This window comes from Peromyscus maniculatus, chromosome 10, assembly GCF_049852395.1.
Source record: "Peromyscus maniculatus bairdii isolate BWxNUB_F1_BW_parent chromosome 10, HU_Pman_BW_mat_3.1, whole genome shotgun sequence".
NCBI lineage: Eukaryota > Metazoa > Chordata > Mammalia > Rodentia > Cricetidae > Peromyscus > Peromyscus maniculatus.
Genome location: NC_134861.1, coordinates 9,622,680 through 9,892,695, shown reverse-complemented (window position 1 = coordinate 9,892,695; position 270,016 = coordinate 9,622,680). Strand labels below are relative to the sequence as shown.

General features: G+C 45.9%; 5 protein-coding genes, 2 long non-coding RNA genes, 1 other non-coding gene and 1 pseudogene across 44 annotated transcripts; 3 read left to right on the top strand and 6 right to left on the bottom strand.

Annotated features, from left to right (window-relative positions):
- Positions 1-18,157: 18,157 nt before the first annotated feature.
- LOC121832704 (uncharacterized) lies at positions 18,158-21,353 on the bottom strand. The gene is made up of 3 exons (XR_013042756.1): positions 18,673-21,353; positions 18,329-18,443; positions 18,158-18,178 (listed from the first exon to the last, which is right to left on the bottom strand). It is a non-coding gene; the product is annotated as an uncharacterized LOC121832704 (long non-coding RNA).
- An 18,467-nt stretch (positions 21,354-39,820) lies between these two features.
- On the top strand, positions 39,821-48,107 carry Purb (purine rich element binding protein B). Its single transcript, XM_015991876.3, has one exon. The coding sequence runs from the start codon at positions 39,890-39,892 to the stop codon at positions 40,865-40,867; it is 978 nt and encodes a 325-aa protein (XP_015847362.3). The 5' UTR covers positions 39,821-39,889; the 3' UTR covers positions 40,868-48,107.
- A 20,183-nt stretch (positions 48,108-68,290) lies between these two features.
- On the top strand, positions 68,291-88,354 carry H2az2 (H2A.Z variant histone 2). 2 transcript variants are annotated; one of them, XM_006973007.3, is made up of 5 exons: positions 68,291-68,396; positions 76,386-76,463; positions 82,195-82,308; positions 87,285-87,414; positions 88,063-88,354. In XM_006973007.3, exons 1-5 carry the CDS (start codon positions 68,394-68,396, stop codon positions 88,122-88,124), a joined length of 387 nt encoding a protein of 128 aa, XP_006973069.1. In that variant the 5' UTR covers positions 68,291-68,393; the 3' UTR covers positions 88,125-88,354. The 2 variants fall into 2 exon arrangements, with proteins under 2 accessions (XP_006973069.1, XP_042141572.1); XM_042285638.2 differs by lacking the exon at positions 82,195-82,308.
- Positions 86,077-86,208, bottom strand: LOC121821040 (small nucleolar RNA SNORA40). Its single transcript, XR_006061743.1, has one exon. It is a non-coding gene; the product is annotated as a small nucleolar RNA SNORA40 (small nucleolar RNA).
- A 16,304-nt stretch (positions 88,355-104,658) lies between the features above and the next one.
- Positions 104,659-108,381, bottom strand: LOC102905015 (peptidyl-prolyl cis-trans isomerase A). Its single transcript, XM_006973006.4, has 5 exons — positions 108,227-108,381; positions 106,220-106,250; positions 106,037-106,125; positions 105,195-105,367; positions 104,659-104,992 (listed from the first exon to the last, which is right to left on the bottom strand). The coding sequence occupies exons 1-5, from the start codon at positions 108,293-108,295 to the stop codon at positions 104,860-104,862; spliced, it is 495 nt and encodes a 164-aa protein (XP_006973068.1). The 5' UTR covers positions 108,296-108,381; the 3' UTR covers positions 104,659-104,859.
- A 67-nt stretch (positions 108,382-108,448) lies between these two features.
- On the top strand, positions 108,449-115,206 carry LOC143267561 (uncharacterized). Its single transcript, XR_013042755.1, has 3 exons — positions 108,449-109,913; positions 111,242-111,316; positions 114,926-115,206. It is a non-coding gene; the product is annotated as an uncharacterized LOC143267561 (long non-coding RNA).
- A 7,449-nt stretch (positions 115,207-122,655) lies between these two features.
- Zmiz2 (zinc finger MIZ-type containing 2) lies at positions 122,656-140,849 on the bottom strand. 23 transcript variants are annotated; one of them, XM_076545914.1, is made up of 21 exons: positions 140,271-140,375; positions 138,275-138,316; positions 133,950-134,113; positions 133,547-133,657; positions 133,353-133,467; positions 132,784-132,986; positions 132,449-132,632; positions 132,007-132,267; positions 131,579-131,758; positions 130,890-130,967; positions 130,544-130,712; positions 129,834-129,978; positions 129,549-129,759; positions 128,364-128,469; positions 127,994-128,151; positions 126,387-126,454; positions 125,989-126,057; positions 125,494-125,738; positions 124,848-125,017; positions 124,520-124,762; positions 122,656-123,737 (listed from the first exon to the last, which is right to left on the bottom strand). In XM_076545914.1, the coding sequence occupies exons 4-21, from the start codon at positions 133,594-133,596 to the stop codon at positions 123,630-123,632; spliced, it is 2,763 nt and encodes a 920-aa protein (XP_076402029.1). In that variant the 5' UTR covers positions 133,597-133,657; positions 133,950-134,113; positions 138,275-138,316; positions 140,271-140,375; the 3' UTR covers positions 122,656-123,629. The 23 variants fall into 23 exon arrangements, with proteins under 23 accessions (XP_076402029.1, XP_076402032.1, XP_076402024.1 ...); XM_076545917.1 differs by having other exon boundaries at positions 133,547-133,660; positions 140,271-140,341; XM_076545909.1 differs by lacking the exon at positions 140,271-140,375 and adding an exon at positions 137,963-138,074 and having other exon boundaries at positions 138,275-138,311.
- A 25,806-nt stretch (positions 140,850-166,655) lies between these two features.
- Ogdh (oxoglutarate dehydrogenase) lies at positions 166,656-249,171 on the bottom strand. 14 transcript variants are annotated; one of them, XM_015991828.3, is made up of 24 exons: positions 249,037-249,171; positions 240,562-240,809; positions 220,030-220,221; positions 217,429-217,519; positions 207,915-207,959; positions 199,216-199,331; positions 194,057-194,211; positions 193,727-193,873; positions 193,153-193,243; positions 192,425-192,604; positions 187,084-187,212; positions 176,688-176,867; positions 175,912-176,064; positions 175,121-175,223; positions 174,722-174,850; positions 174,067-174,217; positions 173,664-173,791; positions 173,397-173,575; positions 172,991-173,062; positions 172,338-172,466; positions 171,376-171,448; positions 168,246-168,409; positions 167,879-168,033; positions 166,656-167,736 (listed from the first exon to the last, which is right to left on the bottom strand). In XM_015991828.3, exons 2-24 carry the CDS (start codon positions 240,781-240,783, stop codon positions 167,616-167,618), a joined length of 3,105 nt encoding a protein of 1,034 aa, XP_015847314.1. In that variant the 5' UTR covers positions 240,784-240,809; positions 249,037-249,171; the 3' UTR covers positions 166,656-167,615. The 14 variants fall into 14 exon arrangements, with proteins under 14 accessions (XP_015847314.1, XP_015847315.1, XP_042141576.1 ...); XM_015991829.3 differs by having other exon boundaries at positions 248,961-249,098; XM_042285642.2 differs by lacking the exon at positions 249,037-249,171 and adding an exon at positions 248,291-248,789.
- LOC143267562 (protein SGT1 homolog pseudogene) lies at positions 212,551-213,716 on the bottom strand (annotated as a pseudogene).
- Positions 249,172-270,016: the final 20,845 nt, after the last annotated feature.

Genomic DNA, 270,016 nt, shown 5'->3' with positions numbered 1-270,016 from the left:
TTATAAACTGTATGGCCGTGGCAGGCTTCTTGTTATCTGCTTCTTCTATCTTGAATTAACCCATTTCTATTAATCTATAAGTTGCCACATGGCTCGTGGCTTACCGGTACCTTACATCTTGCTTGTCTTGGCAGTGGCTGGCAGGTTTCTCCCTCCTCAGCCTTCCACTTCCCAGAATTCTCCTCTCTCCTTGTCCTGCCTATACTTCCCGCCTGGCCACTGGCCAATCAGTGTTTTATTTATACAGAACGATATCCACAGCAATGAAGTGACTGAGATGCACAGAGAATCACTGCACTGTGACCAGATGGTCACAGTCAAGCCACGCCACAGAGTCAGAATTGAGCAGAACTTCAGGGTCAAGGGGAGCTGCCTGTACAAGGTGCAGGACCAAAAAAAAAAAAAAAATAGGGTGAACAGGTGGATGGATGGGCAGCAGTTCAAATGGACGAGACCAGCAGTGAGGACCAAGAGGAGCTGCAGCTTCTGCAGTCGGGAGGTCTTTGTCTGTCAGTCCTTTGACAAACACACTTGGTAGCCAGATGACGGTTGTTGGGAACTATTGCCATCAGTGTTAGGTGTCTCCCACTTTATGGGGTCTAGGTGAAATCGCTTCGCTATCTTGAGTCTGATATAGTTGATAAGTTCTCATGTGTCTGGTTTCCTGATATCATTTTAATATGCCTATGTAACCATATGGCCCCAACTTATTTTGAAAACTTTATACCACCGTTTATACTTTTAGGAAGAAATTGCTTATCAATCTGTGTCTTGTGGGATGTGAAAGACAGAGAAGTTGTGTACATGTCCACCAAGGTTCAGAGTCATGTCTGTGTTCATTTAAAACAGAGGCAAGGGCTGGGCGGTGGTGGAGCACGCCTTTAATCGCAGCAGAGGCAGGCGGGTCTTTGTGAGTTCAAGACCAGCCTGGGCTACAGAGCGAGATCCAGGAAAGGCGCAAAGCTACACAGAGAAACCCTGTCTCCAAAAACCAATAAATAAATAAATAAAAGAGGCAAATGTTACTTGTGAAATGGAATCTCTTGGGGCAAGGAATGGCCTGAAGTCCACTACTTATACTAAATACATAGGGGGACACAGATCTCAATAGCCATTGTTGGACTACCCAGCTTATACCCGTTTTGTTTTATATATTTGTATTATATGTTTGCATCCTGTGAGACCAAAATGAGCCATCTTAGAAATAAGACCAAAATGCTTTCACCCAAAAACTAAGGCCTAAGATTTCTCCTTCTAGGAATAGCCCAATAGTTACTGAAACAAGTCAGTCCAGATTCCAGAAACCAGGAAGTGTAAAAGTACAGAGTCGCAAGGTAGTCATGAGGTAATGACTGCCGGACTATAGAATGTTCCAACCCTGGTTTCCAGGGTAACTGACCATAAAAATGTCCCCACCTGAGGGCAGCCAATGAACAATGGTGGCGGGCAACCACCCCCTTAGAAGTAAGATTAAGCCATGATTTCTAGAAAACCCCTAGAAGCGAGCCAATCAGAATTGTACCCGTACTAGCACCCCTAAATGATGTAACCTTGTGACTTTTCCCTTTAAAAACTGAGCTTGCAGATAGGTGGGCACTTCCTCCTGGCAGTGCTGGCAGGATGGCTCAGTGGATAAGACTGCTTGCTACCAAGGAGACCACCTGAGTTTGATTTCCTAGAACACACAGAGGCAGGCAGATCTCTGTGAGTTCGAGGCCAGCCCGGGCTACAGAGTGAGTTCCAGGACAGGCTCCAAAGCTACACAGAGAAACCCTGTATCGAAAAACCAAAAAGAAAAAAAAAAAAAAAGATCCCAATTTACCATTTACCATTTGTGAGAGGTAAAGGATTTAGTAACTCTGTAGTGCTTTGGAACATTTCTGGAAAACTAACATGGACCATCACGATGCGGGCTGCTTGCTTCTAGACTCTCTGGATAAAGTAACAAAGGAAGAAAGGAAAAAGACGATCTAAGAGATCCAGTTTCCCAGCTACAGATGTTCCCAAACACTCCAAAGGCTTCATGTGTGTCCTGAATCTTCTCTCCATCAGCAGTAGGGCTCCCACCATGTGACTGACTGGCTGGTTTACGGTGCACATTGAAGTCCCAGCTGCCACGGGCTTCCGTAGTTGACGGGAGAGCACTCCTGGGGAGAAGGGGGAGGCTGTGACTGAGGATGGAGATGTGTGGAAAGACCCCAGTGAGGCTAAGGACACTGAACTCCCAGATTCTGATGGCTTATTTTACCCAAGGTCACAGTACTCTCTCGGCTCTTAGTGGCAGCTAAAGCCCCCTATGGTATTGGCTTCTCCAGCCCTTTCTGAGGGAACTAACCCTGCATTGTCTGTGAGAACAGCAATGGCCTTTCCTGAAGGAAGATAGGCGAGACATTCTGCTGCCCCTTAGGACTCACCCATTGTTGCCTCAAGTCTCAGCAGGCCCAGAGAGGTGAGGTGGTGCATAGAGTGAATCATGAGGGGGTGTGCTATGATTCTAGAGAACGTCATGAGTTTTTAAATTCATATATGCATAGGCCTGGAGGATCTGTATGATCCAGATTTTAAGGGTGTGGGATAATGGTGTAAGAAATACAATCAGACCAAGCTGAGTTTATCAATATGGGTCAATTGAGCAGAGATTCCGGGGTTCTGTTACAGTAGAAAAGGTGCTAATAATTTGATTGCTTATTAACATGGGGATCAAAAGATAACTTACTGGGGATGAGATGGAGATGTCTGATGCCCCTGTTCTAATGTTGGTAAAAACTAAAGGCTCAAGGAACTTGGAATGCTGGAGTGAATTCAGCTGTGTAAGACCTACTCTCCCATAATGGGAGGGCCCAGAAGATGTACCCTTTACTAATACTGTAAGAAACAGGGCTGGCAGGATGGCTCAGTGGATAAGACTGCTTGCTACCAAGGAGACCACCTGAGTTTGATTTCCTAGAACCCACAGATGGGTGGCGAAAACTGACTTTGGCAAGTTCTCCTACATTCACATGCACACAATAAATAAATAAATAATACTTTATTTTTGTTTGTAGTGTGTGTGGGGGTGTGGGGAGGGGTGTATGTGGGAGAGGGAGAAGGAGAGGGCCAGAAGAGATGGAGTTACAGGTGGTTGGGAGCTGCCCAACATGGGTGCTGGGAACAGAAACGTCCTTTGTAAAGGCAACAATACCTTTACATTTACAACAATACCAAAAAATGGTATTTTTGTTTTGTTTTTCTGAGACAGGGTTTCTCTGTGTAGCTTTGCACTTTTCCTGGAACTCACTCTAGCCTAGGTGGGCCTCGAACTCACAGAGGCAGAGCAAATGTATGGATGAGTAGATAAGCAAAAGGAAGCCTCTCTGTACAAGGAATATGATTGATTCTTCAAAGAGAGAAGCCGAGCATGTTGGCACATGGTCATAGTATGAGCTGCTTGCTTGTAAGCTTATCAGGGATGACTGGCATTGCCTGAGCCCTCAAATTCAGAACGAGGCTCAGCCCACGGGAGAAAGGAAATTCTGACTAACCTGTTACAACATAGATGAGCCTTGAGGATGGAATGCTGCCTGAAAACTCACCACAGGAGGACAAACGCCACGATTCCACTCAGGAGGTTCTCAGCCAAATTCACAGAGACAAAAGTCTAATGAGGGAGCGAGAGTTGTTGGGGGAGAGGAGAGTCCACAGATGTGACACCCGCATATGGTGTGAGTACCATTAACTTGTACCCTTAAAATGTCTAAGTTTAGCAGGGCGGTGGTGGTGCATATCTTTAATCCCAGCACTGGAGAGGCAGAACCAGGTGGATCTCTGTGAGTTCGAGGCTAGCCTGCTAGCCTGGTCTATAGAGCAAGACCCAGGACAGGCACCAAAACTACACAGAGAAACCCTGTCTCAAAAAAAAAAAAAAATAGATGTCTAAGTTTAGTGGGGCACTGTGGCTCATGCTTGTGACCTCCCAGTGCTGAGGCAGGAAGACTGTATGTTCAAGAGCAACAACAAACCGGTGAGGCCTGGTGGCACATGCCAATGATCCCAGTCCTGAGAAACATTAGGCAAGAGGATGGGGCAGCATGCGCCTGCGATGCCAGTGTTTAGGTGGTAGAAGCTACCAGACCTTCAGTTGAGACCAGCATGGCCTACACAGTGAGTCTGAGGCCAGCGGCACTCCAGAGTGAGACCTTGTCTACAAAAACGGGGAGGGAGAGTGGAAAGATGGCTCAGCAGCTGCTCTTCCGTCGGACCCAGGTTCAATTCCCAGCACCCACATGGCAGCTCACAACTGTCTGTAACTCCAGTTCCAGAGGATCCAATGCCCTCACACAGACAGACATACAGACAAAACACCAATGCACATGAAATTAAAAAAATAAACAAAAAAAAAACATTTATTTATTTATTTTAAATTACACTCATGATATTGATTATATTTGTGGTATTCATTGATTACATTTGCAGTATTCATTCAATAACTATATTTATGATATTCATTAATTACATTAATTGTATTGATTTATTACATTCATGATATTATGTCCTGATACTACTGTCCATTTGTGGGGTTTTTCCATCACAAGACAAGGATTCTGTACTTAGGAAATCATTGCTCTGTATTCCTTTCTTCTCCATCTTGAGATAAAAAAAGAAGGAAAAGAAAAAGACAAAAAGACTGGGCAGGGGCATGCTGTAAGTCCAGCACTCAGCTAGAGCAACATGGTGAGGCCTTGTCTCAAAATTGACTCCAGTACGATGCACACACCTTGATCCAGCACTCAGTAGCCAGAAGTAGGCAGATCTCTGTGAGTTCCAGGCTAACTATGGATACATAGTGAGAACTCCTCAAGCCAGATATGGGGCACACTACCTGGGAGGTGAAGTAATGAAGACTGGAAGGCCAAGGCCAGCCTAGGCAACATGAGATCCTGTCTAAAAACAAGACAAAACAAAAAAATCCAATAAATAAACAAATGAAAGATACCAAAACTGGGAAATTTTGCATATGTATATTTTGCCACAGTTTTTTTTTTTTTTTTTTTTTTTTTTGCCATACCATTAAAAAAGAAAAAAAGCAGCCGGGCGGTGGTGGCGCACGCCTTTAATCCCAGCACTTGGGAGGCAGAGCCAGACGGATCTCTGTGAGTTCGAGGCCAGCCTGGGCTACCAAGTGAGTTCCAGGAAGGTGCAAAGCTACACAGAGAAACCCTGTCTCGAAAAACCAAAAAAAAAAAGAAAAAGAAAAAGAAAAAAGCAAACCAGGCATGGTAGCTCACATCTACAACCCCAGCACTTCAGGAGCAGAGACAGGAGGATCTCTGTGTGCTCCAGGCCAGCCAGAACTACACAGTAAGACTCACTCTCAAAGAAACAAAAAGAAACAAATAAACCACAGAAATAATCAATCAAAAGCATTGACACTTTCTTCTGTTTAACAATGACTGGACAAGAGTTTCAGTACGGACTCAGATACTCTGGCTAACCACAGGATACGTGGGCTAGGGCGGATCTGTGGGCACAGGCGGATGCACTGTGGACTTCAAGAGCCGGTCCTCACAAGAGTGCAGCGGATCTTGCTGCAGCGTTTCTGTACCCATTCTCTTTCTTTCTCCTCTCCTTTTCTCTCTTCTCTTTTGTTTTGTTTTAAGACAGTGTCTCCTTGGGTAGCAGTGGCACATGCCTTTAATCCCAGCACTCGGGAGGCAGAGGCAGGCAGATCTCTGTGAGTTGGAGGCCAGCCTGGTCTACAGAGTGAAATTCAGGACAGGCTCCAAAGCTACACGGAGAAACCCTGTCTCAAAAAAAAAAAAAAAAAAAAAAGAAAAAGAAAAGAAAAAGAAAAAGACAGTAGTGCTGTCCTGGAACTCACTATGTTGGCTATGTAGACCAGGCTAGCCTCAAACTCATGCCTGACTAACTCGGATCCTTCTGATTCCCCTTCCCTTGAGCTGGGACTATAGGCACGTACCACAACCTCTGGCTCCTTTATCCATCCATCCATTTTTCCTTTCTCCTCTCCCTGATTTTTTTTTTTTTTTTTTTTAATTTAAGACCAGGTCTTCCTATGTTGCCAGACTGGTCCAGCCTCTTCTTGCTCCAGCCTCTTCCATAGCTGGGTTTACAGGCACACACTACTATACCAGGTTACTATAGTAGACTTCAGACACAGCTCTCTCCCAGTGTTAGGTAACTAATTATCTATTAGTGGGACTAGAGGACCCTGGAGTTGGCCATCCCCCTCATAATCAGCAGCTTGTAAAACCACTGACTGGAATCGCAGAACTCTAATTACTGGCCGGAAGAATGCCACCTGAGTCCCAGCTCTGGCTGTGATAGGATGAACTGCTCTAAAGGTCATTAACTGATAACCACCTAGGTCACCTCCAGGACTCTACGCCTCATTATCTTCAGGAAGCTTTTCTGACAAAGAACAGACAAGCACCACTGTGCCGTCCGGCAAGGGTCAAGCCCAACAGGCTTCCTGCCACTTGGACAGGACAAAGCCGCTCAGGAAAGGTGTCTGTCCCAGAGATTTGGGGAGCAGAGTAAAACCTGCCTGGACTGTAGAAGGAGCAGTGGCCCCCTTAGCCACTGCCTGCCCTCCCGGCTCAAGGTGGGCTCCCTTCTTCTGTGCTGTCCACGCCGCTTGTCTTCTACTCTCTCGTGTGTCTCATCAGAATGCCTTCCACCAGAGATCACAAGGACCCCCAAGCTAGGGACGTCCAGTCTAGTATGATATTAGCGGGACCAGCCTTAACATTATACATCCCCGGGGCTCAGGAGAGAGAACTACTAACGGCGAGGACTATTTTCGGGAAAAAGAATCTTAGCACACTGAGCTCTATCGTCCACTTGCTTTAATTCCTCTGGCATAACATCCTTTATACACAGCTTCAGTTCTGTTCTCGTGCCTAGCTCCTTTCTTGCCTGATTTCTCTCTATATTCATCTACTGCTCCCTCTAAGTTCTATCTAAATTCTCTCGTCTGAATTCTGCCTCATCTATGTCCTTTTCATCTTGTTCTTACCCAGCTAGTACTTTCCCATCTGACTCTTCCTCATCTTCCATCTCATCCACACGTTCTCTCTGGTCAAAATCCTCCTTATCCTTCTCCGTTTTCCATCTCTATGTTCTCCATGTTCCTCCTAAGTCTCCTAGAAATCCAGTTATAAACCCAAGCAATAGCAATCCCCTGGTCAAGCAAGGCCACCAGGCTTGAACTGTACAGGGTCATAAAGGCAGGTAAGAATTTTCCTCAGACAGTGACCACCAGACTTCCAGGGTCAAATGGAGGGGTGATAAGAATCACATAGAGGAGCAGTAATTGTTAATTATCATTTGCAACCCAAAAGGGAAGTGACTAATGAATTAACTAAAGGCTGAATTTGGGTAATATCTAAGAAGAGGAATCTTATGTGCTCAACTATAACCTTAAACGTGATTGGTAGAAAATGTTAAGAATCTATAAGTTGCTAGGTCAATGGGAGAAAATAAAACTGTCTTCTTTTTTCCTGTGGCTCATATCTGTCCAAGCTATCCGCCGTCTTTCTGCAGGGTGGGGGAAAGTGTGCTCGGTCGCCAGGCAACCTGTGTACAGCTAGATGCCTCTGGTGATAGTTAAAGGGAGATCTGGAGAGGAGGAAGTAAAGCTTAATTGGCACATCCGCCAGGCCTTCTCAAACAGGTAGCCCGGATGCTTAAGTCTGTTCTTAGAGAGTACAGAGGTATTGCTGATAAAGTGCTTTCCTCCATCTGGGGATGGACCTGGCCAGATGCTGCCAATGACGATAATTACAGCGAGGCTTGAACTGGGGTTCTGGCTGAGCATAGCTGTCAGTGCAGAAGGTTATCTAAATATTCCTAGAAGTGGTTAGGCAAGGAGTTAAAGGTCTATAAAGTTAGTAAGGCTGTAAGAAAGGAGGGTCCGAGCTAAATTGTGTAAAGCTATTATTGAACATCTACCTGACCTAGGCGGTGTCTCCTTGTGGAATTTTTCTTAAATCAGGAGACTAGCATGTGGACTGTTATTACTGTTAGTTCTTGAAAGTGGCTAGGGGAGATATCTGATTCCAGAGGAAGCCTTTCCTGAGGCTGTTCTCCAAATACCTGGAATGTGTAGGTTCAGAGAGTGATCAGTCCACATTGTTAGCCCTTCTTAGGGGAAAGTCAATTGGGAAAGCTATGAAGGCACACATGATTTTCATAACAGAGGACAGCTGATATATAACAAGCCAAGTAACACCAAAAACTCCTTGGGATTTGGCTTCCTCTGGAAGAATTCCCTGATTCCTCCAGGTAGTGACTTTGCCATAACCAGCTAGATTCTTATGATATATTCCTGTGGCCCTCAGCAGTCCAGAGCGAGATTCAGTGACACCAGAATCTCCCCAGCCAGGATGACGGCAAAGGCCATCATCAACAAGGAAAGCCACACATCCACAATGCGTGTCACATAAACAGAGACCATCCCAGTGAGGTCAAGGAGACTGTTTGCCAAGCTGCTGTAGCACAAGAGGCAGCCGTCTCCCTGCCGGGGAGGGGACTGAGGCAGCCGAGCGGGAAAGGCAGCTCCACAGAGATGAAGAGGCCGTAGGAGCTCTGCTCTCCCTACGGCCGGCCGGAGGAAGCTACTGAGCTGACTGGAAGCCAGGCTTTAATTAGGTGAGTGAATATGGCTTTCGGTGGTTTAACCCTATTTTAAAACTGGAGACAAACAATTGGGGAGCAACCAGATAATTATCAAGTTCTAGCCATCCGGGTCTGGTACAGAAACCATTCTCGGGCTTCCCGGAATATCACTAGATACAGCAGCTGGCACCCCGTCTCTAGAGAAAACAAAGACAAAATAAGCGGTGACGCCACAAAAGAGAAGTCAGTAACTCGGCGTCTGCAGCGTGAATTGTACGTTTGGGGTAGTATGAGTCAGGCCCCCAAGGTCTGACCAGCTCTGCAGGAACAGTGGGTGTGTCCAGGAAAGACAAGGGTCAGACCACAATCTGGGAAAGAGAGCAGGATGTCAGATAAGGGACTTCCTGAATGGGGCCATGTAGCTCCTCAGAGGCTCAGTCAACATTTACAGAAAGGAAAAATGCCAGGGGACACAGTTCTTTTTCAATTTTGGTTATTTTGAGACTGTCTCACTACTATAACCCTGGCTGACCTGCAACTTACTGTGTAGGCCAGGCTGGTCTTGAACTTAGAGACTCTCTCTCTCTCTCTCTCTCTCTCTCTCTCTCTCTCTCTCTCTCTCTCACACACACACACACACACACACACACACACACACACACCAACACCCCGTGCTGGAATTGAAAGTGTGAGCCACTACACCCCACCTTATTTACTTAATTATTTTTTCTTTTTTCTTTTTTTTGGTTTTTCGAGACAGGGTTTCTCTGTGTAGCTTTGCGCCTTTCCTGGAACTCACTTGGTAGCCCAGGCTGGCCTTAAACCCAGAGATCCGCCTGGCTCTACCTCTTGAGTGCTGGGATTAAAGGCGTGTGACACCACTGCCCGGCTATTTATTTTTTAGTGCTGATTGAATCAGAGCCTTCTGAATGTAAGGAAGGACTTCGCTGAACTCCAGTCCATAATACTCCTAAACTACGAGGATTTTACTAAAGGCAATGACTTCTTAATGTTTATGGAACATTAGCCTATGAGACATAACAGAACCCAGTAGTCTCAGAGAACCCAGCCACTGATGCTGGGTGCAAGATCCCAGAACACAGTCTCTCAGCAGCAGACCTGAGTAGGAGCCAGTTTGAAATAAAAGGCTGTGGAGAATGCCCATAGCCACCCCGATTCCTACAATCCCTACCATGTCCCGGTGCAGCCGTGGCAAGGCTGTGGTGGTGATGTTATGCTCTATAAGGCTTCATGGGGTATACCAGGCCAACGAGAAGAACTTCACCCCTGAGAGTGGGAACTAAGGGGTCCCCAGCTGTCTGTGAAGGACTGCTGCTCCAGAAATGAACCTGGGGATTCTGGGGGCTGCACAGATGCCATTCTTGGGACTACAAGGAAGTAGGACCTCTTTTGAAGATTATTTCTGCCCAAATTAACAGGATTTAATAGATGTACCCAAAGCATCTATTTCTAAAGAATTACCTTGAGAGCCAAGCAAGGTGGCACATGCCTACAGCCCTAGCACTTGGGAGGTAGAAGCAGAAGGATCAAGATTTGAAGGCCGTCCCGGCAGTGGTGGCACACGCCTTTAATCCCAGCACTTGGGAGGCAGAGCAAGGCAGATCTTTGTGAGTTCACGGCCAGCCTGATTTACAGAGTGAGTTCCAGCACAGCCAAGACTGTTTCACAGAAAAACTCTGCCTCGGAATAAAAAAAAAAAAAAAAAGAGTTGAAGGCCAGTGTCAGCTACATACCAAGTTTAAGCCCTGCTTGGGCTACATGAGGCCCTGTCTAAAATGCAGAAATCACTTAGAGAGCATAAAGTCATACGATCAAAAGTAGTATTATCATGTAGGCACCATGTCTATGAATATCACATGTGAGACAGTGGCCAGTAATAATGGCTGTCTAGTTTCTAATTACTAAAATGTAATTAATGACTATTTTAGGTAACACTTGATAGGCTGACACCAGGCCCAGATGCAGACAGAGATGTCTGTTTGCAAGTATCAGTGACTACTCCGTCAGAGATAGTAGACCATCATGACTGTTCAGGGCCTTATTCTCAGACTTCCCAGCATCCAGAACCAGGAGAGATCATTTCCTGTTGTTCATAAGCCACCCGGCTTTTATTTTGTTGTAGCAGACCAAATAGATCAAGGCATGAAGCACATTTGTTTTGTTTTGAAACAGGTAGGCCTAGAATTTCTGATCTTCTTGTGTCTACCTCTTGAGTATTGGGGTTGTAGGCATATGTAGCCCCTTCCCCCCCACCCTCTCCCCCATTTTACGTTGTTTTGGGTATTGAACTTGGGACTCTGCATGCTAAGCAAATTCTCTACCAACTGAGCTACATCCCCAGCATCAAAAAGTTTTAAATCTAAGATTTTGGGCAATATAAAAACGTTTTAAAAAATCAGTTCAACACCATGGCTAATCATAAAAAGGAGCACAACGTACCATCAAGACTATGAAACAGAGCTGGCCAGAGGGGCTCACGTCTGTAACCAAAGCCCCGGGAGGCTGAGGCGGAAGAATCGTGTGAGTTCCAGGCCAGCCTGAGTTCTCAGCTACAGAGTGAGATTCTATTCCAAAAACCAAAACCAAAACAAAACAAAACAAAAAAAAAACCTGTTGAAATAATATTTAGTGATCTGGAAATATATTTATGCAAGAAAAAAAGAAGCAAATAATTCTAAAATGCTAATATTTATAGTTATCTGTCTTGTGATACTTAGAGATTGAATGTAAGGCATTGAGCTTGCTAAGCAAGGGCCCTGACACTGAGCCATATCCCAAGCCCCCGATTATAGCTTTGAAAAATGTAGATACAGATGCATGTTTGAGAGGTAAAGGACAAACAAAAACACCTCCAGATGTTATCAACTTTTTATTTGTATAATGCCATTTGTCTTCGGTTCTTTTCTTTCTTTCTTTCTTTCTTCTTTCTTTCTTTCTTTCTTTCTTTCTTTCTTTCTTTCTTTCTTTCTTTCTTTCTTTCTTTCTTTCTTTCCTTCCTTCCTTTCTTTCTTTCTTTCTTTCTTTCTTTCTTTCTTTCTTTCTTTCATCCCTTCCTTCCTTCCTTCCTTCCTTCCTTCCTTCCTTCCTTCCTTCCTTCCTTCCTTCCTTCCTTTCTCTCATTTATGTTTTGTCTTTTGAGACGGGGATTCTCTGTGTAGTTTTGGTGCCTGTCCTAGATCTTGCTCTGTAGAGATCCACCTGGCTCTGCTGGGATTAAAGGCACCACCACCTGGCTTTCAGTTCTTTTCTTAAAAGACTTATTGATTATATATTATGTGTATGTGTGTGCATGTGCCTGCATGAGTTTATGTGCACGATGTGAGTGCGGATGCCCACAGAGGCCAGCGGGTGTCAGATCTCCTGGAACTGGAGTTACAGGCAGTTGTGAGCTGCCTGATGTGGGTGCTGAGAACCTGCTCTCTGCAGGGGCAGTAAGTGTTCTTAATCACCGAGACATCTCCCCAGCCACATGTTTCCTTCTTTATATTGATTTTCATCTTCTGAAGTTTTCACTCTGTAGCATATTTTATGTTACAGGAAGAGAGAACTATGTGTAAGTAGGGGATATGGCTCGACAGTACCACACGTGTTTCCTGTGCACAAAGCCCTGGGTTCAATTCCTTGCAGGCAAGAAAGAGGAAAGAAGGAAATGGGAGGGAAGGAGGGAGGGATAGAAGGAAGGAGGGACAGAAGGAGGAAGGGACTTGAGCCCACATCACTGAATCAATGTATACGTATACATTAAGAAACAGGCAAGTCCTGGTTAGTTTTGTCAACTTGACACAATCCAGAGTCATCTGAAAAGAGGGAACATCAGTTGAGAAAATGTTCCCATCAGCTGACCTATCGGCAAAGCCTACTGGGCATTTTCTCAACTTGTGATTGATGTGAAAGGGCCCCGCCCACCGTGGGTGGTGCCATCCGGGCGGTTTATAAAAAAGCAGGCTGAGGAACACCCAGAACAAGTCAGGAAGCAGCATTCCTCCATGGTCTCTGTTTCAGTTCCTGTCTCCAGGTTCGTGTCTCGAGTTTCTGACTTCCTCAGTGATGGGGTATGACCTGAGAGATGTAAGAGGAAATAAACCATTTCCTCCCCAAGCTGCTTTTGGTCCTGGTGTTTCATCACAGCAACAGAATCTCCAAACTCAGACAAGGCTCAGTGCCATCTACATCGGAGTCTGCAGCTGGTAGCGACCACAAACTTCTGTGTTTGCATCATAAGACTTTGTGGGTCAACTAGTCATAGCAGGGGGCACTGTTTTGTTTTGTTTTTTCAAGACAGGTTTTCTCTATGTAGTTTTTTGTTTTTGTTTTTTCGAGACAGGGTTTCTCTGTAGCTTTGGAGCCTGTCCTAGACTAGCTCTGTAGACCAGGCTGGCCTGGAACTCACAGAGATCCACCTGCCTCTGCCTCCCGAGTGCTGGGATAAAGGTGTGTGCCACCACCGCCCAGCTCAGGGGGCACTTTCCAGTGTTCACACTGACAGGGAGTGAGGAACAGATAACAGAACAGGCTCTGGATGAACCTGGAACAATATTGCTTGTTTTCTTTTGGTTTGAAGTGAATAAATATACCTCATGATGTGTGTGGGGAAGCCTGTCTTCTGAAGCTTGGAGGTGTGAGTATAAACTGAGTGTTTTCTTGAAGATAACTGACAACATCTGTTAAAATAAATAAGTAAAACTAAAAATTTCCATAGTGTGATGGCTATTCTTGGTTGCCAACTTGACTACATCTGGAATTAACTAAAATGCAAATAGCTGGGCACACCTGTGAGGGATTTTCTTAATTAAATCATTCAAAGTGGGAAGACCAATTTCTAGTCCAAATCTTTATGGAAGATCCATTTTTTTTTTTTTTTTTTCTCGAGACAGCGTTTCTCTGTGTAGCTTTGCTCCTTTCCTGGATCTCGCTCTGTAGACCAGGCTGGCCTTGAACTCACAGAGATCCGCCTGCCTCTGCTTCCCGAGTGCTGGGATTAAAGGCGTGCACCACCACTGCCTGGCCGGAAGATCCACTTTTAATCCAGATCTTTTGTTTTGTTTTCAAGACAGGGTTTCTCTATGTAGCCCTGGCTGTCCTGGAACTTGCTCTGTAGACCAGGCTGGACTCGGACTCAGAAATCTGCCTCTCTTCCTTCTAGGGGCTGGGATTAAAGGTGTGTGCCACCATACCCTCTTGTATAATATTAGAGGGACCAGCCTTAACATTATACATCCCAGGGGCTCAGGAGAGAGAACTACTAACAGCGAGGACTATTTTCAGGAAATAGAATCTCAGCACACTGAGCTCTGTAGTTCACTTGCTTTAATTCCTCTGGGATAACATCCTATATACACAGCTTCAGTTCTGTTCTCATGCCTAGCTCCTTTCTTGCCTGATTTCTCTCTATATTCATCTACTGCTCCCTCTAAATTCTATCTTAATTCTCTCATCTTAATTCTGCCTCATCTAGGTCCTTTTCATCTTGTTCTTACCCAGTTAGTACTTCCCCATCTTCCATCTCGTTCCTCTAGTCCTCTCTTCTAGCCCTTCAATCTAGTTCTTCCCCATCTCAGTTTGTTTGTCTCAAGTTCTTACCCATCTAGTTCTTCCATCCTCTTTTTTCTTCTCCGTGCTGTTCTCTGTCTACAGAAAATGCCTGTCCTTTCTTTCCCTGGGCACGTGGTTCCTTGCCTCTTCAGGAATGTTGTTTTATCTTTCACCTTGATATATAAAAACGTCTTTTGTTCTCAAAGCGCACTGGGGAACCTCCTCAAGGCGAGGGGATGGTCTGAGCTTCATTAGCACAGGAAACAAAGCTAGGCGTCTCCTGCCGGCTTGTCTCCTAAACTCAGCAGGGCAGTTAGTAACTTAGTAGGTTCAGCATGTCTGGGGAGCTGAACTGTTTACCAATTGTTCTGGGCACACAAAGATTTCATATTAGGAGACAGCTGGAATATTAAAGGCTGGAAAACACCAAATATTCATAATAAATGGCTTTGCCTTTTGACAGACCCTCGGCCAATCAAAGTTCAGCTTTAATACACAGCTGAATCTCTATGATATATTCTTGCGACCCGCAAGAATGCCCAACCATGTTAGTCACCCTGGATTATGTGAGACCTTGAATCAAAAAATAAAAATATGGGCTGGAGAGATGGCTCAGAGGTTAAGAGCACTGACTGCTCTTCCAGAGGTCCTGAGTTCAATTCCCAGCACCTACATGGTGGCTCACAACCATCTGTAATGAGATCTGGTGTCCTCTTCTGTGTATATAATAAATAAATAAATCTTAAAAAAAAATAAAAATAAAAATATTGGAGGGCTGGAGAGATGGCTCTGCAGTAAAGAACATTGACTGCTCTTTCCACAGGACCCAGGTTTGATTCCCAGCACCCGCATGGCAGTTCCCAACTGTAACTCCAATTATAAGGGACCAGCATTCTCTTCTGAGTGGGCACCGAGCACACAGACAGACAGACAGACAAAACACCCATGCCCATAAAATGTAAACCAGGCCAGTGGGATGGCTCAGTGGGTAAAGACACCTGTCACCAAGCCTGACGACCTGACTTCAATGCCAGGACCAAAAGGTGGGAGGAGAGAATTAACTCCCACAAGCTGTCTCTGACCTGTACAGGAGCCCTATGGCACAAACGTGTACACTTGAGCTTTTGCACACATGCGCAGGGAGAACAAACAAATGTGAGCATTTTAAACAAATAAGATACAAACTTGTGAAATATTCTGCTGCTCTGAAAGTTGCACTTTCCCTTTAAGTCAGTAAGTAAATAAACATTCTGCCAGGCTCCTAGTAGAGCAACTGTGCCCCTCCGTGTTCCCTCCAGGGGCAGAGCCCTGCCCCGGCCTTGTCAGTCAGTCACTGTTCCTCCCTGCCACCCCCCTCCTTTCTTTTTGTGGTGTTGGGGATTGAACCCAGGGCCTCATGCATCCTGAACGAGTGCTCTACCACTAAGCTAGACTCCAGGACCTGTCCGTTTCTTCATTGTGTAAGTCTATAGCAGCGTGGAAGTGTTTAATATTCTCTCCGGTGGTGAAGGAGATTGAGCGGCTTTTCACATGCACCTTGGCCATCCAGGGCTTTCTGACAGTTTACAGCTTACATGGCCGGAATTCCTTTCAGAGCCTCTAAAGCCGAAGGCTCTTCGGGTTTATTCTAAAAAAAACAAACCTCACGTACCAGTCCCGGTGACCGTGTGTCCTCAGCACCTTGCACAGTGCCTTTAGCCTGGCAGGCAGCAAAGGCACAGGCTGTGTCAACCCCAGGCGGTCTCGGAGGTGATTACAGGCTGGAACGTAGGTGCCTTCACAAGAGGCTCCTTGGAGCAGATTTCTGAAACTCTCCAGTCACAAGCCTTTTTGGGGAGCACTTACAGCTGTAGTTGGTTATTTTCCTTTACTCTTAGCTCTTTAGGGGCCCACCACCCAGCTCCCAAATAAATCACACGAAGGCTTATTATTACTTATAAATGCCCAGCCTTAGTTTGGCGTGTTTCTAGCCTCTGGCCTTTTATCTTTCTCTATTCCATATACCTTTCTTTACTTCTTACTCCGTGGCTGGCTGTGTAGCTGGGTGGCTGGTCCCTGATGTTCTCCTCTCCTCCTTTTCTCGTTCCTTGATCTTCTCTTCCCAGATTTCTCCTCCTGTTTATTCTCTCCGCCTGCCATCCCTGCCTATCCTTTCTTCCGCCTTGCTGTTGGCCGTTCAGCCCTTTATTAGACTAATCAGGTGTTGTAGACAGGCAAACCAGCACAGCCTCACAGAGTTGAACAAATGCAACATAAAAGAATGCAACACAGCCGGGCGGTGGTGGCGCACACCTTTAATCCCGGCACTCGGGAGGCAGAGGCAGGCGGATCTCTGTGAGTTCGAGGCCAGCCTGGGCTACCAAGTGAGTACCAGGAAAAGGCGCAAAGCTACACAGAGAAACCTTGTCTCGAAAAACCAAAAAGAAAAAAAAAAAAAAAAAAAAAGAATGCAACACATCTTTGCATCATTAAATAAATGTTCCACAGCACAAACAAACGTAACACATCTTCAGCTATTATTCTACAACATATAGTGTGTTCAATGCTGTTTAGAGCTAATTGGTATTTTGATTTTATGATCATCTGTGCTGAGAGCATCAATTCCTATAACGGCAGAAGTATACTCAGGGCCATTTCGGAAACTGCTGGAAATTCTATCTCAATCTTAACCCCAAATTCCTTTTTTGTGAAACTCAAGTCAGCAACCCAAACTACGATTTTCAAAATCAAACATTTTAACACAATTATGACTCAGACACCAATTTGACGTATGCTGAGGAATGATGTTAGAAAAGCGTTGAGTCTTTGTTTTTTGTAGTTAAACCATTATGAGTCTTTGAGGAAGAACGTTGTATGCGCAGTAAAAACCCTGCAGTTTGTAACTTGTGATAGTCTCAGGCAGAGTCCCGCTGGCATTGTGTAGTCGGAGGGCACGCACAGCAGAGCATATGTCTGTTTTGTGTTCAGAACCACGTCTACAGTGAAGCCAGGACATGCAACAAACACAGCAGAAACGCCTGGGAGTCGTTTTTTCATTTGATTTCGATGGAGTTTTTGTTGCAGACACTGAGAATCCTTTTGTTGTTGACAGCTCTTACATACTGGAAAGCCAGGCATGGTGGTCCCCACTTTAATCCCAGCATTTGGTAGGCAGAGGTAAGTGGATCTCTTTGAGTTCCAGGCCAGCCTGGTCTTCAGAATGAGTTCCAGGCCAGCCTGGTCTACAGAATGAGTTCCAGGCCAGCCTGGTCTACAGAATGAGTGAGTTCCAGGCCAGCCTGGTCTACAGAATGAGTGAGTTCCAGGCCAGCCTGGTCTATAGAATGAGTGAGTTCCAGGCCAGCCTGGTCTACAGAATGAGTTCCAGGCCAGCCTGGTCTACAGAGTGAGACCCTGTCCCCGCAAAAAACAAAAACAAAAACAAAATGAAACAAAACAACTCCCCTTCTCTGGTGTCCCGACCCACAATCTAGGCAGTAATATGCGGCTGGAGAGATGCTGAGAGGTCAAGAGCCGGGCTGCTCTTGCCGAGGGCCTGGGTTTGGTTCCCAGTACCCACATGGTGGCTCACAAACATCCATTACTCCAGATCCAAGAGATCTGAAGTCTTCTTCTGCCCTTGTTACAGAATTGGAGATGACCGGGAAAAGATCACCAGACTCAACTCCGATGATAATTAGCAGAATTTATAAAAACTGCCAGCAGGGCCGCAGTCTCTACCTCAAATCAGAGCCATGCCGCACAGAAGTGGGTGCAGGAAGGGGTTAAAGGTGAAAACCACAGGAGCTGTTCTGTTCGGTCAAGATTGGGTGGGCAAGGCAACCTCAACATAGTCTTTGAATATCTGCATAAGCAAGTTCCAGAAGCCAAATCACTTAGACGTAGCATCACATGCAGATGGTCATGGCTGTCCATCTCTGGGTGGGCGTCAAGGAGTCAGGGTTGCTGGGACGGATCTTCCAGGAACTTGAGTCAGAGACAAATGGCTATTGGGTACCACGACGGATGCCTAGCACAAAATGGAGTTTCTTTAGTCATCACACGCTCATGGGCATGACACACACGTGGTGCTCTGACACCCAAACAGGTAAACCCCTCTCCACCCAGAATAAATACGTACAAATTTTTAAAGAGGCCGTGTCTTGGAGAACCCCCATACCTGCCCTCAAGGACACACACAGCAACTGCTCGGTGGTCTGTGGGGGAAATATCACTGGCCTCTGTCTTCCGACTATGGCTTTCCATGCTTCTGGGGTTAAAAGAACCATCCTCTCCTGAAAGAAATGAGGTGGGACTTCATGAGGAGAAAAAAAAAAAAAACATAAGATTTTTTTCTTTTCCTAGGACTGGGGTTGAACCCAGGGCCTTGAATGAGTTAGGCCAGCTCTCTACTGCTGAACTACATCCGCAAGTCCTGCTCGCACTTTTTATTTGGAGACAGAATCTCCCTAAGTTGCCCAGTCTGGCCTTGAAGCAGCAGTAGGTGGGCCAGGAAGGACTCACACTTCTGATCTTCCTTCCTCATCCCCGAGAGCTGGGCTTACAGGCCTGCACCACCAGGCCAGTGTGAGCAGTACTTTTCAAAGCACCAAATAGACAGTTGGTAATGGAGACGTGGGAGACGTTGCCTGTCTTTGTGATCCAAATGTCCAGAAACTGGCGATCTAGAAGAGCAGAAATCAACCTTTAAGCAACTGAAAGCCTTTCTGGCAGACACATTAGGAACAACGAGAAGCCAATGAGCTAGATTTTAATCATATTTTATTTGCCATAACTTATCCAGAACATTAGCAGTTCAGTGTACAGTCAATATCAAAATGACTACAATATTTTACTTTTAGAAACATTATTTTTATTTTATGTGTACGAGTGTTTTGCCTGCATGTATGTATATGCACCACGTGTGTGCAGGTACCCAAGGAGGCCAGAAGAGGGTGTTAGATATACCAAAACTGGATTATACATGGTTATGAACTGCCATGTGGGTTCTGGGACTGAACCTGGATCCTCTGTAAGAGCAGTCAATGCTCTTAACCGCTGAGCCATCTCTACTGGAACCTTCCACCCCCCATTTCTGTTTGTTTTCCAAGACGTGGTTTCTCTGGCTGTTCTGGAACTTGCTCTGTAGACCAGGCGGGCCTCGAATTCAAAGATCCGCCTGTCTCTGCCTCCTGAGTGCTGGGATTAAAGGCATGCGCCACCACTGCACCACTGCCCAGCGGCCCCCACCCCCCCAGTTTACTTTTTTAAAATACTAAGTCTTTGACACAAAATGTGCATTACACCAACTGTAGGTCTCGGTCTGCATTCATTACCCTTCAAGTGTCAGGCCGCCGAGTGGTCAGCATAGCTCTAGAACTCTGATGCTCAGCGAGTATTTCAGGCACGTGGGAACGAATGGACGCCATGGTCTGACTAGGAAGCTGGGTCGGGTCCTGTGCCACTAAGACGGGGTGGCCACCAGGGGGCGGGAGAGCACAGGTCGACCTACTTCATTGTGCCATCCTTGCCTGGAACTCGGGGTGAGGATACAGTGTCACTCAGAGTGCCCAGACAGCGGGTCTCTAAGGTCCCTGTGATCAAGTTCCTAGGTGTCCCATCTGCCGTGGACCTCTTTCCCTTTCCGTGGTTCGGCCCTCCCCTGTAAGAAGGGGAAGAGAGGTGAGACAGCCCGGAAGGCATAGGTGTGAGATCTTCCTGAGAGGTCAGAGCGGACCCGAGGCCCTTGACTCACGAAAGCCCTGGGCCTGGTCCTCACCGAGCCAAACAGGACAGCTGGGACTACAGGAAGCCCACAGCAGGGCCCACCGCCCCCCAAAGCTCGTCCCAGGGCACTCTTGGGTGTGCTGAGGACACACAGACCACCCTGTCCTCACAGCTGCTGTCCCCTCGTCAACCAGACTCGCAGCTGTCTTACCCAATCTCTTTTCCAGGCTGTCACACCTCAAATCTCCAGAACACTTCATTCCAACTGTTCCCCCGGAGATGCCTGCAGCCTGGCTCCCCCCTCAGAGAGGTCTGGGTGGTTTTCTACTCCCTGGGTCCTGGGCACACTCTCTGGCTGCACTGGTTTCTCTGTTTTCTGAGGCACTGCGCTGAGGGGGGTTCTGGAGGGGTGAGGCTCCAGAAATCCCTCCTGGGTATCTCCATCAGGATAAAATGGGGTTCTGTAGGTGGCCAGCCCCCCAACTCTCAGGTTATGTGAACCTGTCTCTTGCTCCCTACTAAAGGTTGGACACTTTTCAGAATGCCACTCTTAGCAGGTGGCCAATAAATATTCATAGCCTAAAGGAATGGCACACTCAGTGGGGGGGGGCTAAAGCATTCTTGGAATGGATGAATGGGTGAATGGCTTTCTCCACGGTTCTCTTGCGTCCCCATCTGAGTATGTGAGCCCAAGGGCAGCGTTTACCCAGAGCCAAATTTAGGGTGACTCCCAGACTTTTCAAAATCACTGCACAACATAGTCCAGTTTATCTGCACAACCACCCGCTAGGTAAGTGCTATGTCTCATTCCTCAAGGGAGGGGATCTAGGCCTGAGATGAAAGGATTGGGGGGGGGGCTCCAGATCTCCCAGCCAACACACAGCCCCCAGGCCTCTCAGGACAGTCTGCTCTTTATTTAGATAGAGTTTAGTTCCATGTGTGGGAATTGCATGTTTTCAATGGCATCTTTAAAAGCTCAATTTTTTTTGGTCTGTTTTTGTTTTACTTTGAGACAAAGTGTCACTTTGTAGTTCTGGCTGACCTCAAACTCACTATATAGACCAGGCTGACCTGGAACTCACAGAGATCCATCTTCCTCTGCATCCCAAGGACTGAGATTAAAGGCGTGTGCCACCATGCCTGGCTATTTCTCAATAGTATCTTTTGATATATAAAAGTTAAATTGTTTTTTATTTTGCTTTTGTTTTTTGAGACAGGATCTCATGAAGCCCAGGCTAGTCACAATTTACTATGTAGCTGAGGCTAATCCTGCCTCTATCTTCCAAATGCTGGGATCACAAACTAGGATTATGCACCGCACCTGGCAGAAGTTTACATTTTAATGAAAGCCCAGTGTGTCTGTTTTTCCCTCTTGTTTTGGGCTTGGACACTCATCTGATCCATGGGCCTGCCAGCATGCTGTCTCATTGGAGATGGTAAGATTCTGATATAGATTCAGTTCCCTCTCTGTTTCTCTCTCTATCTCTCTCTCCCTCCCTCCCTTCCCCTCCCTCCCTCCCTCCCTCCCTCTCCCTCCCTCTCTCCCTCTCCCTCCCTCTCTCTCCCTCCCTCCCTTCTTCCCTCTCCCTCCCTCTCTCCCTCCCTCCCCCTCCCCCTCCCCCTCCCTCTCTCTTCCTCCCCCCCCAGAGCCACGGAAGCCCCCCATACTGCCTTCTTTTGAGCTGCTGTCAAACCACCTGTCTAACCTCCTCCATCCTCTTTAGCCCAGGCTGGCCTCGAACCTGTGATTCCTGTTTACAGATATGTGCCACCACACTGGCCCTACCTCCTTATCTCAGAGAGTTCCTTTATCAGCATTATTTGCAAAACTTGGGAAATATTTGTGAGGCTTTTGTTTGTTGTTAAAGCAAGGTCTCACTATGTAGTTCTGGCTGGCCTGGAACTTGCTGTGTAGCCCAGGCTGGCCTCGAACTCACAGAGATCCGCCTGGCTCTGCCTCCCGAGAGCTGGGATTAAAGGCTTGCGCCACCACCGCCCGGCTGTAAAAATTTTAAATAAAAGAGAAAATCAAGTGGAATTTCACCACACCTCCACTGAAAACTGGTCAGTTTCTCTGTTGCCATCCATTCTAGCCCTCTCATGGGGTACCACTGAACCATGGGGGTGCTCTAGCCAGCACAAAGGTCTTTGCTGTAGTCTTTTCAAACACTGGCTTATCTTCAAACACTTGTTTTAGCTCATCTGCACATTTTATAATGGTGGAGACACACACACACACACACACACACACACACACACACACACACACACATCCCTACTCTGATGTTGACAGGACAGAACAGGTGGAGAGAGTGGGATGGGTGGATTTTGCTTGGAGCAGGACTTCCGTGGTGTGGCCTGACAGTGGCCCTAGGTCATACCGAAGGCACCTGGAGGTCAACCTGGTGGGTAGTATGAGGAGCCAGCCAGGCAGGGAAGTCTCCCTACAGCACAGCATGAACAGGCATATGGGGCAATTGCAAAGGCCATGTTTTTTGTTTTTGTTTTTTTCGAGACAGAGTTTCTTCATGTAGTTTTGGTGCCTGTCCTGGATCTTGCTCTGTAGCCCAGGCTGGCCTCGAACTCAGAGATCCGCCTGGCTCTGCCTTCAGAGTGCTGGGATTAAAGGTGTACCACCCAGCGCAAAGTCCATGTCTTAGGTGGAATTGGTCATATTGGGGCAGCAGGTTCAAAGACCTACACAGGTGTGTCTATCCTTCAGCCCTCGGGCCACATGTGTCCCAGGAGAGCTATGGATGCCACCTAATCCTTTGTAGGTGCCAATGTCATATCAAAATGTAGAAAGGCTGGGTGCTTTTGAATGTAGTAGCACACACCTGCAGCCCCAGAAATTTTTTAGGCAACACAGGAGAATCACTGTGAATTTAAGGTCAGTCTGGGCAAAAAAAAAATTAAATCAAGTTCAAGACCAGTCCCAGACACATAGCAAGAGCCTGTCGTAACATAAAAACAGGGGAAGGGAGGTAGAAAATAAGCAGAGACCTGCAGTGTGTGAGGAAGGTGTGACGCAGCTGGAGAGGCCATGTCTACCACACCAGTGACTTGGTGGTCCTCAAGATCTACAGAGTAGAAGTAGCTTGGGGACCGGAGCAGCAGAGACTGAGTTCCGTCTTAGCACCCATGTTACATAGCTTACAGCTGCCTGAAACTCACTCCAGGGGGTCCGATGCCCTCTTCTGTCTCCCTGGGCAACCGGATACACATGGTATATACTCCCGTAGACACAGACACATAAACGAAAACAAAAAGTAAGTCTTAAAAACAAAAAGGAGCTACTCATAAGAGTTTGCTTACCGACCAAAAACTGGAAAGGCCCCAACCACAGAACACATAACTATCAGCTCATTTAAATTGCTGATCCCTAAGACAACAGGAAACCGTGGCAACACCTTTGGGCAATAATGTAAGCAGGGAGGGGAAACTGTTCCTGCCAGTGTCTTATATCTAATGATATACCACGTAATTACAGCCCAGAAATAGACATATATATTCTTAGAAGACAGAAATAGAAAAATAGCAAGCCAGGAAAAAAAAAAAAAAAGTAACAGAACAGGTGCACCTGGGTGACAGGACTTTGCATGAGAGTTTTTTCATTTTAAATTTTGTTTACTATCTTAGTAAGCTTCTAACAAGATGTCCTTTAAAAATAAACTGTTCTACTGGAGAACAAAGAGGGGGAGGGGCTTCCAGGGTTTGTCTGGCCCAACGAGCGGGAGCATCTATCAGAATGGATACTCTCTCCCAAGGTCAGTTAACCATTTGTACATGGAAGACAGACGAGCAGCTGCACGTTGGAAATAAGGTGTATTCAAGGCTTCGGTGGTCGGCGTGGTGTGGGGGGCTTCTTTTCTGATGCTGGGTAAATCCAGACACAGCTGGCGACTCCAGAACAGATGGTGAGGTTGGACCTCTGACGGTGGGGACAGAGGGACAAGGGACCAGAGCGAGTTCAGTGGACCGGTCTCAGCCACATGTAGTCCAAGGCAGAGCCAACACACTCAGCATTCCATTCTGCACACAAACACAGGGTGGGGACAATGGGATCGAAAGAGCTGGACGAGAGGGCTTGCAATGGCCCCACAGCAAATCAATTAAAGCTGAAAGAATCCCTCACGAGCTCCAGGCCAACACTGGCTGGGGGGCAGTCCTGGGGGGGGGGCAGCTGGGCAGAGCTGGCAGTGGGAGGTGATTTCAAGATGCACATGGTGGTGCTGGGCACAGGGTCAGCACTGCCAAGAATCCAAGTGGTATGAGCCCAGCTCAGCAAGAGAGCAGGGGTTGGCAGCAAGGTGGGCACTGGGAAGTGGCCTGAGTATATGCCGCTTGTTTAATTGAGAAGATGACCCTCACAGATGAGAAGGAGAAACTCATGAGACACATAACAGACCTTTGCTGAGAGGTAGGTATGGCCCTAGACGGCCCCTACAGCAAATGGTGTAAGGCACTGGATGGGTGGGAGAGCCTGGGCTCAGCAGCAGGCTACAGTGTCTATTGGCTTCCTACACAGGCCACTGAGGTGGTTGGAGGGCTCCCTAGAGCCACCCCACACCGAGCTGAAACTGCTCCAGTACAGTCATGACAGATGAAGTGTGCCCTATTTCCTGTTCAAGGTGAGCAGTCTCCATGGGGCAGGTCATGGCTCCCACTGACAGGAGAATCTACGGGGAACTGTAGCAACATCTCAATGACATGGCCCCACCGCAGACTAAATCCTGATGTTCCACATCCCGTAGGTCATTGATTTGAGAACCAGGGATTCTGTGGCTCCCTGTACACAGCTTGAAATACACTGACAAACAGAGCAAGCTACGTGAAAAATGCCTTGGGCTAAGCATGATGGTACATGCCTGAAATCCCAGCAAATGGAAGGGTGAGGCAGAAAGATCCCAAGATACCAGATCTACATAGTGAGATCCTAATTCTTTTCTTTTTTCTTCTCCAGACAGTGTTTTTCTGTGTAGCCTTGGCTGTCCTGGAACTCACTCTATAGACCAGGCTGGCCTTGAACTCAGAGATCAGCCTGCCTCTGCCTCCAGAGTGCTGGGATTAAAGGCGTGCAGCGCCACTGGCCTGCAGCTTTTGTTCTTTGTTTTTTGTTGTTTTTTTTTTTTTAAATCAATTCTTTGAGGATTTCATACAATGTGTTTTGATCACTTCACTCAGTTTCTCCCTCTACCTCCTGACCAAATCCACCCCCAACTTTGTGTCTTTCTTTCTTTTTTTTAAATAACCCATCAAGTCCAGTTTCTGATGCCTGTATTGTCTTGGGTATGGTGCCAGGCACAGGAGCATGGCAGATGCCACACCCTTAAAGAAAACTGTCTCCCTACCCCAGAAGCCAGTAACTGTCCATAGCTGCTCAGCTAGGGGTGAGGACTCCTGAGCCCTCCACCCTCCCTCTGTGCTGGAATGGTGACTGCATTAATCTGGTAGGCGGCCACAGCTGTTGTGAGTTCACGAGTGTGGTGACCTTTTCCCGTCCAGAAGATTGCTTTGTGGCAGTCCTTCCCAAGCTCTGGCTTTTACGATCTTTCAGATGAGCCTTGAGCTTTGAGCCTTGAGGGTGGGGAGGGCGAGAGACAGGCACAGACTGGAGCCCTCCACTGATGCTCTGCACCTTGATCAGTTGGGAGTTTCTGCATTAACCACCCTCCACCGCATAAAGGCTCTTATCTAATAAGGTGTGGGAGCTGCACTGATCTATGGGTACAGAGATAAGAATTCCGAGGGCAGTTTGGTAAACGTGCATTTAGCAGAATAATAGCAGCAGTTTTCCCCCTGGGGTCTGTGAGCTCCTAACTATGGGTTTTTGGACTCAAATCTGATCAGAACGTGGTTGGTTACCCTTGTAGCATTGGTGCCACTTTGTATCCATGGGCAAATCTTGTCACGTTGGTCATTATTATAATCCACAGGTTTCACAGTTGGGTAAGATTGTTAACACCACATCCAGAAGCCAGCATCCTGCATAATCTGTTCTCATAGAATATAAGCTAACTATACGAGCTAGTCAGCAGGTGTTATGTTTCCTGGTCAGTACCGACTTGATTTCTCTGTGTCCTGTGATTCAAGTGTATGGTGTCTCCAGAAGCAGGGTCTTATCAAGTTCTGGTTAGCAGCTAAGAGCAGTGACAATAGCCTGTCTTGTTTCGGGGGTGAGTTCCTATGTCTTGAAAGGAAGAACATCTTGAAGAGCACAATGCAAGTATTTCTATAGAAGCAGTATAGAGATGCCTCCAAAAATTAAAAACAAAATTACTCAATGGTCCAGCGCTCCAGTGTCAGGTTTATATTTATTTATCTTGCCATATTTGAGACTGACCCTTGTACATGCTAGGCAATTTCTCTACCACCATGTGACATCTTTAGCCCAGAAGTCAGGATCCCAAAGAGATATGCCTCCCATGTTCATAGCAGCATTGTCCACAAACAGCCAAGCTCTGGGAACCTAAATTCTCACAGATGGGTAAGTGAAAAGACAGTGTGGCACACTACACACCCTCAAGGAAACCTTCAGCCTTAAGAAGAAAGGCAAACTTACAATAGGCAACCGACAGGACAAACCTTGAGAATGTGGTGCTCAGTGAAGTAAGCCAGTCTCGGACCCACAAACGTTGCATTACTTCCATAAGGACCCCAAAGCAGTCAAAGCCACAGCAACAGTGGAACGGTGGTTGTCAGGGGTGCGGAGAGGAGGGAACGGGGACGGCTGATCCATATGTAAAGTGTCAGTTATCCAAGAGAAATATGGACTATGGAGCCAGGTGTGGTGGCTCACGCTAATAATCCAAGCACTGAGGTGGCAGGGGCAGGAGCACCACCCCAAGTTCAAGGCCGACCTGAGCTATATAATGAGCTCCAGGCAGCCTGGGCAACAGAGATGCTGCTTGAAAACAAATTAAATTTCTGTGCACTAAATGGTGGTGCACACCTTTAATCCCAGCACTCGGGAGGTAGAGGCAGGCAGATCTTTGTGAGTTCGAGGCCAGCCTGGTCTGCACAGTGAGTTCCAGGAAAGGCACAAAGCTACACAGAGAAACCCTGTCTCGAAAAACAACAACAACAACAAAAATCAGTTAAGAGAGTAGAGGTCTCCCAGAACTTTGGAGGAATAGAGGACCAAAAGTTCAAGGCCATTTTGAGCTACATGGCAAAATAACATCTTGAAAATTTAGGAAAAAATATAGATCTCCTGTTAAGTATTCTTCCCATCATTAAATATTGTTTAAAAAATAGCCAGGCGGTGGTGGTGCATGCCTTTAATCCCAGCATCGGGAGGCAGAGACAGGTGGATCCCTGTGAGTTCGAGGCCAGCCTGGGCTACCAAGTGAGTTCCAGGAAAAGGCACAAAGCTACACAGAAACCCTGTCTCAGAAAACCAAAAACTAAAAATAAAATAAAAAATTAATAATAATAATATAGCCAGGAGGTGGTGGCATGCACCCTTTAGTCTCAGCACTCAGGAGGCAGATGCAGGTGAATCTCCGAGTTCGAGACCAGCCTGGTCTACAGAGTGAGTTCCAGGACAGCCAGAGCTACACAGAGAAACCTTGTCTCGAAAAAAAAATTAATAATAATAATTAGATAAAATAATAATAATAGGGGATGAAGAAGGACTGAATGCATATAGTAAACATGAGTTATGAAAGAGGAGTTAAAGTTAATTGTTTTTCTAGTTTGGATTTTTCAGTTTTGGTGGGGATAGTGTATAAAAATATAAAAAGTAAAAAGTGAAAGTATAAAGCACTCCACAGCCTGTTCCAAATAGCTACTCTGACTGAGCTGTTTAGTCTTTGGTTCTGGTTCATTTCAGTATGATTTTTTCTTATCTGCAACTTTTTTTTATAAAAAGGTTGAAAGTAATGAAAAATTTAAAGAATCGTATTTTATTAAAAATAGAATTTCATGAAAAGATGGGCTGAAGAAAGGGAAAGGGAAATGGCAGTTCAGGAAGATTTTTGTCAACAAAAGGCTGTGGTCAGGGCAATGGACACGAACAAGCATTTCATTCATGAGGACATACACTGGAGAGATACCTGGAGAGGCACCTAGAAAGGCACCTGAAGAGGCACCTGGAGAGACACCTGGAGAGGCACCTAGAAAAGCACCTGGAGAGGCACCTGGAGAGACACCTGGAGAGGCACCTGGAGAGACACCTGGAGAGGCACCTGGAGAGGCACCTGGAGAGGCACCTGGAGAGGCACCTGGAGAGACACCTGGAGAGGCACCTGGAGAGGCACCTGGAGAGGCACCTGGAGAGGCACCTGGAGAGGCACCTGGAGAGGCACCTGGAGAGGCACCTGGAGAGGCACCTAGAGAGGCACCTGGAGAGGCACCTGGCCTCCTCGGCCACCTGGGAAAGGTGAAACAAAGCAACAGGACATAGACCCTCTCATCATCCCACTGGAAAAACGAACCTGAGGATACCAGAACCTGGATGAGTTATGGACCAGAGAAACACACCTGGAGGAGGGGAAACGTGTAACAACCTAAGAAAACTGTTTGTTTTTTTTTTTTTTTTTTTTTTTTTTTTTTTTTTTTTTTGGTTTTTCGAGACAGGGTTTCTCTGCATAGCTTTCCTGGGACTCACTTGGTAGCCCAGGCTGGCCTCGAACTCACAGAGATCCTCCTGGCTCTGCCTCCCGAGTGCTGGGATTAAAGGCGTGCGCCACCACCGCCCGGCTTAAGAAAACTGTTTTAAACTCAGGTGCTCGATTGCTCAGCAACTCCTGACATCTCCATTAGGTGTACACCCAAGAGCAGTCCCATAGCCTGCTCCAGGGGAAGAATGCTATATAGCAGTGAACACGAACTAACTTTGGCTGCATGCATGCACACACGCGCACACACGCATGCAGGCATGCACACATACCCTGGGCAAAGCTTTATACAATTATTCAGAGTAAGAAGAATCAAGTCCAGGAGATTACTTCTGTGATCACCTTAGAGCAGCAATGGCACTGTGGTCATGGTCACATAACAGTTTTGTGGCTCTGAAGCTTTTGGTTTTCTTTGTCTTTTTTTTTTTTTTTTTTTTTAGATGAGATTAGGATTTAACTTGGCAGGCTGAGTAAAGAGAACAGCCCTCCATAATGTGGGTGGCCCTTATCCATAAACCGAAGGCCTTAGGAAAACACCAAGGCTCTTCAAAAGGGAATCCCGTCACCAGAGCCTTGAGGCTCCAGCTGCCTGGGCTCCTGGACCTCCAGTCCCACCCTTGCCCATCACCACCACATAGTCCTGCATGCTGAGTCCTCAGATTAAGTCCTTCAGACACATGGATGGACAGACAGAACTAATTCTGTGCATAAAACAATGTCACACACCAGCATGCCTCACAGGAGCTTAGTTGTGTAGCACAAGTATGTGTGCACGCACATGTAAGTGGTGCATTGGCAGTTAATGTTTGCAGAGGAAGAGATTATCAGGCTAGACACAGCATCTTTGGGTGGCCAGTGGAACTCTAAATCATTCATGTTTTCTTCTTTTCAAACTTCTCTATAATAAAGACATATTTTAAGAGAGAAAATCCATGGGGCATGGGATGGGTTCACTAAAACTAAGGATGTGTGAAGAAGCCTTATGGAAGTCCACTAGCTTGCAAGATAAGAAAAACCAATTTAAGAAAAGAGCCGGGCTGGAGAGATGGCTCAGTGGTTAAGAGCACTGGCTGTGCTCTTCCAGAGGACCTGAGTTCGATTCCCAGCACCCACATGGAGGCTCAACCCTGTCTGTAATTCTAGTTCCAGGAGTTTCTAGGTTTCTGGCTTCCTAGGGTACTGCTGTCATGTATGAGTATACTCCTACACACATATGCTCATGTATGCACACTCCCACATAGATAACATACACACATTAAAAAGTAATAAAAGTAAACCTTTATTTAGAAAGAAGAAAGGAAGAAAGGAAGGAAGGAAAGAAGGAAAGAAGGAAACAAAGGAAAAGAGCCCTGGCTAGGCGGTGGTGGCACACGCCTTTAGTCCCAGCACTCGGGAAGCAGAGCTAGGCGGATCTCTGTGAGTTTGAGGCCAGCCTGATGTTCAGAGCAAGATCTAGGACAGGCATCAAAACAATACAGAGAAACCCTGTCTTGAAAAACAAACAAACAAATAGAGCCCTGTCTGGTTGGTGGTGCATGTCTTTAGTCCCAGCACCCAGGAGGCAGAAGCAGATGGAGCTCTATGAATTTGAGGCCTAGCCTTTTCTACATGGTGAGTTCCAGGCCAGCCAAGGCTACACAGTAAGACTCTCTCACAAGTAATAATAATAACAACAACAACAACAACAATAAGTAAGAATGGAGGGGAGTAGTGGCATTATTTATTACTTAGATATGATTGTCTAGAGAAGTGGTTCTCAACTTGTGGGTCCCAACCTGGGGGGGGGGGGTCAAACGACCCTTTCACAGGGGTCATATATCAGATATCCTGCATATGAGATATTTACATTACAGTTCTTTTTTTTTTTTTTTTTTTTTTTTTTTTTTTTTTTTTTTTCTGAGACAGGGTTTCTCTGTGTAGCTTTGCGCCTTTCCTGGATCTTGCTCTGTAGACCAGGCTGGCCTCGAATTCGCAGAGATCCGCCTGCCTCTGCCTCCCGAGTACTGGGATTAAAGGTGTGCGCCACCACCGCCCGGCACATTACAATTCTTAACAGTAGCAAAATGACAGTTATGAAGTAGCAATGAAATAACTTCATGGTTGGGGGGTCACCACAACATGAGGAATTGTGTTAAGGGTCTCAGCATTAGGAAGGGTGAGAACCACTGCTGTGGAGTGTCGGTTTTTGTGCTGAATGAATGACGCAGAACTGTATGGAAAGTTGACACCTGCGCACTTCGTCTTAGGTAATTCCACTAAACATTTTACAGTTACAGAGCCGCAGACATAAGACACAGTGCCAGCCCCTAGGAGCTTACAGAGCGGTAGGAAAATAAGACTTCAGAGAAATAGCCACAATCAACACCAGAACACAGTAAGTGCCTAAGAGTGCCCCAAAGGAGACAGGTGTGCTGGTGCAGGCTTGTAATCTCAGTGTTTTGGAGGCTGAGGCAGGAGGACTGACCAGAGTTCAAAGCTACCCTAAACTACATAGTGAATACCTGACCAACCAGGGCTACAGAACAAAACCTTGTATCAAAAAAATAAAAACTAAAACCAACCAACAAACAGCCCCCCCCCCACACACACACACAAAGTAAAAGCATTTAAAAAATTCCTCAGAGATGCTAATGTGGAGTGAGGAGCCAGTTCCAAGGACGTTGCAGGACAAAGACGCTGACAAAGTGTCTTCAGTGTGTTGAAGACTTCTCCCAAGTCACACGTGCTATTCATGCTTGTTATCCCCGGGTTTGAGGGGTGGAGGAGAGAAGAATAGCTGTGAGTTCTGAGCCATCCTGAGCTACACAGAAAGTTCTGGCACGGCCTGGGCTACAGAATAAGACTGTCTCAGAAATACAAAACTTTGAAAACAGCTGGATGTGACAGTACATGCCTGTAACCCCAGAATTTGGAAAATCAAAATGGGAGGATCAGGAATTCAAGGCCAGCCTACAGTATGAGACCCTGTCTCAAAAATATGTTTTTTTTTTAATTTCTATGTAATTTCAACCTCAGAGAAAAATTACAAGAACAGTCCAGAGACTTCCTATGCATTTTTGTGAAAAGGAGAACTTTAGACCCAGTCAATTTAACAAAGTTTGGGCAAAGAATGACTCATAAATCAGGCAGTGCTTATAACGAGGGAGGGGCTCAGAGAGCCCTGACCACAGCCAAGCAGGCGCTGTCCCAGGCCGGCCCCAAACAGTCCAAACACTTGACTGGCTCCTTCTAGGTAGCAGCGTTCTTATCCTGGCATGGCATAAGGAGGCATTTGCCTCTTCTGGCATGGCACGGTAACTCGGCTGCCTGTGGTTGGATGAAACTAGACTGTTTGCTATTGGCTGAAGTCCAGATATTCTCTCTCTCTCTCTCTCTCTCTCTCTCTCTCTCTCTCTCTCTCTCTCTCTCTCTCTCCTCTCTTTCTCTGCCTCTGTCTCTCTGTCTCACACACACACACACACACACACACACACACACACACACACACACATCCCCCAAATAGAAAACAGAATGCTTATTCCTACCAGGGCATGGTTGCTTCTAGAAAATGTGTGTGTGTGTATATATATATATGCATTTGCCCATACCCTGTGTGTTTTCATATTTGTCTCTGTGTGGACATGCATATACATGTTTCTGTATCTGCATGTATTTGAATATGTGCAAGTCTGCATATTTTAACATCTACATGTATGGAATTTTTTAATCTTATGTCGATGGGTTTTAATCTTATATCTCTGTACCACATGCATGCAGCACCCATGGTGACCCAAAAGAGGACATCAGATTCCCTGAAACTGGAGTTAGACAGTTGTGAGGGGCCATATGGGTGCTGGGAATTGAACCTGGGTCCTCTGGAAAAGCAGTCAGTGCTCTTAACCACTGACCCATCTCTCCAGCACACAATTCTCTTCTTTTTGAAACAGGGACTTGCTTGTATCCCTGGCTGTCCTGGAACTTGCTCTGTAGACCCGGCTGGACTCAAAATCAAAGAAATCTACCTGTCTCTGCCTTTCAAGTGCTGGGATTAAATGCATGTGCCGCCACCAACCAGCAAATTTGCAATTTTTAAATGTCTTTACTTAGGGTGTGTGTGCCTGCATGTGTGTGCGCGTGTGTGTGCTCAAGCCATGGTGCCCATTTGGAGATCAGAGGACAGCCTGTGGGAGTCGGTTATCTCCTTTCACTACATGGGTCCCAAGGATGGACCTCAGCTTGTCAGGTTTAATAATAGCTGCCTATATCCACTGAGCCCTTTCTCTGGACTCTATTTTTTAATCAGTGTGTGTGTGGGGGGGGTGCATTTGTGTACGATGTGCGGGCGGGTACACACACGCCATGGCACGTATGTGGCAATGAGAGGATAATTTCGTGGAGTCCAGTCTCTCAACTTGACATGGTTTCTGGTTGTCAGGTTTGCCTGGTAAACCATTACCCATTAAGCCATCTCACCAGCCAGGGGACTAGTTCAAACACTCTGCTTTTCAGCTGTTTTTAACACTGTGGATACTGTTCAGGCCATCATCCTTATCGGTGACCCCAAAAACCCTCTCTCTTGCCACATGGCTTTCCTTGTGCTCAGTGCAGACTTGGACATCATCCAGCCTGTGGGAGACCCTTGCTCTAATCAGGCAGAAGGGCAGACGGAGTAACCAGGCAGGGGCCTGATTCTAAGCCAGTAGGCCTTCTGGAAGGTTCGGAGGAGACAGAATCCCCAGGAAATAGGGGGTGCCAGTGGACAAGGGGAGCACTGGGCTTCTCTGGGTGAGTGAGAAGCCAGAGCAGATGGGCTGTTGGCCGGCTCTGCAGAAAACCCACAAGTGACCTATAATGTGTCCGCAAAGGGCAAACCTGTTCCCCACAACAGCTGGGATAAGAGTCCTAACTGGAGGCTTTGTGGACAGAACAGCTGGCTTCAGCCAAGGCTGGCGGCAGCTGGGAGTCTACATGGAGGCTCTGCACAATCAGCTGCTGGCTGAAGAGGCTGCCCCACCAGGGCCCTGTGTGCATCCTTCCCCCGCTGCTTTGGGCTATAAATGAGGGGAGTCGTGACCTCCCTAGACCTGTCTATTCATTACCACCTATTCCATTTGAACGTTTCAGCTTTTTTTCTTCAACAAATACACTTCCCAAAGACGGACAGAAGTGTATCTGGGTTTCATGGGTTTGTATGTTCTCAAAATGCAACATTAGCTGAAAAACGAAAATTGTCTTTACAGGACCCAGACTTATGGAGGAAGCTCAGTTAACTTCCATGAATAATGCCCACAGCAAAAGCAGTGTTTTTTACTTTAGATACGTCAGGCCTATCCACCAAGCCACAGGGTATGTGGGTAGCTTTGTGAGGGGCACGAGAGCGTCTTCGCTTTGCAGGTGAGCGGCAGGAGTGACCTACAGGGTGAAAGGAGTCACTTGAGGTGCTAGTGCAGTCAGGTTGTAGGAAGGCCCTAGGCATGTGCAGCCTGGGGGTGGAGGCGGCCGAGCGCAAGGTGGTATGTCTCTCACGTGCTACAGAAGTCACATGACAAGAGGTGCCACAGTTGACTGCTGAGCCAGAGGCTGAAAAACTATGCTTTCTAAAACCCAGCACTCATGCAAAGAACTGCTTTTCCACAAAGAGGACAAGTATGCCCAGAGTAAATAGTACAAGTGCCGCCCCATTAGGGCGAGGCAACAGCTTTGGACTGTGCATGAACCATAAACCGGCTTCCAGCCACACAAATCCAGGATATCAATGCAGACCTGGACAGTACATTTGGCCCACATTTGTCAAGCTACCATGTGTCTGCGGCATGGGAGGCCTGGCCTGGGACGTGGGCTGCCCTGCTTTCCTAGCAGCTCACATACAGGTTCCTCTGGAAGGCCTCCCTGCTTCCCCTAGTCTGATTTTATCCAGAATGGGAAAGGGTAAAAAAAGACCAGGAATTTTGGCTTACAAACAACTCAGAGCAGGAAGACCTTGGGGTTAAACACGATTCCACTTTAGATAGAGCTGCAAACCCTTTTGTATGGCCCCACATCCGCCTGCCAGCCCCTGCTCTGCTGACCCTGGTCTGCAACCATCTCTTCTCCCTCCCTCTAGCTTTAGACACAGGCTGGTTGGCACATGGGCAGCTCTGAATGCACTGTGGGGAGCTGGAAGGGCCAGGGCAGCAGACGGTTCCAGAGTGTAGCCAAGAAGCACCTTTAAACCCAGAGTAGGGTACCTACCTACAAAACAAGCAGTTTTCATACCTCCAAATGCTGCTGCTGTGGGTAGCAGAGACTCAGAGCTGGCCACAGACTAGGGAGAGCAGACTCCATGACCTGAATGCTACAGGGTTTTCCATGCAGCAGAGGGTGCAGTCTGGACACTTGGCACATCCCCCTTGGGTCTGCAGATGGGCTAACGGCAGGCGTGGCTGAGCTAATTTCTTGAGTTTGACCATGGTGCTCCAGTTAGCTAAGAGTGTCCTTGTTCGGTAAACAGACCCAGATATGTTGCAGGTGGATGGGCATATTAGTTTACTCCCAAACGGCTCAGAAGGAAATCTAGCCACAGAGCAAGACGGAGACAAAAAGAGAGATGGAGACAGAGAAATGGAAAGGGACAGACACAGAAAGATGGAAATCAGAGACATGAGTGAGAAAGCAGTGGGGTGATTAGAGGGAAATGTGGTGACATGTTAATAGTTGAGTGAATTTGTGTGAAAAATACTCCTTACAACTAGTGCATGCGTGCGTGTTATATAGTGTGCTACATATGCATGCATGTGTGGGTGTAGGTGTGGGGGTGCTCATCCGTGCCTGCAGGTGTGGAGGCCACAGACTGGTACTGGAATGTTTTCCTCAAGCACTTTTCCATCTTATTTCAGAGCCTCTCCTTGCACAAGAGCTCACCATTTCAGTTCAACTGGCTGGCTGGAGAGCCCCAGGCTCCACCTGTCTCTGACCTCAGTATTTAGGTTATGGGCACATGCCACCACACCCGGAGTTTTTACATGGCAGTCAGGAATCTCAACTCCGGTCCTCACGCTCATGCGGCAGCCATTTTACACACTGAGCCCCATCCTCAAGCCCTTGCAAGTCCTTTTTGTGTAAATTCCAAGTTTAAGAGAGCAAATGGGGTGAGGGGAGGACAAACCCATGCTCTCTCTCTCTCTCTCTGAACACTTCCTGTCTCCTGGCCCAGCCCCCTCCAAAGCTCGGCCCTTTCAGACCCAGCCGTACAAGGTCATTATCCCCTAGCCCTGCTACCTGAGCCTGGTACGGGTCACTCCCATCCGCTTCCCAGAGTCCAGCCTCCACTCCTTAAAGTGTGTATCCAAAACACCAGCCTCGCCGGGGCGGTGGTGGCGCACGCCTTTAATCCCAGCACTCGGGAGGCAGAGGCAGGCGGATCTCTGTGAGTTCGAGACTAGCCTGGTCTACAAAGCGAGTTCCTGGAAAGGCACAAAGCTACACAGAGAAACCCTGTCTCAAAAAACCAAAAAAAAAAAAAACAAAAACAAAAACACACCTGCCTCAATCTCCTCAGTCTCCTCCCTGGATGCCACGGGCTGCTCTGGCGACTTCTATCCAGTTCCTCTCCCAGTCCCAGCCAACTCAGCACGTGGCCTCAGGCGGCCACTTCCACGTCTTCCCCTTCCACCCCAGCCTCCAGTGGATTCTCTTCTCTCTGTACTCGCAGAAGGCAAAGGATACGTATTTTCTACGCCGTCCCTTTCCCAAGTGACTTCCCATCTCCTGTGACTGCCCCAGGCCTCACCTGAGTGGCTCTGGAGGCGTCTGTGCTCTGCCCTTCCACCTTGGCGCCACTGACATCTCTAGAGAGAGAGCCTGTGCCCTTTGCCCATCCCCTTCCTTCCCTGCCCTGTCACAGGGTGGCCTCTCAACCCACACTCCCCGCTCACCTTGACTGCTTGGTGCTTTGACATCTGCGTCTCATCCCCTCCCCCAGTGACAACGTGAAACGGGGCTGAAGAAACAGCAGTTAGCATCGGAAGATCTGGGCAGTGCGACTTTGTGGTGCAACCTGAAGATGTGGGAGTTCGTGCTCAACTAAGGATTTACTGTCACGTGACCTCCAGTCATCATCAGCTTTGCTCTCTCCCCATTCTGGCCACCCGTCCTTGCTTTATGAGACCCCAAGGAGAATGATGTCCAGTCTGTCTGTCTGCTGGCAGCCGTCTCTGAGCTGCGTCTCTATCACCCATCCCAATACTAGACTCCCCACTGGCACATTTGCCAGGGGCATCCAGCCAGCTTCTCAAACAGTCAACAGATCTGTCTCATGTACCCTTAATTTGTGGAAGGCAGGGCTCTAAGTCCACAAGAAGGAAGAAACAGAGGAAAAAAGTGATATTTCAAGAAATGCATTAAAAAGCAGCACCTTTCATTGATTCCATGTACACAAGTATGGGGAAATGTACTTGGTTGTTTTCCACTCTTTCTTTTTTGGCTCTTTGAGGGGCCTGCCACCCAGCTCCCAAATAAATCACACATGAAGACTTATTATTACTTATGAATGCCCGGCCTTAGCTTGGTTTGTTTCTAGCCAGCTTTTCTTAAATTATCCCATCTACCTTTTGCCTCTAGGCTTTTACCTTTCTCTATTTCTGCATACCTTTCACTCTTACTCTGTTGCTGCCTGTGTGGCTGAGTGACTGGCCCCTAGCATCCTCCCCTCCTTGTTCTTTTGCTCTTCTTTTCCTCCCAGATTTCTCCTTCTATTTATTCTCTCTGCCTGCCAGCCCCGCCTATACTTTCTCTTGCCTTGCTATTGGCTGTTCAGCTCTTTATTAGACCATCAGGTGTTTTAGACAGGCACAGTAACACAGCTTCACAGAGTTAACAGAATGCAACATAAAAGAATGCAACAGATCTTTGCATCATGAAACAAATGTTCCACAGCATAAACACATGTAACACACCTTAAAATAATATTCCACAACAGGGAAACATCGAATATCTACAGCATCTGAGGTCTTGTGAAGTCTAAGCTTGGTTCTGGGTTATCATCTTCATACAAAGACCTCACGCCCCCCCCCCCTCAGGCTAATCTGCTAGGATTATTCTCATTCTCTGGTCACCAGAGCCCTCATCTCAAATTATCAACTAGTTTTTTTCTCTTGACACCATATAGTTTTTCAATCCTGACCAAAGAACCACAGTCTCCCGCCTCACCAACCAGCACTGCCCAGGCACTGAAAGTCTATGTGGACCTACTTTAGTTACTGCTTCGTTTGTTTGTTTGTTTTTTGTTTTCCGAGACAGGGTTTCTCTGTGTAGCTTTGCGCCTTTCCTGGAACTCACTTGGTAGCCCAGGCTGGCCTCGAACTCACCGAGATCCGCCTGGCTCTGCCTCCCGAGTGCTGGGATTAAAGGCGTGCGACACCACCAGCCTGCAGGTTACTGCTTTTAATCAAGGGCTTGTGCTGGGTCCCACTGTAGCCCACCCATGCTCTCCTTGGCCCTGGGTCACTTCCTTGAGACACAAGGCTAGAAAACTACTCCTGTTTATACAGTTATGGTGGCCCGGGTCCGCCGTCAAAGGTTTCCCTAGCCACCGGAGAGCAGCTGCCTCCAGTTCCATTGTTCACCACCCACTCCTCACCCACTCCCCACAGAGCCTGGGCCCCAGCCAAACTGCATTGCTCACCAGCTGGGAACATATGTTCCTCCTGCCCAAAATAATCTACCCCTGTCTCCACCTGTTAACATCTATCCTTGAAGGATTACCCAATAAGTAGCGTTGGGACAATTGGTTAGTCATTTGAAGGAAATTCCTCAGATTCTTAACTTCATGCTAGACATCATGATATATGGTAGATAAACTGGAGTTAAATATAAACATGGTCATATATTTTTAAAAAATCAAACCATAAAAACTCTCAAAAATATACCCTTATTTTAAAAAATTGAAAGAGCAGAAGATCCTAGGCTTAAAAACAAAAGAAATTTCAAAGGAAACAAAAAACAAATCTGACCTCAGACAGCACACAGACTGGAGAGAGTTAAACGCTTAAAACACAGGCATGACGAGCCAAGCTTGAACCCCTGGCACCTGCGTAAAAAGGTAGCCGTGTGCCTCTGTGATCTCAGCTCTGGGCCAGCCTAGCTCAACTCAGTGAGCTCCAGGTTTGGTGAGAGGCCGTTTCAAAAAATAATAAAGTGGAGGGTAACAGAGAGAGACACACTCATGTTCACCTCTGGCCTCTACACGCATGTATATGTATACCCACGTGCACACACAAGCAAAATTAAAAACACTTAACACTCGATTAAAATACAACTTGATTAACTAGGATTAAACTGATGCCAGAACTCAGGTTCAAGTCAGTCTGAGGTAGTGAGACCCTGTCATAAAACCGCCCAATTACAAATAAACAAAAAGGAAGAGTTATTTGTGTGAACTCCATGCAGGGAGTTTATAAAGTAAGATAGTGTTCTGGTTTGTATAGAAACTCAGGCTTGCCGGGCGGTGATGGCGCACGCCTTTAATACCAGTGCTCAGGAGGCAGAGGCAGGCGGATCTCTGAGTTCGGGGCCAGTTTGGTCTACAGAGTGAGTTCCAGGACAGGCTCCAAAGCTACACAGAGAAACCCTGTCTGAACAAAAAAAAAAAAAAAAAAAAAAAAAAAAAAAAAAACAAATGAGAGACTTTTGTATTGAAGGCTTCGTCCCTGGTTGGTGGACCCAGTAATCGAAAGTGACTGGATCCTTACTACTCCGGCCTAATCAATGTATTAGTCCCTGAGGATTAATAGTCGAGTGGCATTACTGAAAAGTAGGATCACGTTGTTGAAAACAGGTTACTCGGGTATGTCCTGGAAAGACCCCTCGTCCTTGACCCTTTCCTGTCTCTCTGCTTCCCAGGCACCACGAGGTGAGCAGTTCTCGAGAGTGATTCCCATGCTTCTCAGTATAACGTCCTGCCTTACCACTGCCCAAAAGCAACAGAGCCATCTGATCATGGACTAAAGCCTCTGAATGTCAACAGCGCATAAAGAAAGCACCCCAAGACCAGCGGACAGAAAAGCAGCGATCAACGGCCACCCAGAGAGCCGCGGGGCGCTTCCCTGGCGCGGCCAGTGACGTCACCCCTGCGCCCCGCCGCCTGGCCGGGTCTTCCGGCCGGGAGGCGGCGGCGACGGCGGCGGGCGGGCGGGCGGGGCGGGGTGCAGTGACGTCAGGAGAACCGCGAGCCGGAAGCGGGCCGTGCAGCAGCGCGGAAGCCGCGGGGGCGGGGCGCGGAGGCGATGGGGGGCGGCGGCGGCCGGCGATGAGCGGCGGGCGCGCGTGAGGAGCCGGCGGGCGAGGCTGGGGGGCCCCGGAGCGCGAGCCGCAGGGCGGAGGGCGGGGGCGCGAGCGCAGCGGGCGGCGGCGGCGGCGGCGAGGCGGCGGCCGAGAAGATGGCGGACGGCGACAGCGGCAGCGAGCGCGGCGGCGGCGGCGGCGGCGGCGGTGGCGGCGGCGGCGGGCCCGGCGGCTTCCAGCCCGCGCCGCGCGGCGGCGGCGGCGGGCCCGGCGGCGAGCAGGAGACGCAGGAGCTGGCCTCGAAGCGACTGGACATCCAGAACAAGCGCTTCTACCTGGACGTGAAGCAGAACGCCAAGGGCCGCTTCCTCAAGATCGCCGAGGTGGGCGCGGGCGGCTCCAAGAGCCGCCTCACGCTGTCGATGGCGGTGGCCGCCGAGTTCCGCGACTCGCTGGGCGACTTCATCGAGCACTACGCGCAGCTGGGTCCCAGCAGCCCGGAGCAGCTGGCGGCGGGAGCCGAGGAGGGCGGCGGGCCGCGCCGCGCGCTCAAGAGCGAGTTCCTGGTGCGCGAGAACCGCAAGTACTACCTGGACCTCAAGGAGAACCAGCGCGGCCGCTTCCTGCGCATCCGTCAGACGGTGAACCGCGGCGGCGGCGGCTTCGGCGGCGGGCCCGGGCCCGGCGGCCTGCAGAGCGGCCAGACCATCGCGCTGCCCGCGCAGGGTCTCATCGAGTTCCGCGACGCGCTGGCCAAGCTCATCGACGACTACGGGGGCGAGGATGACGAGCTGGCCGGCGGCCCCGGAGGCGGCGCCGGCGGCCCCGGGGGCGGCCTGTACGGAGAGCTCCCGGAGGGCACCTCCATCACGGTGGACTCCAAACGCTTCTTCTTCGACGTCGGCTGCAACAAGTACGGCGTGTTCCTGCGAGTGAGCGAGGTGAAGCCGTCCTACCGCAATGCCATCACCGTGCCCTTCAAGGCCTGGGGCAAGTTTGGAGGCGCCTTCTGTCGGTATGCGGATGAGATGAAAGAAATCCAGGAACGACAGAGGGATAAGCTTTACGAGCGACGCGGCGGGGGCAGCGGCGGCGGCGACGAGTCCGAGGGTGAGGAAGTGGATGAGGATTGAAACGGGCAGCTTCCCGTGCTGGCCTCCCCCACCCCACCACCATCCCCTTGGCTAGAAGAGTTCCCTTTCCTACTCGTCCCCAGTGAGCTAGTGGAGAGGGATCAGGGGAGGCCGCAGACGGAGACAACAAAATTTAAGATAATATAGTTAAGAGAAATAACCATAAGAAAACAGTCACAGACAATTAGAGAAAAGCAGTCAAGTTCCAAGGAACTGCCAGCAACCTGCGAAGAGGACAGCAGCATCTCCTCACCTGCGCGAGAGTCTCAGCTTCTGTTTAAAACCGAGGATCGGAAATTCATCAGGATAACACTGGAGGGGAACAGGTCTTAGAACGTCTGAGTTACCCGGACTCGTCCATTGATAACAGTTGAATTTGTGTTGTACCTGGGTCATCTGGTCTTAGGATCCTTCCGGGCCTCCCTCCACCGCCATCGAAATCAGCATTTTGGATCTAGGTCCTAATGTCATCTTTGAGAAGAAAGAGGCCTTTGCAGTCACCCAATTCCGAGGGTACAGGTTTATGAAAAGGAATGCGAATTGACACAATCATGGACAGGGCAAGGTAAGAAGTCAAGAAGCCATCGGAGAATTAAAAATCAATTGGATCCATTTTTTTAAAAATGGTTTTGCATGGAACCTGGACCAAGGACCCTGTCTTTTCTTTGCAGAATTGTTTTCCGGGATGCAGATGAATTCAGATATCAAAGCTTGAACCAGAATCCATTACTAAAATAGTTTAAAAGTTGGCAATTTTTTTTTTTTCAAAAAACGAAAGCAATTTTACAATGGGGATTGCTGAGGTAGGCACAAGAAGTCAGGCATAAAGCACAAGACAGAGTGTTTGAGTGGGTTGGTTGCTGCTCACTAAAGTTCTTCCCTTGATCTCTTAAGTATGGAGGTCATTACCAAGCAATGGCTTACCATGAGTGAGAGCTGGATCCCTATGGCTCCACCCTATGAGCTAGTGAATTATGGCTAATTCGGCTGTTACAGCCACTGGCTGGCTGCATTTGAAACTTAAAACTTGACGGTCTGCAAAAAGGGACAGTGTGGCTACAAGCCTGAGCTTTAATGGCATATACATCCTCACAGAGAAGTTGGAAACAACCGGAACTGAAGTCTTAACTTATCTTCAGTGTAATCTGTGGATTTACTGAAATACTGACCATCCTCAGGTCCAGAATTCCAGCATCATTTATTCTTTTGAAATAAATTTTTAAGAACTTGATCCATTGTATTCAGTACCTCACAATCAGCGTTGGCAAATGATGGATGAATGATTCAAGCATTGCACCCGGTGGAAGCTGAAATCCATCTGTGAATGGAACTGAAGGGAACGTGAATGCTGACTCTATCCTGGAAGCATTTTTATACCATCTTGAAATTTCAACAAACTGGCGTTTGCCAGTTTATCCAGCTGTCTTTCAAGAATAAAAGTTGGGGTTTTCAAGGATCGCCTCTTCTATATTTTAAATGGATTTTCAGTATAAATGATTTTTCTAATCGAGTTAATCCCACCCCATCAAAAGGTATTCCTAGAAAATGTCATAGACCTAGGCAACTTTGAATTGAATGGGAGCTAATGTTCTTTCCAAAGTTTTTCAGGTATTTGTGTGACACCCTCTCAAGAACCAGGAGGCAAGTAACCCCACCTCCACAATCTTAGTATTTCTTTTTAACTGCATGCCTGCCCTTTATTTGAGCTGCCTTTTTAATTTATTGCATATCCTTTTTATTATCTTATTTTGGTATTCAATCTATACAATCTTTTTGTATTTATTGGGAAATAAGTAATATACAAAAAGGTCATTTTCGTGTCTGTGGCTGAGAGGGAAGGAAATATTTGTGTATATAAAATTAGGCTTTGAAAAAAATTAGACTGATTCAGAATATTGTTGATCTTAGACTTAAAAATGGAGGAGCCACAAACATTGGTGCCCTTACAGACTATTTCTCTACTCTCATCATCCACAGTAGAATTTTTAAACAGATTTTTTTAAAGCTTTTCTTTCAAATTTTTCTCCGTTGCAAAGAATGTTTCCTAAATTGTATGGGAGCAATAGTATTTTTGATGTTCTAATGGCATCTGTATACTTGTACTGTATTTTGTACTACAAGGCAGCTGTTTTCAATAATGTCCTGCTGTATTTACCTATGTGTTTTGAGTGTTTGTTTCTTTGCTGCGGAGAACAAATTCCTCCTTTTAGTAAAGGAGCTGAGAAGCTAGCATTAGGTTTGCAGAAACTGTTTCTAGTTTCAAACTCTGAGGCAGCAATGAAAATTAAGGTTGCAGCTCTTCGTTGATTGCTGTAACGTTTTCATTTCCAATCATGTACAATTCCTGTATAGACCAACTTGTTTTCTTGCTTCAGTGGTGGTTCTGTTGCTCAGCTGCAGTGAGCCAGTTCAATTTTGCAAAGGTGCAGTACCTCTCCTTTTCAAGGGGTTGGTTTTTGTTTTTTGTTTTTCTTTTTTCTTTTTATTTGGCTGAATTGCAGTAACTAGCCTTGCCTTTCTATTCTGTAGAAATGACAGGGTCTTCACAATCCTTCACCAGTGGCTACTAAGCTATAATTAGCTGAATAGAAAGAATGTGGAAGTGGTCTGAGGCATATAGAGTATATGCCAAGAACACTACCATATATGGCATCAGCTTTGGTTACCAGAGAAATTTTCTTAGTCATTAGACCATATAACAGTAATATATCATATGTAAATCTTTAGATATCAATTTGAAAATCCTCCAAAAAAAGGAGCAAAGAATGCATAAGCTATGTGTTGGCAAAAGTAATTTATATTAAAATTTTGACCTGCCTTTGTAAGATTAAGTGGTAAATGTCATAGTGGTGGGTTTTTAAGTCTTAACCAATCTCTAAGGTTTATTTCTCCTGCAGGGGTGGTTCATGGCCTCTCTTCCCACTGTAGGAAGATAGCAGAAGGATGGGGATTAACTGTAGCATTTCACTGATCCTCATTCCAGGGACTAGGGACAATAGAAATCTGCAAGTGTGAGAGTCAGCTCATATATTAGTTTTTTGAAGGCGTTGGTTTTTGTTAACCCCTGTCAGAAAATGGCCTTGTACAAATTATGAGAAGTACCAACTTTTCTGTTTTGTTTTTGAAGTGCTACTATGAATGGTTTAGAGGTTTTTTTTCTTTTAAATTTGGCAGATATCCCAGCTAATGAAAATAGTCACATTCCCAAGAAGTTGGGGCAAGAACTCCATTTCAAATATTGTTGATATGTTTGTTTCTCAGGCTACTGTATACAAAAATGTGTCTTTAAGAAAATCAAAGAGAAGAAAAAAATTCTATGCAGAGACCCTACTACTTCTTAATGGTTTCTATTGTCCCTACACATCATTTCAGCAAGTCTAACAGCAGTTCTTGTCAGCAAATTCTTCAGTGCATATGCTGCACAAAACAAAACATAAATCTGCACAGCACCAAAAATCAAACAAAAAACCAAAAACCCAGACACCCTATGTATCTGTTGGAGGCATGTAGGTGGTACAAATGGCTGTAGCTGTGAAGCACACATGGCTACTGTCATGTCACTTTCCATAATTATTTACTGCAAAATGATTGAGGGGCTTTTGGTTCAGGCAGCCTCCTGCTTCCTTTGTTACCTCGGGATCACTTTGCAGTAAATTGCAGGTCTTTTAAAAGATTCAAGCTTCGGTTTTCTCAAAACAAAACAATTATCCTGTCTTACCTGAAAATGCAGGGTTGTGGGCAAAAGAGGCTGGTTATAATAATGCCCTCATATTGAGTGGTCTGTAAATGGCTGCACACTTCAGGCACTAGAGTTGCTGAGGATGCTTTGTTAATGTGATCTCGACTGGCTTTACAGGGGTATAGAACAGTCTACACAGGCAACTATTTGCATCCACCTTGCTCTTGAGGTGGATGGAAGTAAGGAAAGGCTGGAGTGTGTAAGTCATGCACATAAGTATTCTTCACTGTAAATTTTATTTTCATTTTTAACCCAATTATGGTACTTTGTCCAATGCACAACTGATCTCTCAGTAGATATTCATTTGAAAATAGTGTGGCCTTGACCAGTGAGAAGGGGAAGAAGTGACTTATGCTTGTGTTAAAATGACCTGTTTGCTGAGAGTGGTCGTTCTGCAGCACTCTTAATACCATGTTTTTGATTGGGGAGAGTTAATGTTTTTTGACCCTGAATTTAATTGAGTTTTCTTCTATTTTTAGGAAGTATCAGAATTGCTCTGATGAGTAACAAAGTTAACTGCTTTGATGTCCAATCTCAGGTTTTAAAATATAGTGGTATAAAAGCCCACTGTTACTAATTGTTAAGATAATTTTAATTTAGTATACCCTAAAAGTCACGTGCATAAGGCCTGTTCCGAGAGCAGAGCCTCCACCTTTTTGCTCCTTTTCCACTTTGTACTTACTTCACTTGAAAAGGTGTCAAGTGACTTTGCATTGTATATTTCCATTTTAACCCTGACGTAGTTCTCAAAGATGAAGCACTTTTGAACATGAAATACATGGATCATGTGTGATGTGGATCATGGTTTCTCAGGCCCCTAGATAATCCACTTCTGAGTATTGTTCTGTGTAAGGAGAATAGAGCTCTTTGCTAATGTTAGAAAGTTTGTATTCTTGATTAGAATGCACTTGCTAGTTTCCAATGGATGGGAGAGTAAACAATGCTGCATTCACAATTGAATAAGTTGCTTTCCCTTGAGCCTTAAGGTAGCTTTTTCTTTCCTGTCAACAACAGCACTGAAGTCATAGTAAGTGAATGAGATTATCTGTTTTCAGGGTTGCTTTTAGAGTACTGTAACTCAATTAGCTGTCTTCCTAAAGAGTCATAACTCCCTTCAATAGACAGGATGGTGGGTGTGGGGAGGGGGGGCTAGGGAAGGGAGAGAGGTAGTTTATAGAAAAGAAAAAAGACAAAAAGAGCCACGTTTACCTTAAAATATAGAGAAAAAAGAAAAAAAAGTTCATGTCCTGTCCTGTTGGAAATTTCAGATGTAAGGTGGAAATGGCAAAATATAATTCATTTCCCCTGCTTTTAATTTAGAAAACCTAAGTTATTTTCAAATATTAGCCCCCAGAAGTTTCAAGAGCTAGCTAGACTCATGAACGATGAATTCTAGAGCAGAACTTTCAAGAGGTAGCTACACTCATAAATGATGAATTCTATCGGTGTCTCTGACTTTGCTATTTAAACTTCTCCTTTTCAGTCCTCACAATTTGAACCTGGTTTCATTACTGAAAGATTAAATAAACTTGTATGTGAACAAATAGGATCCAGTTGTCAAGACTGAAAATTAAATTTGGAAAATGGAAAAAGAATAAAATTGCACCATAAAGATTTATTACCCTAGTGAGTCCCAAATTAAGGCCTTTATGAATGTATTTTATATTTCCTAATGAAATAGGAAATATTCACCAGTGTAAAAATCAAATGCCTCTTGAATTGGACATTCCAATTGGGATAGGTAGAGAGAGCCATGTTAAACAGTAAATGCCATATTTGTAGTTTCAGTAGGACTTCTAAGAATGAGAACAGAGCTTTGTTAGAAGTTAATAAAGCCTTTTCATGATTCTAACACTTTGGAGAAAGATTTTAACCATAAACATGAGGTTCTATGATCAAATTTGATGTCCGCTACATTACAACCCACTGGGATCAGCTTTGTGCTCTGGACTCCGAGTCCAGAGTTCCGCAGAGAAAGTAGTAGTGGGTCTGTTCAGTGTCCACTAGTGAAGTGCAGAAGGCCCAGGTGTGTCCATTTCCCCTTCAGGAACTCTTCAGTGGCTAACTTTTTCAACAAAATGCTTCTTAAAGGCAAAATATTTTGTGCCCTGTGTTGCAAGATCAGATGGTTAGTAAATCTTAGTGTTTGGAAATAGAGTGACAAGGAGTTTGTTTCTTCCCTTTTAAATGTCTGTCTCAGAGAAATACAGATGCCGGAAAGTCCAAGAAAATGAGCAGGATTATATCCCTGAGCACGGTGTGTTGGAGGAGGTTTTATAATAAACCCTTTTCTCCAAGCCCACAGCACTAGCTGTTGAACCAAAGCTCTCAGGAGTCTGAAAAGTCAAGAGGTTGGGCAAAAAGTCTAGAGACTTGGCTGTAGATCATCATGACTTACATTTTACAAAGAGTCTGTGGTTTTGTGTGTTTTGGTGGCAGGCAAGTATATTTTAGTTACTTTTCCGTGACCTTGGTGTCTGAAATTAAGATTGTTGGTGTATTTGGACTTTTTTTTCCTGAGGTTAGAACAGTAGTATTAGGCATTTACGCTTGTGAATCTTCATGCAGGCGTCTTTCCAGTCTTGTGAGTTCAGATGACACACTTTGTGTTCATCTCACTGCCTGTCCTGTCTGCCGCTGGTTCTGTTAAGCTAGGCTCTTCACTCCAAAGCTGGGACTAATGTCCCAGTTGGGAATCTCCAGAAGTCATTTGAATGAGTTAAAGCCAAATCTCGAGCAGGGGACAGCTTCTTGCTCTAGATGTACAATTAGCTTAGGTTGGAAATTACTCTAAAGAGGGTTTGGAATGTCTTTAGTCTGTGTAAATACCAACATGCTTCTTCTGCATCGTGAACCAGTGTGTATGCCTATGTATGGGTTTGTAGAGCTGGTTTCTGCTTCAAGTGAAGCTGCACCTTTGTTTGTAAGGTCCCCTCCACCCAGAACCCTATAAACATTTGTAAATAGAACACTAAAATTTGTAGCGGTAGGATCGATTTGGGAAATATCTGCTGAGAGACCAAAAAGTTCATTTTTTTAAGTACCTTGGTTAAAGAGTAAAGATTATTCCTCTTATTTTTTAAAAGAAGAATGCACTTTAACAAACACAGCTGCATGGGCAATTCAACAATCCATGAAGTGCAGTACCCATCCAGAAACCACACTTCCTGAAAACCGTTCAAAGCAGAGTCCGCACGGGCTGGTGGCCTCACCGCCTGTAGGTTGAAGCTTAGATTCTGATGAATTGTGAGACAAGCAGGGCTGCTTCAAAGAGCAATGTGAATACAGCCAGAAGCTTCAGACAGGTCTGTAAAATGGCGGGTCCCGTATTTACCACTAACTAGCAAAACTGACAGAAAACTCATAGAAATAAAGTTTAAGAATCCTTCCTGCTGGTGTGCACTCCTTCCAATAGCAGACTTTTGCAAATGGAGTTTTACAGTCTATATTTAAAAAATTGTATGTTTGTAACAAATAAAGTATGCGGAAAAGTGAATGACAGTCTTGTGTCGGCGTCTCTTATTTAAGGGATTGCATGGTGACTGGGGAGGGATCTGTTACCCATTGTGGTTCACAGGTGGGTGTGGGTTCCAGGGAATCCCCACCTGAAGTGGCTTGAGATCATCTGGGTTTCTGTGATCCTTTCTAGTAAGGCGTCTGTGGAGTAAGAGTAGATAGTTTTTTATGCTTTGGTCCATAACTACTTCCTCTTTTTGGTTGTGTTTAGAAGGGCTCACAAAAGCTTGCTGCCCAGATGTTCCCTTGTTGATCAACAGTTGAAGGACTGACCAAGCAACAAATTAAGCCAATCTTCTCTTGCCCAAACGATAAAGGAAAAACAAAGTGATTGTGTCCAGTAGTCCTGGCCAGAGATTCTCAAACTGTCTCTGGAACTGCTTTACACTTCATATCCAAGGGAATCTTTCTGGGCCATATCCATGGGTACCTACCAGACTAGAAATGGGATGTTTTTCAAGACAAATAGGCACACATTTGATCCACTGTCAGAATAGTGACACCATTCCATTTAGCTTCCGGAGCATACCATAGAACGGCAAACATAAACAACTTTTGTTGGCCAGACTCCTTGAGAAGGTCTCAGAATTCTGATCACCTTGGAAAACCATTGCACTAGGCATCAGTCTGTAAGTGACATTTCAGAAAATGAATGATAGAATTGGTGAAGATGGGAGCTTAGCTGGGTGTGGTGGCACAGGCTTTTAATCGGAACAACTGGATCTCAGTTCAAGGCCAGCCTGGTCTACATAGCAGATTCCAGGCCAGCAAGAACTACATAACGAAGCACACAAGTTTAATCCCAGCACTCAGGAGGCAGAGGCAGGCAGATCTCTTGCCAGTTCGAGGCCAGCCTGGTCCACAGAGGGAGCTCAGGATAGCCAGACTACACAAAGAAACCCTGTCTAGAAAAACAAACCATTTAATTCTTTTTATGAAATAGTTTTACGCACACACAGACAACACTTGGATGCATACACATAATTTTCCTGTGACAATGCCTTTGTACAGTCTGGCGCTGGCTATCAGTGCTGAGTTAGGGATACTCATGTCCAGGCCAACTGGATCAGAATCTTGGGGGTATGAATTCTGGTGTGTGGACCTTTTTAAGCTCCCCCAAGGTGATTTTACTGTGTAGTCAGGACCCAGAACCAGTGGCTTGTGGGATCTTAAGGTACAGGGAAGGGACACAACTGAAGCCTTAGGGATCCTGCCAAAGCCTTCCTCAATGTACAGCTTTTCCTTGTAAACCCCGCCCCCATGCCTGAAGGCTGCATGCTACTGTAGAGGTTAAAATAGAGGATGCTGAGAAATCCTCCAGCATGGTCTTCAGTCCCCTGGCTAAGAAAACCTGGGGTGGGTTTTGCACAGAGAACCCATTGACTTGCTTGCACTGGAGTTACCTAAAGCCTTGAACTAGGGATTCCTGAGTTTGGGTCTAGGAAAGAAGCTGTACTTCTAACAAGCCGCCTGGCAGTGTTGATACTGTTGGTTTGAGTACTGAACTTAAAAGATGACCCACAGACCAATGAGATGACTCAGCAGATAACGGTGCTTGCTGCCAGTTCTCATGACCAAGGTTCAAATCCTGGGGACTACATGATGGAAGGAGAGAACTGACTTCCAAGGGTTGTCCTCATTTCCACTTATACCATGGTATGTACTCACACACATACACAAAAAATAAAATAACAAAGTCAGGGGGCGGTGGCTCACACCTTTAATCCCAGCACTTGGGAGGCAGAGCCAGGCGGATGGGACAGGCACCAAAACTACACAGAGAAACCCTGTCTTGAAAAAACAAAAATAAAATAAAGATAAACTGTAAAGTAAAGGTGTGGTGGTATACTCCTGAATCCCAGCACTCTGGGAGGCTGAAACAGGAAGATCAATGTAATTTTTTTTTTTTTTTTAAAGAGGGTTTCTCTGTGTAACAGTCCTGGCTGTCCTGGAACTCACTTTATAGACCCTGCTGGCCAACATGGCAGCTCACAACTGTCTGAAACTCTAGTTTCAGGGAAACTACACAGAGAAACCCTGTCTAGGAGCCCCCCCTCCCCCGCCAAAAAAAAATAAAAATAATTTAGTTCTTTCTATGAAGTAATCCTACACACACAGACAACACTTAGATGCATACATGTAATTCCCCTGTGATCTTTTCTTCCCCATGAATTTCCTGTCCCAAGCCTTTAAGGGCATTGCATATATGTGGTGCACAGACATATATGCAGGCAAAACACCCATACACATAAAATAAAAATCTTTAATTTTATTAAAGGAGAAATCACAACCGTAATCCCAGGAAACAAAGGCAGGTGGATCTCTGTGAGTTCAAAACCAGCCTGGTCTGTGTGATGAGTTCCTGAACAGCCAGGGCTATGTAGAGAGACCCTGTCTTAAAAATGAATAAATAAACAAATAAATAAATACACAAACAAACTAGTGTGCATCTGGAGGAGGATCTTTTGGCAAATTAAAGCTTCTTAGGGCCCTCAAGCAAATCTCACTTCCAAGGGAATTGCTGAGACTTTGGAAATGAGCGTCCCCTGGTGGTCATGGTCAAAATCCCAGTAACTGTATTTAGGCTAGATCATTCATAAATTCATTCATTCAGTTAGTTATTGGGTGGCTAGTATATGCTATACTAGATGTAGAAGACATTGTCCTCAATCAGGATGGAATTCACAGTTTAGCCAGGAGAAAGTGTTTAAGAAGCACTAAGAGAGCAACGGATGATTTCATTGGCTGTTCCATTCTTAACTCAAACATTTGCTCCTTAGAAGAGACAGCGGGCAGAGAAACTGCCAGAAATGCATGACCCCCACACCGGTAACCCTGCATTTGGGAGCATCTAGTTCTCCTAGTGAGCATGAGGCCAGCTGGGCTACATGAGATGTCTCAAATAAAACCAAGCGAATCCCAGCAAATGCATACGCCTCTTCTCTCCAAACCCACTATGTGAAGATAGCTGAAGGTAGCTGCTGTGGAAGAGATTGGCATGCATCCTTTTGAATGTTTTGATAGGGTGCTTTCAAATCTCAGCGTTGGTAAGTGGCCATTGCATTTATATATGCACTGATTTTTATCAAGAAAAGAGGGACTGAAGAGATGGCTCAATCAATGGCTGAGTACTTACCGCTCTTGCAGAGGACCTGAGTGCAATTCCCAGCACCAAATCAGGACACCTCTGACCTGCACACATGTGCTCATACACACACATACACAGAATTAAAAATAAAAGCTTGCAGTGCCTTTAATCCCAGAACTTTGGAGGCAGGGGCAGGCAGATCTCTGCGAGTTTGAGGCCAGCCTGGTCTACAGAGTGAGTTCCAGGACAACCAGAGCTACACAGTAAAACCCTGCCTCAAAAAAAAAAAATGTAGTCGGGCATGGTGGGATTAAAGGCCTGAGCCACCGTGTACCACCACACCCAACTCTGAGATACTTTCTGATGAACATGCCTTATCGTCAAACTGTGCCCCAGACACGTAACTATTATGCGGAAATTAAATTGAAAAATAATTTAATGCTTCCTTGTGTTAAATTCCACTTTGACACAGATGAAATGAAATGTGTTGTGTCTCTGGAGTTGACAGAAAAATGTCTGTATTACTCCGGCTCTGATAGAGCACTGCACACCACACATCTGCTCTACTCTCTGAGGGAACACATTTCCCTTCCAGACAAGCGCCTTGTTAACTTTGAGAAGACAATTTGTGGCACATGCCAGTCATCCCAGCACTCCAGAGACAGGAGCCGGAGGGTCACTGCAAGTCTGCAGGCCATCTGGTCTACACAGTGAGTTCTAGGCCAGCTAAGAGCTGCATGGTGACACCCTCTTTCACCCACTACCCTCCACAAAACAAAAACAGCAGCGATTGGAAGTGGAATGCTGTGGCACACATATGATGCCAGCACTCAGGAGGTGGAGGCAGGCGGATCGTCACAGCTCAAGGTCATCCTTGGTGGTATAATTTGTTGCAGGGTAGCTTGGGCTACATGAGACTGTCTCAAACAAACCAAAAGAAGAGCTGAGTATTCAGTACAGCTGGAAGAATGCTTGCCTAGCATGCACAAAGCCTGAGTCGGCTTGCCAACCATGTAAATCAGGTACAGTGGTGCTCCCCTGTAATCGTAGAACTCAAGATCAGAAGTTCGAGGTCATCCTTAGCTATATAAGAAGCTCAAGGCTAGCCTGAAACACATGAGGCCTTCTTCTTCCAAAAACAAGAAATGGGGTGGGGTCCTGAAGAGATGGCTCAGCAGAAAGAGCACTAGTTGATCTTCCAGAGGACCTAGGTTCAACTCCCAGCATCCATATGGTGGCTCACAACCATCTGTAACTCCAATTCCAAAAGATCCAATGCCCTCTTCTGACTTCATCCGACACTAGGCACATGTGGAGCACACAGGTACACATGCAGGTAAAACACCCACACACATAAAACAAAATAATATTAATAAAACAAATTGAAGTTGGCTACTGAGATAGCTTGGTGAATAAAATAAAAAGAGGCAAAAAGGAAAATTTGTCGGATTTATCAGTTTTTTCTATGACCTTTAGCATGGTTTGTTTTGTTGTTTTGTTTTATTTTACCCTGTATAAAACTCCTGCAGCTGTCTACAGCTAGTTTCTGCTCCTGGATCTGAAGCTTTGCCATAAAGTTCAGAAAAAAAATCATTTATATTTATGGACTTTAGGTATAGGGTGTAGCTCAATGGGAGGACACTTACCTAGCATATATGAAGCCCTAAATTCCATCCCTGGCACCCCACCCTAAACACATATGCCAAATATATACTCCATACAGGGTATACTTTTGTTATTGATGGTGTTTTTATTCTTTTATGTGTTATATGCTCTCTAAAAAAGGCTTACATGTTTTCAGTTATGTGTGTTGCATCTGTGTATGGGAATGTGCATGTCTGCTGGTGCCCTTAGCGATCAGAAGCATCGGTTGCTCCTGGAGTTACAGGTGGTTGTGAGCCACCAGCTGTGAGTGCTGTGAACTACCTCAGGTTCTCTGCAAAAGCAATATAACTCTTAACCTCTGAGGTAGCTTCGTAAACCAACTATATCCTTGTTTAAGGACTATTTTTATTACCTTTATGTGTGTACGAATGTTATGGCACACATGCGGAGGTCAGAAGACAAATTTTGGGAATTGGTTTTCTCCTTCCACCATGTGGACCCTGAGGATCAAACTCAGGTCATCAGGCTTGGCAGCAAGTGCTTGCTAAATTAATCTCGCCAGCCGAACCTTTATTACCTGCTGTAACACACAGTTCAGAATGGAAAGCTAGGTCCCTTGTTCTTTAAGGCATACAGTATGGAGAGAGAGAGTGTGTTGAGTGCTCTGGAGGAATCATGAAAGCAGTCTTCTAAAGGAAGAAGAGCTGCTGTCCGGCAGTGGGAATGCGGGACAGCAGCTGCCAGTTTCCTGGGGGCGGGGGTACCCAGCTGGTGACATCATGGGGGCGAGTGCCTCATCAAGGCTGCAGTCTCCTCTGCCCCTCATCTGACAGTACACCTTTCTCTTTTGGATACAGTTGCCGGACTCTGGCAAATCCTCATCAGCTGGCCATTCTCTCTGTGGACGCGACCTAAGATGGAAACAGCATGCAGGGGACTCTGGGGGACACAATGTTTTCACAATCTAACCTCTACCACCCTTAAGAGAGCGGGCTCTTCCATTCCTCTCCACCATCTAAGGGCCAGGCCTGACGTCATGGCTGGAGAGAACAGTCATTCTTTCTGTCATTAAACCCAGCTGTGGGCACACACAGCCTTGGGGTTAACACTGGCCTTCCCCAGCTCCCACCAAGCCTAACCTTGCTCTTCCTACAATTCGGCACCTGAAATGAGTGACGTATTTCACCATAAGAATCTTTTTGTTTGTTTGTTTTTCAAGATAGGGTTTCTCTGTGCAGTCCCGGAACTCACACTGTAGACCAGGTTGGCCTTGAACTCAGAGATCCACCTGCCTCTGCCTCCCGAGTGCTGGGATTAAAGGTGTGCGCCACTATACCTGGCGACTATAAACTTAAAACAAGAACCTATGTTCAGAACAGGTCATTTAGTGTCCAGAAGAAAGTACTGTGCTTTAGTAAGCTTTAATAACCACCAGTAGATTACTGAGGATGTGTACTAGGCTTTTTTTGGGGGGGGGAGGGGGAGCACCAACCAGCTCCCAAATCGTGTCATGGAGACTTATTATTAGTTACAAATGCTCGGCCTAGCTTAGGCTCATTTCTGGCTAGCTCTTTTAACTTACATTAAGCTGTTTCTCTTTATCTACCTTTTGCCTCGGGGCTTTTTACCATCCTTCCTTCTGTATATCTTACTTTAGCTGCTTCTCACGTCTGCTGGCAGCTGGCCCCGGGCGTCTTCCTTGTTTCTCTTATTCTTCTCTCTTATTCTTAGATTTCTCCTCCTATTTATTATCTCTGCCCACCAGCCCTGCCTATCACTTTCTCTGCCTAGCTATTGGCTGTTCAGCACTTTATTAGACCAATCAGGTACCTTAGGCAGGCAAGGTGAAACAAATGTAACACCTCTTTACATAACTAAACAAATACAGTGTAAACAAAAAGTAACACACCTTTACACAGTTAAAGTAATGTTCCACAGCATAAACAAATGTAACACATAAAATAATATTCTACAATAAGGAAGGTATCGATTTAATAACAGCTGTCCAGACTGATGCAGGCTCTAAGGGCACAGGCAATCATAAGCATATTTCCACACACAACACATACACACATACACATAGTTAAAAACATAACATTACATACATACATATACTTAAAAACATAACATACATACATATATACATACACATAATTAAAACCATATAAGCCCCTTTAAAAAGAATATAACATATAAAAGACAAAACAGGCCGGGCGGTGGTGGCGAACGCCTTTAATCCCAGCACTCGGGAGGCAGAGCCAGGTGGATCTCTGTGAGTTCGAGGCCAGCCTGGGCTACCAAGTGAGTCCCAGGAAAGGCGCAAAGCTACACAGAGAAACCCTGTCTCGAAAAACAAAAACAAAAACAAAAACAAAAACAAAAAAGACAAAATAACCTCCACCACCAACAAAAGTATACAGTGTATGTAGTGTATTCTGGGTGTGTGTGCTTAGGTGGGGCCCTGGGGATTGAATTTAGGGCCTCACATAGGCTGGGCTCTAGCCCTGAGCCACACCCCACATCTAAAGTCAATGATTTTATAAATGATTTTTTCTGAATTGTCTGCCAGAGCTTCAGGTGCGGGAACAGAAGCCAGCTGCAGGCAGATGTGCCGAACCAACTCTCCACAGCTGGCACAGGTGCTGGACCCACTGTGTAGCACTGCCAGCTTGCCTGGCCAAGGGGGAGAAGGTGAGTGTTCAGCCATGGGGTTTTCTTGGAGATTCAGGACATACTAATTTAAATGCCAAGTGGCACCTGATGGAAAGTGAGGCAGAAGGATCTAGGTTCCAGGCCAGGCTAGGGTATATAGTTAGATCTTGTCTCCAAAATGAGGAAATCATAAATGTTTTCTAGATACTGTATACTGTATTAGCATCAGGACATTAGAAACATGTAGCAGAAGAGGCTACTCACCTCATGGCAGCCAAGAAGGAGGGGGGAACGAGGGAGGCACAGAGGGGCCGGATAGTGAGTCTAGGTCCAAGATCAACCCTTCAAACATATATTTCCAGGAGCAAACTTCCTCCCACTAGTCCTGTCTCCTGGTGTCCTGGTCAAGCCCATCACCAATGGATGTGGACGAGTCTATTTGCATGTTTTTTTCATGGGCCCTACATACTAAACCACAGCAAACTACATACTAAACCACAGAAAAAGAGGTGTGAGTGGCCCATACTCACATGAAAATATGTCCAGTGTCATTTATAAGAAGAGAATGTACAGCTGGGCAGTGGTGGCACATATCTTTAATCCCAGCACTCAGGAGGCAGAGGCAGGAGGATATCTGTGAGTTCGAGGCCAGCCTGATCTACAGAGTGAATTCCAAGACAGTCAGGGCTTTTACACAGAGAAACCCTGTCTTAAAAAAACAGAGAGTGCCGGGCGGTGGTGGCGCACGCCTTTAATCCCAGCACTCGGGAGGCAGAGCCAGGCGGATCTCTGTGAGTTCGAGGCCAGCCTGGGCTACCAAGTGAGTCCCAGGAAAGGCGCAAAGCTACACAGAGAAACCCTGTCTCGAAAAAACCAAAAAAAAAAAAAAAAAAAAAAAAAAAAAAAAAAAAAAAAACAGAGAGAAAGACAGAGAGAGAGAGAGAGAGAGAGAATTTACATGAGAACTGCATAAAGAACTGCTTCTCATCACCGAAGCGTCTACTAGCAGCTCCCTTGATGACTGTAGGAAACAGGCCCTTCATACTGCTGTGGAGATGAAGAACCCACTGGGAAATCTCTTAGCAACATCCAGAAAAATACAAAAAAATTCAACAGTCAGATTAGCAGCCACAATGCGTCCTAAGCACACTTGTGCTTTCTCTCTTCAGGTCTCCTTGGTCTAGAAGAAGTGTGCCTCTGATTCAACAGCAGGTCCACTCTGCTGAGGGTCAAGACACCCTGCTCCATGGAAAAACTTTGTCTCTTGTTCCCATCACAGACCACAGAACCCTGCTCTTCGCCACCCCGCAGCTACCTCTGCGGCCGTGACTTCTTACAGAAAGTTCCTCGTGAGTTGCTGAAGCAGGCACTCTTGCCTGCTGAACCATCTCCCTGCCCTCCAAGAGACTTTTCCGTTTTCATTTTCTTTCATGTGCATGAATGTGGTGTGTGTGTGTGTGTGTGTGTGTGTGTGTGTGTGTGTGTGTGTGTCTGAGTGTGTGGAGGCCTGTGGTTGACATGGGTACTTTTCCCCAATCACTTTCCACCTTATTCACTGAAGTGGGGTCTCACAATTGAACCCAGAGCTTGCCGGTATGCTAGTCAGGCTAGTGGGCTTGTTCTTAGCGTCCTGTTTTAGCCTTCCAGCACAGGAACTATGGGTAGCTCCAAAGCTACACAGAGAGACCTTGTCTAGAAAAACCACAACAAACAAACACAAAAACATGTCATGGCCAGATATGGAGGTGTGTGTTTGCAACCTCAGCGCCCGTATAGACAGGGGAATTCTGGGGCTCGCTGGCCAGCAAACAGCCTTCTCGGTGAGCTCCAGCCCAGTTGGATACTGTCTCACAAACAAGGCGGTGTGGGCCAGATGGCACAGCAGATAAGGGTACTTGCTTGCCAAGTCTGATGCCCTGAGGTAGATCCTCGAACCCATGCGGTGGAAGTAGATACCCTCTGACACCTTCCAAATGCATGGCACATGTGTATACCCACACACATACATATACATGCTTGCTCACAAACACAAAACAAATGTCAAAAACCCTCAACAGGCAGATGGTATCCTAAGGACGGCCTTTGTCTTCGTTACTTTCCTGTTGCTGTGGAGCAGACCTCTAATCCCAGCACTTAGGAGGCAGAGGCCTCTGTATGTTTGAGGCCAGCCTGGTCTACAGAGTGAGTTCCAGGACAGCCAGGGCTACACAGAGAGAGCCTGTCACCAAACAAGACAAAAGAGCCACCATGACCAAGGCCACTTCTAGAAGAAAGGGTAGATTTGGTTCACAGCTTCAGGCGGGTAGGGGTCCATCCCCGCGGGGCATCACGGTAGTCAACACCCGGCATGGCTGCAACGCTGAGAGTTCCTGTCTGAAGCCACCAGAGAGCAAGCCAGAAATGGCTGAGGCCTGTCTCAGTGACGTGCTTCCTCCAGCAGGGCTGGGCCTCCTAACTGGGCCTCCAACTGGGAAGCAAGCATTCAAACGCCTGAGAACATGGGGGACATCTCATTCCAACCACTAAAGCCTCCAAACATGTGTGCACTTATATACATGTGCACTCACACACACACATGCTCATGTTATGTACATGTGCACTCACACACACACATGCTCATGTTATGTACATGTGCACTCACACACAAACATGCTCATGTGAGATGTTGGGCATCTCATATACTGTTTATACTTTGTTTCCCCCCTTTTTTAGTCTAGCTTTTAAAATAAATAATATATTTACATAGCTAAAAAGAAAAATACTACAAAGGAGGGTTTTTTTCCAATGATTTATTTAACAGTATGAGTGTTTTGCTTGCACGAGTATATGTGCACCGTGTGTGTGTGTGTGTGTGTGTGTGTGTGTGTGTGTGTGTGTGTGTGCCTAGTGCCCTCCAGGAGGCCAGAAGAGAGTGTTAGATCTCCTGAAACTGGAGTTACAGATGGCTGTGAACCTCTGTGTGGTACTAGGAACCAAACCCTGGTCCTCCGGAAGAGCATCCAGTGCTTAATGGTTGGTTCGTCTCTATAGCCCTGAATGAGAGGTCTTAATCGTATCTGAATAGCCTGCCTACCTTGAACAACATTTTCTCAGAATAGAACCATTTTTTTCTGTTGTCTTAGTTCAGTATTTGTACCAGCTTCTCTAGTCTTACAGGATAAAATAGTAATTTTTTGTTTATTTGTTTGGTTTGGGTTTTTTTGAGACAGGGTTTCTCTGTGTAGATTTGGAGTCTGTCCTAGAACTCTTTGCAGACCATGCTGGCCTTGAACTCACAGAGATCCACCTGCCTCTGTCTCCCAAGTGCTGGGATTAAAAGTGTGTGCCACTACCACACAGCTTTTTTTTTTTACATCCCCTTCCCCCCACCTCACAGCTTTATTGGTTGGCTTTTGAACAGGGCCTCAGTCCAGGCTGACCTAGAATTGCCTTTGTAATTGAGGATGACCTTGAACTCCAGATCCTTGTGCCTCTTCCTCCCAAGTTCTGGGGTTCCAGGCTTGTGCCACCACGCCTGGATGGTAATGTGATTTATTTATTCATTCGTTTGTTTGTTTGTTTGTTTATTTATTTATTTGGTTTTCTGAGACAGGGTTCTCTGTGTAGCTTTGCGCCTTTCCTGGACCTCACTCTGTAGGCCAGGCTGGCCTCGAACTCACAAAGATCCGCCCTGCCTCTGCCTCCCGAGTGCTGGGATTAAAGGTGTGCGCCACCACCGCCCGGCTGGTAATGTGATTTTTAAGGCAGGGATTAGTCTGCTAGAACTTTGCCCTCCAAGCGTGTCAAGGTCTATTATTGCATATCGGTGAAGAGAGGGAACTCCTGTTGACTTTGAAAGGACACCCACAGTAATCTCTCTGCACTTGACCCTCTTCAGACTCAATCTAACTCTTCCTCTGAGCCAGCCGAGATGACACTTGCCATCAGTAAGAGTGAAGAGTGGTGAGCAGACAAGTGCTGAGCCTGCAGTCTGAGATTAGTGGTAAATCACAGGTTAGGGGCACCCGCTTCACTCGAGAGCTCTAAATGTGCGGGCTTCAATGTTTCCGTCACTCGCTGTGGGGCAGAGATGCAATTATTGGTCATATGATGATACTTTTTCAAAAATTTTGCAATAATAGCAAGAGTGAGCTTTTAAAATTATGTATCTAATAAAAAGTGAGCAAATTCTAAATTTATTTCTACATGGACTCCCACAGGACTTCTGTGGATGTTTATAAACCAGCAGGGCCTCAAGATCAACGTCCCCAGGATCACCAAGAGACACAAATCTGCCGTATGAGTGTTAAGTGTCTACTTCAAAACTTGGGGGCTGGAGAGATGGCTCAGAGGTTTAGAGCACTGATTGCTCTTGCAGAGGACTCTCGGCCTCAGTTTCCAACACCCATGTGTTGGCTCACAACCATCTCCCGATCCATAGGATCTACAAGTCTCTATCAGCCTCTGACAACACCATACAGGCATGTGATGCTCAGATACATATGCAGGCAAAAGTCATACACAGAAATTAAAAAACATACAAAAAATTAAAACTGGGCAGTGGTGGCACACACCTTTAATCCCAGCACCTAGAAGGCAGAGGCAGATGGATCTCTGTGAGTTCGAGGCCAAACTGGTCTACAGAGAGAGTTCCAGGACAGCCAGGGCTACATAGAGAAAGCCTGTCTTGAAGAAAAAAAAAAAAAAAAAACTTACTAATTACTTGAAGTACTTTGCCCATAGACCATGTTTTAATTAATAAGGAAGATGCATTTATAAATCACTTCATAAACTAAAGTTTTTCATTTAAGGTTTATTCTTATTTTACAGACATGAATATTTTGCCTCCATGCATGTATGTGTGCCACCTGCGTGCCTGGTACCCAAAAGGGTCAGTAGAGGATGACAGATACCCTGGAACTGGAATTGGGTGCAGGGTACACAATTTACTGCATGTCTCCCTCTACTGAGATGGGGAGCTATCAAATTTGAATATGCTTTAGAATTCAACCAGTCTGCAAATTGTGATTAAAGTAGATGTGAATCTGAAGTGTGCAGTGGCCATTTGTTTCCTCTGGAAGAGTGGCCAGCGCTCTTAAGCACTGAGTCATCTCTCCAGCCCTGAATTGCTTTGTAAATGATGCTTTACATTTTAGTGGTGCTTTATTCAAAGTCACTTGGAAACCTTCCATCTAAACATTCAATGAAAGAGATGGTAAGAAACCTCAATTTTTGAAAACAGGAAGACTTTGAACTAAATCCTCATAAAAGGTGGAAACAGAATGAATTAAGAAAGAAAAGATCAGTCTGAAGTATCCAAGTTTGTGGAAACAATTCTTTTTTGTGTATCAGTGTATTGTATTTATTGTGTATGAGTGTTTTGCCTGCGTATGCCTACGTGTCTGTACTCGACATGCATACCTGGTGTCCCCAGAGGTCAGAATATGGCATTGGATCCCCTGGAACTAGAGTTATAGACAGCTGTGAGCTACCATGTGGGTGCTGGAAATTGGTCCCAGGTCCTCTGGAAGAGCAGTCATGCTCTTAGAACCTCTGAATCATCTATCCAGCCCTCTTCCTTTTTTCCCTCCAAATTTGCTTTATATAATTGAGTGGATATAAAGTGATGAACAGAAATTAAGCAAGCTATACATAGCAATTTAATAGAACCTGAGAATCTAATCCCAGTATTTTTCAAATTCATCTGTAAGTCTTTCCATTCTGGGGCTCATTGTGAAATTAAACAATATATGAATAATTTAGCTGAATGTCAAGCTAACTAGTTATGACATAGTTGCTTCTATAATGCAATTATGAAGGACCATCAAGAAATTTGTATGTAGAAAAGTTATTTAAAATACTAAACATAATACAAAATACGAAGCATTTCTGATTTGCTAGATGGAGAGGCCTTTTGCTCATCATTTTTAACTACAATGTCATGGAGCTGAAGGAACCAGTCACCTTGTGAACATGAGGGAAAATAAACACATCCTAAATGAATAAAATATTACAACTTGACTAGACCATGTCTGCCTTACACTGTAGCTGAAGAGTTTCTGTGTCCCTCTGGTCCACAGCCACTCTGACCCAAGTAAACACAAGCAGGCTTATATTATTTATAACTTCTTGGCCATTAGCTCAGGCCTACCACTGACTAGCTCTTATACTTAAACTCAGCCCATTTTTGTTAATCTATGTGTCGCCATGTTTTCTGTGGCTTTTTACCTGTGTGCCATTACATGCTGCTCCCTGGATGGCCATCCTGACTCAGCCTTCCTGTTCCCAGAATTCTCTTCTCTGCTTATCCCACCTATGCTTCCTGCCTGGCTACTGGCCAATCAGCATTTTATTTACGAACCAATCAGAGCAACACATTCACAGCATACAAAGCATCCCACAGCATTTAACACTTCTTTTATTTAAGATTTGTTTCTTATTTTATGTGCATTGTTTGCCTATATGAGGGTGCTAGATCCCTTGGAACTGGACTTACAAACAGCTGTATGCCTCCATATGGGTGCTGGGAATTGAACCACAGTCCTCTGGAACAGTAGCCAGTGCTCTTAACCTCTGAGCCATCCTACCAGTCCCCTTTGGCACTTCTAAAGTTTAGAGATGTAGAATATTCTTACATTAATTGCAAGAAAATTTAAGGGAGAAGGTCCTTTGAGATCACAACTATGAGTCACATGGTTATACAAATTCTGCTCATTGGGCTGTGAAACATGAATCACATTTACCTTTCTTGTCATTCATCTAGGAGAGCTTAACAGACACCTTTCTAAGAAACAGACCAGGTGTGTTTCTGTAAGGTCAGTGACATCAGCACTACAGTAATAAGAGACGCAGTGTCCTTTTGTTATGGTTCCAGAAAGTGGGGAAAGAGGTCACAGGAAAAAGAATCAAAACTGTTACAACTGAGAAACTACTTGTTGAGTTTCACCATGGTGCCGCCTTCATTTTTACATAACTATGATGGCACTGTTCAAGCTCAAAAAATCTTAATATTTAAATTTCAATTTGACTTTCAGTTATCACAATATTAGCAACCAAAACAAGGTAAAGCACAAATGGGAGGGGCTATCAAACTGACTTTGCTAGAATCTCATTATGTAGCCCTGCCTGGCCTGGAACTCACTATGTAGACCAACAGGCCTCAAGCTCACATTCACCTGCCTCTACTTCTCAAATGCTGGGATTACAGTCACCATGTCCAACAAAAATGTACAGTTTAGCCGGGCGGTGGTGGCGCACGCCTTTAATCCCAGCACTCGGGAGGCAGAGCCAGGCGGATCTCTGTGAGTTCGAGGCCAGCCTGGGCTACCAAGTGAGCTCCAGGAAAGGCGCAAAGCTACGCAGAGAAACCCTGTCTCGAAAAACCAAAAAAAAAAAAAAAAAAAAAAAAAAAGTACAGTTTGAGGAGAAAAGGAGCACCAGGGAATGTAATGCTGGGGCTAAATCCTGTGCTGCTCCAGGAGATGAAGTTTAAAGAAAGATCTGATGGTATATTAATAAAGGGAGTCTCTGGGTAAGACGCCACCCAGCTAATCCTGTAACCTGCAAAAGGGAAGCTTATGCAACAAAGGAAAACACCAACAAGTCAAAGCTTAGCAAATGCAACTCAAAGAAGACACCAGGTTCCAGCCCAAGCAAGTGGAACTTGGTGGGAGCAGGATTGGAATTGTGGAATCTTCCTCTGCGGTTAAAGAAAGGCACTGAGGCCAGGCATATGGTAGAGTCCCTGCGTGGAGGTCCGGAGATGCCATTGCACGAAGCTGTGAAAGTGAAGCCTGGCTTTTGTCGGAGCACCTCCCCAAGACGTTAGAGGCTGCAGAGCCATGGGATCTCACAGAGGAGAGTTGCAAACAGCCCAAGAGAGAGAACCATTGCTGTCAGCAAAGCTGGAAGGAGTGGGAGGTCCAAAAGGCAGCCCTTTCAGCCCTTTGACATCAGACATGGACTTACAGGGTCTGGAGTCTGTCCTGCTGTCCTGCTTTCTTTCTCCACTATGCCCTTTTCTCCCTTGTAGAATGGTAATAGATATTCTGTGCCACTGTATATTGGAAATAAGTCATTTGCTTTTGATTTTAATTTTACAGAAGGTTATAGTCAAGAGATTACCTTGAGTCTCAGAAAACACTTTTTAAAACTATGTTGAGACCGTAAAAAGAAAAAAAAAAAACTATGGGAATCTTTGAAGCTGAATTAAATACATTTTGCATTTATGATGTGGTTTCAAGCCTATGGGGGCAGGGAGAGGACTGTGGTGGTTTGAATGAGAATGGCCCCCATAGGACCATATAACTGAATGTTTGGTTCACAGCTGGCAGACTAGTTAGGAAGGACTATGAGGTGTGGCCTTCTTGGAGGAGGTTTCACAGAGGGTGGACTTTAAGGTTTCAAAGGCCCATGCCAGGCCCAGACTTTCTCTACCTCCTGCTTGTGGATCAGATGTGAGCTCTCAGCTAATCCTCCAGCACCATGCCTGCCTGCTGCCACGCTCCCCACCATGACGATCATGAGCTCGCCCACCAGAACTGTAAGCAAGGCCCCACCTAAATGCTTTCTTTTATAAGTTACCTTGGTCATGGTGCTTTATTACAGCAGTCGAATAGTAACTAAGATGAATTATAACCTCAAACTGTGAGCCAAAATAATCTCTTTCTCCCTTAAGTTGCTTTTTCAGGGTATTTTTAGCACAGCAACAACAACAACAAAATAAATGACTAAATAAAGTAGCTAAGACACCTTTTTTTGTTTTGTTTTTTGTTTTTCAAGACAGGGTAACTATGTAACTCACTTTGTAAGAACAGGCTAGCCTGGAACTCACAGAGACCCACCTGTATCTGCCTCCCAAGTGCTGGGATTAAAGGCATGTGCCACCACTGCCCAGCTGCTAAGACATTTCTTTTCTTTTTTTTTTTTTTTAAGATTTATTTATTTATTATGTATACAGCATGTATGACTACAGGCCAGAAGAGGGTACCAGATCTCATTACAAATGGTTGTGAGCCACCATGTGGTTGCAGGGAATTGAACTCAGGACCTCTAGAAAGAGCAGTCAGTGCTCTTAACCTCTGAGCCATCTCTCCAGCCCGCTAAGACACTTCTTAAGTGGCTTTTGTTAAGTATTAAATTTTGTTAACTGTTAAGCATTGTTAAGTTCTAGTAATGATTTTTAAAAAGACTAAACATTCAGTAACAAAAAAATTGGCTATATTGGATTAGAAATCAAACTTTAACTATCTTATACTTTAAATACAAGCTTTACATAAATACACTTAATGCAAAATATTCAGTCAAGAACATAGAGCTGAGTATGAACACAGTCTTTATTCCCATCCCCTTAATCCAAAGTAATCAGTCAGTAACATGAAGTGGAACCTGTAAGTCCTTTCTGTATGTGTTTACTGAGGCACATGCATATGGACCATCTGGAGTGTATGTGCGTAAATACAATGGAAAGAGAGAGGCCTGATCTCACACATGCCTTTACTCACAACCCTCAGGAAGGAAAGTAGGCTTGTGAGTTCCAGGCCACCCTGGGCCACAAAGCATGATGGTGTCTCAACACACACACACACACACACACACACACACACACACACACACACACACAAAATGAATGTGCTTAAATTGCATATACCTTTAAGATCTCCAAAATGAATTGTTTAATGGGAAAGGAAACCAGGTTGCAGAATAATACATCAGTATAACTGTGTGTGTTTGTATGTGTGTGTGTGTATGTTTGTGTGTTTTTGTGTGTGTGTGTGTGTATACACACGCACGAGCTCCCATGCACACATGTAGAAGCCACAGGTTGATTTAGGTGTCTTCTCTATTGCCCTCTACTTTTTTTTTTTAATGTAGAATTCACATATAAGAAGTACAGAAAATAGCCGGGCGGTGGTGGCGCACGCCTTTAATCCCAGCACTCGGGAGGCAGAGGCAGGCGGATCTCTGTGAGTTCGAGGCCAGCCTGGGCTACCAAGTGAGATCCAGGAAAGGCGCAAAGCTACACAAGAGAAACCCTGTCTCGGAAAACCAAAAAAAAAAAAAAAAAAAAAAAAAAAAAGAAGTACAGAAAATAGACAAAAAACAAACAGCCGGGTGGTGGTGGTGCACACCTTTAATCCCAGCATTCAGGAGGCAGAGGCAGGCAGATCTCTGAGAGTTTGAGGCCGGCCTGGTATAGCTGAAAGTTTTCCTGTGTCCCACCTGGCCCATGGTTGGGACAAATCTCTCACCTACAGTCCTGTAGGCTTTTATAAAACAATCACACAGAGGCCTAATATTAGCTCAGGCTTAATATTGACTAGCTTTTACACTTAAATTAACCCATAATTCCTTGCCAGTAGCTTCAGTAAGGGAGGATTTTGATGTTATCTTACTCATTTTTCACCCGTATTTTGTAAGATTTCTATAACTTTGAGGTCAACTAGGGCAACATAGTGAGTTCCTGGCCAGCCTTAGCTATTTCCTGAAAGACCTTATCTCAAAGGAGAGAGGAGAGAGAAGCAGGGAGGGGAGCAGAGCACTTCAGCAGGGAGAGGCCAATCTAAACATCTACACAGCTGTGGAACGAACAAGGCAGCCAAACCGCTGAGAAGGCCATGGCAGGAAGGACAGCAAAGGAGAGTGAGGACAGAGAGCTGCCACCAACGGGTACAAAAGGCTGCATGGAGCACAGAACAGCAACCACAAGCCCTGAACCCCGGAAGAGTTCAGGGAGGCAAGGGTTTAGGCCCAAGGAATTCAGTTACAAAGCCAAAAGCTGTAACACTGGCCACACCTGCCTGTGACCCCAGAACTCATACATGTGAACCCATGCCCGCGCACACACACATGCACAATCCTTTAAAATAGTGCTTGCCGGGCGGTGGTGACGCACACCTTTAATCCCAGCACTCGGGAGGCTGAGGCAGGTGGATCTCTGTGCTACAGAGTGAGTTCCAGGAAAACTACAACGAGAAACCAAAAAAAAAAAAAAAAAAAAAAAAAAGGTAGTGTTTATTTTCAGTTTTACAAACAGCAAAAATAGGCTTGGTGGTATAAAATACTTTACATAAATCACATGATTGGTAAGTAAAAAAGTCGACCTAGTCAAGTCTTTCCATAGACGACACTATCAGCGATTTAAATGTGGTTTTTTTTTTTAAATTTAATTTGTCAACTAACATTTCTAGAGTACTAGGCACAAAAAAAAAAAAAAACCCTAAAAAGAAATTCTATGCACTGAGAGAGACCCTTACCATATATAATGTATGCTACAGCCATACAGAAGGGCACTCACCTCAAATTGATATGGAAATTTTTCTGGAAAACATCTGCAGTAAGCTCTTTCATTTTTCCTGGAGACAGGGTCTCTGCATGGAGCCCAAGCTGGCCTTGAACTTGTGATAAATGCCTCAGCCTACGAAGTTCTAAGATTACAGGTATGTCCCACCATGTCTTAAAAGATTTTTAAAGAAGATAAGACAGAGGATTGTTTTATGAAAAGGCAAAACCATGTGCAAAGGCAAGATGGAGTTTAGGGTGATGGTGGAAGTGATAAAAAAAACAAGGGGAGCAGGGGTCAGAAAACGTAGGGCCTTCAATACTGTGCTAACGATTTGGATTCAGTCTTTGTGGGAAGATAATAGCTGGCTTATGTCTTGGTACACTGGTAATGCCATTCCCTGGTAGACCCATATGTCCTGAATTAACAGAGTACTGTCTAGTGAGCTAACCCCGAACTCTGAACCCAGTTATAGTCTCTGAGTATAGTGTACATTTATTTCCGATTTCATTGGCCCCCTTCTCCTCAGACTTGTCCATATCTTCATTTGGGCTTTTTTTTTCTCCAAAGTCAACTAGAAGTTTATCCCTTCCTCATCTAGAATTCAAATTATTTTTTTTCCGGACTCACTTTTCCAGGTTGCTTCTTCTGTTAGAGGTTAACTGTCAAAAGAAATGTAATTCAAATTTGAGGGGCAGATATCGTCTACCTGGAGGTAAATTTCTAAACACGCTGGCTTAGAAAAAACCCAACCACAAGAATGAAGTCTCAAAACAAAACAAAAAAAGTAGAGAATTACTTTGTTCACAATTAATTCCTAGAATTAGTCTGTTCTTCTTAAGGCGAAAAGAATAAAGCGTTTGAAGCTGGAACCAGTACAAAGTCTTAAGAATTCTGATGGGCTGTATGCAAAAGACTACATTCTCCTAAGCTCATTTCTCCAGCTGAGAAATAGATGTGGCTCTCTCAAACCGCCCAGGTTCAATGATAATGACAAAAACAATGAAGCGTTTTAAAGTTGTATGAACGGGTCGACGATAGCTAGGGAATTTTACTACGTGCCAAGTGCGATTCACACACATTCCTAAAGTTTCACAATAGCCTCCGCACGAAAATAATTCCGCTTTGGACCTTTCCTTCCGTGCTAGTTCGACGTTACCCCTAAACTTCTAGTAGTAGAAGAAAAACAAAGCGAACTAAGAGGGCCGAGCGGGCTCTTGAATGGGCGGGAAAGGCACAGCTGCGCCGAACCACTCCAGTCCATTGGCTCATCCCGCTGTTGTTCCCAGACTCCCGCCCCGGGTGCTGCCGGCAATGTTTTCATTGGCGTTTCTCCTCGCTCATTGGTTCTTCCTTCTGTTCATCAGACTCCGAGCCAGGAGAGAGGCGGAGAGCGCGTCAATGTTGGGGTCGGAGGCCCCGCCTCCAAGTGCCGTGCGCAAAAACAAACAGCCGTTAGGGAGGCGGGGCCGAGGGGGCGGGGTTCTGACTAGAAGGAGGCGTACCATTGGCCCGCCGCCGAGGTTCAAATGAACAATGCGAGCGGCTATTGGTGGCGGCGGCGCGAGGCGGGCCCGGGGCATTGTCCGGCTCCCGCAGCGGTGGTCCGGCTGCGAGAGCGGCGGCGGCGGCGCGGGGCTACAGCGGGAGTCTCGCGGCCGAGACCATGGTGAGTGCGGGGTCGTGCGGGGAGTAGGCGCGCGGCAGCCCCGAGCGGCATCTCCACCTACGGAGCCGGGAGTGGGCGGTGTCGCGCGGCCGAGCGGGAGCGCCCGCTGGGGCCGGACTCCGCCTGGGGGGCCGCGCCGGACGCGGGAGGCAGAAGCAGGGGCGGGATCTGCGGCGCACGGAGGAGGTCCGGCTGCAGCAAGTTGTGAGTCTTCGGCCCTGGGTTACGTAATGCCCCTGCGGAGGATCGGAGGAGTTCTGATCCTGCCCACCAGTACCGCTCAGTCGGTTCGCGGTTTGCACCGGCTGGAGGCGGTCACCGGGCTATCCCCCCAACTTCTTTGCAACAGGAGTTTATTTACATGGCTTCATCTTAAAGTATCTTTTCATTCTGCAGTTCAGAGCTAGTTGAAAGCGGATTTTAAGAAACGAAAGTGAACAAAACTTTAGCCCCATTCTAAAATTCAGGGAGAGGAGCAAGTGCTAAAAGCAACAGAAACCTATGCGTTGCGTCAAGATTGTTAGAATGACGCTCTCATTTTGGAATTGTATTTATGTCGGTATTCCTGTTTTAAGTATCCTTTTACTGTTACAGAAATAATATGCCTTTCCAGTAAGGGTTCTTTCTCTCGACACACTTAAGAGATTAATTAAAGAAAAGCTCTTTAGTAACGCTAGTACGGCTGGGCTAACACCCCCAAGCAAGAGCCGGCCTTCAACGGAAGCGCTTACTAATTTATGTACATTTTAAGCTTGTGCATTCCACAGACATGGTCATCCTGAAATCTCTTTTTGGGTCCGAGGTTACACTTCGAGCAATTAAAACAGAGGCAGGAGATTGCAAGTCTGGCCACTTAGGCAGATAGGAGATTTACACAGCAAAAATACTACATATTGCCAGGATTATTGTAAGTATGCCAGTGTTGTTCTTTTTCAGATAGTTATTACCCGGGGTCATCCTGCCCGCCTGGCAGAATTATGTTTTTCCCAATAAGAGCACAGGGAATAAATGGCAGAGTAGGACGTAATGATGGTTGTGACCCTGTGCTCCTGCCTGCTTGAGCTGCCAGTTAGAGATCTGTCTTTGGGTATGGGAATCTGGGCTTAACTACTGGTCACACAAATCAGCGCTGTCTCCTTTGTCATGGGAATGGAGTCTGATTGGCAGGATCAGTCCCGGTGAATAAACTACTATATCCTAGCACCTAAATTTCCCTTACCCCTAGCAGGCCTGGTTAGCAGTCTACTTACCTTTGGGGTATTTGCAGGCAGTGCTCCTTTAGCTAAATTTCATTCGTGTCAATGTCTCCTGAACAAATCTATAGTAAGTTCATTATGACATCAGTTTTATTACTTTGAGTTTCATCTACATCTTCACAAGACCAGGTATCTTCAACAGGCGCTGCTTGGTTAAAAGTTAAATCAACCCCAGGCTATCATTTCTCATACCGCAAATAATGTGATTTGTCTCATGTTGATGACATGTGAGGTGTTTAGTAGATGACTATAAACAGATTGGCTAACGGAAAGTATCCAAGTTTGGACTAGAAAAGATCTGTCAGCTGTCATCGTTATGTGGTGATCATAGGAATTACTCTGACAGGCAGTATGGGTTACTTGTTTGTAAATAGATTAATTTGCTCAAGCAGTTGGTTTTCATGATCCCCTTTTTTCTTTCTCAAATTCTGGTGAGAGATTTTCAATATCTGTCCAAACGTACATAAGCATTTTTTAGATTAAAAAATACTGGAGGCATTGTTTTCTTGGTAAAGATATAAAGATTTTTTTTAATTGACAAGAAGTAAAAGTGTGTCTATTAGAGTAATAGCAAAGTATGCAAGTTTTTCAGGAGTGAAAATATATTTCAGTATGCTCCTTTTTTCATGAATAAACTTGTTTTTATTTAGAAGCATAGATATTGTAACAAAGGAGTTTGTGTACAGTGTTGGAAATCTGCTTCTTGTTAAATTCACATTTGCACTTCACCTTCTTAAGCATTTATAATCATTATTTTATACCGATATAGACATATAAATACAACATCAAGTTCAGTGGTCCTTCAGCATTTTCCACTTAAAATGTGGTTTTGTTTTTTTTTTTTTTTTTTTTTTTGGTTGTGAGTCTAGCCTTTAACGGCTGAGCCATCTCTCCAGCCCAATTTTTTTTTTTTAACATAAAAACAGGTTATAATTCCAAAGTCCAGAGTTATTTGAAACTGGAAAATATTTTCTCTGTAGAAAATAGTATAAATGATAACATTTCCCAATAAGCCTTTTTAAGCCAAATGATAGCTAAATTATATATACAAATATTCATTAGATTCTGGGATACAGGAGAAACCTATCTTCATCTGTTCAGAGAGCTATGTTTTACTTAAGTTGTGTAAGTGAGATTCTATTCATCTTCCCCTTCACTGTTTGATTTACAGCAGATATTTTTCTATAGGCTAATCCATAATCTAAAAAGATTTTAGCCTCTCCTCCTGAAAGTACAGCCAGCATATCTTTTCATCAGCTTGATATGGTACAAATTCTTATCCTAATAGTGAAATGTTTCACTAAAGCATGCCCAGTGATTGGGCAAAACCAAAACTTATTATAAGCCACAGTAATCATAGGGTCCTCCCTGCTAGGTAGCCTCCCTGTATCTGTGGGTTGCAGTCTGATTGTCCTTTGCTTTATATCTAGTTTATCCACTTATGAATGAGTATATACCATGTTTGTCCTTGTAAATCTGGGTTACCTCACTCAGGATGATATTTTCTAGTTCCATCCATTTGCCTGCAAATTTCATGTTTTCATTGTTTTTCTCTGCTGAGTAGTACTCCATTGTGTATATGTACCACATTTTCTTAATCCATTCTTCAGTTGATGTGCATCTAGGTTGTTTCCAGGTTCTGGCTATTACGAATAGTGCTGCTATGAACATAGTTGAGCATGTATCTTTGTGGTATGATTGAGCATTCCTTGGGTATATGCCCAAGAGTGGGATGGCTGGGTCTTGAGGTAGATAGATTTCTAGTTTTCTGAGGAACCGCCATACTGATTTCCACAGTGGTTGTACAAGTTTGCATTCCCACCAACAGTGGAGAAGTGTTCCCCTTGCTCCACACCCTCTCCATTATATACTGTCATTAGTGTTTTTTATCTTAGCCATTCTGACAGGTGTAAGGTGGTATCTCAGAGTCGTTTTGATTTGCATTTCTCTGGTGACTAAAGATGTTGAGCATTTCCTTAAATGTCTTTCAGCCATTTGAGATTCTTCTTTTGAGAATTCTCTGGTTAGCTCTGTAGCCCATTTTTTAATTGGTTTGTTCAGTATTTTGATGTCTAGTTTCTTGAGTTCTTTATATATTTTGCAGATCAGCCCTCTGTCAGATGTGGGGTTGGTGAAGATCTTTTCCCATTCTGTAGGCTGTCTTTTTGTCTTATTGACTGTGTCCTTTGCCCTACAAAAGCTTCTCAGTTTCAAGAGGTCCCATTTGTTAATTGTTGTGCTCAGTGTCTGTGCTGCTGGTTGTTATATTTAGGAAGTGGTCTCCTGTGCCAATGCGTTCAAGTGTACTTTTTATTTTCTGTTCTATCAAGTTCAGTGTAACTGGATTTATGTTGAGGTCTTTTATCCACTTGGACTTGAGTTTTGTGCATGGTGACAGATATGGATCTATTTGTAATCTTTTACATATTGACATCCAGTTATACCAGCACCATTTGTTGAAGATACTTTTTTTCCCCATTGTATAGTTTTGGCTTTTTTGTCAAAAATCAGGTGTTCGTGTGTGTGCAGATTAATGTCAGGGCCTTCAATTAAATTCCATTGGTCCATATGTTGGTTTTTATGCCAATACCAAGCTGTTTTTATTACTATAGCTCTATAGTAGAGCTTGAGGTCAGGGATGGTGATGCCTCAAGGTTGCTTTATTGTACAGGATTCTTTTAGCTATCCTGGGTCTTTTGTTTTTCCATATGAAGTTGAGTATTGTTTTTTCCAAGTCTGTGAAGAATTGTGTTGGGATTTTGATGGGGATTGCATTGAATCTGTAGATTGCTTTTGGTAAGATTGCCATGTTTTTACTATGTTAATCCTATCTATCCATGAGCATGGGAGATCCTTCCATTTTCTGATATCTTCTTCAGTTTCTTTCTTTAGAGATTTAAAGTTTTTTTTTTCTTTCTTTTTTTTCGAGACAGGGTTTCTCTGTGTAGCTTTGCACCTTTCCTGGATCTCGCTCTGTAGCCCAGGCTGGCCTTGAACTCATAAAGATCCCCCTGCTTCTGCCTCCCAAGTGCTGGGATTAAAGGCGTGCACCACCATTGCCCGTCGAGATTTAAAGTTCTTATACAGGTCCTTCACTTGTTTAGCTAGTGTTACCTCAAGATATTTTATATTATTTGTGGCTGTTGTAAAAGGTGATGTTTCTCTGATTTCTTTTTCAGCCCTTTTATCATTTGTGATTAGGAGGGCTACTGATTTTTCTTTTTTAGTTGATCTTGTATCCTGCCACTTTACTGAAGGAGTTTATCAGCTGTAGGAGTTCCCTGGTAGAACTTTTGGGGTCACTTATGTATACTATCATATCATCTGCAAATAGTGAAAGTTTGACTTCTTCCTTTCCAAATTGTATCCCTTTGATCTCCTTTTGTTGTCTTATTGTTCTAGCTAGAACTTCAAGTACTATATTGAATAAATATGGAGCGAGTGGACAGCCTTGTCTTGTTCCTTATTTTAGTGGAATCCCTTTGAGTTTCTCTCTGTTTAATTTGATGGTGGCTGTTGGCTTGTTGTAAATTGCCTTTATTATGTTTAGCTATGTTCATTGTATTCTGATCTCTGCAAGACCTTTATCATGAAGGGGTGCTGGATTTTGTCAAAGGCTTTTTCAGCATCAAATGAGATGATCATATGTTTTTTTTTTTCTTTCAGTTTGTTTATGTGGTGTATTACATTTACAGATTTTCGAAGGTTGAACCATCTTTGCATCCCTGGGATGAATCCTACTTGGTCGTGATGGATAATTGTTTTGATGTGTTCTTGGATTCGGTTTGCCAATATTTTGTTGAGTATTTTTGCATCAGTGTTCATGAGGGAGATTGGTCTGTAGTTCTCTTTCTTTGTTGCATCTTTGTGTAGTTTGGGTATCAGGGTAATTGTAGCCTCATAAAAAGAGTTTGGTAGTGTTCATTCTGTTTCTGTTGTGTGGAACAATTTGAAGAGTATTGGTATTAGCTCTTGTGTGAAAATCTGGTAGAATCCTGTGCTGAAACCATCTGGTCCTGGGCTTTTTTTGGTTGGGAGACTTTTGATGACTGTTTCTATTTCCTTAGGGGTTATTGGTCTATTTAAATGGTTTATCTGGTCTTGATTTAACTTAGGTATGTGGTACCTATCCAGAAAATTATCCATTTCTTTCAGATTTTCCAATTTTGTGAAGTACAGGTTTTTGAAGTATGACCTGATGATTCTCTGGATTTCCTCGTTGTCTGTTGTTATGTCTCCCTTTTCATTTCTGATTTTGTTAATTTGGGTGCTCTCTCTTTGCCTTTTGGTTAATTTGGCTAGGGGTTTGTCTATCTTGTTGATTTTTTTTCAAAGAACCAACTCTTCGTTTCATTGATTCTTTGTATTGTTCTCTTGGTTTCTACTTCATTGATTTCAGCCCTCAATTTGATTATTTCCTGGCATCTATTTCTCCTGGGTGAGTTTGTTTCTTTTTGTTCTAGAGCTTCCATGAATAAACTTTTTTTTTTTTTTTTTTTTTTTGGTTTTTTGAGACAGGGTTTCTCTGTGTAGCTTTGCGCCTTTCCTGGAACTCGCTCTGTAGACCAAGCTGGCCTCGAACTCACAGAGATCCACCTGGCTCTGCCTCCCGAGTGCTGGGATTAAAGGCGTGGGCCACCACCGCCCAGCCTCCATGAATAAACTTTTAAATGGAGTTTAGCCCAGTCTAACACACAATTTTGGGGCTAAGAAATTTTGTATCATTTGTACATTTTAAAGTACATATTTATTGTGTATATGTATGGGTGGGCTTATGGAGGCCAGAGGACAACTTGTTGAAGTCTCTCCTCCCACCAGTGAGTCTCAGGGGTCAGGCTGAAGCGGAAAGGTTAGTGCAAGTTATCTTAACCTGCTGAGCCGTCTGCATAGCCCAGTTCTTACAGATTTTATCTTTCTTAGTCATCAACTATTTTAAATTTAAAGTTGAAAGAATTAATTATATGTGGTTTGGGAGATTGGGGTACATAGCAGGTTATTGGTTTTGTTCCTTTATTTTTTGTTTGTTTGTTTGTTTGTTTTGTTTTTTGTTTGTTTTTTCCCAAGAAAGGTTTCCCTGTGTAGCCCTGGCTGTCCTGGAAACTTGCTCTGTAGATCAGGCTGGGCTCAAACTCATAGAGATCCACCTGCCTCTGCCTCTGCCTCCCGAGTGCGAGAATTAAAGATGTGCGCTGCCACCACCCAGCTAAAATGTCTGTTTTTAAATACTGAGCTTTTCGTTCCTGATCTTTGCTCACAGCAGCTAGCAGTGGCAGTGCCAAAGTGTGGGTGCTCTGCAGTCTTGAAAGTCCCTTCCCTGTTCACTCATGTGACACCTTTAAATCAGCCGCCCTCAAAGTTTCAGGACACATGCAAAATAGAGACAAATATAATGTGAATGGCTCTTAGTCTATTTCCTAGTAGTCTTTGTTCCTGTCTGAATCCCTGTATCATCTGTGTTGTGTGGTTTTGTTTTGTTTCCCGAGACAGGGTTTCTCTGTGTAGCTTTGCACCTTTCCTGGATCTCACTCTGTAGCCCAGGCTGGCCTCGAACTCACAAAGATCCACCTGCTTCTGCCTCCCGAGTGCTGGGATTAAAGGTGTGCGCCACCGCCTGTTGTGCATTTTTAAATGTGCTTTATTCTTCTGAGCTCTACAGAATTGCTGGTTGAGTTCTGTTTATAACATTCTAGGGCTTCTCTAGCCCACATCTCCAAACTCTTCCACATTTCTCCTGTAAATCAGTTACAGAAACCTAAGAGTCACAGGTCAAGTTTAGTCATGGCAATACCCCCCACTCCTGGTACTTATTTCCTCATCAACACCACCAGATTCTTGACAGAAAGGTTAAAAGAAGGAAAGACTGCTGAGCTGTGGTGGTGCACAATGCTCAGGAGGCAGAGGCAGGTAGATCTCCATGAGTTCGAGGCCAGCCTGGTCTACAGAGAGAGTCCCAGCAGGATAGCCAGGACTACACAAAGAAACCCTGTCTAGAAAAAAAAAAGTGGGGGAAAAGACTTGCCTCGAAGTTTCAAATGATTTGGTCCATGCTCACTCTTTGTCTAGTGGTAAAAGTATAGTGGTAGCAAGAAGGTGTTTCCTTCCTGGCTGGCCAGGAAGCAGTCAGTTATAGTACATTCTGTAAGGACGTAACCCAGTGACCAACAGCCTTCGTTTCTGTCCATTGCCCTTGACTGATTCTGTTTGTTTGGCTGCTGGAAATAATGTACCTGTCTGTGGCTTGGCTTGTTAGAGTCTATAACCAGAAATGGAATTGCTGGATGCTGAGGCACATCATTCTCTTCTTCAATGTTTGTTTTGTTAGCCTAAGTTTTGATAACATGGTTGCTTTGCCTCCCACAAAAGCTAAATTCTCAATTTTCTGTAGAAATAGTGTTATGCTGATTTTTTTTTGAAAAAGCTAAATGTTTCTGAAATGCATGAAACTTATATGATCAATCAGAAATTTGCAAGATTTATACATACCAATTTATGCATACCTTAAACTTTGAATAAGGTTAGTGATTGGTTTTTTTAATGTATTAATAGAAAGTAATATCATATATATTTACAATGAAGCAGGAAATCACCTAGATATCTTAAGTTTTCAATTTTTTATTAGAAAATTTTACCGAAAGCAAAAATTTTGTTTTGTGATTTTTTTTTTTTTTTTTTTTTTTTTTTTTTTTTTTTTGGTGTGTGTTAACATTTTCAACTCCAAATTGTTTTCATCTAGGCTGGAGGCAAAGCTGGGAAAGACAGTGGGAAGGCCAAGGCTAAGGCGGTGTCGCGATCCCAGAGAGCTGGCCTGCAGGTAATGAAGGAATCCATTCTGCCACAGTTCCATGTTTTCTTTCCCTTTGTAATTCATGAACCAGAGATGGTTCATTGGTTACAGAAATGTCCTTTTATTATGATAGACCCTGAATGTGAGAGTAACTGCTTAAGACTTAAATTATAAAGCAGGCCATTCCTTTGTATTTGATGAGAGAACAAGATGTCTTAACAAACTTGGTGACTTTTCCCCCTGTTAGTATCAGTCCTTGGGCCTGGGAATCTGAATTGGCAGTTAAGAGTGTGTGCTGCTCCTGTGGAACCCCTGGGGTTGCTTCCCAGCACCCACATCGGAAGGGTCACAGCCACCTGTAACCCCTGCTCACAGACACACATAGACATAAAAACAAAAGACATCTCTTTTTAAAAATACTTGTTCTTCAAGAAACTAGACATCAAAGCACTGAACAGTCCAATTAAAAAATGGGCTAAAGAGCTAAACAGAGAATTCACAAAACAAGAACTACAAATGGCTGAAAGACATTTAAAGAAATGCTCAACATCCTTAATCATCAGAGAAATGCAAATCAAAACGACTCTGAGATACCACCTTACACCTGTTAGAATGGCTACGATCAAAAACACCAATGACAACCAATGTTGGAGAGGATGTGGAGCAAAGGGAACACTCCTCCACTGTTGGTGGAAATGTAAACTTGTACAACCACTGTGGAAATCAGTATGGCGGTTTCTCAGAAAATTAGGAATCGAACTACCTCAAGACCCAGCCATCCCACTCTTGGGCATCTACCCAAGGAATGCTGATTTATACCATAAAGATACATGCTCAGCTATGTTCATAGCAGCACTATTTGTAATAGCCAGAACCTGGAAACAACCTAGATGCCCATCAACGGAAGAATGGATGAAAAAAATGTGGTACATATACACAATGGAGTACTACTCAGCAGAGAAAAACAATGAAAGCATGAAATTTGCAGGCAAATGGATGGAACTAGAAAAAATCATCCTGAGTGAGGTAACCCAAACCCAGAAAGACAGTTATGGTATGTACTCACTCATTGGTGGATTCTAGATATAAAATAAAGAACAATCAGACCACAGCCCATAGAACCATAGAGGCTATATATGTAGCATGGAGGTCCCTAGGACGACTGTGGCATATAATAAATTTCAGTTTTACTCAATTATTGAAAAAAAAATAGCCAAATGAATGGAAACACATGAACTATGAACCAAAGGCTGAGGGGCTCCCAGCTGGATCAGGCCCTCTGAATAGGTGAGACAGTTGATTGGCTTGATCAGTTTGGGAGGCATCTAAGCAGTGGGACCAAGTCCTGTGCTCATTGCATGAGTTGGCTGTCTGAAACCTGGGGCTTATGCAGGGACGCTTGGCTCAGTCTGGGAGGAGGGTACTGGACCTGCCTGGACTGAATCTACCAAGTTGATCACAGTCCTCGGGGGAGGACTTGTCCTGGAGGAGGTGGGAATGGAGGGTGGGCTGGGGGTAAGGGGAGGGTGTGGGAGGGGGGAGAATAGGGGAACCCATGGCTGATATGTAGAACTGAATGATATTGTAAAATAAAAAATATATATCAAAAAAAAAAATACTTGTTCTTTCAAGATTATAGCTGTTCTTCTCTCTTATAAACTTCAAGTGAGTATACTCTGGTTTTCCTTTTGAGAGTGTTTGCAGTGGTTCATTGACTCTCAGGATAGGATACAATTAGAGGCCAATATTGGGTTATTGCACTATTCTCTGAATATTTCCTAAAAGACCTCCATTGTAGACTGAGAAGTATGCTCTAAACTCCTAAGTATTTTCAAATTTCATGTATGTGAATTATTACAACTTTAACCTACAGACTCAGATTTTTCTAGATGAGGAAAAATTATTCCCTGCACATAGGAATGCTTTAAAAGGAGCCTGGAAATTGGGCGGTGGTGGGCATGCCTTTAATCCTGGCACTTGGGAGGCAGAGGCAGGTGGATCTTTAGTGGGATGGAGGGGCTGGGTAGTTGGCTCAGTGGTTAAGAGCATTTGCTGTTTTAGAGGACCAGATTCGGTTCCCAGAACCTACATGGTAACTCACAACCATCTGTAGCTCTATTTCTAGGGGAGTTATGCCCTCTTTGGGCACCAGGCACACATGGTGAACATACATCAATGCAGGCAAACTCTCATACACATAAAAATAAAGGTATATAATTTTTGTTTGTTTGATTTTTGTTTTTCAAGATGGGGTTTCTCTGTGTAGCCCTGGCTGTCCTGATACTCGCTCTATAGACCAGGCTGGCTCAAACTCAGAGGCCTGACTCTGCCTCCCAAGTGCTGGGGTTAAAGGTGTATACCACAACTGCCTGTCTAGAAATAGATACATCTTAATAATAATAATAATAATAATAATAATAATAATAATAGTAATAATAATGGAACCCAGGCTTACGCATTCTAGGTAAGTACTGAGCTATTTCCCAGGGGTTCCAGTGCCTCCTTTGGACCTCCGTACATGATGTGAATACACACAGGCAGAACAATCATACACACAAAATTAAACTAAAAATGAAATCAGCCGGGTGGTGGTAGCACGCGCCTTTAACCCAGCACTCAGGAAGCAGAGGCAGGCAGATCTCTGAGTTTGATGCCAGTCTGACCTTGGAACCCCTGGAACTGGAGTGAGCTGCCATGTGCATGCTGAAAACCAAACCCAGATCCTCTGCCCTCTGCAAGGGCAATGTGTCCTCTTAATTGCTGAGCCATCTTCTATAGTCCAGGAACTTAGCTTTAAAGCATATATTGTGTATTCTAGGTCACTACTTAAATTTCCAGTAGTCAGTGGAGATTGTTGCATTGATTTATGAAATAAACAAAGGGGTGGGGGGAGAGTGAGAAGAAGGAAAGGGAGGGATGGTGAGATGGACCAGCGTGTAAAGGCATTAACCTCCAAATGCCTCCGGCCCCAGATGGTGGAAGGATATGTCCAGTTTCTGCAAGCTGTCCGCTGACTGACACACAGATAAGTAAGTAGGGACCCACAGACAGGGCTCAGCAGCTAAGAGTGCTTGTTCCTCTCCTAGAGGACTACAGAGCTTCCCTGCTCTCATTTGGGCATCCCTTACCTTAAACTGTAGCTCCAACCCTGGGGAATCAGTGCCCTCTGCTGGCCTCCCTGGGGACACAGACACAAGTAAAGTGTAGTCAACTATTTTAAAGTAAGATGAATAATTTAGTGGTTTAAAGGGATTTAAAAAATGCATGCAGCTGGGCTTGGAAGGCAGAGGTAGGTGGATCTCTGAGCTTGAGGCTAGCCTGGTTTACAGAACAAGTTCCAGGACAGCCAGAGCCAAACAGGGAAACCCTGTCTCTGGAGAACAGGGAACGAACACACACACACACACACACACACATACATTCATGTAGGGGTTGGAGAGAGAACTCAGTAGTTAAGAGCACTGGCTGTTCTTCAGAGAACATGGTCAATTCTCAGCACCCCAGTGGCAGCTACAATTGTCTGTAACTCTAGTCCAGGGGATTAGGCATGCAAATGTTATATAGACATACATACAAGGCAAAATGCCTGTATACACAAAATCTTAAAACTAAAATGAGCATGGCTTTGTTTAAAAAAAAGAATCCAGGTAACTAAGGGAGTTTGGTGTTGCTTGTGATACCAGCTGCTTAGGAGGCTGATCACAAATTCAAAGCCAATCTAGGCTACATAATATGTTCAAGACTAGTCTGGGCAGCTTACCTCAAAAAATAGAAAGCAAGTCTGATGTGTGGTACAAAGCTTGTAATCGCAGCACTCAGGAAGCAGAAGCAGGAAGATTTCTGCAAGTTGGAGGCCAACCCACACTCTGTACAGCAAGATCAAAGACAAAATACAAAGAAGGGGAGGGATGTCACCTCGCTGTTAAGCACTTGGCCAGCATGTTGTAAGACTCTAGGTTCAGCCTCTAGAGCTACAAAAAGAAGAAGGAGCGGCAGCAGATGGAAAGGGGTGTAGAGTTGAACAGAAAAGGTTTCTCTAGGAGTTGGAACTTTCTAACCTAAAAGAGACATAGGAATTGTATTTGAATGCACTAGAAGATGGATGTAATGCCAGTCACTGAAGTTCACGGAAATGCATATTAAAATATCTAAAAGTGGAAACAAGTCCAGGTTTCTAACGGTTTCAGATCGCTTATGTAAAGTTAATGTTGTGGATGAGTGTCCTAATCTAAGAGAATCAGAAATACAAGAACATTAATGGTCCTTTTCAAAGTGTTTTTTCTTGTTTTGGTTAGGGGTCAGTGTCTGTCTGTAGACAGGGTCCTGTAGCTTGTGGGCCTAATGTCTTCACTCCCCAGTGCTGGATTCCAGTTGTTTGTCAGCCACTAAGTTGTTCTTCAAGGGATGCTTGGTCCTGTAGATATGACCAAAGCAGAGAATCACTGGGCACATGCCTTTGCTTCCACCTACTCAGGAGTCGGAGGCAACAGAATCAGAAGGTCCAGGACAGTCGGAGAAACTTAGCAAGGCCCTGTCTTTTTTGGGGGGTGGAAGGTGTTGAGACAGCGTTTCACTGTGTAGCACTGGCTGTCCTGGAACTTGCTTTGTAGACTAGTCTAGCCTCAAACTCAGAAATCTGCCTACCTCTGCCTCCCAGTGCTGGAATCTAAGGTGTGTACTACCCCACCCCCCCACCCAAGACACTGTCTTAAAGACCTCATTGTAGGGCTCGAGAGAGGCTCAACTATTAAGAGAACTGGCCATTCTTCCAGAAGATCCTGGTTTGAGTTCAAGCACCCATATGGCAGATCACGACTGAACTCCAGTTTTAGGGGAATGTAGCTCTGTGGTAGAGCTCCTTAGCATGTGCAAGGGCCCTGGGTTGTATTGCCAGCGCCCCCAAACTAAAACATACTTAAATAAGCAGATTAGAGAATGCAAGTAATTAGGACTAGGGAATGAGAGTCACAATGAAAAGGTGGGATTGATTTTTTTTTTTTTTTTGGTTGGTTGATTGGTTGGGTTTGTTTTGGTTTTGGCTTTTCTTTTTTTTTTTTTTTTTTTTGTTGTTGTTTTTGTTTGTTTGTTTGCTTTCCGAGACAGGATTTCCTCTGTGTAGCTTTGGAGCCTTTCCTGGAACTCACTCTGTAGCCCAGGCTGGCCTCGAACTCACAGAGATCTGCCTGACTCTGCCTTCCGAGTGCTGGGATTAAAGGCGTGCGCCACCACCGCCCGGCTCTTTTTTGGTTTTTTGAAATGGGGTTTCTCTGTATAGCCTTGACTGTCCTAGAACTAGCCCTATAGACCAGGCTGGCCTCGAACTCGGAGATCCACCTGCCTCTGCCTCCCAAATGCTGGGATTATAAGCATGCGCTACCACACCTGGCTAAGGGATTGATTTTTCTTAACTATCAGGTGACCTTTTGAAATTGAGGAAAGAAGAGAGTTAGGGTCAGAGGAGAATGGTGGGGATTCAACATCATAAGACTTTATGTGAAAGAATTGATTAAATACAGTTGTGATTATTGGGCTGTATTGAACATGTAATTGATAACATCACGGTATAATTTTCATTTTTACCGTGAAACTGTTGTGCACAAATTCAAGATTTAAGGCTGATTACCAGCACATACATATAGGCCCTAGACTGTTAATTACTGAGGAAATTTGGCCTGTGATATCATTAAGCGTTCAGTTACACTCAACCGTGTGTTGTTAAAACTCTGCAGTGCTTCCCAACAAGACGTCTCTTTTTCAGTTTCCTGTGGGCCGCATCCACAGACACTTGAAGACTCGCACCACCAGCCACGGACGGGTGGGGGCCACTGCTGCTGTGTACAGTGCTGCAATTCTGGAGTACCTCACAGCTGAGGTTTGTGGGGGAGCCATGTGGGGTCCGAGACTAGATGGAGAATACTTATTTTAATTATTTGCTTGTGTTCTATGTGCATTGGTGTTTTACCTGTATTTATGTCTGTGTGATGGTGTCTGATCCCCTGGAACAGGCGCCATAGACAGTTTCGAGCTCCCATGTGGGTTCTGGGAATTGAACCTGGGTCCTCGGGAAGAGCAGCAGTGCTTCCAACCACTGAGCCATTTCTCCAGTGGGGGGGTGGGGGGGTGGGGGGGATGGGGGTTTTCTTCTGAGAATACTTCTAAAGAGATTAATGCACTTTTGTTTTTTTGAACCTCATACTGTCTAGTCTGGCCCCAAGCTCCAGCATACAGAGGGTGACCATGAGCCTTTGATCCTGGTCTCCACCTCCTGGGTGCTGGGGTTGCAGAAGTAGACCTCCTCACTGGCTGCTTCCTTCTTTCCTTTCTTTCTTTCTTTTTTTTTTTTTTATTTAATTAATTTATTGTTTAATTACATTCATGATACTCATTAATTATCCTCATGATATCAGTTACATTTGTGGTATTCATCGATTACATTCGCAATATTCATTCAATAATTATATTTATGATATTCATTAATTACATTAATTGTATTGATTTATTACATTCATGATATTATGTCCTGATACTACTGTCCATTTGTGGGTTTTTTTTTTTTTAATTATTTATTTTATGTATATGAGTGACCTGTCTTCATGCACACCAGAAGAGGACACCAGATCTCATTACAGATGGTTGTGAGCCACCATGTGGTTGCCAGGAATTGAACTCAGGACCTCTGGAAGAGCAGCTGAGCCATTTCTCTAGCCCCATTTGTGGGGTTTTTACATCACACAAAACAGAGATTTTGTACTTAGGAAATCATTGCTCTATATTCCTTTCTTCTCTATCTTGAGATAATGTCTAATCTTTCTGTCTATGAATTTATATATTCTGTATATTTCATGTAATACAATTCTGTAGTATTTGTCCCTTTTTTTTTTTTGAATGGAAAAACATTTTATGTACAACTGCAGGAGAAATAATAATCAGATAGCCTGAACATAAAAACAGGTTATAATTTAAAAGTCCAGGGTTATTTGAAACTGGAAAATATTTTCTCTGTAGAAAATAGTATAAATGATAACATTTCTCAGTAAGCCCTTTTAAGCCAAATGATAGCTGAATTATACATATAAATATTGATTAGATCCTGGAATACAGAAGAGACCTATCTTCATCTGTTCAGAGAGCTGTGTTTTACTTAAGTTGTGTGAGATTCCTATTCATCTTCCCCTTCACTGTTTGATGTACGGCAGACATTTTTCTATAGGCTAATCCCCTTCTTTCCTTTCTGTTTCGCTTTCTGAGACAGCAGCTTCTGCTGACCTGGAACTCGCCCTATGTTCTGCTTAGTTTGGGGAAGTTTTTGTTTGTTTATTTGGGTTGCTAGAGACAGATAACTCTGGCTGATTGGAATTCTGTGTAGACTAGGCCATCTTGTCAAGGTATCACTCTGCCAATTTTAAAAGGAGTCCTAGTATACTTGGTTTTTTTTTTTAACATTTAAGAGAGGGCCAGCAAACCACTTTTTTTTTTTTGTTTTTTTTTTTTTTTTAATTTTCCGGAGCTGAGGACCGAACCCAGGGCCTTGTGCTTGCTAGGCAAGTGCTCTACCACTGAGCTAAATCCCCAACCCCAAAGATTAATTAATTAATTTATTTATTTTGTATACAGTGTGCCTGTGTGGCACCAGATCTCACTATTGATGGTTGTGAGCCACCATGTGGTTGCTGGGAATTGAACTCAGGACCTCTGGAAGAGCAGCCAGTGCTCTTAATCTCTGAGCCATCTCTCCAGCCCGCAGACCACATTTTTAAGTGACATGATAAAGAAAGAAATATTGTCCGATATATGTTAGTCATTTGGCAGTGTTCAAGGGTCCTTGCCTAGCATACATGAAGTCCTGGGATTGTTTCCCAACACTTAAGAGGTGGAGGCAGGAGGATCGGGAACCCAAGTCATCTTGGCTACATAGTAAATTCAAAGCCATCCAGGGGTACATGAAACCCTTTCTCAAAAAAAAAAAAAAAAAAAAAAAAAAACCAACCAAACCTGGGCAGGCAGGGGATGGGGCAGGGGGGACGACGGACAATATCCATGAAGTTACAGCATGCCTTCTTAGTTTATGAAGATCTGAAATAGAATGATACAGCCAGGCATGGTGGCATGTGCTTGTAATCCTAGCACTCAGGAGGCTGAGCTGGAAGATTGTGAGTTTGAGGCCATCCTGAGCCATTTAGAGAGCCCCTGTCCCCAAAACAACAGACAAAAGCCAGACTGTAGACATCAAGTACCTTCTGATACAGTGGGTAAGAGTTAGCATTCTTCCCTCCTGGTTACAAATGTGCCTCACATTTCAGTTAGATAGTTACTTTGGCGAGACTTCTTACTAGGAGGATCCTGGCTCTTCTTTCCCCGTCTCTAGCCCTCTTCTGGAAAACGCATAGGAAGGCATGAAATGCTGGAAGCTACATTCCGAACGAGGCAAGCAAGTCAGATGGTAAAGACAGCCAAGCCAGGCAGAAGACTCTTAGTGGGGAAGATGTGATGGGAGCCGAGCTGGGCAGTGTGGCTGGAGTGCACGTTAGTATCGTTGCTGTCATTTCGTTCATCACCCTGTTCAGATGCAACTGTGATTTGTGGGGAGTTTGAGCTTTGCTGTGTCTAAGGCGAAGGCTTCGTGAGGGCACTTTGATGTCAGTTGAGACACTTTCTTCTTTGATCCTACCCCAGATTTTTAGTTTACTGCAGGCTCTGTGAAGATAAGCATTTTCATTTACAAGTGCTGTGGCACATAGAATTATAGCTCACACCGTTTGAGGTCTCTCTACATTACTATTTCAAATGTCAGGTACATTTTCTTTGTGGTACTTCAGATTGAACCCAAGATCTTGTGAGTTGGGGGACACTCTATACTGATCTACATCCCTAGTCCTTTGGGGTTTTTGTCTTGTTTTATTATTTATGTATTTGGATGTTTTATCTGCTTATATGTCTGCTTACCACCTGCTTTCAGTGCCCACAGAATCTAGAAGAGGGTGTCTGGTACCTTGGAGTTAAGATGATTATGATCCACCATGTGGGTGCTGGGAATTGAACCAGGGCTTTGTGGAAGAGCAGCCAGTGTTCTTAGCCACTGAGGCTCACTCCTTCCTTCCTTCCTTCCTTCCTTCCTTCCTTCCTTCCTTCCTTCCTTCCTTCCTTCCTTCCTTCCTTCCTTCCTTCCTTTCTTTTTTGGTTTTTTGTTTTGTTATGTTTTTTTTTGATTTTTCGAGACAGGATTTCTCTGTGTAGTTTTTGTGTCTGTCCTGCATCTCGCTATGTAGACCAGGTTGGCCTTGAACTCACAGAGATCCGCCTGGCTCTGCCAAGTGCTGGGATTAAAGGTGTGTGCTGCTGCCACCTGGCCGTTCTTCATTTCTTTAAGGCAGTCTTGCAGACAGCCACAGCCACAGCTGGCATTAGACGTGGAGTCCTTTCTCAGCCCCTCAAGTGACTGATATCACATGTTTCACTCACAGCTGACCAAGGTTTTTAGGGTAGAATTAGACTTTCTACAAATACAGCTCAGTGAGAGGGTAGGTACATGGATAGTTTGTGTGAGGCCCTGTAGTTTTAGTTTTGTATGCTTTTAATTTATCACCTCCTTTATTCTTGGAGTCAGCCTCATTGTTAGGACAGTGCCATTGTTACTGTCGTAAGTATCATGTCTTGTATGTATCAAAACTCAGAATGAACCATGAATTCTGGGGAGCAAAGGGGGTTCAGTTTTGCACCTGTCTTCTGTGTCTTTGTCCACCAGTTCAACAAAAACAGGTGCTATAGAAATGCATTTTTAAAGAAGCCAGCATGTTCTAGGTATTTAAATTTGGGGCTTTGACCAGCCAGTTGTGACTCATGCCTTTAATCCCAGCACTCAGGAGGCAGAGGCAGGTGGATCTCTGAGTTCCAGGCCAGCCTGGTCTACAGAGTGAGTTCCAGAACAGCGAGGGCTATACAGAGAAACCCTGTCTCAAAAAAACAAAAACAAAAATATATAGGGAGTTTTGTTATTCAATAGAGGTAAAACTGTGATCCCTAAGCCAACAGTTTATGTCAGGGGTAATCGTTTTTCAGGCTTGGCTTTCACTAGAACCTCTTGGAGAGCTTTCAAAACATACTGATGCAGGGCTCACCCTAGACCAGCGAGAGGCCTGAGGTAAGGCACTGGGAGGTTTTGAAGCTTGCCAACATTTGATTCAGATGTGTGATACAGTCTCTGCTCTGCTTAAATGAGGATGCTCTGTAGAGTTATTTTTGTTATGTCTATCAAAGATGTAACAGTGCCCATAGAGCTGATGGCAGATATAGACAGATAACAAATGCAGTGTTCGCTGGGCAAGCGGGTACACTGTAATCCCAAAATTCCAGAGACTAGACAGCTGCAAAGAGGGACCATGTCTACAAACAGAGCAACAGTGCATTGCTGTGGCTGACATGAAGCCCTAAGTTCAGTCTCCAGTGTCATTCATTGGGAGTGCGGTGGACACCTATGATGTTTGCTCTTGGAGATGGAGACAGGAGGGATTAGAAGTTCATTGTCAGTCGGATGGACGCACCCCTTTAATCCCAGCACTCGAGAGGCAGGCATCTCTGTGAGTTTGAGGCCGGCCTGGTCTATAGAGCAAGTTCCATTACAGCCAAGGCCACACAGAGGAACCCTGTCTTGGGAAGAAGAGATTTTTGTATGTTTCTCTATATGTTTGTGCAAGGAATGAATATGAGGGGAGTCGGTGGGAGGTATTGAGTGTCGTAAAAGCATGCAGTGATACAGGAAGAACTGTACTGGATACAGGTACAGAGGCTTGTTCTCCTGCAATTGGAAACCTACTGTCTCCTTAATTGTGTTATTTCATGGATGCTTTATAGGTACTGGAGTTGGCAGGTAATGCTTCCAAGGATCTCAAAGTAAAGCGCATCACTCCACGTCACTTGCAACTTGCAATCCGAGGTGATGAAGAGTTGGATTCACTTATCAAGGCTACCATAGCCGGGGGCGGTATGTATTATTAATATATCTATCATTCAGATCAGTGAACCTGTGCATTTGAATGGTTAACTAGAAACCCTATGAATTGAAATTCCACAAGTGTTAAGTATACTTCAGTTCTGGTGGTGGTGGTGGGGTGAACCTAGGTCCTCATAAATGCTACAGTAAATACTCGAATTGAGCCACAACTCAGGACCCTCCAGGCCTCTTTTCATAGTGATCTGAGTAAATCTTTGTTCTGTTGTCATGTGTGGTGCTGCTTTTATTTTAGCTTGGATACTTCAAGCCTAAGGTTTAAGATATTTCCTTACACATTATGAACTATGCTAGAGAAATAGCATGATCCTGAGAAGTTGCTTAATGTGATAGACTTGGCAGGACCAAAATGATTGTGTATTGGGGATCTATAAAGGTGTGAGGTAAGTTGCTGAATCCTTACAGAACCTTGTGATGGCTGTAGTTAGCTACATTTACTATTCCTGTCCAAGGGTTCCTAGGCTCCTGTGGGTTTAATAGGATCCAAATGTGAAAAGGGACTTAAATAAATCCCACCCTTTGTATAATGCCTGTTTGCTTTAGCATTAAAGCGTTAAGATATACAGAGTGTTATTAAAATAAAGAAAAGTGCATTAAAATATTTTTTAAATTTCATTCTAGGTGTGATCCCGCACATCCACAAATCCCTGATTGGGAAGAAGGGACAGCAGAAAACTGCTTAGGAAGTGTTGAACCAGCCTGCTGTCCCTCACTGTCTGTGACTGGGACAGAACACCCGTGGAAGAGCACAGACAATTGCTGTAGACAAGATAAAAAACATTTGTATGTTTTTAGACTCTCGAAGTTTGATAAGTCCCTTTCCCTGTGGTCATGGTCATGTGGTGATTGACCAGGTTTCTCCCTTGTGTTTTATACAAAAATAGAATTGATAAAACATTTTTTACAAAATTAATTTGTCTCAGAATTTCTTCCTGGTGTCTTGGAAATACTTTGCTCACACCTGGGCATGGCTGTGTTTTCCTGCAGCACCAGCATTTGGGATGTGTGGGTGGCAGAACCTTCAGAGTTCACCACCCTGGCCTACATATTGGGTTCTGGGGCAGTCTGGACTACAAAAGACTGCCAAAAGACTCTTTTAAAAATAAAAAAAAAAAAAAAAAGTATTTTGCTCAGACTTTGAAATTTTAAATTGCAAATTAGTCTTTCAGAATAATCTTAAAACAAAAATTGGGTCGGGTGGTGGTGGCGCATGCCTTTAATCCCAGCACTCGGGAGGCAGAGGCAGGTGGATCTCTGTGAGTTCAAAGCTAGCCTGGTCTACACAGTGAGTTCCAGGACAGCCAGGACTGTTACACAGAGAAACCCTGTCTCAAAAAAAAAAAAAAAAAAAAAAAAAAAAAAATTGGAAAGTAGTGTACCATGATTGACTATGTTGAATCTTGAATACAATCAAAGTTTAGTAATATACCATTACTTTATTACGTGCAACCATGAAAGGAAAACCTTGTGAACTAATGCCGGCAATTAGGAGACAAATCTTTCTTGCAAGGGTGGTAGACAAAGGGAGGTGTGTGTTCAGGGTGAAAATGGGTCATGAAATGAGCTGAGTCCTTTACTGAGCGCTTTACCACGTGTGCCGATGCTGCCTGCGTCACTGATGAAGGAATATTATTGCCCCACTTATGGGTATGATGCCTGATGTCCACAGAGATCGAATGACCTGCCCAGAAGGTGACTGAGCTAGTGGACAGGACAGTGGAGTTAGGTTTTGAGCCTAGACCTTCCTGGCTCCAGAGTTCACACCTTTCCCTAGAAATGATGCTGCTTTATCAAAGTGTCTGCTTTTGTCCTGCAGTTCCAACTTGTTGTCTCTCACTGATCCAACAAGCCTGTAGTAACTTACAGTCTTTAAAGATGATGTCTAAGGAACATACAAGATTGAAGTTAATTCACTAGTTAATGCTCTATAGCCAAAATTCTATTTTTCTTCCATGGAAGTCTTTGTAAGAAAGTAATTGATATTTTATGATATAACAGTATCAAAGTGATCCTTTTTTTGAAGAAATATTTTATCATGGAAATTCTGACAGATAGACAGAATAAAGAGAATAATGCTGGTGTGACAAAGCCATGTATTCCTGTCCTCTGACTTCAGTCTTGTGGTCAATTTTAATCATGTCCCCGTCTGCCACCACCAGTGGATTGCTTTGAGCCCGATTACAGTCTTTTCACATCTGTGTGTTGTAGGGAATTACTCAGTTTCCACTCAAGACGCACCTCTAAGACAGCTCACAGTTCTAATATGAGGTACCAGTCAGCATTCAGGTTTTCTTGTTTTGTTTTGTTTTTACAGATTGTTTGAATTAAGATCTAGACAGGAGGGGGCTGGAGAGATGGCTCAGAGGTTAACAGCACTGGCTGCTCTTCCTGAGGATCTGAGTTCAATTCCCAGCAACCACATGGTGGCTCACAACCACCAGTAATGAGATCTGGTGCCCTCTTCTGGCCTGCAGTCATACATGCTGTATACATAATAAATAAATCTTAAAAAAAAAAAAAGATCTAGACAGGAGGTTAGAGAGATGGCTGGCCCAGTGGTTAAGAGCACTGGCTGATCTTCCAGAGGACCCCAGTTCAATTTCCAGCACCCGCATGGCAGCTCACAATTGTATATAACTTCAGTTCATATACAATTTCACATACAAGTTCAGTTCAGGGGATACAACGTGCATGTACAACATGCATGGCAAAACACCAATGCACATTAGACAGACAGATAGAACTAGACAAGTTTGGACTGGAGCTCAGTGGTTAAGAGTACTGGCTATTCTTCCAGAAGTCCTGAGTTCAATTCCTAGCAACCACATGGTAGCTCACAACCATCTATAATGGGGTCTGATGCCCTCTTCTGGCATTCAGGCATACATGTAGATAGAGCACTCATATATATAAGTAACTCTTAAAAAAAAAAAAAAAAAAAAAAAAAAAAAAGAATAGATCTAGACAAATTCTATATCTTGATTTTGCATTTGGTTTTGGTATTTTGAGACAGCCTCAAATAGCCCACCCTGACCTCACTGTTTGGTAGAGGGTGTAGTTTAAATTCCCTAACTGCTGACATTACAGGCAAATGCCACCACACCCAGCCACTCAGTATTTTGCATTTGTATTTTCTTGGTACTTCTTCTTTTTAATCTATAGGTCTATTTTTCTTGTGCTTTTAAGTTTTGAAGAAACTGAGTTCTGCAGAATCGTTACTGAATCACTAATACATTTTAAGGGACAGTGAAGGCTGTGTTCATGTGTGTGGAGAGGCCAGAGGTCAGCATCAGGAGACTTCCCCAGTCACTCTCTGCCTTCCCTTTGAGGCAGGATCCCACTGAACCTGGAACTTGCCTGTTCAGCTAGACGGGCTAGCCAGGGACCTCTGGGAATCCGCCTGGCTCCATCTTCTGGTGCTGGAGTTATTACAGATGTGCAGCTGTGCTTGTGGGTTTTTGCTTTTTTTTTTTAGTACTTTAAATTTTAGTATGTGTATGTGTGCCTGCCACAGTGCATGTATGCAGGTCAGAGGAAAGCCTTCGGAGTCAGTTCTCCCCACCTCTATGTGGGTTCTTAGAACAAACTCAGGTCATCAGACTTACAAAGCAAGTTTTTCCCTTCTGAGCCATCTTACAGCCCCATACTAAACTTTCTACGTAGGTACTGGGCATCCAAACTCAAATCCTCAGGCTGACATAGCACTTTCGAACTGAACCATCTCTCTAGACCATTTTACATTGTTTTGTTCTAGAAGGTGTTGTTTCTTGTTCTGTTAAGATTGATGATGGGCTCTGTCTCTGCTCCAGTGAAAGAAGGTCTCACCCAAACCTCATCCAATGCTGGGAGGGAAGCATCCAGGAGGGTGGCTGCCTCTGCCAGGGTCGAAAAAGGACGGCAACAAACTGAACAGAGACAGCGCTTATAGAGGGCTTCTTAGGGGCGGGGTTTTTCTAGGGAGAAGATCTTCAGGGTGGGAATTGGTCAGATTTCAATCCTTGGGCTCAGATTGGCTAGATCTCATGCTTAGGGATTGGTTGGTTTTCTGCTCAGTTGGTCAGGGGCAGATTTGGCTCTGGTTTCAGGGCAAAAGTGTGATTCTTTCACTGGCCCTTTTTAGTGTTGACTCTAATTTCAGGGGCAGGGCATATTTCTTTCACTGGTTCTGATTCTAGAGCCAAAACATGTTTCTTTTTCTGACTGGTTTCAGGGTCAGGGCTAAAGTTTTTTTTTTTTTTTTTTTTTTTTTTTTTTTTTTTTTTTTTTTTTTTTTCTGGCTCTGGTCTCAGGGCTAAAGTGTTTCTTTCACTGGCTCAGGTCTTGAGGCTAGGGTGGGTTTCTTTCACTGGCTCTGGTTTCAGGGCCAGGGTGGGTTTCTTTGGCTGGCTCCCTTTACCCTACACAGTTGGCATGAGTTTTCCATGTATCTTCTGCTTCATTTGATGTTGCATTGCCTGTAGCTTGTGGTCAATTTTCTGTCGACAAGGTTGCTCCTAGTTTATATGATGGAATTAAATATATTCTATGTAAAGAGGGGTGGGCTGGACTAAGCAGTCTGTACAGTTACCCCTGGCACTGGCAGTATTGAATGGAGCAGGGCCGATGTCACCAGCCCTGGCCACCCAGGCCATGTACCACTTTGGGAGCCTTAACGTCTTATGATTTCCCATCTCTACAGTGGTAACTGTGGAGATAACAGCTCCATTTCACATACAGTAAATGGTTGAACATCAGAGCCATGTGTCTGAGGTGAGAAATAGATGAGAATGTGTCTGTTTAACTCCAAGACTTACAGAACTGTTTTCCAGCTTTTCCATGGATCCAGGGATTGAACCCAGGGCTTTGCGCCACTGAGCGGCCTCCCAAACCCAAACATTTTCTTTGAAAACCAACTAATAGCTAGGCATGGTGGTGCAAATGCCTTTAATCCCAGCACTTGGGAGGCAGAGGCAGGTGGATCTCTTTGAGTTGAAAGTCAACCTGGCCTACAGAGTGAGTTTGAGACCCTGTCTCAAACAAACAAAAAATTAAAGAAAGAACAAGAAAGAGAATCAACCATCATGGCCAGTGTGGATTTATCTCATTTCGAAATAACTGGCAGAGAAGGGCTCGCCAGCCTCATAGAAATTGTTTTCTTTAGATGTGTTTTCTGTAGATGAGTCTCTTTAGATTTATTTTATGGGTATGAGTATTTTGCTCAAATGTTGTCTATGCTCTGTGTACATTCCTGCAGCCCGTAGAGGTCAGAAGAGCTATCAGATCCCTCAGAGCTGTACTTACTGATGGTTGTGGGTGCTGGAAGCCAAACCCCTGTCCTCTGAAAGAACAAGAAATACTCTTAACTGTTGAGTTGTCTCGTCAGCCCCAGGCAGCCCCTTTTACAGGCAAAATCAGATTTACAAATATTTGCAAAGCCCACATGAATCCAGACCAGTCTGACCTCAGGCATAGGTTCTATTGGTGCGAAGAGCTGACCATCCAAGGGGTGGGCGGCTCTGGACATGCAGTGTCACAGTGTCCTGGTTTTCCTGAAGATGCAGGCAGAAATGTCACAAAGCTCTCATTCTAGAGTCAAGTGGGAAGCCGAGTGGTCAGAGCTTTGGTGATCTTAGATCTATTCTCAGGTTTTGCAAACAGTTCATAGAAGAGGTGTCTTCTAGATAGACTTCCTGCAGGCATAGAGGCAGAGGCCTGTTTTTGGCATGGCATTCAGTGTCCAGTGGTGCACTACAGAAGTGGCACACTGGCACCGCAAAAGTGTCTATTCTTAAGAATGGTCAGTGGGAAAGCAGCACACTGCAAACTTCCCAGAAACCTGAAGACTACCCAGGTGAGCGTGAGTGTGGATATGGCCGATGAACTGCCTCAGTCGTATCTATCCACTGTGTGGAATTTAGCATCACTACCCTGGGATCCTGTCTTTACCCTAATAAAAACGCTTGCTCTTCCATCCCGTCTCAAAATGTCCCATTTCTCGGGGCTGGAGAGATGGCTCAGAGGTTAAGAGCACTGGCTGCTCTTCCAGAGGTGCTGAGTTCAAGTCCCAGCAACCACATGGTGGCTCACAACCATCTGTAATGAGATCTGGTGCCCTCTTCTGGTGTGCAGGCTGAACATTGTATACAAGATAAATAAATCTTAAAAAAAAAAAAAAAAAAAAAAAAAGCCAGGCTGTGGTGGCGCATGCCTTTAATCCCAGCACTAGGCAGATCTCTGTGTTCAAGGCCAGCCTGGGCTACAGAGTGAGTTCCAGGAAAGGCTCCAAAGCTACACAGAGAAACCCTGTCTCAAAAAAACAAAACAATAGGGCTGGAGAGATGGCTCAGAGGTTAAGAGCACTGGCTGCTCTTCCAGAGGACCTGAGTTCAATTCCCAGCAACCACATGGTGGCTCACAACCATCTGTAATGAGATCTGGCGCCCTCTTCTGGCCTGCAGGGATACATGCAGACAGAACATTGTATATATAATAAATAAATAAATCTTTAAAAAAAATAACAAAAAAAAAAGTCCCATTTCTCTTGAGTGGCTGCTGTCAGCTCCTCAGTCACTGCAAGCTCTCCCTCTCCCTTCTTTCCTTGGGTCATCCTGGGTGTGAGCACAGATACACACTTCTAAATATTTTCATGAGAGTCCAGAAGTGCATTCACACGCCACACATCAGGCACTCAGTTCTCCCCATTCTCAGATTGCCTCAAACCCTGACCTCCAGACTGTTAGCCAGTGTCCCAGTTCCAGCTTACTGTCCAGGCCCTGGAAAGACGGCGCAGGCGTTTTTATGGGAGTTCTTAAAGTACACAAAACCATCTGCACGATTTTACAGAGTTTGGGGGTCAGGAGGGTAGCAAACCCTTTTCACAGGCCACCTCAGGCCGATTACAGATTTTTATTTTTCAGTATGTGTGCACATCTGTGTAGCATGTGTGTACTGCGTGCATTTGCCTGTGCAAGGCAGAAGAGAACATTAGCTTCCCATGGAGCTGGAGTTACAGGAAGTCGTGAGCCTCAGTGTGAGTCCCGGGAACCTAACTCAGGTCCCTGCAAGAGTGGCGGGAGCTCTTTACTGCTGAGCCATCTTTCCAGCTCCTGGAACGCATCTGTGCATCTTCTCCCCACACCTGAGTTTCTTGAGGGTGACAGCCAAGGAACCAAAGTCTTTGTATCACCAACAACCCTTTGCAACAGCACATGGCAGAATGGCAATACACGGAATTAAGAGAAAGATGGGAAGGAAACCATACCCACCAATGGAGGAAACCAAACTTGCTCACAGAGACTCCAGCAGCACACCCAGCTACAGACACACAAGGCTGTAGCAGGAATCTTAAAAGTTCTTATTAATAAAATCAAACCTGAGCCAGGTATTAGGGTGAACTGGAAGATCAGAGAACCAGAACAAGCCACAGCTACCTCACCTCGCCAGATCCTCAGCTGGTCTTGTTTCCTCAGACTGGAGTCCTCTGAGTCCTCATCCAGAATGGGTCTCAGCTGAATTGCTGCTCAAAAGCCTGAATGCCTAACCAGACCAAATGCTTAACCAGGCCAAAGGCTTCTAGTTTCTGGTCCTCACATTTTATATACCTTTCTGCTTTCTACCATCACTCCCTGAGATTAAAGGCATGAGTCACCATGCTTGGCTGTATCCTTGAACACATGGATTTCTGCCTAGTTCTGCCTCCCAAGTGCTGGGATTAAAAAGGCATGTGCTACCATTGCCTATCCTCTATGTTTAATATTGTGGCTGTTCTGTCTCTGACCCCAGATAAGTTTATTAGGGTGTACAATATTTCGGGGAGCACAATACCACCACACAAGGCTCCCTGCCCTGAGTGAGGTGGCTACTGGCCTGGATTGGAAGCAACGACTGGCAGTGGCCTCCTGGCCAGAAAAAGATCAAATGGGCAGAGGCCTGCCTGGATCTTCATGCCCCAGGCTGGCTGAAGACACCCACAGGCACCACCCACCCACCCAGCACTTTGGAGATGCCATTATGGTAAACAAATATATGATGGAGAAATGGAGAGAAAGAGAATCAAGTCAGTTCATGTGCTGTGGAAAGGGGAAATAAAGACCAAAGGTGGTGGCGGTGGGTGGCCTGTCTGCCACCCCAGGCCATGGTGACATCCGGGCCTGGGCTGCTGCTAAGGGCCATGTCTGGGTCCAGGGTCCTAATCCAAATGGGGTGTTGACATCATAGCCCATGTTCCCACCAAAGGCCACATGGATGCCCTGGGGTCTGGGCCACCACCTGTGGGAATTTTGGTTTCTGAGTGCTGTGCTGCCTTTAGGGCCATGCCAAGCTGAGTGGCCTGCACTATTATCCAGTGCCATGGTGGCATCCAGGCTTGAGCTGCAGCTGAGGGCCATGTCTGGGTTCATGGTCCTACTACATTCAGGGTCTGTGTTGATATCCATGGTTTTAGTTACCGCCGAAGACTGAGCGGATGACTGGAGTCTGGCCTGCCACCTGAGGCCATGTTGGTGTCTGAGGGCATTGCTACAGCTGTGCCATACTGATCTGAGTGGCCTGTGCCACCTGGGGCTACGATGACATCCAGGCCCAGGCTACTATCAAGGACTATGTTTGAGTCCGTGGTCCTACCACAGCTGGTGTCTGTCTTAACATCAATGGCCCATGTTACCACCAAACATGGGATGCCCAGGGTCTGGGCCACCATCTATGGCCATATTGGTGTCCAAGGGCTGTGCCAGGCCGACCTGAATGGCCTATGCTGGCACCCGGTGCCATGGTAACATCTGGACCTGAGCAGCTGCCAAGGGCTGTGTCTGGGGCTGTGGTTCTGCTGAAGCTGGGATCTGTGCTAATCTCTGTGGCCCAAGATATCACAGGGGACCATAGGAACCAAATCTGAGGGCTGTGCTGAGATAGCACCACCCTGTGCTAAGCCCTGGGGAAGCTGGTCCCACCTGTCACCACAGGAGTGGGAGAGCTGGCCCTGATGACGATTTGGCGTAGAAGAGTTGACTTCACGCCTCCCCTGAGGGGGCAGGCCCAGCTGCCACCCAGACCCACATCCAGGGCTTTGAGTTGGCCCACCCCAGCATCTACCCCATCCATGACCTGTGGGTGTAAGTGAAGGGACTGGTCCTGTGAAACCATGGCCTCAGGGGCTCCGTGATGTGGGACAACATCCAGGGAGGAGTTTCAGTAAGAGTCCAGTGTTGATGGTGTACCAGAAGCCAGAGGCCTCGAACCAGACCAACTATTCATCACAATGAACATTTGCAGGTAAAGCTGAGTGGACAAAAGGGTTTGCTGCATGATACAACACAGCTCCCAGTGCCACTGAGATGAATGAATGAAGAGGTGCTAGGCGGGAAAGATGGAGGAGCGAAGTGATTGGTTTTTGTTTTTGCTTTTAATTAATAGTTTTTAAATTTTTCTTTTTTGGGGGGATGCTACAGGGGTGAGGGGTGGATATGAAGGACTGGGAAATGAGAAGACTTGGGGTACCTGATGTGAAATTCCCAAAGAATGAATAAAAAATATGTATGTTTTTTTAAAAAAAAAAAAAAAAACTGGGCTGTGGTGGTGCACACCTTTGATCCCAGCACTCGGGAGGCAGAGGCAGGAGGATCTCTGTGAGTTTGAGGCCAGACTGATTAAAGGAGGGGGTGGGGGACAAATCAGGAACATCCATGTGCACAGGTAACTCTTATACTCTCTCCCTCTTCCAAAGTCGCAGGGACTCAGCTAATAATCCACTTATCAACTACTTATCAACCACTCATCAGCTCTTAAGATTGTACCTCTAAGCCGGACCTCTAAAGGTGGCACATGCCTTTAATCCCAGCACTCAGGGAGGCAGAGGCTGTAGACCAGGCTGTCTTCGAACTCACAGAGATCCATCTGCCACTGCCTCCCAAGAGAGTTCCAAGACAATCAAGGATACACAGTGAAACCCTGTCTCAAAAAGAAAAAAAAAAAAAAAGATTGTACCTCTAGTGGTGGTGCATGCCTTTGACCCCAGCATCCAGTTCAAAGTGAGTAAGTTCCAAGCCAGCCAAGACTAAATAATAGTGAGATCCTGTCTCCAAACAAACAAACAAACAAACAAACAGACAGACAGACAAAGCATCACAGTCAGATAGGTTTCCTGTCCTCTTTTTTGTTTGTTTGTTGTTTTTCAAGACAAGTTTTCTCTGTGTAGCTTTGCACCTTTCCTGGACTTCACTCTGTAGCCCAGGCTGGCCTCGAACTCACAGAGATCCACCTGCCTCTGCCTCCCGAGTGCTGGAATTAAAGGCATACGCCATAAAAAAGAATTTTTAAAAATCTCATATTTTCAAAATAGAACAAACCAATAAAAACAAAAACTCAAACATATACACACACAAGGACTAAGAGTGTGTCACAACAAGAGGAGGGAGGGTTATACCTGATTCAGGCCAACGTCTTTTTTTTTTTTTTTTTTTTTTTTTTGAGACAGGGTTTCTCTGTGTAATTTTGCGCCTTTCCTGGATCTCGCTCTGTAGACCAGGCCGGCCTTGAACTCACAGAGATCTACCTGCCTCTGAGTGCTGGGATTAAAGGCGTGCGCCAACACCGCCCAGCTGTATCTTTTTTTTTTTTAGTTTATTATTTTATTTAATGTATATGAGTGTTCTGTCTGCATGTACAACTTTATGCCAGAAGAGGGCATCAGATCCCACTATAGATAGTTGTGAGCCATCATGTGGTTGCTGGGAATTGAACTCAGGACCTCTGAATGAGCAGCCAGTGCTCTTAACAGCTTAGCCACCTCTCCAGCCCAAGGCCAACATCTTTTTTTTTTTTTTAACATAATTTCTTTATTGAATCTTTGGGAATTTCACATCATGCACCCCAATTCCACTCACCTCCTAGTCCCTCCATATCTTCCCCTCATCCCTATAGTGCCCTCCCAAAAGAAAATTTAAAAAAAATCAAAACAAAACAAGCAAAGAAAAAGAAAAACAAACAACAACAAAGAAAACCTCTTTGATCCTCCATTTTTCCCGCCTGTCCAACACCTCTTCATTGGTCCTGGTGGCTTCGGGACTTTGGCATGTGACATAGTATTTTGTCCAATCAGCTTTACTTGTAAATGTTCATTGCAATGAGTCACTGGTCTGGTTCAAGGCCTCTGGTTTCTGGTACACCATAATCACTGGATCCTCACCGGAACTCCTCTTGGACATCCTGAGGCTGTCCTGAGTCATGGAGATGATGCAGGCATCGATACACAGGACCAGTCTCTTCACAAGCTCCAGCAGGTCCTAGATAGCATAGATGCCAGGGTGAGCCAACTCTAGGCCTGGCTGTGGGCCTGAGTGGTAGTTGAGCTGGTCAGTCTGGGCCACTGGGGCCACACACCTCCCCCCACCCCCATCCGCATCAGGCGATGGGCAGAGCCAGCTCCCCAAAGCCCGTGCCATCAGGGTCAGTAGTCCCTCACCCATGGTGAGGGGTGGGGGGACACCTCCCCCATGAGGGCTGGGGCTCCCTCTCTTGTTACGGTGTACAGTAAGGACCAAGGCCAACCTCTGTAACTGATGTCAGAATAAACCTATCAGGTGAGAGGTCTAAGGAGAGGGTCTTTACCCCTTAGGCTACTTGCTCCACAGAAAAAAATAAATGGTACCTTTCCAAGCCAGACTTGGGCTCACACTGGTGATCCCAGCACTTGGAGAATGTCTGAGTCAGGACTGCTGCAAACTTGAACTTGAGGCCAGCCTGTACTACATAGTGAGTTCCAAGCCAGTCTGAGCTAGAAAGTGAGAGCTTGCCCACCCATTTCTCTCTCTCTCTCTCTCTCTCTCTCTCTCTCTCTCTCTCTCTCTCTCTCTCTCTCTCCCGCCCTCCCTCCCTCTCTCTCTCTCTCTCTCTCTCTCTCTCTCTCTCTCTCTCTCTCTCACACACACACACACACACACACACACACAATTTTCAGTGATCTGCCAAACACCACTTTAACCTCCCATTTGAATTTAGCCTTAGTGCTGGGTCAGCTTTTGATTTTATGCCTCTTGATGTGAGAAAAAAATTCAGCACACAGCAGCATCTCTGAAATTTTTCTAATAATGAATTTGCAGCTGAGCACAGTGGCCTGTGCCTATATCCCAGCACTGGAGGATTGGTTTGAATTACACAGTGAGATTGTCTCAAAAAATAAATAAATGAATAATGAACTTGAATCCAATGAAGCTTCTAGACCTAAGTTCCATTTATTTTACAGAAAATAAATTGGTAGATCCTGGTAGAACAAGTAAATAATTACAAACAAAATAATTAGGCAATCCAGAATTAGTGCTGTTATAGACAAAACCAATATCCTGAACTTTTATTATTTTTATATATTGAGAATTTCATACATGTATGCAATCTACTCCCCATTTCCCTCCTTCCAACTCCCTCATGAATACTCCTTAACACCCCCACACCCAATTTCATGTCCTCCTTATTTTTAAAAACAACCCACTGAATTCAACTAGTGATGCTTGTATGAGCACGAATGTGGGGCTGTTTACTGGCGCATAGACAAAACAGACATTTCACTGAAAAAGTGGAGGCACCAGAGAGGCAGAGGCAGGCGGATCTCTGAGGGATCGAGGCCAGCCTGGTCTACAGAGCCTACCGAAAGCTTCACAGTGAGACTAAGAGCAGCACGTGCTCTTAACAACCATGTCATCTCTCCTGGCACCTAGAGTCCCTTTAAGGGGAAAAAGGTAGTCATCATGCTGGGAATGGTTCAGCGGCAGGACCTTCACCTTGCACTGTCAGGCTCTGGCTTGTTGGTAACAAAGTTTCATTTAGCTTAGGAGGGTCTGAAACTAGCCTTAAATTTTTTATACATTGTCTCTACTTCGTAAAGTGCTGAAGGATGGGCCCTTACCAACATTCCTGGCTTCAGGCTCTGGGTTTCAATCCTCAGCATGCTTTTTGTTTTTATTTAGTTTTTAAATTGTATCATGTATGAAGTGTAAAGCAGACAGGTAGAGTTAAGAAACATTGTTTTGTATTTTGTTTTTCAGACAGGGTTTCTCTGTGTTGCCCTGGTTGCCCTGGAACTTTGTTCTGTAGACCAGGCTGGCCTAGAACTCAATAATTCTGCCTGTCCCTGGCCCCCAAGTGCTGGAATCAAAGGTGTGCGCCACACTGGGCTAGAAAACAGCATTGCTTTGAGATCAGGGAACAACCCTTTTTAAAAACTAATTAAAACAAAACTGTTGAGTATTTTGCCTGTGTGTATGGAGATGCACCCTATATACTTGGTGCCCATGGAGGTCAGAAGTGGGCACTGGATTCCCTGGAACTGGAGTTACAGATGGTTGTGAACCACCATGTGGGTGCTACAACTGGAATCTAGGTCTTCTGCAAAAAACAAATGCTCTTAACCATAGCTATCTCTTCAGTCTGTCTGCATACTTTTTAAAATAATAGGGCTGGAGACAGCTCAGTGGTTAAGAGTGTTTATTGCTTTTGCAGAGGATCCAACTTTGGTTCCTAACACTCATATCGGGTGGCTCACCACTCCAGGGACCCAACACCCTCTTCTGACCTCCTGGGGCACCTGCACTCACAGATGCATGTACACTCACACAAATACTCATGATGAAGACTTCTAGCCTGCTTTCTGTGCTGTGAACACCACAACCAAAGTCAACCTGGGGAGGAAAGGGTCTATTTCTTTTTTTTTTTTTTTTTTTTTTTTTTTTTTTTTTTTTTTTTTTTTTTTTTTGGTTTTTCGAGACAGGGTTTCTCTGTGTAGCTTTGCGCCTTTCCTGGGACTCACTTGGTAGTCCAGGCTGGCCTCGAACTCATAGAGATCCGCCTGCCTCTGCCTCCCGAGTGCTGGGATTAAAGGCGTGCGCCACCACCGCCCGGCCGAAAGGGTCTATTTCATTTACACCTGACAGGCCATCATGGGGGAAAGCCATCAAAGAACTCACCACTGGAGGCTGAAGTAGAAATCATGTTGGTAACGCACGCCTTTAATCCCAGTACTCGGGAGGCAGAGGCAGGTGGATCTCTGTGAGTTCGAGGCAAGCCTGGTCTCCAAAGTGAGTTCCAGGAAACGCGCAAAACTACACAGAAAAACCCATCTCGAAAAACAAAACAAAACAAACAAACAAAAAAAAGTCATGGAACCCCCCTGCTTAATAGTTTGTTCCCATGGCTTGCTCACCTGCCTTTATATAGCCCAGTCCTACCGGCCTAGGGATTGGCACCACCCACAATGGGCTGAGCCCTCCTCCATGAATATGCCCCACTGACATGCCACAGTCTAATCTGATGGAGGGGCAATTCCTCTATTCAAAGTCCCTTCCTGAGATAGATGAGACCTCCTGAGAAAACTGGGAATGGGGGGAGGGGGCAAAAGAGAGTAGAGGATGGGGGATAAAAATATAAGGGAGACCAGGTGGTGGTGGTGGTGGTGGTGGCGCACACCTTTTAGTAGCACTCGGGAGGCAGGCAGGTGGATCTCTGAGTTCAAGGACAGCCTGATCTAAAAAGTGAATTACAGGAAAGCCAGGACTATTACACAGAGAAACCCTGTCTTGAAAAACCAAAACCAGGGCTGGAGAGATGGTTCAGTGGTTAAGAGCACAAACTGCTCTTCCAGAGGTCCTGAGTTCAATTCTCAGCACCCACATGGTGGCTTACAACCATCTGTAATGAGATCTGGTGCCCTCTTCTAGCCTTCAGGGACACATGCAGACAGAATACTATATACATAATAAATTTTATCTTAAAAAAAAAAAAAGAAAAAGGCCAGGTGGTGGTGGTGGTGGCGGCGGCGGCGGCGGCGGCGGCGGCGGCGGCGGCGGCGGCGCACGCCTTTAATCCCAGCACTCAGGAGGAAGAGCCAGGTGGATCTCTGGGAGTTGGAGGCCAGCCTGGGCTACCAAGTGAGTTCCAGGAGAGGTGCAAAGGTGCAAAGCTACACAAAGAAACCCTGTCTCGAAAAACCAAAAAAAAAAAGAAAAAAAAAAAGAAAAAGAAAGAAAAACCAAAACCAAAAAGAAAAAACCATAAGGGAATGGGATGGTTGAACTGGAACAAGGATGGAGTGGGAAAAGGGGAAGGAGATATCTTGACAGAGGAAGACATCATGGGGACAGGAAGAAACCTGGTGCTAGGGAAGTTCCCAGGAATCCACCCCAGTAGCTTAGACTACTAGCAATAGTGAAGAGGGTGCCTGAGCTGGCCTACACCAGTAATCAGATTGGTGAATACACTGTCATCACAGAGCCTCCATCCAGTAACTGACAAAAGCAGATGCAGAGATCCACAGCCAAGCACCAGGAGTCCAGTGAAGAGGGATATGAGCGGGGGGGGGGGGGGGGGGGGGGGGGGGGGGGGGGGGGGGGTGGGGGGGGGGGGGGTGTCAAGTTCATGATGAGAAAACCTAGCGACAACTGAAACAAGCTAGTGGGAACTCATGAACTTTACATCGACAGCTGTGGAGCCTGCATGAGACTGGGCTAGGCGCTCTACATCACCCAGACAGTTGCGTAGTTTGTCAGCTTGGGGGGGCCCTGGCAGTAGGATCAGGATCCATCCCTGGTACATGAACTGTTTTTTTTTTTTTTTTTCCTGTTTTTTTTTTTCGAGACAGGGTTTCTCTGTGTAGCTTTGCGCCTTTCCTGGATCTCGCTCTGTAGACCAGGCTGTCCTCGAACTCACAGAGATCCGCCTGCCTCTGCCTCCCGAGTGCTGGGATTAAAGCCGTGCACCACCACCGCCCGGCGAACTGGCTCTTTGAAGCCCACTACCTATGAAAACAGTCTTGATACAGGGAGAGGGTTTGGACCCGCCTCAACTGAATGTACCAGGCTCTGCTGACTCACCATGGGAGACCTTCCCTTTTTGGAGGGAATGGGAGGTGAGTTAGAGAGATCTGTGGTTGGTATGTAAAATAAACTTAAAAAAAAAAAAAAGTCCCTTCCCAGGTCTGTGTCGATTGGTAACAAGCTGACAAGAACTGACACTCCATTCTAGTAATGTGATTCTGTTGTTGAAAGGGACATGTTTAACACTCTTAATTCCAATTACATGTAAATTACATCTAAGTATTATTTTATAAACATTTTAAAAATATAGGTAATATGAAATATTGGGAGTGGTAAATCAGTGCATAAAAAGTACTTGCCACAAAATCTGAGGACCTGAGATCAAGCCCTGTGAAACTATGGTCCAAAGATCCAAATCCTGAAACTTGTCCTAAAACCTCCACATGTATCCCCATCCCACAGAATAAATACAAACTAAAAAGCATTTAAGAACTGGATGGATGACTCAGCACTTGCAAAGGATTAGAGTTCAATTCTCAATAACCACATCAGGTGGCTTAGCCATCTCTAACTCCAGCTCCAGAGGTCTGAAGCCTCCAGACTGTAAACACACATACACCAAAAACCAACATGGAACCAAGGTAACTTCTGAACCTGAGCGTTTTATATGTATGCATGTTTGTGCACCAGGTACCAAGACCAGAAAGGTCAACTTTGGCCTCCCATCTGACATGGGTTTCAAGATTAAGCCAGGTTTGTCAGGCTTGTACTCCATTCTGCTCACTCTTGATCTTCTGTCACCTCTGGGAGAATCAAATCTGGAGCCCAACGATGGCTTAGCTGGTAAAGGTTAGGACCCAGACTCCAAACTTATTCTGACACACACACAGCAGTCCCCACAGACATAAATTCACAAGATTTAGGGGCTGGAGAGATGGCTCAGAGGTTAAGAGCACCAACTGCTCTTCCAGAGGACCTGAGTTCAATTCCCAGCACCCACATGGTGGCTTACAACCATCTGTAATGAAATCTGGCACCCTCTTCTGTATACATAATAAAAACCATTAAGAAAAAAAACTTTAAAAAAATTCACAGGATTTAATGTTTAAACACACCAAATGGGAACTTCCTACAGCAGTACGGGCTGATCTACCCAGTCTCTGAGTCCTGGTTTTTTAGCATGCTTCTACCTTGGAATATTCAGCAGCAGTTTAAGACCTCTTGAGTTGGTGGTGGTGGTGGTGGTGGTGGTGGTGCCAGCAGATTAAGTGAGGCAGAGACTGGAGGGTGAGGCCAGCCTGACCTACTACAACAACAAAAGACCTTGAGTTAGGGAAGACAAATAAAAGCCTTCGGCAGTGCTTTTATCTTCATAGTCAAGTAACCTAACCAATTGCTTAGAGACCTCTATGAACACCTCAATACAAACAAGGACAAACGGTTCTTACTTAGTTTTTATTCATAATCATAAACTTAACTCTGCAATCCAGCTAGACTTGGAGGGGAATGAGGAGAATATGGAACCCAGAGAACTTCAGTGAGAGCGGAGATTATAGGGTACTGCGAGCAGATGGGGTGGGGGTGCTCTCCTGAGCTACAGAAGGAATGGTCTGGTGGGTAGGAAGCCCGCAAGTCGAAAGAATTAGAGTTGTCCACAGTCGGAAATGGTGATCTTCTTGCTGGTCTTGCCATTCCTGGACCCAAAGCGCTCCATGGCTTCCACAATGTTCATGCCTTCTTTCACCTTCCCGAAGACCACGTGTTTGCCATCCAGCCTGTAGAATGACCATCATCAGCAATTAGTGGAAGACAGCACACGAAGAACTGCTACAAAACAATCCAAGACAAATACATGCACACACACAATCAGGACTCTCACAGACTTCATCTCCACTAAGATGGGATGAAAGAAACACTCCACACAAGTCCCTCAGCAGGGCCATGCTCTTTCAAATACACATTCACTGTGTTTCTTACCACTCAGTCTTGGCGGTGCAGATGAAAAACTGGGAACCATTTGTGTTTGGTCCAGCATTTGCCATGGACAAGATGCCAGGACCTGTATGCTTCAGGACGAAGTTCTCATCCTCAAATTTCTCTCCGTAGATGGATCTGCCGCCAGTGCCATTATGGCGTGTGAAGTCACCACCCTGTGACATCAGACCGAAATCTGTCACTTCAGGAATGTTAACTGAAAAGTCTGCAAGGCACAGCCTTTACAGATAGATTTCTTATTTTTGTTGTGTGCACACAAGCCACAGGATCTCAACTCTGTTCTGCAAGGGCCACCCACTTTTTGTTCCAGACAAAGTCAAGTCTCTCACTGGCCTGGCGCTCAAAGTTTTGATTAGGCTAATTGACAGCTCATGAGTGTCACCACACCCAGCTTTTACAGGGACTCAGGTCCTCAGTTTGGGGATCCTTGTGTGGCAAGCACTTCACAGGGCTCATCCTAGTCCACGGTACACAGTCTAAAAAGGTTGGTGTGTAAGGACATCTGGAATCCCAGTACATGGGAAGAGGCCAGAGGATAAGGAGTTGAAGGCCAGAACAACAACCTGTGCTGGGGCCAATGAGACGGCTCAGCTCAGCGAGTAAAAGGAATCAGCCATTAGGCTGGAAGACCTGATTCAATCCCCAGGACATAAAGGTGGATGGAGAACTGACCTGTAGTGTACACTATGTTATGCCCATACACACACATAAGAAAAAACAAGGCTAACTGGAAAGGGTCTACTACTGGTTCAGGTAAAGTGCAACTGAAGCATTGTTCTGGTTCAATCCTAAACTGAGGAACTAAAAATCCAGTCCATTCATACCTGGCACATAAATCCTGGGATAATCCTGTGAAAGGAGGAACCCTTATAGCCAAATCCTTTCTCTCCAGTGCTCAGGGCGCGGAAGTTTTCTGTTAGAAACAAAAACAGAGTATGTACACATACACTTTCTCTTTTAAATTATTTTATCCATGAAACGTGTTAAATATAGAAAATTAAACCAACCTGCTGTCTTTGGAACTTTGTCTGCAAATAACTGTAAGGAAAAAGACAGCTAATTAATACATAGGTCAATATTCTCATGCTTAATGCCCTTAGCTTTAGGGATTTGTACATCATAAATTTGTTTTCTCACTAGGAGAACACTACTTCAGTAATAATCTTCAAATCCCAGTAAGAATCACTCTTAAAAGCTTTAAGGGTTGGGTTGAGAAACATGAGAACCAAAAACATGCCAAAAATCTGGAACTGGTCATGACTTAGAAATAGCGACAGACTCCTTAAATGTGACTCAAGAGCTTTTAATACATCACACCTACTTCTGAATAGACTTCAGGCTTCTCAAATGTACATCACCTCCCCTAACTTCATGTTGGAACCTTAAATCAAAAATTCTGAAAGAAAGCACTGTCACACAATGCACAACCAGGTAAATAAGCTGTCTTAGTCACTGGCAATGAGAATGCTACCACCTGCAACCTGTCATGGCCTAGCTCTTAAGTATCAGGGAAGTGGTTGTCTTGGTAGCGAGGTCCCTTACCTACTAGTAGGTGCTTTGAACCTTTCCTCAATGTTTACAAGCCCTTTCATAGCTAGTTAAAAGCCAGGGATTCTTTTTCAACTTACCAGATGACAGTAAATTAGTTGTACTATCTGCATCCTCTTAGAGGATATGTTTCTTTTAAATCCACGGGCTCTTTGAGAAGGTTTAAACTCCTTTCCTCAGAGCTTTGCAAGCCCACATTTCTTTCATCGCACGTACTACTTCAAAGCCCTGCTTGGCAGCTCCATCTCCATTGTCACCTACCGACCTGCATGTCGTCTCATTTCCATTAAGCTTTGGCTAACCTGATACTAACCTGCTGCCCAGCACCAAGCTTAGGCCAAGTTTCCACAAGAGCCCTTGTCAATTATCAGCTCTGACTACAGATAAAACTCTGGCTGAAGACTATGTACCTACTATGTGCTGCACTGTGGTAGTTTTGGAGAAAAAGTTTAATAGGGCAGACACTAAGCAGCATTCTATTTCTCTATGGCCTCAGGCCTGGTACTGGGGTTAACGAGAACAGGATATTTAATTTTATAAAAGAAACACACCAACTGCTCAGGATCCTAATTACTATCTGTCCTTTAAGCAGCCATTTAACACCTCCAAAACCAATTAGGTAACTAACCACTGGCAATCCAGCTTGGTCAACACCAGACTGCAGCGTGGCCAGCCCTAACATGCCTGTTCCACAGAGGGCAATCGGGAGGGATTCCAGAGCGCCTCCCCCGCTGCGCCATCACTGCGACGGGAGGCGGCGCTTGGGCACCAAGCAAAGGCCAGGCCTTTCCCGTTTCCGCTCGCGGGGTGGGGGGCGGCAGAGGGATGTTCTGGGCCTCTCTCCTCTACACAAACCTCGCCGCTTCACGCCGAACGGGGGCATCGCCCACGCCGCACTCGAGCACCCCCTCCCCATTCGCAAACCCCATCCTCCCAGCGGGAGCCGCTAGATCCGCCGGGGACGACCGAGCACGCACCGGCTCATCGAGCCTTCGTCCTTGAGACCCGAGGCAGGGGCTCTGCCCAGATCGCCCTGCAAGGCGGCGGCGGCTCGGGGAGGGTGGTGGGGAAGCGGCCCCCGCGGGTCCGCGGCACAGCAGGGCGGGGCCCAACGGCTCCGGGACGGGAGAGGCGCGCCGAGCACGTGCGCCGGGCCGCGCAGGGCCCCACAGGGCGCAGCCACGTGCGCCCGCGGGCAGGCCGAGGCGGGCGGGCGGGCGGGGGAAGGGGCCGCCCCCTCCCCCCCAACGGCCGCGCCCCGCCCGGCTTTGTCCGCCGCCCGCCCGCCCGGCCTCCCCGCGCCTCGCCGGCCTCCCAAAATGGCCCCCTGGTCAGGAAATGGCGCCGCCGCCCGCCCGCGCTCGCTCCCTCGCTCGCCCCTCCGGAGGGTGGGCCAGCGTCCCCGGGGGCGCCTCCCACCCCACCGCTCCCAGGACCCCACCCTGGAGCGCCACCGCCCACCCGACCTCGAAGGAGACGCGGCCCAGGGGCTCGCCATCGGCCGTGATGTCGAAGAACACGGTGGGGTTGACCATGGTGGCTGCAGCAAGCGGCGACAAGGGGACAGCGGCGTCTGCAAAGCGGCACGAGCCGGGCCGCCCGCCCCTTTTATATCCGGCCTGGGTCCCCGCCCACTGCCCGGTCGCGCGCCTGGACCTTGATCAATCGCAATTGCTTCCCAGGCGGAGTGACGGCGCGGGCGGCCTATGGGCGCACGCGGGCGCGAGGTGGGGCGGGGGGCGAGGTGCGCGTGCGCCGTAGCGGCGCGGAGGCAGGTTCCCGCCCGCGGGCTCCTGCCGAGTGGTTGCGGCGCGGTCGGTGGGGGGAGAGTCGGAGGGCAGTTGGGGAGGGTGGCCCTGCAATCTGGCCGTCCTTAGGAGTGCGTTGGGGCCTCCCGCCCTTCCCTGTGATGACGCACATCTTCCCATTGCACAGAGGGAGTAACTGAGGCAAACGTGGACCTCAAGGTCGAGCGGCCCTTCAAGGTCGGGCGGGGTCCTGCGGCGCGGCCTGCGCTACGGAAATGCGAACAGGCATCCCTGGGCGGAGGTCCAGGGCCCGCATCGGCATCCTGCACTGGCAATCGCTTCCTGCTCGGTTCCTTTGAGCGCCTCCGTTTTCTTCAACTCGGGAGCGGACACAAGCAGCCCCCTCATTTGAAAGATTATGAAATACTTTTTAAATGTCCTACTTTCCAAAAATATCTTGCTTTTTCTCCAGGAGGAAGCTATTTAAACAGGATCCTGGCCAGATCCTACCTGTAATTATTACCCACCCCCTCCCCCAAAAACAGGTCCTGGGTCTTTCTCATTTCATCGTGAGGCCTAAGGTGCACACTCAATACAAATGCTTCTAAACATGGTGACACATGCCTGTAATCCCATCTCCAGGTAGGCGGAGGATCGCTGAGTTCCAGAGAGCCTGAACTGTAAGTGTGGGGCCCTGCCTCAAAAACAAAAGAACAAGAAGGCCTGACTACGGGAGAGTCAGTGCTGTGGAGGATCCTTCAGTAGCTCACCAGCAGCCTGTGGAGCTGGCTTCAAGCTGTAAGGCCTTAGACACAGAACCTCAGGAATGTGGGTCTGGCCCTGCCTTATTTGGATGAATCAGACCAAAAGCACATTCGGTTGAACTACAAAGAGCCCTGATCCGCCAAGCTGGAAATTTCGGTACCAGTGTAGCTTTAATTCATAGAGCATCCTGTAAACGTGCTTTTCTCAAAAACGTCTCTGATGGTAAAGTACTTGCAGGGCAAACACGAGGACCGACCTGCCTTTGGATCCCCGGCACCTGCGCAAAAGCCAGGCCAGTGGAAGGAAGGGCCCTGGAAGCCGGGCCATGGAGGGAGGGGAGCCTGGCTGGCCAACCAGCCCCAGCCAAAACTGAACTCCCAAGTACGGGAAGACCCTCTCTCAAAAAGCAGGTGGAGGAGGGGTTGGGGAGATGGCTCAGTGGTTAAGGGTACTTGTCATCTCACGGGTTCATTGCCTCCTTTTTAATTCACTGGTTGCTTTTGTTATAGTTGAGTTTTAGGAGTTCTTTACATGTTCTGGGTTTAATTTCTTAGCAGACAGGAAATTTGCTGGTCGTATGTTCCCCATTGAGAAAGCTGTCTCAGGCTTCTGCCAGTGTGCCTTTCCGCTACGGTGGATCGTATCCTCAAACTGTGGGCTACGATAAATCCTACCTTTCCTTATGTTTCTCTTTAAAAATTATTTTTAAAATTTTTATTTGATGGGCATGGTGGCGCACACCTTTAATCCCAGCACGAGGGAGGCAGAGGCAGGCCGATCTCTTTGAGTTTGAGGCTAACTTGGTCTACAGAGTGAGTTCCAGGACAGCCAGGAATAAATAAGTAAATAAAAAATAAAGAGTACACAGGTTGAAACTGGAATGTAGCTCAGTTGTTAGAGTGCTTGCTCCTGGCGTGTACAAAGCCCTGGGTTTCATCCCAGCTGCTCATACAGGAAGCATGATCATACACACTCCAGTATGTGAGAGGTGGAGGCAGGAGGGTCAGGAGTTTAAAGGGATCCTGGCCTGTAGCGGGTTAGACTGTGAGACTATGTCTTCAGATAAAAAAGGATGTCCATGGAGCCATATCTCACATTCAACTGCAAAATAACCCACTTTGAGCCCTAATGTTCAGGCTGGATCTTACCACCAAATGTAAAGCCAATATTTCCCAAGAGGCTTGGCTCTCCAGGCCCTGGGGTAATTGTGACTAAGCAGTACTGTCTTAACCTCAGGCAGAGGCCGAAGGGGAAACAGGCAAGGAAGATTCAGGCCTCCACTCAGCAACAGCTGTATCGTGTGCAGGCCTGGAGCAAAATGAACTGGGAAGTCAAAGACTGTCAAGTTTTCAAGATGGTGACAGTATCACAGGTCCCTTCTGAGTATGTGCAAGGGTACAGGGCACACTCTCCTGACTCTGGCCTTGCTATTAACCTTGGGAATAGGTTGTCCCTGGGGGGCCAGGCATGGAGTTTGCATCCACCCATTTTTTTTTTTTTCAAGAGTCACCATGAAGTGCTTTTTAGAAAGATGAGAAGGCAGACCAGAGAACCAGAAGCCTCCATGTCCCAGATGTTGTTCAGGACCCACTAGAGTAGGCCGGTGGAGGAGCAGTCTCAAGAGAAACCCAGTATCACAACACACACACGTGCACACATGCAAACACACCTGTGTACATGCAGTGTGTTTGCAGAGGCCAAAAGAGAGTGTCATTCCCCTGAAGCTGGAGTTACATGCAGTTGTGAGCCACCTGATGTAAGTGCTGAGAACTGAACTCCAGTCCTCTTAGAAGAACAGGGAGCATTCTCTTTTGTTTTAGAGACAGGGTTTCTCTGTGCAGTTCTGGCTGTCCTAGAACTCGCTCTGTAGACTAGGCTGGCCTCGAACTCACAGAGATCTGCCTGCCTCTGCCTCCCAACTGCTGGAATAAAAGGTGTGCATTCTTAACCACTGGAATATCTCTCCAGCTCCAACCTTGAACTTCTCGTGTTCCTGCCTTCACTTCCTATGCTAAGATTGGGGCCAGCAAGACGGCTCAGCAGGTAAAGGTATTGCCATACAAGTCCTTGGGCCCATGTAAACAACCAGGTGAAGTGGCTCACGTCTGTGATCCCAGCACTCTAAAGGTGAGGTGGGAAGCAGAGAAGGAACCGACAGAAGTCTTAGTAAGTAACCCAGCAGCACATACTAAGAGACCTTGCCTTGGGCTGGAGAGGTGGCTCAGAAGTTAAGAGCACTGGCTGCTCTTCCAGAGGTCCTGAGTTCAATTCCCAGCACCCACATGGTGACTCACAACCATCTATATATAATAGGATCTGATGCTCTCTTCTAGCATACAGCTGTACATACACGCAGAGCATTCATACATAAAATATAAATAAATTTTTAAAAAAGACCTTGCCTCAAAGCAAGATGGATGCCAGAGAGATGCTCCGAGAGGAGAGGCACTGGCCACTAAGCCTGATGACTTGAGTTTGATCCTGGGGCCCACATGTAGAAGGAAAGGACAGAATCCCACAAGTTTTCCTCTGTCAGCCACATATACAATTAAGTGTTTTTTTAAAAAACAACTTGCAAAAAGGTTTTTTTTTCATGTGCCCCCACACACAGATAGATAAATGTAAACACACAAGTAAAAAATATGAACACACAGAGAATTAAATGTGCTCTCTGTGCTCTCCACACAAATAAATGAATAAACCTGAGTGCTAGATTTAGGTATGAGCCACCATACCCAGTTTCTACAGTGCTGGATTTGAATCCAGGGCTTCGTGCATGCGGGGCAAGCAGTCTAGCCACTAAGCTACATCCCCAGCCCAACTCAAGGCTCTCATAGCAAGAACCCGGATCACAGGATAATTCTGTTTATTTTTGAAGAAACTATCGTAACACTCTCCCAGCAATTCATTAGGGTGCTGATTTCTCCATATCTTGAGCAATACTTACTATTCTCTCTTGGAAAAGCATGGAAGTTGAGGTATAGCTAAGTAGTTCATTACTTGCCTAGTGTGGAGAGGGAAGGGCCTGCACCACACCCAGCCAGACACGTGCCAGGTAAAGGAGTTCTGTTGGGAGCTGGCCATCCTGTCTAACACTGCACGGACTCACATAAGCCTGTGACAGGGCATTTGAGGCTTTCTGAAGGGCACAGGCACTAGGGCCCGTGTTATGGGGACAAAGGGACCTGGGAGAACTGCCCTGGGGTTCCCCCCGGGGCTACACTGACTGTTCCAGATCAACCATTACCACAGGGCTGGGAAAAGGATGAACCAGGAAGACAGCACCTTAAATAACTGAAAGCTAGATTCCACAGCCGTCCCGTCCCGTCCCCCCCCCCCCCCCCCCCCCGCAGACTAGAGGGACTCAACACCAGTACTAACAGCCTGCCAGATAAAGCAGCTCACAGTTCTGCAGACAGAGCTACTTTTTAGTCTGCAGTCTCTACTCTTTAGGGTAGGGGAGAACAGGATCTTGCTATATAGCTTTGACTGGATTAGATCTTACTACGTAGCCCAGGCTGGTCTTCAAATCATAGTAATCTCCCCCTGAGCCTCCTGGGAGCTGGGATTACAGGTGGGTGCCACCGTCTCTTCCCAGAGGATCTTGGCCTGTTTCAGGTTGACAAACACTAGCCAACCTAGCACCCTGTCTTGTCCCAGGAGTTCCTGCAATATGTTCCAGGTGGGGCCAGGTCGCTTCCAACCTCAGGACTGGGTAGCTCTAGAATGGAAAAGGATGGTATTTTCTTCAAAAAGCCGGGGCCTTCCCTAGGACTTTTGCTTAAGTACTGGAAAGGAGACGCTCTTTCTTCTGGGGTGATGGGATGTGGGGTCTCTCTCCAATGCAGTCACAGAGCCTCATCTCTGGCCAGGGTGGAGTGACTCCTGCCTGAGGCAGGGCCACTTCTGAAGTCTCAGCTCAGTTTCCTGCTTCCAGCAGCTTTTTTCTCAGCTTCTTATTCCACTAGGACAAACTATAGAGGCCCTTTGTTCAAACATCTTGACAATTTTCAGGACAGTGACGGCAAAGCACTAATCTGAGTGTGACCCTTTCAAGGGCGGGTGGCCTCTGGGTGGCCTCTGACTGGCTCTACTCTCTACCTGCCTTGCTTGCAACCCGACTTAGGCCCCAAGGGGGCGCATCCAAGTGCAGGACTCTCCGCCACTGTTGTTTGGGATCCTGGATCCTGTCCTCCTAGAACAGCCCTGATGGAGCTGCCCTTTGTATGAGGTCTGCACTCCTGATTCTGCCCATTGCCCCACACTACTCAGCTGACTCCAGATGAAATATTGGGGTAGATCTGGAACCTTACTTCTTCCAGAGAGCACAGCTGTGCTGACCATGGCTAAAAGTCATGTTGCCTGTGTACAGAGTTGACAGGAGGCAAATTTCCTACCAATTATTCTGGGATGGCCAGAACTAGAATACACACGTTCTCTCTTTCTCCCTCCCCTCCCTTCCCCTCCCTCCCTCCCTCCCTCCCTCCCTCCCTCCCTTCCTTCCTTCCTTCTTTCTTTCTTTTGATAAGGTTTCTCTGTTAGCCCTGGCTGTCCTGGAACTCACTCTGTAGACCAGGCTGATCTACTTCTGCCTCCCAAGTGCTGGGATTAAAGACATGCACCACAACACCTGGCCACATGTTCCTTTTCAAAGGAAGGTTTCTATACGAGCTACAGTTTGGGATTGCAATCAATAGAACCAACTCTAGCTGAATGGATCAATGGATTTTTTTGGAAGGCTTGCTCATAGCTCACGATTTGTTGGAAGAATAAGAGACTCAGGCTTAGAAAATGAACAAGGACTAGGGGCCTCACACCCAGAGCACACCCAGAATTTGCCATCCTAACCCATCTATTGGGGGTGCAGCCTCTAGCCTTGGACACACCTACAGTGTCCAAGCCCAGCCCATGTGCCTGCTAGTGCTTGTTAGCACAGGACCACTGAGCCCGAATCCTCACTCCCAGGGTTTTCTAGTTCTCTTTCTGTTGCTGTGATAAAGCACTGTGCTCAAAAGCAATTTAGGGGGAGGAAAAGGTTTATTTAATCTTACATTACCAGGTCCATCATTGAGGGAAGTCAGGGCATGACTTAAGACCACCTGCCCAGGGATGGCACAGCCCACAGTTGGCTGGGCCCTCCTACATCAGCAGTGAAGACAATTCCACACAGCCACAGCCACAGGGTGATCTGATCTGGGCAATCCCCCAACTGAGACCTCCCGGCTGGGTCTCACAAATCACCAGTCCTAGCCCAACACTTCCTCCTCTGAACCTGCAAATATTCACTCCACATCTGTGAGCATCCTGGGCTGGCCAGCAGATCACACCGACACAGGCAGAGTACAGACCTGAGAGCTGGCTGGGGCTGGGGCTGGGCTGGGGCTGGGGTCCTCTCCAGGTGTAATCACAGCAAAGCAGCAACCTTTCAGGGTTAATTTCAACAAATGTTACCAGCGCCATGACAATCAGCGGGATGGTGACCCCAAAGAGTTCACAATTCAGCTGGAAAAGTTAAAGAGCAGGATCCCTTCTGGCTAAAACCTTTAACCCCTGCAGTACTGGGGATGGAGCCCAGGGCCTTGCATTTGTTAAGCAAGTGATCTGGCACCAAGCTGCACCCTGTGCCTCTAAGAGTATTTAATCACACTCTAGTCCTGCCCCTGGCAGATAGGACTACTGCTATACAGTAGAAGACTCTCATGGGACACCCAGGGGACAGTCTACACAGAAACGTGCCTCAACTGATATGTAGTAAGTAATTTTTTAAAGAGATTATTCTAGATTAAAAGAGACTAAAAGATTATATCTGACAATCAGATGCAAAATGAGCCTTGATCGGATTTCAGGCTGAAATGGGAAGTTTTGATGCCATGAGAAATGATGCTGTAGAACTATTAGTAATTTTCTCAGGCCCATTGGTTCTGTGGTTAGATGAGAGCAATCTTTTTTTTTTTTTTTTTTTTTTTTGCATTTTTTTTTTCCCGAGATAGGGTTTCTCTGTGTAGCCTTGGATGTCCTGGTACTCACTCTGTAGACCAGGCTGGCCTCGAACATAACAGAAATCTGTCTGTCTCTGCCTCCAGAGTGCTGAGATTGAAGGTGTGTGGCACCACTGCCTGGCGAGAGCAATCTTTTTTTGAATGTATTATTGTGTGTGTGACCTTTGTGTGTGATGTATGGGGTATGTGGAGCACACATGTAGAGGTCAGAGGACATCTCTGGGGAGCTGGTTCCGTCCTGTCACTGCGGGTTCTGGGGGTCACGACAGACTCGTGCAGCAAGCACTTTAATCCACTGAGCCGACTGACTGGCCCACGTGAAAACATTCTCGTGTTTCCAGGAGGCAGTCTGAAGTATCTAAAGATACCTGCACCTTCCTTTCCTAGCCTGGTAACAGGAAAAGTACAAAAATGCAGATATACCCAGAGGGAACTGAACTACACAGTCACGTGGCAAAGTGGTGAGGGCGGCCCAGTCTCAAGGTCATGCGGGTGCTTGTTCTATTTTCATTTTTTTTAGTTTTGTAAAAGTGATGCCTTTTTTAAATAAAAAATTTTGGGCCAGGCGTGGTGGTGCAGCCTTTAATTTCAGCACCTAGGAGGCAGAAGCAGACAGATCTCTGAGTTCAAGGCCAGCCTGGTCTACATAGCAAGTTTCAGGCCAGCCAGAGCTACATAGTGAGATCTTGTCTTAAAAAAAAAATTTCTGGGCTGGAGAGATGGCTCAGAGGTTAAGAGCACTGGCTGTTCTTCCAGAGGTCATGAGTTCAATTCCCAGCAACCACATGGTGGCTCACAACCATCTGTAATGAGATCTGGCTCCCTCTTCTGGCCTGCAGGCATACATGCAGGCAGAACATGGTATACATAATAAATAAATAAATCTTTAAAAAAAAAAAACGGGAGGCAGAGGCAGGCAGATCTCTGTGAGTTCGAAGCCAGCCTGGTCTACAGAGTGAGTTCCAGGACAACCTGGTCTACACAGAGAAACCCTATCCTGAAAAACAAAAACAAAAAAAGAGGGAAAATAATTACACTTAATTGATTATCTGAGCCCGGAACTAGGAAAGGCACCTCATAGAGGAAGTCCAGGCTGCGGTAGAAGGTCCCGTTTGTGCCAGAGCTAGCTGCCTCCCCCAGGACCTGGGTCAGATGAAGCCAAACTAGGCTGAGAATCTGAGAAATTCGGGAATGGGGTGTGGAGAGGTTTGGGCAAGCAGGCACCAGGACGGAGGGTGGTGGGAGCCACATACACTTCCTCTTCTGTCCTGAGTTTGTTTCGGGGACTATGGGGGTCCAGCCCCTCAATAGTCCCCTCCCAGGGTCCGGGAAGAATCTACAACCAGCTGATAATCTGTGATGAGAAGAAATGAATCTATGTACACGAAACCCCTTAGTCCATGTACTTTATTATTCTGTGTCAGTTACAAGCTTATATTCCGCTCTCATATTTAGCTCATTTCTATCCTGATTTCTCTCTACACTAGTCTGCAGTCCCCTCTAGGGTTCTATCTTAATTCCTTCATCTAGTTCTGCCCCTTCTAGGTTCTCATCCAACTTGTTCCTTCCCATATCATTTCCTCTCCCATCTCCTCTCTCCTCATCTCGTTCTTCCCCATCTGGCTCTTCCTTATCTTCCATCTCGTTCCTCTAGTCCTCTCTTCTAGCCCTTCAATCTACTTCTTCCCCATCTCAGTTTATTCCTCTCAAGTTCTTACCCATCTAGTTCTTCCATTCTCTTTTCTCTTCTCTGTCCTCCTGTGCCCTGGAAGTCCTGGTATATATACACTTACAAGCAGTATTCCCTTAGCAGTGCAAAGCCATGCTTCCAGGGTCAAACGGAGGGGTGATAAGATCACATAGAGAGGCAATAACCGTTAATTATCATTTGCAACCCCAAAGGGAAGTGACCAATGGGAAAATGAATTAACTAAAGGCTAAATTCAGGTAACATCTAAGAAGAGGGCTCTTATGTGCTCAACTATAATCTTAAACATGATTGGTAGAAAATGTTAAGAATCTGTAAGTTGCTAGGTCAATGGGAGAAAATGAAACTGTCTTCTTTTTTCCTGTGACTCATATCTGTCTAAGCTATCTGCCATTTTTCTGCAGGGTGGGGAAAAGTGTGCTCGGTCACTAGGCAACCTGTACAGCTAGATGCCTCTGGTGATAGTTAAAGGGAGATCTGGAACTAGAGGTAAGATTTGGGAAAGGAGGAAGTTAATCTTAATTGGCACATCCGCCAGGCCTTCTCAAACAGGTAGCCCGGATGCTTAAGTCTGTTCCTAGAGAGTACAGAGGTATTTCTGATAAAGTGCGTTCCTCCATCTGGGGATGGACCTGGCCTGATGCTGCCAATGATGATAATTACAGGGAGACTTGAACTGGAGTTCTGGCTGAGCATAGCTGTCAGTGCAGAAGGTTATCCAAATATTACTAGAAGTGGTTAGATAAGGAGTTAGAGGTCTATAAAGTTGGTAAGTCTGTAAGAAAGGAGGGTCCAAGCTAAATTGTGTAAAGCTATTATTGAACATCTACCTGACCTAGGTGGTGTCTCCTTGTGGAATTTGTCTTAAATCAGGAGACTTGCATGTGGACTGTTATTACTGCTAGTCCTTAAAAGTGGCCAAGGGAGATATCTGATTCCAGAGGAAGCCTTTCCTGAGGCTTTTCTCCAAATACCTGGAATGTGTATGTCCAGAGAGTGATCAGTCCACACTGTTAGCCCTTCTTAGGGAAAAACCAGTTGGGAAAACTATGAAGGCACACATGATTTTCATAACAGAGGACAGCTGATATATAACAAGCCAAGTAACACCAAAAACTCCTTGGGATTTGGCTTCCTCTGGAGGAATTCCCTGATTCCTCCAGGTAGTGACTTTGCCATAACCAGCTGAGTTCTTATGATATATTCCTGCGGCCCGCAGCAGGTTTGGAGAGGGCTCGCCACCGTAGACTGGTTTGCAGGTGGGCCCACGTGGGAACCAAACCAGAGCCATCTCTGGCATCCGAAGGAGCAGCCATTACCCTGTGTGGGGCGGGGGGCATGGCAAGTGCGCTGAGGAGCGGCGGGCAGACCTGCACAGGGACAGCCGGCTGAGACTAAGCTGGCAGGGAGCCACGGTGTCCCCACCCTGCCTCCCTCAGCTGTGCCTGAGGCCCTGTGGCCGGCTCTTTGAATGCTGTTTTGAGTTCTTCTTTTCCTAAGATGGTTCAAATTGGTCCCTGAAATGTGAATACACAGTGAAAGCCTTCGGCCGGGGGGTGCCCAGCCAGGGAAGAATTAGGGTGTGGAAGGGGGAGGAAGAGGGTTCATTAATTCTCTAAGGCCACAACTTGCAAGAGAATAGATATGAAAGTTTGAGCTTTAACTTTTGGTGGTGTTTTGTCTTTGAGATATGGTCCCATGTATCCCAGGATAATCTTGAACTCTTCATCCTCCCGTTCCCATCTTCTGAACGCTAGGTTTACAGACTGCACCACTACACACAGCCCAATCTGAGCTTTAATCAAAAGTCAAAAGAGCCGAGCAGTGGTGCACACGCCTTTAATCCCGGCACTCGGGAGGGAGGCAGAGCCAGGCGCATCTCTGTGAGTTCGAGGCCAGCCTGGGCTACAAAGAGAGATCTAGGACAGCCAGGGCTACACAGAGAAACCCTGTCAAAAGAAAAAAAAGTCCATTAACAGAGAGGTTCAGACCCTAAGATTCACTTAGATGAAGCTCAAAAATGGGCAAATTTAGGGGTCCTGGGTATCTTACTGGTCTGGGCCAGCAGGTACATCAAAGTGTGCCCATCAGACTTTATTACATGCCACTTCTGTGTTGTGACAGTTAAAACAAAAAACATAAACCATGGGACAAGTGACCAATAACCTGCGACAGAAGGTGAGTTGGGAAGGCAGACAGAAAATGGCTCTAACAAACCTCTGACGGTACCGACGTCTTGGCGTCTGTGAACCAAGGAGACCTAGAATGTTTTCAGGCGTCCAGAGGGTTGCAGCGGGGAGGGCATGGAGGCGGCAGTGGGAGAGAGGCCCAGCCTGCAGCCCACACTGCGGAGCTCCCTCTGGAGGGTCTGCAGTCTCGGGAGGCTCTGGGTCCCCTCTGGAGGGTCTGCAGTCTCGGGAGGCTCTGGGCCCCCTCTGGAGGGTCTGCAGTCTCGGGAGGCTCTGGGTCTCCTCTGGAGGGTCTGCAGTCTCGGGAGGCTCTGGGTCCCCTCTCTAACATCTGATGTAATCCAACGTCCAACATTGCGCTTCTCCTCAGGGGAAGACTTTCACGTAGGTCTGCTGAGGATTTATGTCTTGCAGGCTTCGTCTTGGTCATCTATTTTCCTATCTGGTAATTGGTACCTAAATTATCTAATTTATGAACATAATTATTCTTAGTTTTGTCTTTGTATGAGCATTTTTCTCTCCCTTCTTCCATTCCCCCTTCTTTCCTGCCTGCCTGTGGCACTGGGGATGGAGCCTGGGGCACCCGAGCCACACACCCAGCTCTTCCATTTCACTTGTTTCCTAATGAGTTTATAAGGGCTTTCTAAATTTGCTGGCAAAGAACCAACTTTTACTTTTTTAAGATGTGTGTGTGTGTGTGTGTGTGTGTGTGTAGTACCTGCAAAAGGCAGAAGGTGGCATGGGATTCCCTGGAGTTGGAGTTAACAGATGGTTGTGAGCCTCTTCATGTGGGTGCTGGGAACTGAACTCGGGTCCTTTGCAGGAGCTGTAGGCACACTTCTCAGCAATCTCTCCAGCTCCCTTACCCAGCTTTTCTGTCCTCCATTTCTCTACCCTAATCTTCCCTTCCTTCCTTGTGCTCTCTAGAGACCGAGTTTGACTTATTTGTATCTAGTCCCTTTAGTAAAAAAGCTAGTCTGACTTGAGAGCTTCATTCATTAAGACAGGGTCTCTCTGTGTAGCCCTGGCTATCCTGGAACTCACTGTATGGACCAGGCTGGCCTTGAACTCACAAAGATCTGACTGGCTCAGCCTCTACTTTGTGTGTGTGTGTGTGTGTGTGTGTTGCTTGCACACCACGTCTGTACACCACATGTTTACCTGGTACCCAAGGAAGCCAAAAGAGGGTGTTGGATAGATCCCTTGGAACTGGTGTCATGAATGGTTGTGAGCTGCCATGTGAGTGTTGGGGATCAAACCCAGGCCCTCTGGGAGAGCAGCCAGGGCTCTTAACTTCGGAGCCATCTCTCTAGCCCTGAGAATTCCACCTTTTAAAAGTAGGCTATTGGATGGGTTTGGTGGTGCACACCTTTAATCCCAACACTCAGGAGGCAGAGGCAGGTGGATCTCTGTGAGTTCAAGGCCAGCTTATTATTCTGCATAGTGAGTTCCAGGGCAGCCAGAGCTACATAGTGAGACCCTGTCTCAAAACAAAACACACACACACACACACACACACACACACACACACACACACACACACGGTAGGCTGCTGTACTCCCTCTTTGCTCTGCTCTCCTGTTCTTTAAGTTTGGGTGTGTTGTGTTTTCATTCCCCTGTACTTTCTAAATCCTTTTTAACCTATTAGTTGTTAAGGTAAGAGTCAGGTGTGATGGTGCACACATAATTCTAGCACTCAGGCAAGGCAGGAAGATGAGGAGGCTTGCCTGGGCTACATGGGGAGTCTGTGCTGGATGTGGTATTTCCACATTTTCCTGAGCTTCCTTTCTGCTGTCTGCTATGACTCCATTGTGAAGAGATGGCAGGTTGCAGTCTGAGACCTGCTACATCCAGGGGCATGCTCACTGAGAACGTGTATTCGGTGATGTCAGGTCTAGCCAACTTCAAGGTTATGTAATAGTTGGCACACACATAAGATTATAATAAAGCAAGTGCAGTGAAGTGGAAAGCCACGAAGCCAGCAGCCCTTACTGGGTCTCCCCGGGGAGCAAGTCCATGCCCTTGCTTTAACAGGCACACATGTCTAAATCCTGTGGGACTCAGATTAGCTTTGAGCTTCATAAAAACGGCCTTGTACCGCAAGAGTTCCTACAACCTTTTGCTTTTGTTCTGACGCCCAATCACAATAGTGCAGCGATCCCTCAATCACTTAGCCACCCTCTGGGGTTGGACTTCTGGTTGTTGTCAGGTCCAAAAGAAACTCAGGGCTAATGGCTAACGGTGGTGTTTATCAGCCTATCAGAGCACAGCTGTCTCCTGAGTCCATGCTGGCATCCGGGCTTTTCTACCCCCACCCCCTACTCTAAATTCCTCTAGCTGCCCGGCTTCTATTCCCCCAGCTTCCCGTTTACAACCCTGCCATTTCAGCCATGTGCTCTCTGGACTCCTGGTCCTCCTCTCAAGGCCCAGAGCAATCTACTCGGCAGGCTCACTTCCCCTCCCTGCTCTGGGCTCTTCAAACGCCTCTGGCTGTACTCTCCTATCTCCAGTAACCCCCCTTAACTGTACTACCTTGCAGCGGTCATGTCCTCACTTTACATGCCTGGTACCGAAACCCCACTTTATATAGCTGGAGCCCTTGACTGTCCCCCATCCCTTCCCACCCCCATCTCCCCACGGAGCCCAGACTGGCTCAGACTTGCGGCAGGCCCGCCTTTGTCTAGAGAATACTGGCTCACAGGGGTGCACCATCACGCCTGGTGTGGTACCAGAACACCAGACTTGCCAACAGGCTGAGTTACTGTGTGCTCAGCAGTCTGATCCAATCAAAGCGGCCCCGCTCTTACTCCCCTTCCCCAGCGAGGCTGGAGCAGGGACTGCTGTGCTGCCCTTACATTCCCTTGGCCCTGGCCCACTGTTCTTCCTGAAGCGTTTCTCCGCTGTCCCCATCCCCCGCCTTAGCAAGGACAGAAGAGCTGGAAGTGGGTTCCTTAGGGTGATGAGGGGCCACCAGTAAGTTCTCAAGTGAAGCACTCAGCGAACAGGCGTCTGAAGGCAATGCCTCCCTCCTCCTTCCCCGGAGCCTCCTCCAGCGCAGGGTGGTGTTGGCAGCCACCCGAGGGTTCCCCATCCCTCCCTGGTTCTCACCTTTCCAGCTGCACTGGAAGGCTGTCTGGGCAGGGCCTCAGGGCCCAGGCCAAGGGAGAGGAGCGGGGAGGACAGCCCAGGCTCGCAGCCCAGTGCTGCTGAGGCCCTGGCTGGGCTGCAGTCTCTTGACAGATAGCTGGCTCCCTGCCCGAGGGCACACCCAGGAAAGGTGACATGGTGGCAAATGTCTCCAGGGCAAGCCTGAGACACTTTACAAAATAGCTCCGCAGCTGAAGCCAACTTGGAAAATTCCAGGGCAAAGGAAATTTACCACAGCTCAGGGATAGCCTGAGCGCGGAGGAAAACATCTAGACTTTTATTTGGGGTGCTAAGAACGGGAAGACCACAGCCCTCCGCACAAAGGAAGGACTCAGCCAGGCCCATGGGGGAGTCCTTTAATAGGATGGCACAGACAGGAGACACAACAGGCCAGCGCCCTGCTTCAGGCCCAGGCGCTTCGCCAGCAGATGCAATGGCCTCCCCCACCTGGGTGTGGGCCGCAGGGTGGAGAGGTGGTGGTTTAAAAACACAGCTGTACTAATTCTTGACTTCCACAGAAAAGAGGAACTTGGGAGAGCAGCTCACTGGAGAATTTACACAGAGCCAAGTCTGAAAGCCCACCCCTGGAGGGGCTGAACCTCCAGCCCCCCTAGTCGTCTGCACTCAGTGCGGGGCAGACAGCACACGGAAGGCCAGGCCAGTCCAGAGGAACATGCTGACGTAATAGCTGTCCTCCCTTGCCCAGCTGTTACATTTCTACACTATGTACATTGTTGTGCTTTAGTGCCCCCACCCGAGCCTCGGCCTGAAGCTCAGGGTGGAGGGGGGACCTCCGGACCACATTCAGCTGGGTGGGAGCACCGGGCCCCCAAAGGCTGGTGCTCAGTTTGGTTCTGAGACTTCCAGGCTCAAGCCACTGGAGCTGCAGACGAGAGTACGGAGCCAGCCTTGCCAGCCAGCTCTTCTGAGGAGAAGCAGAAACAGAAGGGTCAGTGCTGGACGAGATGCAGGCTAGGCGGGAGCAGGCAGGGGAAGGACAAGTGCAAGGCCATGAGTCTGGGGTACAGGGTTGTGCACACAAGGCTGTTGGGGCCTGCAGGGCACCTTGCAAGAACCATTCTGTAGCAGTGAGCTTGATGGAGGACGGGTGTGAGGACCACTGGCCTGGGGCCCCTTGGAGCACAGGGCTGCTTCCAGTTCATCAGGGGCTGGCAGTGGCAGGCCCCAGCTCCGGGGGTGTGCATGAGGAGATTCAGGGAGAACCACCAGGCATCCTGTGGGGCTGGGTGAGAAGGGAAGGCTGTGGTGATAGCTGTGAGTGTGTCCTCGCCAGGCCAGGGGTTAACACAGGGTCAGTTGTTCTCAAAGAGCGAGAGCAGGTCATCACTGCTGTTGGTGGGGAGGTCGGGTGGACCCAGGTAGGAGAGCAGTTCATCAGGATTGGTCAGTTCTGGGAGCAGCTGAGGACAAAGCAAACGCATTAGCAGCTCTGCTCTCAGACCCTGCGTGTCCAGGAGCCATGCTGTCCTGACCCCAGGCCCAGTGGGGATGCTAAACTGCCCTTCCCCTGCCGAATGCCGAATGCCTGAGTGAAGCCACCTGCCTGGATAAAGCTGCCTGTGTCTCCCCAGGGACGGCTGCTAGAGGACAAGAATAGCTCAAGACATGCTTCTCAAGCACCAGGAGCCAGGCTGTACAAGCGGGGGGCGAGGGGGGGCGGGGGGGGGCAGCTGTGCACCAGAGACGCAGGGATGGATCTCCAGTGTCGTTCCCAGGGGCCAAAGCAGATGGGAGAATTCCATGCCCTGGGCTTTCTGCCCTGGGCTGCCCCTCATCTTCCTCGTGCGGAAGGAACTTCAGTGAGTTTCTATTCTGGTCCGGGGACAGCGAACCCACTATCCTCCATGCTGATGCTCCCACCCTGCCTGTGTTGTCAAGATGGCCACATCAGTGGGACGTGGAGGACAGTGCTGTGGGCTTCCTTGGAGGCTTCGCACAGCCAGGCGACACAGCCTCTAATCTCAGGGCAGGTCAGTCATTAACCACACATGGGGACGTGGCACCCCAGGGCTATTCCAGGCGTCCAACCTGTGTGACTGGCTGCTCTTGGGTGACACTATCTGAGCCTCTCCTGAAGGTTCCCTGTCTTTCCTTCTATGAAGCAGGGTGGGCAGACCTGGGACCGATGGATGCACAGACAGCCCCCAATAGCTCCCACCCCAGCACAGGACGGGCTACTCACATCCAGAGCTGGTTCGGAGGCCTCCCCTGCCCCAGTCATACTGGGAGGCCCCATCATGCCTGTGGCAGGATTGAAGGCCAGTTCGCTGATGGGCCCTGTGTTTGCTTGGCCCAGGGGCTGCCGGGATGGAGGGGGAGGATTTGGATGGTGTAGCTGGGAGCCTGGGGTGGGCCCGAGGTTGGGGGTGTGCAGCCCTGGTGGTCCAGGATTGTGGGCTGGGTCCAGGTGGCCTGCTGGTGCCATCTAAGGATGGAGAGAAGAACTTGTTAAAACAGCTCAAGGACTCCCTGGGGCGACCCCTACCGCGGGCGCCGGGCACAGCACTGACCTGGCCTGGGAGGCAGGGAGCAGACTTGTCTGCAGTCAGGAGGCTGCCGGGAATGTCAGATTGGTAGGACATGGGGGGTGGCCCCTGTGTGAACTCAGCAAGGTTTGGGGTGGTGGGTGTAGCAGATGGGAAGGATTCTGGGAAGGTTCCAGGCCCCAGGAAGCTGGAACCTACAAGAGGAAAGCCATGTCAGAAAGCTCAGTTTGGCAGAGATGCCAGGTGAGGAGGGTGGGGAGGGCATGGCCCACTGTGAACGCCGGTTCTACCTTTCTCCCATCACTGCCAGGGGCTCAACCTGTGGCAGCCCTAGGAGGGAAACCTTAGGTGACAGAATGGCACCCACCACAACAAAGACAGTACATATGCAAGTGTGGGGCCTCGAGGGGCACCCCCAATGGGGCCAGTCCATTTCGGCGACAAGTCCATAGCAGTATTTCAGTGAAAAGCCTTACTCCAAACCAGAGGAAAAGGGAAGAGGCTCACTACCCTGCCGCAGATGGGACCTGAGGACAGGCACCCTCTCGGCATGGTGCTCATAACTGTGTGGCGGCAGTGGCGGCAGCACAGCCACAGGCAAAGGCTGATGTGGAGAGAAGTCATGTGTCCAGGGTCACCTGAGGTTCAAGTCCAGGTGTGCCATACTCACCCTGGCTGGGGTAGTCGCTGGGGGCAGGGGCCGAGGGGGGCTGCAAAGGGGCAAAGGGGGCTGCGCCTGGGCCCAGGGCCGCAATCATCTCCATCACACTGGGCATGAGCACATGGGCAGGGCTCACAGTGCGGCAGCGCTTCAGCACTGGCCCATCCGGCTCCTCCTTGATGTGGAGGTCAGGCTTCACAGGTACTGGCTTCCAGCTGCACGTGGGGTCGATGGTGATCTCCTCATAGTCTGAGCTAAGCAGGGACAGACAGGCACTGGTCACTTGCCATCTGCCCAGCGCCTGCTGCCCAGCTCAGATGTCAGGAAGTTTCTAACCCGCCCCTGCACTCAAACACTGCTCCCCAGACCTTGAGGGTTCTCCGCAGGTGTGTGGGTGGGCCCTGGCCTGGAGGGGAGCTGCTTCGCCAAGGGAAGGAAGAGCCTCCTCCTCCGCAGCCTGCTCCTCCTCCAGGCCTGCCCTCTGGTGGCAGGAAGAACACTTACTTCTGAATGTAAATCAGGATGCCCAGCATGTACTGGTCCACCTCTAGCCCCTCCAGCAATGCCGTCTTGCTGCAGAAAGCAAAGGAGACTGACTGGTCAGGAGGCCCAGCCCAGGCGGGAGCAGGTCCTCATTTCTCCACCTCTATCACCTGTGTGAGGTGACACTGTAGGGACCCCTGTGTGTGCATCAACTGCTCACGGTACGCATCAGGTGAGCCTGGATAAACCCTTATGGTAGTCCAGTGTAAGGGGATGCCGTGCAAGGCCATCTAGGAGGAAGTTTCTGCCTTGAGATGGGCTACTCTGGTCTGTGCTGGGGACCACTTCTGATGCTATTCCAAGTCCCACCCTCTAAGGAAGTGGTAGTTCTCCCGTCATCACACATGAGACTGACTCACTTGCACACAGGGCACCTCCAGGTCCCCCGCTCACAGTTGAGCTGTAGGTAGGACTCCAGGTCAAAGCACTGTAGAGAGAGAGGGAGATGGGTCATTCTCCACCAGGGGTCAGCAGAGGGGCTGCTCAGACCGTCTTCTGGAGAGTGGGACTTATCTGGGTGGATAGTTCAGGTATCAGGTTTCTACTGCATCTTCGTGGGCTCAGTTTGGGATACCCCAAGCAGCGCTCCCCAGCACCGCCACATCCCAGGGTCAGGCAGCTGTAGGGAATCTCTTGGCTCAGGACAGTTGTTAAAAGGAAAAACTAGGCTAAGGATGCAGCTTGGTGGTAGAGTGCTTGCCTAGCATGCATGAAGCCCTAGGTTCAACCCCCGGCATCACCTCCAAAAAAAGAGGTTGCTTACAGGACAGAATAGCACATATCACTGTGCAACCATCCGGAGCATGCAGTCTTGGCTAACACTGGCTGTTTCTGCAGACTGGAACTCTAAAGGTAAGAAGACTGCACCCATATCCTTATACCTTTTAAAAATGGAACCCCACAGATACAGTGACCAGCAAATAGAGGGAAAACCGCACTGGGTGTGGTAGCACACACCTTTACTTAATCTCAGCATTGGGGAGGAAAGGCAGGCGGATCTCTGCATTTGAGGCCAGCCTAGACTACATAGTTTTCCAGGACAGTCAGGGCTACAAGTCACAAACATACTTTTATAGGAAAAACTGTGATATTTCACAGGAGCAAGACTGATCTCAGGGAAGGAAGCAAGGCAGCCATGCCCCTGTGGTAGGGTCTGCCTTTTTAGTCTGACAGCCGAGATACTCAGCTTCCATCTGCCAAAGAGGACGAGGCTGAAGTGTCGGCACAAAACATTCTTTTTCCCAGTCCTTGTGCAGGGCTGTCTGCCTGCAAGCTTGGCGCTTAGGAGGTTGAGGCAGAAAGATGAGGAGTTCAGGCTCATCCCCAGCTACATGGTGAGTCTGAGGCCAGCCTGTGATACATGAGACCCTCTCTCAAGGGGGAAAAATCTGACACAGATTCTCACTATGTATCCCAGACTGGCTTCACATTTGAGACCCTACTGCCTCAGCCCCCTGGGTTCTGGGCTTATAGGTGTTTATTATGATACCAGGCTCAAAACAAAGTTGTTGATGAACATGTTTTTATCTGAAGCTATTACTGGGTACAGCTATGGGCATCACTGTGTATGTCTCAGTTGGGTAAATGCCGGAAGTAGAAGCCTTCCTGTGGATCACGTGTTCTTTCTTTTTAGTGCTACTAAGCAGTTTTCTCAGTTTCTAGTTTAGATTCCACTCAATCCCGAGTCAGTCTTCTGGTTGCTCCACAAACTCTAAGTATTTTTCTAAATTTATTTCTTTGTATTTTATGTACACTGGTGCTCTGCCTGCATGTATGTCTGTGTGGTGCTGTCGGATCCCTTGGAACTGGAGTTATAGACAGTTGCGAGCTGCCATGTGGGTGCTGGGACTTGAACCCAGGTCCTTTCAAAGAACAGCCAGCACTCCCAACCACTGAGCCATCTCTCCAGCCCCTCAAAATATTTTAAGGGCAACAGATTCCAACACAGGTCTGGAGGACCACGCACCTGTATGTGGCGACAGTCGTGACCGCGGGCTGGGAGCTGGATCCTGCGGAAGGTGATGGGGCACTTCAGGGACACCTTGATAGCCGTCTGCTCCACCCCATCCTCGCCATTGGGCCCAGGGGTGCCAGGGATGGTGCCGCTACTGAAGTTCCGCTTGACTGACATGGACAGGGAAAGGACTTGAGTAAAGGTCTCCACCACTCAGGCGGGGAACTGGTGTGCTAGCCAGGGGCCCAGACACTGATCAATCACTGTCTCCAAGGCGTGCCCCTTGGGCACAGCCATCAGTCTGAGAGGAAATGGCCTCTGTGCCACACAGCAGGGTTCAGCCTGGGACAGCCCAGATGGCTGAGGAGTAGGGACCACTCACTCTTGGTGATGCAGTGCTCAGCTGGCAGGAGGCGCTTCTTGAGGAGGCCCTGCAGCACCGAGCGGACGGACGGACGGTGGACCAGTTGCAGCACGAAGAGGTGGGACTGCAACAGAGGAAGGCTGTCACGGGGAGAGCGGGGGACGGGGGGTGGGGGGGCTGTCACGGGGAGAGCGGGGGGACGGGGGGTGGGGGGCTGTCACGGGGAGAGCAGGGGGCGCTGTGGGGGGCAGCATATGGGTCGGAGGGTGTGCTGTGCAGGGAGAGCGGGGGGGGGGGGGGGGGGGCGGCGCTGTGGGGGGCAGCACACGGGTCGGAGGGTGTGCTGGGCAGGGAGGAACGGCTTTAGCGTGGAAGGAAGCCAGGCCGGCCACCTTCCTGGTGGTTCAGGGTATGTGAGGACCTGAGGGAATGAGGCTCTGTGAGGAAGGAGCCTGCTTGTGGCAGTGTGGGAGACATAACTTTGGAAGCCTCCTGGCGCCGTGGTCACTCTGATTCAGTAGCTACACCATGAGCCATGGGTCTTAGCTGCCATCGCCTCCCCGTCCACCAGCCCTGGGCTGGTCCCTCCCAAGGGCTGACACACAGGCAGGGAGCTTTTCTACTTTGAGCCTCACACCGGGGCTCTGAGCTTGGGCCACACTGCACTACCTCACGCTCTGCGGGGCACTCTGCTCCAACCACTGTCTACCTTTGCTCCTCTGTCAAAACACAATCACCTCAAGTCCCTGGCACGGTCCCCTGCTTATCACACCACTCTCCTGACAAGACATAGTATCTGAGCCATCCTATCTCCAGGCCCCTCTGCCATGGTGCCTCCTGATAACCTGCAGCTCAAGGTCTACTTGGGATCCGACCCACTGGGACCTGGTGAGGCCCAGGCCAGTGCAGGTGGACCGTCTTCCATGAGCTTCCTGTGCTCGGTGTCTCTGACATAATTAACAAGAGCATTAAATCTGTTCAATGTAATCTAACTGGGAAACAGGGTGGATTTAACTGGCTCCCTTTTATGAAAGGGCAGGACATACTAAAATAGAAAGAGATGCAACACCTTGTTCGTCAAGGATAAAGACCCTCCCCCACAAGCTCCCAAGCCCATAGGAGAGCGGATGGTCTGGGTGGTGACTCTGCTGGCCCCAGCCTGAACCCCGACAGACCCTACCCACAGCCCCGCAGGCTACCCACGCAGCAGCAGGCGGTAACGGTGATCTGGATGGTGTTGCGACCTGGCTGGCACACGTGCTTCAGGTAGAGGGGCTTGTGCGAGGTCTTGTTGTCTCCACGCTCGATGCTGAGGGGCGTGGCGTTGACGCTGACCTGCACGGATGCTGGCCAGTTGGTGTTCATCTGCCGGTCCTCGTGATGGTAGCACTTGAACTGCAGCTCCAGGTCAGGCCTGGCGGGAAAGAGGATGATAGGAGCCCGCACCATGCAGGCAGGGCCCGGGGGTCCAGTGGCAGTGGGACTCACCTCAGCATGAGGGTCTTGTAGACAGAGTCTCGGAGCTGGAAGACATGGTTGCTCACAGCCAGGTTATGCTGCAGACGGAAGGGTTCCAGGACCACTCCATCTCGGACTGGGAAGGTCAGGCGCAGCTCATCACAAGGGCCACTTCCTGAGGGCAGAGGAATGCTGGCCATGAGTTTGGCACCTTTCCAAGGGATGGTGGCCCTCAAGGAACACTTCTGTGCCTAGAGCTCCAAGCCCTGACCCAACCCCTGCCGGAAACTCTCAAGAGGGCTGAGACACCCCCACACTGGGGCTCCCATAAGTATCTCTCCTTAGAACGTGGGCCCATGGTCCGCATGTTCTATCCTGCCTCGGTCATCCAGCAGTCTGGATCACATTCTGAGCAGACACAGGACATGCTTCCAATGTAGAAAGCACATTCAGAATGGGCCACCTGCCATAGCCCTATGGTGCAACTCTAAGTTTTAGGATGTTAGCTTCTTCTGCAGGAATCTCCCTCAAGTAGAGGTTTGTAGCTAAGGATGGGCATCTGAGGGCTCATTTCAGGTGCATAGACATCTTCTGCTTTGATGAAGCTGGGCCTTGGGCTTTTCTTGAGGTATAGCAATCATCCTTGGTCTTCCAAGGTCCCTGTAGGACTCTCCTGAGTCCTAATTACCCCCAGCCACCCAAGCCTCACGTTGGCTGTTGTCCTTAAAATAAACACTCACCAGAGGGGGATGGATGCAAAGAGCTGAGGCCTGGCTTGAGGTCAGGCAGGAAAGGAGACTTGACTTCCTGGCTTGGGGACATGTAGGGAACATTGCTGCTGGGCGTCATGGGTGGCGTGGGATTCCCCGGCAGTGGGGAGCTGGGGTAGCCAGGGATGGAACGGGAAGGCTGTAGAGGTTGAGCATAAATAGTCAAAGCAGAATGGCAGAGCAGGAGGGTCGTCTGCTTACGGAGCACCCCTGGAGTACTGGGCAGGGCACCGACACTTCCTCCTGCCCGGGTGCCCTCTTTCCACACGCCCACCCTGTGAGCCTCCCAGCCCATCCACCCTGCCCAGCCCCGTACCCCACTCAAGCCAGGCTGGCTGTAGCTGATGCTGCCCCCGTTGAAGCTGGCGCCCTGCCCGTTGAACTGCTCTGTGGGCTGTGGGAAAGAAAACTGAGTGTGCCCGGGGGTCCGGCCTGCCCTCACTGACCCCTAGGCCTGACTCTAGACTCTGCACCACACTCAGGTGCTGCTCTGCGGATCGGCTACACGCCCCACCATCTGTAAGAACCGTCACTGATTTCAAATGTAAACGTTAATAATACTACAGAAACAGGAGTGAGCCTTCAAGCCGGGACGAGCTAGAAGATGGGAGCAGTCCATGCTCCTTCTCTGTTCCCCTTCTCTACCTCATCACGCCACTCGACCCACCCAGGCTCCCAGTGAGGGATGCTCTTCCTCCTCGTGCCCAGATAGGGTGCATGGCCATCAAGGGCCTGTCTCTTAGACAGGAGTCGGGATGTGGGGGTGGAGGGTAAGGGAGTGAACTGGAGAGTCCCACAGAGGTGGTCAGAACGGCTTGGAAGCCTGCTTGCTGCTCCCTACACGAAATATCCACAGGGAAATATGTATGTATCCACCACAGAGCCAGACTGGTCACCCCAGAGCTGTTCCGGCACTGACTAGAACTCCCTGGCCGACCTGTCGAAAGGTCCCCACTGAGTCCTGTGACCCTCAACCCAGCACAGGCCCATGGGAGTCAGTCCTACCTTGTAGTGCAGTCCCGTGGGCCCAGGTGCAGACAGGGACTGGGCCATGCCCTGCTGCAGGGGTAGCCTGTGTCCGGGGTAAGAGGAGGCGGGGCCAGGAGGCTGCCCAGGGCCGGGAGCATACTGGGCAGAGCTGGCTGCATACTGGCCTCCTTGCAGATACTGCTGCCCAGGGTACACCTGAGAAGACGCAGATGCCCAAGGAGAGAGAGAGTTATCGGGGAAGCAGTTTGCTGCGCGTGTGTGTGTTTGTGTGTGTGTGTGTGTGTGTGTGTGTGTGTGTGTGTGTGTAAAAGGGGTCTTCGTGATCCTGCTGGGCACAGATAGTTTCTCTCCCACTGCAGAAGCCACCCTTATCATAATGCTGAGAGCACTTGGATAGAGGAATCATCATGTAGGACCCCAGGCTGAGCAACCAAGACACTCACCTCTGAATAGGCTCTCTTGACCCCCTGTCGGGGCAGTGGCTGGGCCTGAGGAGGCCCAGGGTAGCCATGCTGAGGCAGTCGCTGTCCTGCATACAAGGGTGTCATCCCTGCTGCCCGGGTAGGGTTCATGGCCATGGAGGAGAGGCCAGAAGGGCCCATCATTCCTCCCATGCCAGAAGGGTTCATGCCAGGGGGGACACTGGGTCCTCGGGGACCTCCGTGCTGCAGAAACTGGCTGTTAAAAGACTGTCCAGTCCCCATCTGAGAAAAGGAAAAAGAGGGATGGTCCAGATCCCATTCTCCGCTGTTCCCGCTGTCCTCTCTCCTCTTCTCATGAGGTCCCAGCACAGTCCACACTTGTCCCCAGAACCCACTGCCTTGCCAAGTCCACCAAGCCCACCCATACTCGCCACCACATGGAAGGGGCTGGAGGGGGCCTCACCGCTCCATATTGGCTTAGCTCTTGGCTCTGTTTCTCTTGCAGGGCGGCTACAGTGGCTGTGGCCGTGGCCGTGGCCGTGGCCGCGGCAGCAGCCATAGCAGCTGCAGCTGCTGCTTGTGTGAAGTCTGCCGAGGGTCGCGCAGCATGTGAGGGAAGGCCCAGGCCTCCGGGGCCACCTGCATACCTGCAGGTGATAGAGGGCTGCCTCACTCTCTACCAAGGCTCGCTCTGAGAGACACAGCACGCAGGGGAAGCAGCAGGCAACATCCAACCCCCTCGCAGCACCTGCCAGGCGGATAGCTTCAGGGCCCTGGTTGGGGAGGGGCCCTGCTTACCCCGCGGTGAAACTGGATCCCCCAGGGTATCCCCCGCGGCCATACACGCCTTGCTGCACGTAGCCCTTGCTAGCACCACCTTCGGCAAACGCCTGCTGTCCCAGGCACTGCGGGGAGGTCAAGGCAGAGCTGCCACCTGCCACACCAGGCATCATGGAGCCACCAGGGGGGCTTCCTGCAGGGCCCATGGGGTTCCCCAAAACCTACAAGGAAGTGGGAGTCACTAAAGAGAACCGGCCAAACCACTGTCTTCACGACATAGCTCTGAAGTGCTAGATGCCGAGGGAAGCCTAGCGAGTGGGGGAGGATCTGGGGTGGGCAGAGTGTGGCTCTTCACAGTTCTGACTAGAGCGGTCTAGGGAGCCAGGGAAACACATCCATGACAATCAATGCGGAAGAAAGGGACCTAGCGACGACGTGAGACCCTCAGGAAGCCCCATCCTGTGCTCCAGCCAGTCCCCTTGGCCCCTTGTTCTTGGAGCCTTAGGACGGCAGAGGCACCACCCAGAGGCACCACCGAGGCTCTGGACCCCAGGGCTAGGGAAGGGGGGGCCCAGGCGCACACTCACCTGGCTCTGTGTTGCGTTGCCAACTCCCCACACAGTAGTGACCACGGACAGGGACCCGGCTGGCTGAGTGGCACTCTGTTGCCAAGGCACAGACTCATATGCAAATGAACCATCACTACAGAGAGAGTAGCTGGTAAGGCAGGGTCAGAAGGCCCAGGGCTTGCTAGAGGCAGGCCACAGAAGCCCACACTCACCCGTGTGGCGCAGGGGGCAGGGCAGGTTTCATGGGGTTCATGGGGTTCATTGGTGATGGAGCAGCCTACAGGCCCAATGTGCCGAAATTTATCTGGGAGTTGCTGCTCCGGCTGCTGGACAGGAGCGAGAGGACAAGAGCTTAGACGCAGCAGGAGCCCCGTGCGGGAGCCTGGATGGAGCCAGGGCGGTGGAGTCGGCTGATGTCAGCCCAGAAGCCAGTGCCATCTCAGGCCGTTGGACCAAGCCTGGAGAAGGGCTTTCTGATCTCTTTCCACACACCCTTTCCCATACCATATCCCTATAAAGCCAGGAGCCCCTCAGCAGGCCCCTGGAGTGGAGGCCAGAGGGCCGATCAGGGTAGCACCTACTCCAAGCCTCACCCACCCTGGGCAGCCCAGAGACCTGAGAAGGAGCAGAGCCAAGTGTCCTTTGAGGCAGGGGCTGGGAAGGTCAGGAGGCAGGTGTGGAAGAGTAATCCATCCACCAGCTTGGCCTTGGGGAGGCTGTACCGACACCGCTGAGGCAGGACACAGGCGCCAGCCCCGCTCCTGGGTGGCAGCTTCTTCCTATCGAGAGGACGGCAGAGGGGCTTCAGGCCATAGGACCTTCAAACTGACCCAGACGACTTGAGGGGAGCAGGTGTGCGTGCGCGTGCGCGTGCTTGAGACAAATATGGGCATGAGGTCAGGGCCAGGTGGGCAATCCTGCCCCCCACCCCAGACCCATCTGTGGCACCTGTGAATTCCCAACAGGCAGTGACATACGCAGTTCGGCAGGTGTGTCTGGGTATCCACAGACATAAAGAAAGGCCCCTAAGTTGTCCAGCCAGAGTGAGAGCAGGCTAAACCACATCTACAAGATGGGACCACTTGGGCTCCATCCTCAGGAAACAGCAGCAGTGGCTGGTGGATGGGGAGGCGATGGCAGCTAAGACCCATGGCTCATGGTGTAGCTACTGAATCAGAGTGACCACGGCGCCAGGAGGCTTCCAAAGTTATGTCTCCCACACTGCCACAAGCAGGCTCCTTCCTCACAGAACCTCATTCCCTCAGGTCCTCACATACCCTGAACCACCCGCATGTCTACCTCTGCCTTTAGAAGAGAGGCACAGAAGCCATGTGCTGGGCACTTCTCAGGGAACCCTTGGGAAGTCCGGGCGCTTCTGTCTTGAACCCCTCTGCCTTGGCTATGTGATGGCCACATGTGCCTTTTGAAAACATGCTGATATCTGGTGATTTCCCTCTTGCCACTCAGCATTCACAAGCCTCTTGTCTAGGGGAGCAAGGGATGCACCCACTCAGCCCTGGGACAAACAAATCTGTGTGCTTACCAGGGTCCTCATCCCGAGCTCACCACAGACCTGGAGGCTCTGCAGAGCCAAGCTACACACACAAAGCCCCAGAGCAGGCAAGAGAAAGCGAGGAAAGGGGACTGTGACTTGGCCCTGCCTGGGCAGCCTTAGGCTTCGGGTGGTCCTCCCCACACCCAGCACCAGGCTAGAAGGGAAGAAAGCTAATCAGCGGCAAAGAAGCCCCACCCACAGGAGTCTGGCCCCTCACCCCCAGAGGCAACCAGACTTGATTCTGGCCTTTCCCTAACCAAGTCCTGCCTAGGCAGCAGAGAGGCCAGAATGTGCCAGCTTGGCGGCAGAGGCTGGCATCTCTGCTGCTGCTGCCTGATCCTAGGAGGGTGACCTGGTGGGAAGACAAGAGAAAGCGAGGAAAGGGGACTGTGACTTGGCCCTGCCTGGGCAGCCTTAGGCTTCGGGTGGTCCTCCCCACACCCAGCACCAGGCTAGAAGGGAAGAAAGCTAATCAGCGGCAAAGAAGCCCCACCCACAGGAGTCTGGCCCCTCACCCCCAGAGGCAACCAGACTTGATTCTGGCCTTTCCCTAACCAAGTCCTGCCTAGGCAGCAGAGAGGCCAGAATGTGCCAGCTTGGCGGCAGAGGCTGGCATCTCTGCTGCTGCTGCCTGATCCTAGGAGGGTGACCTGGTGGGAAGAGGACCTTGTCAACAGACAAGAAGTCCTCCCAAGACCTGCCATGTGGGGCCTGGAGCAATCAGGTGGATGTCAGGAATTAGGATCTAGGTTAGAGGAATTAAGAAAGAAGCATGACTTAATGGGAGAGAGAAAAGATGCCACACAAATGCTCCCAGAGGCACCAGAGCAATGCAGTGGAGGAAGGGCCTCTCCAACCAGTGGTGCAGGAACAACTGGAGTTCTATCAGTAAGCAAAAAAATGATGTGTGTGTGTGTGTGAGGGGGGTAACTCAAGCTGTAGCTGGATGGCAGAGCATTTGCATAAGTTCAAACAACTACTGCAAAAACACAAGCAATTCACACCATCTATCAGAAGGAACCAGGTCCTGGGTTTAAATCTAAAATAGAAAACTAAAATGTTAAGAGAAAGGGAAAAGAAACTCTACAGGATCCAGGCTAGGAAAAAGTTCTTAGACTTGACACCAAAAGGCATGATCCATAAAATAAACTTGGCTTTATCAAAATTAAAATCTTTTCTGTGAAAGATTTGCTAAAAGCAAGCCACCTGTTCCAAATGAGGTGGCATCTAGAATATATAACAAATTTTAAATTATTAGTAAAACAAAATCCAAATAGAAAACCAGCAAAATACATGCACAGACTTCTCCAAAGAGAACATAGATGGTAATTAATCCAAGAAAAAGTGCTCAGCATCTTGTCAGGAAATACACAGATTAAAACACAAGGAGGCATGATTGTACATCCAGAAGAACAGCCAAGATCAAAAGTGACATCACAAAATGCTGGCAAGGAGAATCTAGACCTCACACACATTGCCCATGGGAACGTAAAATAAATGGCACCGCTACACTGGAAAAGTTGGCCATCTCTTATAAATTAAAGCTTGCCACTGGCACAGTACAACCCAGGAACTCTACTCTGGGCAAGGAGCTCAGAGAAATGTCAACTTAAGTTCACAGAAAAACTTGTATGTGAATGTTTATTTGTTACAGCCAGACTGGAAACAGTCTAGGTGTCCTTCAGTGAAGGACAGTCACATCAGTGTAGGACACCCACAGCCCAGATGCCAGAAGGAACACACTACTGCTAGCATACTACAACCTATTAGAGATGAATCTCCCAGAAACTGTGCTGAGTGCAAAAAGCCAATCACTGGTGCTATATTATATGATTCCTTCATCTGCCAAAATTAGGGAAACTGTAAACAGGTTAACGGTGACCAGAAGTTAAATGAAGGGTGGGGAGGATGATCTTCCATGTCTATAATTTCAGTAGAAGGAAGATGGGTGTGGATATAAACCCACAACAGGAAGGCTCCTCCCAACTGTAGCAATGTGCTGTTCCAGAGTGATGTTGTACTACAGTTTTGCAAAATGTTACCATTTGGGGGAAACCGGGTAGAGATACAAAGAATCTCTCTGGGATTTTTTGTTTTAATTTTTTATTTTTTTGTTTCTCCAGATATGGTTTCTCTGTAGCTTTGGAGCCTGTTGTCCTGAACTCACTCACAGCCTGTCTCTGCCTCATTAAAGATGTGAGCCACTTGCCGGGCGGTGGTGGCGCACGCCTTTAATCCCAGCACTCGGGAGGCAGAGGCAGGCGGATCGCTGTGAGTTCGAGGCCAGCCTGGGCTACCAAGTGAGCTCCAGGAAAGGCGCAAAACTACGCAGAGAAACCCTGCCTCGAAAAACAAAAAAACAAAAAAACAAAAAAACAAAAAAGATGTGAGCCACCACTGCCGGGACCTCTGTGAGATTTCTTCTTCTTCTTTTTTTTTTTTTTTTGGTTTTTTTGAGACAGGGTTTCTCTGTGTAGTTTTGGTGCCTGTCCTGGATCTCGCTCTGTAAACCAGGCTGGCCTCGAACTCACAGAGATCCACCTGGCTCTGCCTCCTGAGTGCTGGGATTAAAGCTGTGCACCACCACCGCCCCGGCTCTGTGATATTTCTTACAACTGGATATAGCTATAATTATCTTACAACAAAACCTTTAGCCAAACAAGGGTATGGCAGCCCATGCCTATAACCCTAGCACTGGGGAGGTAGAGGCAAAATGATCAGGAGTTCAAGGCCAGCCTTGTCTAGATGAGTTCTAGACTAGCCTAGTGTGGTGGTGCCTACAGGAAATCACAGCAACTGGGAGACAGAGAAGGGTCATGAATTCAAGGCCTGCCTAGATTACAGTGAGACCCTGTCTTAAAATAAATAAATAAAACTTTAATTACATAATAACAAAACCACATCACCAGTTAACAGCCAAGCCTTCCCTCAAAAAAGCTATGGTAATCCAAAGCTGGTTGGGTTGGCCAGAGCCACTCTGCTGTCCCGAGCACAGGAAAGGACCCAGGCTGGCTGGGAGGCAGGCAGGTGAGCCCTTGCCACATTTCAAGTCACCTAAGCCAATAACACTCACCATCAGAGCATCCCAGTCAGCTGGTGTGACAGGCTGCGGGCCCCACCCAGGGTCATTAGAGCAGGCTGGGTCCTGAGCCTTGCATTTTTAACACAGTTTGAGAGACTCTGATCTAGGAAGTGCAGAGTTGGGGAGAAGAGAGAAGGGCAGGTGTGGGGTGGGAAGGCACCCACAGGAGCCTTGTACATCACATGGGCCTGGGGAATTCCACCCACAATGCTTCTCTGCTGTGGACAGAGACCACAGACATTTCCAGTTCCCCCTAAGCATGCCTCTCTACAAGGACTTCCTGCCAAACTCCTGAATTCATACCTCAACAGACAGGGCTGAGACTCCAGATCTGGTATCCTGCTCCTGACGACAGGGAGAGATTCTATGAATGCAGACTCTCCCCCCACCTCCAAGGCAGGGCTGGGAAGGAGGCCTGAACTCCCAGTGTGCCACCTGCGGAAGCCCCAGCCCTGTCTCCTAACAAAGCAGACTGCTTCAAGTCAATCTGGGCGCACAGGCTTTCTAGGGGTCAGGGCATGTCTTCCTTCAGGCACAGAGCTTCAGAGAACTTGCTTTCCAGGTGTCCCAGAGCGGCTACACCACAAGTCTCCTGGCTCCATTGACCTCTACCTGTCTGAGCGGCTAAGAACAAGACCTAGTAATGGGGCCCACTCTCCGCCAACATTCCTGCACCAGGCCAGCCCTTCTCAACAGCTCACAAATCAGGACTCACTGCCTCCAAAGTTCCACGGTTAGGCTCCAACTCAAGAAATTCAACTCAAATAAACTCAACTCAAATCCCAACTCATGTGGCTGGGATCAGCCAGGCAGTGGTGGCGCACACCTTTAATTCCAGTGCTCAGGAGGCAGAGGCAGGCAGATCTCAGAGTTCAAGGTCAGACTGGTCTACAGAGTGAGTTCCATGACAGCCAGGGCTACACAGAGAAACCCTGTCTCAAAAACAACAAAACAACCAACCAACCAAACAAACAAACCAAAAAGAAGCTGGGATCAATAGACTCCAGAGAAATGACAGTTCCAGGAAAGGGTGAGGTGGTGTAAACTTCTAGTCTTAGCCACTCAGGAGGTTGGGACAGGAAGATCATTTAAGCCTAGGAGTTCAAGGCAATACAATAAAATCACATGACATGGGGTGGCTGGGGGGAGGAGGGTAAGTGTGGCAGAAGCAGTACCTAGTATCAAAGGAAGGCTGGTTAATGCCCAGAAGGCTGCAGGTCCTGCCTGCTCTGCATGTGAGCCAACAGTACTTCCTACCCTCAGTGTGCAGACTTCAGGAAAGTGCATCTGCCAATATCCACTGGCTGAAGGGGCAACCAAAACCTGACCTCAGTTTCCAATGTTTAAACTAGGAATCTGGAGGCCACTCTAGGCTATATGGCCACCTTATGTCATCAGCCCTTAAAAATCCATCCTAGTAATCAGGATGCTCCCTAAACATGCTGGGCCTGTCTCTCAGAAGTTATCCTCATTATCCCTCCAGCCTGTAACGCCCCCTGGGAGCACATCAAGAGCCTTGAGGTCAGTCCTGGTGAGTAAGGTTAAGCTTCCCTCCCTTGTTACCACTCTCAAGTGTCAAGGCATGATGCCCTTGGTACTGCCAGGACTTGGTGGTGAGTCTGTGTGCACGCTACCCACATCCACCATGGTCTTAGATCAGGTCACATGCGCTATTTGTGTCCCTGTGAAATTTTCTGCCATAACACAAACGAGTTAAAGACATCACCAAAGACTGTCTCTAACTACTAAAAGGAACCCTGGGGAGGATGGGGAGGGGGGGGGTGACAAGCAGGGCAGGTGACGGAGTAAGAAAGGCACTGGGTGCTGGGAAAAGGATACCTTGAGGGAACGGGATACTTTTGGGGGCGGGCACTGGGCACCTGGGAATGATGTTCAGGGTACCAAGGAGAACAAAAAAAAAATCTAGGGAGAGTAGGGCACCTACGTGCCTGAGCTTCAGTTTGGAAAAAGGTGTTCCTGTCAAAAACCTGGCCGGGGACTGACAGGTCAGCGTCCTCAGTCTAGGAGCTGCGCAGCTCCCGCTCCGGCCACTAACGGCTTCCAACCGCGCCCCCCGCCCCCATCACCCAGATGGTGAGCCCAGAAGTGGGAACCGAGGGGCGCACCGTGAAGGTGAGCCTGCCCGGTTCCAAAGCTGGAACGACAGGCTGGGATGAGGGCCCATCAGCCTCCTCCGCTCAGGAGGGCCCCGAAGGCCACTTGCACCCCTGGGCCAGCCCCAACAAAGGCTCAGCGGATGGGTAAGAAAGCCCGACAGCACCGCGCAGGGGGCAGGTACCCGCAGGTGGGCGGCAGAGCCGGGCCGAGCCAAAACCTCGTCCGGCGCCTGGGACTGGCCGCACCTGCCACCGCACCTGCCGCACCTGCGCGCCCCACCGCCCGCACTTGCCTGCGGTGCCCCGCGCCACCCAGCCGCTCACCTCCGCCTGGCCCGGCCCGGCCCGTCGCCGCGGCCCCCGGCCCGCGCCGCTCCATGCGCTCAGCCCGCCCTCGGCGCCGCCCGCCGCCCCCGGGCCGCCGCCGCCCGCGCCATCGCGCCGCCGCCGCTCGGAGGGCACAATGGAGCCGCCGCCGCGCTGCTCATGCATATGCATGACGCCGCGCCGCCGGCCCCGCCCCCCAGGCCAGAGCAGCGGAGCCCCGAGCGGCGCTCCGCAGGCTCGGGCCGGGGCGAGTGCGGGCCTGCATGACCGGGCTGGGCCCGGGCTGGGTCCGGGCGGCGACTAGCTGTCGCGCAGGAAGCTCTGTGCTCCCGGCCTGCACCCCGCACCCCTTCCGCACCTTTGCGACCGCGGCGTCGGAGGAGCCCCGTGCGCTTCCTGCTGCTGTCCACCGGGGCGGAGCCGGGCGGGGGCGGGGCCACCGACGGGGCGGGGCCGCGGAGGGCCAGTCTGGGCCTGGGCCTGGGCCTGGACACAGCCTGGCAGTCTAGTTGGTTGTGACTGAGTACTGGCTAGGTCCCTCCGGAACCTGAGACCTCCATGGCGGCCCGGAGCGTCTTAGGAGACAGGGACCGAGAAGCCCAACGTTGAAAATGAAAACCACTTATACCTGCCCAGACAGCTTTCTACGCAGACGAATGGTTTCTTCCTGGGGTGTCGCCTCATTCACCTCTGTTGAAATCACGGTTACGATTTTTCTAGGGGCTGGAGAGATGGCTCAGTGGCTAAGAGCGTTGGCTGCTCTTCCAGAGGCCCCAGGTTTGATTCCTAGCTTCAACATGGTGGCTCACAATCATCCATAATTTGAATTCGGAGGATTCTGTGCTCTCCATGGGCACCAAGCATGTACGCGGTGCAAAAGCATTCATGCACATCAATGATTTGAAAAAATATTTTCTAGCAAAACAAAATAGACCTGTAGATACTTTTGTCATTCCGTAAGCCTAGTAGGTACGTCCAACTTTCTGACATTGCAACATGAAGGTTGTCACCTACCAAGTCCATACCAGAGAACCAGGCAATAGGCTTGACAACAACAAATATCTCATACATTTTTAAATAGGTTTATAATTTTGTTGTTTCTTGAGAGAAGTCATTAGTGCGCTGGATTAATAATGTGACAGTCCTGCAATAATATGATGACAGCTCTGGGTCTTGGCTCTGCGACTGCTAGATTAGCTCTAGGGGCAGTCAGTCCCCACAGCCCTTGGAAGAAGCATGTTAGAGGGAGAGACAGAAGGCGATGTCTCAACAGGAGTAAGGCACTCCATCAGGGAGAGTGCCAGGAGGTAAAAGCAACATCAAGGTGGGGTGATGGGATGAGGAGATCGGAAGGGTTATCTGGGGAGCAGAGCTGGTGATAAAGACACCCCAGTGAATGCAAAGGTGGCATCAGGGTCTTGATCCATCTGCTTCAGAAGTTGTGTGGGGGAAAGATGCAGATTCATGGACCAGTTCAGAAGATCCATCTAAGGAGTTGGGTGCCCCCAGTGCTGACAGGGGTCAGCCTGCTTCTGCTTTAGCCACTCTGGTCCTGGCGCCGGAGGGAGGTCCACGCGGTGCTGGATACTTTACAGACACTGAGTTTGTGTTTGTTTTTTCGAGACACGGTTTCTCTGTGTAACTGTCCTGGCTGTCCTGGAACTCGCTTTGTGGACCAGGCTTGCCTCGAACTCACAAGATCCGCCTGCCTCTGCCTCCCGAGTGCTGGGATTAAAGGTATGGGCCACCACCACCTTGGCCATTTTTTTGAAGGCAGGGTCCCACATAACCAAGGCTGGGTTAGAACTTTCTATGTAGCTGAAAATGACCTCAAACTTCTGATCCTCCTGCCTCTCTACCCTGTGAGTGTTTGGAGGTTGTTGGCTTTCTGGCCTGGCCCTTGGGGACCCGCCCTGCATCCTGATGTCAAGCCTCCTTTAAGGAAAACCCCCTCCCTTCTTCTTCCTCTTTCCCTTCCTCCCTTTCTCCCAAGAGGTGTGAACGCCTCCACCTTCTCTCTTTCCCTCCCCTTACCTTTCTTCCTCTCTCCCTCTTTCCCTCTCTCCCCACCCCTCCATTATAATAAACTTCCCACGTGGATGCATGTCCGCTTTGTGTGAGTGACTTTTCTTTTCTCGTATGCAGTCTGCTGCCATGTCTGCACGGTATGTCTCCCTCACCCACCGAGGCACCCAACCTCGTGTACCCTTTTATTACAGAGGTGCCACACCTGGTTTCTGTGTGGTGTTGGGGACACCCAACCCAAGGCTTCATGCAGTCTAGGCAAACCACCTACCAAGTAAGCTGCACCCCAGCCTCTAGACAATGTTTGCATGGATTACAGTATACAGTTAGGGAAGTTGTTTTGTTTTTGTTGTTTTGTTTTGTACTAGGGGGAATAAATAACAACTTCCTTTCTAAAACCAAGAAAGATAACATTCCTCACTTTACTAGCTGGCAGTTATTTGGGGTTTAGAAGAACTGGGCATGGAGGCAAATGGCAGGTGGATCTCTTGAGTTTGAGGCCAGCCTGGTCTACAGGGTAAGTTTCAAGACAACCAAGGTTACATACTGAGTCCATGACTGGAAAAAAAATATTAAAAGAAACTGGTGATAGGATTCTCAAATATGTAGAACAGTGCTTTGTACAAGGTTGGCACTTGTATTTGTTCAATAAATAAATTAAGACACTTTAAAAAAATAAAAATAAACTGAGCAGTGGTGGTGCACGCCTTTAATCCTAGCAGCACTTGGAAGACAGAGGCAGGCGGATCTCTGTGAGTTTGAAGATTGAGGCCAGCCCGGTCTACAGGTAGAGTTCCAGGACAGCCAAGGCTACTCAGAGAAACCCTATCTGGGGGAGGGGGGGGGGAGAAAAAAGAAATTTGAGCCAGGCATGATGGCTCACACCTTTAATCCCAGAATTTGGGAGGCAGAGGCAGGCAGATCTCTGTGATTTGGAAGCCAGCCTGGTCTTCCAGAACAGCCTGGGCTACAAGAGAAACCCTGTCTTGGGGGGTGGGGCAGAGATGCAGGACCTGGAGAGGTGGCTCAGCAGTTCAGAACGCCGGCTGCTTTTCCACAGGACCCAGTTCAGTTCTCAGTACCCACACTGGTGACTGCCAGCCTCCTAGCTTCAGTGCCAAGGGGTTTCCATGCCTCCCCTGGCCCTGGGGGCACTGCACAGAGGTGGTTCACAGACATGTGTGCAGGCAATTCACTCATAAAGCACCAAATACAGATACAGTGGGTAAAGGCCCTTGCTGCCAAGTCTGCCGGCTCCAGGACTTGTGGTGAATAAAAAGAATCAATTCCCACAAGCTGTTCTCTGCCCTCCTCCTGTGTGCCATGGCATGTGCAATGTGTCACTGATTAAAGATGTATATTGTAACACGAATCTTACAAGATCCTATTAATAAAAACAACCGGAGCCAGGTATTGGGGTGAATGCTGAAAGATCAGAGAAGCAGAACAAGCCACAGCTAACCTCACCTTGCCAACTTCTCAGCCGATCCTGTTTCCTCAAACTGGAAGCCTCTGAGTCCTCACCCGAATAGATCTCGGCTGAACAGCTGCTAAAAGCCTAAAAGCTTAAAAAAGCCTCTAGTTCCTGGTCCTCATGCCGTATATGCTTTTTCTGCTTCCTGTCATCACTTCCTGGGATTAAAGGTGTGTGTCACTATGCCTGGGACTAAAAGTTGTTTCCAGTATGGCCTTGAACTCACAGAGATCCAGATGGATCTCTGCTTCCCAAGTGATAAGATTATTAAAGGTGAGTGTGTGTGTGTGTGTGTGTGTGTGTGTGTGTGTGTGTGTGTGTATGCCACCATTTTCTGGCCTCTGTGCCTGTCTAGTGGCTGTTCTGTTCTCTGACCCCAGATAAGTTTATTAGGGTGCAGGATATATTGGGGGACACAATAGATCACCATAGTGTAAGGCACACTGCTGTATATGGTGCCTCTGGTGACAGGGTCTGTGGGTGGCAAGTGTGAAGCCCTGATTTCTGTGAGGAGGGGAACGAGGCAACGATGTTCCCACCTGCTAGGAGTCTGCCTGGGGAAGAAGGGTAGCTAAGCCCAGAACATGGCCAGCCAGAAGCTGGACTTGGTGACTCACATCTGTAATCTCATCATTCCAGAAGACTGAGGGAAAAGGACCATAGCGAGTTTTGAGAACAGCCTGAGCTACATAGGAAGACCATTATTATTATTACCATTATCATTATTATTATTTTATTTATTTATTTTGGTTTTTGAAATAGAGTTTCTCTGTGTAACAGCCCTGGCTGTCTTGGAATTCCTTTTGTAGACCAGGCTGGTCTTGAACTCAGAAATCCATCTGTCTCTGCTTCCTGAGTGCTGGGATCAAAGTTGTGTACCACCACACCCAGCAATGTTGACACTTTAGATAACTCTCAAGTTTCTTTAGATCAGGAGGCAGAGACAGATGGATCTCTGAGTTTAAGGCCAGCCTGGTCTACAGAGTGAGATCCAGGATAGCCAGGCCTACATAGAGAAACCCTGTCTCAAAAAACCAAACAAACAAGAAATCTTTTCCTCAGAGGCTGGAGAGATGGCTCAGCAGTTGAAAGCACTGACTGCTCTTCCAAAGGACCAGGGTTCAATTCCCAGCACCCACATGGCAGCTCACAATTGGCTATAACTCCAGTTCCAGGGGATCTGGCGTCCTCACACAGACATACATGCAGGTCAAACCCCAATGTACATAAAAGAATAATTTTTTTAAAAAAAGAAAGACATCTTTTTCTCCTCTCTTGATAAGTGATATACAAAGTAACTCTGAGGACACCTTGGATGGGATTATAGTCTCATAAAGTGAGACCAGAAGCCACAAGGGTTGTGCAAGAAGTTTAGTTCACATCCACTTCATGTAAATGGAGTTTCTGGTGAGATTCCTGGAAACTGCAAGTTTATGTCGGGTTGAAAGAAAAAAAAAAAAAAACCTAAGCAGAAGCAGTTGTTAATTGTGCTGGAGCTGTTGGCGTGTGGCAGGTGAGAGGCCCGGGGAAGGGCGCCTTCTCCTCCTAAGGAAATCTCAGAGTTTCCCTGTCTTTCTCAAGCTGACAGAGTCACACAGTCAGCACAATGCTTCCACACCTCTGGAAACCGCCGGGCAAGACGGCAGCATCTGCAGGAAAAAGCAAGTTAGCCATACCCCAAGCCTGCTGCTGCTGGCTCCAAGAAGGCATGGCTGGCTGGCTGGAGCAGTGCATGTCTGTGATTACAGCACTCTGGAGGCTGAGGCAGGGGGATTCTGAGTTTGAGGCCAGCCTGGCCTGTATAACAGGACTCTGACAAAAAGAAAGAAAGAAAGAAAAAGAGGCAGGTTCGATGAATACATCTGGAAGTGGAAAGTTGAAGCTGGAGGATTGCCATAAATGTGAGGTTAGCCTGAGCTACAGACAAGACCCTGTCTCAAGGAACAATAAAATAACAGCAACAGGGGCTGGAGAGATGACTCAGAGGTTCAGAGCACTGGCTGCTCTTCCTAGGTCCTGAGTTCAATTCCCAGCAACCACATGGTGGCTCAGAATCATCTGTAATGAGATCTGGTGCCCTCTTCTGGCCTGCAGACATAAATGCAGGTAGAGCACTGTATACATTAAAAAAAAAAAAAAAGTATAAATTTGCCAGGCAGAGCACTGTATACATAATAAATGAATAATTCAAAAAAAAAAAAAAAGGTAAAGTTTGCCAGGCAGCAGTGGTGTATGCCTTTAATCCCAGCACTCGGGAGGCAGAGGCAAGTGGATCTCTGTGAGTTCGAGGCCAGCCTAGTCTATAGAGCGAGATCCAGGACAGGCACCAAAACTACACAGAGAAACCCTGTCTATAAATAAATAAATAAATAAATAAATAAATAAATTAATTAATTAATTAATTAATTAATTAATTAATTAATTAATGAAAAATAAAATAACAGCAACAACACAGAGTGAAAAGGAGAGACTTTGGAGCTGAGGCACCACCCTGGCCCTTGTCCCCACTGACAACTCCCACACCCATGGCTCCCATCCTTCCTCGTCAAGATACAGTGTACAGATGTGGAAGAGAAGGGTGACGAGGCTGAGTCCTCACAGCGAGCTCCTAAAGAACTCTTGTAATACATTCAGAGTTTGTAATAATCCATGTTTGACCCTTACGGTTTGTACTGCCTGGGATCTGCTCGCAAGCTTGTCACACCTGCCCTCTCCATACCAGACGTGAGCATGGAAATGTTCGGACAAACGTTTGGTCTTCCCATCCGGCCATTGCCTTAAGGGAAGCCCATGTCCTGGGGTGGCGGACTGGTTCCGAGAGTTCATTCAGTCTTCCCAGAGATGAGCCCCATTCTCCTCTGCTCACATTGCAGGCCACTTTGCTCCTGAGTCCTGAGATGAGGACTTCTGAGGCGTCCTCCGCAGCTGGTCACCGAGCTGTCCTTGGGTCCAGGTCCCTTGCTCATTTTCCTGAAGTTGCTCTGCGTAGTGTGCTCCTCCCCAACACCAAAAAAATGTCCACACCCCAGAACCTGTGCCAAAGGAGGTTGGTGTGGTAGCTGGAATGTAATTGGCCCCCATCATCTCACAGGGAGCAGCACCATTAGGAGGTGTGGTTTGGCTGGAGTGGGTGTGGCCTTGGAGGAAGTGGGACATTGTGGGGGTGGGCTCTGAGGTTTCCTGTTCCCTGCAAGCCACACTATAGCCAGCACCACGTCTGCCTGCACACCGCCATGCTCCCCCCATGATGATAATGGACTGAACCCCTGAAACTGTAAGTGAGCCACCCCAGTTAAATGTTTTCTTTTCTTTTTTTTCTTTTCTTTTTTTTTTCTTTTTTTTTGGTTTTTCGAGACAGGGTTTCTCTGTGTAGCTTTGTGCCTTTCCTGGAACTCACTTGGCAGTCCAGGCTGGCCTCGAACTCACAGAGATCCTCCTGCTTCTGCCTCCCGAGTGCTGGGATTAAAGGCGTGCGCCACCAGCGCCTGGCTAAATGTTTTCTTTATAAGAGTTGCCGTGGTCATTGTTTTCTTTATAAGAGTTGCCGTGGTCATGATGTCTCTTCTCAGCCATAGAAACCCTGACTAAGCAGAAGGGATTAAGTGAAGGATCATCCAGGTAGCCATGCTTGCAATCAGCCTTATAAGAGCGTGGGGAGGGAGGTTGGAGGCCGTGTGAAGGCTGGACACATACTGCACAGATTCCACTACAATCAAGGGATAACGGAGCCACCAGCAGCTAAAAAGGCAGGCAGGAGCCTCCCCCAGGGCCTGATCACACTTCCATCTCAGTCTGGCGCTCTGGAACTGCCTCTTGTTGGAAGCACTTGATAAATGGTCACTTGCTATGGTGGTCACAGAACACTGGGACCTCCCTGCAACTGCTGTGCCCAGTTCCTGTGGCATCAGATGTCTTCTCCACAGCCACCATCTGTCATCTACATCTATGTCCGCGGTGGGAACTGCCCCGTCTCTCTGCCCCACGGGGCTGTCCTCTTCTTTCGTTCTACCTGCCTCTCTTGGATCTGCCACTAAACTTTTACTTGGTAAGGGAGTCACCACAGGCTGTGGCCACCACACCAGGGAGGGATGTCACCTTCTTGAGAGCTGTAGACTGGGGCTGGTACTTTGTCACGTTTCCCCTCCTTCCCTTCTCCCTGGAGACTCCTGCACACTCAAGGTCTGGACCTCAAAGCCGCGGCCCGCCCCCCCCCCCCCACTTCCTTCAGGGACTTAGGTGGCCTTGCCATTTCAGGGCCTGCCCTTCCTAGAAAGGACTGGCACACTCACATGGCCAGCTGTCCCCACACCTTTCCTGAAGGCTGGCTTATTTAACTGCTTGCTGCCCAGCACTACAGAGTGAGACTCTGTCTCAAAGAAAAACAACAAAATCTCAATACCCTCCTCCCTGATCTCAACACCCACACCAGCACTATGGCGGTGGCTCCCCCCAGGGCCAGCTGCATTTCTGTCTTTCCAGCTGGTTTGGGAAATGTTGGGTCACTACTCTCCTCCCTCCATCACCCCACCCCCCGATCCTGATGCCTTTCACCACCCCATCCTGCCTTTACTAGCCTTGATTTTTTTTTTGCAGGGGAGGGGTATTTAACTCTATGTCCCGGTGACCTTGAACACACACTGCCCCTGCTTCATCTGGGATCATATGTGTGCAACCCCTTGCCTAGTGCTTCATGTTCTTAATAACAGCTAGACTTTCCCTCCACACAATCCATCTGTCTAAAACATGCAATCCAAGCTGAATGTGGTGGCGCACGCCACCTTTAATCCCAGCACTTAGAAGGCAAGGGCAGTTGAATCTCTGAGTTCGAGGCCAGCCTGGTCTACAGAGCAAGTTCCTGGCTAGCCAGGGCTACACAGAGAAACCCTGTCTCAAAAAACAAAGCAAACAAACAAAGGGTTCTACAATTGTTGAGCATTTTCATCAACCTATAAAGAAACCCCACAGACACCAGCCATTGGCTAGCTGCAAACAGACTTCTGTTTTCCATCTCTGTGTGCCTGTTGTATATACCACATACACAATCATACAACATATGACCATTTGTACCTGGCTTCTCTCATGGAGCATAACCTTCAGTGCTCATCTGTGTGACAGCACATGTCACAGCTTCATTTCCACCCCCTTTGACAGGGTTTCTCTGGGTAGCCCTGGCTGTCCTGGAACTCCCTCTGTAGACCAGGCTGGCCTCGAACTCACAGAGATCTACCTGCCTCTGCCTCCTGAGTGCTGGGATTAAAGGTACATGCCACCACAACTGGCTCCATTCCTTATTTTATTTATTTATGTATATTAGTGCTCTATCGAATTTATGTCAGAAGAAGGCATCAGATCCCACCATCAGATCAGATGGTTGTGAACCACCATGTGGGTGCTGGGAATTGAACCCGGATCCTCTGGAAGAGCAGTCAGTGCTCTTAACTGCTGAGCCATCTCTCCAGCCCTGTTTTTACTTTTTGTAGCTGAAAATTTCATTTTATCAAATAACACATTCAATGTCTCTGTCACTGAGATGGTTGGTGGATGTTTAGGTCATTCTTTATATTCTGTCTGTCTGTCTGTCTGTCTGTCTCTCTCTCTCTCTCTCTCACACACACACACACACAGGTCTCCAGCAGTAAGGAAGAATGAGGTTGGGGGCTGGAGAGATGGCTCAGCAGTTAAGAGCACTACTGGTCTTCCAGAGGACCTGGGTTCAGTTCCCAGCACACACATGGTGGCTCACAACTGTCTGTGACTCTACTTCCAGGGAGTCCAGTGCCCTCTTCTGACATTGGCACTAGGTCTGTGGTTCTCAGCCTTCCTAATGCTGTGACCCTTTAATACAGTTCCTCATGTTGTGGTGACCCCCAACCATACAATTATTTTTGTTGCTACTTCATAACTGTAATTTTGCTACTGTTATGAATCATAATATAAATATCTGCATTTTCTGATGGTCTTAGGCAACCCTTATGAGAGGGTCATTTGACCCCCCAAAGGGTCACAGCCCACAGATTGAGAACCACTGCATTAGGCACATATATGGAGCACATATGTAGATGCAGGGAAAACATCCATACACATAAAATAAATAAATATTTAAAAAGAAAGGAAGAATGAAGTCATGTTATTGGTAGAAAAATAGATGCACCTGGAGATATTTATGTTAAAAGGGTTAAGCCAGTTTAGGGAGACAAATATTAAAGGTGTCAGACATTTTTATAATGTCACATCAAATCATATACATGAGTCCCAGGACAGGCTCTAAAGCTACACAGAGAAACCATGTATCGAAAAACAAAACATTAAAAACAAAATTTTGCCGGGCTGTGGTGGCACACGCCATTAACCCCAGCACTCGGGAGGCAGAGCCAGGCGGATCTCTGTGAGTTCAAGGCCAGCCTGGGCTACCAAGTGAGTTCCAGGAAAGGTGCAAAGCTACACAGAGAAACCCTGTCTCAAACCCCCCCCCCAAAAAAAACAAAACATCATATACACATATATAGTATATATGAAACGACACAGAAATGAAATCAGTTAGAGGAACAAATAGGATTGAAGACAGGAAGGTCAGGAAAGGCTTGTGGGGAGAGCGGGAGAGGCATGCACAACACACAATATAATATCGTGTAAAAAATTGTTTTTGAGATAAAGTCTCATTATGTAGCCCTGGTTGGCCTGGAACTCACGGAGATCTGCCTGCCCCTTCTTCTCAAGTGCTGGGATTAAAGGCGTGCGCCACCACACTCTACCAAAAAAAGTGAGAGGAAGGGATTGGCTTCTTCCTTTGCTGGTGGGGAGGCAAAGGGACTCTTTTGTGTCTGCCCTTTCCTCAAACTACACACCCACACCAAAGGAGCCCTTCTCAGAGCCTGATCTTCACAGTGAGGCGAAGCTTGAGGCCTCCCACTGTCTCCATGGTGGCCAGCTGTTGTCTTTACTCATCTGTCACATGGGTGGCTGACTTGCTGGCCTCTGACTTCATATAGCCCCTGTCCTACTACATCTTGAGCCCTCCGGGCTACTACATCTCAGCTCATCTGTACACATTATCTTTTTTAAAAGAGATATTTATTAAGCCAAGCAATAGTGTCATATGCCTTTAATCCCAGCACTTGGGAGGCAGAGGCAGGCAGATCTCTGAGTTCGAGGCCAGCCTGGGCTACAGAGTGAGTTCCAGAACAGCCAGTACAGTTTCACTTAGGAACTCTGTCTCAGGGGAGGAGAGGGGGGAGGGAGCTAGGAATGAGTCAGTCCGGAGAGACTGATACCCCTGCAGCTGGAAAGGTAAAGATTTCATCCTTAAAGTGCCTCTGTATTTCTTTCCAGAGACCCGCATAAAACCACACCAGATTATCTGTGAGTTCAGCCTGGTCTACAAACTGACTTCCAGGGCTACACAGAGAAACCCTGTCTCGAAAAACCAAAATAAATAAATAAATAAATAAATAAATAAATAAATAAATAAATAAATAAATAAATAAATAAAATTTAAGATATATATATATATATATATATATATATAGTGTGTGTGTGTGTATATATGTGTGTGTGTGTGTGTGTGTGTGTGTGTGTATAAAGTTTTAAGTTGGCTGGACCCGCAGGCATCCTTAGGACTCTGCAGCTGCTTTGACGAGCCTGAGAGACCAGCGGAAGCCTCGAGGGGAGAGGTTGAACAACTAAAAAACAAACAAAAACTACAGGCTTATGGGGAAGATGCTTTTAAAAAGTGGTCTCCTGAAATCGAGGAAAAAGATGGTGGAGCAGAACCGCGTACAAGATGGGTCTGGAAGCGCAGCCACGGGGACAAAGGAGCCAAATAGGATTTGTTTTTCACCCGCTGGGAGGCTTGGCCTGCACCTTGGAGCGGTCACAGCAGCAGCTCTAACTGCTCACCCTGCTGGGGAAGGAGAGCTGAGTGGTTGTAGTTCTGCCTGCAGGCTTCCAGCACGATGGTCTGGTCCTACCAGGTGAGTCTGAGGGACAGCTGGCACCGCGGGCAGGGGGCTGTGCAGTGGCCCGGACCTCATGTAGATCCTTCCCCGACTCGCGTGGCCCAGCGGCAAGATCACCCTGACTCTGGGCCAGCAACAGGATATCCCAGATATCAGATGAGTCTGAGTCCAGTATTTACGGTGCTTCAGAAACTAGAAACCTTGAACAAGACCAATGACTCATTGCAGTAAGTATTTGCATGTAAAGTTGTTTGAGGAAAAAAATACGCTGTGTGACACACAGCAGTTTGCAATGCCACTCTGGTGGATGAATGTGTGATGGAGAGGTGGGAAAGATGGTGGAACGTGCAGCACATGCGTGGTGGAGTGAGCCGGTGTCACAGGCGCTGCGTTGACAGGTGTGGCAGCGAGGCTGCGGTGCACAAAGTAGTGTCTTTGCTGAAGGGGGGCGGGGCAGGGTGGTGTGTAGCAACCTGGAGCTCACAAGGGCTCTTCCCAGCTGCATATCACCCGGGCTCTGAGCGACAACATGTCCTAGATGAAGAACGGTTCATTTTCTGAACCATGTTGGTGTTCACGGTCCTTGCTGCAGCCAGGGGCCAGTGCTGATCTCCATGGTCCTCACTACCGCCAGACGCGATGTGTATCCCTGGTTATGCTGCTGCTGGAGGCCGTGTTGATGTCCATCATCCATGCCGCCATGGGGACCATGCTGAGGTCTGTGTTTTGTGCTGCTGCTGGAGTCCGTGTGGAAGTCCATGATCCATGCTGCCATTGGCTGTTATGAGCAAGGAAACTTCTTTTGCAGTGGTATCGGTGACTGCAGACTCATAATTGAGAATGAGAGACATTGAAGGCCTCTATGACAATCAACCCCCGCCCCCCCCCAAAAAAGAAACAGTCCAGACAGCTACTGAAGCGAGTCCTTAAAACTTGTGATAAAGATCCTGAAGTGTAGCTCTTTGAAGTTGATGGCTTCCAGCAGGGGTGGGATGGGGTGGGAAAGAACTTTCTTTCTTTCTTTCTTTTTTTTTTGGTTTTTCGAGACAGGGTTTCTCTGTAGTTTTGGAGCCTGTCCTGGACTAGCTCTGTAGACCAGGCTGGCCTCGAACTCACAAATCCACTTGTGAGTTCCTCGAACTCGAAATCCACTTGCCTCTGCTTCCCAAGGATTACAGGCTTGCGCCACCACTGCCCAGCTGACTTGGTTTTCTTTAAGAGGCCGGCCACTGGGAGTTTGACCATACTCCAGTGGTCTTGGTGTATTTTTTCTTTTTTTGGGGAGGGTGCAAGGTTGGGAGCGTGGCCCTGAGAGGAATAGGAAGTGATCGGGTGCATTGTATGAAATTCCCAAGTAATCAATAAAAATATTTTTATTAATTAATTTATTTTTTTTATTATCCACTTGATATAGTATAAATTCTTATCCTATTAGTGAAATGTTTCATTGAGGCTTGCCCAGTAATTGAGTAAAACCAAAACTATCAATAAAAATATTATGTTGGAAAAAATATAAGAAGACTCTGGAAAATGGAGAGATGAAGGAATACTGAGTAGAAACCCCAGAATCCAAGGATAACCCCACATTTCCTTTCTCCCTCAGCTAACCCAAGATAGGTGCTAGAAAAGTTGGCAATCTGAAATATAACAGGTGTAGATAGATCAAGAGTGCCTGTTCTCTCGGTCAGAGGACCCAGAAATGGCAGCTTAGAAAAGATAGAAATATTAGCAATTAAACAAGACTTGCACCACCGGGCGGTGGTGGCGCACGCCTTTAATCCCAACACTTGGGAGGCAGAGCCAGGCGGAACTCTGTGAGTTCGAGGCCAGCCTGGGCTACCAAGTGATTCCAGGAAAGGCGAAAAGCTACACAGAGAAACCCTGTCTCGAAAAACCAAAAAAAAAAAAGAAAAAAAAAAAAAAAAACCCAACAAAACTAGACTTGCAGCATCCTAGTCAAACAACCCAGAAAGGGCTGTGGAACCTGGACTCTTGGCCCTACCAGCCTCCATGTGGCAGAGCTTGCCTCTGCTGGTGTGGTTTTAGAGGAGGCTTGGAAAGTGAGGTCAGTCACTGGCCCTGAGGTGTACACACACACACACACACACACACACACACACACACACCAGTGTCCATGGAAACCTGGAGGCTCAGGCCCAGTTAGGGAGGTGATGGGCCCGGAGCAGCAACCACAGACACGTATGCGCACACATAATTAAAAATAATAAAATGGCCAGGTGTGGTGGTGTACGCTTTAACCCCAGCACTAGGAAGATAGTGGCAGGTGGATCCCTGCGAATCTGCGGCCAGCCTGATCTACATAGTGAGTTCCAGGACAGCCAGAACTATGCAGAAAGACCTTGTCTCAAAATAACAAAGAAACAAAGCAAAAATAAATTAATCTACGAAAACAAGAAAAACAAAACAAGACGGCACAGGTGGACAGGCCTGATGACTCCATGGGTGACGTGCTTTCTGCCAAGCCTGTGACCCGAGTTTTATCCGCAGGACCAAGATGAAGGAAGGAGAGAATTGACTCCTACAATTTGTCCTCTGACCTCCACACGTGCTATGGCATGCGCACATGCGTGTGCACAAACACAAGGAGTGATAAGTAGTATCAATTTCCACTAACCACCTCCTCTGCACACTCCTTCCTCCAGATTAGAGGGAGAGGAGATTGTTGTCACTTGCTGGACAACAGTATTGGTACAACATTAATTCAAGGTCATAGTTCACATTAGAGTTCATATGTGTTAGCTCTACACATTTTGGAAAGTGTGTAATTTTTTCATCCACCATTATATTATTATTGTGTAGTTTTATTCAATTTAAATACTGGTGGCTCCGTGCTCACCCCTTCCTGTCTGATCTCTGGTAATCATTATTTATACAATCTTCAGACTTTTTGCTATTTTTAGAAGGTCCAAGAGTTGGAGTCATGCGTTCTAAGTCCTTTTCGGATTGTCTTTTCACTTGTCAATAAACATTTAAGATTTCTCTATCTGGGTTTATGGTTCAATAGCTTATTTCTTTTATTTTATTTAATCACTGTTGACTATTCTACTGTATAGTTTATCCATTCACCTACTGAAGGTTATCTTTTCCTGCAAGTTTTTGCAAGTATGAACAAAGCTGCCACAAGCTTTATAGCCAGGTTTTTGTGTGGACATGTCTTCTGCTCAGTTGGGCGAATTCCTACAGTAATGGATTACATTAAGAACATTTTAGTTTCTGTTGGAGGCACAGAGGTTCCTGTGCCCACAGATCGATCACTAGTGGAACCAGGAATGTTATATACACACAGGCCTCTCCTCAAAGGAGAAAATAACCTGTTTTCCACTCAGAAGGCTGGGAGTGAATATTGTTGATGACTTTGTGACCCTTTTGCTATCTGTGGAAGCAGACCTCACCCACCTTTTTTTTTTTTTTTTTTTTTTTTTTGGTTTTTCGAGACAGGGTTTCTCTGTGTAGCTTTGCGCCTTTCCTGGAACTCACTTGGTAGCCCAGGCTGGCCTCGAACTCACAGAGATCCACCTGCCTCTGCCTCCCGAGTGCTGGGATTAAAGGCGTGCGCCACTACCGCCCGGCCAGCACCCACCTTTTGCTATAGAGACAAACCTCACCCAAATCCACCAAAATGTTTATCCAGACTCTCCCTCCCTAGAACTTTATCTTTAGCTCCCAATTAATAGAGCTCATCCTTAGGGAAGATGCCCCATGTATTTTATGGTCTGCTAACCTCTGTGGTGTCTCGGTCAGAAACCACACCAGATTCTAGGCCCTTTAGTTAAAGAATCCATCTTCATGGTCACATGTATTTTGCAAAGGAGTTTCTATGTAGTCATGCATTAAACTTTATTGTGCACCTGGAATTGGAATGATTGTTACCTGGAAACTTTCCCCCAAATTCAACTGTTTAAAAATGCTGGCAATAAACTGTCCGGCATCAGACTCTGTAAAGTTTGATTCAGCTTGGCAGACTAAGTCAGGCTGAATTGAGTTTTCATTCTCTTCTCTTTGCAGTTCATTTCCCCGCCTGCCATGACTCCTGCAGGGACCCCTCAAGTTTGGTAAGAAACTGCCATTCTGTTTTCTGAAGTACATGTGCCATCCTGCATTCCCATAAGCAGTAGATGAGCGCTCCTGTTGCTCCACACCCCTGTCCTCATCTGATGATGTCAGTATTTGGGGTTTAGCTAGTCAGTGTGCAGCAAACTATCACTGCTGTCGAATAGCACACCAAAGGCTGAGGGGCCCCCAACTGGATCAGGCCCTCTGAATAGGTGAGACAGTTGATTGGCTTGATCTGTTTGGGAGGCAATTAGGCAGTGGGACCAAGTCCTGTGCTCATTGCATGAGTTGGCTGTTTGAAACCTGGGACTTATGCAGGGATGCTTGACTCAATCTGGGAGGAAGGGACTGGACCTGCCTGGACTGAGTCTACCAGGTCGATCTCAGTCCTCAGGGGAGGCCTTGCTCTGGAGGAGGTGGGAATGGGGGGTTGGCTAGGGGGAAGGGGAGGGGGGCAGGAAGGGGGAGAATAGGGGAACCCATGGCTGATATGTAGAACTGAATAGTATTGTAAAATTTAAAAAAAAAAAAAAAAAAAAGCACACCTTTTGAAAAGGATACAAGATCAGTCTTCCTGGTCTCAAAATTTATCACACTATGACTCATATTAGACCTTTTGGCACTGTGACAAATACTAGAGAAAACAGCTTCACGGGAGGATTGGTTCTGGCTCACGGGTTCAGGTGTTTCAGTTCATGCTTGGCTCAGGGTCCATTGCTGTTCGCCTGTGGTGAGAACAGCATGGCAACCAGGAAATGGAATCGGATAGGGTCCAGGACCAGGAACAACTTTCATACTTCCGGTTCTTCACCTTCAATGGCCTAGTCACACTTGGAATCTCTCTGTGGATCTGCCCGTTCCTGAGGACAGGGCCCTATGACCCAGTCACTTCCCCCAAGCCCCATCTCTGAACGCGGCTGGTACCAGCGACCAAGCTTTCAATACAGGAGCCTTTTGGGGCAAATGGTCCATAGAGAAGCCATGGCACTAGCATAGAATCGATGTAGTGCAGCATTGGTGGAGAGGATAGAGGTCAGTGAACAGAACAGCAAACCTAGACATAGATGCTAAACACCCAGCGGATTTGTTTCTGGAGGTGGGAGTTTGTAGCTCAGGTTGGCCCATAATTCACTAGTGTTTTTTTTTTTTTTTTTTTTTTTTTTTAACAAACATACAAAATAAATTCAAGGGCTTGAGATTTTGGGGTACTTTTTTTTGTGGCTTTTCGAGACTGCCCAGCTGAGTGGATACTTTCTTAACAAGTATAAGGTTTCAGCTCCAGGAACAGAACAAAACAAGAAACAATGAGTTCAATGAAGAAACCTTTCTGTCAAATGGTGCTGGAACTGACAGACACACGTGGCCAAAAAAGAACCCTGACCTAAACTTCACTTCGTATACAGTTATCCAAGATGAATCTAGATTAAAAAACAAAGCCAAATAAACAAACAAACAATCCAACCCCCACAAATGCGGGAGGGCACTGGGCCAGTGACACAGGCCAGCAGGTGAAGGGCGTGCTGCCCAACAGTGCAAGCCTGACGACTTGAGCCTTGATCCTTGGGATTGATTCCACAAGGCTGCCCTTTGACTTCCACGTGTGCTGTGCACGCGCGCGGGCCCATGCACACACACACACACACACACACACACACACACACACACACACACACTCTAATAAAAAAATTTAATACTAGAGAGGAGCCTACTTGGTGGGAGCTGGACACTAGCAGGAGGTAAGAGGGCATAAAGAGGGTGATGGCCTGGTGAAAATGACGGAAGGGCATTGCACGCGCATGTGCAAAGGACTGGAGGGAATACATTACACACACAGACCCAGTGGTGCAGGCCTGTTGTGACAATTAATATGGAGTGTCAACAAGGTCTAGAGTCACTTCCTAGGAGGCAACCTTGGGGTGTGTCTGTATAGAGGGGTTTCTAGATTGAGTTAATTCAGGTAGGAAGATCACCCTGTAAGTGGGCTGGGGAGATGGTTCAGTGTTAGAGCTTACCAGGAGTTTGGATCCCAGAACCATGTGCTATGTCCCAAACACCCCAACATGGCAGTGCGGGTGACAATGTCCTACTTTGGCCAGGTAAACAGAAGGATTACTGGGTAAACAGAAGCCTAAAGTCAGTTTCTATTTACCAGGAACATCTCTTAATCCACTCCCAAAGGTCAACTAGTTCCCCAGCAGCCTGTACCAGCTCAAAGGCCCCCAGCCTACTGACTGTCATATGAGAGCCTCTTGGTTTTCTGTCATTTTTCTTCTCTCTGTGTCCCCTTGACCCTGCCAGGAGGCAGCCGGAGCAGTTTGTTGCCCAACATACCTTTCTTTCTACCCATGGAATGGTCTTGTTTGGTAGCTACACCGTGCTCTCACTTACACCATGTAAATGACTGGTGGGCTTGGAGTCCCATCTGTACTTCTGGCCTCAGAAGGCAGAGCTAAGTGATCCCCTGAGCAAGGTGGCTAGGAAGACTAGCCATCTTGGTGAGCTCTGGTTTTAACTGAGAGATCCTGCCTTAGTGAGTGAGGTAGAATTACATCAAGGTGGAAGAGCTATTGAGAATGATTCACCACATCAACCTCAGGCTTACACACACACACACACACACACACACACACACACACACACACACACCAAAACAACCCCCACCAAAATAAATAATAAATAAAATACAGTAATATTTAAAGAAGAAAAGGTACCTAGATGGTGACAACACAAACCTTTAATCCCAGCGTTTGGGAGGCAGAGGCAGAGGCAGATGGATCTCTGGGTTTGAGGCCAGTCTGGTCTACATAGTGAGTTTCAGAACAACCAGGACTATGTAGAAAGACCTTGTTTTGAAAAACAAAACAAAACAAAACAAAAAAACAAAACAAACCAACCAACCAGGGGGAAAAAAAGAAGAAAAAAAAAAACCAATGGAAGAAGAAAACATAAGCTGAGCATCAACATTCATTTCTGTGAACGGGCCAGAGTGGGTCCAGGACACACCAAGACCAAGTTCTCAGCACAAATGACATTTATTTGCCCCAGAGGGACAAAGGGCAGAGAGTAAGAGACAAAGACAGAAGACAGAGGACTAGGGAGAAGGGAAAAGGAACAAGGAGATGAATATTTGCTCCAGAGGGACAAAGGATCAAGCACCTCCGGATAGAGAAGAAAGATGCAGCCCGTAGGCAAATGGCAGCTTATCAAGGGAAGAAGGGAAACCCCGTTAGGATGAGCTGGCTAATTTTGATTGGATTTGTTAATTAGGGTAGCCAAAGGGGGCTTCTGACGGCTAGACTTCAATACTGATACTGGACCTTGGTGGTCAGCCTCAGGAGGAGGAGGTGCCAAATAAGGGAAGAGACCTTGGGGCTAGCTTTATGAATGCAGAGGGGATGGGGGAAGGGCAAGGCCTGCCAGAGCCATGTTTGCCATGCTCAGACCTGCTAGAGTCCTTCCTCATGTTTCCTGCCTGCAGACACAATGTGAGTAGCTGTTCACATTCCTACCACTATGGCTTCCCGCCATGATATCCTCAGACTCTGAGCCTTCTTTAAGTTGCTTTGGTGACTGGCAGTGATGAGAAAAGGGACCAACACTCTTGGAATCCTAGCTACGCAAGACAACACACTTAAGACCAGTCTGGGAAACTATGTCTCAAAGTTAAAAAAAGAAAAATCTTAGCCAGGCATGATGGCACACCTTTAATCCCGGCACTCAGGAGGCAGAGGCAGGTGGATCTCTGTGAGTTCGAGGCCAGCCTGGTCTCCAAAGCGAGATCCAGGAAAGGTGCAAAGCTACACAGAGAAACCCTGTCTCGAAAAAATAAAAAAATAAAAAAAATCCCGGCACTCGGGAGGCAGAGTAAGGCAGATTTCCGTGAGTTTGAGGTCAGCCTGGTCTACAGAGGGAGTTCCAGGACAGCCACGGCTACATGGAGAAACTGTCTTAAAAATAAAACAAAGGTGGCTGTAGAGATGGCTCAGAGGTTAAGAGAGAGCACTGGCTGTTCTTCCAAAGGTCCTGAGTTCAATTCCCACCAACCACATGGTGGCTTACGACCATCTATAAGGAGATCTGGTGCCCTCTTCTGGCCTGCAGGCTGAACACTGTATACATAAATAAATAAATCTTTAAAAATAAATAAATAAATAAATAAAATAAAACAAAGGATGGGCGGCAGTGGTGGCACATGCCTTTAATCCCATCACTTGGGAGGCAGAGCCAGGCAGGTATCTGTGAGTTCAAGGCCAGCCTGCTCTGAAGAGCGAGATCCAGGACAGGACCAAAACTACCCAGAGAAACCCTGTCTTGAAAAGCCAAAAAAATAAAAAAATAAAAGTAAAATAAGACAAAAACAAAAAGCAAAAAAGTCAAATATCTTTTTATTTAACTAAATACTATAAAATTTATGTTAACAAGGAATTCAAATCATTTTCATTTTTTTTCTCTTCATTTTGTAAATTTTTATTTATTTATTTGAGACAGGGTCTTTCTACATGGCCCTGACTGTCCTGGAACTCACTGTGAGACCAGATTGGCTTCAAACTCAGAGATCCACCTATCCAAGTCACAGCACAATGTTATTTATTAACAGCGCTGTTTACCATAAGAGAGAAGACACGAGGCACAACAAAACCCACTATAAGAGTTTATTAAGGGAAGAGAATAGGAAAGATGTGCACAGGCCTATGGAATGACTGTGCAGGAAGAGAAAGAAAGAATAGGTGGAACCTTCTTTTAAAAGTTCCCCCCACACATGTGCATATGGGTTTATACAGCTATGTCAAAAATTATATAGTATCATGTAAAATCTCCCCCGCCCCCCCAGACAGGGTTTCTCTGTGTAGCTTTGCGCCTTTCCTGGATCTCATTCTGTAGACCAGGCTGGCCTCAAACTCACAAAGATCTGCCTGGCTCTGCCTCCTGAGTGCTTGGACTAAAGGTGTACGCCACCACTGCCTGGCAATCATGTAAAATCTTCACGGAAACCATTGTGATCTTAGTGGTAGCTTGAATCTTGGTGATGAATACTCCCAGTTGTTTCCCCTGAAGTGGCCACCTCACTTTTTAAATGCTGCCTGAATGTCTGGGTGGGAATAACCAGTCTGTATTCCAGTCGTCCTTTCATATAGAAATGACTTGGAAATACATGGACCTAAGAAAATTATTCGGAGGTAACCCAGGTCCCGAAGGACAAACTGCATGCTCTCTCTCATGTGACTCTTTAGTGTGGCGTACTAACACAGTCTAACATGGTGTGCCTATGCACTCCAGGAAACAAGGCAGGGGGGTTCCCTAAGGAGAGGGGGTAGAGGAACACAGGTAAAAAGCCAAGGGAGGGAGAGCACCACAGGTGGAAATTCCCGCAGGGGTGCTGGGGAAGTGTAGATGGAGGAGGGATTCATCAGGACAAAAGGAGTGTAAAGAAACCCTTTGGAGAGCAAGATCTGCCCCCCTGAGCAGGTGTCCCCACTTCTGTGTGTGCCTGGGTGGGGACAACTACCCTCTGAATGGATTCAGTTCAATGGGCGGGAGAGGAGGGCACGCAGGACCAAGGCCTGGTAACTAAACTGCTATAGTAGCAAGATGCGTGCGTGCGTGCGTGCGTGTGTGTGGTTTTTCAAGACAGGGTTTCTCCGTGTAACAGTCCTGACTAGGCTGGCCTTTAACTCACAGAGATCGGCCTGCCTCTGCCTTATGAGTGCTGGGATTAAAGGCCACTGCCTGGCCTCATTTCTTTTTTTTTTTATTCTAGCCATATTCATTCATTCATTCTTTATTTATTTATTATTTATTTAGAGGTAGGATCCTGCTTTGTACCCATGGCTAGCTTGGAACTTACTATGTAGACCTGTAGTCTCCAACTGGCAGCATTTAGGCTATTCTCCTGCCTCTGCTTCCTGAGGGCTGGGTTTGGGATTATAGGCATGTGCCACTGTGGTTTGTGTTAACAATGTAGTGTGACTGAAGGAAAGGACTCTTATTTTTAAAATTTTTTTATGTACATTGGTGTTTTGCCTGAATGTGTGTGTGTGAGGGTGTCAGATCCTCTGGAACTGGAATTACAGACAGTGCGAGGTGCCATGTGGGTGCTGGGAATTGAACCTGGGTCCTCTGGAAGAGCAGCCAGTGCTCTCAACCACGGAGCCATCTCTCCAGGCCCACAAGTTGCTTTCTAAATACCCGTTTATACCCATAGTCAAAAGAGGTGGCCAGCTTTAATTGGAGAAGCCTCTTCTTGCATTGAACAATGGTGAATGAACAATGGAGGCAGAAAATAAACAGCAGATGTGGGCCCAGCCCTAAACAAAGTCACTTTTACCACTATCTTGAAGGTGCAGGAACAATTCCAGGAGAGGGCGGGAAGTATGTAACTGCTGAGAGACAGGGTGAAAGACTATAAAATTCCTTTCCTTATACTTGACACAACCATTGTAACCATAGTTACCTGGCCCACACAAGACCAGCTCTACCCTAGGCCTCCAAGGACCCTGCCCTTCACCCTTAACTGCTGGTTATTGAGAAACTCTGGGAGAAGGACTCACTGTCTTTTTTGTGTACTCTTTGCTGAACCTACCAGGCTCCAATGGATCGCTCCAAACCTATGATCACAGAGATGGCTCTGGTTAATCATGGTGGGTCACTAAACAAAATGGGTATGTGACAGATTTGTGGGGATGCAAAAGGGTAGTATGGTATGTGATATTTTGTGTTCTGACAAATAAAGCTTGCCTGGAGACCAGAGGGCGGAGTTAGCCACTAGTTAACCATAGAGGCCAGGCGGTGGTGGCACACACCTTTAGTCCCAGCACTCGGGAGGCAGAGAGGAAGGAGGAAGGTGGGGGCAGAGACTGAATCTCAGCCCTTTTGGTTGGAGGATGGCTGCAGTCACTGGTGGCTGCTCCTCTGAGCTTTCGGGTTATTACCCTAATATCTAACTCCTGGTTTTTATTGATAAGACTAATTAGGTTCACACTTCAATATGGAGATGGGAGGTAAGAGCAGACACTCTGGAAGGTGCATATAAATGAAACTGAAAAGAAAAAAAAAATTAAGAACGAGTCCTGCTGTAAAGTTCTTAGAAGACCCTGTGAGAAAGCAGAGGTGACCAGCACCCTCGGGTGAGGGGTTAAGGAGAGGGTTCATTATGGAATCAACACAGCTGGAAGGTGGTGGTGCACGGCTTTAATCCCAGCACTCAGGAGGCAGAGGCAGGTGGAGCTCTGTGAGTTTCAGGACAGCCTGGTCTACAAAGTGAGTTCCAGGACAGCCAGAACTACACAGAGAAACTGTCTCAAAACAAAAACAAAAACAAAAACAAAAACAAAAAACCAACCAACAACAACAAAAATAAAAAGAAATCAACACATTTGTGGTCCCTTGAGGCCCCAAAGCAGCTGTTTTGGCTCTATGGCACACTGGCCTTCCTTTTCGCCCGTCTCCTATACGCATTTCTGTGCATCGCACCTGTGGTGAGCAAGGCTCAAGTACCTCCGGGATGAGGCACTAGAGGAATCTCCTTCAGAGCAGGCAGGACTGTTCTCTGCGATCCAGACTATGGTGTGCACCTTGAAAGGAGCCCGGGGAAGCTTGTGGATACCAGGTCCAAGCATGCTGTCTATCTTCACACAGTTCTATTTCACAAACTATCTACATTCATCACAGAGGTCTGAGAAAACCCATCACACGTTGGTCACTGTAGTCTGTGTGCCGAAGGTGCAGGTGAGGGGCCCAGGTAAGGGTGGATAGCCTAAAAAGGGGTACTAGGCCATTCTTTTCACATTTGTAGGGTGCTAGAGCCCCACTGGGAGGTAAGGAGGACTCTCGACAGGATCCATTGCTGGGGATACAGGCCACTGGGTTTCGGGGGGTGGGGGGGGAGAGAGTTTTGAGACAGGGTCTCTGTTATGTAGCCCTGGTTGTCCTAGAACTCCCTATGATAGTTTGAGACCAGGCTGGCCTCAAACTCAGAGTAGATCCAGCTGCCTCGATTAAGCCATTGGCTTGCTACAGGGAACATAGGGTGTAGGCTGAATTTGAAGACTACTTTGGAATAACATCATGGTCCATACAGTCCTAGTGAGACCAGCAAGGTGTGTGTGTGTGTGTGTGTGTGTGTGTGTGTGTGTGTGTGTGTATGTGTGTGTGTGTGTGTGTGTAGGGGTTAGGGACACGGGGGACTGTCTGTGTCTGGTGTTGGGGTGTAAGGACCAGTTTTCCCTCATCTTTCCCTTTCCCAGTGACTCATAGGGTCCAAAGAACATCCTTACTCAGATTCACAGTCCACAGCCTCTGCCATTTCCATCTGCCTCTGCCACTTCCTGTGATTCCAATTAACCTGTCTCCCTCCCTCCCTCAACCCCAAACATCTCCAGGTACGGTAGCGTCTACTCCCTTGGATCTGTAGGGCCTTCAGATGTACAAGATGGGTCAGGAAACCACCATTTGCTTTCCAGCTCTGGGCATTGCTAACTAAGCAGAACTCTCTTCAAGGCTACAGCCTTTCCTTTTTGAGAGAGGGTCTCACTATGTAGCTTTGGCTGTCTTGGAACTCATTATGCAGACCAGGCTGGCCTCAAACTCCCAGCGATCCACCTGCCTTTACCTCTCAAGTGCTGAGATTAAAGGCATGTGACACATCTAAACCCTGTTCTTAAGGCTAACCTTAAGAACTGAGCAGCTTAGGTGGCCCTAGGGAAATAAAGCAGAAGGGCAGGCATAAACACAAATGGACTGATGTGACAACCTGGGCCACTTCTCACCAGGGCAGGTTTCCTAGTTGACCAGGCCAGAGGTTTGGCGTGGGAGGGGACTCTTTTCAGGTTGTCAAAGCCAAGGGTCTCCAAGACAATGCTGGCCTAGCTGGGGCTGGCTCTGGGGTAGGGAGGGGTTAGCAAGAGACAGGACTGAGAAGCCCCTCCCCTCCAGCAAAAAGGCACCTGCTAGCTAGGGACCTGGATAAACCTGGAATCTTGGAGGATTAATAGGGCTCCATGGCAAGCTGGGATGGCAGGCTAGGGCAGGGCTATAGAAGGAAGTGTGAGGAGAGGCTTGGGTATAGTGACCCTGCAGTCACCTAGTAAAGAATCTCTGCCTGGAAATACTGTTTGGAGGACCCGGAATTCTAAATAAGAACATTTCTCTGTGATTAGCCCAATTCTAATTGAAAACTGCTCTGACTGGAAGTTTACTATACCAACAAAGTTAGGACTAAGCAGCCTTGGTCATTCATCTCTGCTCACTCACTATTTCTGCTGGGTCCACAGTGGTATTCTGGCCCCACCTGGCTTCTTCCTGATCCTTCAAGAGTTTTTATGAAGCCATTTTTCCTTGCAGGGTACCCAGAGCCACTGGCCCCCCACCAACGACTTGCTAGGACCCCTGCCTACTTTCAACAGCTTCACCTGCAGCCAGGCATGCCATCACTAGCATCTGAGTGTGGGTACCACACTGAGCTGCTGCAGAAAGCACCTCAGATGTCTTTCCTGGGCTTTGCTCACTCAGACATCTTGCCCCCTTGCCATCCTTTCAGTCCTATGGGCTATCCTTTCTAAACAGCAGTGTTTAGGCTGAGGGGAGATGGCCCAGGTCTCATCACCAGCTAGACGGCAGGAAGAGGTTAACAGTGAATCACGGCACACACCCTCTGGCTTGGGGCAGGCCCAAGGCAGTTTGCACACAGCTCTAAGCTACCCACCTGTGGGTAAACTAGGCAAGTCCAAGCATGCGCTGACCGACCACAGCTTCCAGCAGCCTGACTACCTCAGCACTTGCTCTGCTTCTCCAGCTTCAGCAGGTCTCAGGATGGATCCCAGCAGCTCCTGCTCCCCCAGCAGCTCCTGCTCCCCCAGCAGCTCCTGCTCCCCCAGCAGCTCCTGCTCCCCCAGCAGCTCCTGCTCCCCCAGCAGCTCCTGCAGCTGCAAAGACTACAAGTGCACCTCCTGCTGTCCAGCAGGCTGCTCTGAGTGTGCCCAGGGCTGGGAGAACAGTGCTGCTTCTGTGTGTAAACAGAGTAGTGTGGACCAACCCAGTTGTTTCTCATACAGCTCTGCCCTGTTTACTAAATCCCCTTTCCTATGAAGTGTGTGAATAATAAAAGCCAATTTGATTCTAAAAAAACAAACAGGTGCTGACCACAGCCAGATGCAAACAGTGTTCTGCCCTTCACATTTCTGAGAGTAAGGGCCGTTGTTCCCATCCCAGGACATTCTCCTGGGCACTGATGTACTTATTAGAAGTGCCTCAACCCAAGCTACATGGGAGAAAGGAGATGCTGAAGGTACCAAAGGCCCAGGCTTGGGCTGGTGCTGCCTAGAAAGCAGGGTGAGGGGTCTGGGGCTAAGGCCCCAACCCCTAGGACCTTTGTTGGTGCAAGGTCTCATATCCAGGTTGGATGAGCTGCCAAGGCTTTAAATTTGCAGGCTGAAAGACAGCCATTAGGATGAGCTCACCAGGAATGCTGACTCAGATAATATAAAAGCTCAGTCCAGAGTGCAAGGTACCGTCCAGGCAGAGCAGCTAACCAGTTTGTATCCCTCCCCTATTTACAATGACTGCTGCCGCCCCTGAGTGGGTGTAGAAGGCTGTGGGCACACATCCAGTAGGCAAGCGGCAGCTGGCACCCCCTCCCCAATGGGAAGACTGTTCCCAAGCAGGTAGGAAGGGCCGGCTAGTGAGGTGGTGGAACACACAGATGACAACAGACAGGCTGGCCATGATAACTTAGTTTATGGGTCAAGCCGATGCAATGCAAAGTTGGTTGTCCTTTTTATCATTTCTTTTTTTTAACGAAAATAAATAAATCAGATCTGTCCCTTTCAAGGTCAAAAGAGGGAGGAAGGACAGCTGGCTCCTTGGGTCACCTTGCCCTTAATCACTCATCTCCTGTTTTGACCTGCCTTGGCACAGTGAAGGAAAGGATTTATCAACTGCTTCCATGTGTTCAAGGGAACAGAAAGAAAATTAGGTGGCTGGGGGATTAGGGAGGAGGGAAGAGTCAGCAGGACCAAGAGGCAGCCAGTGTCTGGGGTTGGAAACCAAGGGAGCTTCTGGACTCAACTCAGAGCCAATCGCTCCAGGCATGGTAGCCAGGGCAAATTCCCACACACAGTCCAAAACCCAAGAAGGGTGGCAGAACTGGACCTAACTTTGTTGCTAAGGCCTTTTTGACTGCTCTGTTCCATTCTCCACTCACCCAACAGCAAGAACCTGCTAGCTATAGTTCCTCCATGACTTCTCAGTTTGACCCTAGCAAGACAAAGCTACCCCTGGTCTTGAATCTGTGGCTTGCTGGGTGCCAAGGACTGACTACTAGGACCCTGGGAAACCACAGGATTTCTGTTCCAACCCCAGAGGATTACATGGTGAGGATGGGCAGGGCCAGAGCTGCTTCCCTAGGACACCTTGAGGGGACCTTTCTTTACCCTGCTCCTTATGGCTTCCGTGGAAGGTGTGCAGCCTGAGAGGGGTCAGCACAGGCCACGCAGTATCTGGCTGGCCGAGGGGGCAGCTGAGCACTGGAGTAGGACAGCCTGATTCCTATGAGAACGGGAAGGGACGTGGTACAGCAGGGGCAGAAGTGTGGGCAGTGCTGAGGCACTATGCTTTAGTTGAGAAGCAGAGAGCATCATGGACATGGGGGGCCATGGCCTGACCAACTCCAGGAGCATCTAAGAGAATTTCTTGAAGGCGTCCAGGTCAAAGGCTGTGTCCAGGAAGCGCTGCAGTTCTGTCAGGTGGGTTTTCTTGTTGCCAGTGGCTGGAGCAGCTGCTGGGTCTCGGCCAGCATACCTGAGAGACCAGAGAGAGGGAGCAATGAGGACAACAGCCAGAGGCAGGCCCTGCCTGGTCTTCTCTAGCTTGCTTCCAGGTTAACTGCCCACCAACCTGAGGGAAGGTTCTGCAGGCCTCCCCATCGGGACTTAGGCCTTACCAGACAGGCTTGGCACGGTCAATGGTGGTCCGAAGTCTTGGCTTGACATAGTCATAGTAGCCTTGGTTCTTGTGCTCTTCCTGGCACCAGGCCAGCTCAGCATTGGGATACTTCTGTGCCTCCTTCAGCAGGAGGTCGAAGGGGAATGGCGAGAGCTAGGAGAGAGCAGGGTTGGAATCAAGGGTGGAATTCAGAGGGTGGGTAGGGTTAAGCAAAGGGAGGCTGGAATTCCAGAAGGGCAAGTCTCACAGCTACTGCAGGTAGGAAAGGTTAGAAACCTCAGTAAATGATTTTATGCCAAAGCACCCTAATCCAAATACCCCACAGTGGGACACTGACACCTAGCTGCTATACCACATGCTCTCACCTGCTCAATCCTTGTAATAGCCACCTGCTCTGTCATGCCCCTGGCTTTGCGCTCTCGGGTGAGGTCATAGTACACCTTGCCAGTGCAGAAGAGTAGTCTTTTGACATTGTTTGGGTCCTGAGCTGCAGGGCCATCTTCTGGGATCACACGGTGGAAGTGGGTTCCTGCAAGAAAATTTCCACAGCTAGGCTGGTTCTTTCTCCAAGCTTATTCCACAGCTGCTTGCATGAGCTGAGGGCTGTCACACAGGGCGGGATCTATGGTTTCTGAGGGTTACAGATACTTCTGCCTCATAAGCTTCTAATACCCGTGCATTTGCTCAGACTAAGAAGGTTGTAGAAATGGCTTGGGGATGTACATCTTTAACCCTAGCACTCAGGAGACAGAGGCAAGTGGATCTCTCTAAGTTTAAGGCCATCCTGTTCTGCATAGTGAGTTTCAGGAGAGCCAGCGCTACATCAGAGAGACTCTGTCTCAAAAAAACCAACCATCTGATGGCTACTTATACCTTATAAATTTACAAATAAAAAAAGTGAAAACACTCAAGAGGGCATGGCCAAACAACTGCTGCAGGAACTGCTGCTCACAAACAGAGGAGACCTGAGACTGTTTTCAAACGGTTAAACATTCAACTGGGAAATGACAGTGCAGAGATGAAAAGTCCATGGAAAAATCATATGCAGGCCGAGTGCTGGTGCCACACACCTTTAACCCCAGTACTCGGGAGGCATAAATCATATTCAATGGTGAAAGACTGGAAACTGTTTCTCTGAGCTCAAGAACAAAGCTAGCAGGCCCACTCTTGCTACTTCTACTCAACATGCTACTAGAGTCCTAAACACAACAGCTGGGCAGGAGAGAAGACACACTGGGATCAAATGGGAAGTGGAAAGTGAGGGTGACTTATCATGCAAACCTGATGTGAGTTCAGTCCCTGGAGCCCTCGTAAAAGTGGAAGAACCAACTTCTGAAAGCATCCTCTCACTTCTATACATACTACACAAACTCCCATCACAGACACAAACACAAATATATTAAATAAAATAAAATCCCAATGATGACTTTTGTAGAAGAGAGGACTGCTCTCTAAAATTCATACAAGAACTCAAGGGGCCGGGCAGTGGTGGTGCATGCCTTTAATCCCAGCACTCGGGAGGCAGAGGCAGGTGGATCTCTGTGAGTTCGAGGCCAGCCTGGGCTACAGAGTGAGATTCAAGACAGGCTCCAAACGCTACACAGAGAAACCCTGTCTCAAAACAAAACAACCCCCCAAACAAAAAACAAAAACAAAAACAAACAAAACAAACAAACAAAACCCCCAAACCAAAAAAACTCAAGGGACAATGAATAACCAAATAAAATTTAAGACAAAACAAAGCTCAGAGGAAAACTTTCAAAATGAACTATAAAAGCTACAGTAAACAGTGTGGCACTGACAGGACCTTTAGTCCCAGCACTTGGGAGGCAGAAGCAGATGGATCTCTGTGAGTCTGAGGCCAGCCTGGTCTACAGAGTGAGCTCCAAGACAGTCAAAACTACACAGAGAAACCCTGTCTTGAAAAACAAAAATAGGGTGGCACTGGCATAAAGACAGACACACAGACCAGTGGACAGGACACAGAATAGAGTACACACATGGCCAAATTAATTTTCAACACAGGTGTCAAGGCCATACGCATACCATGGTGAAGAATAGTCTTCACAAATGGTGCTGTAAAGCTGGAAATCCATATGCAAAGGAACGAAGTCAGGATCTTGAAGGACTATTTGTATACCCATGTTCAAAACAGTGTTACTTACAAGAGCTAAAACAGAGAAGCACCCCAAGTACCCACCAAGCACGGGTGGATAAAACAAATGCAGCAGATCCATAAAATAGATCACTTCTCAGTCTTTTGGGTAAGATCAAGTGTGTAGAATGAAACACTCCTCCACCTTAACAAGATAGGAAATGATGGCTACACTATACCATGGACAAACCCTGAGGACATTATACTAACTGAAATAAGTCAGTTATAAAAAGACCAATATAGACTGAGCACTCCTATTCTTTAAATTCAAAATCTGAAACCTCTCTGAATACCAACATGGCACCTCAAGGAGACTATTCATCTGCCATGTGATGGGTTACAATTACAGCACAGATACACTGGAAATAGTGATTTTCATTACATGTGTACAAGATACACATTAAGTGCACTCTACATTTAGATTTGGGTCCATACAAATATTTCAAAACCAGGAAAAATACCAAATCCAAAACATCTCTGGTCCTAAGCATTTTGGAGAAGACTGTTCAGCTTTACTGTTTGATTCTTGTTAAAAAATAGAATGTGGTTGTCAGTGAAAGAGCAGGGAAGTGTGGAGAGTACTTAGTGGGTATAGGTTTTCAGTTTTACCTGATGTAAGCTCTAGAAATAGATGGTGTGATGGCTGTACAACAGCAAGAATGTTCCTCTGTGACATTGAACACTTAAATATGGTTAAGACAGCAGATTCCACGTTATGTAAATGCCACCACACACAAAAGGTAGAACACAGCAAACCAGAGGTTTGCTGTACAGAAGACGACAGGGCTTGGTGGTTCAGAGGAAGCAGTCTTCTTGGCCTCATGAGCCCCAGGAACTTCTGGGCAGCTACAGGCTGTATTAGCACCTGCTTCTCACTCTCCAGGGAGAGGTCTCAAGCCACAGACTCCTGTCTCAGCAGTGCAGCTGGCATGCTGCCTCCCCACAGCTTCTCCTCACTGGGAAGAATTTACTCTGAGACCTGTCCTCCTGAGCTGTGGTGAGATGTCACATACATCTATTTGTGATCCTAGATGCACAGTGGTGTCTCTTTTTGTTGTTTTGTTTTATTTTAGACAGGGCCTGACCATGTAACTCTGTGGAGCATGCTGGCCCTGAACTCAGAGATGCTCCTGCCTCTGCCTCCAGAGTGCTGAGATGAAAGACTTGGGCCATCCTGCTCTGCTATTTTAATGTGGTCCCAGGGGCACTCACAGTCAGAGGTCTGTATCTCATGACTAAAAGTCCAGAAAGGGCCTCAGGAGATGGGTAAATACAAGTCCTGTAGCCCTACAGAACAGCAAAGAGCCCCCAGAGCTAACACCTATGTCCTCCACACCTACCTGGAAGCATCTCATCAAAGCTAGTTCGTGCCTCAGGGTGGCGCAGCAGGGATTTGGGAGTGAAGACGATTAACTGAAAGGCAAAATATGCTCACAGTAGACTATATTTTAAAGATTCTAGAATGAAGGTACAAGGTAAAGGTCATCTAAACCTTGATCTTTGATACATAGCCAGGGCAGCCTGTTTCCAGATCTCAATGGGAGACTCACAAAATACAGGAAGAAAAAGGAAGATAGTAATTTCTCTGCTATTTACCTCCCCTGGGTAGGTATTTACTCTCCAGGGCCATCTTCCTGACCTGGTGCCTCTCCGTGGTGAGCTGAGCAGCTCCTAGGTAGTCTTAAGGATAAGACACCTTTAGTCTGTCTAAAGCGGAAGGTCTAGTACCAGGGCTGTTCTGTCTTGTGGGTCTGCAGGCTACTGGGGCACAAAGCTGGAAGCCTTAGCTGTGTATCCATCCTTTGCAGTACCAAGGGCAGCAGGGCCCTCTCTGTATCCTTATCCCAGACACCCTCTTTCTGGTCATTTTGTCCACTTGCCTTCTCCACACAGCTCCTACTCACACTTCAACATCCAGCTCAAAAGCTGCTTTATGGGGCTCCTGGAATTCCTTGGTCCCTGCTGGGGCTCACCATTTTCCCAGTGCTCAGCATACCTACATGACAACCTGTCTTATTTCTCAATATACCATGACTCTACTTGCTGGGCTGAGGATTGTATTTTGTTGGACTCTCTTACATGTGGTACTAAGAGCATGTCAGGACTCTCACACTGGGAGTGAGAATGTGCAGTTCCCTGGCATTCATAACAACAGGACCTGGCTTCCTGAGACTACATCTCATCCTTATTCCCCTTTAGGTATCATCCAACCAACCTAGAGAAAAAGACACTAGGGGAGTCATTCTTTGTATTAACACAGGAAGGCCAGCACCCTGGTGATTCTGGAGAACCCAGCACTGACCGGCTTCCGGAAGGGCAGCAGGATCTGTCGTCGAAGTACATGGAAGAAGTTGCCAGGGGTGGAACAGTTGACAACAATCCAGTTGCAGTCGTATAGCTGATTGATGTCAAAGTTGTTTTCCTGCAGGTCCTGCAGCAAGGAAGGAAATGGCCAGAGGCCAGTAATAGTTGTGAGCATTCTGCCAGGGAGAAGGGTATCTTAGGGCAGAGGGGCCTCAGGATGTCTCACTGGAGACTCAAGGACTCACTAAAGACAGTAAGGAGCAGACTCCACAGGTTTCCAAGTCTGAACCCATTTAACCCTTCCTTGGCAGTGGATGTATGGACTACAGGAGACACAGGTGCTAGCTACAATGTAGTCTACTCTTCCTAGTAGTTCTGAGTTCTTTAAAATTGCCTTAAAGTCTTATTTGAACCACAGCAATGGCAGTATCACTAAGAGGTCAGGCTGAGGTTTCTAGGCTTTCAGTAACAGCAGGAAACAAATGAAGTAGCCTATTTCAGGGAGATCAGAAGGCATGGGGCCACATTGGTCTACCTACTCTGATTCCTAAAAGAGGGAGAGTCAGCTGAGATCTGACCCCTCTGGACATCCAAATGGAATTCTTTCCTACATGCCCCAAGCAGCCGAGTGTCAGGGTCTGCTCTACTCACAGGCAGGACATCTGGGTCATCATTGCACATCTGCAGAAACCGCTCTGGGCGGGCAGAGGAATGCTCCGGACCCTGGAACCAGACAGACAAGTTAGTTTGCAAGTTCTCACATGCTGACATCTACTGGACTTGCTGTTTCTTTCTCCTGATGTCTTCCCCCTCCCGCTAGCAAAGCACAGGGATGAGGGAACTGAGTGCTTGAAAGACTGAGTAGCATCAGCACCATCTGCTGCCCATCTAGGGATGGCCATTCAGACTACATGCAGATGGGCACTCTTGCCTTTCAAAGTGCTAGCTAGTCTTCCCATCAAATGGAAGCACCAACAGAACCCTCTTGTCTTTGGGATGGGGTCCTGGACAGGTCCTTCCCAGGTCTTGAGTTTGGTGGGCAAGGGGAAGCTCTCACCATGCCTTCCATGCCATGAGGCAGCAGGAGCACAATGCCATTCTGCCGCACCCACTTGGCCTGTCCTGGGCAGATGAACTGGTCAATGATGCACTGTGCCATGTTGTTGAAATCACCAAACTGGGCCTCCCAGAGAACCAGAGCATTAGGGCTAGCCATGGCAAAGCCCAGCTCAAAGCCTATCATGGACAGAAAAGGAAGAAAGACATGTTCAGGACACCAGGCAGAAAACGCAGATGACTAAGGCGGGGCTGGGGTTGGCCTTACCCAGGACACCATACTCAGACAGCGAGCTGTTGCATACGGTGTAGGGGGCCTGATTGGGCCAAAGGTGGTTCATGGGGATGCAGGTTTTTTTGTCTACATTCTGATCATGGAGCACATGGTGGCGATGGCTGAGGAAGAATGACAAGATTAATACGCAGGAGCACAGATATTTGAACCCTGACACTCTAGTAGACCCACTGTGACAACCTGTCTTCCACCAGACGCTTCAGAGTAGAGCCGTCCCAGCATAAAAACGGAGCATCCACACCAAACAGGAAAGGGTGGGCAGCCCCGACACTGAGGATGCACTGACTTTTCTGGAAATGATTTCCCCCACTCCTGGAGTATAGATACCAAAGCCCTTCCCTTCTGTTTCAAACTGAAGGGTAAATATTTTTGTTACCTGAAGGTGCCCCGCTCCACATCTTGGCCACTTAGCCGAACATGGATGCCTTCCTTCAGGAGTGATCCGAATGCCATGTATTCTGCCAGGGCCCAGTCCACAGTCCGGTTTGTCACTAGCTCCTTCCGAGTCTTCAAGATCCGGCTCAGCCCTGCAGAGAAAGAGAGCGAGATGCTGGGCAGTGGTGGTGCACACCTTTAATCCCAGCACTCGGGAGGCAGAGGCAGGCAGATCTCTGTGAGTTCGAGGCCAGCCTGGTCTACAGAGTGAGTTCTAGGAAAAGCGCAAAGCTACACAGAGAAACCCTGTCTCGAAAAACCAAAAGAAAAGAATAAATAAATAAATACATAAATAAAAAGAGCCAGAGAGAGCACTCACAGTACTGGAGGTCCAGCTCATGTGGACACCTTACTTTCTGTGCTCCAATGACACAGGCAGAGCCTCTGTCACCCAGTGTTAGGACAGTAAAATAGTGACCTCTTAGTTGCTTCTCTGCTTCTTTCCAAGTGAAGGAACTTGAGTGTTGTAGGAGCTGAGTCTACCAATGCACCCAGGGGGCTCTAGGGGCGTTTGTATAGTGCGTGGCTGGGGACAATGTCTTCAAGAGGTGCTGATCTAGACCACTGTTTCCACACACAAGTGCAGGGCTGGTTACCTCCATGGATGGTAAAGTTCTCCACAGGTACAGAGCTGGCGACATTCCCAATGTGGGCCAAGACATCCTCCTCCAGGCCAGTGGAGGGGCAGGACATGCTCCGGGGTTGTCCATCCAGGGTGAAAAAGCCTAGGAGAACAAAGACATGCTGAGGCATGCCATCTACTTTGGAAGAGACATCTGCAGACCAGAGTAACAGTTCTGCCTTTCTAGAAAATTCACCGTAGTACCATATGGCTTTGGATGGTTTCCGTGGGGACCACAGAGGCCTTGCTGAAATGAACACTCACTATGTGTTGCAGATACAGAAGAGGAGAGCAGAGCTCTGTCTGGGAAGAGGCTTCAGGACTCCAGCCGATGTACAGGGAGTCTAGCTGGGGTGAACGGCCCCTTGCTTACCAGGCCATGGGGAGTCCAGCCAGTGCTTGATGTGCAGGATCTTCTCATCTTTGGATCGGGTGAAGGCTTCCTCACAGATCTTATCGTACTTGGAGATCTCCTCCTGGAAGAGAGGTGGACACACACAGCTAACTGAGTGCAGCACACCCGCGTTGTGCCAGTCTGTTGCACCCTGGCTTTCCCGTCCCTCTGCACTTCTGCACACCCACTACCCACATGTGTACTCAGAATTACAGCTTCTGACGTCTGAAAGAGGCCTGTCACTTCTGCTCCTCATTCCCTGTGTCCCGTGGCTAGAGATTCTGTTTAGTCTGTTTAGCCCCTGGACTGAACATTTTTCCTAAGAACTGGCTCAGTTTTATATGCTTGTCAAAGACTAGGTTTTCAGAGCTGTACCTTCAGCAGCTGTCAGTTTTGGACCCTCGCACCATCCCGTGTGTCTAGACTGCTGCTCCTACTGTCCACTGTGACAGAAAGCTTGGTACAGATCTTAGAGGAGATTTACTAAGCTGAATGGACCCTTGTTCATCCATCTCTCAACCTAAACAGCCTGTGTCACCAGAAAGAACTACTGGGTAGCCACTACCTCATCTCTAGAACACTTTTCTCTGCCTCCAACAGATCTACTCCTTTAAAAAGCATCTTGGTGCCCCAGATCCTCAAAGAGGTTGAAATGCTGAAATGCTACAGCTGTCAAGACTTCCCATGCTTCCACTCGGGTCCTAAGAGGAAGACTGGCCTAGGATGATCTACTCTAGTTTGCCCTAGCACAAAGGCCTGCCAGGACATACCTCATATTCGGGCTGGTTGACGACACCCTGGGATACCAGCAGCTCTGCATACTTCTGCAGTACAGGCTTCTGCTTGCGGATCTGCTTGTACATGAGTGGTTGTGTAAACATAGGCTCGTCCATCTCATTGTGGCCATTGCGTCGATAACATACCTAGTCAGAGTAGCAAGAGAGGACTATGAGAGATTGTGGTTGGTCTGTGGAAAAGAATACCATTGTGTATGTGTGTGTGTGTTTATCTGTCCTTTCATCTGTGTGATGCCAACATGGCTGACATTGCTTTGCCTCAATTTACTTCCTTTACAGTTAGGATTTCAATTTTCTTTATTTTACATGGTGAACTTGCTCTATCAGATGAGACATAACGAGAGTGACTTGAGAATACAAATTCTTTCTTTTTTTCATTTTCTTTTCTTTTCTTTTTTTTTTTTGAGACAGGGTTTCTCTGTGTAGCCCTGGCTGTCCTGGAACTAGAGCTGTAGACCAGGCTGGCCTCGAACTCAGAGATCTGCCTGCCTTTGCCTCCTGAGTGCTGGGATTAAAGGCGTGTGCTACCACTGCCTGGCACAAATTATTTGTAAAGCAGTCTTAGATAGGACCAGATGGATCATATAGCTCCCACTGAGAAGTATTCAGAAGAGAGCCTATGTCTGAATACTCCAGAACCAGAGGATCCTCCCTGAAGTACGACATTACAAAGCTCCAAGGTGACTTAGCAAGAGTAAGGGGATAGGCAAGATACTCTGCTTGGACATGCTTACCCTGGCATCACTTACCAGATCAACAACAACATCCTTGTGGAAGGTGCTTCTCCACTCAGCTGCCACCTTGCATACATACATGACAGCCTCAGGGTCATCCGAGTTGACATGAAAAATGGGGGCATTCACCACTCGGGCCACGTCAGTGGGGTAGGGGGAGGAGCGGGCCATCCGAGGGTCTGTGGTGAAACCAATCTGTAAGTATGGAACACATGATCAGGCATGAGGGTATCTGGAACTGGTAGTACAGGGTACAGAGAGTGGTAGGCAGGATTGGACACAGCCTATACTTTCTGCTGGGCTACTAAGAATGTGTGCCCTAAGTGGCTTCTTTGCTTAAGTTTTGTTTGTTTTCCTACTCTGGGAACAAAATTCATTTATGTTTAACATAGGGAATAGGTTGTAGTATTAACTGTTTTTTTTTTTTGTTTTCCAAGACAGGGTTTCTCTTTGTAGTCCTAGCTGGCTCGAAACTCGCTCTGTAAACCAGGCTGGTCTCAAACTCAAAAGTCCACCTGCCTCTGTCTCCCAAGAGCTGGGATCAAAGGCGTGTGCCACCACTGCTGGCTGGGCTGACAGGAACATTTTTATGTTTTTCTTTCCAGATTATTTTCTCTGCAGGCATACTTATGTATACATTGAAGTTTTAAGATCTTGCTTCACCAATGCACAACTGTTCTAATCCCCTGCTACAAGTAGAGTAGGCTAGTGGTAGCATAATTCCCTAGTGTGCACAAAGTCCTGGGTTTGATGCCCAGTACTGAAACAGAAGAGATAATGTTAGCCAAGCTATGCACTTTAGAGAGGCCAAATTGCTTTTAAATCATCTCCCTTCTCATCCCAATTTCTTTGTGTGGATGTGGCATATGTGTGTGGCTTATTCTCACATGGGGATATGCAAGTACACTGTGTGGAGGCTAAACATCAATGTAAGTTGTCTTCTTGTCTCATTGAACCTGTAATTCACCAACTGGTGAGGCTGGCCAGCTAGATTGCTCCTAGTATCTGCCTGTCTCTGCCTCCCTAATACTAAACTCATGAAGGTCCTCATAATGGGTATGGCAACTACATTACCAATTGAAGTATTTCCCTAGTCCCCTGATGACTACTACTACCACTACTTTTTTTTGTTTTTTTTTAATTGTTTTTTGAAGCAGGTTCTGATTATGTAACTCAGGCTGGCCTGCAACTCATTATGTAGACCTAGCTAGTGTCAAACTCTCAGATCTACCTGTTTCTGCCTGTCAAGTGCTGGGATTAAAGGTGTGGTACAGCTAGGTACAGCTGAAATCCATGGATATTATATGTAGAGAAAACACAAAACTCTGAAATTGCTCAGCACTGAGGAGGCAGAAAGGATTTTTATAAATGAGGCTAGCCTGGTCTACCTTGAAAGTACTAGGTTAGCTTGGGCTACAGAGTAAGAACTAAAAAACAAACAATCATACAAACAAAAAACTCCACAAAAAAACAAAAGTTTCAATAGAACTCTACTATAAGCCAGCAACTCCACTCATGGGTATGCATGTAGCCAGAACAACTAAAAGGAGGGTCTTAAAGAATATCTGTACGTCCATGTTCACAGCAGCATCATTTACAACAGTTCACCCTGGAGAGGCCACCCAAGTTTCTATCAATGGATAACTCAACAAAATTTGGTGTGTTCCTAGTGGAATGTTATTCAGACTTAAAAATACTATAGGGTGCCACTTCAATAAGGTATCCAGCATAACCACAAGTTAAGAGACAGAAAGTAAAGTGGTGGTTACCAGGAGCAGGGCAGAGGGAACAAAGAATAGGCAGCAACTGTTTTTGTTTGACATTTATTTTACTGTGTGTGTGTGTGTGTGTGTGTGTGTGTGTGTGTGTGTGTGTGTGAGATACATGTGTGGGGGTGCCCACAGAAGCCAGGAGAAAGGGTTGAAACTGGGCAATTATGAACCGCCCAATGTAGATGTTGGAAATTAACTCGGGTCCTCTGGAAAGGCAGCAAGCAGTGTTAACTACTGAGACCCTCTCCAGCCCCAGGCAGTGGTTGTTCAGTGCGGAGCTTCTGTTGACAGAGATGAATGATGGTGACTGCACATTATGGATGTGTTTAATACAAGTGAATGGTTCCTTAGAAATGGTTACATGGGCTGGAGAGATGGCTCAGCGGTTAAGAGCACTGGTTGCTCTTCCAGAGGTCCTGAGTTCAATTCTCAGCAACCACATGGTGGCTCACAACCATCTGTAATGAGACCTGGTACATAATAAACAAACGAACAAATAAATGAATGAATAAATAAATATTTTAAAAAAGAGAAATGGTTACATAATATAAGCTTGTTATGTATTTTACCACAATATAAAAAAGGGGAAAAAGTTCATTAGTGGAACTTTTTGTTCATTTTAAAAGATATTTCTTGGCTTCTTAACACCATTCTCTGAGGGCAGGCAGATTACATATTAGTACTATCATTTACCTCATGCAAGCTACTCAATCCCTGCTTCTCAATGTTCTTTTTTTGAAAATGGTAATACCACAGCTACATGTAATGGTGCCTGCCTTTAACCAGGCACTGGGAAGCAGAGGCAGGGTTATCTCTGTGAGTTCTATGCCAGACTGGTCTACATATCGAGTTCTCAGCCAGCCAGGGATACATGTGAGACTACCTCAAAAGAAATTAAGAAAAATGCTACTACCACTCCCACTGTATAGGTAACAACCTCATGGATTGAGTTAATGCATATGAGATGCCTAATCGGATATGTTGCTGACCATATGCACTCAGACAATGCCAGCTTTGCCATGAGTATGGTATCACTTGGTCACTCATTAGTCCCTCCCACAATCTCACAATGCACCTGGACTGCGGCTTTCTTTGAAATGCATGCACGAGGTGGGCAGAGGACAACCTCAGGTGTTATACTCAGGGATGCCATCCACTTGGTTTGAGATAGGGTCTCCACTGACCTTGAGCTCACCAATTAGATCCTTATTGCCACCCTACTTCTGAGATTTTAAGTGTATACAATCACATACATCTTCTAAAAAAATTAATTTATTTTTATGTATATTAGTGTTTTGCCTGAATTATGTATATGCATCATGTGTATGTGTGCCTGCAAAGGCCAAAGGCAGCTTTGGATCTCCCGGAACTGGAGTTACAGACAGTTGTGAGCTGCCATGTGGATCCTGGGAATTGAACCTGGGTCCTCTTGATGAGCAGCCAAGTGCTCTTAACTGTTGAGTCATCTCTCCAGCCCTCATATACAGCTTTTTTTTTTTTTTTTTTGGTTCATATAATTTACCATTTATTTTATTTATTTATTTATTTTTTAAGATTTATTTGTTTATTATGTATACAACATTCTGTCTGCATGTATGTCTGCAGGCGGGAAGAGGGCACCAGATCTCATTACAGATGGATGTGAGCCACCATGTGGTTGCTGGGAATTGAACTCAGGACCTCTGGAAGAGCAGTCAGTGCTCTTAACCTCTGAGCCATCTCTCCAGCCCCCTAATTTACCATTTATTAAAGACAAAAGGAAATTTGGATACTAATGAGGTGACTAAGCTTGTTTAACACAATGCAACCCAAAGACACATACATTTGGAGGAGAGACAATAAGAAAACATAAAAAGTCTTAGAAGTCTGTGTCATTGACTCTGCACCTACGTGGCCTCCTCCCCCAAAGGTAATAACAGCACATAAACTGACTATCATGTTTCTATACAAACAGGAAACTGTATGTTTAGTAAAAAACACTTCAAGTTATAAATGTGAGTACAAGTGTCTCCTGATCATGTGAGCAATAGCTAGGGGGAAATACATGCCTACAAAGAACAACAGACTTTCATAACTTGTTATGACTTATGTTTTGCCATCTTTTTTTTTTCTTTTATTTTATTTTACAATACCATTCAGTTCTACATATCAGCCACAGGTTCCCCTGTTCTCCCCCCTCCCACCCCCTCTCCTTACCCACAGCCCACCAACCATTCCCACCTCCTCCAGGGCAAAGCCTCCTCCGAGGACTGTGATCAACCTGGTAGACTCAGTCCAGGAAGGTCCAGTCCCCTCCTCCCAGACTGAGCCAAGCGTCCCTGCATAAGCTCCAGGTTTCAAACAGCCAACCCATGCAATGAGCACAGGACTCGGTCCCATTGCCTAGTTGCCTCCCAAACTGATCAAGCCAATCAACTGTCTCACCTATTCAGAGGGCCTGATCCAGCTGGGGGCCCCTCAGCTTTTGGTTCATAGTTCATGTTTTTCCATTCATTTGGCTAATTTTTTTTTTCAATAATTGAGTAAAACTGAAATTTATTATAAGCCACAGTCTTCCTAGGGACCTCCATGCTATATATATAGCCTCCATGGTTCTATGGGTTGTAGTCTGACTTATCTTTATTTTATATCTAGAATCCACTTATGAGTGAGTACATACCATGACTGTCTTTCTGGGTTTGGGTTACCTCACTCAGGATTTTTTCTAGTTCCATCCATTTGACTGCAAATTTCATGCTTTCATTGTTTTTCTCTGCTGAGTAGTACTCCATTGTGTATATGTACCACATTTTTTTTCATCCATTCTTCCGTTGATGGGCATCTAGGTTGTTTCTAGGTTCTGGCTATTACAAATAGTGCTGCTATGAACATAGCTGAGCATGTATTTTTATGGTATGAATCAGCATTCCTTGGGTATATGCCCAAGAGTGGGATGGCTGGGTCTTGAGGTAGTTCGATTCCTAATTTTCTGAGAAACCGCCATACTGATTTCCACAGTGGTTGTACAAGTTTACATTCCCACCAACAGTGGGAATTCCCACCAAGAGTGTTCCCTTTGCTCCACATCCTCTCCAACATTGACTGTCATTGGTGTTTTTGATCGTAGCCATTCTGACAGGTGTAAGGTGGTATCTCAGAGTCATTTTGATTTGCATTTCTCTGATGATTAAGGATGTTGAGCATTTCTTTAAATATTTTTCAGCCATTTGTGATTCTTGTTTTGTGAATTCTCTGTTTAGCTCTTTAGCCCATTTTTTAATTGGACTGTTCAGTATTTTGATGTCCAGTTTCTTGAGTTCTTTATATACTGTGGAGATCAATCCTTTGTCAGATGTGGGGTTGGTGAAGATCTTTTCCCATTCTGTTGGCTGTCTTTTTGTCTTATTGACTGTGTCTTTTGCCCTGCAAAAGCTTCTCAATTTCGAGAGGTCCCATTTATTAATTGTTGTGCTCAGGGTCTGTGCTGTTGGTGTTTTATTTAGGAAATGGTCTCCGGTGCCAATGCGTTCAAGAGTGCTTCCTACTTTCATTTCTATTAAGTTTAGTGTAACTGGATTTATGTTCAGGTCTTTGATCCACTTGGACTTGAGTTTTGTGCATGGTGACAGATATGGATCTATTTGTAATCTTTTACATATTGAGATCCAGTTATGCCAGCACCATTTGTTGAAGATACTTTCTTTTTTCCATTGTATAGTTTTGGCTCCTTTGTCAAAAACCAGGTGTTCATATGTGCATGGATTAATGTCAGGGTCTTCAATTCAATTCCATTGGTCCATATGTTGGTTTTTATGCCAATACCAAGCTGTTTTTATTACTATAGCTCTATAGTAGAGTTTGAGGTCAGGGATGGTGATGCCTCCAGAGGTTGCTTTATCGTATAGGATTCTTTTAGTTATCCTGGGTCTTTTGTTTTTCCATATGAAGTTGAGTATTTTTCTTTCCAAGTCTGTGAAGAATTGTGTTGGGATTTTGATGGGGATTGCATTGAATCTGTATATGGCTTTTGGTAAGATTGCCATGTTTATACTATGTTAATCCTACCTATCCATGAGCATGGGAGATCCTTCCATTTTCTGATATCTTCAATTTCTTTCTTTAGAGATTTAAAGTTCTTATCAAAAACGTCCTTCATTGCCGGGCGGTGGTGGTGCACGCCTTTAATCCCAGCACTCGGGAGGCAGAGCCAGATGGATCTCTGTGAGTTCGAGGCCAGCCTGGGCTACCAAGTGAGTTCCAGGAAAGGAGCAAAGCTACACAGAGAAACACTGTTTCGAAACACCAAAAAAAAAAAAAAAAAAAAAGTCCTTCACTTGTTTAGTTAGTGTTATCCCAAGGTATTTTATATTATTTGTGGCTATTGTAAAGGGTGATGTTTCTCTGACTTCTTTCTCAGCCCTTTTATCATTTGTATATAGGAGGGCTACTGATTTTTTTGAGTTGATCTTGTATCCTGCCACTTTACTGAAGGAGTTTATCAGCTGTAGGAGTTCCCTGGTAGAGTTTTTGGGGTCACTTATGTATACTATCATATCATCTGCAAATAGTGAAAGTTTGACTTCTTCCTTGCCAATTTGTATCCCTTTGATCTCCTTTTGTTGTCTTATTGCTCTAGATAGAACTTCTAGTACTATATTGAATAAATATGGGGAGAGTGGACAGCCTTGTCTTGTTCCTGAATTTAGTGGTATCGCTTTGAGTTTCTCTCCATTTAATTTGATGTTTGCTGTTGGCTTGCTATAAATTGCTTTTATTATGTTTAGAAATGTTCCTTGTATTCCTGATCTTTCTAAGACCTTCATCATGAAGGGGTGTTGGATTTTGTCAAAGGCTTTTTCAGCATTTAAGGAGATGATCATGTGGTTTTTTTCTTTCAGTTTGTTTATATGGTGTATTACATTGACTGATTTTCGTATGTTGAACCATCCTTGCATCCCTGGGATGAATCCTACTTGGTCGTGATGGGTAATTGTTTTGATGTATTCTTGGATTCGGTTTGCCAATATTTTGTTGAGTATTTTTGCATCAATGTTCATGAGGGAGATTGGTCTGTAGTTGTCTTTCTTTGTTGCATCTTTGTGCGGTTTGGGTATCAGGGTAATTGTAGCCTCATAAAAAGAGTTTGGTAGTGTTCCTTTTGTTTCTATTATATGGAACACTTTGAAGAGTATTGGTATTAGTTCTTCTTTGAAAGTCTGGTAGAATTCTGCATTGAAACCATCTGGTCCTGGGCTTTTTTTGGTTGGGAGACTTTTGATGACTGTTTCTATTTCTTTGGGGGTTATTGGTCTATTTAAATGGTTTATCTGGACTTGATTTAATTTTGGTATGTGGTATTTATCCAGAAAATTGTCCATTTCTTCCTAGTTTTCCATTTTTGTGGAGTACAGGTTCTTGAAGTATGATCTGATGATTCTCTGGATTTTCTCATTGTCTGTTGTTATGTCTCCCTTTTCAATTCTGATTTTGTGAATTAGGGTGCTCTCTCTTTGCCTTTTGGTTAATTTGGCTAGGGGTTTGTCTATCTTGTTGATTTTTTCAAAGAACCAACTCTTTGTTTCATTGATTTTCTGTATTGTTCTCTTGTTTTCTATTTCGTTGATTTCAGCCCTCAATTTGATTATTTCCTGGTGTCTATTTCTCCTGGGTGAGTTTGTTTCTTTTTGTTCTAGAGCTTTCAGTTGTGCTGTTAATTCATTGGTATGGGATTGCTCCATCTTCTTTATGTATGCATTTAGAGCTATAAATTTTCCTCTTAGCACTGCTTTCATAGTATCCCATAAGTTTGGGTATGTTGTATTCTCATTTTCATTGAATTCTAGGAAATCTTTAATTTTTTTCTTTATTTCTTCCTTGACCCATTGATGTTTCAGGTGGGCATTATTCAGTTTCCATGAGTTTGTGGGATTTCTATAATTATTGTTGTTGTTGAGGTCTAACTTTAAGGCATGGTGGTCTGATAAGATACAGGAGGTTATTCCAATTTTTTTTTTTATATCTGTTGAGATTTGTTTTGTGTCCAAGCATGTGGTCAATTTTTGAGAAGGTTCCATGGGGTGCTGAGAATAAGGTATATTCTTTTGTGTTAGGATGGAATGTTCTGTAAATATCTATTAAGTCCATTTGAGTCATAACATCTGTTAGGTCCTTTATTTCTTTGTTAAGTTTCAGTCTGGTAGATCTGTCTTTTGGTGAGAGTGGTGTGTTAAAATCTCCCACTACTAATGTGCGGGGGTTTGATGTGCATTTTAAACTTTAGTAGTGTTTCTTTTATGAATGTGGGTGCTTTTGTATTTGGAGCATAAATGTTTAGAATCGAGACTTCATCTTGGTGGATTTTCCCCATGATAAATATGTAATGTCCATCCTGATCTCTTTTGATTGATTTTAGTTTGAAGTCTATTTTATTAGATACTAGGATAGCTACACCAGCTTGTTTCTTAGGTCCATTTGCTTGGAAAGCCTTTTCCCAGCCCTTTACTCGGAGGTAGTGTCTGTCTTGGAAGTTAAGGTGTGTTTCTTGTATGCAGCAGATGGATGGGTCCTGTTTTCTTATCCATTCTGTTAGCCTGTGTCTTTTTTTTTTTTTTTTTTTTTTTTGAGACAGGGTTTCTCTGTGTAGTTTTGCGCCTTTCCTGGAACTCGCTTCCTAGACCAGGCTGGCCTCGAACTCACAGAGATCCACCTGCCTCTGCATCCCAAGTGCTGGGACTAAAAGCGTGCACCACCACCGCCCGGCTGTAGCCTGTGTCTTTTTATAGGTGAGTTGAGACCATTGATATTGATGGATAATAATGACCAGTGATTGTTAATTCCTGTTATTTTTTGTGGTTGTGTTGTGTTGTCCTTCTTTGGTGTATGTTGGTGTGGGATTATCTATTGCTTGATTTTTTTATGGATGTGTTTGGCTTCTTTGGGTTCGATTTCTTCTAGTGCTTTCTGTAGGGCTGGGTTTGTGGACAGGTATTGATTAAATCTGGTTTTATCCTAGAATATTTTGTTTACTCCGCCTATGGAGATTGAGAGTTTTGCTGGGTATAATAGTCTGGGTTGGCATCCATGGTCTCTTAATGTCTCCATAAGATTTGTCCATGATCTTCTAGCTTTCATAGTCTCTATTGAGTAGTCTGGTGTTATTCTGATGGGTTTGCCTTTATATGTTACTTGGTCTTTTTCCTTTGCAGCTCTTAATATTTTTTCTTTGTTCTGTGTGTTTAGTGTTTTGATTATTATGTGGTGAGGGGACTTTTTTTTTTTTTTTGGATCCAGCCTATTCGGTGTTCTGTAAGCTTCTTGTATCTTCATAGGTATTTCTTTCTTTAGGTTAGGAAAGTTTTCTTCTATGATTTTGTTGAATATATTTTCTGTGCCTTTGAGTTGGTATTCTTCTTCTTCTATCCCTATTATTCTTAGGTTTGGTCTTTTCATGGTGTACCAAATTTCCTGGATGTTTTGTGTTACGACTTTTTTCTTTAGTGTTTTCTTTGACTGACGAATCTATTTTCTCTATTGTGTCTTCAGTGTCAGAGATTCTCTGTTCCATCTCTTGCAATTGGTTGGTTATGCTTGTTTCTGCAGTTCCTGTTCATTTAGTCAGGATTTCTATTTCCAGCATTCCCTCAGCATGTGTTTTCTTTGTTGTCTCAAATTCATTTTTCAGATCTTGGAATGTTTCTTTCATCTGTTTAATTGCGTTTTCTTGGCTTTCTTTGATTTCTTCCCATTTTTTGTTCATTTTTTCTTCCATTTCTTTAAGGGAGTTTTTTTTTTTTTTTTTTTTGGTTTTTCGAGACAGGGTTTCTCTGTTTTGCGCCTTTCCTGGAACTCACTTGGTAGCCCAGGCTGGCCTCGAACTCACAGAGATCCGCCTGGCGGGAGTTTTTTATTTCCTCTTTAACGAAAGTTTTTATTTCCTCTTTAATGGAATTTTTCATTTCCTCTTTAAGGGAATTTTTTTATTTCCTCTTTAAGGGAATGTTTTATTTTTTTCTTTAAGGGCCTCTATCATCTTCTTAATATCATTTTTAGGGTTGATTTCTTCTGTTTCTTCTGTCTTGGTATGTTCAGGTCTTGCAGGTGTAGAATCACTACGTTCTGATGTTGCCATATAGGTCTTTATGTTGTTGCCTGTATTTTTCTACTCATCTCTTCCTCTGCTCGGTGCAGGTGGTGTCTGTGTCTGAGAGTGCCTCTTGTTCTAATTTTTAGTCTTGGTTTTTCGAGACAGGGTTTCTCTGTGCAGCTTTGCGCCTTTCCTGGAACTCACTTTGGAGACCAGGCTGGCCTCGAACTCACAGAGATCCGCCTGCCTCTGCCTCCAGAGGCAGTTTCTCTAGTTTCTTAAAGAGAAAACCAATTACTTATAACTGTGGCTCTAGACAGAAATACTCTAAAACAATAATGTCCTCCCCTTAAATAATGTAATTAAAATCTTTCCACTGTAAAAAGTAGTTTTCTGTGTTATGCAAAGTAATTTATTTATTTTATGTGTATGTGTGTTTTGTATGCATACCAGAAGACAGCACGTGTTATCCAAATTTTCAACAAAAAACCCCACCACTTTTATAATCATGAAACAGTGAAGATTTTATAAGACCAGGAGGACACAAGGGAGGCAATAGACAGAAATCTGAGGTTACCTGGTTGTTGACAACCACATGCACAGTGCCATGAGTTGTGTAGGATGGCAAGTCACTGAGATGGAAGGTCTCATACACGATGCCCTGGCCAGCAAAGGCAGCATCTCCATGCAGCAGGATAGACATCACCTGCAAAAGAGACTCCAAATGTAACACATCTTGATTGTTAAGTCCACAAAATCACTAGCGGATGAAATGAGCTGCAACTTGTTTTTATTATTTGTGTTTGAGTGTATGAAATAGAGAACAGGTACACATACCACAGTGCATGTGAGAGGTCAGAAGACAACCTTGTGGAGTTGGGTTCTCTTTTTCCACATTTATGTAGATTCTGGGGATCAAGCAAGCTCCTTTATGCACTGAGTCACCTTGTGCAGCTCCTAATTTTTTCTTTTCTTTTTTTAAAGATTTATTTATTTATTTATTTATTATACAGCATGTATGACTGCAAGCCAGAAGAGAGCACCAGATCTTATTACAGATGGTTGTGAGCCACCATGTGGGTGCTGGGAACTGAACTCAGGACCTCTGGAAGAGCAGTCAGTGCTCTTATCCTCTGAGCCATCTCTCCAGCCCTCCTAATTTTTTTCAAGGGTAATATTTTAAGGTCATTCACAACTCACAAAGTAATAGGAATACAGAAGGCTTCTAGAAAGAGTACAGAGCCCTTCTAGAAGGGCTTCCCTTCTAGCCTCACTTGCTACCACATCCACATGTGCCACCACCTGCTAGCACCTGCCCTGATTACAGAGAATGCCACATACCTGATATGTCATCCCTTCTGCACCCTGCAGGATATCCTTCTACACCTTACAAACCCTCCCATCCAAGAAAGCAACTCCAGCCCCAGCCACTCCAGGGAATGGGTTTTCTCAGTTGTAATGTATCTGGCTGCTCCTACATACCAAATAGGTTAGCCCTGGTCACTTGGTCTGGTCATTGCCTGCCAATTTTCCTTCAATTCATTTGTTGGCAATGAGTACACAGTGATATTGGGTGGGAAGAACTTCATCTCTTCCTTCTTAGCCTTCATCTCAGCCTCAACAACCTCTGGACCCACCTCAGCTCGTTCCTTGAGTGGGCAATGGATAGTGATTACCTCTGATTTGTTACTCCTACATCTATTAATTGGCATCTTCCTCCTTCTCCTCAATTTATGATCATATACTCATGATTCCTATCCTACAGATTGCACATAGGAGATTCATGATACCATCAGTTATTCTGATGCTTGCACTATTTCAATGTGCTGTGCCTTTCAGGATACCTCATTTTCTGGTACCACAGCACTGCAGCCTCATATTGTGTTGTCTATTATCAGGCCCGATTCCTCCAGTAAACGATGGAAACTTAGAACTCGCAGCTGTTTGTTTACCAACACCAGTCTCTAAGCACAGATCTAGTGAATACATGGGTGTGCACACACACAGGTTATTTCTCTATCTGTATATACCACTTCTATCAACATCTCTTCCAATTACCCAGAGTTTACCTATTAGCTCAGCATCCTTAGTAGGACCCATTCCTTGGCTATATAGCCTATATCTCTCCCAATCCCTTGTATCAGTCAGGGTTCTCAAAACAAAAAACAAACAAACCAAAAACTCAGAGCCAGTGAGGCAGAGTTTGGTATAGGGTGAGGCATAGGACTGCTGAGCTGATTTTAAGGAAGGAAGCTGGCATGTTTAAACACTGTGAGGCAGGGTGAGCTATATGATCTAGGGAGGGATTGAGGATTCAGTTTGAGTCAAACTATTTAGAGGCAGAATTCCTTTTCCTTTTGGTACCTCAGTGTTTAAAAGACAGGATTTCATGAGCCAAGGCTGGCCTAAATGTTGCTACATAGACAAGGATGACCTCTGAACTCTTCGTCCTTCCACTTCTACCTCCTGAGAGCTGGTATTACAGGAAGGTATCACTATACTCAGTTTTATACAGTGCTGCAGACTAAACACAGGGCCTCACGCTAACACCTTATGGTACTGTACTGGGAAATGGTGATCAGCTATTGAAATCATCCAAGGCACATGTGGCTTCCCTTGAGTCTGGAGATGTTACACCTCTGGCAGGAGCAACTTTTCCCTTTGCACTGGTTGAGTCACTCGGATTGGCTAGTTTTCTGTCAAGTGACACAAATTAGAGTCATTTGGGAAGAGGGAACCTCAACTGAGAAAATGCTCCCATTTTCCAGTCTGTTGGCAAGCCTGTGGGGCATTTTCTTGATTGATGATTGATGTTGGGAGGGCCCAATTCACTGTAGGTGGCACCACCCTTGGGCTGATGGTCCTGGGTGCTGTAGGAAAGCAGGCTGAGCAAAACTAGGAGGAACAAGTCAGTAAGTAGCACTCCTCTATGGCATGCGCTTCAGTTCTTGCCTCCAGTCCATGTCCTGACCTCCTCCGATGATGGACTGTGATATGGAACTATAAGCTGAAATAATAATGCCACCGCCACCCCCCACCCACCCAAAAGTTGCTTTTGGTTATAGTGTCTTATCACAGCCATAGAGAAGTAACTAAAACACCGCCACAGCGATAATTTAAACTTCCACAGAAGAAATGTTTCTGGAATACAAACTCTCAAAGGCTACACACACTAGTACCAAGTCAAATTAGGTGAGTTTCTCAATATACAAGGTTATGGATGACCTCAGCCCAATTTATACAAAGTATGCAGTTTTTACTGAGCACTAAGGTTATGTAACCTGCCATCTTACTGAGTTCTAGATTTAGCAGAAATCAAATCATTTCTAAGGAATGTCAGAAAAGTAGCAAGAACAGCAAGAGACTGACTAAGCTTTCTCTTAGTTGGGCTGAGGTCATGCAAGGGCTTAGAGCAAGGTAGAGAAGCAACTCAGAAGTCAGGCTTGCAGTTATCTGCAGTAGGGTAAGGAAACAATGAAGTACATGTGGATAAGACCACTCCTTGGGCTGGAGAGATGGCTCAGCGGTTAAGAGCACTGCTTGTTCTTCCAAAGGTCCTGAGTTCAATTCCCAGCAACCACATGGTGGCTCACAACCATCTGTAATGAGATCTGGTGCCCTCTTCTGGCTTGCAAGGGTATGTGCAGACAGAACACTGTATACATAAATCTTAAAAAAAAAGAAAAGAAAAGAAAATGTCTCACATACATAACACCCTCACTTTATATATATAAAAGGCCACTCCTTAAAATACAAGGAGTGGTGCTGGAGAGATGGCTTATCGGTTAAGAGCACTGACTGCTCTTCCAGAGGACCCAGGTTCAATTCCCAGCACCGACATGGCAGCTCATAACTGTCTGTAATTCCAGGATTCAACACCCTCATGCAGGTATAACACTAATGCACATAAAATAAAAATAAGTTAAAAAAAAGTGTGATTTTCCAACCAACCAGGAGCTAGCCAATTCCCTTCATTTAGATCCTAAACAAGACCCAAAACGTTGGACCCTTCTATGCTATCTTTCCCATTATTTTATCACCTCTCAGGACACTTCTACTATTCTAAACAAGGTCTGCCTGAGTGGGTTGTTTTTTTTTAAATGATTTATCTATTGTGAATAGTGTCTGCCTGCATGTACACCTGTATGCCAGTAGAGGGCGCCAGATCTCTTTACAGATGGTTGTGAGCCACCATATGGTTGCTGGGAATTGAACCCAGTGCTCTTAACCGCTGAGCCATCTCTCCAGCCCTTGTCCACATTTTCAAATGCAGAAGCTACCTAAACCTACTTACAATTTCATTTTACTAACCAGTACCAAATATCTAGGCCAGCTCCCTCACATAACCCTAATGTTCTAAGTAGACATGGGGCTACTTGTCTCCCAACATAGGTGAAGCCTCACTGTAGATGTTCTATATCTACTTAAAGGTTTTCTATGGCACTACCCAATCCCTAACCTGGAACCCAGTAAGTATCCTCTATGTGCCTGCAACAGTATCATCAATGAGAAATTGCTGTCGGGCTGGAGAGATGGCTCAGCCGTTAAAGGCTAGGCTCACAACCAAAAATATAAGAGAAATTGCTGTCACCTCTCAAAGCTCTTCTAGCCAGCTTTGTGACCTTCCTCTAAGTCGCCAAGCATAATACTGGGATTATAATTTGTGTTTTTTTTTTAAACTTATGCGTAGGTGTTTTGCCTGCATGTATTCTGTATACTACATCTCCAAGAGCAACATGTGCTCTTAACTGCTGAGCCATCTCTCCAGCCCTGATTTATACTATTTTAAAAAGCAAAACCAGGTATGGTAGTGCAATATATAATCCTAGCACTTAGGAATGGCTGAGACAGAATCTCTTAGATGAGGCCAGCTTGGGCTATAGTCAGACTTTGTCTTTAAATAAATAAAAAGTAAGTATTACAGACCCTACCAAAATTGTGCCCCTCTGCAGGCCACTCTGAGCGGCTGGCTTTATGGTATGGTCCCAACCCTCGCTCCACTTTTCATCCATCTCCACATACTATTTTTTCTGTTTACCTTCCTAAATCATACTGTTTCTTCAATTAAATATTTTAACTTTTTCTGGTTTTTAGTTATGTGCGTGTGCATGGACATGAGTGCAGGGTGTGCTGAGGCCAGAAGGCATCAGATTCCCTGAAGCTAGAGTTACAGGCAGTCCTTGAAAGGTCTGGTGTGAGTGTTGGGAATTGAGCTCAGGTCCTCTGTCAGCCCGACACATCTGACTGTCTCATCTAACTCTGAGCCCACGTCTATGGGTGCTCATTCTAAAGTGCTTCACAGTTCATGCCGAAGCTCTGCTTCCCTCACTGTTCACTGACTTCTGACATTTCCCCCCTTTCTTTTGTTTACTTCTTTTTCTTCAAACAGAGCAAAAATCCTTGAGAGCAGGCTGACACTCTCTTTTTTACGTATCACTCAATGTACATTATACCATGTACATTGAACACATGATTTTTTCCCTGGTTTCTTAGTTTTTAACATCATTTTTAATAAGAACTAAATAATCTGCTATATAAATATAAAATTTGCTACAACTCAGAATCATATCCTGAGGTTAAATAAGGATAAGATTACAGACAGATAAGGGTTTTTATTTTTGAGCAAGCCAGCCAACCAATATTTGGCATTCTCGATACACAAAGGAAATGCCATGACAGTTGGGAGCTGTCTGTCATGCACTTTTACCTGATCAGTGACACCCTCTCCTGACATCTGAGTCCCACACCTTTTCCTTGCAGTCTGTTTCTGTTCATAACTAAAAACTGGCTCCTCCATCAATATTGTGAAGACACAAGATAACACCTTACCCAGTTCTGGTGATTACAACTTGGAAGAAGTGTGATTACATCCATAAGGCACCGTGTGGAACTGTACTCACAGGCTCTCGGGGCCTCACCTTTTTCCCTTCAGTATCTCCACAATAAAACTGCTCAGCTTTGGTCTTGCCCATCACCACAGGATCAGCAGCCTCTAGGTGGGAAGGGTTTGCCACCAGGGACAGAGTGATGTTTCTGTCAGTCACACGGTTGATCCTTCGGTGATACATGCCCAGGTGGTACTTCATGTCCCCGGAACCCTGATGATAAAAATGGCAAGTGATGCTATGCTGGTTGGAGAGATTTATTCTCAACAGCAGCCTTAGAGATGGGATTTTGACTCCCAGGGCCTAACTGCAGGAGGATGGGGAACCTTTCCCCAACATTATCCCTCCCAGGTACAAGTACAGGGTCACCTGGGCAGAAAGAATATATTCTTGCCCCAGCAGGAGGAATATAAGGCTGCTAGGTAGAAGAGGTTGGCAAATTCCAGTAAGGAAGGCAAACTGTAAATGGTCTGGAAGAGTAAAGGTTTGGTTAAGACATTCTGAGAAACCAGTAGCTTCAGGGGGTCTCAAGTAGACTGAGACAACCACAATGGATATATCTCAACACAGAACCTCACCTCAGCCGGGTGGTGGTGGCACACACCTTTAATCCCAGCACTTGGGAGGCAGAGCCAGGCGGATCTCTGTGAGTTCTGCTGAGCAAGATCCAGGACAGGCTCCAAAACTACACAGAGAAACCCTGTCTCAAAAAAAACAAAAACAAAAAAACCCAAAACAGCAACAACAACAAAAACCCTCACCTCATCAGCTGCTTCCAGCTTTGAGTCAAACTGACAGAAAATCTGCTCCAGCTCCTTCCTGATAACATTTGCAAGCACGTTCAGTCGTCCTCTGGGAAACAGGGAAGAGTGAGTAATCTCCAGGGCCAAGCTGCCCTATCCTGCCCCTCACACAAGACACAGCATTTCCTTGGTTTGTAGCCCAAGAAGAGTTACGATCCAAAGCTGATGTGGACACCAAGTATCTGGCCATCAGGCATGCTGAGCCATGACCCATGGACAAGAGAAAGGCAGAAAGCACAAATGCTACCAGCCCCAGCCCCCTGCACCTTTCTGAGGTTGGGAGAGGCCTGGACCAGCCTCTCAAGTACTGTGACTAAAGGTATGCCCTACCATGTCCACCTGGATTTAATTTTAATGAAACTCATTATAGAATGAAATACAAGTCTAACCATATTTGGCTTTGACACTGACTCTGTAGTCATCCTGATGTGGGAGTGCAAGAACCTTGGAAAGCAGTACATTTTCATACACTCAGGCACCACCAGATCTCTAGCTGCCCCTGTGCCTCCAAGGCCCCACAGGCCTAAAGTACCTGTGTGGCATTCCCATGATGACATAGTCTACTCCATTTTCACTTGACTTGTCAATGATTGTCTTGAGGGCAGGGATTAGCACCTCACAGCCTTCCAGACCAAAGCGCTTCTCAGAGGACCACTTCCGCTGTAGGAAATCCTCAAACCTGGATGGAGAACCAAGCACCTTGAAGAGCAATGTCCATAGGGCCAGCCTCAATGTCAGGCATTTTCAAATAACAAGGGGATACAATAGAGGCCAACTCTATTCTCCTGCCTGCTTACCACCCTGGAAGACAGGCTACCCACACTCCACAAAGGGATCCATAGTCCAAATCACACCTCTTTACCTGGTGGACCGTACAAGCCTGGCCAGCAGGGTCCGCTTCTCTTCATTGGTGAACTGCATGATTCCAGGGGTCTCAAACTTCTGCCGGATCCACTGGCATTGCTCCAAATCATTAATGAACATGAACTCCACACCAATGTGCTGGCAGTAGGCCATCTGTCCACATATGTACAGGAACACAAAAGTCATTGGTGAACATGAACTGCATTCCAGCATGCCAGCAATAAGCCATCTACCTGTCCACCACCCTCATACAGGCAAGGCTATGTTTAACCAGTCCTCATTGGAAGAAGACACCAACTGCCTTATTATCCAGGTCAGGGAGGAGCCAACTTCCTTCTCCCATTTGCCTCAAGTGCAGAAATCAAGCAGGTATCAGTCTTGCCATCTTCCTGCCTTGGCCTCTCTAATGTTAGGATTACCAGCTTATAAATTCCACACTTAGCTTCTGAGGGCCTTCTAACTCAGCCATGTAACACTTTCTTGGTTACAGGTTAGGGTACACTGAGAACCTGAGGGGCAAGGGGCCAAGCAGGCTAATGAACAACCTGTTCATTATCTTCATGGTAAGTAGCAGAGACCATGCCAGCTTTTGGACTGGACCCCTTTCTAAGAAAAGCAGGCTGTCCTACCAGTGGGCTCACCATCCACAAGAATAAAAGCTGATGAGCTTGTGGCTGCTTATAGACTTAAAACTTTTAACTTCAACCTTCTAGTGACTGATTCCTTTGGAAACTTAAGGACTGAAGACCACGGCAACATAGGAAATAGGGCAGGACTTTTTTTTTTGAGAAAAGGTCTTTGTACAGCTCTGGCTGTCCTGGAACTTATGAACTTGGCTTTGAAGTCCAAGATCCACTTGCCTCTGCCTCCCAAATGCTTGAATTAAAGGTGTGTGTCACCAAAACTGGGTAAAAGAATGAGTCTTGAATAGACCTGACAAGCCTTGAAACAAGTCTGGGAAAGGAATGTGTTTCAACCCTGCAAAGGTGGAGACCAGCAAGATGGCTGGCTCTTGGGGAAAGAAAATTAAGGGCAGAGAAACAGCCTATAACTGGAGGGGTTCTTGTAAATTTACCTCAAGGATGCCCAGCTCTAGTATTCTTTTTTTTTTTTTTTTAAGTAATTTATTTAATTTTATTTCACATGTACTGGTATTTTTGCCTGCATTTATGTCTGTGTGAGACAGACATAATCTGTGTCAGAACCCCTGGAACTGAAGTTCCAGATAGCTGTGACCTGCCAGCTGGGTCCTCTGGAAGTGCAACCAGTGCTCTTAACCGCTGAGCTATCTCTCCAGCCCTCAACTCCAGCATTCTTACACAGACTCATGGTCCTTGCTGAGCCTTTACCATTTATACCACTGTCCTGGAGGCCCAGAACGCAGGTGTAAAGTAAACCAGGGAGCATCACTGGATAGCAGAGGCAACAGGGTGTCTGGTGCTGCCAACTTTAGAGACCCACGCACCCAGCTGTCTTCAAATAGCCAGAGGCATGAGCCCTAGTGACTTCTTTCTGTGCCTCCTTCTGGTTTAGACAATGAGCCCAGTGGCATTGGCAGGGACAAGCTTGTTGGATTTGTGGTCAGGTGCCTGTTCTTTGTACAGTGGGGTCAAAGCAGGCTTTGATGGAACTTATAAAGTAAGGTTGCCCACAATATACTAGAGCCTTTCTAGCCAAAAGAAAAATCATATCGCTGGGAAAACCTTTGAAATTGAAGATGTTTTGATTAATTCACACCATGTTTTTTCTTTTCTTTTTTTTGATACAGGGTCTTACTATGTAGTTTTGGCACTTGCTATGTAGACCAGGCTGGCCTCCAACTCAGAGATCCTCCTGCTTCTACCTCCTGAGTGCTGGGTTTTATCATCTAAGATGATAAATCTTGGAACTTCTAAATTAGATTAACCTATCCATAACTTCACCACTTTTTACCAGTCCATTGTCATGTCTCATGTTTGCAGATCTGCGAGGAATCTGGTGACCAGCAGAACAAGGTGTGCTTCTGCCCCAGAGAAGCTATTAGCACCAAGTGTCACAGAGGCCGTCTTCCTAGCACAACCAACAACTGGTTCCTTGTCTACTAATTATTCTGGGCGGTCTGCTGACGGGGTGGTGCTAGGGAAGGAAAGCTTCCTTCCCTTGCTCACTGCTGCACTGAGGCCTGCACAGGAGTCCACTGTCCAGGTCCCTCCTTTATGCCTTGAAGCCCAACAGGCAGAATTTCTATTTTTGAACTAAAAACACAGAGGAAACTACTCAGTTAAAGCCTCTAGCAATCAAATTTCTCCCTAATTTGTCAGCATTACCTTAGCAATTAATTCAGAGATGCAGTTCAGATCTGGACAGTAGACAATGGTTTTGTTTTTGTTTCTTCCCTTTGCCCTTGGCTCAGATCTCAGGAGAACTGAATTTGTTCTGGGGAGTTGTGTGAGTTTTGAGATCTCGTAGCTTCCTGCTCTAATGAAACTAGTTTAAGGGGGTTGAGACATTATCTCCACTAATTTCTTTCAAGAGCTACCAGATGGTCACTGTGACATGTAGCCTATGGCTGGCCTCAACTAGAGAACAGGGAGGCAGCCCTTGGTATGCTCTGGGCTGTTCACTCTTCACCTGTTCAGTCTCAGGGCTTCTCAGGACTGAGAACCACATGGGAAATAAACCAGGAGAGACATGAGCTGCTCTCTCATTCCCACAGAGGTGGGAAGGAAGGTGCTGAAGGGCCTGGGAGAGATGGGAACAGATCATTTGGCTTATATGGGGTGGTGCGCATACTCAGAGTTCTCCCCAAGACTCCTAGAAGTGAAGCAGGTTCTTGGTATAAATGGCTTTCATCTGATTGCTATTCTGACAGCACCAGATCAGTGAGAGATAAAGGTTGGGATACACAGAAAAGCTAAGTCATTGGGACACAGGCCTCTTGGAGGAGGAATGGCTTATACAGGGCATTATCTGTTTGGTTTAGATGATAAACTTCCATGTCATCAAGAGCCAGTAGAAACTCATGAGACCACCACCACCACCAAAATACAAACAAACCAGAAGCTAAGCCAGGAGGTGGTGGCACACACCTTTGATCCCAGCACTTGGCAGGCAGAGGCAGGTGGATCTCTGTGAGTTCAAGGCCAGCCTGGTCTACAGAGCTAGTTCCAGGACAGCCAGGGCTATTATACAGAGAAACCCTATCTTGGGGGGAGGGAGGACAAAACAAAACACAGAAATACATGAGACCCTAGAAAGTCTAAGCCATAACTGCTGTCCTCAGAGCAATCCCAACTTAGAATATAGATATGCAATAAACCCCTCACTATTATACTGGTGGACTTGCTTCATTTATATGTGATGTGTATATATGTTAACAAATACACGTTTAGGAAACTTTAGTTAAGTTAAATTTTCCTAGCAGAAATAGATGAGATGAATTTTCCTATTTTATTTGACCCAATATATTAAACATATCATTTCAAAGTTAAAGTTATTCAGGCATTTTGCCCATTTTAACTGTTCAATAGTTCTGTAGACCAGGCTGGTCTCAAACTCAGATCTACCTGCCTCTGCTTCCTGGGTGCTGGGATCAAAGGTGTGTGCCACCCCCACCTGGCTTCAAGGCTCAATAGTTAACAGGTGGCTCCCATGCTGAAAAAGGCAGGATCAGACAACATAACCAGTGTGGTGACAATGATGCACAGGGGGACCCAGAGTGCATTCACACTGGATTAATCCTGAGCATTTCCTCAAGCTGACCATTCCTTCTCAACCATTCCTTCCTGATATTGTGATAAGCAGTTTCCACTCCTCACTCTCCCAGCAGCCTATGAGGAAGGAGGGCAGCTCCCAGATGCTTCCAATAAACACAGGAAGTGTCCCATCTGACACTCAAATATTTTCTACCATTCATGTGCTAAGTGTGGACTTGGAACATGTAAAAGATGAGCTCACTGGAACAAACACTAATCACCAGGTGTGAGGTGTTGGGAAAGGTTCTGACTTAGGTGGCCCAGGCCAACTCTAATGTCCAACCACAGCAGGAGCCCCTCAGGGATCCCTGATGGCGACTACGCTTCAGCCTGGGTTTGTGAAAAAGACCTGATGCTACTGATGGGTTCTGAATACCATGGGCAGCACTAAGTAAAAGCAAAAGCTAATAGTGGATCAGGGCTCCTCAGCAAATACTTCCTTCTGCAACAGGCACCACAGTTACCCTTATATACAAAACAGAGAGAGGCAAGGACTTGCCTAAGAGAGATGGTCAACACACAGGCAGCCTGACACCAGAGCCAGGATCTCAGCTGCTGTTTATAGCATACATAGAGGAGTCCCCTAAATACCAGCAAAGTATAGAAAGGAAGAAAAAATAAGAGAGGGATGGGAGAAATGGAATTGAGGGAGAAGGTTGAACAGGAGCAGCCACCTTGTAGTGCACTCTGCAGCTCCAGCCTGTACACAGGTCAAGGGAATCTTCCAGGGAGACAACCCATACCTGAAATAAAATCTAGAGGGATCTTGGGGTTGGGGATTTAGCTCAGTGGTAGAGTGCTTGCCCAGCAAGCACAAGGCCCTGGGTTTGGTCCTCAGCTCCAGGGGAAAAAAGAAAAAAAATCTAGAGAGATTTTCGAACAGCTCTAGCTGTCCTGGAACTTGCTTTGTAGACCAGGCTGGCCTCGAACTCAAAGAGATCCATCTGCCTCTGCCTCACCACCACCACCACCACCACCACCACCACCATCCAGCTTTTTTTTTTAAACCAAAATTTCCCCTCTTTATGACTAATCAAAAAATAGGTTTCTAGCTATAAAACAAAAAGGTCATCTTTCTTTTTCTTCCTTCCTTCCTTTCTTCCTTCCTTCCTTCCTTCCTTCCTTCCTTCCTTCCTTCCTTCCTTCCTTCCTTCCTTCCTTCCTTCCTTCCTTCCTTCCTTCCTTCCTTTTTTTCCCTGAGACAGGGTTTCTCTGTGTAGCTTTGCACCTTTCCTGGAATTCACTCTGTAGCCCAGGCTGGCCTCAAACTCACAGAGATCCACTTGCCTCTGCCTCCCAAGTGCCCGGATTAAAGGCGTGCGCCACCACTGCCCATATCTTTCCATTTTTAAAAACACAGGACCAAACCCAAACAAATAGCCTGGTCTCAAGTTTGTTAGATTTTCCTAAAAACCATTCTTACCTCCAGCCGACGGATAATCTCCCGAAGAGGAAGTGCGGACTCCTGTCCCCCGATGAAAGTGGTGGTGGGCAAGTGGAAGACCTTGTCAAGGTCAGACTCATCTAGGCCATAGAACCCTACAGACGATGAAGGACAAGGCACAGCCATGCAGGGATCACAGTTTACAGGAAGGGAAGAGAAGGGATGCCCCGAAGAGCAAAAAAAGAAAAAGATATCACATACCCCTGATATATATATGTATATAAAAGCAAGTAATATTTACCATCAAAACCAGAAATTTTAACAATAACTAGGCAGTAAAATTATTAATACATAAACCAGAGTAAAGCTATTATGCACATATTAGTCCAGTGTTTGGTAATTATTTACAATTAGAGTTAAATATATTTGAAGGTTCCAAGATAAAAGCCAATTTTTGGAGGTGGAAAGAGCCATAAGAAATCAATCAAAAAGTAATTAAAAAGTTGAGTGAATTAAAGTAGGAAATGAGAAACTGATAGAGAACACCAGACCATATATGAACCATTTAACAGGAATATGAGTATATATTACAAAGTGAGTGACAGAGAGCTGGGGTCTACAAAGTGAGGGAGAAATAGTCACCAGGAACCAAGCAGATTGTGGGAGAACTGTCCTTCAGGGTACACTTAAAGTAGCAAAGGAAGGGTAACTAGCCCTTATCCTTGGATCAGGGCAAGCTTCTTTTCCTGGAACACCCAAAATGCTAGATATTCTAGGTGTATTCTGCAGTGCTAGTCAATTACAGGTCTAATCCTCACTTTTCCTATCCACGTTCCCCGAAGTACGCACTACAGGGAAGACTCATCTTCTGAAAGCATGCTTCAAACAGGTAAGAACAACAGGAGATTCTTCAGCATCCTGCTTGTTTCAACCTGAAATCATTAAAGGAGTAAACTCCCATTGACACCATTGGTTTGTTTTCCAGTTTGGCACTAACTCTGAAATAATTATCAATTCAAGAAGGGTAAAGAGCACAGTATAAGAGTCACCAGTACTTGAAGATCTGGTGCCAGCACTTTCTCAGGCTCCAGAAATGAAGTGAACCATTGGACAATCAGTAGAGCTCTGACATCTGACTGTTTCCTGCCTGGATTAAGTATAAATAAGGGCTGCTGTGCAACACATGAATCAGGGAACTACACTAAGGCACAGAACTTGCAAACACAGGCATGGGCACAAATCTCCAGGGTGATTTTTTTGTTCTGTTCCCTGACAGAGTTCCTATTTAACTCTGAACTGGCCTGGAACTTGATAGGTATCTTTCTGCCTGTCTTCTGAGTAGTGAAATTATGGGTGTGCACTAGCCTGCCTGGTTCTCAGGAAAATTTGGAAAAACACCTTTTCAATCTTTAACATCAGTGCAGACCCAGGTGGCCCAGGAATCTCCTCATTCTTATTGAAACTAGGTTGGGGAATTAGATCCTCCCTCTCTTTTTTTTATTTTGAGACAGGGTCTCTACAAAGTTCAGGCTGTCCTTGAATTCAGAGATCCACCTACCTCTGCCTCCTGAATACTGGGGTTAAAGACTTGCACCACCATACCCGGCTGGTGAATTACATCCTTAAGTCTTTTTTTTTATTATTTTTTTATTTTTTTTTTTGATTTTTCGAGACAGGGTTTCTCTGTGTAGCTTTGTGCCTTTCCTGGATCTCGCTCTGTAGACCAGGCTGGCCTCAAACTCACAAAGACCCACCTGCCTCTGCTTCCCAAGTGCTGGGATTAAAGGCGTGCGCCACCACCGCCCGGCTACATCCTTAAGTCTTAAAAAGTAATTTATATTTTTTTCTAAGACCTTTTAGTTTTATTAAAACAAAAACAAAATGAAAACCAAAATGGAACAAAACCCCAAATAAAAAACTCCCAAACCTAGAGGAAGATGACGGTAAATGTAGAAGTGGTTCAAGCCTATTCACTTGTTTTTTTCCTATTGTTTTATCATAAAGGAGCAGCAGTTATGGGCTTATAGGAAGGACATGGCTCTTGCCTTTTGTAACCAAGCTTGTTCCATGGTGTTTATTAAAGAAAACAGGAAATGTTTTCTATAGTTGTGTTTTTAAAACAGACCAAACTAGCCTTGATCCAGCAATTCTCCAGTACCAGCCTCCTAAATGCTCTGATTACAGGTATGCAATGCTGTGCTTGGTTTAACAAAATGATTTTTGAGAAACTTTTCTAGGTTTACAAAACTTAGCCCAGGCTAGGTGTGATTATTGTAATCCAGCACTTGGAAGTGAAGGCAGGAGGATCTCTTGATCAGTCTTGGATACAGGAAGATCGTATCTCAAAACAAAACAACAACTACCACCAAATAAAACAAAACAACAGAAATCTCAGGTAAAAGGGAAGATCAGAGGACCACAGTGTCCAAAGAGTACACTGTTCAGTTCAGAGAGCAGCTCTTCGGACTGGAACGTTAACAAGTCAAGTACACACCGCAGATGAGAACTGCACTGCCACACTACCAGCATGAAGTGGTAAAGGAGGCATGCACTGTGTGATGGCTCTGTAGGTGCAACACTCAGTTGTACTGCACAGTTCCTGCACTGCACTCATCAGCCTCACAAGTGCTGGGCTCACTTCTAGATCTTCAGGTGCTTGAGAAATGAAACCCACAGACATAAGCTCTGGGCAGGTGGAAAATCACTCTTTTCTGTTTCTTTACTAATTCCAACTAAGAACTCTAGATTTTCTATGTAGAAAAAAGGGCAAGACAACCCTGTTGAACGGCCAAAAGAAGGCAGACAAAGCCAACAAACAAAGCCAGGGAAGCCCCTGGGTTCTCTTTTGCTGCCACATCCCAGACACGGAGGAGAGAATCAGCAGCAAAGAAATCTCAAGAAGTGCAAACAACAAAGCCCGCAAATGCTGTCCCAAGTGACACTCAGGAGGGGCAGCTTCCGACATGACCAGAGACTTGGAGACAATCCTGCTGTGCTGCGCCTCCCCACTGCCTCTCACCAACTTGTTACATGCCTCAGCACCCAAACTGAGCTTTCAGGAAAACCTGCGTGAGACTAAGACTGCCTCCCTTCTGAGAGATAAATAGGAAGAAGGTAATGCCCCTGACAGAAGCAGTGTCCAGAGGAGGTCTGTTATGACAGATTTATAGAAGATCCCCAAACTTTGCATAATACCAAAATGTCTTTGTTTCCATTAAAAACATTTCAAAACACACAGCAGAGCTGGTGAGATGGTCAATGGGTAAAAGAGTTTGGCACCAGGCCTGATGAACTGAATTGATCCCCAGGTCCCACGTAGTGGAGAGAACTGAATCCCTCAAGTTGTCTTCAGATCACCACAGCACCCACACACTTAACAGAGCATGGTGGTTGGCAGGGCAGTGCATTCCAGCACTTGGGAGGTTGAGTAGGAGGATCAAGGGGTTAAGGTCAGCCTCAGGTACACAATGAATTTAAGGTCAGCCTGGGCTATATGAAAACATACAAATAACAAACACTATCACCATTCCTCCACTATATAAAAATAGAAACAGAACTTTTTTAAAGTAGGCATAAAAATCTCTAGCACAACAGGAAATAAAAGCAATGAAATGAAATGAAATAGGAATAGTTGCCAGATGTGGAGGCACATGCCTTCAATTCTACACTGGGAGGCAAACAGAAGGATATCTGTGAGTTTGGTGTAAGCCTGGTCTATGTAGTGAGATCCTATCTCAAAAGAAGCAAGAATATTTCAGGATAAATGTGAAACAATAACAGCTATCAGAGACATAGGTGTTAGTTACTTGAGTCAAATAAAGCCATCACAAAACCATTTTAATGAGTAATTACAAATATTATAATGACAAAAAGGTTGAGTTACAAATTGAAATTGTTAGCAAAAACTAAAAACATAGAAAACACCAGATGGAGGGGCCGGTGCGATGGCTCAGCAGGTGGAGTCTGCCACCAAAGCCAGAGAGCACACGGTAGAAGGAGAACCTGCTCCTACAAACTGTCACACATGTACACATACACACAAAAATAAGTTAGTAAATATATTTTTTAAAAAGGAAAAAAACCCAAAAATTCACTAGACAGGCTCAAAGGCACAATGGAAGGAAGAGAGAAACCTAGTGGATCTGAAGATGGAAGAACAGAAGCTTACCCTTTGGATGAAAGTGAACATTAAAAAGCACTGAGTATATGTGATATAATTAAAGATTTCACATTCATGTGCAAATTCCTGAAGAGTGTACCTGAAAAGGTACTTAGAAAATGGCTGGGAACTTCCTAAATACAACAGAAGACTTAAACTCCCAGATTCAAGAAGCTGATTGACTCCAAAGAATACGGCAGAGCTGTCAAAGGAGACAGTTTTCTACTCCACTTCAACTGGTGAAATGATGACGTAGCAGTCTGATAAGTTATGTCTACATGATGTAACACCGTGAACAACTAAAGAGCCACATAAACAGGAACATGGTCAAGATGGGATTTTAAAGTCAGAGTAATACGGTCCAGGGGCTGGAAAGATGGCTCAGTGGGTGAAGGGGCCTGCCACACAGGCTGGCCGACTGCCCGGGCTTAACTTCTGGAACTCAAGTAAAGGGGGAAGGAGAGAACTAATTCTACAAGTTGTCTTCTGACCTCCACGTCTGCATCATGGCTTGCCCATGTCCCCTCTCCTGCCCCTATAGTGCGTTTTTCTAAAGGTCCATAGATGAACAGAAAGTAAAAGCCATTTTTTAAAACTGTTCTAGCAAGAATAAAGATATTCTACAGTGATGACTGTAACCCTCCCTGTGGCTTATACCAAATAAATTGCAATTTCCCAGCTTAAGCCTGGTGCCAGCCAGAGGGGTAACTTGTCTCCTGGAAAGAGATTCCACACAGTGCTGACAACCTGTTAGACAACTAGAACTGAAATGATAATGGGTAGAGACCAGACCTTGACCAGGATGGCTGAGTTATGGACACCTCTTGCCCTCTTAATTAAACTTAAACTTCATGCCAGGATCCTGAAGATGGTCTTGGGAGGGTCACTATAAATGTTAAATAAAAAGAATTGGCAGAGTAGATTTGTAAAAAACAAACTCCACAGAAAAACTAGGACCTAAGCACATAATTTTGTTGGTTTCTTTCTTTCTTTTTTTTTTCTTTTGGGTTTCTCTGTGTAGTCTTGCTGTCCTGGAACAGCTTTGTAGGCCAGGCTGGCCTTGAACTCATAGAAATCCACTTGCCTTTGCCTCCCGAGTGCTGGGATTAAAGTTATGCATAACCACACTGAGCATGATTATTTATAAGAACCTTACTTATTATTTTTTTTTTAAGAACCTTACTTATAATACTATGACATGGACAGATGGAAAGTATAAATACAGAAAAAACATTATATAAACATCAAGCCAATCAAAATAGGGACTATTAAATGTATCAGTATAAAGTAGACTTCAGAGTAAAACATTAGTAGAGGCACAGAAAGATTCTAAATTATAACAAAAGAGGCAATAGACTGAGAAGACAGCAATTCTAAATGTACAAGCAGCATATTTTATATCTATATAATATATATAAATTTTTCTATCATATGAAATTTTTTTTTTTTTTTTTTTTTTTTTTTTTTTTTTTTTGGTTTTTCGAGACAGGGTTTCTCTGTGTAGCTTTGCGCCTTTCCTGGAGCTCACTTGGTAGCCCAGGCTGGCCTCGAACTCACAGAGATCCGCCTGCCTCTGCCTCCCGAGTGCTGGGATTAAAGGCGTGCGCCACCAACGCCCGGCGAAATTTTTATAACATATAAAAAGCTTGTATTCCCAACAGTGAGAATAAGGCAGGTGGATTGCTGCAAGTTTTGAGACTGGCCTAGGTTATATAGTGAATTCAAAGCCAACCTGGGCTATCTGTGAGACCATTTCTCAACAAAACACAACACAACAAAACAAAAAATGAGCTACAAATTATTGAACCAAGAATTAACAAGAGGCGCAAAGGAGAAGTGGACAAATTTATACAGGCAATTGAAGATTTCAATGCCCTTCTCTCAAGGGTATTAAACATGAGGGAACTGTTAAAGATTTAGGAGAATCATCAAACAAGATCTGACAGTTTCGAGCACCCCACCTAACAACAAGCAATACTCTTCAAAAGACTACCACGGTCCACATGTCAAGAAAGATGACTAACTAGGCCATTAAAAACTAACAGAATATGTAGAAGGATCACGATCATAACAGAATCAAATTAGAAACCAGTAACACTTGGATACTCTAAATAAACCAAAGGTATTAAAAATAAAACACAAAGTATGGTGGGGGAGGCAATGAATTTATCAAAACTTGTGGGAAATCTAAAGGAGCCCTAAGAGAGAAGCTTACAGTAGGAAAATGTAAACATCAGAAAATAAGGAAAGTCTTTAATCAATCATCTAAGTTCCTAACCTGGCCCCAGGACCAGAAGAGGGAAAACAAAACAAAACAAAAACAAAACAAAACAAAACAAAACAAGCACATGTAAAAAACTCCAAGAGTAGAAATCAATGTTCAAAACAACAGTGAACCAGGGAAAACCAAGAGCTGTTTCTCTGAAAAGAGCAGTACACTGACAATCCCCTGTAAAACAAAGACAACACAATTTACCAATGTCAGGAATGAAACACATGAAACACGATGTCACTACTGATCAAGATATCAAAAGATAAAAAAGGGAATATCACAAAACTCTGTAGATACTTTACAACTTAGAAGAAATGAACCATGGAGGAACACTTCTCAATTTCCCTGTAAGTTTAACCTAATTCCTAACAAAATGTTGATAAGGTTTTATATAGGCAGAAACATTTATTCTAAAACTGTCATAACAATTGTGAAAATAAAGTTTAATAGCCACAATAATCTAGATGTGATATTGGTGGAAGGGTACACACAACTAAAGGAAAACTGAAAATCCAAAGTAGATCTGCACAAATAAGACCCAATGATTTTTTGAAAAATGCATTATATGTAGTTATTTGTGTATATGAGACACACATGCTTCAAGGCATGCATGTGGGATCAAAGGTTCAGGAATGAAACTCAGGTTTGTCAGGCTTGGAAGCAAGTGCCAGATCCTATTTTCATTTTATTTTATTTTATTTTTTTTTTTGGGGGGGGGGGGGGGATGGGGGTGAGGGTGACAGGGTTTCTCTGTGTAACAGCCCTAGCTATCCTGGAACTCGCTTTGTAAACCAGGCTGGCCTGGAACTTAAGAGATCCACCTGCCTCTGTCTCCTAAGCTAGAATCAAAGGTGTGCGCCACCACACCCAGCTTTTAAGCCTACTTATTTTTGAGAAAAATGCAAAAATCTCACTGAAGGAGAGACTTTCCAGCTAACAATGAGAAACAATTAGAGACTATGGGCAAAATAAGTATTTAAATAAACCTCAATTTAGATGTTGATTTTGACATTATACATAAATAAATTAAAAATGGACTCTAGACTTATTCAAAATTATAAAGTCTTTATAGCCCTGGTGGCCTCAAACTCAAACCACACTCCTGCCTTGCCTCCAAAAGGGTGGGATTATAGGTATAGTAGTTTACTATGTCTATCAAAACATACAGGGAGAACCTCTGGGATCTGAGGCTAGGCCAAGTTAAAACTGACAATGAAAGCACAGTCTGATGAAAACACTGATGAACTGTACATCACAAAATTAAAACGTTTGTGAATCCTTTAGAACAACTGCGTCTCCATGCCATGGGATACTACTCAGCTGAAAAACACTAAACAACCTGAGAGGATCTCTACATAACTAAGCTGAAGGAAAAAAATCCCCATCTCAAACATTACATATGTGGTTCCATTTTTACAGCATGCATATAATGACAACATTACAGAAATGGAGAAGACAAGAGTAGCTGCCAGGGTTTAAGCATGGTAGCAGGGTGAGACGGGAAGGATTCTGAGTCTTGACCCTGGTGTGATATGTGCTATAATCACAATTGTACCACTGGATATACCAGCTAAATGGTTGTGAAAGTCATTAATTCTTACAACTGCACAAGTCTACACTTGCTTCAAAATGCAAAATTTAATATCTCACAGAGACTATGAATAAGACAGAGGAAAAGAAAAATGTCTAAGAGAAGCCTGCCCGAAGGGAAAGAAATTGGCCAGGAAAGTGAGGGGCAGGTAGAGAAGACAGCAGCAGATGGCCCCAGCACCTCAACTCTGGATTCCTCAAGGGCGTTCTACCCAGAAACAAGTCTCACAGAGCTCCTGGAAAGCTTCGATTAATACTTCAGTTGGCTTTTAAACAGAGAATGGTCTAGAAACCTTGTTCAAAATGGCCAGGAAGCAGAATCCAAAGGAATCCAGAGTCTAGGACAAACAGAACACAGAGGATAGGACAAGCCACCATGCAGAGCTAATGTGGCCTCAGGCCCCCGCTGACTCCTGCAGGAGCTGAAGGGAACAGTACTGAAGAGGGAAGTTCACAGCAAAGCGATGAGAAAGCACGTGTCGGATGAAATGCTCTGCAGGACACACGAACAGGAACAAGCCCACACCAGGGCCACAGCTCTACTTGTTGGGTAATAATTAAGTGAAAGAGAAATGTATTTTAAAACAATTCACAAACTTGAAAACACTGATACATGTCGTGTCAACTTTCCCCAAGTCACATGCTAGGAAAAGTTGCACATCCTACTCAAATGAAGTCCTCAACTCCAGAAAGGTGAAAGGCTCATTATTTTCATACCTCCTACTGTTAGCATTCCAAGTCGTTCCTTGAAAACTGCAAGATCTGAGAGGCAGAGTAGGGTAGCATGGGTGAGCGCAGAAGGAAAAAGACAGGTGAGAGTTAGTTTAAAACCTCAACACCAAAATCCTATACCATCACCACAGAAACAGGTAACACAGACGGAGGGATGGACAGACAGATGGATGGACATGGACACACGAGCGCACACACAACATACTCACACACATACACACACACAAAAGGAGACAAGTTGGGTTTTGTGGTCAGGGGTTCAATCGCTGAGAGCTGTTCTGGTAAATGTGGGACCTGTTCATAGAAGAGCTGGGTAAGGCGCATCCAAAGGCAGGAAGGCCACTCCCCTGACACCAAGAAGCCACCAGGCAGCATCACTTGATCCCACTGCTCTAACCTAGCCTCCAGAAGCCACTGACACAGTGCTCACCTGGGAAGTTACACATATTTTTAGACTGCTATGTGATGGAAGACAGAGGAAAAGAAGGTGAAAAGACCTAATATGTAAAGCAGCCATCTTTCAGAACTGGATTCTAAAGTATAGAAGGATCTTTAGACTTCTTGTAGAAGATGGCAGAGCTCGAACAGAAGAACTCAACAGCCAAAAACCCCTAAGAACCCTAACCACACACAGCTAAGCACACCTTACACTGCCTTCTACCTGTGAGTTTTCAGGCATTTCTACTCCAATTTCCCTGGCCACTAGTGAATCTCAAAACATTTAACCAGATACACAGAACTCTTCTTCCCCAGAGCCAATCATTTGACTGGTCAGGGTGTGCAGATAACAGGCTGCCAAGTGCTTCCCTTCAAGTGGAGGGTTCACAGGGAACAGGCAGTCTCATTATGACTCCTACAGTGTGCAAACACAAGGCAAAGCTCTACCTTCTTCTCCTAGGGGCATCCATCTAAGACCTGAGTACCCCGTGGCTCCTTAAGACAACAAAATATCTAAGCTCTGCACAAAAGCAGCAATGTTCTGCTTAAGGCTAGGGTGAAGATTTTAATTTTTCTCCTTGGATCTCTAGAATCAAGACATACCAGATCAAGCAACCATTAGTGATCCTGCAGAACTCAGAAACAGGGAAGGGCCTCAAAGGGAACTGAAATTGCTCATTCTTGTTTTTTTTTTTTTTTTCTTTTAAAAATCTGAACACACGGACAGTGGTGGCACACACCTTTAATCCCAGCACTCGGGAGGCAGAGGCAGGAAGATCTCTGTGAGTTTGAGGACAGCCTGGTCTAACAAGTGAGTTCCAGGACAGCCAGGGCTGTTACACAGAGAAACCCTGTCTCTAAAAATCAACACGCCACCCTCAAGAAAACAAATGTGAACATAGCATGGAATAGCTTTGCCATCTGGGCACTGGGTATGTAGACACAACCAAAAAGAGTGCAAGAGAGCCTCTGTGCTGTCATTTATAGAAAGCACAACTTTCTCCAGTACTTTGGAGTCTTTTCAGCAATTACTTTTAGAGTGTAGGAATGTTGCTATGAGTAGACAAAAGCTGATAGGGATTCAGCTGCAGCATTTCTTTTCTATTTATTTATATTTTTTAATGTGCATTAGTGTTTTGCCATGGGTGTCAGGTCCCCTGGAACTGGAGTTAGATAGTTATGAGCTGCCATGTGGGTGCTAGGAACTGAACACGGGTCCTCTGGAAGAGCAGTCAGTGCTCTTAACTGCTGAGCCATCTCTCCAGTCCCTCAAATTTGTATTTATTTTATATGTATGGGTGTTTTGCCCACATGTATGTGGACTGTGTGTGTGTGCAGTGTCCTCAGAAGCCAGAAGACAGCATTGGATCCCCTGGGACTAGAGTTACAGAGGACTGGGATGTGAACTGCTTTATGGGTACTGGGAACTGAACTTGGGTCCTCTGGAAGAGCAACTAATGATCTTAACCACTGAGCCATCTCTCCGGCCCCTGGCTACGGCACTTCTAAAAGCACAGGATACACATGGGGTAAGTGTGATGGATCTACCAGTTCTTGGGCATATACAAAGAATCCCTGTTAAACACCTAGTGGCTTCCTGTCCGGGCCTCAATGCCCTTTGAATATAGCTTCAGGGAGACCTGCTTGTAGTCACCTAAGGAAGCCTGTTACTACTTTCCAGCTCTCTGAGGCACTCAGAGAAGATAATGTCTGCTAAACAAACTGCTCTTACTCTAAAATTGACTAAAAGGGTTGGGGATTTAGCTCAGTGATAGATCTTGGGTTTGATCCTCAGCTCCCCCCCCCCAAAAAAAAGTAACTAAAAAGCAATTCTAGAGTTAAATGGTGTGCATACACACATAACCCTAGCCATCTGAAAGGATAAAGTAGGAGGCTCACTTGAGCACATGGTTTTGAGACTAACCTGGGCAACAAGAATGACTGGAGCTCAAAAAACACACAAACAAACAAAAACCTAAACAAAGCTGGTGGTACACCTTTAATCCCAGCACTCGGGAGGCAGAGCCAGGCGGATCTCTGTGAGTTCGAGGCCAGCCTGGTCTACAGAGTGAGTTCCAGGAAAGGTGCAAAGCTACACAGAGTGACACCCTGTCTTGGAAAACCAAAACCAAACCAAACCAAACCAAAGCAAAAAACCCTAAACCACCAAACAAATTCATACTCAGCTTTCAGCTCATTCTTCACAATGCACCAAGAAAGTCAGAAAAATGTACAGGAACGCTGACATACTGTGCCTAATGCCACAAAGGCAAAGGCAAATTCATTTAAGTGGCTGAAATTCTGACCTAATTTTGGACTTATAAGTTGACTTTTAAAATAAATATAAGTTCATATCCTAATATTATTAAGGATTCACAAACACTAAAGAGGCATGTGTGAGAATTTTCATCTTTTCCTTACATTTGTTTACAGAATGATAATCTGAATTCCTTAGTTATACTTAAATCTCACATTAGGAAAAATAATTATTTTGTCACTGTTAGAAGTTACTGTGGAATATGTAACAGACGTCACAGATGATGGCAATTTTAGGCAGGAATTGAGTTTGAGTGTTATACTTGAAAGAAAAAATTGAGGACAAGAGTTAATGGGAACAAGATGTCAACTCTCCAAAGGGGCAAGAAGAAATGACTAGCATAGAATGTAAACACTGAGACGACAGGTGTCACACTGCAGTTAGCTCTACAAAGTGATCTGGTTCTGTTAAGCCGTGTATCTCCAAAAGATGACAATGATGGAGGCTGGCTGTCTAGACCTGTCCACTCTTAACAACTCTGGCATTTTGCAATCCACACTAGTTTCTGTCTCAGCACCTACTACGCCTTCTTTAAGGTCATTTAGGAAAAGCCTCCTTAAGCATCCTCCTGCCAAAGGACAGCGAGATGCCTGACTCTCACTACCACGGCATCAGAAATACACAGAGCAAACCATGGTGATGGGTGATAGGAAATGTGTCCACAAGGAAGTACGGTCTACAGTACAACCTAGTACAAGTTAAAATGGCCCTCCAAGGCTTACTTGGAACATGACCCCAACTAAGTACTTTATGGAAAAAGGTATCCCTGTTCCAGACATTGTAAGGACAATCATGGAATATAACCCATAACCAACTGAGCAACTGCTCTAAAACTGATCTTTAAATTTTTAATGAAAAGCCTGTAGTCCTAGTTATTCAAGAGGCTGAGGCAATAGGGTCCTCTGAGCCCAGCCTAGGTGAGGGAGAGGGGAAAGAAGTGGAAAGCAGAGACAGGAGGGAGAGAGATACCAGGTGCAGTGGCTCACAAATGTAAGGCAGAACTCCAGAGACAGAAAGATCACTGCAGTTAAGTTCAAAGCCACACTGGCTTACAGAGAGAGCTTGCAATATAGGTTATGTTCCTTAGGCACAGCTTAATTCTGAAAACAATCTTAGGTGATACCATCATGTCTGCCTTAAAGAGGAGGTGACTGAGACATAGAAAGGTCAAGCCTCCAGCCAAAGGTCATCCAGTCAGGGTTATAAAGGTTGTCCAATAAGATGATGCTGGACCTTGCGTACTGTCTAACTCGTGTCAGGCCTGTGTACATCAGGGTGGTTGTTCAAACTACTTTCCCTACAGTTTCAAACATCTAACAAGCTGATACCTTCTTTCCCTACAGGTATCTTTACGTCACACTATTTAAAATTCACAGCATCAGGGATGGATGAAGCTAAATGGTACAGTATTTGCCTAGCTTACTAGAAGTCCTGAGTTTGATGGGGTGAGGGTTAAGGGGGAAGCTAACCATGGTAGCGAAGGGCTTTATTAATCAATACTTGGAAAACCCAGGCAGGAAAATCTTAAGTTCCAGACCAGCCAGGGCTACAAAGAGAATTAAAAACCTGCTTAGGGCTTTATAATTTTTCTGATTAAAATAAAAAAAAAAATTAACATGATCAAGTGGCACATCTTTGTAATCCTAGAACCTGGGAGGTGGAAACAGGAAAATCAGGAGTTCAAAGCCAACCTTGGTTACAGAGCAAGTTCTAGGCCAGCCTGGGTGGCATGAGATGCTATCTTAAAAAACAAAAAACAAAAAACCACAGCATCAAACTGCGCTTTTCTCTCATCCCTGACTTAGTGCATCCACATGCTCCTGGTCACAAGTTGTCAGAGGATTTCAGTGAGCTCTGAGCCACTTATTTTATTTTTTATTGTGATAGCAAACTGATTTATTTAGTACTGCTTCCATTCCATATCACCAGGAGGGTTGATTTCAACTTTTCTTTTACCTACATTAGACCAGTTGGTATTCAAGACTGTACCACCAGACACCATAAATGATGTTCATGGCCCGTTTCACTTCATCGGAACCATCTGAGTAGATCTGCTGAAATAACTTGTTTAAAGCTGTGTCACCCTCCAGCTTCTCATTCTTCTCTTCTTCTTTGATCTCACCAACCAGCTTAACCCAGTTCCTGGTATAATGAGATGAAGATGGGTAGAGGTTCTTCACATCTGCTGTGAACTGTTTTGGTGTGGTCTCATCTCCTTGCCTCTAGCTCTTCCCATCTCACAGCCACTGGCTTTTTCATTTTAATTTCAATCTTTGTTGAAAGTACTTTAAACGTGCTCTGCTCCAGCACTACAGGGTGAAGCAACCTCAGCTTCAAATTGTAATCTTCTCCAGAAAGGAGTTTCACCAAAGCAGACAACTCTTTTTCTGAAAATTCCACATTTACATCACTCTTCTGAATATTCTTGATCATAAGTGTAATGATTACTTGAGATTCCGTTTGATACTAGTCATACTTGATTTTTGACTGAGTTCTCTGAGATGCAGACACTTCAGATTCTGATCTATTCTGAGTCTCCTGGCACCTTTTAATCCAGATTGCAAAGTTTGCATCTGCACTATCTAATTTCTTCTGCAAAAGTGTCTAAAGCAGAAGCATAGTCTTTTTCATGGTATTCACACATCCCTTTCCTCAGGAAAGCAGTAGGATTATTTGGATTGAGTTCAAGAGACTTCTTTACATCAGCAATACCATCGCGATATTTCCCAAGAAGAATGTGACAATAAGCTCTCTGACAGTAATACTGTGTATCATCTGGATCCTGTTCCAAAGCCTTAGTCAGCTCCTCTAACGCCGCCTGGGGGTCCGTCGATCAGAGCATCTGAGAAGCTCTGGAAACACCGCTGGGACATTGCAGGTCCTGCTGCAGCTGCTGCCATCCCTAAGAGCCACTATGGCTTCGGCCTGAGTGTTTTCTACCTTGGTTACCCCTGAGACACTTCTATGCACTTGAGCTTTATGATTTATGAAGTCCTCAACTGTGATTCTCACAGAAGTACAGAAACCCTGAGGACACACGCAAAGTGGATATGAGGTAAGGCCCAGGAGGGAAGATGGAGGCAGAGCAGACTGGTGCAGTATGGACTCAGGGGCTGGCTTTGCTGGAATTCCTTAAGGATTTTTACCCTTCAGAGACTGCTAGGCTGGGATCCATCCCTACAGCTTGCCCTGACTTACACATTCTGAGGGGAACAGAAGATAGCTTGAAGGTCCCCAGTTATTCTAATGTGCAGACTGAGAGAGGTACATGTTAATGCAGATTCCAGTGGTATAGAAAAAGGCCAGTTTTTTTCTCATCTGCTTCTCTCTAGTACAAAGGTCTTATCACAAATGGAAAACTAGCATTTTGTGGTCTCTAGCTTGACTGATGTAGGAGGTGGTCCTGAGAAGAAGAGGTTCCTAGAAGGTCTCTGCTCACAAAGGGAGTAAGAAGTCCATAGTCAGGGGTTTACCCTGACCCAGGCACATGGAGGAGACCCTACAGGTCCAGGAGGTTTTGGAGTATTCACGGAACTGACATGATACAAACAGGAAGGAAAGGCTGGGAGATAGTGAGCAAGAGTTTTCACACTAAAGGATGACATGGACGGAAGGAAGCACTAAGACCACCCAGGAATTGTGCAAAGAGACCGCAGCTTATGTCAAAGGTCTTACCACTGAATCTGGGAGCAAGGCTGAACTCACACCCAAGTCTACAATCAGAATCTGGTCCTATTTGGTCAGAGTCAGGGAGTTTCTCCACACTTTCCTCCTGTGTTATTTTTTTTTTTTTTTTTTTTGGTTTTTTCGAGACAGAGTTTCTCTGTGTAGCTTTGCGCCTTTCCTGGAGCTCACTTGGTAGCCCAGGCTGGCCTCGAACTCACAAAGATCCGCCTGGCTCCTCCTGTGTTATTTTATATCCATGTTTTTGTTAATGGTTCTTGCCCCATAATGTTCTCCTCAAGTAAGGCCACAGTAAGAAGACTCAAGTGGGTCCAAAACCTAGTCTTCCTATTACAACTGACCATAAATTCCTTGATCTACCCTCTGATAATAGTTAAGGCCTCATTTCAGAAGGGTCCTGCCCTATGCCCAAGAGGAAGGAATGCTGAGAAATAGGTAAGTATTACATCATACCCTTGGTATTCAACTGCATTTTAGCATGACTGTCCTTGCTATGATCACACCTGCACAAAACAGTCTCCAGAGAAGCCCATGAGGACAGTGTTCTCCAGACTATGTACTGCAAAACATATGGTAGCTGTTCAAAAACTTGTCTACATGCCAAGATGGTGTGCACTCCAACTCCATGGAACAGAGCATCTGAGGCACTTCCAGACTAGCCCTCAGCTTCTGTTCATCTGACTGATTATTTACATTCTTAAAACAGCCTTTATAATAAGGTGGTAAATATATGCAAGTGTTTTTCTGGGTTCTGTAAGCTTTTTGAACATCCTGTTATAGGGGCACGTACCTTTAACCCAGTACTTGGAAGGCAGAGACAGGTGGATCTCTCTGAGTTTGAGGTCAGCCTGGTCTACATAGTGAGACTCTGCCTTAAAAAAAAAAAAGCCATTTGAACAAAGTCTGATGGAGGAGGTCTTGGGAAGGGAGGCTCCATCCTGGATCTGATTCCATCTCCAGGTAGACAGAAGCTTTGTTGTCTTTTATATTTATTTGTGTGTCTGTCTGTCTGTCTGGATGCATGTACATGCCACAGTGAGAGTGAGCAGGTTAGAGGACTACTTCAGGAGTCCATTCTTTTTCCACCATGTGGGTTCCAGGGACCAAACTCAGGCTGTCAGGCTTGGCACCAAGCACCTTTACCTGCTGAACCATCTAGCCAGCCTCACAATTTCTTCCCTAATGCAGGCCATAGAAGCGAGAATTCCTCTCACCCAACACGGATCAGAAAACCCCAATCTTTTCCAGATTTTCTATTCTGGAGTTCACCACAAACAAATTCTTTTCATGGAACCATCTATCAGAACTGAATTAAATAAGAAGAAACCCAGTTGGTATTGATTGCTTACTTGCTGGTGGGGAGAAGTCTGTCTACACCTTTCAGTTTTTGTTTTTGTTTTCGTGTGTGTGTGTGTGTGTGTGTGTGTGTGTGTGTGTGTGTGCATGTACATGTGCACACACACACTCAAAGAGACCAGAGGAGGGCATTGGGTATTATCTCTGCCTTATTTCCTTGAGACAGGGTCTTTCACTCAACCTGAAGCTAGGCTAACAACGAAGTCCCAGTGATCTTCCCGTCTCCACCCTCTACAATGCTGGAGTTACAGGCTCACGTGGCCATGGGGTTTTTACATGGGCACCTGGGATCTGAACTCAGGGCTTCATGCTTGTACAGCAAGTGCTCTTACCCCGAGTGATATGCCTGCCCACAGAGTGGGGAGTACCCACTTAGACCTTTTGAGGTCACACAAGTTTTTGTGTCGATAAACAAGAAAAAGGTTTGTTTTTCTACACATTTCCTAAATCTGCTAAAGGACATAAAAATGGAGGAAATCCTGTAATATCTCAGCATGTTCTTGAGAACTAAAGAACAATTTATAAACTGCCAACACCAATTCAACATCAATAATGTCCGATGTCTAACTGTATGTAAGCTGATTAATACCCAAATCCTTGGTTACAACTCAGCAATACCTGTAAGACCACAGGGTATATGCAGAGCCCCAGAGACTATTCCTCAAAGTGCCTTCAAGGACACTAATTTCATCTTCTCCCCAAGAGTATTAGCAAGTAGGTGATCATTGATTTCATTAGCATGCAAGGTGCCTGCTGTGAACACTCTGGTCATGTCATAATTAGTCACATCATCATTCCTTTAGTACAGGTTAGCAGCACGGTGACATAAGCAGATTAACTCTGGAAGCAGCTGCAGTGAGCACCGCAATGCCCATTCGCCTCACAAGGAGGACCAGGTCCAGGCTCGCTCATCTTCTGGCAACAGTGACAAAACCCCAATTGTTCTCCGCACATGCACCTCCCAAAGGCCCTGACCTCCTGACGCTGTAGGGAATGCCTTCCAAAGTTTCCTTGGTGTGATCACCAGCATGTATAAATCAGGAAACCCAAACTGCACACCTTGCTCTGGAATTCGTTCCTTAGGGATATGAACATCCTCCAGCCCAAGCAGGCCCCACCATATTCCGGAACGGACAGCCATGACAACAGCAGCCTTGCAAGGCTGATCAGTGGCCTTACGAAAGGCAGTGTTGTGCAGGATATGGAAAGCTGGAGCCAGAAGAGCTATTCTCTGAAGCAATGTCACAGACCCTTCCTTCGAAGTTTTATTTTCCAGATTGGGACTTGAATCATCTGACTGAAAATTAAGGTAAAAATAATACCCTTAAAATACACTAAGGCTACATGACTGCTCCATTTCAAGTGATCAGCACGAAGGAAACTTAAGAGCCTTTCCCTCCTGTCTGGATATCTGGCTAGCACAGGCTGTGCACAGCGAGAGGAGCTCAAGCAGCGCAGCCGACTGCTCGCAGACCCTCACCAAGTTTGTCTGTGGATGAGATAATGTCAGCGGGCACGGAGGAGTCCAGATCAGCATCCAAAATCCCCAGGGGGTCCAGCTGTGCTACATGGTGCCCTCGTATCTATGAGTGGGCCAACAATGAGAGGGGAGGACACACACAAAAGGACAGGAGAAAAAAAAGAGGGAAGGGGCAAAAAAAAGTAAAATTACATTAAAATTAGCATTTACATATTAATTCTCACCCACGTTTGAAGAAACAGTTACCGGAGCATCATCAAAATTTACACAACTAATTCCGAGAGGATCAAGTTTTGCAATGTGGTGACCCCTGACCTGGAATAATAACACAAGCAAGTCATTAAGCAGATCCAGTAAGCTGCAGGAAGGGGTAAAAGAGTTATACTTCATACAAATCTTTCTCAGAAAGGAACATAGCTCAGTGAACCCATAAATCAGAATTAGTTCTTAAAAAACAGTATAAAACAGTTTATTTTAAAATGCATTACTGTGAGCTGGGCCTGGTAGCACAGACCTATAATTTAAGCTACTTACAAGATTGAAGCACAGAATTAAAAATTCAAGACTTGCCTGGACAACTTAGTGAGATCCTGGCTCAACATAAGAGAGCTAAGGACATATACAGCTCATGGTAGAGCACTTGTTTAGCAAAACTCAAGGCCATAGGTTCAACTTCCAGTAAAGCACACACACAAAAACAATAAAAAAACCCAAACAACCCAAAACATTATTGCATATAATAAATACCCTTTTACGAGAATAAAAAAAGGAATGTATTTCTCAAGTTATAATAAACTTGGCTATTTAACAATGAACTGTATCTTGGGGATCCTCACAGTTTTTCTAGATGAATGGAAATGATATATGCTGGGAGAACTGTTACTCTAGTGTAAAGACAATTATTTCCCTGCGGAAGAAAACACAGGCTTAGGTGTTGGCTGTGACTGAAAGGGTATAAACAAGGTGCTATCTTATTAAGGGAAGGTTTGCTTTTCTTATATGTCCAAGTGTGTGGAGGACTAAGGGCTCTGGCTCTGATGCTGCAGACTAGGTCACACACAGAACACAATCTTCCACTACTACCTTGGTTTAAGGCACCTGATCAAACTATTTAAAAAAACAGAAGAGAGGGCTAGAGAGGTGGCTCAGCACTTAAAGAGCACTGGTCTTCCAGAGGCCCCAGGTTCCATTCCCAGCATCTACATGGAGGGTAACAAACATCTGTAACTCTAGTTCCAGAGGATCCAATGCCCTCTTCTGACCTCCATGGGCACCAGGTACATGTGTGGTTCACATACATACAGGCAAATTAACCATTAACACAAAATAATACAAAATTAAAAATAGGAGGCTGGGGTAGAGCTCAGTGGTAGAGCACTACGAACCACTTGTGTACCCATGGGCTGCATCCAATCTCCAGCCCCATCAAAACAAAGGAGAGGAGAGGATGGGGAAATCCCATTTAAAATTTTTTTAAAAATATATTTATTTTTGAGACAGGGTATACTACTATGTAGCCCCTATTGGCCTGGAACTTGTTATGCAGACCAGGGTGGCCAAAAAAATCTCAGAGACCCACCTGCCTCTGCCTCCTAGTGCTGTAACTAAACATGTGTGCCATCACACTCAGAAAATTCCTTTAAGTTTAAGTGTTTTTTTGTTTTTGTTTTTGTTTTTTAGTTAGGAATGTTTCTGTCACAGTTCTTGCTAGCAATTTGAGAAGAACAGCAGATGGTGAGAAGTCACCAGAAACTAGATTAAAATGTTACTGGAGCCAACATCTAAATGCTGTATGGTCAGGGCTATAGCATTTATAGCATTCTGTCCATCTCCTTCCCATGTTAGCACACATGTCCCAAGAAGAAGTTCTTCTTGAAGAGTATGGCAGGAAAAAGACTGAGGACCCAGGACCTTCCTGTACAACCACCACCAGGAAACTGAAGCATGAGGCAGAAACCAGAGCTCAGGGCAAGCTCCTAGATGCTACTGCTGCATCCGTGCCTGGATGCAGTGGGGCCTGGACTCTCACTGGAGGTCCTGGAAGGAAGCTACCTGGTTTATTTTCCTGTACCTTTCTTCCTTGGATCTACTCAAACTTTAGGGTCTGAACTCTGGCTCCCCAACAGAGGTGGCCAGGGAGAAAGATCTTTGGTTACCCTGCTTAGATGGAGAAAAGCCAGAAAAAAAAAAAAAAAGAGTCCAGTCGTGCTGAACATATCTGATGAGGCTAGCTGCTTGCTGGCAGAATTTAGATATAACATCCTTGCCTCACCCACATTTTGCAGACTCAGGTCCTCTTCCCTACTCTCTGGCTTCTGTCTCTAAACTGTATGGATTTACTGCTGCCCCACCCCCAGGGTTTTGGTGCCTGTCCTGGATCTCCTCTGTAGCCCAGGCTGGCCTCAAACTCACAGAGATCCACCTGGCTCTGCCTCCCGAGTGCTGGGATTAAAGGTGTGCGCCACCGCCGCCCGGCATGGATTTACTTTTTTTTACAGCACTCAGTTGTTACCTGAGATGGGACATCCATCCATCCCATAGCACTGACCTTCTCACTAACTCAGTAACCCTTCCATGCCCACATACTGACTTGCCTATTTATGAACAGAAATCATGAGCTATTATGAGACAGACCATTAAAGTGGAAGATTTGCTCAACGAGGGTAGTTTTGCTTTTTTCCTCTTGTATATTTGATATTTGCCTCTATAAGACCAAAGCAGGAAGGAAACAGTTGGCATTTGGAAGAGAAGTAAAACAATGCACATCCAGAAAGGCCTAGGGAATACTGCATCTTGTATGATATTGATGGACAGCCACTGCTCACCTGATATGCCCTGATGAGAGATTGCACTGCCAAGTGGTCCTCCACGAGTTTGTCGACATTAGGTTGTGCCTCCACCAGGGACTGTGCATGGGCCACGGTAGCCAGGGAGCTTCGACTCAGGGAAAGAGGACTCTGGTAGGCAGTGCCAGGAGGGGCTCCAGCATTGGTGTTTCGGAAAAAAATATCCCATGACTAAAGACAAAAAGAACACAGTTATGCGACTCTCCCTTAAATGCCATATACAACGATCCTCTACAAGAAGGCAACACTGTCATTTCCTTGCATTTCTATTTTTATTTACTTCAGATTTCAGTAATTTTATTTATTTATTTATTTTTGGTTTTTTAAGACAGGGTTTCTCTGTGTAGTTTTGGGGCTTGTCCTGGATCTCACTCTGTAGACCAGGCTGGCCTTGAACTCACAGAGATCTACCTGTCTCTGCCTCCCAAGTGCTGGGATTAAAGGCATGTGCCACTGCCACGCGGCTGATTTCAATAATTTAATCTGCATTTTGTATTGTAAATTATATACTATATAAAGGAACCATTTAACTGGGGTGACTTGCTCACAGGCCAGAGGTTCAGTCCATTATCATCATGGTGGGGAGCATGGTGGTGTGCAGGCAGATGTGGTGGTGGAGCTGAGAGTCCTACATCTTGAAGGCAACAGAATGTTGACTGAGACACTGGGCAGTATTCTGAGCATAGGACTCATCAAAGGCTACACACACACACACACACACACACACACACACACACACTTCCTTCAACAAGGCCATAACCACTCCAACAAAGCCACACCTCCTAACAGTGATAATCCCTGAGATTATAAGGACCAATTACATTCAAACTACAACATGCCGGCTCACATATCTGTATGTTCACCGTTTATGTGCCTGTGGAAGCCAGAAGAGGGCGATGGATGCTCTGGAAATGGAGTTCCAGGTAGTTCTAAGCTGCCCAGATAGTTGGGAACCAAACTAAGTCCTATTAGTGCTCTTAACTGCTAAGTCAACTCTCTAGCTCCTTAAAATAGTTTAGAGATCAGAGATGAAGACTTATTTCCCGAGAAGGAAAAAAAATAAATCCAACCGTTAAAAGATAGGGTTTTTGTGGATGATAGTGATGGTGGGGAACATGAAGTCAGGATCTGACTAAGGAAGTCACTATTTAGCTGAAACTGGCTTTGAATTCATGATCCGATTGTGGGACATTTGTACACTGTGTGAAGATGTATTGCTGTGACTGGTGTGATAAAAAGCTGAATGGCCAATAGTTAGGCAGAAGGTATAAGCTGAACTTCCGGGCAGAGAGAGAGAAAACTAGGAGTAAGAATCTAGGTGTGCAGGAGATACGAAACAAGTTGGACATATAGAAATGGAGAAGTAAAAAAGCCATGTGGAGAAGGGAGATTAATAGAAGCAGATTAGGTTATAAGAGCTAGTTGGGGGCCTAAGCTAAGGCCAAGCTTTCCTAATTAATAATAAATCTCCGTGTCATTGTTTGGGAGCTGGCTGGCGGAGCAGAGATCCCCTTGCTTTGTTATTCCCAGTGCTGGGATCACAGGCTCATGCTACCATAATACAACTTTCAAAGTCTTCGCTGCAATAGTTTCTAAACTTTCCCATCAGTAAACTCTGATTAGATTGTCTTCAAAAGTATGCAGGGTGAAAACTTACTAGACTTTTATGCTTACTTTCCTAGGAACTCTGCAAAGATACTACCCAGGTGTGTGTGTGTGTGTGTGTTTTTTTTTGGGGGGGGGGTTGGTGGGTGTGGTACGGGGAGATTAGTGGCTATCAACGATTCTGTCTGTACCTTGGGGTAGTGGGTAAAGATGACTCAATAAATCATAATATTGATCATTAAAGTTCTTTGTCTTAAAAAAAAAAAATGTTTTATCATGCTAGGAATGAAACCCCAGGCCCTAAACATGCTAGGCAAGTGATCTGCCAGTGACCCTCTTCTTCACCCCCACTCTATTTGGTCATCTGGCTTTTGTAGACTTAGCTCTTTCATGATAGTGTCCACGCACCAACATATCTGATTTATGAATATAACTATATGCTCTTGGTACATAAACCAGGAAGTTCCCTGCAACCACACAAAGGCCTGATGGCCTCTTAGAGAGCAGAGCAGCCTCTCATTCTAAAATACTTATGAAGACTTTCCTGGGCTGGAGAGATGGCTCAGAGGTTAAGAGCACTGGCTGCTCTTCCAGAGGTCCTGAGTTCAATTCCCAGCAACCACATGGTGGCTTACAACCATCTGTAATGAGATCTAGTGCCCTCTTCTGGTCTGCAGGGCTGTGTGCAGGCAGAACACTGTATACATTTAAAAAAATAAATAAATAAATAAATAAAAAAACTTTCCTGAAATGCTCATAACAGTCTACAGTAAGAACATACTCCTTTGTATTCATTAAAAAAAAAAAAAATTGAGCCAGGCGGTGGTGGCGCAAGCCTTTAATCACAGCACTTAGGAGGCAGAGCCAGGTGGATCTCTGTGGGTTTAAGTCCAGACTGATCTACTAAGTGATATCCAGGACAGGCACCAAAGCTACACAGAGAAACCCTGTCTTGAAAAACAAAAAACAAAAGAACCCCCCAAAAACAAAAAAAAATTAGAAGGGAACTGGAGAGTTAAGAGCACTGGCAGCTCTTCCAGAGGACCTGGGTTCAATTTCCAGCACTCACATGGCAGCTCACAACTGTCTGTTAACTCCAGTTCTAGAGGATCTGACACCCTCACAGGTGTACATGCAGGTGAAACACCAATGCACATAAAAATAAATAAATCTCAAAAAAAGAAAATTGTTTAAAAACAAACCATTTGGGCTGGGCATGGTGGTGCACACCTTTAACTCTCCCACCTAGGAGGCAGAGCCAAGGTGAATCTCTCAGTTAGACGCCAGCATAGTCTACATAGTGAGTTTTAGGTAAGCCAAGGCTCCACAGTAAAACACTGTCCTAAAACCAAACAAGCATACAAAAGACACTGGGAGTATGATTGCATAGCCTTGTGAGTATGGTAAAAACACTGCCCACTTTAATGGTGTCATTTGTGTTATATAAACTATACTTCAATGATAATTTTTAAGTGTTTTAACAATTATTACCTTTGTGGTTAATTAACTAGGCGTTCACTGGGGAAGACGGATCTGATGTTCTTTCCAGGTACCTACCATGAAACCTACTATAGAAACATTCAGACATAAGCTGATTGTCTGAGACATGAAAAAAGAGGTTACAGAGTTGAGGGGTAGTAGTGCATGCCCTTAAGATCTCAGAGTTCGAGGTCAGCCAGGTCTACAGAGTAAGTTCCAGAGCAGCCAAGACTATACAGAAAAACCCATCTCTAAAAACAAAACAAAAAAGAAGTTACAACTTTACTTTTCAAAAGATATTATCCAAGTGTTTGTAACACAAATCCAGGATGTAAATTTCTCAAAACCATAACCTTAATCTTCCTCTACCAATTTGGCTTTCACCAAAACTCACTCTGGCTCTTTCTCTAATGTGGGAGACAGCAATATTTCTACCTGAGTGGGGAAAAATGGAAGAGAAGACTGTTAGCATCCCACTCAGACCCTGCCAGTTTCTATCCAAGACATCTAGAAGATGGCTATCCACAAAATTCGATGGATAGCTCCAGGTGCTTCGGACTTCATGGAGCCTTTCCAGCAGGCCCAACAGAGCTCCCTACATCTGGAATCAGGAATGAGCAATGCCAGCATACTTTGGTTTGCCATCCTCCTTCTGGAGGCAGACATTAATGAAGACTGCATACTTTGGCTATAAGTGCTTGTTTTAGAAGCAGCAGTGATCAATAACAGCACATTGAGTATCAGTCCAGAAGAAATGACCATGGACCACATGGTTTAGTGGTCCATCTTCAAATACTCAGTCCAAGAAATCATTAGCTAGCTCTCCCTGGCCTATACCCAGGCCTTTAGTAGAAGTCTCTCCAATGTAGCAGCAAACTGGGCAAGAGACAATCCCACCCTATCCCATCCCAGCACTGCATGCTGACAAGCAGCTCCTCACTCTATATCCTCAAGAAGACTCTAGGGCTGGAGAGATGGCTCAGAGGTTAAGAGCACTGCTTGCTCTTCCAAAGGTCCTGAGTTCAATTCCCAGCAACCACATGGAGGCTCACAGCCATCTGTAATGAGATCTGGTGCCCTCTTCTGGCCTGCAGGGATACATGCAGACAGAACACTATATATAATAAATAAATCTTGCCGGGGTGGTGGTGGCGCATGCCTTTAATCCCAGCACTCGGGAGGCAGAGGCAGGATAAGCTCCAATGCTACACCGAGAAACCCTGTCTTGAAAACAAAAAACAAGAAGAATCTGTATCACTCCAAGCTAGCTCTAGTAGCTGGCTCACTTAGTCCAACTCTGACACTCACGGTCTTAGGGCTGCGTGAAGAGCATCATAACCTTGACAGTAAGTAAGTAGCCCATGAAGAACAGCACAACCCAAACCACCTTCTTTTTACTTTCATAGCACCCCTCAGGGCTGGGGAACCAAACCCAGGGCCTCTCATAGACCAAGCAGGCTCTCTACCATTGAACTAAGTCTGAAGCAAGATTTCGTCCTTTATTTTCTAACAAGGTCTCATGTGTCTCAGGCTGCTCTTAAACTTGCTATGTAGCTGATGATGACCTTGACCTTCTTTTTTCTCTTTTGATTTTTCAAGACAGGGTTTCTCTATGAAACAGTCCTAGCTGTCCCGGAACTCACAGAGATCTGCCTGCCTCTGCCTCCCAAGTGCTGGGATTAAAGGGGTGTGCCACCATCATCCCTTGCCTTTACTCCTCTAAAATGCTGGGACTCCAATTGTGTGCCACCTTACCTGGTTTATGCAGTGCTGGACTTTGTGCTTAGAAAAGCAGTCTAACAACTGTAGCTACAACCCCAGTCCCCACACTTTGTTATTTTAGATAGGGTCTCACTATGGCCAACTGGCCAGGAATTTACTTTGTAGCTTAGGTTGCCTGGAACACAGACATCTGTCTGCCTCAGCCTCCTAAGTGCTGGGATTAAAGGCATGTGCCACCACAGCCCAGCTTCCCAAACACTCTTAAATCCTTAAAATACACCATACCTACTGTGGAATAATCTTTCTGTACATTGTGAAAATGTGTTGCTCTCATAGTTTAAAAAAAAAAAAAGCTGATTGGCTGACAGCTAGGCAGGATTTTCAGGGCAGAGAGAATGTTGAGAAGAAGGGTGGAGTCAGAGGAGTCACCAGCCAGCAGGAAAGGAAGCAGGACTTGCAGAATAGGTAAAAGCCACAAGCCTCAGGGCAGCAAATAGATTAACAGAAATGGGCTAATTTAAGTTGGAAGAACTAGTTAGTAATAAGCCTAAGCTATCAGCCAAGCACTTATAATTAATTTTAAGTCTCCGTGTCAGTTATTTGGGGACTGGCAGGCAGCAAAGAAAAGTCCACCTACACATCCCTACTTCTGTCCATGGAATTCACTAAGAACCCAGAAACAGTACCTAAGAGCAAGACCTAAAACTGAGAATTTACCTGAGCTATAAAAAATGACATTGTACCCGGGTGCTGGTGGTGCACACCTTTAATCCCAGCACTCAGGAGGCAGAGGCAGGCAGATCACTGTGAGTTTGAGGCCAGCCTGGTCTACAGAACTAGTTCCAGGACAGCTAGGACTGTTACACAGAGAAACCCTGTCTCAAAAAACAAAAAACAAAAAATGACATTGTAAAATCCAAGTAAGCAACAACCACTTATGGATGAGAATCCAAACACCATAGTAAAAATCAAAACTTTTGAAACCAAGCACGATGGTTCACTCAGGAGATTACGGCAGGAGAACTGACAATTCAAGGCTAGCTTGTGCTACACAGAAAGACACCACCCATGCTGGAGAAGGGGCAGGTATAGCAGCAGGGCTTGGTTTCGAGGCAACTGAAAAGGCTAGGAAGCAGGAAGGTGAGTTCAATGCTAGAGCTGGGGATACAGCTCAACTAGTAAAATGCTTGACACATAAGCATGAGTGCCTGAGCCAGGTATGACAGTGTGCACCTAAAATCCTGTGCTGGGGAGGTCAAGATCATACATACCTGGGGCTTGCCAGCCAGCCAACTGAGTCAAATTGGCAGACTCTAGATTCAGTGACAGACTCTGCCTCAAAAAATAAAGTAGGGAGGCTAAGGTCACGGCTCAGTGCTTGATGTACAACCGTGAGGAACTGAGTTCAAATCCTAAGCACACATTTAAAAATTAGGCACGGTGACACACACCCAGCGAGCTTCTTTTGTGTTTAAAACTCCAGGTGATTTTCAATTGGCTAAAGACAGAAACTCTGCTTGTACTAAAGCCAGTCCAAAAAAAAAAAAAAAAAAAAAAAAAAAAAAAGGTTTATACCAGTACTCTTGCGTTTCCAAAGAGGAAAATGAAAGTAATACAGCTCCAGTGGCTCTTCTCAGAGAAACTGACAGCTAGATCACTGGGAAATGATTTCACAGCAGAGTTTCCTGCAACAGGAATGGTTTCTTGTCCACAAGACAGAGACAGAGTTGGACTCTGACTCCAGGAGGATGAAGGGTGGTGGTGGTGGTGACTTCTGAGTCATGCTGACCTTTGCTCATGTCCCCAGGTCCACCACACCCATTTCTAAGGTCATCTGCCTCTCCAACTTCTTACTTGGCATGTTTTATAAACGGAAAATATTTGTCTCCTTGCCTAGATTAGTACTAGACTGTACAAAGTTCACAACACTCTAAAAGAAAAAGGTTAAAATATCACAGTAGGTGGGCAAGGTTACAAATGACACTCAAGGAGCAGGAAGCTGTGAAGAAAATTAGGTCTGGACAAGAGAGGGGCTACAGGTACAGGAGGTGCCGATCCCAAAGTACCAGTCTCTGCACCTACTAAGGGACTCTCAGAAAATACATAATTTCTTTTTCTTTTTCTTTTTTTTTTTTGGTGTTTTGAGACAAGGTTTCTCTGTGTAGCTTTGTGCCTTTCCTGGAACTCGCTTTGGAGACCAGGCTGGCCTTGAACTCACAGAGATCCGCCTGCCTCTGCCTCCCGAGTGCTGGGATTAAAGGCGTGCGCCACCACTGCCCGGCTTCTTTTTCTTTTTTTGGTATATTATACATGTGTGCATACATGTTTATGTACATGAAGAATTTGTGGGCCATGTGTGTGCACAAGGATGTGGGTGCCAGGGGTATCATCTTCCACAACTGCTCTTTACCACAGCTTTTTCAGACAGGGTCTCTCACTGTACTTTGAGCTCACTGGTGCAGCTAGACTGGCTTGCTACAAAGCCCCAGGGATCCTACCATCTCCACCTCCCCAGTGATGGGACTACAGGTGTGTACTGCCCACCGTGGCCCTATTTTCATGGGTGTTAGGGATTCAATCCAGGTCGCTGCTTTACTAACTGAGCCATCCCACTGTTTCTGGCCAGGCAGTGGTGGTGCACACCATTAATCCCAGCACTGGGAGGCAGAGGCAGGTAGACCTCTGTGAGTTCAAGATCAGGCTGGTCTATAAGGTTGAGTTCCAGGATGCCCAGGGCTACACAGAGAAGCCCTGTCTCAAACAAACAAACAAAAACAAAAACAACCATTTTGGGGGCCAGTGATGTGGCTCTGTGATTAAGGGCACTTGCTGCCAAGCTTGGCAACCTGAATTCAATCCCTGGAGTCCATGGTGGAAGGAAAGAACCAACTCCCACGAGCTGTCCTCTGACTTTCACATGCATACCATGGCACCTACCCTCACTCTCAAAATAAATAAATGTAAGAACAATGTTAAAAATCCATTTCTGGTCCAATTCAACAAACATCCATTAAAGGCTCACTATATGATATGAATCATGCTGAATGGATGGAACTAGAAAATATCCTGAGTGAGGTAACTCAAATCCAGAAGGACAAACATGGTATATAAAGCAAAGGACCATCAGACTGCAACCCATAGCTCCAGGGAGGCTACCTAGCAGGGGGGACCCTAGGATGACTGTGGCTTATAATAAGTTTGGTTTTACTCAATCACTGGGCAAGCTCCAGTGAAACATTTTACTGTTAGGATAAGAATTTGTACCATATCAAGCTGGTAATAGAAAAAAAATAAAATAAAATAAAAAAGAATAATGATGCAAGGTTTGGGAACAAGAGGACAAATTAAAGTGAGTTTCTACTCTACAGGAAGATTTAAAAAAAAGTCAATATGTGAATTCACAAAATGTACAATGTACACAAATGTTGAGAAGAGGGGACACTTATTCACAGGGCATTTTTGGGTCCTGAGTCTTGAGCAGGTGGGACCCATGGAAGCTGATGGGAGAAAGATCACATGCTGAAGACCACGCTAGAGCTACACCAGGAAGGTAAGATGGTATGGGAAGAACCAGACTAGGAAGCTGTGCTGAAACCAGGTCCTGGGACACAATACTTAGGGGCACACTGCTTAACTATCCTGTAAGGAGCCAGTACCTAACTGGACACTAGATAGCCTTTGCCACCCAATGCTAACAGGAGGAGGGAGCTTACAGAAAAGGAGCTCATGTCTTCCTGCCAACTTCCATAGTGGGTTTAAGGTTATAACCTTTCTGCCAAGATGACTTGAAACAGAACGGATTTCAAATGCACATAATTTTAATACTATGGTTGAAATAAAATGAAATCTGAGTTCCCATTTTATTTATAGAAAACCAAAAGCACTAGTCCAGTACTGGTGCCAGCTAAAGACTAACCAAGGACATGTGACAATAATCCAGTGGCATAGGTGGGGCAGGCTCAAAGGTCTATCTACCATTGATAATTTTTTGATGAAGCTCAGCACTATCAGATATGCCCTTAATTATTAAGTTCAAATACTAATTATACTTATTGTTATCAACATGAGCTACAGGGAAATGAGTGAAAAGACTTCAAGTTTTCTGAGCCAATGAAAAGGCAGATGCTCCCTGAATGACCAAATGCCCACCCACCCAGTATCCTATGATCACCTACTGACAGGATGGTAAGTGTGACTTTGAGGAGCAAGCCCTGATGTCCTAGCCAAAGCATGCACAGATAAGGCTGGCTGCATGCTACCTACCCCTCTACTCCAAACCTATGAATCTGCTCTGATTCACAGGCTCTGAGTCCTTCCAGAAAATACCCTGGGAATAATTTCAAATATGAATGTGTGACTACCTTTTGTGAACAGGTCTCAGACCCAATGTGAGAGTAGCCAGAGTAAAGACTAAATACAAATGTTCAAAAGAATTCAAGAGGGTAATTCCAACACTCAGGAGACAGAGGCAGGTGGATCTCTGTGAGTTTGAGGCCAGCCTGGTCTACATAGTGAATTCCAGATAGTCAGGGCTGTTAGACAGAGAAACCCTGTCTTGAAAAACCAAAAGAGATTCAAGAGGAAGAGGTGCAGTTGCCTTTAGCCTACTGGCTATGGATGGGTTAGGACTTCTGTTGGTCTTTTCTGTGTCGAACACACAGATTGCAAGCCCAGTGCCACTTTGAGATCTTTGGCAGCAGTTAACTCTGCAGCTCACACACAACTGAGCCTGTATGATAACGAGTATTCAGAGACAGGTAATTCCTGGGGGGGGGGCCGCTCACCAACCTAAGACAGAGAACCTGTGTGGCCTGGGCAGGCATCTCCATGACGGGTAAGATGACCTGCTGACATCCCATGCAACCCAAGTCAGAAGCTCATTTATTAGTAAAAGGGGGACCTGTAGGGCCCTGGCCCCCATTTTGGGTAACTTTTGCCTTGCTTGTTGACCTTGACCTTGATATCCTCCCTATGCTAATTCCCTGCCAGGTTCCACTCTCATGAACACTTAAGTGAAGTTCCTTGTCTGTGTATCCTGGGCGTTAACAGCTTAGATGCAAAATTGTAAAACATCGGTAACGAACTTCTGCCCTCCAGTGTTCTCCCATTGTGCTGTAAGCCTGTATTTAAGACCTTCTCCCTCCTTCAATAAACGGCATTCGGCATTAAAAAAAAATAAAAATAAAAACAAATAATCTTAAAAAAAAAAAAAAGAGGGAGAGCTGAATTTCAGACACTTTTATACACTCAGACAATCCCTAGGTAGGAAGTCTCTTCCAGCAAGACAGGACCACTGCCCAGCACCACCCAATCTGAGACAAAACCTCAGGTACACTGTGATCCATGCTTGCTGATACTACAAGCCAGTTAAAACTAGAGACCTGATGGGAGCATGCCTATAATCCCACTACTCTTGAGGCTGGCAGCCTGTAAATAATATCAACATATCATTACCTAGCAGGTAAAAAATCCAAAGAAACTAACAAAAAACTAAGGTAATCACTATTAGATGTCAGTAAAAACACTAAATGAATGTATGCTTTATTACAACAATGCTGTTGAAACTTTCTACCTACATATGTGAATTAAATTGTGATAGATACCTAAGACTAACAAAGAATAGCTCCCTTAGTGCTGACCTAGGGAATGTACTGTAAATATAAGGCATGCTGCACAGGTAGACATACTATCAGATCAGTCAAACAGGCTGGAGGTTAGCCAGTCAGTCCTATATGGTCTTCCATCCATACACATGCCCTTCCTCTCCATCTCTCAGGGTAGAGTCTGTCTTTCAACCCTTGAAGGCAAGAACTCTGCAGCCACTCACTCCTTATCACTGGAAGTTCCCTAAAACTAAGACTGCAGCGTCTGAGAAGCAGGCCAGCAACTACTGCCTGCTATGACTAAGGCCTTCATAGACTCTGCTTAGAGTAGTCTTGGCTGCATGGGTCACTATGGGAAAACAGGGGCCTCCAGCTGATTGAGTCAAGAGAAACATCACACTGTTACCACTTTAAGATGCAGTTTGGGAATGGTTTGTTATACCAATGCTCTTGGGAAGTAAGCTTTTCCCACATGAAAGTACTCCAGCCAACATACCCCGTGACTCTTCTCTTAAGCAGACTCAGGACATTGTGTAGGAAAGGAGAGCACTTACCTCTGCCCAGATCTGCACATGACACAACTCATGAGAGACCAGCTGAAGACTGGTTATCTGGGGTCACTTGTGTTGCTCTGGCTGGGGCCCACCTGGATAAATATCAACCAATTTTGTCCTCCACAGTAGTGAATGGGCCTTTCTGAGAGGGAGCCCTAGGCTAGCTGGGTAAAGCAGCTGCTCCAAGACTTCTTGTAGAATGCTAAGGCTTCAAGTCACCACCTTCTCACCTCACAATATAAACACACGAGTTAAGCAAGAGTCCCAAGAGCCTAAGACCTGCAAGATAGCCTTGAATGGAGGGAGGAAGCCTTAAGATTGAACATGCTGTCTCTACAATGTGATAACTTCAATTTTCTAAACACTGGCATTGGTTCCTTAGAAAACCTCTCCTAGTACCATGCCATGTAGAGAAAATGAACTACTTCTTGGACTTATAAACTCAGCTCTTTGATTTTCTCACATGGAAAAGGAGGACATTCTGGCTGCTCATGAATATACTGCCCCTAAGCAATTCAATTCTTTTCATCCTTGGTGCTTACGTTCCCCTTAAGATTTATTTTGGTTTCTCCCTTAGATTCTGATTTTTTGTTTTTGCTTTAAAATATAGTACAGGGAGACAATCAATAAAAATGTTTCATGAAGCTGGGTGGTGGTGGTGCGTGCCTTTAATCTCATCAGTAGGGAGGCAAAGGCAGGCAGATCTCTGTGAGTTAGAGACCAGCCTCGTCTAGAGCTAGTTCCAGGACACCTAGGGCTACACAGAGAAACCCTGTCTTGAAAAAACAATGAACAAAACAATGTTTCATAAAGAATGCAGTGATCCTCAGGGTAGTCTCTCCCTTCCCACTTGGCCTGAGGTAATTCTCAAGGCCATCCTCACTCTCCTACTGAAGAGGGTTCACACACTCATGGCACCTAACAAAATAAAAAATAAGCAAGCACTTAACCTTGGAACTCTTTTAGATTGCTTAAGAACCTAAACATTAGCTTGACCTTTCCTCCCAATACCTGTCACTTGCTGAGGTTATACACCCTTGCTAAGTCCCTTCACTTGGTCCCCCTCCTCCAACCCTGCCCTCCATCTCTCACAGCTCAGAGGAACCTGCACTTCCTTTCAGAAGTTCAAGTGGTCTCTCTCCACTTACCAGAGCCAACTCACACGAATTGCTAGTAAACAGATACCATTCAGTACACAGTTCTCACACCAACAAAGCTGTCATGATCTGCAAACTGACAAAGGAGATGGGGAAAAGGCTGCTTTCTAACTCCCTCTCCTTTCAAGGAGTTAATGCATGTCCCTAGCTGAACCACAAATGCAACCACTAGAAGTACAATATTGTGCTCAAGTTGCAATTGCTGAAACCATTCCTGACAGAAGTTGCAGATCACTGAAAGGCAACTTTACAGTCTTGATTGCTGGAATATGTATTATTTTTAAATATGTATTATTTTCATAATCATTCAAGATTAACTACAAGTAAGATTAAAATAGAGCTGAGAAGACAGCTCAGTCAGTAAAATGGTTATCATGCAAGCATGAGGACTTGAAATTGATTCCTATATCCCACACAAAAACTAAACCAAACCAACAAAAAAATTAACCAAGGGAGGGGGACATTTGATTCCTATATACCATACAAAAAAAAAAAAAAAAAAACCCAAACCAACAAAAAAAATAACCAAAGGGGAGGGGACATTTGATTCCTATACACCACATAAAAAAAACAAACCAACAAAAAAATAACCAAGGGGTGGGGTGGGGGTGGGTACGCTTGGTCCTGCCCCAACTGAACATGCCAGGCACTGTTGACTCCTCATTCTGAGGGGGTAGGGGTCAGCTGGGGGAGGTGGGGGTGGGTTGGAGGAAGGTAGGAGGGATAGGAGGAGGGGAGGGAGGGAGAACTGTGGTTGGCATGTAAAAACAAATTAAAAAAAAATAAATTAAGCCAAGTGGTGGTGGCATATGCCTTTAATCCCAGCACTCCGGAGGCAGAGCCAGGTGGATCTCTTTAAGTTCGAGGCCAGCCTGGTCTACAGATGGAGATCCAGGACAGGCACCAAAACTACACAGAGAAACCCTGTCTGGAAAAACAATAAATAAATAAACAAAGTAATTAATTAATTAACTAAAAAAAAAAAAAAAACAAACAAACAGGCATAGTGGCATCCACTTACAGTCCCAGCATTGGAGAGGTAGAGACAGGAGAATACCTGGGGCTCACTGGCCCCAGCCCAGCCTGCTTAATGAGCCTCAGCTAGGACAGTAAGAAACCCTATCTCAAAACACAAAGTAGATGGCTCCTGAGGACAACACATGGGCCCACTTCCAACTTCCACATGTATCCCCACATGTACATGTGTACATATACAGACACACAAGAGTAATAAATAAACTGAGACTGGGGGCTAGGGAAAGAGCTCAGTGGTACAGCGCTTGCCTATATACATAAGGTACAAGGCTAAATCTTTAACTCTGCAAAATGAAGGGGAAGAGCATGGACCTCAGTAGCAGAGTGCATACTTAGTCAATTCCCAGCACCTTGTAAATAAAAATAAATCATAAATAAAGAAAATAAAAAATCTTCAGGGGTCAGAGAGATGGCTTAGCAGGTAAAATGCTTGCCATGCAAACATGAAGTCTTGAGTTCAGATCCCCAGTACCCACTTAAAAGCTGGGTGTAGTGGCACATGCATAGAATCTCTGAACAGGGAGGGAGTGGGCTTGAGACAGGCACACCCAGAGTTCACTAGTCAGCCAGTCTGTACCATCAGTAAGCTCTGAATTTAGTTTGAGACCCTCTTTCAAAACAAAGTGGGCAGCAACAGAGGAAGACCCCAGCATTGACCTCTGACCCACACATATGCAGAAGTAGGCTGCTCTCTATGTGTTTGAGACCAGCTTGCTTTATATAGCCACTTCCAGGTCAACTGGGGCTATATAATGAAACCCTGTCTAAAAATATTAATTAACCTCTAAAACAGCACCAAAGTAGTGCCCTGCATACTGTGCAGCATAGCTGCTCTCCCTTTCAGAAGAGCACAGCAGGAAGCCCCCATACCATGCATAATAAACACAGTGACTATAGAACTAACCCATAGGTCCTGGCCCTGAGAACCCCAAGGCAGCACAGAAATGGGTGAATGGATAGAAATGGTCCTGTTTTTCTAAATGCAGTCAAAGCAGTTGTCACTACCATGGAGTGAAAAGATGAATGTAGACTAGACTTGTATCTTTCCTCTCCTGACTGGTTCACTCACAGAAAATAAGAAAATTTTGTTTTATGAGCACGGAAGGAAGTGCAGGCCTGAAAGGACAACAAGGCCAAATGAAAGTGATAGCCCTCCACCTAGTTTCTGAATGCAGAGTCCCTCACTCCAGCAGCAGCCACCTGGAACCACAGTTCTTCCTATACTTTAGGAATGGGCAAGCAAAAGACACAAAACAGCAAATAAAAAACGGGTATCAAGATGGGTGGTAGTGGCATACACCTTTAATCCCAGCACTCAGGAGGCAGAGGTAGGCGGATCTCTGTGAGTTTGAGGCCAGCCTGGTCTACAAAGCAAGTTCCAGGACAGCCAGAGCTGGTACAGAGAAATCTTGTCTCGAGAGAAAGAAAAAAAAGAGCGAGAGCGAGAGCGAGAGCGAAATATCAATTAACAAAATCAGAAAGAAGGCAGGCTTTGGGAAGTGGAGAGATGTCAAGCAAGACAGGGAAAGGGGTAGAGCACTGCAATTCCTGAGCTGTGGGAAAGTTCACTGGCCAGGCAGGCAGAAAATGGAAGCAGGACCAATGATCAGCATCTTCAAGATAGGTGCTGGAGCACTAAGGGGAAGAAGGACCAGCTCCTTCTATCCCAAACCTAGATTTATCTCAAGCCAGGCCAGAACCTGCTAGCTGCACCAGAAAGAACTCGACACTATACTATACCTGGAGCTTGGGTACTATCTCTACTGAATAAAACAAGACCAGTTTCAAGATTGACAGGGGCTTAGCAGTCCTCAACTCCCTGCTTCTGTTAAACATTAACAAAGACTACTGAAATCACACACGTGTGCCATCATGCTTGGCTAGTTTTGACTGTTTTTAAAATAGAAATGTGGGGCTGGAGAGATGGCTCAAAGGTTAGGAGCACTGGCTGTTCTTCCAGAGGTCCTGAGTTCAAATCCCAGCAACCACTTGGTGGTTCACAATCACCTGTAACGAGATCTTGTGCCCTCTCCTGGCCTGCAGGGATACATGCAGGCAGAACACTGTATATGTAATAAATAAATCTTTTTTTTTTTTTTTTTTGGTTTTTCGAGACAGGGTTTCTCTGTGTAGCTTTGCGCCTTTCCTGGGACTCACTTGGTAGTCCAGGTGGGCCTCGAACTCACAGAGATCTGCCTGCCTCTGCCTCCCGAGTGCTGGGATTAAAGGCGTGCACCACCACCGCCCGGCGTAATAAATAAATCTTAAACAAAAACAAAAAACAGAAATGTGGCTAGGCAGTGGTGGTGGTGCATGCCTTTAATCCCAGCAGAGGCAGGAGGATCTCTGTGAGTTCAAGGCCAGCCTGGTCTACATAGTAAGTTCCAGGACACCCAGACCTACAAAATGAGACCCTGTCTAGAGAAAAAAAAAGAAAAACCCAAAAAACAAAACAAAAAGACAGTTGTTTCATGTATCCCAACCTAGCAGCCAAAGATGACCTTGAATTTCTGACCTTCTTGACACTACCTCCCAAGTATACACTATTGTCATTTGCCACCATGCCCAGACTACAAAGTGATAGGCAAGCACTTTACCAACTGAGCTACACTCCAAGTGTTCTTGTGTGCGTGCGTGCATGCGTGTGTGCCTGTGGTCTTCATGAACATGTGTATGCAGAGGTTAGAAGTTGACACAGAATATCTTCCTCTATACTTTCTATGGTATTTTTTAAGATGGTCTTAATCCACTAGACTTGGAATTTACCAGTGTGGTTAAACTGGCTGACCAGGCAAGCCCCCAGGATCCTCTGATCCCATCCCCAGCACTGGGATTATAGGTGCATGCTGCCACATCTGATTTTTTATGTGGGTGCTGGGGGGGTCTGAACTTAGGTCCTCATGCTTGTACAGCAAGCACTTCACCCACTGGGTCATCTCCCCAGTCCTCAAAGCATTTTTAATAAAATGAAGTATTTCTAAGGTTACAGATCCTAACATTCTGTGGGTCATAGGTACCTTTGGAAATCTGACTTAAACTATGGGTCATCTCCCTCAAAAAAATGTATATGTACCGTGTGTGCATAATACAATTTGAAGAGAACTACCTAGCTGTGAAGAAGGCAGGAGAGAGATCAAAGTGCTGTCAGACTACAAGCAGGATTTCTAGAGGACCCAGCCCTTCAATCAGCCTTCCTGCTCCCTCCCTCTACAGGTAGAAGGAGCAGAGCAATGCCTGACTGTAAGGGTAACCCACAGACCCCTGGAAACATATACAGGCATAAACTCTGCCCCAAGGACCTTCAATCTACACACATCTTCAACTGAAGAACAAAATATCTTGTGTATACCACTCCTCCTCCCAACAGCTTCTCCAAGATAAGCTCATATTGACACTAAGACTCTAATCTCACCACCAGCAATCTTTATGGAGACCTTTCTGGCTCAAGCAGATGGTGGCTGAGTATTCTTGCCCCACCTTAAGGGATAGGTATCCTGGCCAACTTTCTTCAACACCCTCTCACCCTAATCATCACATGTTGCTTTCTCTAATAACCATAACCATGTGGGGAAAAGGGAAAAAAAAGAACTTTTTCAAGGATAACTAGCTATTGATTCATCTGCCTAGGGACCACAAAGCCATCGTGCCCCACAAAAATCTCCTCCCTTCAGTAGCTATGCCATGGCAGTATATACCATACCCTACAAGCTCAGGACTAGAAAAGTAAAAGCAAGAAGATCCAGAGTTCAAAGACACCCTGAACAACCTAACATTTCAGGTTAGCCTGAACTACGTGGCCAAACCTTGGCTTTAAACACAAAACCAATCGCTTCTCGGACTTTTGGCTAAGATCAAGTGTAAACACAAAACCAAAATCACCCATGCAGGCTTTTTGCCAAGATCCTAGATTTTTATCTCCAGAAGAAAAAGAAAGGAGACAGGGGGGAAAAACAAAAAGAAAAAAGGAGATATAAGGAAAAAGGAGTGGAAATGAAAGAAAGGGGAGAGGATGGGAAAAAGAAAGAGAAATAAAAAAGAAAGGGAAGGAAAGGGAGAAAAAGAAAAGGAGAGAAGGAATGAACAAGAGAGGAGAGCAGGAACAAAGGGATGGATGGAGGGATTGTATACAAACAGCTATGCCACAGCCCAGTGCTGGTCTGGTGGCAACACCGTGGTCACCCACAGACCACACAGCCCCGAGTGCAGGTATTCTTCACTGTTCACATTCAAGGTGCTGCTGTTTAGATCAAATCACAACTTAAGTTCTAATATTAGATGAACTTCTGACTCTGATACCTCTGGGCTATGTTACTCCAGACAGTTCACACTACTGTTACCAGAAATCTCCAGTGTCCTACGTAATCCAACATATGGGCAATTTTCAGAATGTACTTATTTCTAGGCATTGTGCTTATATACTAGACACACACTAGAGATTTCTGGCAAGAAACCACATCTCACCTGGAGTAACAGGACTCCCAGGTTGCCATAGCAATGGGGAAGTACTGAGCAAGTAGCCTTATTGTCAAATAACACTATGGTGACTCAGCTATCACAGGAACAAGTCCATTCTCAGTGTCACCAATACGTAAACATAAAATTTAATCACACGCAGAACTCAGATGCTAGAGGTAAGAAATCAGTAATTAGGTGTAAATTCAGTGGGAAAAGAACATGCCTGAGATCCGGAGGGCACAGTTAGCTCTCCTACTCTCAGAGAAGAAAACAATGAAGAAGGGTGTGGAAATCTTAGCACAGATTCAGGAAGAGAAAGGAATCTCTGGTGATTCAGATGTTAGGTGTTTGAAACTTTGGATAGTGAACCTAAGCCCAGAGTAACTCAAGGTGCCAAGAAAGGTACAGAAAATCTAAACAACAATCAAGACATTGTATTAAAAAAAAAAAAAAAGTCAAGACAGTGAAGATACGTAGAAAAGACATTTAAAAAAGGGAAAAATTAAGTTTGCTTAGCAATAAATCCCAGTATGATCTTTTTTTTTTTTTTTTTTTTTGAGACAGGGTTTCTCTGTGTAGCTTTGCGCCTTTCCTGAAACTCACTTGGTAGTCCAAGCTGGCCTCGAACTCACAGAGATCCTCCTGCCTCTGCCTCCCGAGTGCTGGGATTAAAGGTGTGCGCCACCACCGCCCGGCTCCCAGTATGATTTTTACTAGCAGTGCAGAGGTAAACTTTGTAAATGATGCCGTGTTTTAGAAAGAAAGCTTAGAGATTCCCTGATTATATTCTCTTCAAAGTCCACAAGGAGATAATGAAGAAGGTTGCCAGGAATCTAAGAGCAGTAACATTTTAAAAGTTTGGGGATGAAGCTGGGTGTGGTGGCACATTCCTTGAATCCCAGCACTCAGGAGGCAGAGACAGGTAGAGCTCTGTGAGTTTGAAGCCAGCCTGGTCTACAAGAGCTAGGGCTGTTACACAGAGAAACCTTGTTCTAAAAAAGAAAAAGGAAAAGAAAAAAAAACTTGTGGTTTTTTTTTTTTTTTTTTTTTTGCTGCCATAATTCGTACAGTAAATGAAACATCCTTGACTATGGTCCCTATCAGGTTTGCCACCAGAAAAGCTGCCAGTACCTTCAACACTACTTTTCTCCTTAAAGAAGGCTGTTAGTACGCTCAAATGCCATATGTATAGGAAAGTCATCTGCAAGGCGTCCAGGACCACAGGTGGTCAGAATCAGAAGCAGCAGGTTTGGGGAGGGCTTAGGTTAAGTGAGTCTGCTGATTCAGACCCACCAGGGGAACCATCACTACCAACATATGGAAAATAAAAGGAGTGAGGATGAGGTGTGTACATATGAGAGGTGTATGGGTGGCATGGGTGGGGCTGTTTGATATTTGGCTAGTTCATGATATTCATCCAGGGATGGGGGTGGTTTGGGGGTGAGCAGGCAAAAGTGTGGCCAGCCCTCCCTCCTGCACAATAAACCCCCGAAGTTAAAACAAAACAAACAACTTAGTCACAAGTCAATGGGCACAGGATGCCTTCTTGTGAGATGACTCTGTGATGGGTGATGGTGCTCTGCATGCTGTAAATGTGTTGCTTCCATTGGTTGATAAATAAAAAGCTGATTGGCCAGTAGCCAGGCAGAAAGTATAGGTGGGATAAACAGACAAGGAGAATTCTGGGAAGAGGAAGGCTGAGTCAGGAGTCGCCAGCCAGACACAGCAGAAGCAAGATGTGAAGGTAGAACTGAGAAAAGGTACCAAGCCACGTAGCTAAACATAAATAAGAATTATGGGTTAATTCAAATGTAAGAGCTAGTCAATAGTTAGCCTGAGCTAATGGCCGAGCAGTTATAATTAATATAAGCCTCTATGTGTTTACTTGGGAGACATGAGTGGGAGAAATTTGTTCTGACCACCGGCAGGCTGGAAAATAAGAAAACTTCGGCTACAACTCTGTGATTCAATAGTGCAAACAGGCCCAATTCACAGTAAAGGTAACATCTTGGCTGAACATGGCCTCCATGAAGATGGTAAACATCATGGCTGTGCCACTTCCTTTCATTCTCCCAAAGACGTACAGATGAGAAGCTGTGGAATACAAACTCTTACCATCATACCACACTGCAACCATTGCATCAGGCTGGCTTCCTTATCCAAAAACTAAGAAATGACCGTAGATACCTATAACAGTCATTGGCCACAAACAGAGCAGCAAACCAATTCTGACACTACTAAGATGCCTGGGCTAGCCAGGGGAGGTGGATATATTGTCATAGTTTTGGGATTCTCCAATAAAGCATAGCACATCTCCACATCATCTAAACAAGTCACCCTCAGAAAGGGTTCAGGCAACAGTGAAGAAAAGGGTCTAAGAAGAAAGCGCCCATGTAGATGATACACAGAAATCAAAGCCAAGAGAAAAACAGAACAAGGATCTAAACGGCTGTTTATATAGAAATGACACATGATGAATTGAAAATGTCACAAATGCATGTGTTCTCTCAGAGCAGTCAGGATGGAAGAGCATCTCGAGGTCCCATTCTTTCTCACAGACTTCTTCAGAGGCTTCCTTCTAAAGCAACGGCTGGGGAGATCCCGGAGAGGCAGTCTTGTGCTTCCTCGAATGTTCGCAGGACCACACTTGTATTTCCTCATATCCTTGAAGGCTACACATGCTTCCTTGTGTGCTCAGGGTATTGAGTTTATTGCTGGAAATCCCTCAAGAAGACTGTTTTCCATTGAGGCCACACTGAGTCTGGTGCAGCTGACATGGTAGACGGAGCCAGGGTCCAGTTGCCTGCCTGCCCACTGACTCTTCTGGATACACTCACTTACCTGGCAGTCAGTGAGCACCTGACAACATATACAGCACAGGAACTACCCTGTGAGCCTTACCTTATGTACACTTTTGGGATTCTCCAACCAGGCACAGTACATTTCCTCCACATAGTTCGAACTAGTCCCACTAAGAAATGGTTCAGCAGCTACAGGTGCAGAATAGCACCGAATCTGTTGAAACGTCCTAATTGCTGCTGGTTTGTTTTGTGAAAATGTCTTAACAGTCTGGGAGGCCGTCAATGGCCTCAACTTAGCAGCACAAGTCCTTAAATGAAACATTTTGTCCTGAAGCCTTCCACAAGTACCTGTTTAAAAGACAAAAAATAGAGAAGTTTTAAGAAAACATTAAGGACATAAAACTTGCCCAGCTGTTCACGAAAAAGATTCTAGCTTGAAAGGTATTCACAACAGCCAACAACTTGCTCAGTGCCTAGTCACATGCTCGAAAGCAAGACAGAGCATGACTGTCAAACTGGCACACTCACATCCCCTACCATCGATGCCTGGATTAGCCCGAAGGGAGGCAGGTACAGGGTTGCAGACTTTACTATCTGACTTTGGATCTTTACATTTATATACTGTTTGAAACAACTTTAAGAAATGACAACAAGGATTGGTTAAGGATTAACATTAATTGCAACATGGTATTTTCTAATGTATCCAGAAATCATCAAGTATTCTCTGTGCTCTTAGTATTCTGGGGAAGTAGAGAAAATTGACTTTGCTTATCCTCAAGTAAGTTACCCCTTGAGCAATAAATATAAAATGCTAGAGAAAGCTTTGCTTCAACAGAACCAAAACTAGAGAGCTTCAAACCCTCCTCAAAATAACTCATCAAAAAGTTGCCCTTCTGGGCTGGAGAGATGGCTCAGCAGTTAAGAGCACTGGCTGCTCTTCCAGAGGACCTGGGCTCAATTCCCAGCACCCACATGGCAGCTCACAACTGTCTATAACTCCAGTTCCAGGGACTCCCAACACCCTTATGAACATACATGCAAGCAAAACACCAATGAACATAAAATAAAAATAAATTTTAAAATAGATTTGCTCTTCAGCAGATGGCACAACAGATCCTACCTCTACCAGGATACCTTTTTGTTATTCATACTGAGATGTACATTCCAATTAGCTTAGCATAGCCTGTCCTTCAGTTTTCTCTCTTACATATGTGGTAAGAAAACTGTTGGCAGGTATTAAGACACAACTCCAGGGGCTCTTCCTAATACATTAAGAACAACACAGTAGGGCTGTAGATGGCTCAGCAATTCCCTTGTGGCTCTTGTAGAGGACCCAGGCTTGATTCTCAGTATTGATATGGCAGTACACAACAGTCTGTAACTCCAGTTCCAGGGGATCTTATGCCCTCTTCTGACCTCCACAGCACTGGGCATGCACATAGAACACATATGTGAAGACAAAACATACACATACAGAAAATTTTTTTAAAAAATCTAAAAAAAGAAAAAGACACGAGTGAGGAGCGGCAGTAAATGCCTTTATTCTCACTATCAGGAGGCAGAGGCAGGTAGGTGGACCTCACTGAGTTCCAGGCCATCTCGGTCTACGTGAGACTCGACTGCCACCAAAAAAAAAAAAAAAAAAAAAAAAAAAAAAGGTGAAACCCTTTACACACTATATACAAAATTCAAAATGGATCAAAGTCTTAACTGTACGAGCTAAAACTGGAGCTGGAGAGTTGGCTCAATGATTAAGCAAGTTTTTACAGCTCCTTCAGAAGACTCAGGTTTGATTCCCAACACCCACAGGGCAGCTTACAGCCACCTGTAACTCTAGATCCAGGGAATCTGACATCCTCTCTGGCCTCCACAGGCACCAGGCATATACATGGCATAAACACACACAGAAAAATTTTAAAGAGAAAGAAGAAACCTATGTATTTTGAAAAAACAAGATGCAAAAAGAAACAGAGGCCTAAGCTCAAAGACACAGTGCTTGTCTAGAATAGGCAAGGCCTTGGACTAGAAATCAACCTAGGTAAAGAAAAAAAAAAAATGAATGAAAAGAACAGAAACAAGAAAAAATTATTTTTAAGTATTAAATTAATGACCTTAGGAAAGACATACTTAAATATTAGATATATGTGATAATTAGATAATTACAGATATCTACTATTCAAGCAGGTGTCAATAAGCAGGCAGACTGGTAAGAATGGAAGAGGTACTTTTAGAGGTATTGCATAGGGGCTGGAGAGATGCCATGGTTAAGTGCACTGGCTGCTCTTCCAGAGGACCCAGGTTCAATCCCTAGAACCCATATGGTAGCTCACAACCGTCTGTAACCCCTGGAACAGGAGTTACAGACATACATACAGGCAAAACACCAATGTACATAAAACACAAATAAATAAATAATTTTTAAAAAGAGGTGCTGCATAATGATGCACACCTGTATCCCAGCACTCTGGAGGCTGAGGCAGAAACCTCTAAATATTAAGACACACATAGACATATAGTATCTGTTTGATATATACTTATATAGTCAATATAATATATACATATAGGTAGGTCCAAGGTCAATCTCTGGTGTCATTCCTCAAGTGCTACCTTCCTTTCTGGAGACAAGGTGGCTCAATCACCTAGAACTTGTCCAATAAGCTAGGCTTGCTGGCCGGGAGCCCCAGGGATCCACTCACTTCTGCCTCCCCAGTCCTAGGATTACCAGCATGTACTACCACACCCAAGTCCTCATGCCTGCACAGTAAGCACTTTATCAGTGGCACAGGTATCAATGACACCCACTTGCCATGTAAGCATTACACACTAGACCTGACTGTTCAGTATCTTTGAACCAAAGAGCAGAGACCATAATTACTCTTGTCTCTCTCATTTCTTTTTGTAATTATACTACAAACATTAAAGCACTTTGTAAGCCTCAAGTATTTCTATGACTAAAGAATTATAACTTGGGGTTGGGGATTTAGTTCAGTGGTAGAGCACTTGTCTAGCAAGCACAAGGTCCTGGGTTTGGTCCTCAGCTCCGGGAAAAAGAAATAAATAAAAATTAAAAAAAAAATTATAACTTACAAGTAGGCCAACTTACAATTATAACTTATAAGAAGCCAACAGAGATGTCTGAGGAATGCAAGGTCCCAAGATAACTAACATCAGCCACCTTGGTATGGCAATTACTCTAACTTGTGAAACAGTAGTAGTGTCTCTCCATTATTTGGCACACCAGCCTGCTTAGCACATCTAACTGCATGCAGGCTCTGTCAGACCACTGAGCAGTTTCTGAAGACCGCTATGCTCTTTCTCTAGCTGTGGCTCTGAAGCACCAGAGGTGCCCAAGAGTGCAGAGGTCTAAGTAGGCAGACTGGTAAGGGCAGAAGTGAGGCATTTTTAAGAGGTGTTGCATTATGACATACACCTGTAACCCCAGCATTCTGGAGGCCGAGGGAGGTGTATCTAGATTTCCAGGTCAGCCTAAGTTACTTAGACCCTATCTCAAAGAGAACAATAATATGTTCTTTTTTTTTTTCCCTTCGGTTTTTCGAGACAGGGTTTCTCTGTGTAACAGTCCTGGCTGTCCTGGAACTGTTTATAGACCAGGCTGCCCTCGAACTCACAGATATCCGCCTGCCTCTGCCTCCAAATGCTGGGATTAAAGGCGTGCACCACCACTGCCAGTCTCAATGATATGTTCTTAAAGAGTGACAATTATGACATCTTCCTAGAAAGCATATAATCTGTCAACATTTTATTAAAGCACATACAGAATTTCTGTTTCCTGCTAAACTCAGCCCCAAACATAAATGTTAAATTTAAAACACGTCTCCAAAAGGTGGACAAAGAAAGCAAACTGATTTGAACTTTGAATCCTGGAACCTGAAGAGACACAGACAGACCACTGACAAGCACCGTTCTTGCCACATGTTCCAGATTAATTAATAGAGAAGCTCTAAGAAATACCAACAGGTGGTCAGGTGGTGGTGGCGCACGCCTTTAATCCCAGCACTCAAGAGGCAGAGGCAGGCAGATTTCTCTGAGTTTGAGGCCAGCCTGGTCTACAGAACCAGTTCCAGGATAGTCAGAGCTGTTACACAGAGAAATCTTGTCTAGAGAGCGAAATCCCAACAGGTGGAGGAGATAAAAGAAGGCACAAAGCCCGGGCTCTTAAGCCAAAGGATAGCGACAGGTGCAGCAAGATGAAAAATTTAAACAATTTCCCTACTGCAGTCAAACACCAGAGAAAACACCCTAGTTCCACCCTCAGTGATGTCAAAATACAAATCAGGGGCTTTCTCTCCACTTTACTCCAACAACAATCAGTTGGGGGCCTGATTCTAGCAATAATGAGGGCCCACTCCTCATACTGGGTGGGGGACTCATAACTACAGTAGTAATAAGTTCTTCTTAGACTTGAGGCAGCATTCTCTGCCATTTGACAGTCAAAAAGAGCCTGCTCTACTTTGATTAGACATGGAAGAGTCAGGAGTCAGGTATGGTGGTGCATGCCTTTTATCCTAGCACTAGGAAGCAGAGGCAAGAAGATCTCTATGAGTTCCTGCCTCAAAAATGAATGAATGAGATATGGGCCAACCAGAGATACATAGTGAGACCCTGCCTTGAAAATAAGTAAATAGATGGGATCAATTCTAATAACTTCTCAACTTACACTAACACCAATATATCACAGCTGTTAAGACTACCAGATAGGGTCAGGTGCAGTAATGCACACCTTTAATCCGGGCACTCAGGAGGAGAAGGCCGATATGAGTTCAAGGCCAGCCTGGTCTACAAAGTGACTTCTAGAACAGCCAGGGCTACACAGAGAAACCCTGTCTCAAAAAAACAAAACAACCAAAAAAATTCCCTAAATTGGTAAAAGGCTTAACCATACAGATTTGTGGTGATATTGTATTCCCCAATATATTGTGCACCTTAATAAACTTATCTGGGGTCAGAGAACAGAACAGTCGCTAGATAGACATAGAGGCCAGAAAATGGTGGCACACACACCTTTAATCCTAGCATTCCAAAGGCAGAGAGATCTGTCTGGATCTCTCTGAGTTCAAAGCCACACTGGAAACAGCCAGGCACGGTGACACACGTCTTTAATCCCAGGAAGTGATGGCAGGAAGCAGAAAGGTATATAAGGGTGAAAACAGGAACTAGAGCCTGTTAAGCTTGTAGGCTTTTGAGCAGCAGTTCAGCTGAAATCCATTCGGATGAGGGCACAGATGCTTCCAGTTTGAGAAAACAGGATCAGCTGAGAAGTTGGCCAGGTGAGGTTAGCTGTGGCCTGTTCCGTCTCTCTCTCATCTTTCAGCATTCACCCCAATACCTGGCTCCAGGTTTGTTTTTATTAATAAGACCCTTTAAGATTCAAGAAGATAAGCAGACCCTAAAGCCAAACATTACAGACACATCATAAACTTATGAAAACCTTGCCGGGCGGCGGTAACGCACGCCTTTAATCCCAGCACTCGGGAGGCAGAGGCAGGTGGATCTCTGTGAGTTCGAGGCCAGCCTGGTCTACAGAGCGAGATCCAGGACAGGCACCAAAACTACATGGAGAAACCCTGCCTCAAAAAACCAAAAAGAAAAAACAAAAGAAAACCTTGTGAATAGTTACAATAATTACAATAATGCATTATGACCAAGAAAACAAAATTAAAGAAAGAGCCTGGGAAGATTGCTTAAGTGGTTGAGAGTGCTCTAGAAGCATGAAGGTGTGAGTTCAAATCCCTAGAACCTACTTAAAAAGACATGTGCATCTGTAAATCCAGTGCTATGGGAGGCAGAGACAAGAAGACTGCTGTGGGAGGCAGAGAGGAGGACCACTGGGGTCTGCTAACTGTCAGTCGAGCTCCAAGTTCAGTGAGAGAGCTTGTCTCAAGGAATAGAAAAATTTAAATAACATAATTCTTTCTCATCAGAAGCTGGAAGGCCAGGAAAAACTGACAGTTTCCAAAACTAAAGGAACAGAACTGTCAATCTGAAATCACCCAACAAGAGCTGCCAAGAAAGATCATCACTTTGGTAAAGGCACTTGCTGCCAAGTATGACAATCCAAATTGGATCTCCAGGATCCACACAGTGGGAAAGAGAAGTGACTCTCTAAAGTTGTCCTCTGACCTACACACACACACACACACACACACACACACACACGCACACGCACACGCACACGCACACGCACATACACACACAGCGCCAGGAACGGTGCGGCATGCCTGCAAATCCCAGCATTTAGAAGGCTGAGACAAGAGGATAACCATGGGTTCAAGGCAAGCCTTGGCTGTATGTATGCTAGAGTAACCCAAAGGAAGTCCATGGAGAAATCAAACTAGAATAAGCAAAATGGGAGACTTAAATTTTTAGCACATCACTATAAATCCTAGCACAGCAGGAGAAGCCCAATAGGCAGGTGGGTATATGCTTATCTACAAGAATATTACTTCAGCCGGGCGTTGGTGGCGCACGCCTTTAATCCCAGCACTCGGGAGGCAGAGCCAGGCGGATCTCTGTGAGTTCGAGGCCAGCCTGGGCTACCAAGTGAGCTCCAGGAAAGGCGCAAAGCTACACAAGAGAAACCCTGTCTCGAAAAACCCAAAAAAAAAAAAAAAAAAAAAAGAATATTACTTCAAAGATAGTAACACTGAATGTAAGATTGAAAACACATATTTCATGCCAGACGGTGGTGGTGCACGTCTTTAATCCTAGCACTTGGGAAGCAGAGGCAGGCAGATCTCTGTGAGTTCGAGGCCACCCTGGTCTACAAATCGAGTTCCAGGACAGCCAGGGCTACAGAGAAACCGTGTCTCGAAAAACCAAAAAGTTAAGAACCCACATATTTCCAAGAATGGCCCTATTATTATCTAATAAAGCACAGAGCAAAGAAAAGGCAATTACCAGAGACCGAGAGAGACATAGAATAATGAAAAGGTCAATCTACAAAAAAGATAAGCAAACCTCAATGTGTACATGCCAGGGAAAAAAGGGGGCCTACAAGACGGATGGGTGCCACCAAACCTGACCACCTAAGTTCAATCCCCAGGACACACATGGGGAAAGGAGAAAAACAACTCTCCCAAGCTGTCCTATGACACCTACACAAGCGCTCTCACGTGCCTATGTTTCCCCTACAAATACATGTAACTTTTTAAATTAAAAACCCTGCATAATATGTGATGCAGAGTGACAAAAATTGAAAAAAAAAAAAGACAATTATAGTGTCACTCATCCCTAATGCCAGCTACTAAGTGATCTACCCGGGGCCACATCAAGGGCAGGACTACAAGACCAGGCAAACAAGGGAACTCCAACAGTGTCCTCTGTTCAATGTCATACGTAGCCCAGGATGCACAGACACAAGTCAGGCCTGTAAGGGTCACGAAATCCACAGAAAAATCTGGGGGGAAAAAAATTACTTCTGTTTTCAGTTCCTTGCTTCTACTTAGAGGTCAAGAAGCTGAGCTGCACGGTAGAATCAGCTTCGCTGTATATCGGTAACACCTCTGACTAACGATCATCCTATCTGAACGGTTTCCATGTCCTTTGAGGCCTCAGCCGGGGAAAACTGGTTGACACCACTGACCCCCACTGGGGCCCCTGGAGGTGTTCCTCGAGTGACCTTTTGACGTCAAGGGTCTAAAACTCCACCCTCCAATGGTAACGCCGCCATTTTCTGGTCCTGCGGAGCGAGTCAGGAAGTGGGGTCACGCATGCGCACAACACCTAGCCCCGGCTCGCTCATTACCTCTAATTCCCTTTCTGCACACCTCGCCCTGCTCCTTCACCCTGCCGCCACCCCTATGCCCTACCCTCGGGCGTCCTGTCTTAACACTCGGGCCCGCCACGTGGGGACTCCTGCCGAACTTGTCATTTCAGCGACTGGCGCACCGCGCGGTGGGAAACTCAAGCGAGGGCGCGGTAGCCGGCTTCCCAGGCACCAGGCGGACTAACTCACGCCTGTCACACACTCTCGCGAGGAGAGCGGTGCGCGGACGGGGTTTCTAGGGAAACGAGTGTCACCTTGGCCCGCTGCCTGCTTTACCTCATACCGGCAAGCGGGGCTGCCGCAGGCACCAAGGTCAGCGCCCGTGACCGGGCGCGGCGGACACAAGGACGGCGGCCCGCTGGGGCCAAAGCACGCGGGACAAAAGAACGCGCGCGGGCCGGAGGAAGCCACCGGGCCACGTGACGTGCCGCGACCTTGGGGGCTCTCCCGGGCCGCCGAGCCACCGACACCCTAGCCCGCCGCCTCCGAGGCGCAGCCAGCAGAGCCAATAGCGCTCGGCCCCGCGACCCCCGGCGCGCGTCCGCGCCCGCCAATCTCCGCCCGCCAGGCGGACCCTACCGCTCCATTGGCTATGACGCCTGTCCGTCAGGCCTCGTCCCCCGCCCACCATCGCCGCCCTCCGTCAGCCCGGCTCGGTCCGGCTTCACGCCCGTCACTCAGGTACCCCGGCTGCAAGGGCGGGCAGGCCTCACCCTCGGCCGCAAGCTCCGGCTGTCAAGCGCCGAGCCTCCCAGCACTGGACGGAGCCCGTCTGCCGCGCAAGGTTACCTGTCTCCCGTTCTGCTCCACCCGAGTGAGGCGCCGACACCCCACTCCGGGCTCCAAACTCTCGGCCCCGCCCCGGCGTGTGGCGTCAGCGCGTAGCCCCGCCCCAGGGGCGCGGCCTGGGCTGTGGGCGTATCGTGACGTCACAGAGTTGCGTTTCAGGCCCTTGGGCTTCGCGCCAATGCGGAACTTTGCAGCTGGCCGAAGCCGGCCTGTTGCTCGCCGCGCTTCCGCTGTCATTAGTGGGACGCTTCCAAAGCCTACTTAAGACTCCTGTAAATTCAGGGCGTGTGGTGCACTCTGGCAATTGCGGCGTTTGGCAGGAGCGTCGCGGCTTGGAGGCCCACTGGCTTCGTATCCAAAACAAGCTGCGTTAAATAATAGTTGGGTTGGTGAAATTTATCACTGCACAAAATAATTTGAATAACAAGATCTACATTTTTTTTTTAAAAAAAAGGAGTTCGGGGTTTTTAAAAGATTTTTTTTTTTTTTGAGTGAGTGCTCCATCTGCATGTATAACTTTATGCCAGAAGAAGGAATCAGATCCCACTATAGAGGGTTGAGCCACCATGTGGTTGTTGGGAATTGAACTCAGGACTTCCGGAAGAGCAAGCAGTGCTCTTCATTGTTGGGCCATCTCTCCAGCCCAAGATTTACATTTTTGCACACTTGTTTTACAGCAGTCTTTGTGAAGAGTAGTTAGTGAGCCCAATTGTGTATAGCAAGCAACCTCTTATGTGGGTGTTCCTACCTGCTTTCCGACAGGAAGCTGTGCTGGGATCCCCCTGGATCGTCCTGTCTCCAGAACCAGCTATAAACAGACAAAATACCACTAGTTAATCTGTCACATTCCACTGGTCATGAAATGCTCCCAGTGTAAAAAAATGTTCAGTCAGCTTTGGAGGTACACACATGTACTGGGAAGACTGACCAATTGGAGGTCAAGATGGACTACATAGAGATCTTGTGGGCAGCCTGGGCTACATAGCTGGATCTAGTTTTGTTGTGGGAATCCCATCCATTCGGCCAGTGGTATTGGGGTAACAAGCCCTAGGGTGTGATCTTGTCTGTATGTGACCACATAACAAGGGTCGTGCTCTCTCTCTTGGGTGGTTGGAGCAGAAGCAAGAGGCTGAGGAGCATGGCTTGTGGTTGGTTCTTATTGCCCTTGGGCAGAACGGCAGGACAAGCACAGCTGGATTACCAGCGGCGTCTACTTTGTTCTGTTTCATGGATGTACCTTATTTGATTACTTTCCCTAATAAATTTTACCTGGTCCATTGTAAGTGTCCCACTTCATAGCACCCAACGTGGGACATGAACTCAAACCCCTGAGATTAGGAGAAAAGCTGGATACCATGAAAATTAATAAAGATTAGATTTGAACAGGAGAGACTTCTTAATAAGGAGAAGTGATAGTTCATTTACCCGTGTGACAGTTCTACAAGTTGAAAGGAAAACTCACCAAATAAGGGTTGGGGCAGGATTCTGTCTTTGTCTTTACAGAATAATAGAAATGCCCATTTTTAAGAAGTTGAACCAGTGAGCTCCAAGTTCAGTTTTACCTGGTTCATTGCATCAGTGTCTCACTCCACAGTCTCCAGGAGGGGAGTGGTTCATTTCCAACCCGGTCTTTTGTTGTTTGAGACAGTAGTAGTTCAGGCTGGCCTCAAACTCACAATGTAGGCTGGCCTTGAACTCCTGTTCCTTTTGCCTCCATATACCAAGTGCTGGGATTACAGATACGTAATACAGTCTTCATGCTCATGGCCTTTAACTCCACTCTTATTTCTGTTTTTTTTTTTTTTTTTTTTTTTTTTTTAAAGAGTACAGATTATAGGCTCAGAGTTTTTGCTGGACAATAACACAGACTTTAAATACTTGATAATTTGAGACAGTTTACCCTTGCTATGTATGGCAGATGATACCAGTGCTGTGAGTGAGATGGCTCAGGAGTCCTTTTGCCCTACTGAAATAGAAGTCACGAGTAAGCCAGAAGCTCTCCAAGATCTGATCTTCAGCCTCAGTGACAGACCATGGCGCACAGGCAAAAGCAGCATTAAATGGCACAAGGGAGTTGTCTTCCTGAGGATCTCAGGGATTGGAGCCCTCGGCCCTACGGGCGGGCGATGAAGCTCTTACGTGGGCCTAGGAAGCCAAGGTTCCTCAGCCCTCGGTTAGAGCTTGCTGTTGCAGCCTAAGGACAGCCTAGGTACTCAAATTCCTCATCTGAGATCTAATAAACAGTCACAGAGAGAGGTCACGTCTTTATGGCCAAGGGTCTCATACCCCACACTGTTACACTGGCTGGTGTTGAGGGCTAAGGAATCCTGCTTTCCTAGGCCTACACAAGAAAGCTTTCTTTGTGTTATAGCTTCAGCCCACACTACCAGAAGTAGGCAAGAAAGGACCACTCAAGAGAATACTTTTAAAATTGGACCTAGCCTAGAGGTGGTGTCAAACACCTTTTATCCCGGCTCTCAGGAGGCAGAGGTGTGTGAATCTCTAGTTGGAGGCCAGCCTGATCAACAGAGCAAGTTCCAGGACTACATAGAGAAAACCTGTCTCAAAACAACAACAAAAACAAAACTAAAATAAAACTGGGCCTTCTGTTGCAATATCAGGGGAAGCAGCACAGGACAGCATCTCCCAGTGGCCTCAGGAAGGGAGCTTTGGCATCCTGCTTATACCATACAAAGGGAATGTTTGGTCCAACCCCAGCCATGCCTCTTAGCACCAGCCACTGAGCATCTGTATTGATCCACTCACAGCTTGGCCTCCATAGCACCATCACAGCAGTCCCCCTGCACTGAGCCAATAGGGAAAAGGCTCCCACTCTGGCCTATATGGACATGGTTGTAGGGTCATTTAGAGTTCATTAAGGCTTATGATAGCTAAGCATCTGGTACACACAGCCCTGGCTGCCTCTGGATGTTCTGAGGTCAGGGCAATGAGCTAGAATCGTTGTTTAATTTTCAGATGGCTGGTACTGATAGAAAGATAGAACTAGTGGAGTTAGCTAAGTTGGTAAACTGCTAGCTGGACAAACATAAGAACCGGAGTTCAGATCAGCACCCACATAAAAAGTGGGTGTGGCCACGCAAGTCTGTAACACTAGCATTACAAAGGCTGAGACAGGATCCAGAGAGCTCACAGGTTAGCCAGCCCAGCCAGTCAGTGGGTGCTGGTTTCAGTGAGAGATCCTGTTTCAAAAGGTAAGGTGTGGGGAAATGAGGAAGACAACCATCGTCAATCTTTGGCTTCCACACTGTCACATGAACATTCAGGCACATACAAATATGCACACAGATACATGTACTTCCCTGAAAGATAGCGTTATCAAGTACCTTTTACCTTTTCAGGTATTTCTTGGCCCTTTTTATTTCATTTTATTTTTTTCACTTGTATATATTCTATTCCAGGCTTTTGTCTGAATTAAAATATTTTTGTTGTTGTCTTTTTTGTGGTTGATTTTTAGGAGTTATTTGCATGCTTTGGATGTTTAAACCCTGCCAGATATGTGATCTGCAAATATCACCATCCACCCCCATTTTGTACATTTTTAATTTTCTTGATAATGTTCTTTAAGAACAAAAGTGGGTCTTTTTGTTTGTTTGTTTTTACTTACTTGTTTATTCCTTGGAGACAGGGCTTTGCTATATATGTGTAACACATATGTGTGTGTGCTTGTGTGTAGCCCAGACTGGCCTTAAACTCCTGATTCTCTTATTTCTAGTTTTTTAAAAATTGAGATGGGCCAGCTGGTGGTGGCGCATACCTTTAATCCCAGCACTTGGGAGACAGAGGCAGGCGGATCTCTGTGAGTTTGAGGCCAACCTGGTCTACAGAGTGAGTTCCAGGACAGGCTCCAAAACTACACAGAGAAACCCTGTCTCAAAAAACCCAAAAGAAAAAACAAATTGAGATGGGTCTTACTTTTTAACCCAGGCTGTCCTTCAACTCTGGGACATAAGCCACCCTCTTGTGTCCAAGTAGCTGGTACTACAGGCATATGCTACCTACCACACCAGACTAGTTTTAACCTTTTGTTCTTAGAGCTTTTATTTCATCAGGAGAAATTACTCAGCTTAGTTTACTTTCTTTTTATTTATTTATTTATTTTTATTTTATGTGCATTGGTGTTTTGCCATGTGTGGTTGGAAGTTTTTCTGTGTCCTGCCTGACCCATAGTCAGGACAAATCTCTCACCCACAGTCCCACAGCCTTCTATAAAATAATTACACAGAGGCTTAATATTGTTTATAACTGCTCGGCCATTAGCTCAGGCTTATTACTGACTAGCTCTTACATGTTAAATTAACCCATTTCTATAAATCTGTTCTTTGCCACGTGGCTCTGGGCTTACCAGTACCTTTACATCTTGCTTCTCATGGCGGCGGCTGGCAGTGTCTCCTCTGCTCTTTCTCTCCTTCCTCCTCTCCAGTTAGAATGTCCTGCCTAACCTTATTCTGCCTCACCATTAGCCAAACAGCTTTATTTACCAGCCAATCAGAGCGACACATATTCACAGCATACAGAACAACATCCCCATCATTTCCCCTTTTCTTTCTACTCAAAGGGAAGGTTTTAACTTTAACATAGTAAAATTACATATAACAAAACAGTTATCAAGCAAGAATTATAGTTATAGTTGTATACTGGTTTAATAAAATGCTGATTGGCCGTGGCAAGGCAAGAAGTATAGGCAGAATAAGCAGACAAGGAGAATTCTGGGAAGAGGAAGGTGGAGAGGAGAGACGCTAGCCCACCCACTGTCCAGAGAGCAGCATTAATGACACACAGGCAAAGCCACATAACACGTGGCAACAATATAGATTAACAGAAATGGGCTGAGTTTAAGTGTGAGAGCTAGTCATTGGTAGGCCTGAGCTAATGGCCAAGCAGTTTTAATTAATATAAGCCTCTGTGTGTTTACTTGGGTCTGAGCAGCTGTGGACTGGGCAGGACACAGGAAAACTCCAGTTACAGCCATGGGTGTTGGGTCCCCTGGAACTGGAGTTACAGCCAGTTGTGAGCTGCCATGTGGGTGCTGGGAATTGAACCCAGGTCCTCTGGAAGAGCAGTCAGTGCTTTTCACTGCTGAGCCATCTGTCCAGCCCCTCTTAGTTTGCTTTCTATTGCTGTAATAAAACACTGTGACTAGCAGGTGTTGGTGGCACATGCTTGCCTTTAATCTCAGCACTCTGGAGGCGGAGCCCAACCTGATTGACAGAGCAACCAGAACAGCCAGGATGGTTACACAGAAAAAAACAAACAGGCAAAAAAAAAAAAAAAGTTGGGCAGCGGCGGCACACACCTTTAATCCCACCACTCGGGAGGCAGAGCCAGGCAGATCTCTGTGAGTTCGAGGCCAGCCTGATCTACAGAGTGAGATCCAGGACAGGCACCAAAACTACACAGAGAAACCCTGTCTCAAGAAAACAAAAAACAAAAACAAACAAACAAACAAACCAGCCAAAAACCAAAAACTCCACCATGACCAAAAATAAACTAGGGAGGAAAAGAGTTAGTTTATTTTATAGCTATTGAGCAAGACCTCAAGGCAGGAGCCTGAAGGCAGAAACTAAAGCAGAGACCATGGATGAACACTCTCCACTGGCTTGTTCTCCATGGCTTGCTCGGCCTGCTTTCTTATACAACACAGGGACCACCTGCTCGGGCCCTCCCACATCAATCATTAATCAAGAAAATGCCCTATAAGCCAACCTGATGGAGGCATTTTCTCAATTAAGGTTCCATCTTCCAGAATGATTCAAGCTTGTGTCAGGTTGACAGTAATCTAACGAGCACAGCCCCACACCTAGAAGTTGTTTCCTGACTTCTTGGTAAGCATAGCTCTCCTGACACTGAGAAACCCATTGGGCAGTGGGAGTTTGACGCCAGAGAGCACAACTATTTGACGGTAGCCAGTGGGGGTGTCCTCTGCCTTCAGAGCAGGTTATCCTGGCGACTGTCACTGTGCAGTGGCCATGGGAACAAAGTTACAGCTGCTGCTTCAGAAGGGAGTTCAGCCGTCTCATCTGCCCAGGTTCTTCACCTACAGAGAGCATTCTTCCACACCTGCTTGTAAGGATATAATTTGCTCCAAAGACTCCATTCTTGACCGAGAAACAAAGTACCGGAGGCCTAAAGATTCACAGGGAAGAACTGTGTGCAGCTGGCAGTGTACAGGAAGTGCTCCCCTCCTTGCCTCTCCCCTCTCCATGTTTGTGGTTACCCACCAAAAAAAAAGAACCAAATTTCAATTTGCATTTATTTATTTTTACATAAAAAGGCTTTATTTTGCACGCAAACAGGAATTTAATCAAAAAAGCCAAATCCTGTGCCACCATCTGATGCCTCAGATTCCTCCTTTAGTCTTTCTTCCTCACTGTGGGTGGGGGGTGGGGTGGGACCCAGCCTCTGGAGCTGCAGAGCCAGGGGCAGCAGAAGCAGCCACAGCCCCACCAGCAGGCACACTGGCGAGCTTGCCAACTCCCTGGGTGACGACCTCTTCGGTGTTTTTTCCACTCAGTTCACTAATGACCTTGCTGCTGGTCATCATCTGCCTGATATCCAAGCTGTCTAGGATCGTCTGGATGGCTTTGGCCCTGGGAGAGAAGTTGCCCCAAGGGCAGCCAGCAGGCAAGAGGCCATGTGTCACATGTCTGTCAGCTGGAGCTGACGGGTCTCACAACCTCTGCGGTGTACGGCAGGCAGCAGGGGGAAAAAAAAAAGCTAAATTTTTTAATGTTGTTCATGTAATATCTAAGAATTCACTGACAAATCTAAAGTCATGAGGACTTATTTTTGTGATTTTTTTTCCTAAGACTTTTATGATTTTAGCTCATATTTAGATTGCCTCTCTGCCTGCCTGTTTGTGGAGACAAAATTTCAGTCTTTCTCAGGCTGGCTTCAAACTCCAGACCTCAAGTTATTCTCCTGCCTCGGCCTTGTGAGTACCTAGCTAAGACTAAGGCACTTAGCACCACAACCAGCTTCTATCCATTTTAAGTTAATTTTCCTGTAAGGTGTGTAGCAAAGGTTCAATTTCATTCTTTTATCTTTTCTTTTCTTTCTTTCTTTTTTTTTTCTTTTTTCTTTTTTTTTAAGATTTCTTTATTATGTATACAGTGTTCTGCCTGCATGTGTGCCTGCAGGTCAGAAGAGGGCACCAGATCTAATTACGGATGGTTGTGAGCCACCACGTGGGTTCTGGGAATTGAACTCAGGACCTCTGGTAGAGCATCCAGTACCCTTAACCACTGAGCCATCTCTTTAGCCCCTCAACTTCATTCTTTTGCATATGGAACTTGGCTTCTCTGTGCCATTTATTGAGAAAATGATTCTTTCCCTCACTGAACAGACTTGGCACTCTTTATGCTATCCAAAGCCTCTTGCAATTCATATGATTTGAGGATTGGCTTTTCCACTCATAAAGATTGATAGAGCTTAATAGGGACTGTGTTGACGCTATAGAGGATTCCGGTAGCACTGACATCTTAGCTTCGTCGAATACCTACCTTCCTTCCTTCCTTCCTTCCTTCCTTCCTTCCTTCCTTCCTTTCTTTTTTTTTTTTTTTCAAGACAGGGTTTCTCTGTATAACATTCTTGACTGTCCTGGAACTCGTAGACCAGGCTGGCCTCGAACTCACTGAGATCTGGCTGCCTCTGCCCCCCAAGTGCTGGGATTAAAGGTGTGTGCCACCACCGCCTGGCTAGCACTGTTGAATTTTCCAGTCTGTGAAGTCAGGCTATTTTTCCATCTCCCTTTATTTAGGACTTATTTTTTTTTCCAGCAATGTTTTATAGTTTTTATTTTACAAGGCTTTTACTTCCTTTGTTAAATTTATTCCTAACAGAGCTGAGATATGATTCTGTGATAGCATGCACTAAGTGGGTTCAGTCACCACCACAGCAAACTTTAGAGTGTCATCTTGAGGCAGGGTCTCACTGTGTAGCCCTGGGTGGACTGGAATTCACTATGTAAAACAGGCAGGTCTTGTACTCACGGAGATCCACCGACCTCTGCCTCACTCTGCCTCCCAGTGGCTAGAACTAAAGACCTGTGCCCCCAGACCCAGATTTTTAAAAGCCTTTCCGCAAGATGTTTTATTCTTTTCAATACACTTACAAGTGGAAGTTTTTATTTTCCTTTTGGATTGATCGTTACTAGTGTATTGATTTGGTGGTATAAACGTGTGCCTCGAAACTGAGTTTATTAGTTTTAGCAGGTGCTTGTTTGTTTCAGTTTTTGAATTTTCTGTTTATAGGATCATAGCATCTGTGGATAGAAACAACTTTCCTTTTTTCTTTTCCAGTTTGGATATCTCGTATTCTTGCCTCTTACCTGGTATTCTTGCCTCTTACCTAATTGGTCTGACTAGAGGATCCATACACTACTGAGCAGTATGGTGAAGTGGGCGTGCTTGCCTTCTTCCTAATTACAGGAGAAAGGCTTTCAGTCTTTCCCCCGGAATTCGCTGCTTTCCGTGGGATTTTCACTGATGTCTTTTAACATGTTAAGAAAGCTCCTGGGTGCCAGGCATGAAGCAGAATAAGAAGACAGGAAAAACAGAGGGGACACATCCCCTCACCCAGAGTCTAGTTTGGTCCTTCTGGCCAAGAGTCAAGAAACTTCAACACAGCTGATAAAATGAAATTACCTACAGAAAAAGTGCATTTTCCCCACCCCAGATACCTCAAACAAGAATGTTAAAAACAACAAACTAGCTGGTGGTGGTGGCACACGCTGGTAGGATTTGCTGAAGGAGGCAGAGGCAGGAGGATCACGAGTTCGAGGCCAGTCTGGGCTACACATTATAAAAAAATTAAAAAAAAAAAAAACAAAAAAAAACACTAAGAGCTAGAGAGAAAGCTCAGAAGTTAGGAGCACCTAAATGCTCTCGCAGAAAAAACAGGTTCCATTCCCAGCATGCACTTCTGTCATAACAGGCTCACAACCATCTCTAGCTTCAGCAGACACCACTCCCTCTGCTGGTCTCCACATGCACCACATTCACGTAGTACACAAAAGGACAAGCAGGCAAACATCTACACATAAATAATGACACAACCATAAAGTCTCACCAACAGGACTGCCCACATATGAGCTGAACAAGGATACCACCAGTGGACAAGCCAAAGTGATGGATAAAAGCCCACGAGACCTCAACTCTACACAGAGGCAACTGAGGAATGCTGGGAGCAGGAGCAGAAATAGTTTTCTCTCAGGGAAGAGCACACCTATTGGTTACCCAATACCAAATGGTCAGCCCTGAAATCCCATACACAGATGACACTGTATAGACTGAGCAGGTTGTATTTTTTTTTCTTCTGGTTTTTTTTTTTTATGTTTTATAAAATCTTTATTGACAAGTAATTTACATAGTATACAATTTGCCTGTTTGCACAATTTGATAGACTTTAGTTCAGCATCCTCATAGGCCCATGACACCATCACCACTTTCTATTTTAGGCTGGGCGGTGGTGGCGCCCGCCTTTAATCCCAGCACTCAGGAGGCAGAGGCAGGTGGATCTCTGTGAGTTCGAGGCCAGCCTGGGCTACCAAGTGAGTCCCAGGAAAGGCGCAAAGCTACACAGAGAAACCCTGTCTCGAAAAAACAAAAAAACAAAACAAAACAAAAAAAAAAAAAAAAAAACACTTTCTCTTTTAGAACCTCGCTGTCTTCAATTTCATACACACATATAATGTATGATGATTACATTCCATCTTATTTTTTTAAGTGAACATAATATTTTCAATTGTAACCATTTTTAAGTTCATAATTCAGTGGCATGAATTACATTCAAAATATTAATTACACTCATGTTATTCATTAATTATACTCATGATATTAATTACATTTGTGGTATTCATTGATTACATCCGCAGTATTCATTCAATAACTATATGCTATTTATTAATTACATTAATTGTATTGATTTATTACATTCATGATATTATGTCCTGATACTACTGTCCATTTGTGGGGCTTTTCCATCATACAAAACAGAAACTGTGTACTTAGGAAATCATGAGCAAGTTATATTTAGGAATTTGTGTGTGTGTGTGTGTGTGTGTGTGTGTGTGTGTGTGTGTATCTGTATTTGCAATGAAAAAAGAGGCCATTAATTTGAAAGAGAACAAGGAGGAGGTATATGGCAGATGGTAGTGTTTGGAGAGAGGAAAGGGAAGGAAGAAATTGGTAATTATATTAATCCTCAAAATTAAAAACATTAAATAAAGAATAATGACAAATGATGTTTACTTAGGGCCACCTTGTTTGTGGCCTTGAGTTTAGCTCCTCTCTCTCATCAATGCTCCTCCTGAAAACACCTCACAATTTCATGTACCAAAGAAATTATTCTAAAAAAATAGAGACCCAACCATGTATTTTCCCCTAAGTTTTAAACTTTACCTACTCCTTAAATCTCGTGGTAAATGACATGCTTTGATCAGTGAAACTTTGACGGCCACAGTCACACACATAGCTGTTAGAAGGACACCTAAGTCCTTCCCTTAAGAAGTCTGGACCTGCCAGGCATGGTGGGTGAAACATGTCTTTAATCACTAAGGAGGCAGAGGAAGGTGGAGTTCTGTGAGGTTCAGACCAGCCAGGGCTACATAATCAGACCTTGGCTCCAACAAACAACAGCAAAAGAACCCACGTTGTTGGTGTGTACTGATTTTCATATGTATGTCTCTAAAGGTCATATTTAAATCAAAAGTGTGTGCTACCCCTTATTGCTACTTAATATATTTGCTGACTTGGCTTTACTCTGCCCTGTTCTGACATCCTCTTCTGTGATATAGTCTAGAATCTGGCTTTACCTACCAATCTTTTCCAAACAATTCCACCAGCTGGGGATCAAGTATTCAAATCTATGAGCCTATGAGGACCATGCTCATTTAAACTGCCACAGAAGCCCAGTAAAAGGTTCTTGAGCAGTATCACCTAGGGTCCCCTGGTTCTGTTGAATCTAGAATTCAACTTCAATTCCTGGATACTGGTCACTGGTGGGTCAAGATAGACGCCCCTAAGTGGGGACTGCCTCAGGCTTCTGGTGCAAGTGCTAAGCCATCTCTGTCACTGCTGAAAGGCATGATGGTATGCACAGGCTGGTAGTCCTAGTATTGGAAGATTGAGTCAGGAGGACCATGAATTTGAGGCTAGACTAGGCTACAGGTCACAGACCAGTCTGTGTTACATAAGACCCTATCTCTGTTTCTCTGTATGACATCTATAGCTGTGTTGGAACTTGCCTGGTTGACCAGGCTGACCTCGAAGTCACAGAGACCCACCTGCTTCTGTCTCCTCAGTGCTGGGATTAAAGGCGTGAGCCACCATGCCTGGCTACAGGAAAACTTTCATAGAAGGACTTTGTCAGTTCTGAGTTCTGTAGGTATAATAGTTATATTAAATAAGAAACACAGAGCCAAATGCAAAGTTAAAAGCCCAAGAGGTCAGAGAAGTAGCTAAGAGCCTATACTAAAAACCCTTTCTTACCCTTCGCTGCCATTCTTCCCCTCAGAAAGAAACCTACTTCTTTTTTTTTTTTTTTTTTTTTTTTTTTTTGGTTTTTCGAGACAGGGTTTCTCTGCGTAGCTTTGCGCCTTTCCTGGAGCTCACTTGGTAGCCCAGGCTGGCCTCGAACTCACAGAGATCCGCCTGGCTCTGCCTCCCGAGTGCTGGGATTAAAGGCGTGCGCCACCACCGCCCGGCAAGAAACCTACTTCTTGTGTGTCTCTTTTTATTGACTTTCTGTTCTGCCTTCTTATTGGTTGTAAACCCAACCACATGACCTCCTCGTCATTGCCTGTCTATACAGACCTCTAGGTCTCTATGGTTGGTATTGAGATTAAAGGCGTGTGTCTCCATGCTGCCTGTATCCTTGAACACACAGAGATCTGCCTGTCATGTGATCGGGATTAAAGGCGTGCGATGCTGCTGCTGCTGTTGCCGCCGCCGCCGCCGCCGCCGCCGCCGCCGCCACCACCACCACCACCACCACCACCACCCGGCTTCTGCTATGGCTTGCTATTAGCTCTGACCCCCAGGCAACTTTATTAACATACAAATAAAATCACATTTCAGTACAAATGAAATATCACCATAGAGTTCTTCTTCCCAAATGACTCTGGCTTGTATCAAGTTGACAAAATACTAACCATGACACTGAGCAAGCCAGGGAGAGCAATCCAGTAAGCAACATTCCTCCATGGTTTCTGCTTCAGTTCCTGACTCCAGGTTTCTGCCTTGGCTTTTCTTCATGATAGACTGTAAATGTTACGCTGAAATAAATCCTTTACTCCCAGAGTTGCTTTTGGTCATGCTCTTTATCATAGCAATAGAAAGACAAACTAGAATGGTGTGTGTGTCTATATGTGGGTATGTGTACATAGTGCAGTACCTGCAGAGGCCAGAGGTATCAGATCCCCCGGAGCTTGAGTTAGAAGCAATTTTGAGCTACTGAATGTGGGTCCTGAAAACTGAACTCAGATCCTCTGTAAGAGGAGAAGCGCTCTTAGTCACTGAGCCGGCTCTCCAGTCCCAATCTTATTTTGTTTTTGAGAATAATTGTAATTCTTCAGCTAGTTACCTTTACATCACTGAGACCAAATATTTGAAAACATTTTCTTTTTTTGAGACAAGGTTTTTCTGTGTAGTTTTGGTGTCTGTCCTGGATTTCACTCTGTAGACCAGGCTGGCCTCAAACTCACAGAGATCCACCTGGCTCTGCCTCCTGAGTGCTGGGATTAAAGGTGTGTGCCACTGCCGCCTGGCCTGAAAAAATTTATTTATTTATTTATTTATTTATTTATTTATTTATTTATTTATTTATTTATTATGTATACAGTGTTCTGGCTGCATGTTTGCCTGCAGACCAGAAGAGGGTACCAGATCTCATTGCAGATGGTTGTGAGCCACCATGTGGTTGCTGGGAATTGAACTCAGGACCTCTGGAAGAGCAGCCAGTGCTCCTAACCGCTGAGCCATCTCTCCAGCCCCGAAAAAAAATTTTTAATGGAAGGGATTACTTATTTCACTTGCTACCATTGGTGATTTCAGTCCATAGTCCTCCTGGACCCCTGGTGAGGCAGAACATGGTGGTGGGGGCATGTGGAGGAAGCCACTGTTCAGTGTGTGTGTGTGTGTGTGTGTGTGTGTGTGTGTGTGTGTGTGTCTGTCTGTCTGTCTGTCTGTCTGTCTGTCTGCCTGTCTGTCTGTGTATGTGTGCATGTATGCATGTGTATGTGTGTTAGAGAAAGAGAGACAGACACAGAGATGTTTGTGTATTTGAGAAAGAGAAAGAGAGCACTAGAAGTCAACATCAGTTTTGAGACAGTCTCTCTATATAGCTTGTCGTCCTGTAATTTACTGTATAGAACAGGCTGACCTCAAACTTACAGAGATCTGCCTACCTCTGCCTCCTGAGTGCTGGCATGAAAGATATGCACTACAGATATGCTTCACCTTTTTTTTTTTTTTTGAAATAAAGTCTCTCACTGAACTTGGAGCTCACTGGTTCGACTAGACTGGCTGGCCAGGGAGCCCCAAGAATCCTTCTGTCTCTACCTCCCTAGTGCTGGGATTACAGATGTACAGTGCTGTGCTTGGCTTTTTATATAAGTGCTAGAGATCCAAACACAAGTTTTCATGCTTGCACAGCAAATATTTTGCCACCTGAGATATCTCCCCAGGCCAATGCTGGGCATCTTATGGTAGACAAGAGCAGGAGTGAGGATAGATTTAACTTTCAAAGGCACACCCCTAATTACCTACTTCCTCCAGCTAGGCACACCTCTAAATGTTTATACGGCTTCTGAAAACAGAGCACAAGCTAGGGACCAAACATACCACACGAAACCCTGAGAGACTTTTCATATTCAAACCATACCAATCATGAAAGGCTATTGGGTTGTGTCCAATGCCATTTCTTCATTACTTGAGATAGACATGTATTCCTGTCCTTTCTAGTAAGGCGATAGATCATGTTGATTCTTGTGCTGGCTAGTTTTATGTCAACTTAACACAGCTAGAGTCATCTGAAAGGAAGGAAACTTAATGGAGAAAATGCCTCCATAAGATCCAGCTGGAAGACATTTTCTTTTCTTTTTTTCTTGTTTTTTTTCCGAGACAGGGTTTCTCTGTGGTGTTTTGGTGCTTGTCCTGGATCTCGCTTTGTAGACCAGGCTGGCCTCAAACTCACAGAGATCCGCCTGGTTCTGCCTCCCGAGTGCTGGGATTAAAGGCATGTGCCACCAGTGCCCGGCAACATTTTCTTAATTAGTGATTGATGGGGGAGGGACCAGCCCATGGCCAGTGGTGCCATTCCTGGGCTGGTGGCCTGGGTTTTGTAACAAAGCAGGTTGAGCAAGCCATGGGAACAAGCCAGTAAGCAGCACCCTTCCATAGCCTTTGCTTCAGCTCCTGCCTCCAGATTCCTCCCTGTTTGAGCTCCTTTCCTGCCTTCCTTCAATAATGGACCACAGTGTAGAAGTATAAGCCCAATAAACCCTTTCCTTCCCAAGTTGCTTTGGTCATGGTGTTTCATCGTAGCAACAACAACCCTAACTAAGACTTCTCATATGTCAAAATTTAAGGACAGGTCTCCAGGTAACCTTGAACTGGTCTACCTCCTCCCTTCCCACTTTAGTTCCCTAAAATAGCTGTCCAGTGTAGAATGCAACACCCTGAGAAGAGGGACCGTACCAGAAACAACCTGCTTGGTTCCAATTTTCCACAGAAGCAGGACGTCCTTCAGTGTTTAGCCAAGTGTGTCATGTGGTCCCCAGGACAGGAAATCCTGAGGTGGAATTCTTTTCTGAACTCTCAGCTGCAGTAAAAGTGGGGCAACTGCAAATAAGACTCCATCTACGTTAGGAAATTTCCCTGAGTCCAGAGGACCTACCTGCTTGCCTGTGGAGGCCCACAAAGGTTTCCTAGTGAGATCTGAGCTTGCTTCACCCAGCAGAGCTGCATTAGAGGATTGCTTGACCACATGTGTGGTTACAAAGTAATTGGAAGGGTCTATACTTGGCTGAGCTTAGGGAAAGGTCTTTTGCTCCACCCCCTGGCATTCCTATAAATAGCCCTTTAGAAGATACAGAAGGGGCTGGTGGATAATTATCCAGGCCCTCCCAAGGCTATCCTATGAAACACTCATGATAATCTTAAAAAGAAGCTTTAAAAAATTAAGAAAAGGGAATTTTACCCTCAGTCAAGCTTAGAGCCACTGATGAATTAGGCTCTGGCTTCAAATTATCAAGAAAACTTTCAGAATGGTATCTAAGCTGACTATGAACTCCAGACTTTAGAAATGATTTGCATATTTCCTGTCTTGGTGAAAGAAAATATAATAATTCAGTTAAGAAATCTCTTCTAGATGTGTGTTAAAGTTTGTAAAATAGTCCTATAGAATTTGCTTTTAAATGTAAGTTAATTCTGTAAAGAGATTCTTCTAGATATTTGCTCAAGTTTGTAAAATAGTTCTATAGCATTTCCTTTTGAATGTAAGTTTGTAAAAAGTGTAAATATGTACAGTGATATTCATGCTACTTGCAAATATGTAAAAAGTGTAAACAGAGTTTCCTTTTGAATATAAGCTTGTAAAAAGTATAAAAATTGAATGTAAAAATGTAAATATTGAATGTAAAAAGTGTAAATGTTGAATGTAAGTTTGTAAAAAGTGTATAGTGATGTTCATACTAGAATTGTTTTTATTACTCTTTACCTTCAGATACTTAAGTGAAGGTGTCATAATTAGGGGAGCTTTTCTGTCTTCTTCCTAAAAGTTTCTGTTTAGAAATGGGTAGGCCTTGCACAATCAAATTAGTTTGTATAGATAAGCTACTTAACAGCTAAAAGTGTCTTTATAATTAGCATGGGTTTTGTTTACTTGAGTGAATATTTTAAAGTGTTTGAAATGACTGTTTCTGCTGGGAATCAAAATAGTCTCTTGAATATTTTATTGAAAATCTGTTAGGAGAGAGTTTTGAAAAGGACTTAGTGCAGCTAAGATTGCTGTAGTCACCTTAGACCCATTCCAAAAAAGATATACATCTTTATTATCCTCTAGTCCTTTACTGGGAGGTGTGGCAGCTATGGAGATCACTGTGGATGCAAGCTCTTAGTAGGGACTTGGACCAGAGCTGAGTTAAGTTCTGTACCCCCCAAATGGGCAATTTTCTTCTTGATAATTTCCTGAATGTATGTATGTAAGATTAATCAAGAAGAATGATTTAAGACAGGTACAGTCTATCTGAGGGGCCAGAGGGGCCCTTTATTATATTAAGAAGGCAGAGTTGTAGAGGCCTACAAATGTTTCCTAGTGAGATCTGTGCTTGCTTCATCCAGCAGGATTGCTTGACCATGTGCATGGTCACAAAGTGATTGGAAGGGTCTACACTTGGCTGTGCTAGGGGAGGTCTTTTGCTCCACCCCTTCACATTCCTATAAATAGCACTTTAGAAGAGACAGAAAGGGCCAGTGGATAATGATCCAGGCCCTCCTGAGGCTATCCTGTGTTTCTATCTGTTTCTCTCCACTCTATTCTTCTATCTAATATCTCTATTCCTCTCTCCTTAAGAGTACCTTGTCGTAAAATGTGGGAGCCAGTCACCCAGCTGGGCTCCCACACTTGCCCTCCACCCATACCTTCTGTTGTCTTGTGCTGCTTTATATGATTTCTTTGTGCCAGTGTTTGGGCTTTATTGAGTTCAGGCAAGTAGCAACTATGCAGTCCAGGCTTCCCTAGGCCACTAAGCTATACAGGTAGCCTACCTTTAGAAGCCATCTTCTTGGAAGAAATGACATGGACCCTGAGTTGACTTTTGCTATAATTATGCTTTCCTGTGCACCAGGGATTGTATTACACTAGGATGCTTTCCCCCAAAATTGTACTGTGTTTAAATTTGTTGGTAATAAAACAGCCTGGCATCAGACTCCCCAAAGTTTGGCAAATCAATCTGAACTGAGTTTTCATTCTCACCTCTTCTCTGGTTGCTTCCCTGCCTGCCATGACCACCTCCAGGACCCCCTCAGTGTCCTTTCATCCCAATGTGAAGAATTTAAGAAATTTTGATAGTTTCTTTGATAAATGTTTGGTGGAAGTCACTGGGGAAGTTGCTGTGCATGGATGTGGTTTGTCTTCCAGTGTTTTGTGTCTTGGAAGTTTGATCCTCTATGTGTGCTCCATGCATCCATCCTAATATGCAGCTATGTTAATAAGTGGGACTTTAAGAATAAGTTTTTCTGGGTGTGGCAGGACATGCCTGTGATTCATTTGGGAGGTGGAGTCAGAAAGATCATCACTTCAAGGTCATCCTCTTACATGTAGTCAGTTCCAGACTAGCCTGAACAATATGAGATCCTGTCTCAAACAAAACAAAGCAAAATAGTCAGAGCTTAATGGGGGATTCATAAACCAATTAAGAGTGTAGGCAATCCCCAGTTCCTCTTTCTGCCTTGAGATATAATCTTTCTTTTTTTGTTGTTTTGTTTTGTTTTGAGACAGGGTTTTTCTATGTAACCCTGGCTGTCCTGGAACCAGCTCTGTAGACCAGGCTGGCCTCAAACTCAGAGATCCCCCTGCTTCTGACTGTGGATTAAAGTGTGTGGGATTAAAGGTGTGCGCCACGACTGCCTGTTGAGTACCAAGTTCTCTTAACCACTATGCCATCTCTCCAGCCCCTCTTTCGCCCTTTTAAATCTAGACATTTGCTAAGTGTCTCGAGTCTATAATCCAAGCATCTTAGAGGCTGTGGTGGAAGGATTGATGTGAATTTATTTTATGTATATGGGTGTTTTGATTGCATGTGGAGGCCAGAAGAGGGCATCAGATCCCCTGCACTCAGAGTTACATATGGTTGTGAGCCACCATACATGGAAGAGCAGACTGTACTGTTAAATGGGCCCTCTCTTCTGTGGGCCCCTCCCTCAATTGTATTTATTTTGACAGAATCTCACTGTGCAGGCGAATAAATAGATAGACAGACAGACAGACAGATAGATAAAAATTTTTAAAAAGTAATAGTAATATTTGGGCAGGGGGGATGGATCATCTTGGCATTTGACTATAAGCCTGATGTCCTGAGTTTTGTCCCTGGATCCCACAGGGCAGGCAAGAACTGATTCTCAGAAGTTGTCACCTGACCTCTGTGTACACAAATGTATATGAGTGCTCGCGCGCGCGCGCACACACACACGCACACACACACACACACACTGGAAATAATGTTTGAGGGACTATGGGTGTATATTCTGTTAGTCACTATATAATATAATGTACTCTGTTTCCTTCCCTGTGCCTTATTTTGTTTCTTGACAGTTATCTGCTATATATTTACTTATTTTTCTTATATATAGCAGATAAGAATTGAGATAAAGGCATAGGCAGGGGATATTTGTGTCTTGGTCACCATTGTTTCCCTTGAACAGTTAAATACTACACGTGGCTTTTCCCTCAAATTTGGCTGGATGAGGAAAGGAAAGGGCCAGCCTAGACAAAGAACCTTGATAAACATTGACCAAAATTGCTCTAGTCTTTGAAGAAAAAGAATAATTAGAAATCTGGGTGGTGAGTTTGAGGCCAACCTGGTCCACAGAGTGAGTTCCAGGACAGGCTCCAAAACTACACAGAGAAACCCTGTCTCAACCCCCCCCAAAATAACAATTAGATTGCCTAAAGTAAATTTTCTTATTTGTGTGTATGAGTATATGTCTATGTACATGTGTGTGCATGTGCATGTGTGCATACATATGTGGAAGTCAAATACCAAATGCTGTTCCTTAGGACTAGTATCCACTTTGTTTCACCTTTTAATTTTGTTTTTGCTTTTGCTCTTTCAAGACAGGGTTTCTTTTTGTAGCCCTGTCTTGGAGCTCTCTCTGTAGATCAGGCTGACCTCGAACTCAGAGATCCAACTGCCTCTGCCTCCTAAGTGCTGAGATTAAAGATGTGTGCCAGCAATGCCCAGCTTTTTTCATCTTTTTTGTTGTTGTTTTTTCAAGACAGGGTTTCTCTGTGTAGTTTTGGTGCCTGTCTTGGATCTCACTTTGTAGACCAGGCTAGCCTTGAACTCACAGAGATCCACCTGGCTCTGCCTCCCAAGTGCTGGGATTAAAGGCATGCACCACCACCGCCCAGCTGCTTTTTTTCATCTTTTAATTTTTAAATTATATTATATCTATTTAGTATTTGTGCGTGTGTGTGTGTGTGTGTGTGTGTGTGTGTGTGTGTGTGTGTGTGTACTCACTCAAAAGCTTGTAGCTAGAATTTTCCTGCCTGGCCCACAGTCAGGACAAATCTTTGTCACCCGCCAGTCCCACAGCCGCTCAGAACCAACCAAGTAAACACAGAGGCTTATATTGCTTACAAACTGTATGGCCGTGGCAGGCTTCTTGCTAACTGTTCTTATAGCTTAAATTAATCCATTTCCACAAATCTATACCCTGCCACGTGGCTCGTGGCTTACCGGCGTCTTTACATGCTGCTTGTCCTGGCAGTGGCTGGCAGTGACTCCTTCTGCCTTCCTGTTCTTTCTTTTCTCCTCTCTGTTAGTCCCACTTATACTTCCTGCCTAGCCACGACCAATCAGGTTTTATTTATTGACCAATCAGAGCAACTTGACATACAGACCATCTCAGACACCTGCACTCAGGCCCTCGGTCCTAATCATCCTCTATTCGGACCTGCTGGGTAAAGCCACAAGGAACCTGAGAACGGGCTCCCACAGGACATACAGAACATCCCACAGCAAAAGCTCATGTGTGATATGGATTCAAAACATGCCCCCATGGTTGGACATGGTTGCTCATGCCTGCTGGAACCTAGTCAACTCTGCCTAGTTATTTCCGGGGTCAAAACATCTAGCATGACCAGGACCCCATGGCTTTGCATGGTTGTGTAAAGCGTGCAGTGCAACCATGTGATCTACGTGCATGTGTGGAATAGCCACATGGGTCTGTGTGCGCAGCCATAGCCCAGCATTTATAAGCCCGTGCCGTGATTCCCGGTTCAATCTTTACTCACATGTCCTTTCCACAGGCCTGTGCACATCTGTCTCTCTCCCTTATCTTAATAAAACTCTTTTTTTTTTTAAAAGATTTATTTATTTATTATGTATACATCATATGTGACTGCAGGCCAGAAGAGGGTACCAGATCTCATCACAGATGGCTGTGAGCCACCATGTGGTTGCTGGGAATTGAACTCAGGACCTCTGGAAGAACAGTCAGTGCTCTTAACCTCTGAGCCATCTCTCCAGGCCCTTTTTTTAATCTTTTTTTTTTTTTTTTTTTTTTTTTTTTGGTTTTTCGAGACAGGGTTTCTCTGCGTAGCTTTGCGCCTTTGGTAGTCCAGGCTGGCCTCAAACTCACAGAGATCCGCCTGCCTCTGCCTCCCGAGTGCTGGGACTAAAGGCGTGCGCCACTACCGCTCAGCTCTAATAAAACTCTTGTTAGTGGATTCTGTCATGTTTCATGATGTTTCCTCGCAAGGTTAGAGCACCACAAATAACCGACAATGTGTATCTATGTATGTGCCATGGCTCATAAGTTCCAGAACAGCCGGGCGGTGGTGGCGCACGCCTTTAATCCCAGCACTCAAGAGGCAGAGCCAGGCCAATCTCTGTGAGTTCGAGGCCAGCCTGGGCTACCAAGTGAGTCACAGGAAAGGCGCAAAGCTACACAGAGAAACCCTGTCTCGAAAAACAAAAACAAAAAAACAAAAACAAAAAACAAAAAACAAAACAAAACAAAAAAAGTTCCAGAACAATACTCAGGAGCTGGCTCCCTCCTCTTATCCTATGGGTACTGGAGACTGAACCCAGAGCCTCTGGCTTGGCAACAGGTGCATTAACCTGCTGACCTCCTGACAGTCTCTACCTTCTTTCTGAGAAGGGATTGTAGCTAGAGTTTTCCGACCCAACCAAGTAAACACAGAGACTTATATTGCTTACAAACTGTATGGCCGTGGC

What these genes read in the sequence shown, in the direction of transcription:
- H2az2 (XM_006973007.3), top strand. An exon ending in CCCAGAGAGCTGGCCTGCAG is followed by an intron (nt 76,464 to 82,194) that starts GTAATGAAGGAA and finishes TCTCTTTTTCAG; the next exon opens with TTTCCTGTGGGCCGCATCCA. An exon ending in TGGAGTACCTCACAGCTGAG is followed by an intron (nt 82,309 to 87,284) that starts GTTTGTGGGGGA and finishes GATGCTTTATAG; the next exon opens with GTACTGGAGTTGGCAGGTAA.
- Zmiz2 (XM_006973005.4), bottom strand. Translation starts at nt 133,596, where the DNA reads ATGAACCCCATGAACCCCATGAAACCTGCCCTGCCCCCTGCGCCACAC. An exon ending in CCGTTACCGCCTGCTGCTGC is followed by an intron (nt 128,470 to 129,548) that starts GTGGGTAGCCTG and finishes CCTCTGTTGCAG; the next exon opens with TCCCACCTCTTCGTGCTGCA. An exon ending in CAGCGACTACCCCAGCCAGG is followed by an intron (nt 125,018 to 125,493) that starts GTGAGTATGGCA and finishes TTCCTCTTGTAG; the next exon opens with GTTCCAGCTTCCTGGGGCCT.
- LOC102905015 (XM_006973006.4), bottom strand. Translation starts at nt 108,295, where the DNA reads ATGGTCAACCCCACCGTGTTCTTCGACATCACGGCCGATGGCGAGCCC. An exon ending in CAAAGTTCCAAAGACAGCAG is followed by an intron (nt 106,126 to 106,219) that starts GTTGGTTTAATT and finishes TGTTTCTAACAG; the next exon opens with AAAACTTCCGCGCCCTGAGC. An exon ending in TCCCAGGATTTATGTGCCAG is followed by an intron (nt 105,368 to 106,036) that starts GTATGAATGGAC and finishes CTGATGTCACAG; the next exon opens with GGTGGTGACTTCACACGCCA.
- Purb (XM_015991876.3), top strand. Translation starts at nt 39,890, where the DNA reads ATGGCGGACGGCGACAGCGGCAGCGAGCGCGGCGGCGGCGGCGGCGGC.
- Ogdh (XM_042285644.2), bottom strand. Translation starts at nt 240,783, where the DNA reads ATGTTTCATTTAAGGACTTGTGCTGCTAAGTTGAGGCCATTGACGGCC. An exon ending in ATCATGGGAATGCCACACAG is followed by an intron (nt 193,244 to 193,726) that starts GTACTTTAGGCC and finishes CCTGTTTCCCAG; the next exon opens with AGGACGACTGAACGTGCTTG. An exon ending in GAGATACTGAAGGGAAAAAG is followed by an intron (nt 187,213 to 192,424) that starts GTGAGGCCCCGA and finishes TCTCTTTTGCAG; the next exon opens with GTGATGTCTATCCTGCTGCA.